We start from the raw sequence: 243793 nt of genomic DNA, 5'->3' as shown, positions 1-243793 counted from the left end.
CACAGCTCCTAGGATCTTCTACTCTCCCCTAGCTAAAGGATGCAAAGACCAATCATGCAAAATTTGTCACAGGATGAAAAATGAACGGACAGTATGTGTAGTATGATTGTATCCAAATGTGAATTGGAAATGTGAATACATTTGCTTTAAAATGCCAATTACTGGGGCGCCTGGGTGGCTCGGTCAGTTAAACGTCCCACTTCAGCTCAAGTCATAATCTGCGGTTTGTGGGTTCGAGCGCCCGTCAGGGTCTGTGCTGACAGCTCAGAGCCTGGAGCCTGCCTCAGATCCTGTGTCTCCCTCTCTCTCCATGCCCCTCCCCCGCTCATGCTCTGTCTCTCTCAAAAATGAATAAACATTAGAAAAAATTAAAATGCCACTGATTGGTGCCATCATCTCAGCAGCAGGTTATTATATTCTAAAAGTACACAAGACTTTAGTGAATGTTTTACAAAGAAATGTACTTTCTCTCCTTTTTAAAAAAAAGTTTCCATTTCCAGTAAGAGTCTTCTGGACAAATGTGCGTGAGGCAACTCTGAGTTTTAGGGTGGCTGGGTTGCTCAACTGCAGGGGGCAGTATTCCATGTGTCTTCTGCCTAAGTGGTTCCCTGGCAGCGGGTGGGGGGGGCTGGAGGGGGGAGGAATTCCAGTTGGCTTTGCAAGGTGACAATATTTGGATGGGTTTGTTGCAGAGATGTTTTCCAACAAAGTGCAGAACAGTCTTGTTTCCTGTAGCTTGTTCCCTCCACCCCTTAGATACAAGTAGGGGACCCAGGTTCTCATCTGGGTCTGGATTGAAAGAAAAAGATCTTACTAGGGGCCAGGTAGTGTGCTAAGTGCAGATATGATTTAATCAGCACAAGAATCTTTATTGGAGTTTCATGGATGGAGAACAGGCCAAGAGAGGTTGGGGGACTTGCCCAAACTCACACAGTCTATGTGCTTCAGAGCTGGACTTGAACTCTTCTCTGTGACACTCCCCAATGGCCTTCAACTATCCCTCTGACTCCCACTGTACCTCCCAGGCCTGGAAAGCATCCATGGTTCCGGCAGACCCTGAGTGGGTGGGTGACAGCAGCAGCAGCAGCAGCAAAGACAACATCGTAGACTTCGACTTCAGTCTTCAGAGCCAAAAGGTGGAGTTCAGCTGGGGTGGGGTGGGGGTCGGTCCTGGGCTGCCATTTTTCTCGGCTCTGTCAAATAAAAGGATGCCAGGTGTGGAGGCACCCTAGTGTGAGCTTTGCACAGCTGGACCAAGGCCGGGAAGAGGAGTGTGGAGAGAGATGCTTACATCTCCTCCCCTTCCTGGAAAATAGCTTTGCATTTGAAGGGAGAAAGAAAGAGTTGAGTAAATTTGTAACTGGGATTTGGTGGCTTGGGGATTTCATTTGACCCGGTGAAGGCACATGCTTATGCCTGTCTGTGTGTGGGGGTGTGTGAACTGGGGGGAGGAAACTCCAGGCTACATATGATGGGTTTTTTGGATTGGGCTTTTATTTTTTTTTTAAAAAGTCACACCAGCTACCATTTATTGGGGATCCACTCACCATGTGCGAGGCATTGTCCTGGACCCTTTACCAGGTATTATTTTTATGTGAAGAAAAAAAAATAGCTCACTAGTTTGTTTTCCTGCAGGTGCACTCGGAGGCATCGAGTATTTTTTCCATTTGTGTTAAAATACAGTGCTCTGCTCTGAGGTAAGATTTGGGGAGAGGCGGGGAAGGGTGCAGGGACGGGCAGAGGGCGTCCCTGTCTCGCTTTTCTCCACCTTTTATTTTGACCGGTCCGATGGTGACAGGCTCGCACTAGGACCCAGGCGCCAGAGCGCCTCCGTCTGTCCTGTAGGTTCATTCAATCTCCCATACACACAGACCCACTGCGAGACAGACACACACTCACACACACTCACACACACAACTGCACGCAGCGAGGCTCGGGAAGTCAGGTCGCCTCCTCGCCTCGGCCCCTCCTCCGCTCCGGCCAGCCGGGTCTTCTCCAGGGACCGGAGCTCGGCGGGGCCGCGCAGCCCCAAAAGAGGACGAGCTCGGCGGACCCCGGTTCCTCCATGGGCAAACGCGGGCGGCCGCGCAAGGAAGCGCGCTGTGAGGGCGCGGGGCTGGCCCCCGCCGCGCCCCCGGCGGTGGCCGCGCCCCAGCCCCCGGCCCAGCCCGAGGAGCCCGCGGGGGCCAAGCTCAGGTGCCCCTTCTCGGACATTTTCAACACCAGCGAGAACTCGATGGAGAAGCACATCAACACTTTTCTGCAGAACGTGCAGATTCTGCTCGAGGCCGCCAGCTACCTGGAGCAGATCGAGAAAGAAAACAAAAGTAAGTTTAGGGGCCCCTGCTCCTCCTCGGCGCCCGGCTCTTTCTTCCTCAACCACTTGGGCGACCCCTGTCGCCTGCTCGGCCCGCGCCCCCCTTCCCCCAACACACATCCAGCCCTCGGCAGTAAAGCCGATGACACCGGAGAAAGGACACGCACGCACAAAGCTGCTAAAGATGTAACAAAGACGAGCGGGGGCGGGGGGTGGATGGCGAGGGGGGCCTGTCGGTGCGTCCGTCTGTCCGTCTCCGGGAGGCTGGGAGGACCGCCGGATGGACAAGCGGGGGAGTGTTGTTTGCTGACAACTGAGCCGAGAGCTCATCTCTTCGAGGTCGCCTTTCTTCCTTTTTCTCCCCCCCCCCCCCCCCACCCCGGAGCCTTCTCGGGCAGACAAGTGTTGTTTTTCTGTCGCTCGTTCCTGGGTGGGGTGGGGATTAGAAGCCGAAAGTTGGAAATCGTAGGCAGAGCTCAGCGGCTAGAGAAAAAACACACGCAGACACACACGACAACAATAACAACAACAACCAAACAGCCCTCCACGGCATGGGCTTGGTCTGGCTGGCTCGGCTCTGCTTCTCCCTTCTGTCTACTGTGCTTCTTCCTCCCCTCTCGTAGCAGGGCTCAGGCCATCGCTTCCACGGATACAGTCCCCCAGCACCTCTGTTGCCCTGGGGTGCCACCTCCCCCCCCCCCCCCCCACCAAACAGGCCGGCTGGGCCGGGCAGCGCCAGCAGCTTGCCCCGGACCCGCCGTCCTGCGCCCGGGAAACTTGGCGAGGGGGACACAGCTAAAAGGAAACTTTGGGATCTCGCAGGAAACAATAGTTGGGGAAGAAGGTGTGGGCTGTTGTGTGAGGTTTCTTTATTTTCCGGGAGACGACTTACGAGTGAGCGCGCCTGGCTGGGAAGGCAAACGCCTGCCTTGTCGATTTCTACTGTCGTCTTCCCCCCCCCCCCCCCCCCCCCCCCGGGCCGATTCAGGTGGAGAGCAGTGCTGGGGAGAGGGGTGCTGGGAGCCCCACCCCGGCCTGGCCTCCTTTTTGTATTTGTTTGTTTCATTTTTGCCTCTGCCTGCTGGGTCCCCCAATCCTCCCAGGCAGTCGACTCAGCGTCCTAACGGGGGCACGCGTGTGCGGTGTCTCCAGCCCAGTCCTCACAAATAATAGCTGCGAGAAGGGGGAAAGGGCCAAGGCAGAAAAACCGATAGACTAGGGAAAACCAGGCTGTTTAATCTGTCCGAACAAGTAGGAAGATCAATGAGACGAGAGAGCGAGGGGAAAAAAAAAAATGGTCCGATTGCAACGTGTCAGATCTTGCAACCTCCTCCCCCCAAAACACAACAACAACAGTCCTCAAACACAAAAACACCTTAGCTGACCAACACCCCAGGCCTCCGTGGTGAAAGTAACCGTGTGTTGCCTGCGCAATTGTGCAGTGGCTGAAGGCAAAAACAAGGATTTGTGTTGGGAGGACGGTTGTGTGCGTTCTTTTCTTTCTCTTCTCTCCTGTTTTCTCGGAGTGCCTGGGTTGCGAGAAAGGCGCATCGCTGGCTGTGTAGCCGAAGCAGTTTGCGATTATTCATCCGGGCGGGAGGCGGGGGGGCGAGGTGCATTTGTCAGGAGGGTAGTTTCTGAAAAGCTAGAGCTGGTAGGGAGCTGGGTGAAGACGTGGTTTTGTTTGGTGTGTTTGCTTTTGTTGGAGGGGGGAGGGGCGCGATTTCTTTAGCTACCCCCCACCCCTGTCCGGGGTTCTCTGGAGTCTGTCCCGTGGTACCGACTCTGGTGGGGGTGCACTAAAAGAGGGCACCTTGGCAGTGTGTGGCAAACCTGGGACCCCCACCCCCAGCATGGTGTACGAAGAAGGCGTTTGGAGCTTCCACCGCGTCCCGCCCCCCCCCTCACCCGCAGACAATCGGAGACCTCCGCCCCCCCTTGCCGCCTCCCCCACCCTCCCCCGCCGCCCTGGCCGCCGCCACCTCCTAGTTTACCCCGTGCCGGGGCTCCGGCGTGGCCACCAGTCACGTAAGCAGAGGGCCGGGCGCGCCGGGCCGGGCTACCCCTCACGGGGCGGGCCAGCGGCAGCCGACTGGGGCTCCTGTGGCGGAGGAAGCCAGGGGGCTTCCTCCTGGTCCCTTTCCCGAGCGTCCGCGCTGCAAGCCCAGCAGCCCCCGAAGAGGGGTTCAGGAACCTCAGCGCCCCAGTCAAAGTCAACTTCGTGTGCGTAATCAGCCCCTCGGCCCCACTGCCCCCCCTCCGGCCGGCTCCCCGCGGGAGTATTTTTAGCTCTGTTGCCTCTATTTGCTGCCGCTGTTTGGCTCTGCATGACGTGATGCCAACGGCCCCCAGATTTCCCCGAGAGCGTGGGGGCGCTGCGCCTTGCCCAGCTTGGCTGCGGGGACCCTGCTCCAGGCCCTCGTCCCTTCCCCAACAGCTCACGCAGGCGAGGGTGACCTCCAGCAAACTAAGGGCTACCATCGTCAGGCCCTTTATTATGTCCCCTGCAAACAGGAGCGGCCCACGGGGGTTGCTTTATCCTCCCCACTTTCGACTCCCCCCCCCCCCCAACCTCCCACCGGGGCTGGGTTTCCTAGTACGGAAAACGGCGGGCCCTACATCTGCCTCAATTTATTGGGGGCGCTTCTTCGCGCTGGCGGCGCTCGCCGTTGTTTTCTGTTCGCTGCACACAATGCCCGCGCGTCACGGCGGTCCGCGTGTGCACAGCAATAACGCGAGTTGGGGGGCGGGTCGTGCGTGCGCCGGGCTCGGGCACTGCGGGTCGCTCCGCGCGTGCGGGGCTTGTTTTGCTTCAGAGCCCCGCTTTCCGAAACGCTTACATCATTCAGTCGTTGGGGGAGGGAGGAGGATCTGGGCGTTCCGATAGGACTCCAGCATTTCTCAGGTCCCTGGTTTTTGGAAGGAAGCAGGGATCCTAGCTGTTTATGATGTTCATTATGATAGGAGGGGGCTCAAGTTTTGTTTGTTGGGCAAGTTTTGTGTTTTTTTTTTTTCTTTTTAGGTCACTACTGCAAAGGGCACTGCTGGCCGGCTCAGGTGCACAACCTCCCCGCCTTCATTTCAGCCAGTTCCCCTGTAATCACTTGATCTCAGTTTCTCCGCCTCCTCCTCCTCCCCCTCCCAGCTAGAGACACATGGTTTCCACATGGAGACAAACTTCTTTCCTCTGACTGGACTTGACCTAGCTGCGTTGTTCAGCCTATCGGCAGCTTCAGCTTTCTCTGACATCACGCGTTGCTGAGGCCTGAAACTGGTGGGTGGAGCCAGGAGGCAAGCCAGGAAATCTCTGGGAGCTGTAGTGTGGCCAGCTGCTACAATCCCTTCTTAAAGGGACGCTCTTCTCCCCTGAGACGGGTGTCAGCTTTGATTCTTCATTTCGGGTTCGGTGAGACCTTCCCGAAATGCTCCAGTAGACCCTGGTCACGAGTTCACACGTTTCGTTTTTACTGTTGTTTGCAAAGTACTTACTTGGCAGCCGCTTGCCTTATTTTCCATTGTTGCCAGAACTGCTTTTCATTGCCTCTTTGAGGTTTCCGTAGTAGGAGGAGTGCTCACCAAGTTGTGGCCACAATGTTGAATTATTCCCAGTAGGTATGGTGAGCCTCCTCAGGAGGAAGGGGTTCAAATTAAGTCACCCAGTATTGACTGTTCTGTGCAAGGCAAGGATTCCCAAGGATATGTGGGTACATTCTCCTGAAGTTCCAACTGATGCGAATCCTTAAGGATCTCAAATTAAAGGTCTCCAGAAATATTAATCATGGAGACAGTGACCCGTTATCACAAAATCAGAAGTTATATATAAATCATCTCTGGCATCACCTATATCCATTTGGGGTACAGTGAAGGGGTGGCAATTTAGGACCAAGTGATAATTAGAAAAATATTTACTTCCTGTTTTGGAAAAGGTTAAACTGAAAGGGAGGAAGAATGAGATTCACAAAGCAGTGTTATGTGCAGAAAAGCTGTTCCGTGGTCAAGTAAAAGCTACTGTAGTGTAACGTCTAGAGGGTTAGAAATGGGCTTCCCAGTGTCTGGGGAGGGTCACTTTGGGGGCAGTGCTTAAGATAGAGAAGAATGATTACATGGGAGTAGAAGCCATAGATCACCCTCTGGAGTGGATTATCTGGGTTTAGAGTGAGGTGCTTTTCTGGACCAGGCATGGACAGGCCAAGGGGCAGCCTCTTCTTCCTGATGGAGAAAAGCTGCTGCTGTGTGGGCATGGGGCCCCACCCTGCCTTCCCCACGTAATCGCCTCTGCTCCTGTCCAGCAGGTCCACCAGCAAGCAGGCTTCGCAGTCATGCCTCTCTGCTTGACTCAGACTCTTCCTTCTGTCTAGAATGGCCTCATTCTCTTACTCCACTGGGGTTATCTGTTTCTTACTCACCCTTCAAGACCTAGGTAAGTTCCTACCTCCTCTAGGAAGCCTCCTCTGGCTATTTCTTAATTCAGGGTAGTTGATAGAATGAAAACTTTACAGTTACCCAGAGTAGGGCCCAAATTCCTCCGTCGCTGCTTACTGGCTTTGTGACTGTGTGTGCAAGTTACCTAAGCTCTGAGGTTCCATTTCTTTTTTGTAAAATGAGGATAACGATAACACCAGCCTCACATCACTGTTGAACAACTAAATGAGGTACTCCCTTTAAACATTTAAAGTACCTGGAATATAGTAGGTGCTCAATAAATAGTCTCTGAGCCTTGAGAATCAGTACTATGCAATTTTCCACTTGCTTCCTGTGTATTAGCTTTATCCTCACAGGGAGATGATTAGCATCCTAAGGGAAAAGATCACCAATAATATTTCAGTATATGTCACCATTGCATATAGCATACCACTGGGCATATAGAAGACATTTAGTGTACATTCTTTGATTGGTTGGATTTGTCATTTACTGGCTATGGCACAGTGATCAGGTTTGAAGGCCAGGGGACACAGAATAGACTTTCTGGAGACTTGGAGAAGAATTGGAAATACTGATCTCTTCCAAGGAGAGGGGAAGTTTCATGTAATCAACATAGAGTGCCCTTGGGCTACAAAGACCAGGGGCTGCAAAGAAATGGTAGTTCAGGCCTGGAGAGCTGAAAGTGCCCACTGTCATCAACTGTGACCCTGAAAATGAATGTTACTAGCTTAGAGAGCAGGAGACTAGGGCAAGTTATGCTAAAATTAAGGGGTTTGATGGCAACTAATGTTCAAGCAGGTCACATTTCTGCATAGCAGGCATCTTACAATTCATTCATTCATTCCGCAAATATGTATTGAACATGTACTATGTGCACTCGCTTTTTTCCTGAAAATTCTGTGGGTTCATTTATGGTGGGAGTGGAATGGGACATTTGGTTTTTGGGGAGTTGTGTAAAGAACACTTTTTTAATGTTTATTTATTTATTGTTGGGGGGGCAGAGAGAGAGAGAGAGAGAGGGAGAGAGAGAGAATCCTGAGCAGGCTTCGTGCTGTCAGCGCAGAGCCCAACATGGGCTCTCGAACTCACAGACTGTGAGATCCTGACCTGAGTTGAAATGAAGAGTCGGACACTTAACCAACTGAGCCACCCAGGCGCCCTGTGTAAAGAACATTCGTAAATCAAGTTTTTGTTTTTGCTGTATCCTAAATTATGTTTCTCAGATTCAGCTTTTTTCTTCCAGTTTTAAATATGATCTCTGCCCACTGGTAAATGCCAGAAGTCGACTTTGAGGATAGTTGTGGCTTTCAGAGTCCCAGAGCTCCCAGGGACTAGGCACCCTACAGAGGATGCCCAGGGAAAGGGAACAGAGCCTTCGAATTTCGGAGAAGTTGAATTGAACCATTCCTGGTTTGTGGGGGGAAAGGAAGTTCCTTCCGTCAGCTCCAAGGCAAGACAGCATGTTCACTGACCTTCCCTTGCTGATGAAAATGCTGTACCATTGACATACCCAGAAATGGGAATTTTCATCTGAGGATGGCTGGGCAAAAGTTTGGAGGCAAAACTGAGGGAAATGAAGAAGATTCTAGCATGTCGCAGCAGCAACTAATTGCATTACATGCTGTGAATACTGGTTACCATTTTTTGAGCACTGACTATATACCAAGTATGGGGCTAAACATGCATTATCTCTTCCAGTCTTCACAACAACGCCATGATGTGTGCAATTTTATTGCCCCATTTTATAGAGGGGGTAACCAAGGTGCAGGGATGTTGAGTAACTTGCCCAAAGGTCATATGGTTTAGTAAGTGGCAAAGCTAATTTTTGGAACCTAGGCCTCTGATTCCCGAATGAGCCTGCAGTCTTAACCATATATGCATGTACACGTTTTCCAGTCAAGGAATGAAGTCCAGAGAGGTAAAATGACTTGCCCAAGGTCACCCAGCAACCTAAAGCAGAGCTGGTATTTGAAACACTCTGTTGATTGTTCAAGGTCTTCCTGTACACACCCTGCTTAGAAAAGGCTTAGAAGTAAGGCCGAGGACAGAATAGCCAACCAGAGAGGGTTTTTTGTTTTGTTTTGTTTTTGTTTTTCAGACTTGTTCAACTCTCCTGGCCCTAACTCAAGTTTAGGCTCCTAGGAAACACCACCCCCTCCTGCTGCCTTTCCCAAGTCCGTCCTCTGGGCATATCAGAGGACTTGGGCTGTTGCTATGGTACTGGGGCCAACAGCAGGTTCATCAAAAGCCGGGTCTTTTGCCTTTAAAAAAAGCCTGGCCCTGCAGAAACGAATTGGCCACAAAGATTTGCATCAGTCATTGTGGCTTGTTCTGTTTTAGATCCCCCCTGCCTCCCTACCCCACCCCCTCCTCCCTACCACCACCACTTTCTATAAATACAGTTGGATAAATATTGATTTAAACCGGGTTTCTGGAGGAGAAGCACATGGCTGCCCTGGCCTGGTCTTCACTTAGATACCACCAGCATGCCAGGCCTGACACACCTAACCCCCGACAGCTCTGGCTTCCAAATGACCCGTTTTGGGGAGGTAAGTTGTGGTTTTGTGGCTTTGATTAAAAGAGAGAGAGAGAGAGAGAGAGAGAGAGGAGAGAGAGAGAGAGAAGGAATGAAAAAGCAACAACCCAGCAAGAAATGGGAATCTTCTTGCAGAATGAAGAAAGCAATTCTCAGCAGGCAGAAATGGGGAGCGGGAGGCCGTATTGCAGACTGGCCTTCTGAACCATTCTCTTGCCTTTCCCATTCTTCCTTCCACTCCATTTTGGGTTTTGTTTTTAAAGGAGGCAGGTGGTAAGACAGAGTGTCAGGGCCAGAAAGAGCCCCAGAGGTCACAGAGCATCCATCATCCTATTACAGATGGGGAAGCTGAAGCCCAGAGAGGGACAGTGGCTTGCCCAAGATGACACAGCAGAAGCAGAACTAGATTCTTCTGGGCCTCTTGCCTGGTGTGAGAATGGGTTACAAGCAGAGCCCCAAACTGGGCTTTTGTTTTACAGGTCAGGTGCTTATAAAGTCAGCAATTCTCAAACCTGGTTTACTGATCCTAGGGTGTGGCCGGTTGGTTATTGCAAAGGCCATTGCAACATTCACAATAGTCTTTCAAAATGAAGCTAATTTGAATTTGCCATTTAGAAAAAAAATATTTTCTTTTACACTGGGGCTGGGGGAAGTAGGAGGAGTCCAAAGGCAGTGACAGTGACAGGATGGCTACCCAAGCCTTATCTGAGGAGGAGAAATACAAGTCTTCCCAGAGGGGCCTCCTCTGGGGGCGGTGGGTGGAGCTCTGGGCTCACACTGAAGAGTGGCTTCAATTCCACAGGGACAGACACCTGCTCTCTGGCTCTTCTGCTACTAAAGGGAAGTAATTGTCTCTGATATCATTGTCCCTGAGTGGCCTGGCTGGAGGTGTTAAAGCTGTCAACAGCTGACTTGATCTCTCTGGCCAAAAATAATGGGAATTTGCCACCATCCCCTCCAGAACTTGAGCCTCCTTCTTTGCTTCCTCATCTTTGCAGAGTTGCGCTAGGCCCCTTGCTTGTGAAACATTTTGAAAGTTCAGGTGACCCTTGTTTTGAGCAATACATCTCCAGGAAATATATGTAAATAAGATCTCTTTTTTTAAAACAAATTTAAATTAGAGAAACTCTCTTTAAAAGGCCCTTGTGGCAAATACTTTTATTTGGAATTATGTTTCTTGCCAGGAGTTCTCCCTAAATTTGTTCCCTGAATGTCTTCCTTCCTTCCTTCCTTCCCTCAGACTGATGTTTAAGGAGCACATACTGTTTTATGTCAGGCACTGTGCTAGGTCCTAGAGATAACAGTCCCTGCCCTCATGGAGTGTATACTCTATTCCAGTGCCGGTTTTTAGAAATTCGTTTGTCTTAAACCCCAACAGTGTAGAATTACACCTGACTTGGATTTTGTGTCTTCAGTTCTAGACATCATTACAGACAGAACAAAATTTATCCTCCTCTCCCTGCACCCCCTACCCCCACCTCCATGTTTAAAGTCTTTTGTGTTTGTCCTTGTAATTTTTCCAGATCTGACGTTGTTGTTGTTGTTGTTGTTGTTGTTGTTGTTGTTGTTGTTGTTTTACTACCTGAGCTTAGGAACTAAGTACCCCGTGAGCAGCCTTGTAAATAAACACATTCCACTCTCAGTTCTCTCCAGAACGGGGCATTCTGTACTTGGAGGACTGTCCATACCACTGTTCTTACCAAGCGCACCCTCCTATATAACATGCCCTTGGCCACATATCTCTAGTACCCAACTCCAGCATCTGCTAAGGAAATTTAAACACAGCAAAATTAGAAAGATAAACATAGTGTCCTGAGGGAGATTAGGAAATTCAAACTAAAGCCAATAAAAAGGGATTTGGATTACCTCCTATTTGAGATATTTTACTCTTGTATGTTTAGGGCCATTAGCAAGAATACTTGAATAAAGATGATTTGGGACAGTTTTAATACTGTTGTATTAAAATGGAGGGCATGCCCAGGGCTGCTTTGTTCGTGGCCATGGGTGGCGAAGTGTGAGCTGGGATGGCCTTTGTTTTTCTTTCTACGGTGGCCCAGACTGCCTTATGGCATCCCTGTGTTATCTCCCTCTTACCTCCACCACACCTGACCTCCCATACCATATTTCTTGACTCTTTTAAGGCCCTGAGTGCCTTGCATATGACCCTCTTTCATTCTTTTCACCAGCTGTAAAATGTAGCTCAGTTCAACAGATAATTTCTAAGACCTGCCAGGAGCCAAGCACTGTGCTTGGTCCTTTCAAAGTGCAGGAGGTGTGGAACTAGAGAGTTCCAGCTCAGATTCCAGTGCAAATGACAGACAAATAAAGACCAATAAAGAATTCTTGTCTGTCTCCTAGGAGTCTGATAACCTGTCCCCAAGGGGACTGCTGACAGGTGCAATGTTTTCTCTATCTTCCAGAGGAATAGTGATCATGACTCCCTTTACTGAGCAGTTACTATGTACGAGCACAATGCTAAGTGCTTTGTGTTAAATCCTCACAACCACTGAATAGGAGGGTGCTAGGATTATCCTCATTATAAGTGAGGAAAGCCTTAGCCTTAGCAGGGCTAGCTAACTTTCCTAAAGTCACATGTTAACATTGAGCGGAGCTGAGACTCAAACCTAGGTTTTTCTTTCTTCCTAGGAGAACTTAGGCCTCAGGGGGCAAGAGGCAAGAGATGGAATCTGGACTGTTTGAATTCCGAGCTGAGGGTCCCCTTGGGGATGCCTCCCTGGAGTGACTTCCTTTACTTCCCACTCATCCTGGGACAGAGAGAGGGCAGCCAAAACCTTCCAGGGCTCTTTGGGTATTGACAGTAAAGTCTGACTAGGGCCCTTTTCCTGAAGGGCAATGGTCTAGGGTGTTGCTACTTGCATGTGTAGCACCACCTTGCCCAGCACCCCCTGGGGAACTCACCCAACCAGTAGAGCTCCTGTGGTTCTGCACACTAGGGTGGCAAGGGTGTGAATCCATACACTATGAGGCTATACTAGGTTTCCTGAAGCGTTCGAGCTTGTAGGGGAACTGGTCTGGCCATGCTTGGAGCCAAGGGCTTCTGCCACAGAAGCCAGAGGGGCGAGAGGCACGTGTGAGCTGCGGAGATGAGCTATAGACCCTGACTGCCACCGTGACAGTGTGGGCAGGCTGGTTCTGGTCAGTCGGCATAGGTCCAACCTCTTCTCCTCAGTGAAGATTGAGGAAGCAAGAGTGATCTTAAATATAACTGGGTTCATGTCACTTGTTTAAGCCTTTCAAGAGTTTATCTCGCCCTGACTATGTAGAGTGAGTGTGGTCCAAGGATGGACAGCCTTGGCATCTGTTGCGACTTTGTCAGAAATGGGACTCCCAGGCTCCACCCCAGACCTGCTGGATCTGAATCTGTATTTTGCCACAATTTCCGGGTGATTTTTTTGCTCATTTAAGTTTGAGAAGCCAGCCTAGACAGCCCTTGTGATTGCCCTGATGCTTCTACCCACCTAAAGCAACCCCCCATTTATCATTTATCCTTTATCCTATGTATCGCAATTTGCAATGATTTTACTTGTTTATCATCAGTCTCTCCGGCTAGAATACAAGCACCTGGAGCACAGGGACCATTAAGTAGTTTCGTTAATTATTCGATCTTCAGCATCTAGCTTAGTGCCCAACACATAATAGATGCTTAAGGAATATCTGTTGAATGAATGATGAGTTCTCTGTCTTTAATATTCTGACCTAGTGCTTCTCAACAAGGGAGCTAGTTGAGATAGTTCTCAACTATCTCAAGGGAGCAAGGTGAGATAGTTCTTCTTGTGAAGATTAGTGTAGAATAATGCAGGTTGTAACATCCTTGGTTCCCACTCAGTAAATGCCAACAGGACCCTCTAGTCATTGTGACCCTCAAGAAAGCCACTCCTACTTATTTCCAAAGCCTCCTGGGGGTTGGTATTACCCCTGGCTGAGACCATTGCCCTAACCAATTTTGTCTGTTTTGTCTGATTGAACATACCTTGATGAATGCTGTGGGGTCCCAGAATTAGAAAATCTAAGTCTGAATCCAGTCACTACCTAGGTGACATTGAGCAAATCCCTTAAGCTTTCTGGGCCTCATCTGTGAAACAGGGAATCTCAGAGGTGTGCTGAGAATTACATGAACTGACTGTATGAGCAGCACAGTCATGTACACAGTTGGTTCTCATTTCATGCAAGCTGGTATGCAAATGGAGGCATAGTGTTCTAGGGTCTCTGGGGAATCCCAGAATCCCAGAATCAGAATGCTGGGGCTGGGAGAGATGGCGAGATCACTGATGTCCTTGGGCAGGCAAGGGCCTGGTGTTTTTATTCTAAATGGTGCACCCGAGGCTGAGAACTCAGCCCCAAGGCAGCAGGCTAGGTGTGTGATTTAATTAATAGTGTCCAGGGCCTAGCTGAGCCTAAGAGTGACCTCTACAAGTTTCTGCTGCCTGGAAGGGAGTGGTGATGCCAATGGGTGGGGGCAGGGCAGCTCTAGCCAGACTCCTGGCAGAGGAGGGAGGGTTACCCAGGACTGTGGCAAGAATGTGGGGCATCCTCTTAGCAGCAAGGAAGGCCTCTGGCGATCTTTTTTTTTTAAGGCTTTAAAATCAAGTTGCATCTATGTTTGAAAGAACTGCTCATTGCATCCAAGACCTGATACGTGCAACAAAAATATAGTATATTCTTGCTTTTGAATACAGATACAAACATTCTAAAGAAAATATTAACTCATGGAACGAGTGCTGTTTCAAAAGAATAACGTACTGTGGCTGACCAGGCTATATGCCAGGGATGGCTGAAACTCATAACATCTACCAGTATAGATGACTACAACCACAAACTAAAGGAGAATAATAGGTGACTGAAACAACAAATGATGAAATGTCATTTGAAAAAAGTATTTGGGAGGCATTCCTGATGAAGAAAACTACTTCCATACAATAAAGATTATTTACCTGTGGTGGTCTTTTAATTATAGCGGTGTAATGAGGTTAGGCCCACGGCTCTGTGGTCATCACCAGCAAAGGAGTTGATTCTGAGGCCACCGCTTTCCTTAGAGAACAATGAACCTTAAACAGAAAACAAAAGCAGGCTGTGGATCCCTTTGGAATGTAACTTGATATTTAAAGGTTTGGGGGTCCACAAATTTAAAAGATCACAATACTTATATATTTATTTATTGTTAAGAACACGAATCAACCAAAAAAAAAAAAAAAAAAAAACCAAAAGAGAATATAAAGATGAGTTGAGAGCACAGGATGAGAGCCTGTAGGTCTGAATCCTAATCCTTGCTCCATCGGATTTGATAGATAGCTCTGTGGCCTTGGGTAAGTTACCCTACCTCTCTGACCCCTCAGTTTTCTCATCTGAAAAATGGAAAATGGAGACTGGATTGAGGAATAAGCTTACTGATATAAACTTCTATGAAATAAACCATGAAATGATATTTGGGGGGGACATTAGTGTGGCATGTCCCTGGCAAGATCCTGTTCCAAAATCCAGAATACTTGATCAGTTGCACCCCAAGTGGGATGTTCCAGGGTCAGCAAGTGGCTTAGATGTGCATATTAACTGAGTCCTGCAATGCAGATTTCTTCTTGGATCCAAGTTAATGCAAAAAAGAAGAAAAAGCACATTCAAGAAATTAACGCATCCATTATAATCACCGAAATAGGCTGCTGTAATAAGGGCCATTTAATAAAATTGTAAAAAGCCCTTTTCTAAGGGGAAAGAGATAGGCCAGGATGGAAGTCAAGTGCAGCTGTTTGAGCCTCTGCCAGTGGCCTGATCTCACCAGAAAACTGAAGTTAAAAAACAACAAACTTCCAGATTCAGCGATCTCAGATGAGCACTGCCTCCCCCTACCGTTTCCTCCCACCCCCATGTCCTTTCTTTCCCTGTCTCCCCAGTTCAGGCACCTGGGTGGCTTGGTGCTTTTCCGTGTGGTTGGGATGTCAGCCGGCAGCCCTGGCGACTGGAGCCCTGGGAGGCGGCAGCTACCTCTCGGGTTTAGCATTACGTCATCCCTTCTAGACCCAAATTTATCTCGGCTGCACACAGACCCGCAGTTCTGAGCTGCCGCTGACTTGAGGAGAGCTTACGCATGAAGTTAGGCAAGGCTGACTCACTGGGCAGAAGGAAAGGTTTTCTGCTGCTCTTCACGTTTTTGGGCCCTGAGGGGAGAGGTAGGAAGGAGGCTGCGGTTGCCATTTCTGGGTGGAGGATGGAAAGATGTATAGCTATTACGGTTTTCATTTAAGAGCTCAGGACTCACCCTTCCTCCATCTTCAACCTTCATTATTTGAAAACTCCCCATCCTTAAAGATAATTGCAGAAAACAGTGCCCTTCACAGTAAGCATGTTGCACTTTCAGGGAAGTACTCTTATTAAGTGCCAGGCGTCACCAACACAGTGACTTTGGACTTGTAGCTTAACCTCATGGTCCCTTCCCTTCTTTCTATCTCTCCTGTCTGCAGAAAAGATACAATACAGACCAGCCTCCTCCATTGTTCATGAATCTGCAATAAGTCATTTGGAAATTTGCACTGAGTAAACTGTGACGGAAAGGACCCCAAAGAACGGAGAGCTTTGCCTGTTTACTCCGAAGGGCAGATTTTCCCCATCTGGGCTGTGTTTGTTACAGGTCTGGGGGATTCAGGGGGACTTTTTCCATCTTCAAATGAGGCTTCCCTTAGAGAGATTATTTTAGGGACAGGACAGAACCAGAGACTGTGGGTAAGATTCCAGGTTCTTTTGTCAGAAGGCAAAAGCCTTCTGGAAGCCTTGCTTTTCCTCAGTTTCCACATTTGCATTTGTAGTGCAAACTGGATTCATCTGAGCAAAAGAAAGGCCATGGCTGCCTTTGGGTTCCTCCAGGCTGGGACTGGTGCTGAGGGATGGTTTGTGGGGAGCATTACTCTCCTGAGGCTAGAGCCCCAAGCTTTGTGCTGTGGGAGGCCCTTGTGGCCAATGTCAAAGCAAGACCTCAGGGAGCCCGAGCAGGGAGAAGGAAATGGCACCTTCAGTTGCTATCAGAAAAGACTGCAATATTCCTTCACATAAATCCATCCTTAACACTGCCCCACTGCCCACCGTCACCATCACCTCTACTATTCTTTAACATATGCAGGTGGCCTTTTTGGTGACTCTTGCCCTACTTTCCATTTCCTCATCTCCCTCTTGGCCATGGCTCTAAAAGAAGGGCTGGTTAGTTCATCTGGAGGTCAACTGTGAAAGGTCAGGCACGTGCACCAAGTATCTTGCTTTCCCTTAATAACCTGCTAGGGTTTATGATCTATGGATTTAATCCCAAGTGCATTTTCAGTTGGTACTTTTTTTTCTTGACTGCATGTCACATGGTTTACCTCCCATTGGGGAGACTTTTATTTGTCATAAATTTACCTCTTTTAAATCCTGGAGTAGCCCTTAGCAATTTGGGATCTAAAGATTAAGAGTCTACAAGTGGTAGAAACTAACTTTCAACCAATAATTTTTGCCCTCAACCAACAGGTCTTCTTGTTGAATAGCTATTTTCTTTTAAATAATTCCATTCTTCCCCTTACCCAATGTATCCCTTGTTGAGAGTTATTGATATCCGGTGGGAAAGCCCGTATCTGAAGTGACCTAACCAACAGCAGAAGAAGCAAAGTCCCTGTTTCAAAGTCTTTGCAAAATTAACTCTCCTGTGGCTTGTGAACACCTTCACTTTTGGGTCTCCATGCATTTGATGGAACACCTATTTGGTTCTTAAATGTGGTGCCAAATGTAATATTTAAAAGGGCCGACATAATTTTGCAGCTTTTGACCTCATTGGGAATCTTGTTCACTTTGAAAAAAAAGAGTGGAAGAGAGAGGGCATTAAAATGCAGCATGAATCTCATAACATTTTTGAGAGTAAGATTTTCATTCTGAGACGGTATTTTCTGCAGTAGCCACTGGAATAACCACAGGGAAGGGGAAATTCTCCCCTCACCAAGAGCTTCCTGTTATTTTGGATGTCCACAAGCAGGTTAAAATAATCAGGGTGGGAAAAAGTTATGGATGTTTACACAATTCCCAGCTTGCTCCTAGAGCATTCAACAGTTTTGACCCTCTTGCCCTTCCTCTCCCTAGACCAATGGTTCTCAACTGGAAGTGATTTTGTGCCCCGGCAGACATTTGGCAATGTCTGGAGACCTTCTTGGTTGGTAGTGTGCTACTGGCATCTAGTGGGTAGAGGCCAGGAATGCTGCTGAACATCCTACAAAGCACAAGTCCACCCCCGCCCCAACCCTCCTGAATTATTTGTCCAAAATGTGAATAATGCAGAGGTTGAGAAACTCTGGTCTAGACTTCGAGGGCTTGTTAGACTGAGGACTTGGAAAGAGAATGACAGTGAGGGTAGCCATTGGCAGTCCTTTATTATGGTACCTGCTCTCCTTAGCCACTGCTTTCAGTTCCCTCTCTATGGAGGAGAACAAGAGTGGAAACAGTCATCACAGCTTCCATTAATTGAGTATTATGTACTAAGTGCTGTAATTTTTTCATTGAATCTTCACAATAAGCCCTACTGGTTATAGACTCCTTGAGAGTAGGATCCATGTCTGTTTCTCTCCTTACACATTATGTCTAGTACAGTGCCTGGCACATGACAGGCCCTCAATGTTTGGATAAATGGAGTAACCGTATCCATTTTATACATGAGTAAATGAGGCCTTAAGGGTCCAGGCAGCTAGTGTAAGTAGCAGAGTCAGGATCTGAACTGAGCCCTGTGTGACTTCGGCACCAAATCACTTACCCACTGAATTATATCCTTCACTTGCAGCACCAGAGAGGCTTTCGAGCCTCTAAAGTCACTAGTGAGGGGTTTGAGGAGAAAGAAGTTTTTAAAAATAAGATTTTAAAAAACCCATGAAAAACAAAACTACTGTGTGGAAACTAAGGGGGGAAGAAGGGCCTTATGGAAGCCCTCTCTGGCTCTGACGGGATCAGATCCCTTGTTTCTGAACAGTGATCTTGGTTTTTCAAATGCTTCTGTATGTGCTGGCCGAACAGCACATTTTGCGATGGGTAAACTGAGGCATGGAAGTTACTGGAAAAAGTAGTACTAGACAGAGGGCTGGAACATGGCGCTTCAGATAAAGAATGCTTTAGCTTCTGGGCACCCGCTGGGAGTCGCTAAGAAAGAAGCTTCCTGGGACCTCGCTCAGATTCTTACTTCCCAGAAGTAAAGCCCCATAACTTCTTAGTCCTTACACCCTGAAGACAGAGGCTAAGCGGGACTACGTCTCCCAGCGGCCATTGCGGAATTCGGCAGGGCGCAGGCGCACTGAAGTGGTCGGCATACTACCACTCCCGGCGTGCAGTAAGAGGGGCGGGACTACATTTCCCAGGAGGCAGAGGAAGGGGCGGGACGGGGCGGGCCTCGATGCTGCGCCCGCCCCTCCCCCGTGCTCGCGCGGAGAGGTAAACAAACCGCGCGCGGGCTGCCGGCGGCGGCGGCGGCGGCGGGCGAGGCGGGCGAGGCGGGGGCGGCAAGGGCGGCGGAGAGCGCGCCGAGCCGCGGCCGGGCTGGCCCGCCCGCCCGCCGCACATGTCCCGGGGCGGCACCGGCCTGTAGCCGCCCGCGGCGCCTCCTGTCGGCCGGGGAAGGGAACGCGGAGAGGCCCCGGTCGCCACCAGCGGTGCCCATGGAGCGGGTGCGGATGATCAACGTGCAGCGCCTGCTTGAGGCGGCCGAGTTTTTGGAGCGCCGGGACCGAGGTAACGGCTGGGCGCCGCCGCCGCCTCCGCTACCACCTGAGCCCGCGCTCTCCTCCGAGTGCGGTGCGGCGTGTGAGGGGAGGGAGGGTGGCGTGTGTGAGGACCGGAGTCCGTGCGTGAGGAGTGGAGTGAGTGTGAGGGGAGAGGTGCGTGTGTGAGCAGGGATGTGTGAGGGGAGGAAGGGGTGCGTGTGTAAGGACGGGTGTGTGAGGAGGGGTGCGCGTGTGAGGGGAGGCGGGGGTGGGTGCGTGTGAGGGGAGGCAGGGATGCGTGCGTGAGGGGAGACGGGTTAGAGTGAGGAGGGGTGCGTGCGTGAGGGGTGCGTGCGAGGGGAGGCAGGGGTGTGTGTGAGGAGGGGAGGACGCGTGAGGGGAGGGAGAGGTGCGTGTGAGGGGAAGCAGGGGTGCGTGTGAGGAGGGGAGTGCCTGTGAGAGGAGGCAGGAGTGCATGTGAGGGGAGACGGGGGTGCGTGTGAGGGGAGGCGAGGCAGGGGTGCAATGTGAGCAGGGGTGCGAGGGGAGGGTGCGGTGATGGTAAGCACCTGGAGCCCGTGAGGGGGCGGTGCGGGAGCGGCCGCGCGTGCGTGTGTGTGAGGGTGGCACGTGTGCGCGGGGAGGGTGAGGCGAGGCGGGTGAGGGGGATCTGGGGGCGGGGGGGGGGCGGGAGCAGCGGGAGGGAGTGTGCTGAGAGTGGGCGTGAACCCGAGGACTTGGGGAGGAGAGAGGGCAGGACGCCCTGCAGGGAGGGGGGCGGCAGCAGCGCGGGCAGGGGTAGGGGAGCCCCGGCCCGGGGCGTCGGAAGGGAGGCCAACTGGAGAGCGAGTGGGGAGGAGGCTGGCCACCCGTGGGGGAGGAGCCCCTGAGAAGCTGAGGCTTGAGGAGATGGGACCCCATCAGGGACAGGTGTCAGGACACGGGGGAGGGAAGGGCAGGACCTCTGAAACTGGTGGCAGGAGAGAAAATGTCCTCTGAGACAAGGCGATCGAATTGTTTGAAGTACGTGAAAATGTGGCGCTTGGGGAGGAGACACCTGGAATGGGGAGAGTTAAAGGGGGATTTTGAGGCCAGCGAGATAACTGAAGTGAATGGTAACTAGTCTCCCAAAGCAGCGTGTTTGAGTCAAGAATTCTTGGCGAAGAGGATTTTGGAGGGCATGGAGAATTTACTTGGTTGAGGAGGTGGTATCTGTACACCTTTCAGGTGACGGGCTGGGTCTGTATATAATGCCACAGGTTTGGTGTCCTGGCAAGGACTGAGAATTTTGTCTTCCAAAAACTGGAAAAATTTTTACCTCTTTTCCTGCAGCTGCTTTCAGCAGCGTGTGACTGCAGGGACTTCCGATCTGTGGGTCCATGGATTTGGGTCCGTTCCCGTTACATCTTTTTTTCTTGCTGTCTCTTTAGAGTGTGAACATGGCTATGCCTCAACGTTCCCCTCCATGCCGAGCCCGCGGCTGCAGCATTCAAAGCCCCCGAGGAGATTGACCCGGGCACAGAAACACAACAACGGGAGCAGCAACACCAGCACTGCCAACAGGTAGCAAGCTGTGGGAGGAGGTTTAGAAAGGGTTGCTGGTGGGAGGGAGCACACGCTCAGGCAAACATGCAGGCCCTGGTGACCTCAGTTCTCTAATACCAAGTCTCGAGCAGCACTGAATAATAGCCAAATGAGTTCCTTTGCGACCGTCCTTGGAGATTTGGCCCTTTTAAAATAATAAACTCTGGATATCCTAACCTGACTTTGTGTGGAAGGGAAGAAGTGGAATCCGAAAGACCACTAAAGAGTTCTTGCTGGGATTAAGCCAGGAGGTCTGTGACGGATGGAGGGGGACAATAAGTTGAGGGACTTCACAGCATGTGTCCATGCATGCAACCTAGTGCTAAAAGTAATCTTGGGCCAGCCTTAAACTTGGATGATCCAAGAATTTCTAAAACCCAGAAATAGCTCAGGCAGGATATAAAGCAGAATCAAGGGTTTTGTTAAAGGAATAAAAATATTTAGAGTAGGAAGTTAGCGGGCATGGTCTATTTGTTGTTTATGGATGAAAGGGAAGACCATGCTATGAAAGTGTAGTCTCTTATTGGGTAAGATTGAATTGGTAAGGGAGATTTTAAATTAAAAACAACAAATGACACAAAGAATATGCTTATTTTTCAGTCCAAACAGGTCCCTAGAAAATGCTTGTCTGGGTGTATTCAGACACAGTTGACTGCCATTTTTTGAAAACTTTTGGTAGTGTCTGGCTGTCTCTTCAGTGTTTTGTCCCAGAGGGCCAGCAAATTCTAAGGATTCATCTCATAGGAAGTTTTCAAAAGGCCATCTTAAAATCAACAGATGTTGTCTTTTCCATCAGTAAGAGGGATTAAATGAGACCTTTTTTCCTGATTCCCAAAGAGAATACAAGCATTTTTTTTGGAGAGGTACAGAGCAATCTCTCAGTAACTAAGTTTGCTTGAAGAGTTGGAGAACTCTGGACAAGTAGTTGGGTTGTCACTTGAAGAAGCAGGTTGGGAAGAGAGCAGGAGTAGGGGCTCTTACTAATTGATGCAGGAAACCTGAGGCTCCTATAGATAATAATTAAGCTTAAAAGGTTGGATCTTCCCACTCTGTATTTTTGACATTGCTGAGGCAAACCTAGGATTCACTCTTCTCCCTTTGACTAATCGTTTAAGCTGTGTTTTCTTTTCTGGCTTCGTCATTAAGACTATTTTGTATCTTTTAAACTCAATTTTTAAAATTGTAAAACTAATTACCCATGAACTTGATATGTTATATTTTTATGTGTGGGCCTAGAGGGTTTGCTATAGTATGATGGGTTTGGGATGAAAATATGTAACATGATATACAGTATTAAAACAATAAATACAAATTTTCTTGTTCACAGTTTCTCTGGTTAATGTCTCAGCAATTAGGATCTATATTCAAGAATTCATGGGTTTTTCAATCCAGTGTAGGTTAAAAAAATTTTTTTTTTTTAATTTAGAGATGTGCAGAGAGTACCAGATAGGAAACCAGGCCTGGGTTTTGTTATGCTACAAGTATTTATTGAGTTTTTCCTATTTTATAGAAATCAGGTAAATGATATCGTTACATTTTCTCTTCATCTCTGTTCTCATCCGTAAAATGAAGGGATGGTCTACATATTCACCAAGGTCCCTACCTCCCCTGAAGTTCTATGACACTGATTTATTGATACTTTTAGAGATCAGTTACTATATTATTCAATATACCACTTCCATCATTGCAGATGTGACATTTTTACTAACAATTCAAGGATTATAGAGGCATTAATTAGACATTCATTTCTAGATTTTACCAGTTATGTTGCAGGTCATGAATAAGTCTTTGTCATCTGTTGACTTACACTTTGCTCAGCTTGGAGTTTTGACTCAGTGCTGTTTCTCTTTTGTGGTAGTGTTCCTTTTAGGATTCTGTGATTGTGTGTAGGACCACAGTGCTAATTACCATATGTTTTAACATATCAGAAAAATTTTAAAACTACAGGCATGCCATGTTGTTCTTACAGTACCCATGGGAAAATAATTGTGTATATACTGGACCACCCAAGGCTAAGGAAGATAATTTTTCATGGAAATGTAAGTAATAAGAAGGAAAGAGAAAGAGAAAGAAATAGAGTTCAGAATGTATTAAGGTCCACCCATGGGTAGGGTTTAGGCCGGGCCCTATAGATGAGAACTAGTATGTTAAGTGGAACATTAGAAATTATTTTTCCTTACATTCATTTAAAATTTCTGCTTCATGGACTAGAGGAGCCAAGGATCAATTTCCAGTGCCAGGGTATGTGGAAATGGGGTTGTTAGTCCATTTGAAGGAGACCTTATAGACTTCTGTTAACCTTAAGCCTATTACTGGACTTAAAAGAAATTTTATTATATTGGTTACATAGAGCAGAAAGAATACTTGTAAAAATTTCCACTTGTAGTCATCTGAAACAAGGAAAGGAATAGAGTTATGAGTATATTTGTTTTATTTTTGGGAACAAAAAGCACTTGTGTCGAAGTTGTTACTGTTATGCATCTTGGATGTTGGGTATGTTGTATGTCATACAATGACATTCATTTCTCTGACATTGTAGGATCTTTTAGATATAATGTTGGTTGATTTTTCCCCCCTAATATTGTCAGGTATAATATGGTCTTCCTGATATAAAATGTTATTTTATAAATTTATGGGTGAATGTTAACTCCTAATATTATAAGTCTTGAAATCTTATTTTCACACAAGTACAAAGGAGAGAAAATAAGTGATGTAATGTGGTATTACAAGCATGTACCTTGAAAATCTCAGTAATATCATCTTTTGGTATCCTTCTAACTGACAATTCAGAAGTGGGATCTATAATATGTAATTATTTTTTAAATACCTGGTTGACTTTACTGTAGTCTTGGTCATGGCCTTCTGGCACATTTCTTGAAATTACCCTTCCTGAGATGTTACTGGTATTAGAAAACCTGGCTGCAACTGCTATCTGGCTCATTGAGGAGCATCAGATAAGCTTAAATTCCCATCGTTTTAACTCTTTGGTCTCACAACTGAAACATTTCAAGATCTGTCAGCTTTAGAACTCTACTAACACTAGTCTGCCTGGCTTCACTGTAATGCTGATTTTCTCCTAAATACTTCATGAATTTACCTTCTTTTCTCTTATCTTCATTACGACCCTCCTGATGAGATACCATCCATCTATCTCATTGTAACCTCCTAACTTGTATCTGTGCAACCACTCCTGCCCCATATACAATTCTGATTAATTATATTGGCTAGCTGCCTTTCAGTTCCTTCAGTACACCATGTTTCCTCCTGCTTCACCGTCTTTGCACATATTCTGTTCTTTCCCCTTTTGCCAAATTGTGTCTGTCTAATAACACTCATTTCCACTCAGTCATAACTTCTGGGAAGCTTTTCTTCATCTGCCAAAGTAGATAAGGTAGTCACGTACCTGATGGCACGTTTGTGAATATACAGTTTGTAGATACATACAGTTCTCTGATTGAAGAATTCATGTCTCATTCATTGGACTAGAAGCTATATGAAAGCAGAAATTGAATCTCTACTGCTTAAGGATTTATCCCCAGTAACTATTACAGTGCTTTGTACATCATAGGTATTTCTTAAAGAATGGAAGGTTTTCAAACTCCAGGTAGCCTGCCTTCTTTAGGAATTGAGTTTCTCTTTTGTGCTGAGTATCATATTCAACTCTGGAAGGAAAAATTATGCAATTCCTGCTTTGGCAAACTCTGAATACTTTTTTTTTTTAAGTTATTTATTTATTTTGAGAGAGATAGAGACAGCACAAGTAGGGGAGGGGGGAGAAAGAGAGAGAGAGGGAGGGAGGGAGGGAGAAACCGAATCCCAAGCAGGCTCCATGCTGCCAGGACAGAGCCCAGTGCAGGGCTTGAACTCCCAAAGCCACAAAATCATGACCTGTTCTGAAACCAAGAGTCAGATGCTTAACCAGCTGAGCCACCCAGGCACCCCTGATTACTTTGTATCCTAAAGGACGTTAACAATAATACATCTGGAAGGGAAAATAATATGTAGTATTTGAAGAGTAAAAAACTCAAACTGCTATAATATACTGAGTGTATATTATAGTATACTATAATATAGTCTGTAAGTATATTATAGTAGACTGTAGAATGTTGCACTTAATTTTAAAGAACATTCATTGTCATCTTGTCACGAAAAATATTAAAACTTGTATATGTAAGAACCATAAGTCTATCAAATATTGGCAGTAAATGTTGGTATGAGCTTATGACACATAGCAATTGCATTGTTTTAAGATGATGTAGGAAGTGGTAGTAACTACCAATTTATGCTTGAATTTTAAGTTGAGAAAAATTTATTCTATTTGGTATTTTTTGGATATTAAAGAATCTCACAATAGCAGCTATATTTCAGTTCCACCTGCTTAGGATTGAGGACATCGAAAAACAAAACAACTTTCCTTTTGCTTGTAAGGCTTTAGTTTAACTTTTCTTAAAACTACAGAATAATTAAATATGTCAGTCTTAGAATGATTGTAGTGTTATGTTTTCAGGTTTGTAGCCTTTTGAGCTGCCTTTGTGCATTATTAGTTTTTTGGGGGAATAGTGGTGGATTCTTTTTTTAGGATAGTTGTAGAGGATTTTTTCCAGTAGAAGTAATTTGAAATTTGTTATATCTTCTGTTTTTATTTTTAAACATGTACCTATTTGTTCACTAAATAGTTGAATGAAACTATATAGTTATTGTGAAATTTCTTTTTACTATTCTGTGCTTTTCAAATTTTCTGTATCAAGAAATAGTTTCTGAGTCTCTGTTGAGTAGAAAATTCCCAAAGTTTCAGGACAAAAGTAGAGATTAGTAGCAGTTAAATTCTTTGTGATATTAGTATTGTTCTTCAGTATTTTCCAAACGTTGAGTGATTAACACAGCCTATGTAATGTTTTCTGTGATATTCTGTCTTTGACTAAAACCAAGTTTAAATGAAAAATTCTCAAGAATTATTTATATGCCTCACTCTAAACAAACTCAGACTTTCCATTAAATGCTTCATTGAAACAGAAGTTTACTGTTGCAGAGTTTCTAAAGGACATACTCCCTGTGGAAGTATTGTTTCAAGGAGACATGATGATCATGACTTATAAGTCAGTAGGACAGCTGCTTATGTTCCTATTTGATGAGCAGCCTTTTGCCAGAATATTGAATACATGATGTAGAAGATCACAAATTTTAGAAAGGGAATCTAGGATTTCATTTGGTATAGTTCTCTGCTTTATGAAGGTAAGATATTAACACTCATTTTGTGATTAAAACTCATGTGTCCTAGAGATGGTAAGAGATACCTATTTAACTATAAGTGGTGGTTGGTTTAAGATCAGTCTGGATTTTAAGCAGAATATGCATCATTCCAACCAGATGAGACTGTTGGCCTGAAGAAAGCTTTTTCCTTCTAGATTTCTCCTTACAAATGAAACAGTGTTACCTCCTTTTGGGTATAGTATGATATCTTAAGTGAAGCTGTTTTCCAAACAGAAATCTAATCAAACCGGTTTGATGATATGGTTTGACCAAGTATATTTCTGGGTCCCAATTTTGATCAGTAATGCCAATGTAATTTAAGTGTGCATATTTTTTGTTAGATTATTTTTATTTTTCATTTGGCTTCCTACATTTTAAAGTACTGGCAGCCTTCCCCCATCCCCACGCTCTCCCCGCCCCCCCCCCCCCCCCCCCCCGCCCCTGGCTGTGTATGTGTGTCTACACACCATCTTCGTTACCGTTTAATGAAGGAAACACATGTTGTCAAGTAAATATATAAATATATTATTTCAAACTGTGATGAATTTAATATGAGGGAAATATAGGATTCCATGGGGGGCATAACAGAGGACCTGATTAAGTTTGATAGATGAAGGCAGGCATCTCAAGAATTGAACCTTTTGCAGTCTTGCTTTCTCTTATCTTGAATGTTTTTTCATGTTCATACACATCTGTTAAATCATTTTTAATCATAGTATGATACTCTGATTCATGTGTATACCATAATTCGTTAACCCAGTCATCCATTGATTATTTTTAGATTATTTTTTTTCATTTGAAACAGGGCACTATGAACAGACAACTTTGTGCAGATACCTCTGTGCATTTGTCCACCTAGATCCTTCAGTAAACAAGAATTAGAATTGTTGGGTCAAAGAGTAGAATCCATCTTTAATAATAATGAATAGTAACCCCTTACATTTAATATACTACTTATGCATAAATACCTGTAATGTACATTATTACCTCATTTGAATTTCATAACAGTTCTGTGAGGTAAAATGAAAATATTTTCCCTATTTTTTTGATGAGGAAACTGGACTGGCATGCAATGCAAGGTAACTTGCACAGGTAGAACTAGGAGATGAGACAGATCCCTGGATTTGTTTCTCTAGGATCAGCAAATAATCCTCAGTAATAATTTACTTAAAGGGGTTCCTGAGTGGCTCAGTCTGTTAAGTGTCCGACTTCAGCTCAGGTCATGATCTCACAGTTTGTGAGTTCAAGCCCCGCGTCGGTCTCTGTGCTGACAGCTGACAGCCTGGAGCCTGCTTCAGATTCTGTGTCTCCCTCTCTCTCTGCCCCTCACCTGCTTGCTCACTCGCTCTTTCTCTCTCTCTCTCAAAAATAAATAAAACATTAAAAAAAAACAAAACAACTAAGACTCAGTGACTGAACCCTGAAATTTTTGTGTTAGTGCTCTCCTCTTCCGCTCTGCCAAATGCTTGAAACATGTGGTCAGCATCTGCTACTTTAATGCCTTCCCACCAATATTTTTCAACTTTTGTAATTTGCTTCCTTTTTCACTATAGCTACTGAGACTGCTTTCTTAAAGGTAATTAGTAACCAAATGTATTGAGCTGACACTATATATATATATACACATGTATATATATATACATGTGTATATATATATAACTGTTGCTATACAGCTTCCCTACAATAGAGTTTATGGTATGTTTGGAAATATATGTATATAATAAAATGGTAAATAATACAAGTCAGTAAGATGTCATAAACATGGCTGTTTTTATTTATCAGATGACAGTATACAGATTAAATTATTTAGATTTATAGAAAAGATTACAATAGGTTCTTGTAGAAATGCTGTAGACTCCTAGTATATACTTATTCATTGATTAACATACATTCAGGGAGATATAGGGATTCCATAACTTAATGTAAGTGAAATTCCTTGCATTTTATCTAAGTAACTAATTTCTTAGAAAATATTTGGTTTGCTAGATAATTTTGTTATTAACGTTGTTTCATACATTTCAGGGAAAAGTCTTGTGGATTTTCTTTTTATTTAGTTTTATGACATTGGATAAAAGGGTTTCTGTGCGGTATTTATTTCCTTATGTTTGTTTATCATGGGAAATATTTTTGATAGTCTTTTGAGAACACTATGTAAACACCATTTGTGGAGGCCACATGATGAGAGCTTTGAAGCCATTTGAAATGGGCATTTTTAAATTATAGAAGAATATAATTTTAAATACAGAAGAACATAATTTTTAATATAGAACATAAATTTGTCACATATTTTGACAAAACAACTGATTTTCCTTTATTCTTATTTTGATTAATTAGACATGGACAATTTAGGATTCTCTTTGAGGAACTGTAAAGAACCTTTCTTTTTATGTAATGAGAGACTAGCGGGTAAAAGGTAAGTTTGTTTTGGTATTAGAGGAAATGTAAATTTTGAGGTTTTAAGTTTTGATTACCATAGACTTGTGTGATAGTATCTATCTTCTATATGAATACCAGGAAAAAAGTGATTTTCAGACTCCACAAAACTCTGGGCGATATATTGTTTTTAATATGGAACGTGTTAGGATTGGTTTCTGTAGTCTTTGTTGGTAACAGTCCGCAGAAGTTGCAATTTAAAATTTAAAACTAGTCTGGTTCTAAAACCATTTGATGTTCTTAACATTATCATTTTAACATGTTATCCAGTCCATTGTCCTTTGGAAGGCAGGTTACATTCCTGGAAATAGTACAGTATGCCAAAAAGAAGTATTTGAATCTCATTTTTCTATAGAATCATGGTTTTTTAGGGAGGTTACCAAAAACCCAAAGTCTAATATTTTTATGGAATTTATCACAAATGCCACATTTCATCCATTTAAAGAAACAAAACAATTTATCTACATAAAAGTTAAACATCTTTAAGTATATATAAATTAATTAAATAGAATTACATGGTGGTTACTTAACTATTGTAAGGATATAATGCCAAAGTCATAGTGTATGTTATATAGTTGTAATTTTTTTAATGAGTTATGCCTTATTTATTCGCAAAAAGTGGATGATGGAACGTGAATTATACGAGGGCAGAGACTTTGTAATTTTACAGTATTTATATTCCTAGTGTAGGTGCTACTCATTAAATACTAAATGAATAGCTGAATACTTTGAGCATGATCATGTAGCTCTGAAGGTATTTTTGAATGAAATGTTCACATATTTTTGACAAGACTTTTAGAGAGACTTAGGCACAATTGATGGCTTTGTATGAAATATAGGGGTGTTTAATGTCATTATTCTCATTGTAATTTTGTGACAGGTATCCTTATTGCAGACAAAGTTATGTTTGTGTTTTTAACATTGAAGTTGAAGCCCATATTATCAGAATTGCTGAGTAACGTTTCTTTTATTCTTTAAACAAACATTTAAGTATTAGTAGGAATTTAATATTAACTTACTAAGTACCAGTAAGTGTTTCATACTGTTGGCCTTTTTCATAGATGTGGTAAATAACTTGGATGTTAATGATAGAGTGTAACAAGTGTGAAACACTGTCCTATGAGATGAAGGTCTCCTATTCTACATGTCCACAGGAATACTTGAGTGTGAATGGTCATAGCATTATTCATAATCACCAAAAACTGGAAACAAAATATCCATAAGCTGGTGAATGAATGGACAAACAAAATGCAGTATATTCATACAATGGAAATACTTTGAGCAATAAAAATAAACTACTCATATGTATAACAAAGTGGATGAACCTCAAAAACATTAAATGAAGTCAGATACTTAATAGTACATATTTCACATGATTCCATCATGTGAAATTTATAAAAAGGGGAAAACTATAGAAATTAGAAAGCAGATCAGTGGTGGTCTAGGAAATGGGAGTGGAAATTGACTGCAAATGGGCATGAGGAAACTTTTGGGGGTGATAGAAGTGTCCTAAAACTAGGTTGTGATAAAGGTTATGCAACTGTATAAATTTACTGAATCTCACTGAACTGTATACTTAAAATGGGTGAATTTTATATAGTATGCATATTATACCTCAGTAGAAGTGTAAAAGAAAAAGAAAATTGCCCATTCCTGTTTATTGCACTAAGATGAGTCTTGAACATGTGACAGATGCTAAAAAGAACTAAAGGTGTAGTGAATGAATGAATGAATGAATGAATGCATAAATATTAAGCAATGAAGCCTTCAAAACTTGAAATAAACCAATAAGAGGTTAGAAGTAGGGAGTGTAGCCAGTTGGAAAAAGGTACCTCCATTCTCCTACAGCTACCAAAGCAAGGAGATTCAGCTGTCCTGCCAGCCTCTCTTCTACTACTCTCTTTGAGAATCACTTTTCTGTGTGATGTACTTCTCTTAGTAAGATTCTTTGAAATAGATGCATAACATCTAGTACTATAGAGAAGAATGTAATATATTAACAATAAAATTTAGGATCAATTTAAAAAAAATGGGCTTTATATTATAAGTAATGCTGTTAATTATGGTTCCATTCATTTCTTTTCCCACCAAAGTAACTACTGAATGTCTATTTCACGCCCAACTCTATCCTAAAATATCAAATTACAATTTTGAAGTCAAGGGATTTAGGAAATCACCTATATTTTCTCCATTTTTTTTTTAATTTTTTTACATTTATTTTTGAGAAACAGAGTGAGACAAAGCGTGAACGGGGGAGGGGCAGAGAGCATAGGAGACAGAATCTGAAGCAGGCTTCAGGCTCTGAGCAAGCAGTCAGCACAGAACCTGATGCGGGGCTCGAACCCACAAACTGTGAGATCATGACCTGAGCCGAAGTCGGACGCTCAACCGACTGAGCCACCCAGGTGCCCCTATTTTCTCCATTTTTTAAATGTTTGTTTATTTTTGAGAAAGACAGAGCACAAGCAGGGGAGGGGCAGAGAGAGAGGGAGACACAGAATCCGAAGCAGACTCCAGGCTCTGAGCTGTCAGCATGGAGCCTGATGTGGGGCTTGAACTCCAGGACCATGAGGTCATGACACAAGCCAAAGTCAGATGCTTAACCGACAGAGCTACCCAAGCCCCCTGATATTTTCTCCATTTTTAAACGTTTTTAGAATGTTGCTCTGTAATAGAATGTGTTATCACACATTAAATATCCTGTTTTAACTTTTGGAAGTGTGCTTAAGAGCAATAATTTTAATTTCAAAATTCCCTGTGCTTCTTTTAAAAATTAAAAAAAAAAATTTTAATTTTATTTTTGAGAGAAACAGATAAGAGTGTGAGCGGAGGAGGGGCAGAGAGAGAGACACACACAGAATCTGAAACAGGATCCAGGCTCTGAGCATCAGCACGGAGCCTGATGCAGGGTTTGAACCCAGGAACTGTGAGATCATGATCTGAGCCCAACTTGGACGCTTAGCCGACTAAGCCATCCAGGCGCTTCTATCTGTAGTTTTTAATATTGCTCTCTCACCTAAGAAGTGATTATTTCATAAATAATGTGTAACTTTAGTATGTATTAGATACTTCTTAATTTCTGTCACTGCTAAGAATAGAAAGTGAGGTAGTTATCTTTTATTTTAAATTCATAACATGTTTAAAAAGTAATAGTTGTATATAGTAGCAATGAGTCCATTAATACCAAGTGGCTTATAAAGAAGAATAACATTTCCCTGCCTTATCTTTCCCCTTCCATTTTCTACTTCCTAGACGCTACCACTTCCAACGATATAACAATTTCTTCGGCTGTTTGCTTTCTTATTTATTTATTTTTTTAAGCTTTCATTTATTAAGTAATCTCTACTCCCAGTGTGGGGCTTGAACTAATAATCCCACCATCAAGAGTTGCATGCTCTTCCAACCAAGCCAGCCAGGTGCCCCTGCTTTTTTATTTCTAAATAAGAAGCAGGGAGCCTAGGTGGCTTAGTCAATTAAGTATCTGACTCTTGACTTCGGGCTTAGGTCATGATCTCAGGGTTCATGAGATCAAACCCCCTTTTGGTTTCTGGGCTCTATGCTGACAGGGGCAGAGCTGGCTTGGGATTCTCTCTCTCCCTCTGTCTGCCACTCCCCTGTGCTATCTCTCAAAAATAAATAAATATTTAAATAAATAAACGAGAAGCTTGTCCTGCTTATTATCTATTGATTTCCTGTTACACAAGATGAAGACTTGACTGTCTATACTCTTAACTAACAGCAGATTAACTGTATGCCAGAAATGAAAAATTTTTTAAGTGGACATAAATATAGATATTTCCCAAAGGAATGATGTTTTTAAATTATGTACTTTCTAGGAATTTATATTATTAGTCTCCCACAATAAGGAATTAATATTTTACTCTCATTTTTTAGTACTTTGTGGTACATTAGATTATTGCCTCAATTTCTGGATGAGGCTTACTACTTTTTTTAAAAAATAAGTTTTGTTTGGATATAATTTCTATACAATAAAAACCCCCAGTTTTTAGTATATACTTCAGTGGCTTGACATATGTATACAATCATACAATCTCCAGCAAAATTATGATATAGAACATTTTCATCACCTCAAAATATTATCTCATGCTTCTTGACAGTTTCCTATCTGTACCTCTTGTTCCTGGCAACTTCTGAACTGTTCTGTCGCTGCAGTTTTGCCATTTTTACAGTTTTATATAAATAAAATCATATACATACTCTTTTGTGTCAGATTTCTTTCACTTAGCATAGGGTTTTGGTTTTTTTTTTTTAATGTTTATTTTTGAGAGAGAGGAAGAGCACAAGTAGGGAAGAGGCAGAGAGAGAGAGAGGGAGACACAGAATTCAAAGCAGGCTCCAGGCTCTGAGTTGTCAGTGCAGCGTTCGAAGTGGGGCTTGAACCCATGAACCATGAGGTCATGACCTGAGCTGAAGTCGGACACTTAACTGAGCCACTCAGGCGCGCTTAGCATAGTGTTTTTTGAGATTCATTCATGGTGTTCTGTATTTCAACAGTTCAGTTCTCTATATTGCTGAGTAATAGTCCATTGTATGAATCTACCACAATTTGTTTATCCATTCACCAGTTGATAGACATTTAGGTTGCATATAGTTTTTAGCTATTATAAGTAAAGATGCCATGTACTTTCACGAACAGCTCTTTGTGTATATATGTACCTAGGAGTGAAATTACTGAGTCATGGAGTAAGTGTATATTTAACTTTATAAAGAAATTGCCAAACCATTCTCCAAAGTGTCTGTACCCATTTTACATTCTGACTGGCAGCGTAAGAGACTTTCAGTAGCTCCACAACCTGGATGGCCCTTGGTACTGTCAGTCTTTGTAAATTTTAGCCATTCTAGCAGGTGGGTCATGATAGCTTCTGGTTTACTTTGCATTTTCCTTATAACTGATAATCATGGGCATCTTTATATATGCTTGTTTGGTATTGATATATCTTCTTTGGTGAAGTGTCTGATTATATTTTCTGCATTTCTTCTCTTGAGTTGTTTGTTTTCTTGTTGAGCTGTAAAGTATTCTTTGCGAATTCTGGATACAAGTTCTTTACTGTGTATGTGTTTTGCAAATGTTTTCTCCTACTCAGTGGTTTACCTTTATCATTTTTTTTAAATGCTTATTTATTTTTGAGAGAGAGACAGGGTGCCAGCAGGGAAGGGGCAGAGAGATGGAGACACAGAATCTGAAGCAGGCTCCAGGCTCTGAGCTGTCAGCACAGAGCCCAGTTCAGGGCACAAACTCATAGTGAGATCATGACCTGAGTCAGAGTTGGACACTTAACCGACTAAGCCACCCAGGTGCCCCAGCCTTTATCATTTTCTTAACAGTGTCTTTTGAAGACCAAAGTTGCATATTTTGATGAAGTCCAGTTGATATTTGTCATTTATTGTTCATGCTCCTTATGTCCTAAGAAATCTTTTCATAATCCAAGATCATGAGTATTTTCTCTTGTTTTCTTCTAGCAGTCTTACAGTTTTAGGTTTTACATTTAGATCTAAGCTTTATTTAGAGTTAATTTTTGTAGAAGGTGTGAGGCAAGGTCTAAATACCATTTTTTGGCAAATAGACATCTGGTTGTTCTAGTACTATTTTTTGAAAAGACTATATTCTCTACATTGAATTACCTTAGCATCTTTGTAAAAAATCATTTGACCATATATGTGCAAATCTATGATTGATCCATTGATCAAAATATTTATTTTATTTCAAAACCATAGTGTCTTCATTACTATATATATATATTTTTTAATAAGTCATGGAATCAGGTAGTGTAAGTCTTCCAATGTGCTCCTTTTTTCAAAAGTTCCTTTGACTATTTTAGGTCTTTTGCAATTTAAGATACGTTATAAAATCTGCTTGTCAGTTTCTATAATAAAGCCTACTAGAATTTTGATGGGGATTGCATTGACTCTATAGATTAATTTGGGGAGACCTGACACATGTGAACGATATTGTATCTTTCTATTAATGAATATGGTATGTCTCTTCATTTTGTCAATTATTTAGATGTTTTTTATGTTTTATTTTTTAAATGTTTATTTATTTTTGAGAGAGAGAGCACAAGTGAGAGAGGGGCAGAGAGACAGGGGGAGACACAGAATCCAAAGCAGGCTCCAAGCTCTGAGCTGTCGGCACAGAGCCTGATGCAAGGCTCAAACTCACGAACCATAGATCGTGACCTGAGCCGAAGTCGGGTGCCCCTAGATGTTTTTAAAGTTCAGCAATATTTTGTAGTTTTTCAGAATGTGAGTAATGTATGTATTTGTTAAATTTATCCTTAAGTATTTATTATTCTTTGATGCTATTATTGTAAATGGCAGTTGAATTTGGTATATTTTAATAATTTGTATATTCCTTAGGGTTTTCTAAATAGATGATAAATGATGTTGTTTACAGTAAAGATATTTTTACTTCTTCCTTTCCATTCTATATATTTCTTTTTCCTGCCTTATTTTACTGGTGAGGACCTCTAATACAGTGCTACATAGAAGTAGTGAGAGTGAACATCCTTACCTTGTTCCTCATCTTGAGAAAACATGCATCCTTTCACCATGGAGTATGATAATTTTTTGTAGATGCCTTTTCACAGGTTCAGGAAATTCTTAATTTATGAGGTGTGTGTGTGTGTGTGTGTGTGTGTGTGTGTGTGTGTTTTAAATCTTTAATAGATGCTGAATTTTGTCAAATGCTTTTTCTTCACTTATTGAGATTATACTATACTGTATTTTTTTATTCTGTTAATGTGGTCAGTTACAGTGATTGATATTTTTGTTGAATCTTAAATCAGTCTTGCATTCCTGGAGTAAACTCTACTTGGTCATGGTGTAGTTTGCAATACTGATGCCAACACCCTGCAGTTAACACAGCGTCCACAAGTCTAAGGTGCAGTCCTCAACATGACTGCCCTCACTACAGATGCCAGCTGTAAGTTCAGGAGTCTCTAGGCCACCTACCCTTCTGACTATCTGGCTACCAATTTGGGGGTTCTCACAATCCCCTCAAGTTTGTTAATTCACTAGAACTACTCAAAGAACTCAAGAGAACACTATACTTATTACAGATTTTATTATAAATGATACAAATCAAGACTAGCCAAATGAAGAGATATATAGGGCAAAGTTTGGGAGAGTTGGGAACATGGAGCTTTTGTGTTTTTTCTCTGTAGAATCAAGATGCATTGCTTTCCTGGCACACGGATGTATTTACCAACCAAGAAGCTCACCTGAGCCTCAGATTTCAGAGTTTTTATTTCATTATGTAGTCATAATTGATTGAATCATTGGCCACATGATTGAACTCAATCTCTAGTGACCATTCTCTCCCTGGAAGTTAGGAGGTCAGGTGATATCAGTGTCTTACAGCCTCAACCCTCTAATCACACAGTTCATCTTTCTGTCAAGACCAGCCCCCGATTTGAGTCATCTCTTCGGCATAAATTCAAGCGTGGTCCAAGGCTCCACCATGAATAATGTAGACACTCCTATAACTTGAAAATTCCAAGGTTTCAGGAAGTCAGAACAAAGGCCAGACACATTTTTTTTATTGTAAAACTCATACTTTCTATTTGCTGTTGGATTCAGTTCGCTAAGAATTTTTGTGTCTATGTTCATAAAGGATAGTAATCTGGTTTTTAGGTTTTTCTCCCCCAGTGTAATTTCTTTGTCAGAGTTTGCTATCAGGATAATACTGGCCTCAAAATGAGTTGGGAAGTGTTTCTTCTTCCTTTATTTTTTGAAAGATTTTATGCTTAGTAACATTTGCCAACGAAAACTTCTGGGCCTAGACTTTTCTTTATGGGAAGGTTTTTGATTATGGATTCAGTTTCTTTAATAGATGCAAGAATATTCAGGGTTTCTAATTATTCTTGAGTCAGTTTTGATAATTTTTATCTTTCAAGAAATTTATCCATTTTATCTAAGTTGTTTGAATATATTGGCATAAAGTTGTTCATCATATTCTCTTACCATTCTTGTAATGTGTGTCATCCATAGTGATGTGTGCTCTTTCATCCTGGTGGCTTTTTGTTTTTTTTTTTTTTATTGGTAGTTTTTGTCTCTTTCATCAGTCTTAGAAGTTTATCAGTTTTGCTGACCTTTTTAAAGTCAGCTTTTAGTTTTGTTTTTTTTCCCCCCCTAAGTTTATTTATGTTGAGAGAGAGAGCAAGAATCCCAAGCAGGCTCTGCACTGTCAGTGCAGAGTCTAATGTGAGATTTGAACTCACCAGTCCTGAGATAATGAAATCAAGAGTTTGGGCCACCCAGGTGCCCCAGTCAGCTTTTGGTTTTATGGCTATTCTCCGTTGTTTCCTGTTTCTTATTTTGGTCATTCTTGTTCTTGTCTTTATTTTTCTCCTGTACTTCATAGTTTATCAGCCTCAGCACTTGACAGTTTGGGGCAGATAATTCTGTTTTGAGCATCATAAGGTGTTTAGCAGCATCCCTGACCTCTCCTTACAAAATGCCAGTGGATCTCCCTAGTTGTAATAACAGAATGTCTCCAGACATTGCCAAATATCTTCTGGTGAGCAAAATAGCCCACACTTGACAACCATTGCCCAACTTCTTTCAGTTTAGTGTGCTTCTTTTTCTAGCTTCTAAATGTGGAATCTCAGATCATTGATTTTGGACTCCACCCCCAACAAAAATATTTAAAGCTAAACATTTGTCTCAAAGCACTGCTTTAGCTGTATTGAGCAAATTTTGATTATGTTGCATTTTCTTTATTATCCAGTTGAAGGTGTGTGTGTGTGTGTGTGTGTGTGTGTATACATATATACACACACACACACACGTATATATATGTATACATATATATATATATAAACACACACACACATATATATATACACACACACACACACCTTCAACTGGATACACACACACACACATATATTTTTTAAAAATTTTATTTTTTTAAGTAACGTGGGACTCAAACTTACAACACTGAGATCAAGTGTTGCATGCTCTACCAACTGAGCCAGCTGGGCACCCTTATTTTCTAATTTCTTTGTGATTTGTTCTTTAACCTGTAACTTCTTATTTCCTTCCTCTATTTCTTTGAGTTTAATTTGCTCTTCTTTTCATAGCTTCTTAAGGTAAAAGAAGTTACTCTGTATAATTTTAGTAGTGAAAATTATACTTTACAAAGTGTATAACTTAGGGATATTTATGTAGTGAGCTAGAAGATTTATCGGAGGCTTAAATTAGGGTGTTTGCTATATTTGAAATAAGAATTGCTTTTTACTGAATTCATTTCATATGTAATTAAAATTTTTCCCTGTTTATTGAAAGTGAACATGCAGAAAAACAAATCCTAAGTGTACAGTTTGATGAATTTTCACAAAGGTAAAGAAATAAAATATTACAGACTCTCTTAGAAGCCCTTCCCTTTGACTCTTTCCAGTGAGTGTTACCCTCTCCCTGAGGCAACCACTATTCTAACTTTTGATACTTTAATTTGGCCAGGTTTGAGCTTGTATGGGTGGAGTTATACAGTATATGTTTTTGTGTCTGCCTTTTTTCATTCAACATTATGTTGAAATTAGAAGATTCATCCATGTTATTGAATAAAAGGTGTTCATTTTCAATGCTCTGTAGTATTGTATGAGTATTTCACAATTTGTTTATTCTACTATTGATGGACATTTGTTTCTAATTTTTGGCTAGTATGAAAAGAATAAGCATTGCTTTGTATGTTCTTTGATGAACATATATATTATTTTGGTATATGCCTATGTGTGGAGATGCTGAGTCCATGTAAGGATTGCATATATTCAGCTTTCATATGTAAGTTTTAAGGGAAATTTAATTGATTGTAGTTATTGTTACACATTCTTTTTAGACACTTGCTTTTTTTGTGACCTTAGTTATTATGGTAGTTATGCTTTTGTCATTGTTAAGGAAGAAGCAATATGTTTCTTACAAGGCATTTTTCCTAAAAGCCTGCAATATTCAAGTTTTAGTGTTTTTATGGTTTTTAAAATGTAACTTTGATAGGAACAAATATACAAAATTACCTTCTTGAAAGAATTACTTTAATAAATAAGTCCTGGAGGTAAAAAGTATGACATAGGGAATATCGTCCATAAAATTGTAATAACATTGTTTGGTGACAGATGGTGACTACACTTACTAAGTGAGCACTGAGTAATGTATGGAATTGTTGAATCATTATGTTGTGTACCTGAAACTAGTTTAATACTGTATGTTAATTATACTTCAATAAAATTTAATTTAAAAAAGGAATAATTACTTTATCGCCAGTTAGCATGGTTTTCTTCTTTTACAGTGTTTTTCAAACTATCTCAGCACTAATGTGGCTGAAGTTTTGTGTTTTTCTTCTCCTTTAAAAATATGTATATGAAATTACAAACCTTAAGATACAATTAGTAGATATTTGTTTAGCTTCAGAGAATGTGTTCTTTTCATTGTGTGGAGGGTAACATCCATAAGACATTTTAGGATTACAAAGCAAATAAAACAAAAATGTTAACAAATTTGGGGTTGGCTCATCAGTTCAACAAAGGTGGTGAGATCTTTCCTTTTGCTAAAAGAGAATATTAATTCTGGGAATGGCTGCTTTTATTTTTTTCCACGGTGGCACTACTCGAGCCAAACTGTTTTGTTCAGTTTCAGTCCTGTGCTTCATTTCATTGACTGCCACCAAACTACAATCTAAAGAATTAAAAGTTTATGTATTAGAGCTCTGTTTTAGTCAATGAAAAGTCACAGATCTGGTTGAGATAATGATTCCCATTCAGACAGGGAATTCATTAGCATGTCTCTCTTAAAGGGATATTATTTGTGAAAAAGATTACCTGTGATTCAATGATAGAATGATAGAAATGTCTTTTCTCTGTCCTTGAAAGTTAAGCATTCAGAGTAAGGGTATCTGAAAGGCATACAATTCATTAGTGTTTGCTTTCAGAGGTGCATTTTATTTGGAGAAGAGAAGTGGGCTAACCCAATGGATTATTAGAACATCTCAGTTTTATAGAGAATTTATCATAATTGAGTATTTCAGTGGCACATTATTGGTAGGGTTTGTTTGGACACATAGGCTCAGAGAAGCAAAAAGAGGTTGTTCCTAGTATGTGATACTCATTTCTTGCCAACAGTATTTAGATCATTAGTTTCTCTGTGTACACATAATTAGTCATCTTTCTCTCTGTCATAACCTAAACCTTGTACTATCTTCACAGCTGACTAAATGACCAAAATACTTATATTTTCTTTCAGTTTCTTTTTTCATCATTATGGTTGTTTATTTCCAGGCTCATTCTGAGTATATTGAGAACTTATTGATTTATTGCCCCATGTAGTATACTCAGTTGTTTTAGGTAGTATGTTTTTAGTTTTGTTAAAAATAATAAGTGTAGTTGCAATGGCTGACATTTACTGAATATTTATTATGGTTACATGCTTTTACATATTTTTCTCTAATTCTCACAGTAACCCAGCCAAGCCACGTGTTATTATTCCAGTTTTACAAACGAGGAAACTTAATCAGAGAGGTTAAATAATTTGTTTAAAGTTACACAGCTAGTGTGAATGATCGAGTTAATAGACTCAGGACTTTTGTCCTGTAACACCACAGGTCTTTATGACCTATTAGTTGCTGTTCTCTGGTTTTGCTTTGGACATTACAGCTCTGCTTATTTTATTATTTTATTTTAATTTTAATTTTTATTTTTTCTTCCAAGTTCTTATTTAAATTCCAGTTAACATACAGTGTAATACTAGTTTCTGGTGTAGGATTTAGTGATTTATCACTTACATACAACACCCAGTGCTCATCACAAGTGCCCTCTTTAATGCCCATCACCCATTTAACCTTCCCCCTGCCATCTTCCCTCCAGCAACCCTCAGTTCTCTATGGTTACGAATCTGTTTTATGGTTTGTGTGTCTGTCTTCACACCGCCCCATACTCATTGTTTTGTTTTTTCCAGTTCCACATATGAGTGAAATCATACAGTATTTGTCTTTCTCTGGCTTATTTCACTTAGCGTAATACTCTCTAGCTCCATCCATGTCACTGCAAATGGCAAGATTTCATTCTTTTTTATTGCTGAGTAATGGTCCATTATATTACATACGACAACTTCTTTATCCATTCATCAGTGGATGGACATTTGGACTCTTTCCGTACTTTGGCTATTGTTGGTGAGGCTGCTATAAACATCGGGGTGCATGTATCTCTTCAAATTAGTATTTTTGTATCCTTTGGGTAAGTACCTAGTAGTATAAATTTCTGGATCATAGAATAGTTCTATTTTTAACTTTTTGAGAAACCTCCATACTGTTTTCCAGAGTGGCTGCACCAGTTTGCATTCCTATCAGCAGTATAAGAGGGTTCCTCTTTCTTTCTCCACATCCTTGCCAACATCTATTGTTTCCTGTGTTGTTAATTTTAGCCATTCTGACAGGTGTGAGGTGATACCTCATTGTAGTTTTGATTTGTATTTCCCTGATGATGAGTGATGTTGAGCATCTTTTCATGTATGTGTTAGCCATCTGTATGTCTTCTTGGAAAAATGTTTATTCATTGCTTCTTGGCCTTTTGGCTAAGATCAAGTGTGGAAAAATGTTTATTTATGTCGTCTGCCCATTTTTAACTGGATTATTTGGGGTTTTTTTGGGTGTTGAGTTTTATAAGTTCCTTATATATTTTAAGTTACTAACGCTTTATCAGATATGTCATTTACAAATATCTTCTGCCATTCTGAAGGTTGCCTTTTAGTTTTATTGATTGTTGCCTTGCTCTGCAGAAGCTTTTATCTTGATGAAGTCCCAGTAGTTTATTTTTGCTTTTGTTTCCCTTGCCTCAGGAGACGTAAGAAGTTGCTACGGCCAATGCTGGAGAGGTTTTCCTCTAGGATTATGATGGTTTCCTATCTCACATTTATTTTGAATTTTGAATCCATTTTGAATTTATTTTTGTGTGTGGTATAAAACAGTGGTCTAGTTTCATTCTTTTGCATGTTGCTGTCCAGTTTTCCCAACACCATTTCTTGAAGAAACTCTTTCCTTGGATATTCTTTCCTGCTTTGTTGAAGATTAGTTAGCCATATAGTTGTGGGACAGCTCTGCTTGTTTACTTATGCTCCTTTCCACTTGGTATGTCCTCTCCCTATCAGGTCCAGCCTCTACTAGTAGCAAATAGTCCATCATTTAAGATCCATACCAAATGCCACCTTTTTCTGAAGTTTACCCTGATAGCGATATTTGGGAAGTAAATTCTGCCTTGTTTGTTTGTGTTTGTTTATTTTGGTGGGGGAGGGTCAGAAGGAGAGGGAGAATCTCAAGCAGACTCCATGCCCAGCACAGCCTGACATAGGACTCCATCTCACAATCATGAGATCATGACCTGAGCCAAAATCAAGAATCAGATGTTTAACCGACAGAGCCACCCAGGCGCCTCAAATCTGCCTACTTTAAACTCCCATAACACTTTGTACCTTTCTTTATATATTTATTTCGCCTTGAGTTATAATTATTAGTATACATGTCTTAAATTTACCAGAGACGGTCTTTGATTCCCTGTAGTCTAAGACAGTCTTAAAGATACACATTATTTGTTTACTTGATATTACAGGCAAAAAAGCCGTGAAAACAGAAGTAACTACTGATAGATTTTTTTTTTAAAGTGTAAGAACATGACAATATGGTAAAGATTAGTACACACACAATCATTTTTGTTTCTTGATATTTGGAAATATTGTTAAATGCTACTAGTGTATAACTAGTATGATGTTCATTTCTTGGTTTGATGAAAAAGTTCATATTCTTAGCTGTCATTTTATATTTTTTTAGAAACAAGACAAATAAAAGTCTGAGAGAGGTGGGAAGAACCTGCTGTTTTAATTTTGTTCACAGCAGTGGGTCAGATTATGTTCTTTTGGTGCTAGCTTTGATAATAGGTTCAATACAATATTGGAATTCAACAATTGGTTATCTTTGGGTATATATTATTTTGCATTTATGGCCATATGTGGGATCTCTAGACTGTTTAGATTAAGTTTATGGTAAGTAATCTACTTCTGTCTAAATAGGTTGTTTCCATTTATTATTTACTTTACTATTTCATTGTTTTTATTTTACTTGTTCTAGGTTTTCTTCTCGGATAAAGGCAGTTAAACCAAAACTTACTACAAGGGGGTGGGGAATTTCATTATTGATTACCCATTCAAATTTTGAACAAATTTTTTGTTTTAAATCTCTCTAAAATATGTCTTATTCCTCTTTTGACTTACTGATTCACTTTGACAAAAAACTTAAAACTTTTTGTAAATACTTATTATAGTGATAGAGATTTGGCTATAATTTACTTGTTGGGTTTTGAACTCTTAAGTCTGTTAAACGAAAGGTTCTATGTTTTTATAATTTCTTCCATCTGAATTGTACGTATCCTTGCTGTTAATTTGACTGAACTCTTGAAGCATCTTAAGATTTTTTTTTTAACCTCTTTTGAAGGAGAATCCTTTTATTAAGATAATCTTTTGAAAATGAACATTAGTCTTTTTTATCCTGTGTCACTTGGACCTTGTGATACTGCTAAGAAAGCAGAGGGTGGACAGGAGACAGTAACTCAAAAAAGCCTTTGGCTCTTGAACTAAGACAGTGGGTAAAATTTCTACAAATTATGAGATTGACGACAACACTCCTATTGTTTATTTGTTTTATTATTTAGTTAAAAAAATTTTTAACATTTATTCATTTTTGAGAGACAGCATGAGCAGGGGAGGAACAGAGGGAGAGGAAGACAGAGAATCCCAAGCAGGATCCATGCTATCCTGTTAGTGCAGAGCCTGATGTGGAGCTTGAACCCATGAACCATGAGATCACGACCCAAGCTGAAATCAAGAGTTGGATGCTTAACCGACTGAGCTAGCCAGATGCCCCTAAAGTTTAGAAATGTAATTGTTAAATATCCATTGGAATGACAAATCAGATTAAGGTAATCAGTAATATTCTGAAAACAGTTGACATTAACCAGAATATGTTAAATGATTAAAGTATTAGTTTCTGTGACAGGAACTTGAACTCTACTTTATAAAATTCTTGTTATTGCTAATGTTAAATTATTGTAAAAGTAATATATATTCATTCAAGAGAACTAGTAAGAACTAGTATAACATAATTCTAATAATAGCTAACTTTAGAGTTTGTTATATTTTGCTATTCAGTGTAAACTATTTATTCCTCCTAACAATCACATGAGGCAAGTACTGTTACTTTTCCTATTTCATAGATGAGGAAACTGAGCACAAAGAAATGAAGACTTTAACTAGACCAAACAGTACTTGAACCCAGGAGATCTGGCCTAGAGTCTGGCCCTTAACCTCTCTTTCCAGGTAGTTAAGAACTTGAGTTTTGGGATAAGAAAGACCTGGGCTTAAATCCTGGTTACTACTTATACTCTTGGGACGAGAGCATGTCTCTTGACCTGAGGTTCAGTATTCTTGTTTATAAAACAAGGGTATTTGGGGGAGAAAATGAAATGATATATGGACTGCTTAGCACACTGTTTAGCAGACACTGTACTTGTTCAGTAGGTGATAAGTATTATAACAAATATTGGTAAGCAAAATGAAAAAAAAGGCCCAAAAAGAAAACAACCATTGTTAGCATTTTGAGGTATATCCTCCCAGTCTTTTAAAAGTGTGTTTCTTGGGGTGCCTAGTGGCTCAGCTGGTTAAGCATCTTACTTTGGCTCAGGTCATGATCTCAGGGTTTGTGAGTTCAAGCCCCTCATCATACTCACTGCTGTCTGCCCAGAGCCTGCTTCACATCCTCTGTTCCCCTCTCTCTGCCCCTCCCACTCCCTTAAAAATGAATAAACTCTTGAAAAAATAAAATCACTTAGCAGTAAGGCAAACCTTATTCAGCTTCTGTGCTAGCCAAAACATTTTTTCTGTGTTTAGGAGTGACTAAGTGGAGATGGAAGAGGACATAGAAGTACATTTTTCTTTTTAAACAAAAATGGATTATATGTGAATTAAAAAATCTACAGATCAGGGCTCCTGGGTGGCTTAGTTAAGTGTCTGTCTCTTGATTTTGGCTCAGGTCATCATCTCAGGGTTCGAGGACCCTGTGTCAGCTGTGCTGTCAGCCTTGAGTCTGCTTGGGATTCTTTTTACCCCCCTCTTTCTGCCCCTCCCCCTGACTCATGCACATGCACATTCTCTCTGTCTCAAATAAATAAACTTAAAAAAATTTTTTTTTCAATCTACAAATCAACAAAATGTAGGATAGGGGTAGGCAAGAAAACACGTGCTAGCATTAATTTTATTAAGATAACAGTGAGGGGCACCTGGGTAGCTCAGTCAGTTAAGCATTTGATTTAGGCTGAGGTCATAATCTCACGTTCTAGAATTTGAGCCCCACATGGGGCTCACTGCTGTCAGTGCATAGCCCACTTTGGAGTCTCTGTATCCCTCTCTCTCTGCTCCTTCCCTGTTCACACTCTCTCCTCTCTCAAATATAAATGAACATTAAAAAAAAGTAACAGTGAAACACCAGTTTCAGAATATTTAGTTGTTAACTGAAGACACTATATCTGAATGAATAATTCTAACGAACGTAGGCTATTTCTTCTTGATGAGTGTGATTGTAGAAGTCTGACTATATATTGCATTGTTAAAGAAATTCTCTGGGTGTGGTACAGCAGTAACTAATCCCCCTTTCCATAACCTTAGCAACAAATGGCTAATGGTCTTTTTTGTTTTCCTTTTAGGTCTACACACAATGAGCTGGAAAAGAACCGGTGAGTCAGTGATGAACGCAGCTTTCATTTTTGTTAAAAAGCAAACTCAGTGTTTTATCTGTGAAAATAATGTAATAGTACATATGTAGTTATAATTTTAAAATGTATAGCATATCATGAATCTGATATGTATGTATTCTTTCCACAAAAAATGACCTTAAGTAGTAAATTTATACCATCTAAACTGGAGGACCTCAGTAAATTTTTAAGCTCATTTGAATTTTGAGTTTATGGTGTAGCCTTCTTTCTTTCTGTTTCTAAAAACAGGTTAATTGTAATAGGCTATGGCTTAAATATGGTCATGCTATAGTATTAGGTTTCTGTAGTGTAGCTAATAAATATTATGACAAATTGTAGGCCATTGAATTTCTCTTTTTTTGCAGTTTGTTTATTTGTTCATTTATTCATGCATTCAGCAATCTTTATCAAGCATGAACTATATGTCAGTGCCAGGCAGGCATAATGCTTTAGATAGAAAATATAAGAATGTGTGAGATAGTTTTTGTCTTTAAAGAACTTACAGCTTTCTGAGGGAAACAGGTAATTAAAATACTGTATAGTGTGGTAAGTATAGTAATGGAGTAGAGCATACTGAAAAATCACTTGGGAAAGTCATCTGATTTTCTTTTGAGGGAGTCTTAGAAGGCTCTAGAGACGATGGTGAGTGAGTACTTTGTGTTGAAGAAACTATAAGAGGTTCAGTATGAGTACTGTATAAAAGATTATAGCAAGAGGCAAGCCAGGCTAGTTATTGACACCTATGCTAAAGAGTTTGGGTATCTTCTGAGAGCAGTAGGGAGCAGTTGGATGATTTTAAGGTGAGTTGTCATGTGATCAGATCTGTGTTTTGGAAAATCACTTTGGCCATAGTGTGAAGAACTGGTTGATTGGAAGAAGGGATCTCAGACAAGAAAACTCTTTTGGAAGCTGTTGGAAGCTTCCAATGTAGGAGATAGAAGTAGTCAGAGTAAAGAGACTATATGGAGTAGAATCAGTAGAAATTGGTGGTTTGTTGACTATGGAAGTATTACTATTTACCAAGAAAAAGAAAGCAGGACGAGGAATTGTTTGGGAGAGAAGATGAGATTGTATGAGCAAAATATTTTTTTTGATACAGAGACTAGATTAATAACAACAAACTGGAATAATCTGCATCAACCATTTCTGACAAATAAGATTTCCATGACCTTCAACTTTTTGTCCTTTTTTTTTTTTTTTTTGTAAATTTTTAAAAATGTTTTTATTTATATTTGACAGAGAGAGAGAGACAGACAGAGCATGAGTGGCGGTGGGGAGCAGAGAGAGGGAGACAGAATCCGAAGCAGGCTCCACGCTCTGAGCTGTCAGCACAGAGCTCGATGCAGGACTAGAACTCATGAACCATGAGATCATGACCGGAGCTGAAGTCTGATGCTTTACCAACTGAGCCACCCAGGCACCCCTTGGTCCTTTTTTTTAAATAGAAGGGGCTTTGTGCTTGCTTCGGCAGCACATATACTAAATAGAAGGGGCTTTATAGATTGACTAACCTAACTGCCTCATTGTAGATGAATTTAAATGTCAAATCCTCTTGAACAGGCTTAGCATAGTCCTCCAGGCTGACTTAGTGGCTTTTACCACTTTGCACAATGCTCTGTTTGTATCTCCTGTTGTAAAACTTAATCAGGTAGTATTGTAATTACCTGTTCATGTCTCTTTCTGCCAAATGACTACAACTGCCTCAAAGGCAGGGATTCTGTTTTGTTCAATTTTGTAACCTCAGTACTTAGTATTTGATGCATTTATAGTAAGTGATGGCTTTAATATTGATGGATAAAACTGGAGCAAAGTTCGGTGGTCTAGTCCAAAACTGCTTTGTGGGAAAGATTTATGGCTAGATTAAACATGACAAAAACACCAAGAAATGACAGCTCTGAGGATTCTAAAATTAAAAACTTATATTGTACTTTAAATTAGAGCATCAAGACTGTATTTTGGATCACATTTTAAAATACTGGTAAACACCTAGGGACATCTCGGTGGCTCAGTCGGTTAAGTGTCCAACTCTTGATCTCGGCTCAGGTCATGATCTCAGGGTTTGTGAGTTCGAGCCCTGCATTGGGCTCTGCACTGCTCAGAGCCTGCTTGGGATTCTCTTTCTTTCTTTCTTTCTCTCTCTCTCTCTCTCTCTCTCTCTCTCTCTCTCTCTCTTTTTCCCCCACTTGTACTCTCTCTCAAAATAAATAAACTTAAAAAAATTAAAAAATAGAATAGTGGTAAGCATCCAAATGTAGTCCTTGGGAGACCTTCATTGGAAACCTGGTAAAAGCCTTTAACACTGAAGTGAAGAGACTCTTTAGTAAACTATTTGAAATGGAGCTTTTTAAACCTTTGAGTAAATTTTGTTTAATGCATTTCATGTACCAATTCTGACTTATTGATAACTTTATCACCCATATTATTACTTTGATGTATCCTAAAGTTGTTTAATCTAGTATCTGTCTGTGGCACTGGTGTAACATGTGTAGCTTTTGATTACCTGGTCCTTATGTGATCTCCAGTATCTCCAGTGAAGGTTTTTGTTTTCATTTTATTTACTTAGGCCTAAGACTCTCTAGCTGATTTCCTACCCTACCTCACTTAAGACATGATTCCCTCATCCTCTATCGTCTTCTTCTTTCTCCCTTCTCTCCTTCTTTTCTTTCTCCTTTCCTCTCTTCCCTGAGGCTTAATTGAAAGGTAATATAAACTTAACCTTTCCAAGATGTATTTGTTCTTTCTTTTTTTAAATTTTTTAAATTTTATTTATTTTTGAGAGAGAGACGAGCATGAGCAGGGGAGGGGCAGAGAGAGAGAGAGAGACAGAATCTGAAGCAGGCTCCAGGCTCTGAGCTGTCAGCACAGAGCCCGACGCAGGGCTCGAACCCACAAACCGTGAGATCATGACCTGAGCCAAAGTCAGACGCTTAACTGACTGAGCCACCCAGGCGCCCCTGTATTTGGTTTTTTAGAAAATATTTATTTTTGAGAGAGAAAGAGAGCTGGCAAGCAAAGGAGGGGCAGAGAGAGAGGGAGACAGAGGATCTGAAACAGGCTCCGTGCTGTCAGTGCAGAGCCCAACACAGGGCTTGAACCCATGAAGCATGAGATTATGACCTGAGCTGAAGTCAGATGCCCAACTGACTGAGCAACCCAGGCACCCCAAGATGTATTTGTTTTTAAAAGGGGTAGTTATCAATATAAATAAATCTCTAATTTAATGGATGTGTCAGAGGGTGAGTAACAAAGAAGAATCCATTTTAATCAATCCATTTTAATAATCTATACTCCATTTACGAAAAGTTAGAGGCTGGTGATCTAGTGAAAACCAAAAATATTGGTAAGCACAGGATAATTTAAAGGGAGAGAGGTATTTTAGCCAAATAGCAACAAGGCAACACAAGAATATTTTTAAAATCTAAGCCTGTTTTGTTACTAAGTTTTTAAGCCCTTGCTCATTTTATTTAACAGCTCTTTCTTTTCCCCAAGGCACCATTTTTATTTGATACATTAAAGAAAAAAAGTTAACCTAGCTTTGGCTTCCTTTAAAATAAATAGAATTTTGACTTTGCCTTTCATTTGCTTTTGAGTGTGATTTTACATGAGGAAAGTAATTCACTATCAAAAGGGTAATTTGATTTTGTCTTCATTCTGAGAAGATGTTCCTAAAGTAATTCATATTCTTGAAATTTTTCCACTTTACATGTGATATATTTATGTCAGGAATGGTTTTTTTTTTTTTAACGTGGTTTAAAATCTTGCATATAAAGCTGCTCTGAGTTAGTCTTTTTTTTTTTTTTTTTTTTTACTGGGGCAAAGCAGTGAGAATTAATGTAGATGATTTTGAGGTGTTAGCGAATAACAGAGGAATTCCAGATGGCTATCTTGAAGCCCTAAGATTGTTGAAGCTCTGGGTCTGGCCTTGAGGAGACAGTAGCCAGCAAATGTTGAGTTTCATACTCCCATATCTCAGAGGAAAGCCTAATGGTTGACATTTGGAGTCTGGCAGGCCCTGTGTAGTTTGCTCTGACCTGCAGTTACCCCAATATACAGAGCTTGAAGTAGTTTCAAGACTGATAAAGGGATTCAGGTTTTCTGGATAGGTCCTGGGGGCTTATTTCTGCCTAAAACCTGATGGTTACACAGAGCCTACTCTAGACAGTTCAGAGCATTTATTACTTGTATCCTTACCTTGTCTCCCTAGACCTATACATTTATTATTTGTATCCTTACCTTATCCCCCTAGACCTATAATAACTTGTAACTGGCTCCAGAGGTGGAAGTAAAAGGGAAGCAAAGTACCTTTAGATGTAGATGTTCTACATTCTTCAGGAATCTATGTGAATCCTCTCATGGTAAAATTAATGAATCTTTGAGATTTAAGAATTAAGAAGTTCACGTTGTCCATTGGCTTATCTTATGAGTTGTAGCCTTAGCAGAGAAAAAAACCCCATCCCGTGCAGATGTTAGATCACTTCATTGCTTTTTCATTTTCTTAATTCAGATTATTGATGATGTTTTTGAAAGCATCATGAGGCGCTTGGGTGGCTCAGTCGATTGAGCATCTGGCTTTGGCTCAGGTCATGATCTTGCAGTTTGTGGGTTCGAGCCCCGCATCGGGCTCTGTGCTGACAGCTCAGAGCCCGGAGCCTGTTTCTGATTCCATGTCTCCTCCTCTCTCTACCTGCCACCCGCCCCTCCCCGCCCCCCCCCCCCCCCATGCTCATGCTCTGTCTCTCAATAATAAATAAATGTTAAAAAAAAATTAAAAAAAAAGTGTCAACAACTTTAACAGGACTTTAATGGTCAAGAACCTTAGAAGAGGCCATTCAACCCTGATAGCTGTTATTCCTTTGAAACAAAAGGCTTATCTTTATTGCAATTTTGGCAAAGCCTAGTAGGGCCAAATGAGGATACTGGCAGAGCAGAAGTGCCTGAGTATTTGGGATAAAAGAGAAGCAGGTCCAATGAATGGTAATAGGTGTCTTCCATATAGAGACTTCCTCATATTTCTGAGGGAAAGATAAAAATGACATTTATGGAGTACTTACTGTATTCCCCCACTATGCAAGACTGTTATGTAATCTTGTATGGTAGGAAGGCAGAAAGTGTAGGTCAAAGTGTTATTGAAAACTAGCCATTTTGACCATCATAACTACAATTTGAAACAAGATGATGGAAACACAAAAACAGTCCTAACCATGATTCTATCTGATCATAAATATGATAGCTGTATTTAATATCAATCTTCAGTAATGATTAATAAATATTCTTTGTGGCATTGTGGTGGACAAAATGAAGTATAAGATCGTGACTCTATCCTATCTTTAAGATTTAGGTCATTATAGTTTGGTAATTATGGGTTTCATCTTTCAGTACCAGGATCTAGTTTAGTTATCAGTGAATGTCTAGAAAGATGCATTAAAGGTGTTTTTGAAGTTGAAGGTTGAAACCCCCTAGTAGTCTTATGCAATCATTTAGTGAGTCATTTTGAAAAAGAAATAGAAAAGACTAGAAAATACCAAAGTGCGTTGCTTGAAGTAAAGTTAAATGTAGAATTATGAGACTTGTGTATACTGGGTTATGATATAAAATATTGTGGTCATAGTCAAAAAGCCACTGCTCTGGATAGTGAAGGAGAATGTATGCTGAGACATGAAGAAAGACATAGAATTTGAATCTATGGAAAAAAATAGGGAAAGAGGTCAGTGTAAGTAGAGCCATGGAAGCCATGGAAGGTGACATCATAAAGGAAAGACTGAGTAGACTATATTGAATGGAAGAGCAGAGTCTATCGAAATGGGTAATGAAGCTAGAAAGGTGTTTTAGTATTCAGTTGTGGAATGTTATTGAATGTTACGGAATTTGGATTTTATTTTGTTGGTAGTAGTGAGTTTTTGAGGCTTTTGAAGCAAAATGATAGGTGTGATCAAAGTATTTATATAAAAAAAAAGCACAGACTAGTTTGGATGCTTTTGAAGGACCTCATCTAGTAGTAGGATATAGGAACCAGCACTCAGGTAATGGAATTGGGAACAGAAAGGAAGACAGAGGACTAAGCAACACCATAAAGAAAGAATATTATTTTCTGTTAACTGCTACCATTCATTTTTCCTTATATTTCATTATTTGCATAGCAACAGTGATGTTCCTAAAGGGCATATCAAATCATGTCATTTCTGCTTGAGTCCTCCACAGCTTCCTTTTGCAATTAGGTAAAATCTATGACCTACAAAGTCCTACTACCCTATCTCTTGTCTCCTATGGTCCAGCTGACACTGCTTTCTTTCTTTTCCACATGATAATTTTCATCTTACGGCTTTTGCACTTCTTTCCTCTGCTTGGAAAACCCTTGCTCTACTAGCTCTTGTTATTATTTAGTTGTCAGGTCATCTCCTTAGAGAACAGTAATTGCTCCCCAGTCACTCTCTATCCTATTGCCTTTTCTGTCATCTTAACATTCAATCTGTCTGAATTATTTACGCTTGAGTTATGGGACTTCTTTTATAGAATGTAAGTTTCAGAAAGGCAGGGACTTTGCTTTATTTACCCTTAGCACATAGCAGTCATTCAGTAAATATTCATTGAATGAAAAAATGATTATATGTGTTATTGAGTATACCCATCACAAACAATATATGCACTTGAATTATAATGGCTTCAGTGAAAAATGACAATTACAAAATACTCGAGTTCAACAGACATATTATCATAATAAAATAATTTTATAGGATGTATATGGAAAACTTAATGAATTCTTAAAACATAAATAAATTATATGAAAAAGCTTCATAATTGGGAACATCTTAAAAGGTTTTTACCATGAAGGACATTATCTTGCTTATAAGAAGAGAATCAGTAACTAATTGATTCTTTCAGTTCATTAGGATATCATATAGTGCACTAAGACAAAGGTAATTTTGTAGAGAAATAGTTTACCTGATGGAATTCATGCTTCACTTGTGAGATCTTCATTTCTTTTTCATTCTATGAGTTGAAAATGGCAAGCATTTTTACAAGGTAAAGATTTATATATACTTGGAGACTAGAATATCATAAATAGTTTCAACTTTTTTGTGTTAGAATTTTTGATGTATTAGTTATCTTTATCCCAATGATTTTTACATGATAAAGAATACAATATTTTTTTCTAGACTATCAACATAGCCAGTCTCCATTTGACATGGACATTTTGACAGAGTGATTATTTTGGTCTACTTTATCTTAGAACAAAACAGAAGACTAAATCTTTGTGACCATGGGTTAAGGCAGTGGTATCTTAGTATATTACCTGACTATTTAGGATTCCTTGGAAGGAGGAGCATATCTTGACTGGTTTTAGCTGCCTGTTTTGGGTGCTTGTATAACATTTGTTTAAAAAGAATATGCACTTTGAAAAAAATATTTTATTTTTTAAGTAATCCGTACACCCAAAATGGGGCTTGAACTCACAACTCTGAGATCAAGGGTTGCATGCTCCACTGACTGAGCCAGCCAGGCGCCCCAAGAACATGCATTTTGTTTTAATGTTTCAGGTTTATTTATTTACTTTGAGAGAGACAGAGACAGCACAAGTGGGGAAGGGGCGGAGAGAGAATCCCAAGCAGATTCCCTGCTGCCAGCACAGAGCCCGATGTGCGGCTCAAACTCAAAAAACCATTAGATCATGACCTGAGCTGAACCAAGAGTCGGAGGCTTAACAAACTGAGACACCCAGGCACCCCAGGAATGTACATTTTTATATATAGTGTGCACATTTTAGAAAAAAATGTACATTTGTTAGGAGGAAAAAATAAATTACAAGATTGGTTTGGTAGAACTTTCACTGAAACTTTTACCTCAACTAATAGCACTCAAAAGATACTTGCTTGCATTAAAGACAAGTTATGGGATTAGTGAAACTAAACTTTTATTGTAGGTTTGAGATATATGACTGTAGCTGGATCAGAAGTCCACAGTTTGGGATTGGTTCAATAATTTTGGGAAGTTTAATCAAAAGCTCTTCCTAGCCTTGGTTCATTACTAAGATGTAAATCTCAGTATGAAAATACCTTATAGTAACTTCCTTAGCCTGATAAAGGGCATTTCTGAAAAATCCACAATTAACATCATACTTAATGGTGAAAGACTAAATGCTTTCCCCTAAAATCAAGACTAAGACAAGGATGTCTGTTCTTATGGCTTCTATTCAACATTGTTCTAGAGGCTCTAGCCAGGGAAATTAGGTGAGAGAAAAATAAAAGGCATCAAGATTGGAAGGCAAGAGGAACCATTTTTACTTGCAGATATTATAGTCTTATGTATAGAAAATCCTTACGAATCCACATATACAAAAAAAAACCTATTAGAGCTTGTAAACAAATTTAGCAAAGTTGCAGAGTTCAGGATTGACACACAAAAACTAGTTGTATTTCTGTACACTAGTCTGAAAATGAATTTATGACAATAATTCCACTTCTGTTGGCATCCAAAAGAATAAAATACCAGGAATAAATTTAACCGAGGCAAAATATTTGAATACTGGAAAGTACTACTTAACATTGTTCAAGTGATAGTACTCTCTATATTGATGTACAGATTCAATGCAAGCCCTGTTAAAATCCCAGCTTCTTTTTTAACAGGAATTGACAACTGATTTTAAAGTTCATATAAGCAAACCAGATAAGCAAAACAATCTTGAAAAAAAAAATTGAAAGATTCTTACTTCCTAATTTCAAAACTTACTACCAAGCTACATAATCAAGGTAATGTGGTATTGGCCAAAGAATAGACTTACAGATTAATAGAATGAAGTCCAGAGATAATCACTCACATTTGTGTTGTGCCAAAGACATTTTTTCAACAAAGATATCAAGACAGTTCAGTGTCTTTTCAACAAGTGGTAGCTGATACAACTGGATATCTACAATGCAAAATAATGAAGTTAGATTGTTACCTCACACCACGTATAATAATTATCTTAAATGGATCATAGACCTGAATTTAAGAGGAAAACTATAAAATTCTTAGAACATTAGAGTAAATCTTTATGAATTTGTGCTAGGCAATCGTTTCTTACCATATGACACCAAAGTACAAGCAACAAAATAAAAAATTAGATACATTGAACTTTATCAAAATTAAAAACATTTGTGCTTCACAGGATACCATTAAGAAAATGAAGACAAATTACAGAATGGGAGAAAATACTTGTAACATGTATCCACTAATAGCCCTGTATTCAGAATATAGAAAGAACTCTTAGAAGTAAACAATAAAAAGACAACCCAATATAAAAACAGGCAAAAGATTTGAATATCTATTTCTCCAAAGAAAATATACAAATAGCACATGAAAAGATGTTCAACATCAGTGGTCATTAGGGAAATGCAAATCAAAACTATGTGATACTACTTCACACTCACTAACGGCTAACTTAAAAAAAACTCACCAACTTTTGTGGTCATCCATTCATTGTATCAGTCACTATTGATTGCTAGAAAGGTCCTAAAAAGTTGACTGACCTCATAGTTTGGCACTTAAAAAGTAGTGATGTCATCATCATCTGATGGCACTACTCAAATGACTCAACACTTTATAGTTACTTAAGACCTGTAATTAAACACAGATAAGTTTCCAATATAATATATAGTGCTACTACCTAATATGGCTTGAGTACTTGATAATGAGTAAAGTTTGAGCTCCATTGCATATAAGAAGGGTATATTTAAGGATCTTTAATAACCTCTAATTAACAGTGAAATCTAACAGAATTAAGACCATAATGCATAATACATTGAAAGGTTGTACTAATTGTGCAAGTTTCTCTTAAGGTGTAATAAAATACAGCCTGATTGTATTTGTTAGGCCTTGAACAACAAAGTTTAAAAGTATAGTTGTGGAGGGAAGGAGAAATATCATTGTCCAGAGACCAGGAAAGAACTACCAATCTAATTTTCTGGTTGACAAATAAAATGAAGCTACTTCCCTTTTTTAGTCTGAAGATGGAGAACTGACACCTTTATTTTTAATTCATGTAAAAGTCCTGAATAAGATAATTTTATTCTTTGTACTTCTTTAGATAATAGGAGTCCAGTTACAGTACTGAGTTACTGAGAGTAACTATAGAACACAAAAAAGTATTTATGCATTGGAAAGTAAAGGATACTTATTTAACAGAGTTTTTCTATTTATAAAGCTATAGAACCAGATAAATGTAGATGCTAACATTATCAAACAGTATGTAGAGTACCATGTTGTTTGTCATGGAGACATATATCTGATACATTTATTCTTGTATGCAAGAAAATGAATATTTTAACAGTATTTTTATAAAGGGATAGGAATGCTGAAAACTGCAGACAAACTAAAAATAACTGTCAGAGTGCAGAGATGGGCACCTGTTAGAATTAAATGTTATATGAGATAGAGATGAAGTAATTGGTGGGTTTTGAAGATAAAATTTATGGTTAATAAAGGAAGCATAGCCAAGATAAAATTACACATCTAAAATGCAGTCTATGCAGTGAAGTCATTGCATTGCTATCTAGATAGATTCACAGTTTCTGAATTGACCTTTGTCAGAAATAGCTCATTAAGGTTAAGCTTTCTACTCCCAGACCCAGGCTGCAAGGTGACAGAGGCAGACTTAGACAAGAATTACATGCTAGAAATCAAGTGTTCTCAGAACTATAGCTGTATAGTTCCTAAAGTTGAAATCACTTCTACAACCAATAAGATGGGAGGAGAGGAGATCAGTAGGTCTTAAAAATAGCCCAGAAATGTTAAAACTTGAAACTCTAAAATTTTGTCTACAAAAAAATAATTGTTAGACTTTAAATAATTGACATGGTGAATATCTTAACATGGTGAAGGTGTAGTATCTTTTTATCCAAGTGATTGCAGAGTGTGTATCTCTGTGCAGCTATAACTTGGTTAAGAAAACACTTCCTCTCAAACTGTGAATTTGTAATTTTAAAAAGGGAATAGTTTAATTACTAGACTTTTCTGATACATTTTAGATGATACAGTGTACTGTATCACTTTTTACTTTATATGCATCTTTGAGGAATATGTTTGATCCATAAAACTAGCCATACTTTTTATACTGATGCTCATAGTAATTGTATAGCAGCAGGATTCTACTAGACTTTTTTTTAAATATTTATTTTGAGAGAGAGAGAGAGAGAGAGAGCGCACATGCAGGGGCAGGGCATAGAGGGAGGGAGGGAGGGAGGGAGGGGGAGAGAGAGAGAGAGAGAGAGAGAGAGAGAGAGAGAGAGAGAGAGAATATCCCAAGCAGGATCTATGCTCCTGGCACAGAATCTGAGGCAGGGCTCGAACTCATGAACCACACTGTGAGATCAAGACCTAAGCATAAATCAAGAGCCAGACACTGAACCAACTGAGCCAAGCTGGCACCCAGAATTCTAGACTTTAAGGGCAATATGCTATTTTGCTAAATTCCTTTGCCACATATAGTACTTAGTATAGTGTAAATGCTCTGATGAATATTGGTTTAATAATAATAACTGCAATTCAAGTACTTTTTCTTAAGCACCTTCTTCATTTAAAGAAATTTCTGTTTTGGTAGAAATTTTGGCAATTAAAGCATGCATGCCAAGAGGTACATCAGTAAGAAATCTTTTTATTACATGAAGAGATTTCTTTGGTATCTTGCATTTTTTAACCTTTAAAAATGAAGAAATTCAGATCTGTTTGATACAGTTTAGCTTTTGCAGAGAAGAGAAGTTCTTTTGTACTTCTATTTTTCTATGTATTCTAGTGAATAATGCCAATTGAAAGTCCCGTGGGTGTTACTAGTGGAAAAACCACAGATCTAAAGGAGAACTCAGTAATGAGAATAGAATTTTCTAATATAGTTACTTGCTAACCAGTTCTTGAAGACAAATTTGCTTAGAAAATAATTAACAGCCCTGGGATAAACACATGACATGTTGCTTATACTCATATTTTCGAACTCAAGAAAAGTTGAAACTTAATAAGCTCATAAGTATATGATTTCCTTGTTTTGTTACTTTGGGGAAAGCTAATTGAGAAAGGTAGACTTTAATACTAAACATGGCTTGAGGGCTAAGTTGTTGAAAAGGATACCTGGAATCCAAAACAGCTTTTTTGTGGATTTGTAATCTGTTAATGTGAGAATTGTACCAGAAGTCAGAAGATATTTTCTTTTCATCTCTACTACTGGTAGGCTGTGGATGTTATATAAATTATCTGGTTTCTTTGAGTCTTGCTTTTCCTTGGCAGTAAAAGGAAGAGACATAGATGATTTCTGAATTCCCTTCCTACATGAAGTTTTAGAGTTCTGTGAATTTTAAGTTCAGTAATCATAGGCATATTAGAAACTTTATTCTTTTTAGAAACTTTATTATTATTCTGTTGTCTGCAAAGCATTTTCCTAATATAAATACATGTGCAACATATGTATTTACAAATACATACATAAATGCAAATGCATGCAACCCCTCCTCCCAACACACACACAAAATGAAAAAAAACAGCTGGAAAAATGAGTTTAGAATCTCTCATCTTTTAACCTTTGGGACTTTGTAAAATATCTAAAGATTATTGTAATACATGGTGCCATAGTTACAATAATAAAAGCCTATTTTGTAAGTAGTTATTTTATAATGATAAAAAAGTACTTATTTTAAAATGATAATATTTTATAATTCTATAAAACTAGAATTTACCTTGGGAAGCATATGTGTCTGCGTGTATATAAATAATATAAACACATTCCTCAAAGCTGTATACATGCACACACACACACACACACAGGTAGATATGAATTCTGAAATTTAAATACTACTGAGTATTTAGGACCTTGTACCTTTTGGGAAAATACTTACCACTGACTTCTAAGGAAATGTAACAAGTTAATCTGTAAATATTACTGTGCTAAATCCTAGTCACTTTTTTTTTTTTTTAATTCTGTAACTAGTTTATATTTTCTCAGGCTCCAGAAATTCTGTTTTGTGATTGTAACTGTATTGTATTGCTGTATCAAATCAGTCATTTTAATAGGCCCCTGTGATCACTAGATGAGGTATGTCATACCAGGAGGGAAAAGCACGTTGCTGTTACACAGAACTTTGAGGAAGGATGGTTTAGCTTGTTTGAAACATTTTATCTATAAACAATCTGAAGAGAAAGTAGCTGTAGGTCAATGTATTAGAATCTCTCTTCCTTACCATTTGAAGAATCAAAGTAGTTTTTCAATAATGTCCTCATTACTTTGATAGTCTGCCAAGCCCTAATTTTGGGACATCTCCACTGTCCCTTACCCCCACCCCATTTAGAGTTCTTAAGGCTTCTTGGGAACCAGAGTTGTGCTAAGTCCACTGGAATTTATACTGTCTTTAACTGAAACCTCCTTAGGAGTCAGTCATTCCCATTTATTGTCTCCCTATAGCATTTAGCATTTAGCACTTAGCACAGTGACTGTTCAACTTTTTTTTAAATCCCCCCCAGAGAGTGTGAGGCAAAATCACATTCTAGTTTACGGATACGGCTTCACTTTCTCTAAAATTAAGCATAGAATTGAATGATCCTCAAGATCTCTTCTAGTCCAGAAAATTCTGAGATTTCAAGTACCCAATCCCACTTTTTACTCTCAGATGTAGTTTTTGGACCAAGGGCTAGGATCCATTATCTCCTAACTCTTAAAGGCATTTCTAGTATATTATTATGACTTCCACTTCCTCATTTGCTGAAACTGTGGACACCAGGTTCAAACTTCATCTTCTCTATTTTCTGCTTTTATACTTTTGGCTCAAATTCTTTGACTCTTCCCACCCCAGCTTCTCTTTTGAACATCTAATGCACAGGGTGGTATGAACAAGAATAACGAAAGTTTTTACAATAACCTAAATGAAGAAGTAACCTGAATTTCCACTGATAGGGGAATGGTGTAATATAGTCATAACTTGCAGCAGGTAAAAAGAATGATACAGACTTCCATGTGTGTTTATGGAGAGATTTCCAGGCACATTAAGTAGAAAAGCAAATAGAAAAATAGTATTTTCAATATGATCTCATTATGTTAAAAAGTACCACAGTCATCTGTGTAAATACATTAGAAAATTTCTGGAAAGATAAATGTCAGATTGATACACTTGTTACCTCCAGGAAAGGGAGTGGGAGTCAAATAGAAACTATTATGTTGATTTTATTGTTAGAGTTTTTGTAATAAAAGTGTATATAGTGAATATTATATATATTGTGTATATTAAAAAGGTAATACATATGATCCTATTAATACATTTCCATAGATAATAAAGCTGGAAGGGGCCTTAGAAAATCATCTAGTCTGGTATCCTTATTTTATGGATAAGGAAACCTAAGCCCATCTAAGTTATATTCTCCACCAAGTTGATTAATGACAAAGTCAAGATAAGAATCTAGATTTTCTGATACCCAAAACCAGAACTTTTTCCACACTGCCTTCTAGGTACAGCTAAAATAAATGTTTTTCATGAAGTGTTTCCTGATTGTACAAAGGGATATCTTCTCTAAATTCCTATCTGTACATTGTTTGTATCACTTACATGAATTTCACCTACACTACCTTATAATACAACGTCCTTCCCTTCTGGATCATATATATCATGTGAGGGAAAAAACTTTAACTTGCTCGTTTTTATATCTGACACACATTTTTTGGATAACAGGTGCTCAGTGAATTAATAATTAATATTTTTGTTTGATTTTTGTGGCAAGCTGTGCACCTCATGTTAGATTAAGAGGGGAAAGTTAAATGCCAAACCAAATAAACAGCTGTGGGGATTTTTTTGTTTTTGTTTTTTGCTATTTTGTGAAGCCAGCAACTTCAAGATAGAAAGTATTTTAGGAAGGCACATAGTGAGATATTTACTACCCTGCAAATATCTTCCCTTTCCAAGGAAAATACTTTGTTCTCCACTCGTGCTTCAGAGAGAACAGTTTGTCCCCATAGGATATTCTAGGTAATATGACCCACTTAGGAAATATGTGGTGATTGTGCTTCATAATAGGACCTCTGCTAAAGTTGTTGTACCATGGGAAAATGCCTCTTGAGTGTGATGGTTTTACAGATGAAAGTACATTTTTCTCTGTATTTGAATTGGTACAGCAGACCAAGAAACTCAATTATGACTTAAAGTTTTACTATAAATAGCATAGAAGATGTGATAGATCTTTTTGTTGTTGTGAAAACATTTCCTCAAAATGTTTTGGAGTTTATATAAGCATATTGCCCTTGATGTATTGTCACCCTGTTCTGTCTAAATAGCTCTATAACTTGATATTAGCATCTTACTAAATTTCAGCTTGCTTTTTGAGTTATAGTCTTCTTCTATGATTTTTATCTGCAGTTGTTTTGTTTTTGATTTTTTGGTAACTTGGTTTATTCTGTTAGCTGTTTAATTTGACATCATTAAAAGCCTGCAGAATTTTTTAAACAGATTCTTTCATGAAAGTTCCCATTATCAGCTAGAACATTGTGCTTGGGAAGATTCTTAGGAAGACTTTTTTTTTTTTGAAAGGCTAATGTTTCTCTTAGTTTAGAATTAATAACCTTAGGACAAAATCACAGAATGCTGAATATTTCCATAAATGCTTCTAGCCAAAGAGATTGTTATTGAAGGGGCCAATTGGTGCTCATAGGTTTTCATCTAGTCATGCTTACTATACCAGAATTCAAAAGTGTATGTGTGTGTGTGCACACGTGTGCCTGTAGTTTTATTTTTAATTTATTTATTTATTTATTTATTTAATTTTTTTTAACGTTTATTTATTTTTGAGACAGAGAGAGACAGAGCATGAACGGGGGAGGGTCAGAGAGAGGGAGACACAGAATCCGAAACAGGCTCCAGGCTCTGAGCTGTCAGCACAGAGCCCGACGCGGGGCTCGAACTCACGGACCGCGAGATTGTGACCTGAGCCGAAGTCAGCCGCTCAACCGACTGAGCCACCCAGGCGCCCCTGTAGTTTTATTTTAAAGTGCAGTTATGAGTTTGGCTCATTTGAAAACTATGAAGTAATTAAAATAGAGATAAGACTTTACTAAATAGTTACTAAATCTGTAACTAGTGAATTTCAAATATGGTATATTGAAACTTGTTCTTGCTTTGTTGAGCATTTTATTAGAAATTTTAAAAATTATATTTAGCACATTTTGATCTGCTATGCTTGGAAGAAAAGATTTTAGAGGTTAGTTTTTCACTGTTCTTGTTCATAGTTTTTTTTAACTTTCATAGAAATAAAGATTGTAGATTAATTTACTCATAAAATTAATAGGCCTTTGTCATTTTCTAAGTTTTTAATTGGCTGTAGAATTTGCTATAAGAAAATTCCTTTTATTTTAAAATTGTAGTCAACAGTGCTTAGTTTAGTAATATTTGAATGGAATGGAAAAAATGATTTTTGTTTTTTAATTCAAGTATAATATATAGTGTTATATTAGTTTCAGGTGTACAATATAATGATTCAGCAATTATATATATTAGTGTTTATCATGACATATATACTCTTAACCCTTCACCTGTCTCGCCCATTCTCTCCCCACCCCCCTCTAGCAGCCACTAGTTTGTTCTCTATATTTAAACATCTGTTTTGAAAAAACAGATTTTTAAACATTAGCTTGAGGGCATTTTCTGGTTAGTGCTTTAATTTAAAAACAGGTTTTTTTTCAAATGGTAGTTCTTTATGGAGAAACATTTTTAGAAATGATATAAAGAACTGTATTCTATTTGTGATTTCATAGTTTAGGCATAGCAAAGCTGGAGCTCAAACAGGTGTTTGAACTTGGCAGCTTTAATTTGCAAAGTGGCTCTACCTCTCTTGGTAAACGAAGGTTAATTAGAGGTTTCTCAACCTATTTCATCGAGCTTTTAGTACTGTAGTACAGAGGGGTTGTATGCTAGTACAGGTCCAACAGACAGAGGTTAGAAATAAACAATTGTTAAGAATCATTCATCTTTTAGCTTTCGTTTTACTTTTTCCACCAAAGTACAATTTGACCTCTTTCTCTCTACCCCCTTCCCACCCTTTGTACTTTTATGTGAGATAACTAGGAAATATGTTGGAAGTTTTGTTTTAGGAATTGTTTCAAATTTCCTTGACCCTTAAAATTTAGCATTTGTTTTGAACACCAATCTAAGATGACTTGAGTATCAGTCTAAGATGACTTCCGCCTGATGGTTAAATGTCTATGCTAATGTCTCTTTAAGAATCTTATACACCATTAACCCCAACATCATGTTTTCTAATTTAAAATCTTTGGTGGAAATGAGAGTTCATTTGAAGTGGCTTCATTTCTGGCACTGACAAAGGACCCCTAAAGAGAATTACAAACAACTGATAAGCACTTACTTACTAGGTATTGACTGTGTGCTAGGTACTGGGGATAGGATAAAAGGAGAAGTTCTGGATTCTGCTTTTGAGGATTTATAGTCTAACTAGATAGAAGACAAAATATATATTATAAAGCCCCCATAAGCAATATAATAATTAAGTGCTAACTTGTGTGTATCCCAGATGGGAGTTGAGTTAACCTCATAGCAGCAGGTTATCATAGGCTAAAACTAGCATAAACAACTTAGTTACGAGTGCTTGACTTGTGTGCTTCTGTCTAGGCATTTGCCAAAATTGGTTTTATCATATTTTCAATATGTTTGAAAGGGCTTTCAGGAAAAATGCTGCATCTGAAGCTTTTTTGCTCTTTTAATCATTAAAATATAGTTTGTCACTTATTCTGGAATGAAAGTGAACTTTCAGCTATTCAGCATGTATAAGATTCATATAGACCTGGGACTACATTTAAAGACTGTGATAAAGTCTTCTTAATCTATAGTTGCTTTCCTGATATGCTGTGACATATCATGTCACAGCTAAAATACAGAAGTCATTTTTAGTGGCTGTTTTTCTTACTGAGGGGTGTCTACTATGGTTTTCCCTCTTTTGTAGTTGCAGTGTTGGTGAATACCCAAGTGTCTTGTGAAAAAAGCTTTAACTGGGACATGGGACAGTTAAATCTGCTATAGCTCTGGGTAAATAAGGAAAACTGAAAGCCCATTTCCTTAGCTCTCCAGAATCTCTTCTATGTCATTTTGGTTTGGAGTACTATTGAAGATGTTCCTTTTATTTTAGTAAGCCCTATATGATGAAGTCTTAGAAACTTCTGTGATTATGTTTTTCCCTTTGTGACTTACATTTCTTCTGAGTGCTTCACAATTTATCCTTTAATAGATAACCCCAAACAAGATGTTTCTGTGGGAAATATGTGCTTCTGTAAACTTTTTTCTAGTACGTCAACTTTAGATTACTGATTTCTAAAAATTTCAACATGCAGCCTATCTCTTAAGTTTGCATAAAAACTGATACTGGAGGTTTATATGGCATTTTATGCCATTACAAAAAAATCTATTTTTCATAATATGCTTTATTTTCTAATATTTTTACCCAAAAGTAATTAGAACAATATCAACCCTTTAAACTACTCTAAAATTAAATGAGAAAATTTGGGTTTTCTAATTTGAAAAGAAGGGAGAAATCTGGAAATGAAGAAAGGATACACCAAGATTTTTTTCACCAAAATCATAATGACTAGAATTACGAAGTATAGTCCCTTGAAGCTTAAAAGAGGGATTTTTGAATTTAAAAAAGAAAATGGATAGTCCTGCTTTACACAGTGAAATTCTTACAGGGATTTATTACACTAATAAAAAATGGAAATAAAATCAAACCACTTTAGATCAGTTCTTTAATAAAATATTGCTACTGTTTATATATATATAAATATATATATACTTATATATATATTTATATATATTTATATATATATTTATATATATTTATATATATATTTATATATATATAGTCATGGAAGACAACCATCATAGTTTTCCTGAGCCATCTGTTGGTGTCACTGACAAATATGTACTCTTTGGTATTTGGATCATTGGTGTGACCAATTACGGCATTTTTCTCTAGGGTTGTAATGTCTGTATGGTTTTTCTTTCTTGATTCACTTTATTCCAGTCTGATTCACAATTATCCCTTTACAGAACAGCTTGTATTTGGCATAGCTGTAAAAAAAAAAAAAAAAAAAAAAAAATCCAGTCTTTTCTAAATAAGGTTCTTTTTCAATCGGAAATTCCATCTTTGTAGTTAAAACATTTGTAAACATAACACAATTTAGATAGAGTTGAATGACTTTGCAAGACTGCTATTTTTGTAATGCAGGAGGCTTTTCCTAAAGAGCAATTTGGTGATACTGGGCTCCTAGAACTCCCTTGAAAGCAGTTGGAATTTACTGCTGTATGTATTGGGTCAGATGAAGGAGGAAACATGCATTTTCTGGCTTGCAATGTTCAGGAAATATTGGTATGTTTAGAAGAAATTACTGAATACGTTTTGGGTGTTATTTTTCATCATTTCAAAGGATCCTTCACATATCTTTTGTCCCCTGAGATTAGAGATGTTGGTGATCCCAAAGATATTTCAGGACTTTCTTCCTGTTATATCTCTAGTATCTGAAAGGAAATACAGCCAAGTTGGGCAAACTTATTCTCCAAATTCTGTCACCTTCTTTGGTTGGAGCAACAATTTTTATATTCTTATTGGAATATACTTAGGCGAGCCATACAAACTGCCCTGCAGAACAGCCAGGATTTTGATTGGCAGTGGTAACAAAATGGAACATGTTCCCTCAGACCGGCTTCTTCTTCTTTTCATATTCATAGAACAGTCTAGATTTGTTCTATAATCAAAGTGTAATGGCACTTGTGCAGCAATCATTCTTGGACAGAAGGCTATGTTGGTATTGAGTTAAGGCTGGAATCATACAAAATAAGTATTAGATTTCTGATTTTTCTCTCATTGAATTTTTTTCCTGGGCTTATCCAGAGGAGAGTCAAACTAAGATTTAGACAGATACAAATAGAAACAAGTCATAAATTTGAACACAGTTTTTTACTGATAAAATTTGTCTTTTAGGAGACATTGTAATTGTTTTTACTCTGCTGAATACTTTTTCCTTTTCAGAAGGGTTTTAAGAAGTAAAGTAGTTCTTATGACATGTTCATATTTTACCTGCTAAAAATGCTCAGTGCCCTAATATAACACTGAAAATATTTCTGTTTATCAGAAGAGAGCATGCCCAGAATTGCAGCCAGGTGTTTTGTGAAGCTGCCTCCGAAAGAAACTTTCAAAAACTACACTTCAGTTGGGCCCTTTGGGATCGGAAAAAAATATGATACAGTATAATAAAAGAGAAAGATGGGAAGGGTTATGTAACTTTGAAATAAAGATAAACCAAAACATTAATTCTCTGTCATTGTCAGGACTGTGGCATATTTAACATTCTGTGTATCTTATTTTTTTAGGGATTTTCAATGCCCAATAAATACCTCAGGATTATTATTATTTTTTTAATCATACATTAGTCAACAGTTGCTCTTTGTTATTACCCTTTTCCTGCCCTAAATTTCACTCTCCCAAACAAAACAAAACAAAAAACAGCCCCACATTTCAATTTCAGGGAAATTTTTCTAAAATGGGACTTTAAAAATAATCCCTGGCTAACTTGACTGAATTGGCAGATATTCCGCAATGCCAGGCCCATTTGCCCTCTGCCAATAGTAAGCATGGTCGCTATTTTTAATCATTTAGCTTCGTATTTCAGGTTACTTATATTCAGTACAAATTATGGATATTCATCTTCCAGGGATGTGTTCCTTCTTAGGCCAGAGTATTTCTTTTCCATTTAAATAAAATGTGTCTTTCTTCTAAGTGAGTACACTTCCTTAAAATGAACTATTATACTAATCACATCTTGTTATAAAAGCATTGTGCTATTTTCATTTTATAATTCTAAATGAACATTTGTATTCCAAAGCATTCTTCAAGCATGTTGTTTGTGCTGTGTAGAATCATCATTTTATTAAAGATAAGTAACAGTATTTCTTCATTTCCCTCTACAACCCTGGACTATAATTTGGTATAATAAAATAGTTGCACTGGGCTTGTGGGTAGGAGTGGGGCTGTGAGTGTTAGAATTACACTCTTATAGAAGAGTAGACTAATGCTTGCTGTGTACATTTTGTGTGTAAAACTAGGGCAGTATCTTACAGAACGTTATCACTGTGTCTCAAATCTGACTTGCCAGCACGTAGGAAGTTTGTTTTGGTTTCAAAATGTACTTTACCCCATGGTGGCTGGCAGGGTACAATACTATTGACATCACTGTGTTTCAAATAGAAAATTAACAAGTAGCTACTGTTGTGATTGCAGATTGCCTTCCCAGTCCCTGTGAGAGAATGCTTTTTCTTTGGACAGCAACACTTCTCAGCCCCTTGGTACCATTAAATCAGCCAATGGGGGCTGCCAGAATAGGGATGAACACCAACAAAAAGCTGAAGAATAGAAAAACTGTTAATAATGCAAAAATCTTTAATCAGTTTCCAAATTGATGTGAAAGATAAATAATTGTTAAAAATTTCTCTCCCACCCACAGCTAAGTTTTGACAGTAGGCCAGGTTCAGAGCCTGATCTCTCCAGAGAGGAGAATCCTTTCCCTCCACCCAAACCCCTGGAGAGTTGCCAAAGGAAAATAAGCTATTTTGTATTTAGAACAAATTGCCACTGTTTTCTCCAGTGATGTAGCCCTATTTCCCAGACTTTGAAACTTGGAATACAGAAAGTTCTTGTGTGACCAAAGAAGAAATATGGTGAATGAATGATCAAGTTTTTTGTTTTTTTTATAACCAAATACTCATAAGCAGATAAGGGGGCTAGGGGGATGAGATGTATACATGGAAGCTAAATTCAGTGCAGAATGGATGTCAAATGAACAATTTTTGTTAAATCACTTTGGAGATTTGGTTCCTTGTGGAGGTTTTCAGTGAAGAACATATGCCTCTACAACCAGATTTTAATTATTTTTTTTTCAAATGAGGCTGTCAAAAATCAAGTTTTCCTTATAGATGAATGCAGGACAGTTTTTAAAAATTGTTTATGTGTCTGTACTATAGGCTTTAACTGATCAGCAGTCCTGTGATTTTGTAAAACTGCAGTTGCTAGTTTCTCATGTTATCAGATGGGATAAAACTGTTCATTTAATTTTTTTTTCTCTCTTGCATTGTAGAGTATTTCTTTTTAGACTTTTCCCTCTCTTACCTTGGTTTTCTTAGCTTTATGTCTTTTCTGTTTTTTTTCTTAGTAATTGCCTTCCTGCCATTATACTTGTTGTTGTTACTATTTCTTGAACAACAGCTGGAACAAAGGCCAAACTTAAATTGAATTTTCTGTTTGCTAGGAGGCTTATTAATAAGGTTAGAAAGTTGAAATTGGTGACCAAAAAACTGGATTAAAAAAAAATGATCTGTGGGGGCTCCTGGGTAGCTCAGTCGGTTGAGTGTCCCACTCTTGATCTCAGCTTAGGTCTTGATCTCAGGGTTGTGAGTTCAAGCCCCATATTGGGCTCCACGCTGCTCAGGGAACCTACCAAAAAAAAAAAAAAAAAAATCTGTGAAGTTCATTTTACATTGTCTTAGTCCCCCATCCCTGTAAATGCATCGATAAATCAGTCTAATGGCTGTAATTCTTAATCCTGTTTCACTATTAAAAGAGATGCTGACCCTAGAGTTAGATTGGAGATTGTCAGGAACTCTACAAGTAGTCATCTTTGGTGGCAACTTCAGTGGCACACAAATTTCTAGTGTACAGTTCTGGCATCCATAAGCAGATCTCTCATGAATGTCGACCTGGCATCTGAATATACTGTTTGGAGGCCCCAGTATTGTTACCTCAACTTTGTGAGTTAGAGAGTCCCAGAAATATCCACTAGAAATTATGTTACGTTCCTCCTTCCCACTGTGTGCCAGTTATTCTGTTTGTTATTGGAAAAACTGAAATGACTAAAAATATGGACTCAGTCTTATCTAGAAAGTAACAAAAATATAGTATGATTAGTATGAAAACCAACTATTAATTTTCTGAGGAAGGATGTAGCAAGGAAGGTGTCATAGAAGAAATAGTAGTTTGGCTGTGGTCTGATAAATGAGTTAGATACGCACTAGGTAGATAGTAAAGAGGAGGACATTCCGGGTAGAGAAATGGGTAAGTATAAAAGCACATTTGGTTTGTGGAAGAGGTTTGCAAGGGTATGGGCAATAGAAAGTGTGGCTAGAAAAGTGGTAGGCAGAAGTCCAAATTATAGCATCTTCAAACAGATAAAAATTACTACTGGCATCACAGCATCTTGGTTCAGTGTCATAATAAGGTGCCACTGATTGTTTACTGATAATCATTGTTATTGACTGAATGGCACTTCGTCCTCTTCATATCTGAGATGTAAAGACTAAATAAAACTTCAACCCATATTGAATCTGTGCAGTTTGAGAAAGAATGTGTCACTATTTTGTCCTCATTAATTTATTGAGTACTCACGTCTCCCCGTCTCTTCTCCCCAACTCTTTTCTCCCTCACTCTCTCAACCTTTGAAAAACATAATCCTAGCTATGATTCAGAAGTGATATTCTGAATTCTAAAGTTCTAATACTGATCTGTAGCAATTTGCTCTAGTAGTTTGAACATAGATTCCTGGAGGTCTTGAGATACAGTGTAAAATAGTGCAAGATTTATTTGAAGTCTTCTTTTGTCTTAAAAGTGTACTTTGCATTTGTGTTTATTTTCCTATAAAATGGTGTTTTCTTCCAAATCTTTGAGGAAAAGTAGGACTTCAGAAGGCATATTACTGTATGTTTAACCTTCTGCCTTTAAATATTCTGGCTTTCTACCCTAAGAACTACTTAGATTTTATTTGGAGAAAGTGATTTTAAAAAGTCTTCCAAGAGTGAATAACATGTATCTCAGCCTTAACTGATTTTATTCAGTTGTATAGAGATAAGCCCTTCAGTACTAAGATGGACAGTGTGACTGTGGAATAATTTATATTAATATAATATTATATAGTATATATAATTTACAGTTTCATTATAACACTTGTTGATATTTCTATCTGGTTATTTGATAAGATATCAATTGAATTACGATGAATATTAAAGCAGCTTTTTTTTTTTTAATAGAGTCCCAGCTATTCAACTAAGTTTTTATTTTGTTGTCATTAAGCCTCACAACACCATCATCAGTTCTGATGCTAGGGAAATGCCATTTACCAAGTTACTACCTGGGAGCACTTAATAGTCTGTTTATTTTTTGTGAGGCAGATAATAAGTAAGTTGTAAGTGAAAACATATAATTAGCACATGCCATTTTATGAGAATCGCTTGTCTAAGTTTTCTTATTTCACAGACAGAATAAGCTGAACAGAATATGATCATATTTGTTTTTGTAAATAAGATCCATGACTTTATATCTGGATCCATTTTTAATGTCATTTTTCATAAGAAAAAGAGGTAGGCAGATTTTTTTTTGTAACTTTAGAGATTTTTGAAGCTTTTCAACACTAAATTTTAGAGAAACATTGAAATAAAAATGTATAGGATAAGCAGCTAGTTGCTGTCATGTGCAGAAGTGTTGTGTAGGGAGTTGGGAAACCTGGCCACAAGCCACTGCAGTTTTGAAGAATGTGGCTCAAGGGAGGACTCTCAGCCCGTTGCGTAACTTTCAGCAGAGAGGAAAGTACAAAAACTGTCCCTATCACTTGACTTGTTTTCCATTTTGATTTAGTTACTTGGCACAGTCTTGGTATCCTGTAGTGGGGGAATGAAAGACAAGCAAGTTCCAATGAAGGACCGTGCCTCCGAGGGCATCAGCCAATGGATGGTTTGTGAGACCTGGCAGGTGTTAAATTTCATATTGTTTTGGGGCAGAAGGATTAGAGTTTCAAGAGACGGCTTGAAAAAACATCATCCTATAGTACTTGCAATTTTTTTTTTCTAAAAGAGAATTCTTTCCTCTCTTTTCCCTCAACACTGTGTGCTTCTTGTGTATATACCTCTGCTTTAAAATATCACAGCTACTAGGTAAGAGGGGCCGTTTTATAGCAAAATCATTTCTCCTCATGTTCTGTGATATTTCAGTTTGGCAGTAGAGTTTACAAGGTTTGAAATCAAAAGCAGTGTTGGTTCCTTCAGGGAAAAATGATCCCAATCTACCAAAATAAAAGCCAAACAGACTCTAATTGTTCCTTTTCCCGCTGGGGGCTTGTCCTTTTTGAAGGTATGGGTTAGTTTGATAGGACCTTCTCTCTAACAAGGTTAGTCACTGGGAATTGCCTCTTTCCCTGGATAAAACCCACTTTTAAATCTATTTTAAAACAGACCTCAAAGAGTATTTGAAAATAAAAGTACTTTGGTATCTCTCCATTCTCTTGCCCCCTCCCTCAGCAAGGAGACTCCAGTTTTCTTACAGGGCACCCTTGCTGCAGTGTCTAATCCTCATGCTAAATTAGGAAGGATTTATGTTTTCATAGTTTTTATTGAACTATCCATGTGTTGTGAAAACTTAAGTAAATGCTAACCAGGGGGCTAAATTTTTTTCTCATTTTCTGTCAAGGCTAGTTCCATAAATTTTACAATGTCAGGCTTTTTCTGTTGGTTGCTAGTCTGGTGTTCATCAGAATATTCAGAGCAGCAGCCTTAACTTTCCCCAGCCTTCTTAACCTGCTTTGACTAAAGGTGCAGTATATGCCTTTCATGAATCCTATGTCAGCTCTTCCACAACTTGGAGACTTGAAAAATACCATTTTATGTTATGGGCAAATTTTTTTCTCAGTGCATAAGGATTTTCAAATCAAACCAAGGGTTTGTTTTGTTTTTTTTGTTTTTTTGTTTTTTTTTTTCCTTCTGTCTCTTGTCCTCTTTCTTCCTCCAGTGTCTTGCAGCCCATGATTTGGCAACCCCTTACAGGAGGCTCCTGAGCCACCAGTCACATGAGAATGAAGGCAAGAAAAGAAAGGACCAGATGGCATCAAAAGATATGCCTTTCTAGGTCGTTGGTGGTTAAGCTTGCAATCTGGTTACCAGCAGGGAGACCGTGGGGGAAAGGGTGAGAACAGCACAGCACCACTGTAAGGGAAGAAGAATTTTGCCGTACGGTTTGTTTCAATAATTTGCTGGAGAAAAAAAATTTATACATGAAGGTGAATGAATTTTCTGATTTAACTTTCCAGTTTACAGTCACAAGGTATCACATTGCTCTTGGAAGGGTGAATTTACCTAAAACTGGCATAACAAGCATGTGGAAGACTGTGTGCAGTATTTGGATGGCAGCTTTGAAAAGTGTGCCTCCCACTTGGTCAGTTGCTGTCCTTCAACTGCCATTAACCTTTTGTTACTTTATTCTCTATAAATTCCTGACTCACAAGTATAAAAACTGAAGGAAATGACATTTGGCTCTCACAGATAGACCTTTCCCCACGGGAGAGCAGAGGACATCATTTACCACTCCTTCATACTCATATCTGTTTTGGAGATTGTATTTACAAGACATGGAAAATGGCATCACTGGCCTTTGTGAGACATGATAACTCAGAGTATCTTTTCTTAAGCTGTAACTTGGAGCACATTTATAATTATTTGAAGAAATGTTCGATAGTGGCTAATAAAAAGTATTTTAGAGGGCAGTCTGACCTCCCTGTTCATCAGCCATCTTACACATTGACTCCCTAGGCCTGGGCAAATTCTGATTTGATAGTGCTATTGCAGCAGACCAGACTGCTGAACTTGGCTGATATTTCCTTACAAAATTCCAACTTAGTTGTTTTCCCCTGAAAGAAAAAAGTTAAGATATTTTTAATTTTAGGTTCAAACTTGATTTCAATATATGAACTTGAGTCCTGTACTCTTTTAATTACCTTGAGAAGTGTTGCTTTCTCATAGATGAATTCAATATCTCTCAAGTCCAAAGTCAAATTTCAGCTTCTCTTGTAAGTCTTCTTTCTCCAATTACAATCTCTCCTTTTATTCAGATTCTGTTGCCCTTGATTTCTGTATGACTCATTTCATTATGAACCAAATGAACAAAACAATATGTTTCATTCTGTAGTTTAGATTATAAACTCTTAAAGTTTCTGTTTCTGCTTCTGCCATTCAAGCAAGTGTGTGGAATATTGCTGAATAAACAAAAGGTAGTAAAAAAAATCCCTCGATAATAAGGAGAAAGAAAAAACATAGATATTTTAATATTATGTTAGTTGATTTCTGCCTAGATTTTAATGTGACTGTAGATTTCACGAAACAGTAAACTGACCCACCCATTTTTTCCTTGACGTAAAAGTAAGGAATCATTCTGAAGTTCCTTAAACTCTGTAAAAGATACTTCCTATGTAGTTCTGGGGTTAAGTAATTTAAACAAAATTGACAAGTTATTCTTATCATTTATGTTAACTTTACTAGTTGCTCTATTAACTTTTTTAGATGACTGAATTCAGAGCCCCCCTTGACAGCCTCTAATTAGCTAGACAACCACCAGTCTTTCTCTCTACCCTCCAGTAATATCATGAGTACAGTTGTTAAGCATATGCTGTAATAATCCTAATGAAGAGGTTAAAGGATTTTTTAGTATGGATTTTTTTGGTGGTTTTGGTTTTTGTTTTTTGCTTGCTTTGGTTTTTTGATGTTTTAGTCTACTCAGCAAGAGCACTTTGTGATCATGTGAATCCTCCCTTAAGAGGTTTCCTAGTTAAAAATGAGAATTTTGCTAAAGGTTCTGTGATTTGGGGTAGCACAGCAGGGGAGCGGAGTGACTTTAAAATTGTTAAATTTGAAATTGAAGTTGGAGCACCTGGGTGGCTCAGTCTGTTAAGCAACCAGGTCATGATCTTGCAGGTCGTGGGTTTGAGCCCTTTATCAGGCTTTATGCTAATAGCTTGGAGCCTGTAGCCTCCTTCAGATTTTTTCTCCCTGTCTCTCTACTCCTCCTCCCTCTTCACACTCTATTTCTCAAAAATAAATACTCATTAAAAAATTTTTAAAAAATTGTTAAATCTCTTTAAGGGGAATCCATTGATATACTTTTAATTTAGGGAAATTTTTAAAATTCCTTTATCTACGTCAGGTATGACAGATTTCATCTTGGAGCCAACTATTAGATTTGAGTTAATGGGCTCAGTAAAGAGATTTGGAATGGAAATACTAATGGACCTCTAACTATAGCCGGGGTAGTGGGTACTGTAAGAATCTTGACAGTTCATCACCAAACCTCTGATCTCATTCCCCTGAATCATCTTGCTTATCTGTGACATAATTGGTTGCTTATTGCCTTCTCCTACCCCTCTTTCAAATTGCTAGCATTTGAGAATTTCACTTGTCATTATATCTTGTGTATTAAGACAGAAGCATAGTTTGGTGGGTGAACTAGTAAAACCATTTTGGCCCTCCTTTTTTTTTTTTTATTTATTTATTTATTTTTTTTTAAATTTTTTTTTTTTCAACGTTTTTTATTTTATTTTTGGGACAGAGAGAGACAGAGCATGAACGGGGGAGGGGCAGAGAGAGAGGGAGACACAGAATCGGAAACAGGCTCCAGGCTCCGAGCCATCAGCCCAGAGCCTGACGCGGGGCTCGAACTCACGGACCGCGAGATCGTGACCTGGCTGAAGTCGGACGCTTAACCGACTGCGCCACCCAGGCGCCCCCATTTTGGCCCTCCTTGAGAAGATGATGTGTTTTGTTCCTGGTGCAACTGAGACAGTTGCTATAAATATTCAGTTATAGCTCTTTAAGGAATAAGGATGAACTGTAAATACATACTTGGATTTTCTTTTCAGATATACTTTTAATTGCTGAATTATATTATGCCTATGAAGCACAGAACCAGAGATTGTTTTAGGGTACAATTATGTACCTAGAACCCTCATCATGGGTCATCATGATCATAGTATCTTAAGGATATGGGGAAGGTAAATCTGTGAGACTCTGTGCTAGCATTTTCAGGAGAAAATTTTCCTAACTTGCCCAAAGGATGGGTGGATTAAATAAATGGAATGACTTTTAGTAAAGAATTTTGTCACCTAGCTTTTTGTCATGTGTAGAAAATTCGAGGTGGGGTAATGAGAGAGAGAGGAGAGGGAGAAAGAAATAAAAATTAAAAACTAATGAGCTGGTACATTTAGATATTAGGAAGTAGGTTGTTGTTTCAGTGGCTGAAACAACCTGTCCCTGTGGGGACAGGTATGTGTGTGGGTGTGTGCAAAAGATGGGAGGGAGGAAATGGAAATTTGTGAGCCTTTTCTACCTCCTGGGGGTACTCCAGCTGAAGACCGCTAGGTCTCTAGCCTGTGGTTCTAGGCATTCGAAATGAAATACAATTAATTGCCCTGTATGCTTTCCTACTTACACATTAATACAGCTGGAGACAGTTGGGAAGGGTTAAAAATTAAATCATCTCTGACAGATTACCATTGGGGATAATAATCTGAAGTGACCATGTCTACAGAGCACAACAGAAATGGCAGAGACTGAAAACCAGTAGTCATGCCTATACTTGCAGATACTAAGAAACTGAAGAATAAGGGGTGTAACATGAGTATAGACTAAATAATGTGTGAATTATTATTTGTCTTAAAATAGATTTTAGGATGTTTCTAGTAGAATATTCAAGCTGTGCTGATTTGATTTTCTTCTTTTTTTTTTTTTTTTTTTTTGGTCTTTCTTAGACGAGCTCATCTGCGCCTGTGTTTAGAACGCTTAAAAGTTCTGATTCCACTAGGACCAGACTGTACCAGGCACACAACACTTGGTTTGCTCAACAAAGCCAAAGCACACATCAAGGTGAGAATTTCTGCTTTCATATTTGTACATGTCTCGGCCCTTGTTTCATTATAAGCAGTGATTCCTATTCATAAACATCAGCTAGCCCCCTGTGCCCTCCTTAATCACTGACCTCAAGAGAAATCTTTCTGAAAACTTACCAACTAATCTGATGGGAGCAACATAAACTGATTAAACTAAACTGTTTTGACAGCATGGCCATTTGAGGAGCTGGAAATACTAGGAAAAAACAATTACTCTGCTGATCCCTAGAAGGAAGGCAGTTGTGCCCTCTGGTGGAGCTGAGTTTATTTGGCTCCGTGTCTCAGTATTTTTCCATCAAACTACAGTGCAGAGCAAGTTTCTCTTTCATGGAGATAACTTTACAGACTTTGAGAATTCCATACTGTTCTTGTAATGTAGCATTCATTACACACACAAAAAGTGAAAAAAGAAGTATTCTTGATGTTTAAAAGTATGTATTTATGTATGTTTTTATACGTACACACACACATATATACTTGTATTTTCATATTTTCTCTGCCAAAGAAGAAATGTTTTAAGATATTAGGTAGAAATCAGTTTTATTGTTTGTACTGGACTGTGCACAAACTAAAATATCATTTTATCATTTTATCATTTTAGAAACTTGAAGAAGCTGAAAGGAAGAGCCAGCACCAGCTAGAGAACTTGGAACGAGAACAGAGATTTTTAAAGCGGCGACTGGAACAGCTGCAGGGTCCTCAGGAGATGGAACGAATACGAATGGACAGCATTGGATCAACTATTTCTTCAGATCGTTCTGATTCAGAGCGAGGTAGGCAGTGTACTTCTTCCCTAATGAAATACTAAGCATCCTTGTATCTAAATTTAGGCAGGATAAGTTGGAAAGCACTCTATTTTCTTCTATTTGCTTTCTTCTTTCTTCAGCTAATACTGTAATGTTCTAGATTTTTGTGCAATCACAACGTTGTCTAGCAACCCCTATATGAACTATAGAACTTTTTTCCTTGATTATATACATAATGTATTAACTTTCCACTTTGAAACAATTTTAGACTGACATAAAAGTGTTTTCTATAGAAAATTGTAGAGTTCTCATATGCTCTTCCCCCAGGTTTCCCTAATGTTAACATCTTATGTAGCCATAATATAGTTATTATAACCAGAAAATTAATATTCATGTAATACTTTACTGTAGACCTTATTCAAATTTCATCAGTTTTCCCACTAATGTCCTTTGTCTGATCTAGGATCCTGTGCAGGATCCAACATTGCATTAGATAGTTCCTCAGTCTTTTGTAATCATGACACTTCTTTTTTTTTTAAATTTTTTTTTAAGTTTATTCATTTTTTTGAGAGAGCATGAGTGGGGGAGGAACAGAAAGAAAGAGACACAGGATCTGAAGCAGGCTCCAGGCTCTAAGCTGTCAGCACAGAGCCTGACTCAGGGCTTGAACCATGAACCACAAGATCATGACCTGAGCCAAATTCAGCCACTTAACTGACTGAACCATTCAGGCGCCCCCCAACCATGACACTTCTGAAGAGTATTGGTCAGTTATTTTAGACAGGGTCTCTCTAGTGTCTTATGTTCTCCCATTATTAAATTGAGGTTATACATTTGGGGGGAAGAAATATCACAGAAGTGATGTGCCCTTCTCAATTCATTCTATCAGGAAGATATGTGATGTTGATATGTTTTGTTACTGGTGATATAAATTTTTATGTCTGTATTTTAAAGCACCACACCCTTCATTTCTCTCTTCCCATCTGTCCCATAACATTTGTCTTTGGCAGAATGAAAGAACAAGAATTAATCAAAAATTTGTTTGAATTTTACTGATCTCTTTATAACTCCCACCTCATCAGGCCTATAGCACATTAAAAGATCCCAGAGGTGAACTTCACCCTCATGATTTTAAGCTTTACATTTGGGAAAACAGCTCATGAGGATTCTAAAACAAAAAAGGAAATGTTTGTAAAATACCTTTTGACTTTTTATTATGGAAATTTTCAAACATACACAAAAGTAAAATCGAATATTGTCATGTACCCATCATCCAATTTGAACAGCTATCAATATTCTGCCATTCTTGTTTCATCTGTTATCCCCTCATCCTCACCATTTTTTCTGGAATATTTTAAATCAAATCCCAGATAACATTAATAATTTTGTCCCTAAATAGTTCAGTATTTATCTTTAATAAATGGCACTTAAAAAAATCATAATGCTATTATAGCCCACAAAATCAGTGAAATCAGATAATCTTATTTAATGTCTGATAATCCAGTTTCTGATAGATTTTCTCAAAGATAGCATTTTACCTTTCATTAGAGCCCCAAATCCATATTGCATTTGTTTTTGCTTTTTAAGATACTTTTAATCTATAATAGTTTTCCCTTCCCCATTTCTTTGTTGTAGAAACTGAGTCATTTTTCTTATAGAATTCCCACATTTTAGATTTGGCTGATGGAATCCTCATGATGTCATTTAACATGTTCTTCTGTCCTTATTTCCTGTAAACTGGTTGGTGGATCTAGTGACTTGATTAAATTCAGGTTCTTTTTTGAGGCAAGAATACTTCATAGGTGATACTGATACATTTATGCAAATGCTCAACCTTTCACTTAATAGTTTTAGTAATCATTAGTGATTGCCCCAATTTGTTATTTTTTTAGATATTACAAATAGTACTTCCTAATTCTACCATTCTTCTTGCATTTATTAAATTTTTTATAAAGAAGAAATTTTGGGGGGTGCCTGAGTGGCTCGGTTTGTTAAGTGTCTGACTTTGGCTCAGGTCATGATCTTGAGGTTCATGAGTTTGAGCCCCATGTTGGGCTCTCTGCTGTCAGCACAGAGCCTCCTTCAAATCCTCTGTTTCCCTCTCTGTCTGCCCCTCCTCACCCTCTTTCTCGCTCTCAAAATAAATAAAAACATTGAAGAAACAAAAGAACGTTTCTTCATCAACTTTTTTGGCTACCCTGAAATAAAGTCCATATAGGGAAAATGGGATAGATTCTTTTTTTAAACTTAGGTGTTTTTGGTTTTTTAGTCAATTTTGTGAATAATGAATCATCAGTGTCTTAGCAACCTCCAGAGGTAACAGGGTTTTTTGTTTTGCCTTTTGTTTTTTATTATCTTATGAATTCCTCATAGGTTTTCATGTATTGAATATGTTCTAATCCATGAAGTCATTCTTTTTGTCCTTTTTTAATTTTTTTATTTTAGAAAGAGCATGAGCAGGGGGAGAGGGGCAGAGAGAGTGAGAGACTCTTAAGCAGACTCCACACTCAGTGCAGAGTCCAACACGGGGCTCAATTCCACAACCCCAGGATCATAACCTGAGCCAAAATCAAGAGTCAGACGCTCAACCAGCTGAGCCACCCAGGCGAACCTTTATTCTTTTTAATAATCAAATTTCCCACATTCCATAGAAGCATTTCAAATTGATTTTTGATCCCTTTTAACACAACCCTGGGAGTCCTGGGTTTATTGTTTTTGTTGTTGTTTTGCTGTGTAAGTTTATTTTTACATGGCACTCAGTTTCAGAGAACAAAAGTTTACCAGAGACAACAGCAAGAACCTCAAGGACATGCCACATTTATGAATGACACTGAGGTGTAGCAGAAATAACCCTGAATTAGGAGGCAGACCTTGATGCTAGTCTTTTTTTCTACTGGTTACTAGCTGTGTGACTTTGTCAGGTGTTCAGCTTTAGCTGCCCTTCCTGATGTTCACTCCTCTTTGTACCCATCCCACCTCCAAATTTGACTAATGGTATATCTTCATTATAGTGTTCATTTTTTTTAGTAGTGCTAGTGTAGTACCTCTCTTCCCTATTCTTATCTGGAAGCCCTGTTTCCCAGTATTACAGGGGACTTTTAGTAATATCTCTAGTCCATTTGACTAGAGCAGTCTCTCATTTTACTTTGTTATGATTGAGTGCAGCATGCTCTGTTGGATAGGGTGTCTTGACTTTATTTTCCAGTTGTAGGTTGGATGAGTATTCTGTGATACCGGGAAACACTAAATAGCCTGTGAAGCATTGTGGATGTAAAACAAATAGTTATGAATTCATAGGATTGTTTGGACAGCTTATTTGGATAGATGCCTGCATTTTAGAAACAGATTTCTAAAACTTTTTGAAGCAACAAGTCCTTTTGAAAATTATACTCTTTGAAATAACTTACTCTGTCTTCTTGGGCTCAGCAAGAATCCACTTTTCCTAAAGCAATTGTGATCAGTGTGAACCCTTAGAATCAGTGCCAAATCTAAAACATTAGGCTTTGAGTTTAAAAGAATTGAATAATCCTGAGTTCATTCTAGCTGTTATGGGAGAGAACAATTTTTCAAGTGCTTTTTTTTTTTTAAATGTATGTTGCATTTTATGTATTATTGGTGATTGTATATGTAATGCTTAACAAACTACCTGTTGATAGCTGGTCATATATGTATTTAGGGATTTTTTTTTAAATCATGTTTGATATTTGAAGTAAACTTAAATATCACCATTGAAATATCTTTACTATAATCTTTACTGTAGATCTCCCTATAATCCAGAGACCTTTCAGGCTCATACCCTCATTTCAAGCTATGTTTGATGCAAGAAAATTAAATTGAATTGAAGGCAAATCCCTCAGAGTTCACTTTGTAATGACTGGCTTAGTTTGGCTATTGAATACACAGAGGTCTTTATGATGAATTCTAGAAGTCTGTAGATCTGTCTGTAGAATGATATTACCAAAGGCAAGAATTAATGGATAAATTTTCTCGTTCACCTATACTAAGTTTATGCTTTTTTTCCTCTTTAAGGCAACTCTGATTAATAAACAGCACTGAGAATTAGTTTCTAGTTTAATGCAAAACAGATGTTGTTAAACCAGTTGGGGTTGGGATCTTTTAATATTAAGCACTAATTCCCAAATAGGCCAAGTGCTTTTGGTGGGAGGTCCAGACGGGCTGGCGTCAAAGGCTTTAGAAAACTTGCTGCCTAAATTGAGACCACCGCTGGATACCAGACATTCCCCTTTGCAAAAATATATCCGTGTCTCTTCACCTTTCATTACTTCTGTCCTCCAGGGTTCACCGATAATAAGCTCGTATAACAATTATTTAAGAAAAATTATTTCATACTACCCAAAGTAATCACTTTTCTTATGCCCTTTCCTCATTAATTTTTGAAAGTGCATGTATACTAGATTACTGATGCTCTTCCTTTTTTCTCTTTGGCAGAGGAGATTGAAGTGGATGTTGAAAGCACAGAGTTCTCCCATGGAGAAGTGGACAATATCAGTACCACCAGCATCAGTGACATTGATGACCACAGCAGCCTGCAGAGTATTGGGAGTGACGAGGGTTACTCCAGTGCCAGTGTCAAACTTTCATTCACTTCCTAGAACCCAGCATGACATAACAGTGCAGGGCAAAATATTCACTGGGCCAATTCAATCCAAACAATCTCTTAAATTGGGTTCATGATGCAGTCTCCTCTTTAAAACTAAACAAAACTATACTTGAACAAAAGGGTCAAAAGACCTCTATTTAAGCAAATACTTAGCAAAAAGTGGGGCAGAGCCTCCCCAGCAGAACAAATACTCATTCGTATTTGAAAATCACAGCTTCTAATGGCAGCAGAAAACTTCTGTGAAATTTTCTTGATTTAGTTTATTTGAAAGAGGACATTGGAGATTCTGTCCTCTATCTTCTCTAGTTTGCTCATACTACAATGAGTAGACACATTTAAGGATGGGGTTATGAACCCTTCCCGAGTTTTAATGGTCCTAAAAAACAAAATCAAACCTATAGTAATGAGAAGACAAGATAATCAGGCATTAATCTTGGATAGCTAAAGAGCTATTAAAACTCAGCCTGGGACAGCTTATCATGAAGCCTGTGGATGATCAATTCTTGAAAAAACAAACAAAAAAACAAAAAAAAAAAGCAAGCTCATTTCATGCTCTGCAAAAGGAGAGACTCCCATGAAGCCTTTTGAAAGGGATCATCATGCAGCTCAGCTTTCTGTTGGATTCCATGCTAAGCAAGCTAACCTTATCCTGCATTGTTAGCAGTAGGGCACCCAACCGCCAGCTCAACAGTCAGCCGCCCTTAGGCCCTTGGGCAGCGTGGGGGCAGTCTGTATGACAGCCTCTACCACACAGGGCCTATAATTCGGATTGAGGGGCCAGAAGGAAAAAGCTCTCCATGCCTCTGTGTCTGCGTAGGCCAGAAGAGTTGTGCAACGCAGATTAGCAGGTCAAGGTCTGAGCCACGGCAGCATTTTTATTTCAGATTTTGATAACTGTTTGTATGTGTTGAAAACCAAAATGACATCTTTTTAAAGCTTGTCCATAAAAAACATAGATGTCTTTTATAGTGGAAAAACACATGGGAAAAAATCATCTATTTTGATGCAGCATTTGATAATGATAAAACACCTCACACCTCACTCTTTATAGTGCACAAAACGAATGAGGTCTGGGCTAGGTAGAAAAAGGTCAATGCTGTTTTTGTTTTCTTTTAGAATCATTACCTTTACCAGCTTTTAACCATCTGATATCTATAGTAGACACATTATAATACTTAACATAGTTAAGTTTGGCACTTGTCTCATTTTATTGTAAAGGTTTGCTTCCATTTTCTTACAGGCAGTCTCTCTCCTTCCTCACAGTCCCACTGTGCAGGTGCTATTGTTGCTCTTCTCAATATTTTCAGAAATGTTTTAAGTGAAATTTCTTTTCTAACCTGCACTTTGATGTCATGTGTTCCCTTTGTCTTTCAAAATCCAAGGTTCCCCCTGGCCCTCTCCTTTACCCCAGGAAGCCTTCTTGGACACCTTATCCCTGGCTCTTTGGACTTTGTATACTTTAAATAATTTAACTACCCTTAATTACTTAAAAAAAAAAAGCTTTATGATTTTCATAACTTATTGCTGATTTTAATGGGTTGTTAATTTCAGTCCTGTAGTTTTATTTTGTTTAGATAGGGCTGGGCAAGGAAAAAGAAAATAAAGACAACCATATTTAGCAGTGCAGTTGAGTTGTGTGTGTAATGTTAGACTATCCTTTGTAAGTAGCACTTTAACAGCTTTCACTGCTTCTCTGTATGAAGTGTACCATCTTGGCCATACACAAGGCCTCAGCATATACTTACTTGTTTTTTGTGCTTTTCCTGTGCCTCCCAAAATATTTTATCCTTGATTGTGCTATGTTTGAGTGGAAGAAATTCTTTGAAGTAGATGTGTGAAAAACTGCATGCCTTTAGAAGCCCATTATTAGAACTTGCTAATAACTTCAGGTGCTGGGGACTTAATGAAAAACATGGCAAATTCATTTCTCTGGCCCAGGTAAATTACTTCTGGTTTTACTTATAATTACTCCTGGCTGGGTCAAAATGTTGCTCTATATATTTGCTTTCTTTTGACTTTCCCAAGGGAGACAGTTTAAAGACTCTGCTAACTACCATGGAAAGAAAATGGAAGCCAGTGATTCAGCTTCCATTTTGTTACTCCCATGGCATTCACTTACATCACTTGCCTAGGGCTGGAATTTCGGTCTTCATTCAGGAGAACTCGAGGTGCTGCCATTTTGTTGTATATGTACAAGTTGGTGGGCTGGGAAGCCTTTGTCACGAATCTATAATACCTATTTCAACTGCCCCCTAAATTACTCCTTCCCCGGGTTTGTTTTCCTTGCGGGAGGGGAATGGATTGTATGATGAGTGAAAAGTATTAATTTTTTAAAAGACAAATCGACTTTGAAGATATAAAAGTTAATTGCAAGAAATAAAAATTGTGAATGAAGAACACCCGAGTGCTTTTTGTACACCCTTCTCTATGAAGGAAAAAAATATGAATGAGCATCCACACCTTGAAAAGCAACTATCTCCTAAGCTGATACTACTTCAGTAGTCCAGAATTAATGGCAATTTGAATCATTGCCATTTCCTGTTCTGTAATTTAAACAGGTGCCTTCTTGACTGATGTGATAACTCCATGTAACCTAACTGCAGATGGTTTAATGTACCCGATAATCTTAACTGCTTCAGGTAGGACACAAAGCCATTTGTTATTATCTGTTCTTAATAACTTTTTAGAGGAATCACTTTGTACTGTCATTTAAATTGAAAATAAGTCTGGAAGTTATTTAGTCCCCACCCACTAACCTGAGTTAAAGTACCCTTTGTGTAAAATGCCTAAGTAATATATTAATAGATAGAGGTAAAGTCCTGTTTCAGTGCATATTTGTTACCAAAGAAGATTCTGATGAAGTCAAACTGTAGTTTCTGATTAGAATAGGTATGAGAATTCTGGTAGAAATGCCTTTTCCAGTCCCCATGACAGTGATAGCTTTTAGCATTATGAAGGGATTTCAAAAGGCAGGATTATTGAGGCAAATCTTCTAACCTAAGGCCACACTACTTCCTGGGTCATTTCTCATGAGAAAATTGTTTAACCTCTTAGGTAAGTTTCTTTGGGAAGTTTGTTTTCTTCCACTTGAAGCAACTAGCTGCCTTTTCCCTTTCTTCTTTCATTATCCTTCCACCTCAAAAATTCCATACTTCCTACCAACAACAGCATAATGTGGGAAGAATAGAGTTTTTTGGGTCACATTTAAATCTCAGTTCTAATATTTGCTAAGGACTCTGGGCAAGTTACTTAACTTCTTCATGGAGCCTGTTTCCTCCTGAAAAGTTGTAAATACTACCTCTATCTTGAAAGATTGTAAGACTCAGTCTAGGAATTTGTAGCACCAAAAGGAAAGTAAGAGGTATGTACTTCTCAGCTTTCTCTGATGAATGCAACCTTCTAATTTTTTCATCTTTAATCTTGAATTTTAGTTATTCTGACTCTGGGTCTTACAGAAAAAGACTATTTCTATTAAATAAAATGGTTCATTTTCACAGAATTCCATGACAGGCTATACTTTGTAAGAAGTCAATTTTGATGTCCTATAGAATTTTTTAAATAAAGACTTTATAAGATTGATGTATCAGCGGTTTTAGTGATTACCTGGTCTTTCTAAAAAAAAAGACTAACCTGAGCTTGAGTATGTTAAACACTAATAGTAACCATTGCATAATGCCCTAGTTAATATTTAGTGTTGGCCTTGCCAAGAAAAAAATCTTGGCTCATGTACTAGATCTAATAGGAAACTGGTTTTCTTGTGGAATACATCTGAGTCTTTTAAATAATAAGTGTAGCTCAAGATACATGTACTGGCTGACAACCTCACTTCTTGGTTCTGTTTTACCTTTCTATACAGTCATAAATTGTTAGGGGAAATGGCTTAGATGAAGCTCTTTTAAAGTATTGCCAACTAACTTCCTATAATTTTGAAATTTTTTCCATTTCCTCAAGCTCTTAACTCTTTGTTATGGAGGGAATGCTTCAAGTCTTTACTGGTAGGGCAATAACTGCCATATTTATCTTAGATTTTCACATCAGGGCATCAGACAGCATTGTAGAATGTAAAAGCCATAAAATATCTCTAAAATATATGTCAAAAATACAGATTTAAGAGGTCAGTTCCTTCTAAATTAGCACTATCACACTCTGAAAGCTATGTCAACTAAACCTGACAGTGCTTTTTTGGAAGGAAAAACTTGGCAAAAGAACCAAAGGGATATTTACTCCTTCCTGCATACTTCTGAGCAATGAATGAACAATTGGGCAATTACCATCTATTAAAGACTAGCCTAGCTGCAGGTCTCGGGCTTCAACTCTAGTTTTCCCAGGATATAGAATCAAGTGTTTCCTCCAAGCCTGAATTCTTTCTTTGGTTAGAAATGCATCGCATCTTGCTAAAGTCAGTTCAGGGCTTGAAAGGGGAAAAAATAAAAGCACATCCAGTTTCACCAAGAAAAGGAAATCATGAGCCAGCAAAATAATAAATACGACTTTGGGCCTAAGGTTGACACAGTAGCTCTTCAAACAAAAAGCAACCTTTTCTCCTAATGCGTGTTAACTGCGGTTTCTTTAGCTGTGATCTTAAATAACTGGGAAAACAAATTACAATTGTAGTAATTGCAGTAGCTTGAGTCTGTACTGGTTTTGTAAAAATGAATGGGTGAAATGCTTGGTGTAAGTAAATTGTCAATTTTTATTTCCTAGGAACTAGAAGATTATCCAAAGTTCGGTATTTTTAGCTAGTTCAGCTGTCAACTACCAAAGGCCCAGTATTATTTTCAGATCTTCTTTACCCCCTCAAGTCCACAAAAGAACCACTTTTATATATACATAAGCTGAAAGGCAGAAAAGGCAATTGAAGAACCTCACAGAACTCTTAACACCTTCATCTTGTTTTCTTTTACTACTTTCTTTTGGCTAGTCCAAAACAAATTCTTAGAATGTCAATATTGGTCTCTGTGCCTCTTAAGGTATTTTTTTAAGAACATGACTGTACACACACAGTATTAGGGGATTCAATTACTTGGGTTTGTGTTTAAACTGTGGTATTACCTATTACATTGTCTGCTATGCTCTTCCTCTCCACTATAGTAAAAATTCAGTTTAACTTGCAACTCAAAAATCCTAGATATAAAGCATGTTTACATTTACTGTTGAACAGGTAAATTACCATTTATAGTAACTGGTTGCTTCATAGTAAAATACAAATATTACGATTCAGCAGATATTTATTGAACTCTTTAAAGATTTTAACAAATATAAAAACTAGTTTTAAGATTTTTTCCCCCCTTCATCTTTCAGTTAATATCCAAGTTGAGGCAAAAAGCCAAACCAGAGCTTTAAAAATATTTTTTGGTTAAACTTGCAGAAGTGAGGTTTTTCACCTTTTGTAATTACAACCTACAGACACATGATTTATAAAACTATGATTTTTGTTGGTTAACCTGACGGTTTTCCCTTATTTTTTTTAAAGTTCATTTATTTTGAGAGGGTGAGAGTGAGCACGCATGAGTGTGGGGGGTGGAGGTGGGGGAGGGGGGACAGATCTCAAGCCGGCTCTGTTCTGTCAGTGCAGATACCTTACAAGGGACCCAAACCCAGGAACCATGAGATCATGACCTGAGCCAAAACCAAGTCTGGACACTTAATAGACTGAGCCAGCCAGGCACCATCCCCCTTGCTATTTTAAAAGGCAGATTCACTCAGCATTAAAACTGCATTGTAATGGAAACACACCCTGTGCACATACACACATGCACACCCTTCATTGTGACAGAGCATTTAAAATAAGGAGTTATAATAAATGAACGCACTTCATTTTGGTTTGATGTCTAATCTTCATACTCTTCAGAAAATTGCCAGTTACTAATGTAACTTTTCCTTCATTTCAAAAATCAAACTTTACATTTAACGTACAACATGGTTATAGGCCAGGGATGCACACCAATCACCTGTGGTGTTTGTCTCGAAACAGATATACTTTGGCCTAAATAGCTCTGGAATAGGACCCAGATCCAGGAATTCCTCTAATTTTAAGCAAGCATTAGAGGTAACTATTATAAACTTGTAACCTCTTCCCATTACAGATATGCGCTAAAATATTCTAACACAAAAACTTCTATAGCATGTACTTAATACAGAACTTTGGTAATTTGATAGCACTTCAGTAATACATTTGTAACTCAAGGCTTCAAATTGTAAGTAATGGGCATTATAATCCATTATAATGTGAATTTTTTTTTTTAATATTTATTATTTAGAGGGTGGGGAGGGGCAGAGAGGGAGAGATAATCCCAAACAGACTTAAGCTGTGAGCGTGGAGCCTGACTGCAGAGGTTGAACCATGAGATCATGACCTAAGCTGAAATCAAGACTCGGATGCTTAACCGAGCCAACCAGGTGCCCCTGAATTGTCATTGTTAAGGTTAGGAAAAAAAGATTTTCACCATTACTGCTTGCACAGTAATAGCAAACACTTCTACAGTGTTTACCATATGTCAGGTATTCTAAGCACTTTACACATAACAACTCACTCATCCTTACAACCTAATGAAACACACTCTCATATTCTACAGCTGAGAAAACTAAGGCAAAGAAGAGTTATGCACACAGGTTACAAATGGGCCAGGATTCAATCAGCAGTCTGGCTCCTGAGTCCTCTATGGCCTTTCTACATGTTAATTAAAAAAGCATTTGTTATCTGTGACATTAAAATTTTAAATGTAATTATTTGCGTTTTTCTGGGGGGAGGGGGTCGGGACTGTTCTTTCCTTGAAATAGTCAATAACAAAGTCAAATGTCAAGTTTTGAGAAGATCCATGACAGCTACTTGGGGGCTGTACATGACAAATGGTTTATTCAGTTTCATCAGAGCTTCAAGACTCCTTTCTTGACAGAGGGGAAATTACATTTTATAACAGAGCTCCATAAGACAGTGTCATATTTGATTTTAAGAGTATTGAACTTAGCCACCTTCATTTGTAAAATACCACTGGTATCACGCTTCTCATTAAAACCTCACACTAGGAGACAGGTACTCCATGTCCCTAGGGATCCTTTTAGTTTAGTCCAGAAACACTGTTATCATCTTGACACCAGGACTTTCAAAGGGCCGTATCTAGGTCTTTGACACAAAGACTCCTGTGCTATACACTTTTTTTTTAATGTTTTATATAGTATGGTCACCTTTATTCCTTTTCTCTCCTGCAAAGCCCCTCCAGAATTAAATGTGCAGAAATTAAATGTGACTCTTTGGGTCAAAGGAGATACAAGTCTCAACACAAGAGTCTTGCCTACACAAACACCAGGTGAAATTATTCCAACAAACATGCCAAGGTAATTTCACCAAAATCCATTTTGTGTGGTGACACAATTATACCAAATTTCCCTCCAAGTGCTTTTTAGAGTTTCCTTGCAATCCTTCAAAGATACCATTATTAGTTCTTAAGATGCTTGTTACACCGGTTACAAGAACAGTGTATTTTTAGGAATTCTTCAGGCTAAGTAGCCCCTTTCTGTTGTAATTTGTGCCATGTATTTAAGAAAGACTTCACCTTTCATTCTGTCCTACAAGTTCTACCCTGTGGCCATAAATTATAGAAAGGAAAACAGTGATCCTCCTGGGTTGGGAGGGAGGAGAAGGGGCAATATAAATAATTCTACTTCTCACCACTGTCCTCTTAAGTTTCAATTTGCCAAAATAATTAAAATTCATTAAATTAAAATTTTTATTTTCCCCCTTACCAAAAATTTACAAACACCTCTATACACAGCACAAACCCTTAAAATAAAAATAGTTTGTCCTTTAGGATCCAATTTCTTATATCTAATGGAAGAAGTACATAAGGATTTATTGAAACCTTTATCACACACTCAATATTCTCTTTTCTGTGGAAATGATGAATGCATGTACACTGAAGCTTAATCACTAGATCAAAGCTGCCAGCTAGGACTTCACCACCCTTCTGTTAACACATCCTGGAGATTTTAAAAACACTTTATTTAATAAAAGTTAAACATACAAAAAACTGAAATTAACACATATCCTAAAAATCACCATCTTCCAGTAATAGGAAGACATTTTACTATGCATATTATTTGGCTTAAACTCAACTCAGGATAACTGTGATGTTCACTTAAACCAACAAATGCTGACAACTTGATCTAGTTAACAAAAATTACAAACTCAGCTACATGAACATAATATACAGGGAAATTATGGTCAGATTAATGCACAAGAAATACAGTAAATTTTTAATGATGAAACATTCAGTATTCTTGTTCATTAATTTAGCCTTGGTTTTTTTGTTTTTTGTTTTTTTACAAAAATAGTATCTACACTGTATACAGGGCTATACATCAGCTTTTTGTTTTCTTATATAAACATTACACATCCAAAAAATGGTACCACTACCATAAGGGAAAAATCAACACAGGAAAAGAGCAAACATTAAAAAAAAAAAAAACACCACCTTAGAAAAGGTAGCAGGTCCTAAACATGGTTTCTTATTACATAAAATTAAAACTCAGTGGAAAGAATGTAAAAGCTGAATCAATTTTAGAGATAGCCTAATAGGCTTAGCAAACAAATTATTGAAGGAAAAACCTCAAAACAATGTTTGCCATTTACAAATTAACATATTTCTAGGCTTAATTAGGCAATAGCTAGGTTTACATTGAAGATAAAAGAGCTCTTTAACAGGTTGGTATTTTGCCTTGATGTTCCAGTGAATTGCTACAATATGTGGCAAGTTCAAAGATCTGAGTATTCCAAGTTAGGACTTCACAAAATGTATACACCATCCATTAAGTAAGGGCCTGATATTAGGAAGATCAACAATTCATCTAAGTGCTGTATTTATGCAGCATCTATCTAGAAAAGTTGCTTTATTCAACAAACTTTGAGGAAACTGTGGTAGTAGTAACAAAAGTTAAATGAATAGCAGTTATCAAATGCAATTTCTTCAAGTTTCATTCTATTGAAGTCAAACAAGGACGACAATGGTATCTTCCTTACTCATCTAACAAATAATTTACCTTTAGAAAAATATAAGGATAAAAAGGTAAATGTAAAGCCCTGCAGAGATGAAATCCAACAGTTTTTCTGATTATTGAGGCATCAAATGCCTGACATTGTATTTAGAGGTATCTTGATATTGTGTCATAGGTTTATCAGCAATTCCACAAGTTCCTACTCCAACTTTGCCTGTTACACTCTCAGGTGAAGCAAAAATACTCCTTTTAACCTAGTGGAAATAAAACAGAAACCATTTTGATTAGTTTTGGGGGAACAAAATTTCTATGATACACTTAACTACATCAAGAGAACTGGAGTGCTCTTTTAAATAAAATCTACCAGAGATCCCCAGCATATAAAGCAGGTTAACAAACAGGTAGGATTCACCACACTCCCTCTAAGGGTATGTTAGGTACCAAACAGTTTTTCAAATTTTAATTTATACAAGGGTAAACAATCTAGATCTTTTGTAATTCCTGATATAAACTCTCTCATAGTGTTTCTATTGCAGAGACCATGGCTAATGGAGATATATTGCAATAAGCCAAATGGAAGATTGAAGAGGATGATGATAACAAGACCCAGCTATGATCTTTTGAACCTATGTACCACATTTTTTCATTTATTTTTTAATGTTTATTTATTTTTGAGAGAGAGAGACAGAGCATGAGTGGGGGGGAGAGAGAGAGAGAGGGAGACAGAATCTGAAGCAGGCTCCAGGCTCCAAGCTGTCAGCACACAGCCTGACGCAGGGCTCGAACCCACAAACTGTGAGATCATTACCTGAGCCAAAGTTGGATGCTTAACTGACTGAGCCACCCCAGGTGCACCCCCCCCCCCCCCCCCGCCACCTTTTTCATTTTAAAGTTATTTTAATGATAGTTACACTTTTCAAGTTTATGAAGTATGATGAAAGGGTTTACTAACCTGGCCTTTTTTGTTTTTAGAATAGGCTCTATTGTTAAACTGTTGCCATTTCACCTTCTGGTCCTCTCTTTCCTGCTCAAGTTCTTTTATTCTCTGTGCTTTTTTCAAAGCTTTCTTCTTTTTATATTCACGCTGCTGGGCAATCATTTCTTTTCTGTGTGGATATAACAGCTAAATGTCAACTCTTAAGATTTAATAGATGATTTCTTTAGAGATATTTAGCAGTGCAAAAAACAAAAACAAAACCCCAGAACAACAGTAACAACAACAACAAAAACCCATAATAAACCTACACATTCCATGAATAGAAGCACTAAACATCAACAGTGCCAATCACCCAGTAACCTAACTACGTAAGGTTATTTGAGATACACAGCATCCTTGGAAGCTTTCAAACCATATCTATAATCTATTACCCATTCAAATCAAATATTTAAACTCGGACTTTCTGAAATTTACATCACTTTTCCCAGATGTGTTTTAGAATGAGTTTTAATGTTAATAGAGGTCTAAACCTTTATCCTTTTCTAAATGGATAGCAAGTTTATGCTGCATTTTGCAAAACTATATAAAGAGATGCAATGCAGATAAAACTATTTCATCTAGACTAGGAGAGTACAGAACAAAGGAAAATGACAGCTTAAAATTCTTAAAAACAAAAACTGGGGTTTTCAAAAACACTCCTCTATCTAGGATCAGAGCCTAAAGCTCTCTCAATAATTTCTGCTCAGTTTACATACTGACTTCTCACCAACAGGATGATGAGGTCTTTAAAAAAGAGGCAATACAATCTAGAGGTCTTTGTATCATGTAATCATCACTATGAAGCTAAGGGTGGCTTTTTTACACAGATGTCAAAGACTAAAAATAGAGCGATGTTACATTGTTCTACAGTCTAATTTTTTACTTTTTTTTAATGTTTGTTTATTTTTGGGAGAGAGAGAAAAGAGTACGAGTGGGGAAGGGGCAGAGAGAGACAGCAACCCAAGCAGGCTCCAGGCTCTGAGCTGTCAGCACAGAGGCCGATGCAGGGCTCGAACCCACAAACCGCAAGATCATGACCTAAGCTGAAGTCGTACGTTTAACTGAATGAGCCACCCAGGCGCCCCTACAGTCTGATTTTCTTATTGGGATACTTAGGTGATCTAGTTTCCCCAAGATCAAATATATTTACTTATGTAGCAACTTTTTAAAGTCTTGAGGGGCGCCTGGGTGGCTCAGTTAGTTAAGTGTCCAACCCAGGTCTTAAATTTCAGGGCCCTGAGTTCAAGCCTCACGTTGCTCCATGCTGGTCATGGAGCCTACTTAAAACAACAAAACTGTTGAAAAATCCAGAAAGAGAAAACTGTGGAAAATGTGTGTAAGTTTATTAAAATGTTAATTCTACCTCATATACAGGTCAAGCCATACACTTCTCTATCCTCCCACTGCTGCTGAGTTCAGGACACCATTACCTCACACCTGATCACTGCACTAGCTGCTTTCCCTCGGCTGTCAGGGATTATTTGAAAGCTCAACTATGATATTATCTCCTCTATTTGAAATACATCAGTGGCTGTCAAGCTCTTTGTGATTTGGCCTCAACCTCTAAGCTCTTGTCAAACCACCCATCTTCAAGCCCTATTTTCACTACAGGAATTTGTTTCCGTTACCTCTATGTTCCCACCTTGTTTTCTTTAAGTAAACATTTACTAAACTCTTACTACATTATCAAGAACTGTACCACATGCTTTATTAATGCTAACACTTAATCCTTAGAACCCTACAAAGTAGATATTATCAACCCTGTTTTACAAATGAGGAAAGAAGTTAAAAAGTTTGCCCAAGGTCATACCTTCAAGTTCATTACCTAGCTAACTCCTTTTCTTTTCAAATCTCAGTTTAGATGTCATTTTCTCAAAGAAATTTGCCCTGATGACTAAAGTACAGTTTAGGTATCTTTCCTCTGTTCCCTTAAAGTACCCATTATGTTCCCGTAGTAACTTCTATAATTTACTATTAAAATTCTCCTTTAATTTTGTGTTTTCTTCTCTAGACTATAAACTCAATCAGGACAAGGTCCAAGTTGGTTGGTTGTCTTCACTATGGTATAACTCCAGCACATGGTTCAGTGAGAGGTACATATTATCTTCTTAATAAATGTTTACTGAACGCCTAAGTGGGAACCAAAATGTCTTCACTTTACCTAGGTATACACATACAATGCTGACCCTATACAGTTAATCTTCAAAACAACGATAAGGAGTATTTTAACATTCTCACCCTAATCTAGCCTGTGTGAATTCCACAGACTACCTCAAATACCAAAATGGGGAAGATTACATTTAAACTGCTAAAGTCAAAGTCACTTACTTTGACATGGGCTTGTTGCCACTGTCCTCCTTTGCCTTCCTTCCTTCTTCTACAGGTTTGAGGTTCAACAGTGGAGTCACTTCAGCATTGCCATAGCCAGCAAAGGTGATTGCAGCGGTGCCATTTTCTTCATCTATCTCCTCAATCTCGGCTTCATAACACCTGTAAAGATATCATGACTGTAAGCAGGTGAGTAAAGGTTTAGTACTCAACCTATAAGACTTACACTGCAGTGATTCAACTATTACATGTGTCTAAAATGGAACTTCTGTAATCAGTTGGCTCTTTGGTAAAGATAATACAAACAGTAGTTGGAGTTAGCCATCTACTATCAAAAAAAAAAGGGGTTCCTAATCAAAATATTGTCAGGAAAGTCTCCTACATGTCTATTAAATGTGCTTTAGTCTATCTCTTTGAGAAAAGATATTTTGTATAGGAATAACTTCAGTGTATGTGCTTCACGTAAGTCTAAGATAGCCAACCATTCACTCAATTTTCAATCTGAGGAAGAAATGAGGATTATTTTTTAACTATCCATTCATTTTCCTCTGCTTTGATTTTTCTGTCCTTTAGGATCCAAGCCCACCACTGCCCCAAAATTTATTCTAAAGCTAAAAACTAAACTGTATTATAGTGGTAACCACCCAAGAATCAAATTGACTTTACAAATCATATTGGCTATACAGAAAGATTAAAACAGGGTAGTTCAAACTGAATAAAAACTTCTTACCATTGTATTTTATTATTTCATGTTATAGTTAGAGTTTTTTTCTACACTTACTGTCCATCTTCACTCCAGATTGCCATACACTTGTCTCCTACTTTCCATGAATGAGTGGGCTGAGTAGAAGCAAAACTGTCTGAACTTGCAAGAGTTTCAGAAGGCTGAGTTGACAGAAGGTCTTTGGTTAGTTCTATAACTTCCTAAAAAGAAAAAACAAAAACCATAGCATTATTTTTATAATTTGCTTATCACCTTTCAACAGGTTTTTATTTTGATGACTTTAGCTCTCCACCATAAAGCACTTATTAAGTACACTACATAAATCTACTTGCAGTTCGTAACGATACTATGATGTAGGTACTACGATTATCCTCATGTAGAAACTAAGATACAATATTTTATACAGTGGTGGAACTGGGATTTAAACCCACAGTTGCCTTTCAATTAACCTCAAAAACTAACAGAAAGCGGCAGACTTGAGCTTATACCATTCTTCCTTTCTTTCTTCCTCTCTCTTTCTCTTTCTTTTTTTAAGTAAGCTCTACACCCAACATGGGGTTTGAACTCCTGACCCTATTATCAGGAGTCGCTTGTTCTACTGACTAAGCCAGCAAGGTGCCCCTACCATGGCATTATTTCTAAGTGCCTATTTTAGCTAAAGACATCTAATATGAGAAACAATCAATTATGAGGGACTGAACTAGATTCAAGATCACTTTTATCTTCTATCTTTTTCACATGTATTTCATGCAACTGGATTGTTTTACAGGGCATTATTGGCAGTAGTATTAACTCTCTAGCCAACATGTTCCCCACCCCCATCAAAAAAAAAAAAAAACCAAACCCAAAACACTTGAAGCAACCTTATTAGTAATACATATTTCTACTAAAGTATTATAGGCATATAGAAAAAGCCAGTAGTCTTCCTAGTCACTTATTATAAAACTTACCCCATCCAGATAAGCAAATTACCAGGTCAGATTTAAAATATTCTAAAAAGCACATTAGCACAGCTTCATTTAAAAGGAAAAAATAAATGTAACACACATAGGCAGGCAATACCTGCCTGTGTGGCAAATGTTTTCTCTATTTCAGGCTTACACTTATTGGCTTCATTCAAGGGTGTTTGGTAGGGTTAGTTAAAAAACTTAAAAGATACAGTACAAATGGCCAGATTTTGCTACCTATCTGCTTTTTTCACTCCAATGAAGATCTAGGTTATGTATTACCTTATATGATTTATTTTAAAAACTTACATACCTGTTCCCCCACTGTTGCATATAAAATACCTTAAAACATCACAGTGTTTTGGGAGAAAAAGTAGCAAAGTTAAACTCTATACTGAGTTTATGTCTCCCACTGAAGTTTTATAATAGTAGCTCTGGTTCAGTAGCCAAGAAGTTATATATTACCTCTTTCCTAAAGATTCTAAATCTTCCTGGCTATTTCTGAAAAACTAATATTTGAGCCTTCAAAAAAAAGGGGGGGGGGGAGTAAGCCCTTGGAGAAAGGCCTGTTTTGTAAATAGAAAAACTAGGCTAACTCAGATTTGAATTAAAAATTCAGTACAGTATCTTAAATGACATTTTATTAGGTACCAAATAGCCATTCAAATGCCTTTTAATTAGATAATCCTTTGCAAATAAGGCAAAGAATTTCCAAATAAATAGATCAGGTACCATACAAAGAAGAATAAACTGTCCAGTCTTGTTTTTAATCAATTACTATTAAGGCCAGGAATATAATCCTTGACTCAAGAGCCAATACAATCCTTATCACTAAATAATTCCACTTAACTAAAACACAAACATGATTTCTGCATTTGTAGGTCTCTGATTTAGATTCTACCTCTCTTAAGACAGAGCATCTTGCCATTTTATTTTCCTAAGGAAATTACAGTTTCACCAAAGGGTCCTGAAAAGCTGTGCATGTTACAATAATTTTCAGAGCCCTGCACTGAAGTGACACTTTAAAAAAAAATCCAGGGCTTATCCCTAGTTGTCCTTTCATTTTGCCATGTTTTACATACCCCTCCCAACAAACTATGAAGACCCTTTCAATGTTTTCTTTACATGTGCATATGGACCAAAGTATTAGAGAAACTATTTTATGTATGAGGGGGTTCTTAAAGGTACATACCATTAATTACTTTTCCTCCCCCAAGTCTGAGTTCTGAAACTGCTCCTTCATCGACAGATGGGCAGCAGTTACAGTAATCGGCAATTCCAGGAAGCATCAGATGTTGTGATCTACATATCAGCAGGTCAAAGGGTGCACTCAAGCACTCTGCTTACTGAAGGAAGGCGTTTCGGGGATGCAGAGAGCCACTGTAATATATGAGACAAGTGACTTGACCCCTGCCTCCTTTAGAACCAGTTTATTCAGCAAAACAGCCTAATAAATTGACTATTTTTGTGATTATCACAGACTGCCTCGGGAGCTAGTAAAAGCTAGCCTAGATTTTACTATACCTACTTTTTTAAGTGAAAAAAGGCAATTAGGACTTCAGTAGATTAATGTGCTGCCTGCTGAGTAACTGTATTCTATATGAAAGACAGTACATATAAATGTGGAAGCCTTACTGGCAAAATGAAGTCAATGAAAAAATGTAGGAAAGCACTTTGTCATAAATGAAAGGGGAAACAAATTCAAAACCAGGATAAAGACATTCCACTAAAGACAAAATAAAGAAGGCCACAAACTCAGTCATCAGTCTGAACAACTTTTCAGCAAATATAAAAGGCAGAATTAAATATCCAAGGTATGAGGTATGGGATATCCCAGAAAATAGAGAAGAGAAAGAAAGGAAAATTATTTTTAAAAAACCCACGACAAAACAGGAGCTATAACTATAGTCAGTGGAGACAATTACTAGGTGGAAGCAGATATGTAAACACTTTTCAGAACTTTAATCTTCAATGACGCCTTCCATCTCTGAGTAATTTTCAGTTCAAAACAGACCTGTATCTAGTAAACCAAAATGAAAAATTTGTTTTCATGACAAAATAAGAGCAAAAGAAATCGTGATCACATCTGGACAGGAAAAATGTACTATATTACTACTATCTGAAGTTTTAGAACTTAAGCTTCTAAATCTGTGCTAGCCAATATGGTACTCACATGTGGCTACTAAAATAAAATTAAGAATTCAGTTCTTCAGCTATCCTAGCTACAGTTCAAATATTTAATTGTCCCTAGTGGCTCCAGTACTACAGTAGATATAGAACGTTTCCATCATCACAGAAAGTTCTACTGTAAACAGTGCTGTTCTAAATGGGTATTTTACGGATAAATAACCATTACTAACTGAACCCTACATAAGCCATTTATGTGCTTACCACAATGCCTACCACAATGGTCTCTCTCCCTATAATACTTCCACTATAGATCATGTCATAGCAAGGCAATTCTGCCTGGACCCTGACAATTCATTCCAGAAACATTAAAAAGACCTCACAATAATGTTGTTTCAACCTTCACTCCCAACTCCCCCTCCACCAGCTCCACATATATCCCTCCTCCAACTGCCCAGGAAGCAATACACACAATATTGACAATAGTTTATTTTCTTCAAAGAAAAAAAGGACTGCTTTTAAGTTGGTAAAACAAGATGCATGCCAGGATTCTTCTTTGAAGCAAGCAGAAAGCTGGCCTAGGAATGGGAGAAACTGCTCCCAAAACATCTTTTTATTATTGACTGGCACTCTGAAATTCAGTGGCCTGACTTCTACATACTGAAGATGGGTCTTGTTTTCTGTGTTTTTAAAAACCACATACTATTGCAACTCAGGCAAGTTTATCCTAAATCTACAATTTAAACCTGAAAATATTCAACTCATTTTAATTATGTCCAGATAAATCCTTTCAAAGTCCTGTATCTGGACACCATTTCAAATAAGTTTCATTCATTTGCAGTTCTAATATCCCTAAAATATTAATTTTAATGGGCAAGAGGATGATAAAGGGAGGGAAAGAATTTAGATAGGATAAAGATGATTCAAGTTTTGTACTGAATCAGTAAAGACCATCTAACCAAAATACCTTTTAAAATTTTCAAAATAATCAGGTTCAAAATTTTAAGTTCTCAAAATTTTTTAAAATGAATACACATGTACATACATACAGTATTTTTATTAATTAACATAATGTTCTAAAAAACAACAGATATTTACTATAATGGTTTTGTCTGTCTTGAAACCCCAGTGCAAATTTTAAAAAGCAAGTTTCATACCTACGGAACTCTTCCATGACAAAACAAATTAAGATATCCTTTCCACATCAATTTAACCTCAACAAGCGCCAACAACTACACTGTAAAATCTACCCTTAAATTCAAGCATTATGTAACATTTATGCAGAAAACAAGTATCTCCTTAAATATTTTTATAATGTTTTCAATATAAGATGTTTACCTGCTAGCTTTGAAACGCACATACCCTCTTATTTCATGTTCAAGAACCTTGTGACATTAAAAAGAGCCCTAATCATATTACATTTTTCTCATTTTTTTAGTCATTTATAAAATTCTTCCACATTTGTTTTCATTCCAGTACAATTAACATTTTTAATTCCACATTATTTTTGTCCTTTTAGTTACCTTTGGAACTAAATTTCTTTTGCAGATCTTTAAAAATAAAAGTACTTTCCACTGTAAAGTTAAATCAACTCTGATTTTCAAAAAATTATATGAGCATATAAAATTTACACAACAAAGAACAATGCTTTACTCATTTCGCTGTATACAACTGAGGAAGCGGCAACCCTACTTCTGTGAGCAATATACACCTATGTGCATATACACGTTTACACACAAGGGAGGATAGCGGGAGAAACACTCCGAGTTGTTCTTTGGATTCTATACAAGAAATCATCTGAAAAACACAAATACTTTTTTTCAAACAATATAACTATTAGCGTCCTCTGATACTTACTTGTAAATCTTTCTTTAATTTCAGCAAATCTTCATTTTCTCCATTTCCAGACAATGCAGCTTCAACTTGCTGGAGTTGAGCTTTGTAGCTTGCCAGCTGTTTTGCTAGATCCTCTGACATCTAGAGAAAGTAAAAAGGGTAAGACCGTGAAAACTGAACAAAAAACACCATAAAAAATAACTTCCCTGTCTGCCTGACTTAATCTTTACCAGTTTTGCTCCCAACTCCTTCATAGAAGTCATTGCTGCAGCTCCTCACCATTACCTTTACACTTAGTTCTGAGAAAAGCTGTGAGCCAAACCCAAACATCAAGGCAATGAATTCTGCAGAGTATAAACTTGTCAGATAAGTTCCACACAGAAACAGAAAATAAGAGCTAAGATAAAAGGGAAAAGGAGAATTTCTATTTTTTAAACTTGTGTTAACAAGGAAGACACTGTATTTGGCTGAGTTGTTACAGCTTCACCAAAAAAAAAAGGGGGGGGGGCAGCACTAATCGGTTGGAAGAGTCAAAGACTGCCGACAAAAATATTTTGAAGCACTAGAGAAAACTTCCAGAACAAAATACAAATAGCTTTTGGATTAACTACATAAAAAATTCTCTGTACACGAGCTCTTCAGTTAGCGTGTTTAGAACCTCTTCCCCACAGCAAACCAACCAACCAACCCCCCAAAAAAACCCAAGTCACTTAAATACTGTCGATGCAGCGTCTCCATCAGAGAAACCGCACAAATACTATCCCAGTTAGGCATTCTAAGGAGCGTGCCTTTCACCAAATCTGGCTCATTCTTCTCCGGAAAGTAAGATAAAAGAATCCTTTCTCGATTTACAAAGCAAACACGCCGGGTTTCCGAGGATCCTCCTCTGTGTTTACGATTCCCGTCCAACAACAGCCTGGAAGCTTGGAAGGGCTCCAAGGGGGCTACGGCGAGCCTGCCTGCTCTCCTCCCAGTCACCCAACACCTCGGGGCCCGCCACAACTGGTCCATTATTTCAGACCTCGACATGCAAACACAATCTCCAGGGAAACCGAAAACACAAACGGAGCGGACCCCAGCGGGGCCAGAGCCTCACACCCCCCCCCCCCCACCCCAAACACGCTCGGCACAGAACGGCCGAGGGCGTCCTAAAGAGGCCTCCCGCGTCCCCACCCCACCCGACGACGGGTTTCCGGGGTTAGCCTCGTTCGCCGCCACGACACCGAGGCCCGAGCCCCACCCGGGGCAGCTCAGGGCCCAAAACCCTGGCTGGGAGAGGTGGCCGGGCTCCCAACGTCCCTGCCGGCGCCCAGGCCTCTCCAGGGCGGCCCACTCCTCGGCCTCAGGCCTCCGCTTCAACTCGAGAGAGGCCGAGGCCTAGCGAGGCCCTGCGGTCTGCCTCACCCGGTTCGTTACCTTGTGTGGGGTTGGGGGCAGGGCGGCAAGAAGGGGTCGGGACGGCGACAGCGGCGGCAGCAAAAGGAAAAAAAAAAATCTCCGCGGCAACAACAGGGCGACTAGATCTGAAACAGAACTTGCTCGGCGATGAGGGGGAGGGGAAAAAAGCTGGAGACTGGAAGGAGGAAAAGACAGAAGCGGGTGAAATCTCGCGAACGTTGAAAGCCTCGCGAAAGGTCGCCCTACTCACGCGATTCCCAGCGTTCTCTGGGCGGCCCAGCCTTACTGGCGTTAGGGACGCGGACTGGGCGGAGCTTCGTTGGAAGGAAATGGCGTAGGTGGGCTGCGCCAGGCGCCGGATGTAGGTCTGGCTTATCTCAATTTCTGCTGAGAGTCGAGAGACGTTACCTTTCGTGGGAGTTGGTGCCTTTGGGCCATTCCTTAAGTTCCCGAGGGAGTAATCGCGTGTGCCTTCTTAGACTAGTGGTGCTGGGAGTTGGGAGGAACGGCGTTTAGTGCAGCGTTTATACTAGTGTTGGTTCGCAAAATGTGGTCCCGGCAACCTAGTTCCTGGTAATTTATTACAAATGCAAATTCTCAGCACCCATCCCACACCTACTGAATCAGAATCTCGAGGTGGCTCAGCAGCCTAGTTTAACAAGCGCTCCAGGTGATACCAATGTCAGCCCAAATTTGACAGCCATCGCTTTACCAAAAGCCAATTAAATTGTAGCAGAACCTGTTGGAGAAGAGGTTGATTTATTTAAAACCTATTTTGTTACAACCTACTTGGTTTTAATAAAGTAAATTGTATATAGGTTAATCTCGCCTGATAGGGAACAATCTCCAAGTTACAGCCTTAAATGATGAGCAGAATGATGTGAATACTTGCATTTATGTTTAAAAAGAAATGCCCATTGTCTATGTTTCTAATAATATATACTCTTTCTAGACGGATACATAAACCTATCTAGATGTTTGGAATGGAAGCCAAATATTTTCACTGATTATCTTTTTTACTGTTTATCCTTTTAAAATTTTTTCCATACGTATACCGTTTGTTTGTTTTTTTCCAGTTAAAAAGAAAATCCTGTGACAAAGAGGCTATATGAATGCCAGGAAGGAACCTTCCCAGGCGAATTGGGGTCTTTTGCTGGACAGTTCAAGAAGGTCCTCCTCTCAGATGGGCTCTTTTGGACTGTGACATCTTGCTTTTAATGCCTTCTTGCTTTTTTGAAGGGGTCTTCTCTTTTCTTCTCTACATACACAGACATTTATCCCTCTTATTTAGTCAGATAACCTTATAGAGATGGAAACTAGATTTGTGATAATTGAGTGGCAATTTGTAAGAATTGAAAATGCTGCAGAGGGCAGCAGTGTGTTGCTAGAATTAAGAGGGAAGACGAGAAAGGATGTAATTCCTTAACATAATAGAAATTTGTTTAAAATATAATGTAGTTTTAACAACTGCTTTTATTCTAATTGTGTACTTTAAGAACTAATGCCAGGAGGATCTTCCCAGAGTATAAAGTAAACTTTACAGTTGTGTAAAAATCTCTCAAATAAGAGAACTCTTAATGGAAACCACCCCCCCCATCAGAAAATAGGAAAGTATTTATTAGAAGGTCCTATATGGATTTCTGGATCATCTTGATAGCTTTTGTTTTCAGTATTGTTTTTAATCTCTCCCTCCTCTGTGCAACATAGATTATATTTCGGCGGGGGGAGCAATATAGTTTTAATTTTAGTTCCCACCAAGAGATAGCAGTTGTATGTACCAGGCGTCATTCTAAGCACTTTACATGTACCCATTTAATTTTCACAATGGTTCAATAGAAACAAAACTGGAGCAAATATAAACTTTGACTAAGAGTGATACTTCAAATAAGGGTTCAGAATTACCATCTCAATTGAAGTGTGAAAATCTACTTTCCTTATCTAACGTTCTCATTCAAATCTGATCATGTTTATTCTTCAAAAACAGCTGTATCTAAAACTTCTAGTTCTTTATTTTTTTCTTTTTAATTTTTATTTAACTTATTTTTTAAATTTATATCTAAGTTAGCATATAGTGCATCAATGATTTCAGGAGTAGATTCCTTAATGCCCCTTACCCATTTAGCCCATCCCCCCTCCTACAACCCCTCCAGTAACCCTCTGTTTGTTCTCCATATTAAAGAGTCTCTTATGGTTTTGTCCTCCTCCCTGTTTTTATATTATTTTTGCTTCCCTTCCCTTATGTTCATCTGTTTTGTATCTTAAAGTCCTCATATGAGTGAAGTCCTATGATATTTGTCTTTCTCTAATTTCGCTTAGCGTAATATTAACCCTCTACTTCCATCCACATAGTTGTGAATGGCAAGATTTCTTTCTTTTTGATTGCCGAGTAATACTCCTTTGTGTATATATATACCACATCTTCTTTATCCATTCATCCGTCTATGCACATTTGGGCTCTTTCCATATTTTAGCTATTGTTGATAGTACTGCTATAAACATTGGGGTGCATGTGCCCCTTCAAAACAGCACACCTGTATCCCTTGGATAAATACCTAGTAGTGTAATTGCTGGGTTGTAGGTTCTATTTTTAATTTTTTGAGGAACCTCCATACTGTTTTCCTGAGTGGCTGCACCAGTTTTCATTCCCACCAGCAGTGCAAAAGAGATCCGTTTTCTCTGCATCCTCACCAACATCTGTTGTTGCTTGAATTGTTAATGTTAGTCATTCTGACAGGTGTGAGGTGGTATCTCATTGTGGTTTTGATTTGTATTTCCCTGATGATGAGTGATGTTGAGCATTTTTTCATGTGTCAGTTGGCCATCTGGATGTATTCTTTGGAGAAGTTCTATTCATGTCTTTTGTCCATTTCTTCACTGGATGATTTGTTTTTTGGGTGTTGAATTTGAGAAGTTCTTTACAGATTTTGGATTCCAACCCTTTATCTGATATGTCATTTACAAATATCTTCTCCCATTCTGTCGGTTGCCTTTTAGTTTTGCTGATTGTTTCCTTTGCTGTGCAGAAGTTTTTATTTTGATGAGGTCCCCACAGTTCATTTTTGCTTTTGTTTCCCTTGCCTCCGGAAACGTGTTGAGTAAGAAGTTGCTGCGGCCAAGGTCAAAGAGGTCTTTGCTTTCTCCTGGAGGATTTTGATGGCTTCCTGTCTTACATTTAGGTCTTTCATCCATTTTGAGTTTATTTTTGTGTATGGTGTAAGAAGGTGGTCCAGGTTCATTTTTCTGCATGTCGCTGTCCAGTTTTCCCAGCACCACTTGCTAAAGAGACTGTCTTTATTCCATTGGATATTCTTTCCTGCTTTGTCGAAGATTAATTGGCCATATGTTTGTGGGTCTGTTTCTGGGTTCTCTATTCTGTTTCATTGACCTGAGTGTCTATTCTTGTGCCAGTACCATACTGTCTTGATGATTACAGCTTTGTAATACAGCTTGAAGTCTGTAAAACTTCTAGTTCTTTAAACCTGATATTTATTTTATTGAAACCTAGTAAGTAGGAGCACCTGGGTATTTCAGCTGGTTAATTGTTCAACTCTTGATTTCGTCTTAGGTCATGAACTTTTGGTTGGTGAGTTGGAGCCCCCTCATCAGGCTCCGCACTGACAGTGTGGAAATCTGCTTGGGATTCTCTCTTCCTCTCTCTCTGCCCCTCTCCCACGTGGGATGACAAAATAGACATTAAAAAAATAGATATTAAAAAAAACTTAGGGGGCGCCTGGGTGGCTCAGTCGGTTGGGCGTCCGACTTCGGCTCAGGTCATGATCTCGTGGTCCGTGAGTTCGAGCCCCGCGTCGGGCTCTGTGCTGACAGCTCAGAGCCTGGAGCCTATTTCAGATTCTGTGTCTCCCTCTCTCTCTGACCCTCCCCCGTTCATGCTCTGTCTCTCTCTGTCTCAAAAATAAATAAAAACGTTTAAAAAAAATTTTTTTTTAAACTTAGTAGGTAGATAACATTTGAAGACTCCAAATTGTCATTAGAATATACAACTATTTCCTTTCACTACTAAAGAAAATTAAAGTATAGCAGCTGCCTTTGGAAATGTACCAACCCACTGCAGAGCACAAGAGTATGCAACAAACTGTTGGTTAACTGAGAGACTGTATTCTTTAGCTTAGCTTTTACTGCATCCCTCCCTGACAAAAGGTAGCCTCAGATTTGCTCACATTTTTTACTATCTTGACAAATGCCTAAAGGGATGAAGTAGAGACATGTACATAGACATAATAGCTGCTTGTGCCCTTTGCCTTCTTTAGTCATAATAGATGTTTTGAATGTTTGCCTGGAGATTTGCTGCAGGGCAAGCTACTGGCTTGCCTATTATGTATATATATATATATAATGGATATATTGATATATATATCTATATATACATGACATATATATTATATATGTCATGTATATATTATACATATCTATTATATGTATCTTCTTAGAAGTATGTATTATATGTATATAAGTACTTCTTAGAAGTACTTAGTAAGTACTTCTTAGAAGTACTTAGTAAGTACTTCTTAGGAGTATGTATTATATGTATATATTATATATATCTATATATATATTATACATATCTATTATATATATCATCTTAGAAGTATACATAGGGGTACCTGGGTGGCTCAGTCAGTTAGAGCTGAACTCTTGATTTCAGCTCAGGTCATGATCTCACAGGTCGTGAGTTCTAGCCCCAAGTCAGGCTCTGCACTCTCTGTGCAGAGCCTGCTTGGGATTCTCTCTCTTTCTGCCCCTCCCCTGCTCATTCTATCTCTACCAGTCTGTCTGACTCTCTCTCTCTCTCTCTCAAAATAAAATTTAAAAACCTTTTAAAAATACTAATTTTTTAAAAAAGGGATATAATTTCTCCCAGTGGAGAGTGCCCATATCTTGACATCTAGATACATTTATCCATAAAGAGACAGCATTCCTTGGAAAAATGGCTGTTTTTAGGTCTCAGGCACAGAAAGTACAAAAGTATTTAGGTGAGCCTAGAGCACCTTGCCAGAAAGCGAGGAAGTATCCCAAAACTAATAAGATCACGTCAAAAGCTCATAGAACCCAATTTGACTCCAGTGGCCAAATGTGAGTCAAGTTGGGCTAAACAGAATAATGACTGTGATAGATTATCAGAGCACTGAATGCATTTTTAGAATCCCTGAGTCAGGCACCTGGGTGGCTCAGTTGGTTAAGCATCTGACTTCGGCTCAGGTCATGATCTCATGGTTGGTGAGTTCAAGCCCCACATCTGACTCTGTACTGACAACTCAGAGCCTGGAGCCTGCTTTGGATCTGTGTCCCTCTCTCTATACACCTCTCCCACTCACGTTCTCTCTCTCTCTCTCTCTCTCTCTCTCTCTCTCTCTCAAAAATAAACAAACATTAAAATCCCTAAGTCTAGAGTGATACTCAGAATCAAGGGTGAGGGAAGGGCCTTTTTTCTTTGTAGGAGAATGCTGGCCAATACCTATAGATGGAATAATAGAATTGGAAAAATCGTTATGTGCAGTCCCCAATAATTGAGGCAAAGATCATCAATAGAAGCTAAAACCCATCTTGTAAAGAAGTAGGAGAAAGGGGGATGTTTGCAAAGTGGCAGAATATCACACCATAGATTACTTAATTACAAAGGGAGAGTAAGGAAATTCAGGAGTCACCAACTTAACCTAGTGATCACATTGAGCATGACCAATGGTGGGACAACCTGACTTTATAGTCCTCTTGACTTGATGCAACATGAAATAACAGCATCACCAATGAAAAGTCTGCCAAAAATGCTTAACCTGACTATAATCAATCCTTTTGACCCAAATTTCAATTTACAGGAAATATGGAGTTAGAGGAACCGATAAAATGACCCTGATGGAAGAATCGGATCCAGAATGTGAGACATTCCATAAGAAAACGCCTAAATTCTTCAAAAGGTCAGTGTCGTTAAAAAGAGTGTGGAACTGTTCTAGATTAAGATACAAAAGACCTAACAATAAATGCAATGGATAAATCTTGATTGGGTCTTGGTTTGAAAAAGCTATAACAGAAATTTTAGGGTACTTTGGGAAATTTGAATATGGACTGGGTATTAGGTGATATTGAATTACTATTAACTGAGTGTGAAATTTACTTTGGTTACTTAGGAAAATGGCCCATTCAGATATTTAGGGATGAAATACCATAACATCTGTAATTTATCTTTAAATGGTTCAGCGAAAAAAAATTGTATGGAATTTCATAAAATCATGTGGGTGTGTGCATGAATATATGTATACTTGTGTGTATTTACACAGTAGTAGCCACTTATCCACGGGCAATATGTTCCAAGACCCCCAGAGGATGCCTGAAACCATAAATAATGCCAAACCCTATATATACTGTGTTTTTTCCCATACATAACATACTTATAATAAGGTTTAATTTATAAATGAGGCACAGTAAGAGATTAACAATAATAAATAATAAAATAGAACAATTATAACAATATTATAACAATACACTGTAACAAAAGTTATGTGACTGTGGTCTCTCTCTCTCAAAATATCTTCTTGTACTGTACTCACCCTTCTTGTGATGATGTGAGATGATAAAATGCCTATGCAATGAGATGAAGTGAGGTGAATGACGTAGGTGTTGTGACATAGTGTCAGGTTTCTATTGACTTTCTGACTGTACATCAGAAGAGGATTATCTGCTTGTAGACTGCAGTTGACCATGGGTAACTGAAACCGTGGAAAGTGAAACTGCAGATAAGGGGGGACTACTGTGTGTGTGTGTGTGTGTGTGTGTACACACATATATGTATACGTGTATGAATATATATAGAGACAGGAAGAAAGAATTAAAATGTGTTAGATGTTAAGATGTTAATGGTTATTGTGGAGGATATGTGACTTCATTGTACTAATCTTTCAACTTTTCTGTATGTTTCAAATTTTTCAAAATAAAAAGAGAAAAGTATTTGTAAACTAGCTAGTATGGTTTTAGGTGATCTTTGTCTGTGTGTGTGTGTGTGTGTGTGTGTGTGTGTGTGTGTGTGTTTAGGGAATGGTGGGGGAATCTCAGCAGATTGAGAAGATCTCTAGGAGCTAGAAGTAGTTTAACAAGCTTAGAAGTAATATGAGAGATTACAAAAGCTTATGTGATTGTCAGAAACAAAAGGCCATAGAAAGCCTATGGGTCAAGGTCTAGCAGGAAGATGTGGGCAGTGGAGGCTGAAGCAGTCACAGGAGCTCTTTGAAGGCCAGGAAGGAAAGCATGAGAATGAATTACTTTGACTTCCCCACATGCAGGAGAGAGTCCAATGGGCCTTGCCCTCTGATGTGGTGATAGGAACTTTTTTTTTTTTTTTTTTTTTTTGGCCCTATCTGGCTTTCTCATATAACAGCCTCCAGAGGTAGTCTTAAGATGGTCTTTTAAACTCGGGAGTTAATTGGATTCATCTGCATCACAGCCCTTGAAAATACCCTCTTTATCTGAGTGTTTCCCACCCCCATGTTCATGTTGACTATTTATTTAACTTAGAAAATTTATTTAACTTAGAAAATAACTTAGTTATTGCAGAAACAGCCTGGAACATTCCATATCACTATTATTGTACAATGAATAATAGAGCATAATAGAGCAACATTTTTTTTTTTTTTTTTTTTTTTTTTTTTTTAGGATACTTACACCAGACAACCTGAGTAGCCGGGGATATATGTACCCAAATGTAAAGAGGAAAAAGGAGACAGTGAACACAACTTCTTTCCAGAAGCCAAAATAAGCCCCAGATTTTTGCCCCATGAAAACTAATGCACATAGTTTGATACGGTCACATTTAACCATTTTATTGATAATAGTGTCGGCAGTTGCAAAGAACTGTACAATGGAGGCCTCAATGCTCAAAGAACCCATTAGGTGGCAGTGGGGACACAGGCATCTTTTGATGTCTGATTACAGCCCGCCCCCGCCCATGCTTCCTCCAGTTATGGAGCCTTAGGGAAGTGACATCGTGAGGCAGCTTTTCAGGGGAGGAGATAGGGGAGGTAAACAACCAGAGAAAACAAAACAAACAAAAGTTATGGCCTATAGTATCCAACAGACGAGGAACTGTTGGTCATCTGGACTCAACTCCTGTTCTTGATTTTAACATGTTTTTATTTGTCCTTGTTACGATTCTTTCAGTAAAATAACTTTATACCTAAGTTCTTTAGATGACTTGTGTGCTGTTTACGATATCTCTGTGTTGTCAGTTTTTGAACATAAGCTAGAACGTGAGTAGGGAGTATGGCTCATTTTGCTTGGGACACAGTACATTTAATACGTACATTTACAGTGACACTCTCATTCTCTGAAATGAGTGCTCATGAAAGGCTTTTTGTGGTCCTGGTACATGCTGTACATTGAGATTCCTGGGAAAAGGACTCTGACATTTCTTTGCAAGAAGTTTATTGGGGAGTGCCTTTAGGAACATCCCCTGTGAGAGTGACAGGAGCAGGGCTGGGCGGAGGGAGAAGAAGCTGCCACATGTGTGCAGCCCATCCTGTAGGAGCTCCAGAGCTGGATGGCTCCTCAGAGACCCCCTTGGGACTTTATACCTACCCAACCCCAAATGATCAGCCAATACATGTGGGCTGCCCCTGTGAAGGGGGCAGAAAAATAATTCGGCTGGACACTGTCAGCCACCAACACTCCCTCATTCTGGGTGAATGAGCACCTCAGTCCCGAAAGAGGAATCTGGGCCACACACCAGAGTACCTACAGCAGGGGAGAAGGCCTACTTTCTCTGCATCACCCTTATTTTTAGGTCCCTCTGATGCTGCCTCTCCCACAGACGCTACCTGTATTAGAAACTGTGAAACAGGGGCACCTGGGTGGCTCAGTCGGTTAAGCGGCCGACTTCGGCTCAGGTCATGATCTCGCGGTCCGTGAGTTCGAGCCCCGCGTCGGGCTCTGCGCTGACAGCTCAGAGCCTGGAGCCTGTTTCAGATTCTGTGTCTCCCTCTCTCTCTGACCCTCCCCCGTTCATGCTCTGTCTCTCCCTGTCTCAAAAATAAATAAAAAAAAGTTTAAAAAATTAAAAAAAAAAAAAAAGAAACTATGAAACAGGCAGGCCCGAGTGCCGGAGTCCATCTGGGCACCCTCTGGAGAGATGCAGTGCAGGGTCACCATGGCAGACCTGCAGCAGCTCCAGGTGCAGAAGGCAGTAGACTCTGCGGTGAAGAGTCTGGAGAGAGAGAACATCCAGAAGATGCTCATGTTCTGGTACAGCTGTTGTGAGGATAGTCGGGAGGCCATGCAGCAGGTGCACCAATGCATTGAGCGCTGCCATGCGCCTCTGGCTCAAACCCAGTTGAAGAAATTCCAGGGCTGCCTGGCCCAGTGCACCATGCACTGCAGTGACAAAGCCAAAGATTCAATAGATGCAGGAAATAGAGGGTTTCAGGTGAAGTGGCAGCTGGAGACTTGTGTGACCAAGTATGTGGATGACCACATGCACCTCATCCCAACCATGACTGAGAAGATCTCTTATCCACTGGGAAATTGAAGTCTTTGTAATTGGCCATCAAGGCTGACAGCAGTAATCCATTTAATTTTTTTAAATGTTTATTTTACTTTTGAGAGATACAGAGCATGAGTGGAGGTGGGGCAGAGAGCAAGAGGGAGACACAGAATCTGAAGCAGGCTCTAGGTTCCAAACTGTCAGCATAGAACCCGACATGGGACTCGAATCCATGAATCCTCAGATGGTGACCTGAGCCGATGCGGGAGGCTTAACCGACTGAGCCACCCAGTGCTCCAGCAGGAATCCATTTAAAAAGCAAAATGAATTTTGGTCTTTGAAGTTTATGAAGAAATTAAGGATAGCAGGCAAGTTTGAGGCATGTGTCACTTGCCTCTACACACTGGTTCCTTTGTGTTTCAACCCTAGAAAGTGAAATGGAAAAAACTGGTGCTAAAATTTGGGTCTGAGATAGCACAGGAGAATTTTTGGTAACCTAAATTTCACATGCACTGGCACTAGGGATCTCCCTTGTACCAAGCCAGAGGCTTTAAGGTACAAGATTCTTCTTAGTATACAGGTACAAACAGGTTGCTAGGTTCCCCTAACCTGCCTATGATCTGGTGGAGTACAAGCAGAGATGTTTCTGTTGTTGCCAACCTCCTGTTTACCAGAAGGATCACCAAATCATTTTCTATAAGCTGTAAAGCAAAGTCCATGAGGTCGCTAATTTAGAAGGGAAAAAAGCTTCCTGGGTCTTCGTTTTGCTTGGTTTTGTTTTATATACAATGTTTTGTTTTATATATATGAAGTTGATTTAAGGTGCGGAGGTGGGAGAGGTAGTTTGGGTAAGAACTTTGAACAGTTCCTCGTGGGTATCTATTTCTGGCCATCAAGATGTGGATATGCATTTCTTGAAATACGTATTACATCTTTCAGCTAAGAGACCCTGCAGAAACAAGAGAAGGGATGTTACACTGGGTATGGGAAGCAGATCTCCCCTCTCACTGGCTGTCATGATGGGCCCTGAGCCTATCTGCAGCAGAACAACTGAACAATCTTGCTGTAACACTTTCCCTTGAAGGGAAAGGGGGTTTTGATTGCACTATGTACCAGTATCCAGGAGTGAACATTGAAGGAGAAACTGTTGCCTTCTTAATTAAGAGAGTTATTAGGTACTGAATTTGGAAAAACCTGGTTTTTATAGAAGAGAAGGAATGAAAGCCTAAACTCAGTATTGCTTATTTAGCCCCCTGAAATAACAGAGCCCTATTGAGACAATCCCTTGGCAACAGGAAGGCTGAAGGAGAAAAAGTAAGCAACTCGGGTGAGCTGTGATTCCTTTAAAGCAAAAGATGGACAGCCACCCCCTCATTACCAAATAACACTTTTGCCTGTGGCCGTTGCAGTAAACAGTGTTCTGCCCTTTATCATTTCATTATTTTTTTTTCACCAATTTATTATTTGAAATGATAACATAGCCAATATTTGGTGTTTCAAGGTTGTAATATATGTTCCTAGTGGTTCAGCTTAAAAAAAAAAAAAGGTATAGTTTTTCCTCAAAAAAGAAAAAAAGAAACTGTGAAACAATGTCACCTTCTCATTTTGTTTTCCCAACATTAAAAGCTAATAGAAAATGTCTTGGTACTTCCTGCAGATGATGTCATGTTTGTTTTAAATCGATTTCTGAGTGTGTGTGTGTGTGTGTGTGTGTGTAGAGAAATTAATATATAAATGCTAATATATATATATATATATATATAAAATATATATATAATGCTATAGGAGAGCTTGCTTATGCATAAGCAACTCAGATATACAGATTAAGTATTTCTTCCGTTGAAAAATTTTCCAAAAAATTTTGGCACAATTGGTAATTATTTACTCCAGCACATCAAAATGAATAGGGTAAAATTTATAAACAGAAAAGCCATTAGGGTAAATTTTATTTTTTACAAAAAAGGAATACGTAATTTTTTCCCTTAAAATAGCCTCTTCATGGGTAGAAAACGATCAACTATTTATATAGAAGTTTTAAAATCTTTTAAATTTTATATTTTTGCCTGATTTTGTCTTCTTTTGTATTCTATGACACTGATGCTTACTAACTTTTTTCCAGTTTCAGCTAGAAGAATTACTTTCTTTCCCTTATAGTCATTTGACTAATTTGACCCCCAAATGTCTTTTGGATGTATTTCCCTTTCTCCATCCTAGTGCTATACAGACCAAGCTGTCATCATTTTCTCTCCTAGCCTGATGTAATAGTCCCTAAGAATGGGGTTCCTTCCCTGAGATTCATCTTCCACACTTGGCTCCCAGATTGATCTTCTGGAAACACCAGTCTAAGCATACCCACACCTACTTGTGAAATCCCAACCTGTTAGCCCACCATATAAGGCCACTGGTGATATGGTCACAGCCTGCTTCACGTCCTGAGCACTGACCACACGTTCCAGGTACAAACTTACCTTGCTCTTTCATGCCTTACTGCTTTGCTCCTAGGTTCTGTTCTATGTCGCATGCTTTTCCTCACTTCCCTGTTTGGAAGAATATCTTTTTTTTTTTTTTTAATTTTTTTAATGTTTATCCTTGAGAGAGAGACAGAGCACGAGCAGGGGAGGGGCAGAGAGAAAGGGAGACACAGAATCCAAAAGTAGGCTCCAAGCTCTGGGTGGCTCAGCTGGTTGAGCGTCTGACCTCCGCTCAGGTCATGATCTCTCAGTCCATGAGTTTGAGCCCCATGTCAGGCTCTGTGCTGACAGCTCAGAACCTGGAGCCTGCTTCAGATTCTGTATTTCCCCCTCTGTCTGCTCCTCCCCCACTCGTGCTCTGTCTCTCTCTGACTCTCAAAAATAAATAAGCATTAAAAAAAATTATATATATAAAAAAAGATCCAGTTTCGAAGGGGCATTGTGACTGCTCACCACCTTTCTCAGACAGGGCTTCTTGCTTCCCTCATCTGCTTCCTTTAGTATTTTTACATATAGTAAGAACACCCTAGACTACTGGTGTTTAGAGTAGAGCTCCTTGGGGCATCTGGGTGGCTCAGTTGATTAAACATCCGACTCTTAGTTTCTGTTCAGGTCATGATCTCGCAGATCTGTGGGTTCAAGCTCCGCATTGGGCTCTATGCTGACTGCGCAGAGGCTGCTTGGGATTCTCTGTCTCACTCTCTATCTCTCTAACCCTTCCCTACTTGTGCTGTCTCTGTCTCTCTCAAAATAGATAAATAAATAAAACTTAAAAAAAAAAAAAAGAACAGCTCCTTTAGGAATCATATGGAAGGGGCAAGGTGTGTCTGGCACTAATAGAATTCCATCTCCTTGAGAACATAGAAGAAGCAAACTTTTGACAGCAGTGAACATTATATTTGACTTTGGAGAATATTCTAAAGATTTCTTGTAATTAGCATTATGATATTTCTCTGACATGGGCATATAACCACATGACACTAGTTTCTTCATAAGGCTATTACTACTAAGGAATCAAGGTTTTGAAGCATTTTCTGGTTGGAGAGAACTTTTAATTGATCCTAATTAATGGTGTGTCTGCAGGCAATTGAAAGTGATTTTTACATTCACGTTTGCTGATAAGGATATAGATAGGAAAAAACAGGACTGTAATAGCTTGATGATGAGCAATTTAATCCATGTATCTCTGGTTTATTTTTTTAGCATTACTGATTAGCTGCCTAATTTGTTGCTTTCTCCACAGGCAGAGGGAATTAGAACCAGTTAACCTGATAGTCAATGGAAGAATAAAACTAATGTAAGTATGACAAGAAAGGGACTATAATTTACAGATATATGTGGCCATTCATCTTGTGGTTTAGGAAGGCAGAAGTATTGAATGTGGAGCCCATGTTTTTTGACTTTCTTTTGCTATGACTTGTAAAGTGCCCAGGTTAGGTCACTTTTCTGTCCCAACGTAAAAAAAAAAAAAAAAAAAAAAAAAAAAAGGATACATAGCTCCCTGCATCATCATGAGACAAACAAGTTGTGTGACTATAATAGCTGCCTGTAACAGTTTGTGAGCCCAGATTAAATGGTCTTGGGCCTCTTCTGGCTGTAATTGAATTTGTTTCGTTTTACTTGGCTTTTGCTTTGCATCACTCTCCGACCCCTGTTTTATGATCCAAAGGAAGGCATGTCAACATGCTTGACTGGCAGGTGGAATAGTACATTGGACCCAGGATCTGTAGTTCTAGTGTGCATTCTGCCTCTCACTAGCTCAGAGACCTTAACTTGGGTCAGCCTGCATTTCCTTATCTATGTTTCCTTGTGGCCCTGGGACTTTGTGCTTCTTAGGTTTATGGGGAGTCAAGAAAGTTGACATATATGGGATGCCTGGGTGGATCAGTCAGTTCAGAGTCCGACTTCGGCCTGGGTCATGATCAAACGGTTCATGTGTTCAAGCCCTGCGTCAGGCTGTGGGCTGATAGTTCAGAGCCTAGAGCCTGCTTCAGATTCTGGGCCTCACTCTCTGCCCCTTCCCAACTCACACTCTGTCTCTGTCTCTGTCTCTCTCTTTCTCAAAAATAAATGTTAAAAAAAAAAAAGAAAGAAAGTTGACATATGGTCTTTCCTGATTAATCCAGTCCATAGACAATTAACTTGATCCTACCCCCATCTCTCCTTTCTCTGAGTTTTTAAGGAAGTATACCTGGGTTACACAGTCTAACCTGTATTAGTCCTCTGATGGTAAGCTCCTGTAAAGCAGGATTCCATGCATGAAATCCCATCTCATCCCCTCTCCTCACCCCCCCTCAGTCAACTCCTAGATCTAGGCATTTGTTGTGGATTCAATTAATACATGTCAGCTATAGGAGGAACCTCAGGGACTCCAGTTTTATCTCTTCAAAATTGACTTCTTTTACTTTGCAGAGAAAAGAAAGGTCATCTAGCATAAATTTCCTTTGATAGCTCCCCCCTCCAGCACATACACCTAAAAATTATTTGTGTTGACTCATCCTTGGAAAGATTGAAAAAATATGACTGTATTAAAATATAAATAATGTATATAACCAAAAAATTAGGCAAGCCACAAAGCACAAGAAGATATTTGCATTTAAGAATCAGTAACCAGATGGGGCGCCTGAGTGGCTCAGTCGGTTGAGCGTCCGACTTCGGCTCAGGTCACGATCTCGCGGTCCGTGAGTTCGAGCCCCGAGTCAGGCTCTGGGCTGATGGCTCAGAGCCTGGAGCCTGTTTCAGATTCTGTGTCTCCCTCTCTCTCTGCCCCTCCCCCGTTCATGCTCTGTCTCTCTCTGTCTCAAAAATAAATAAATGTTAAAAAAAAATTTTTTTTAAATAAAATAAATAAATAAATAAAAGAATCAGTAACCAGAATTTAAAAAACAAAACAAAAACAAAAACCACACTATACATGATACATAATCATTAAGAAAACAGCCTAATGGAATGGTGAAAATAATGAGGAGAAGAAGATAGAGGAAAAGATACGAACAAACAATTTACAAAAGAAAGAATCCCAAATTACCAATAAACATATGGGAGATACTCAAACTTATGCATAATCAGGGTCAGGCGTATGTCAACAAAAACTGTAACCCATTAAGTGGGAGAAAATTTAAAAGACTGGAAAAAGCCCAGACAGTGGTAACACTATGCACAGCTGATGGGAGTACATGTGGTTCTATCCATGTGGAGAGTGAATGGGCACCTCTCCCAAGCCAGCAATTCCACTCCCTGAGAAGCTCTCGATATGTAATAAGGAGACACATAAAATGTATTACAGCTTTGATTTTAAAAACAGAAACCTTAAACATAACAATCTGAATGTCCACTAACAAAGAAATGGAGAAAAAAAATTAGGGGATGAATAAATATTCATGAAATTAGTAAAAACAAACTAGAGGTACATGTATCAACATGGATAAATGTCAAAAACAATGTTCAGCAAAAATAAATTACAGAGTAATATGTATAGCAGGAGGCCACTTACACAAATTTTAAAGTCATGCAAAAATATGTTGTTTACGGGAACACATGTATAGTAAAAGTGTAAGACCATGCATGGGAATGAAAACTACCAAATTCAGGATGGTGTTTTTATCTGGGGAAGAAGAAAGGGCCATTGGGATCAGAGAGTAGTACGCAGGAGGCTTTCCACTACATCTGTAATATTTAACATATACATTTATTTATTTTAAAATATGTAAGTTCTCTCAAGGCCTCCTTTGTAAACCTTAGGAAAATGTACCCAACACCTCACAGGCGTGGCTTGGATACCACATTACTAGAAGATGCCAACACAGCCCCACATCAGGGCTTATAACTTTGGAGCCAAATGCCCCCCTTCAGTCAGTGGTCCTCATACGGGACATAATCTGTATGACTGTGGGTGTATGTACCAGCCTGACAACATCAAACAAACAAACCCATCTTCTCCTCCTTCCTTGCATCTCGGAGTCAAAGGGTGAGATCTTTCTTCTGCCGGAGGCAAATCCCTCCAGCTGGGCTGAGCTGGGCTCATTTCTCCTCAACTTCCCTCTGTCATTTAACCCCTCATCCCTGCAGCTCCAGCCTTGCTTCCCTACATGCTCTTTCTCCCAGCCTTTGACCTGTGTTTCTATTTGCTGCTACTCCATCCCACTGTGGTCTGGTTTTCTCTTTCACCACATCACTGAAATCACTCTTATCCATAAAGTCACCAAGGCCCTGTAACCCTCAAAGAGAGGGAGCCACTCAGCAGTTCTTGCCTCACTTGATCTTTGCAATATTTGGCACCTTCCTTGGAAAACTCCTCTTTTGCCTTCTGTGACATTATTGTCTCTTGCATTTCCTTCCTTTGGCTGCTAGTCTGTTTTCATGGCTCTTGTTCTACCTCCCAGCTTGTGAATGCTAGTGTTCCTAATTCACCTCTGCTTCTTCTCAGTCTCAACATTTACTTAACAAATATTTATTGAACCCCTACTGGATGCTAGGCGCTTTTCTCAGTGCTAGGGATTCAGCAGTGATAAGGCCTTGCCCTCACGGAGCTAACATTCCCGTGAGGGGAGACTGACAGCAACGGTTTAAAAAATAGAACTAGGGACGCCTGGGTGGCTCAGTTGGTTAAGCGGCCGACTTCAGCTCAGGTCATGATCTTGCGGTCCGTGAGTTCGAGCCCCGCGTCGGGCTCTGTGCTGACAGCTCAAAGCCTGGAGCCTGTTTCAGATTCTGTGTCTCCCTCTCTCTTTGACCCTCCCCCGTTCATGCTCTGTCTCTCTCTGTCTCAAAAATAAATAAACGTTAAAAAATTTAAAATAATAATAATAATAAAAATAAAAAATAGAACTATAATATTTACATGGTGATAAATTCCATGGAGGAAAATAAAGGAAAGTAAGGGGATACATGTGCCAAAGGAAGGGACCAGTTGTATTTGTTGTATAGCGAAAGGTCAGGAGAGCCTCAATTAAAAATTGACTTTGGGGCTGACACATGAAGGGAGTAAGAATTGTGAGCCTGTGGATATTTGGTGGAAGATCATTCCATGCAGAAGGAACAGCAAGTGCAGAGGCTCTGGAGTGAGAGTGTTCCAGTTTGGGACATATTGAGTTTGAAAGGCCTATTGTACATTTAAGTGGAAATGCCAGGAAGGATATAGATATAGATATAGATATAGATATAGATATAGATATAGATATAGATATAGATATATCCTTTCTAGAACATAAGCTCCATTCGAACAAGAGCTTGTAAAATAGACCAAGGTCCCACCAGCTAAAGGGAGGAAATCCAAGAGAAAATAATGTCATAAGGAAGGTGTCAAATGTTGCAAAGATTGAGTAGAGGGACTGCAGAGTGACTCTGTCTTTAAAATTTAGAGGACCTTTCTGACTTTATGGATGATAGTCATTTCATATATATATATATATATATATATATATGTATATATATACATATATACATACATATGTATATATGCACATATATACATATATATACCTATGTGTATACATATATATATATATATATATATATATATATATATATATATATATACATTTGTATACATATGTATATAAAATAAAGTAGCTTTGGGCAGGAGCAGGTTTGTTAGAAGTGTGAGAGAGTGAACCAAGAGTTTAATTTGGACTAGGTTAAGTGATAGTATTTTAAAGATCAACATGGAGATGTAAGTAGGGACTTGAATTTATTTAAGAAATTGTTTTGTTTTGAGAGAGGGCACAAGTAAGCAAGGGGCAGAGAGAAAGGGTGAGAGAGAATTCCACAAGTTGCAGAGAGAGAGAGAGAGATAAGCGGGGCTTACCTGAAGCGGGGCTTGTGCTCACCCGAAATGGGGCTCGGGCTCACCTGATTCTGAACTTGAGCTCACCCAAAGCAGGGCTCAAACTCACAAACTGTTAAATCATGGCCTGAGCAGGGCTCAAGCCCATGCAATGTGGGGCTTGTGCTCACCCAAAGTGGGGCTTGAGCTCACCTGACGTGGGGCTCGAACTCACAAACCTTGAGATCATGACCTGAACGAAAGTCCGATGCTTAATTGAGTGAGCCACGCTGCTGCCCCTATTTAAGAAATATTTGTTGGGCACCTGGAATTTCACGTCTGTTAATAGCAGAATAGTTTATATTGGATTAACCCTTTTGCAAATAGGAATTATAAACTCTGGATGAAAAAAATTACCTAAAGGCATTAAAGAGAAACCAAACTAGAAACTAGAGAAGAGTTGACACTTAGGAGAAGAGAATGGCACTAGATGAGTTACTGTTTGTTTGTTTTTTAAATAGCTTTTTGCCTCAGGGCAAGCACCAGAAAATGTCATGCTGGGGCACTTAGAATATGGATAGAAACCCACAGTTTTGATGAATTTATTTGAGGAATTAGCAGACAGAGTTTGAGGCTATCACAGCAACTGGAAAATGGCAGTGGTAGTGGAATACCCTAGAAAGGAGAGAATTGCAGAGGAGAGGTTCCAGATTCTGTGCATTAAGTTTTCCCAAGCTCTGGCTGATCTCTGAACTACACACATGTGGGGGCAGACTTCAGTCAGTCCAACAAATGACGAAAGAACTGAATGGAAATTTTAATCATAGAGGAGAAAATTTAGTAACCAAGTTAGCACTTTAGTAAAATAAAAAATTCAAAGCTTAGTCTCTATACCATAACCTCAAAAACCATAGTCTCTATAATGTGCCATTTACAATGTGCAAGCACAATACAAAATTACTAGATAAGCAAAAAAGCAGAAAAATGTGACCCATAATCAAGAGAAAAGACAATAGATGGAAATTGATCCTAAGATGAGCAAAAATCAGAATTAGGACACAGTTCTTTTAAACTAGCTATTATAAGGGATAAAAACTGGTGCAGCCACTCTGGAAAACAGTATGGAGGTTCCTCAAAAAATTAAAAATAAAACTACCCTATGACCCAGCAATTGCACTACCAAGTATCCAAAAAATACAGAAGTGCTGTCTCAAAGGGGCATGTTCATCCCAATATTTATAGCAGCCCTATCAACAATGGCCAAAGTATGGGAAGAACCCAAAGTATGTCCATCGACTGATGAATGAATAAAGAAGATGTTGTATATATATATACAATGGAGTATTATTCGGCAATCAAAAAGAATGAAATCGTGCCATTTTCAACAACGTGGATGTAACTAGAGTGTATTATGCTAAGTGAAATAAGTCAGTCAGAGAAAGACAAATATATGATTTCACTCATATGTGGAATTTAAGATACAAAACAGATGAACATAAGGGAAGGGAAGCAAAAATAATATAAAAACAGAGAAGAAGACAAACTATAAGAGACTCTTAAATACAGAGAACAAACAGGGTTGCTGGAGGGGTGTTGGATGAGGGGAAGGACTAAAGGGGTGAGGGGCACTAAGCAGGACACTTGTTGGGATGAGCACTGGGTATGATCAGTGCTCTTGTATGATCATTAGCACTTGGGTAGACCAGCTGGCTTAAATTGGGAGGGCAGTCTTTTTCAGTGAAATTATTTTTGGATTCTTTTCAACTGTAGGTGGTAGACTACCCTTATTTGCTTTTTATACCACTTTTTATGGAATAGTACTCATGCCCACCATTCATATTCCTAGGGCCTTTGCTTCTGAGCTAGATTTAGTAGGCCCTTTTATGAGTCTATCTAAAATGGGTTTTAGCAACTCATTTGCCAAAACAAGGTCTAAATTTCTCCAAAATATTATCTTTTGTTTGCAGTCCTTTTCAGCTCATCAGCAGTTACTGATTTCAGATCCACCATGTAGGGAGATGGTTCTCTCTGAACATAGAGACCAGCTCAAACTGGGAAAGCCAGGACCCGCAGAATGGTTGGACTCTCACAGCTGTACAGGTGTGAGTCACCCGTAACTTTGTAGAGAGGCCTTTGCTCCTGCCACACCCCTACATCAGCTGCTCTTTGCTTCTGCTCACCTTCCATTTGCCAGAGCTGGCTGGGTAAAGGACTGGAAAGTGGGCAAGCCAGAACTCACCTCTGCTCTTGCTGCTTTATACCAGTCCTCTTCTCGGTGGCCTACTGTTCTCCTTCTAGGAGCTTCCAGAAAAAATTATTCTCTTACAAAGTTTATAGTATGTCCCCTACTTGAAAAATATGCACATATTTTGGGTGTTTTCATTGCTGAAGCTAATGACCAGATTAGTATTTTCTGTAGACACCTCTTGATTTACTTAGTGTTCTTGCTCTGAACACACTTAACAGATAACATAGGGAGGGTTCTTGAAACCTGGGAGAGGCAATATTCCTCCAGAATGTCCAACCCAAGCCACACACAGCAAGTCTGTTGCCAACTCTCTACCTCTCAGAAACTCCTTTAGGATGACAGAGATCCCTTTAAAGTTCACTAAAAAGCAATTCAGATGCAGCAGAAGTATCAACAACAAAGATATACCAAAGAAGGAAAAATAAGTTGTCAAGAACAGTGAGTAATGGTAGAGTTAAAAAAAAATCAATATCTTTCCACATATTTCTATGCATGGGGTGCATCCATCAAAATGAGTGGGTGACATTTGTCCCAGCCTAGCTGAGCCAGCCAGTGCTGCATGACTCACCTTCTGTGCTATCAGCTAACCACCAAGCCTCTTGCCTGGGAGTTAACAGACTCACTAAAAGGAAACTCTATTCTGAATCTGTCATTAATTGCATCTTTAAATGTAATCCACCTGCCAGCCAATTTACAAATTTCCTCCATATTCTCCAGGTTATTTCTAACTTTCCTCCCGATCACTTTTGCAGCCTAGCTGGATTTGATTGGGTTTATCTTAGTTTGCTTTGAGGAGGAATTGATATATCTCCCGTCTCTAAGAAGATCATTGTTTCTCCCTCACAGAGGTCAGGTAGAGCAGAGAGGTGATCTCATAGGGTTTTTCCACCCAGTGATTCTGATTTTTAAAACAAATATGTGAAAGCCCCAATCATTGCCTCTTAAAATCCCCTTTGTGCTCAAAGAGGAAGCTTGGTGAATAGTTCCAGCAAAGTATCAGGAATATCTGATAGCACTGATTCACCGAGTTTTGGAAACAAACCTCAGTTTCTCCAATTATGGGTTCAAGATGAGAAAACTTCCCTTTCTCACGTACCAACGAGGCAGCAATGAAGAGATCAGCCTGTCCTCTGACAAACATGAGACATGAATTGACACGTGTACCAGCTTTTTCCACCCCAGCTCATGCTGTGCCCTTCTGACTACATGGTTTCCCTGGGTTCTCTATTCAAGTCTTATTCATCCTTGGAGGTCCCCCTTTCTCTCAGGAACTTTTCCCAACTTACTGGCTCAGAGGGAGCTTTTCTTCCCCTGAACTGCTCTGGCACATATGCCAAAATCTCTTATACAACATTTGGTGTAGGCTTTCCAGGGTAGGGACCGTGCTGTATTCTTATTTGTACACTTATGGGATGGAAGTGCTTAGCTTACGGCACTGGTGTGCTATGTAGGCTGGGTATCAGAATCGCGCGTGCAGCTTCTAAGACATTACCAATGTTCAGGCCCCATAACAGACCTTCTGAATCAGAATTGCTACTTAGGTGAAATTACAGATCTTCCTCAAGTTATGGTGGCGTTACTACATCCCAGTAAATCCATTGTAAGTTGAAAATATCGCAAGTAGAAAATGCATTTAATATACCTAACCTACAGAACACCACCGCTTAGTCTAGTCTATCTTAAACACGCTCAGAACACCTACATTAGCCTATTGTTGGGCAAAATCATCTAACACAAGTGTATTTTATAATGAAGTGTTGAATATCTCATGTCATTTATTGAATACCATACTGAAAGTGAAAAAAAGAATGGTTGTATGGGTACAGATTGATTACAAGTGTAGCAGCTGTTTATTTTCATCACCACATGGCTGATGGCATCATGAGAGATGGTATGGTATATGGCTAACCTGGGAAAAGATCAAAATTCAAAGTATGGTTTCTACAGAATGCATGTTGCTTTCACACCGTTGAAAAGTTGAAAAATCATAAGTCACACCATCGTAACTTGGGGGCTGTCTGTATATAGACTCTAGATTTGCATCAGAAATCTTGTGATGGCTGCCCCTGACCCCATCTCCAGGTCACTAGCTCCTACCCCCTTTATTTCTTACAGAACCTCCTTGTGCTCAGAGTCACCCTTCCTCAACATAGTTCCCTTGCTTCAGAGGAAGCCCCCATCACCTTAAGTGTGAGGTCAGGGGCTGAATAATCTGAAGCTAAATCCATGATTCAGGAATAGGCATGTGACCCAACTGTAGCCTCTGAGAGAAGCAAGAGGAAGGCTGAAGACTTCTGGGAAGGGTCTTTCTCTTGTAGGAAGCTTTACTTTTTCCTGCTGTTACACTAGTTGTTACTGGCAGCCACTCTGTGCTCTTTCTCACTCTCCTCTCCCTCTCCTCCAGAGGGAACAAGTCTTAGGATGAAGCTGTGAAAAAACCTGGATCCTTGGTGGTAGATCAAGCAAACCTGAGTTCATTGAAATTTGGACTGCCACTTATGTGCACTAATAAGTGCCTCACTGTTTAAGACAGTTCTGTTACTTGTGGCTGAAATACTCTCCTAGATACTCTTGTTTGTATTCCTTCAATCCCAGGTATCACCTGGCACAATGTCCTCTTTAGTAAATGCTCAATAAGCACTTGTTGAATGAATGAATTCACAGTCATTGAGCACCTATATATGCCAAGTACTGGAGATGAAGTAGTAACTAAATAAAGTCCCTGTCATCATGGATTTTATACTCTGGTGGAAATAAAACTGCCTTTTGTGGATCAGGTTAGCAGCCTCTGTAGAGAAATAAACTTTGTTTCTGTTTGTGCAAGTAGATGGGTTCAACCAACATAAGTGGTTAGAATGGGAACACTTGTGCCAAAGGCTCACTGCTTAGGAATTCACCTGACCACCAGAGTGACTTTCTGCAGTTAAAGAAAAAGGAAATAACAAGTGGGATCATGAAGAATGCTTTGTCCCCAAGTTCATGACTCAGACGAAAAACTACAGTGCTCTTATTACCATATCTCAGCCACAGAGCATAAGACACGTAATTGCAGAGGACCAAATGGGAGTAACAATCTGAAAGGGTTAGGAAAACTCTATTTTACTAAATAAATGGAATTCGAAGAAGGGAAAACATGACCTACTGAGTATCAGTCTGTGAGTGTATGAAAGGTAATCACAAGGTAGGTGAGGATCAACTCACATCTAGCTCTTCCCTCTGTGTGATGCCCATTGCTGAAGATTAAGGGAGGAATCACCTGCTGAGGGAAATGCCTGATGTGAAGGCAGACTTTGGGTAGCAACAGGCTTGGTCAGAAGGCAAATTCAGAGGGGTGGGTAGGAAGGAGCAATCCAACAAAATGAGTTGAGGGGCAAAATCTGGAAGACTTAACAGTGACGCAAGGCAAAGAGAAACATTAGACCTAGAAAGATGAAGGCTTCATGGACCAGGGCTCAGGAACTTTGAGGCCAGAGTCAAGGACATTGACCCTCCTGTCCTGAGGTCAGGCCTTCATAGTAAACTCAGTACCAGCTGACAGGAGACTGACAAAGCATGACCCCTTCCAGGGTAGGAGGTGTCACAAAGGCCTTGTGAGATAAGGTACTCAGTGTAGTGTAAATATTCAGTGAATGAATGAGCTCATCAGGCTGCCCTGTAAGATGGCAGCAGCCAGACCATTCTTCTTCCTTAAGCATTGAAAGTACAGTTTCTTCTGGAACTGGCAAAATTTCAGCTCTGTGAAACAAAAAGAATTGTGATGGACATCTTTTTTTTTTTTTTTTCCTCCCACAACTTTCATCTCTGCCCCCTGGTGATAGCCCTGAAGTTTTTTGGGGGAGGCCAATCCTCCTCTTCCCCCAAACCATGGGGCCCAGGTGATGCCAATTCCCAATCACACTCTCCCATCTAGGAGTGGGTTACTTGAGTAATTAGCATATTACTTCCCTCTAGACACAGTGATTGGTTCAGGGATGGGCATACAATCCAGGTTGGTCCAATGGAAGTCAATTCTGAGATCTTTGCTGGAAAGGCTGGAAGAGGCAGCTGTCTTTCTGCTGGGGCTGCTGAACTGTACAATGTAGAACCTAAGCATAGAGCTGGCAGGAGCCACTGCATGAAGAGGGCTTGCCAAGTGGAACCAATCCAAAGGAGAGCAGGGCTAAGAGAGAGGTAAGGAGAGATTGAAAGGCAATAATTCTGGCAATATAATTTTGAGTCTCTGGTACCAGCTATGCCTAAAGACAGGCCTACTCCTAGTCTTCTCTTTTACTATTGCTTAAGATAGTCTAAACTAGGTTTCTGTTACTTGCAACTTGGTGTCCTGAAATGATAAATAATGGAGACCATATTATGATAACTTGCTTTCCCATCTTCTCAGATAAATTGATGAGATCCAGCCAATCAACTTATATAGTGCTTTCTATTGCCAAATATTGTTCCAAGCACTGGGGATAAAACCATGAATACAACTGAGACCTTGCCTTTGAGGAACTTAACTTCCAGCAGGAAGAGACCACTATTAAACAAATCAACAATAAATACATAAGAAAAGTTCAGGTATAGATAGAATCAAGAATATTACATAGGATCATGAGCGGGGAAGCCAGGGAAGGTCTCTTGAAGGAAGTGGTGACATTTGAGATGAGGTCATAATAATAAGAGGCAGCCATTCAAAGACTAGGAAAGAATGCTCCCACATAAAGAAGAGTGGGGGAGCTGGGCAGCTCAGTCGGCTAAGCATCCCACTCTTGATTTCAGCTCATGTCATGATCTCACGGTTCTTGAGTTTGAGGCCCACGTCAGCTGTGCTGTCAGCACAGAGCCTGATTGGGATTCTGTCTTCCTCTCTCTCTGCCCCTCCCCCACTTGCTCTCTCTCAAAAATAAACGTTAAAAAAAAAGAGCAAATGTAAAGTCCCTGAGATATGAATAAGACTGGCCTATTCGGGAGACAGGCAGTGAGTATGGCTGGAGTGTCCTGAGTGAGGGACAAGTGAAGAAAGAAGAGACTGGACAGGTAAGCTGAGGCAGTTCCTTAACCTGAGAGTTTGGGTTTTATTCTGAATGCAGTGGTCACTCACTGGAGTGTTAAGAGGATCGAATTTACCATTGTTGGGTGAAGGTTGGACTAAGGGAAGACAAGAGGGAAGGAAGAAAGGCCTATTGGGAGATAACACAGTAGTCCAGGCAAGAAATAAAGGAGGGACCCTGGACCAGGGTTGGAGTATCCAAGATGGAAATGGAGACAGGTGGTGGATTTAGGATACATTTTGGAGGCAGAGCCAGTAGGATATACTGATGGGTTACAAGTGAGGTGTGAGGAAAGGGATGATGCAAGCAGAATGATCAAGTTTTAGTCCAAGCAGTTAAGTGGATGATGGTGTCATTTACAAAAAGGAGAAATCTGAATTGGGGTAGAAAAGAATCCATACTTCTGTCTTAACTGTGTGGGACATTCAAGTAGAGGTCAAGTGGGCAGTTGGTTAGCCACACCTCGAATTCAGCAGAGATGTTTAAGTTAGAGATAGTTATTTGCGTGTCATAGACATATGGATGGACTGGGGGAGGACACTCAACTAAAGAGGAAAAGATTGATGATCAAAAACAGCCCTGGGCCTGCACCAATGGGAGAAGAAGCAAAGGGAAATGAGAAACGGCTGGTGAAGTAAGAAGAAAACCAGACAAACATGATGACACAGAAGCTTAGACAAGTGTTTGGAGAACAAGAGAGTTGTCATCTAGGTTGAATGCTGACACTGAGATTAAGTAAGAGGAGGACAGAGAACTGGCCATTGGCTTGGGCCAGATGACCCAGATATGGGACTGTTTAGTGGAGAGATGAGGGCAAAAGTCACATTGCACTGCAACGAAGAGAAGAGAGCCAAAGGAGAACACCAAGGTGGTAACTTAAGGCTTGTAGGGCAGACACACGGAATGTATTGATAAGCCTTTGTTAGGGAGATGCTGTCTTTAAGAGTCAAGATATTTTTACAATTTAGTTTAAATTTACATACAGTGAAATGTATATGCCCTAAGTGATGAGGTCTTTTTATTGAGGTAAAATTCACATCACGTTTTCATCACTCCCAAGGGAGACCCCATACTCCTTAATGGTATGGGGTTTTGAAACTTTTGGCATATACTTTCTTAATATATCATTTAATATGCTCCAAGTAAACATTTATTTTTTAGGCCTGAGTAGCTAAACGCCACATAATAAAACAGCTCTTTATTGAAAGAACAAGGGCCAAGCCAAAGTAATCTGTGATGTTAGAAGTCAGCATCATGATTATCTTTGAGGAGGAGAGAGTTTGTAGTGAATGGAAGGAGAACACCAGGGGGGCTTCTGAGGTGGTCTGTTTCTGGACTTGGGTGGTTGTTTCATGGATGTGTTCACTTCAAGATACTTGAATTCAAGTTGTATATTCATGATAGATATACTTCTCTGTTAGTATGCTTCAATTTAAATGTTTTAAAAAATAGCTAAGGAATCAGGAGGCCTGGGCTTCAGTTCCAGTGCAGGAGGTGGGTAGCTGTGTAATCCTGTGCAAGTCACTTAACCTCTCTGGACCTCAAATTGACTCAACTGTAAATGCATTGAGCCACATGCCCTTCAAGGTTCCTTCCACCCAACATGGTTCCACATGCAGTTTCCTTGATTTGAAGTCGGGCACTTGTGTTACTGAAATCAGCCTGCAGCCCTCACTGACCTTGACAGAGGGAGAGTCAAGCCTTTTTCATGTTCTTCCTTTCAGAAACTAAGTGTTGCAGCTGATGTCTCTGTGGTATCACTTGTCACTGGCAAGGCAGCTGTGAAGTTAATGATAGTGCAGATAAAAAGCTGCTAGTAATTAGACGGCTGGATGTTCAAGCATTATTGTTATTTTTAAAAAAATCAATTAGCTGAATAAGAAAATGCCATTGAGACAAACATTTATTTTTCTCCCTAGCACAGCTCCAGCTGGGTAGGAGGATAATGTGGTCAATTCCAGAAGGGGAAAGTATGGTTCTGATATATTGGAAATTAATATATGTTTTTAGAGCCGCATAGAGGAAGATAGAGGCTTTCAGGTTTTTTTCTTTTTAAGTTTTTGTAAGGGAGGAAGAAGCTTCACGTAATTACCTGTGATTTGTACCCACTACTGCTTTATTAGCAAGCCTCTAGCTCTGGCAATGACCACATCTCCATTTCCTCCTTTTAGAAGGCCTTTTGTAAGAAAAAATGCTTTTAGGACATCTGGGGTTATTGATCAGTATTCCAGTCTCTGGGATAAGACCTGGAGACTCTATGAAACAAATAAATGAAGCAACAGAAATTTTTTCCTCTACTTCTCTTGTTCATTGTTCAAATAACTGCATTTAGCCAAGCAGGTAATGTAATATGGTTGTGTTTGTTTAGAGCTTTCTTCTCTTCTGAAGACTGCCTGGGTCTGTGTCCTGCATTAACCAGGTAATTCTGGGGCCAATTGTGGAAATTTACTGTAAAAGGAGATTCTGTTAGTACCCACCTCAGGGTGTATGTGTTCGTATATGTATGCACACATGTGTGCACACACACACATGAATTAGTTTGCATAACCCAAGGAAAATACTTTGCTCAGTGCCTGACATGCAACAGGCAATCAGTAAATAGGAGCTATTTTTACTCTGGGGGAAAAAGAGGTAGTTCTTATGCCTGTGGGGAAGGGGCAGGGAAGCATCAAGCAGCAGAAAGTGGATCCAACTGTTTTCTTTTTGTGTGGCCTTGTGGACTCCTGCATATAAAGGCTCTCATGAGACCCTCAGTAGGGCTTTTAGACTTCTCTGCCGATCAGTTTTTAGTCCCTGCTTTTTGCACTTTTAGAACCACAAATAGCCCTGGAGAGAGGGAGTCAGAAGATGTGACAGTTCCCCAGCAATGGATGGTGACCACACCCCCTGCCGCAGCAGCTGGTGACACAGGCCTTTAGCATAATGGAAAGCATTTGGGGATCTATTTTTCTCTGGCTGCGTAGAGGATTACTCACCTCACTCCTCTGTGTCACAAGGAAGGGGGGGCACAATAAATTGCCAAGGATGAGTCAGGCTTTAATAGAGCATCTCTGCTCTGACTGCTACTTCTTATGCACTCCTGAGATTCAAATGGCAAAGCAAAGTCTTAAACTCACGCTCTTTTTCTTCTTTCTTTTTGGGGAACGGTGGCAAATGGAGCTATACTTTTTTTCTTTTCTCTTTCTTTCTTTCTTTCTTTCTTTTCTTTCTCTTTTTTGGAACTGTATTTTGATTGTGTTCTTTCTGGGTTAGAGAATGAAGGAAAGTAATACTCCCAGAGCTGGCTCCTCTAGGGCCTCTGTGAGTCTTGATCATGAACCCTGGCTGGTTTGGCCACTTCAGCTCTTACCTTCTAAAATGTCCACCCCCACCCGAGCATTTCTGCCTTCCTTTCCAGGAATGGCCATGGTCAGCTGGCTCTGGATTAAAAATGAGTGTGGACAGTTTCTCCTTCCCTGACCAGTACACTGCTGTGGCTTCTTGGTGGATTTTCCCCCTATCCGCTGCTAGGTTTAGCTCAGTCAGGAAGCTGCTTAATTCCCACATGAGTGTATGTGCCACTGTCTATGGCTCCGACCTCCCTATAAAGCTCTCTCCTCAGGGTGGCATGGAGTCTTTCCCCTGAGTTGTCAAGGGAGAGGGATGAATGAGAGAAGAGACGTGATCGGTTTTATGATCATTCAGTGTTTAAGGTAAACACCATGTGTTTGCATATATGTTCTTATCCCATGTATGAAGCAGTGGAAAGATCAGAAAGAAATAGGTAGGGTCAGGTTTAGGGTACGGGGCAGGAGAAGAGAACAGACGACATTGTTGAGTTGATTAGCCGACTGGCAGGAGGCATATTTTGAACATCTCCAAAGACCGTAGGAAACCACACTGCAGAAAACATTGATTTTAACTGAACCTAGTGTGCTTGAGGTGAGCAGTTCCCAAACTTAGCCGAGCATTAGAGTCACAGGGAGCTTTCCGATGATACATGTTCTGGGCTGTGTGCCGGGGAATTCTGAGTCCCTGGTCTTGGATGAGAATCTTCATTTTAGAAGTTTTCCCAGGTGGTTTCGATGACCAGGTTTTTTAATTACTGACTTGGGCCACATTTTGAGGGGAGATAGTCACATGTTATCAACCATCAACAAGGCAGCTCAGGCTTCCTTCTAAACCTTTTGTTGTGAAATGTAACACACAAACAGAAAAGCATATGAAATGGAAATGTGGCTCAAAGCAAACACCCAAGCATCAACATAGAACATTGCAAACAGATACGTTTTGGGTTTTTTTGTTTTTGGGTTTTTTGTTTTTTGGTTTTTTTTTTTTTTTTGCAATATACAAAGTCTTGAAAATCTCCATGTTTATAAACCACTGGAGCTGTTCCATTTCTCCAGGATCTGAATTGCAAGCCTTGGGTTTTAGGTGTATCCCTGTTGACTCTCGAGCTTCTCTCTGACTTTTCACCCTCCATACTCTTGCACTTGGATCCTGTGATAAACCAGGGGTCAGAATGTTGTGTCACGTCACCATTAGCTCCTGTACCTGCCTGAATATGACCTTGGACAAGGTATTTCACACTGCTGGCCCTTAGATTTCCTATCTATGAAATAAGAAAAACAACAGAATCTACCCCATAGGATTTTTGTGAGCATTAAATTTATTGAGCAAACTCAATATTGCCTGACAATCTGCAATTTTCCCATCCTATCAGACCCTGTTTTCACTTGGCTCCTCTCCAAAACGTCTCTTCCCAGAAATTATCCCTGTGTACCAGAGGCTTGTGCCATTTCCATCCATATAGAGGCACACTCTCTTATCTCTTGTTTTAAAAGGAAACAAACAAACAAACAAAAAACCCTCCTTGACCCCACATCACTCTCCTGCCATTACCTTATTTTTCTGCCTCTGTTCACGGCATTTTTGTAATTACCATCTCTACTTGTTCACTCTATGTGGTCTCTGTGCTCTGCAGTTGGGGCTTCTGTTGTCCCTAAGCCACCGAGACCACACCTGTCAAGACAACCGAGAGTGTCTGCTTTGCCCCAGTCCAGCAATTACTGCTGTGTTCTGAACTTGGTTGGTCTTTCAGCAGCATTTGACAGAGTCGACCATGCTGAGGGTTGGAGAGAGAAGCTTCCAGGTAGAGGGAACTGCAAGCCCAGAGGCTCTCAGAGGGGGAAAAGCTTAGTGGGCTCAAGAACTAAACAAAGGCTGGTGTGACTGGAGCCCAGAGAGGGAGGAGTATGAGCTGAGAAGGCAAAGTCTTCTTCGCCAAAGCATATGGCCCCTTGTCAACTGCAGCGAAGCTTCCGCATGGCACTTGGCACAGAGCAGGTGCTCAGTGTTAGCTATTATCACTGTTATTATTAAGATCTTCACAGTGCCGAGTGTGAGAAAGAGGGGGAGGGGGCTGGATAGGGAGGCAAATTAAAAGTCGCAGGTCTTGAAGAGCTTTCAGCCTATTGAGCGTCTAGATTATACCCGTCACATAGGTAACTGAATGAGAGCCCACAAACCGATTTCTTAATGGTATATTTGTTGTCATCACCCCTCCCTCTACCCCCCCCCCCCACTTTCTTGGTGGATTGCATCCCATTCTGTGATTCTCTCTAGATAATTAAGGATTAGCTTTTCACTTGAAAGGGAGAAGTGGGCTGTAAGTCCCACTGAAGAAAGAGATGACTAAGAAGCTTCCAACCATGAGATTACCATGTGGGCTGAGGACAGACACTGGCCCTATGTCCTCCATGCCTTTCCAGACTACTGAAAGTAATCCCCTCCAAATAAATAATAGCTGCTCTGTTGTTTCATTTGGGCCAAGTTGCAAATTACACAAAAGAAATCAGTCTCTGAAAGCAGCCCTTTGGTTTTCTGATGCGATACATGTGACCTAAAGCAGGTGTGTTTTTCTCCTCCTGGTGTCCTTGCCACACACCTTCCTACTGTGGGCACACCTGCAGGCATGCACACACACACTCAACACACATTCAACATATAAACACACTTATACACCATACTCAACTCACACCCATATATTTAATACATAGACTCAACACAAACACATCTTTTTCACATCTAAAATTAATTTGCTTTCATTTCCAAACTCTGACGCTAGCAGAGTTCTTCCTCAAAATGATAAACCCCTAGAACATTCTTGGTAATGGCATGTAAATGAGTTAGATCACTATGTTCCCTGTTTTTGATTCTGGTAGACCATTCATATGGCAAGAAATATGCTAGGGAAGAATGTATTCCATTCTTAATCCAATTGTTTTGAGACTTTTGTGCTTGAGGACATTTTGTCATTATATTGGTTTTTCTGTGTTCCTCTTTGTCACGTCTGGAAGTTCAATATTCTTTTCTGTCACATGCCATTTCCAGCATCCCTAGCCTGTGAGATGTCTTTATCCTCTCCATCTTAGATTTGAAAGCATCTGTTGAGTGTATGAATGTGTCTGGCTCAATATAGGTGCTTCACTTGAAGAAAACCTAATAAGGAGTATTAAAAGTCAAAGTATTTTTCTTATTTTTAAAAAATTTTCCTCTACATTAATAATCAGACTTTATTTCAGAACCTATCAATCTGCCACTGATGGAAATGGGGAAAAAAATTGTTCCATCACCCACAGGTAGTTTGAGAAACAATTAAATAAACAACACTGAAGCCAAGAAATTCTATTCATGAAAAGACACGCAAAGGATGAAAAAACAAGCCACATGATGGTGGGGCGGGGGCGGGGGGGATGTTTGCAGCCTACTAATGGTTAAGGGAGCTTTAAGAATCAATTCAAATAAAAATGGGCCAAGAAATGAATACATTACATGAGAAATCCTAATGCCTGGTGAACAACTGAGGTGTGCCCCCACCTCACTATCAGCAGGGAAATGAATATTAAAACCACAGCAAAAGCCACAGATTATTAATAGAGAGTAAAATTTCTGATTGACAGAAGTGTCATAATCCCAAATGTTGGTGAGGACACCAAGCATCAGGGGCTTTCTGGTGTGAAGACAAACTCCTCAGAGCCTTGCCTTTGAAACACTGACAGCATCCTCTGAAGCTGAACATAAAAAGCTTGACCCATGAACAGCAATTCTACTCCAAGCCCCAGTCCTAGGAACTGAAAACATGGTACAAACCCAATGAAGAAAGCAGCATGATTTGTAATGGTTGTAAAGTGAAAATAAGCCAGATGACCGCCAATAGTGGACTGGATAAACAGATGGTGTGCCATTCGCACTATGGAATAGTTGACAGCAGCAAAGACCATTGAGCCACAGCTTCTGACAATGACATCGATGAGGCTCACAGACTGTACCATCCATCCATTCGGACATAAGACACTCCAGGGTCAGACTCCTGTAAATTCAGTAGCTTCCTAGTGCTGGAGTTAGTCCTGTCTGCAGAGCCCATGTCTACTTGATTCCCAGACATCTTGGGAGTGAGAGAGGGTCCCTGAAAGGGTCTTGGATGAGAGGAGTCCTGCACTCCTCTGGGCATTGCTGTGATTGTTCTTGTTGATGCTGTTGAGAACATTTGGCCTGCTGGTTCTTGAATCATCATAGGTGCTTGTTTGGTTGATTCATACGTCCCTCCTGCTCCTCATAGGCTGAGTACCTGCCCCTCTCAAAGTGTTTCCCCGGCTCCTGGTCCCTGCTGTGGACCCTGTGTTCCTGGTGCCACCTCCTCGGGGGTCTGGGGAAGGCACAAGGCCCATGAAATGCCTAGGTTCTTACAGCCTTCACTCCTCTGTTCCTGCCCCTTGAGCTTGGTACATTTTTTTAAAGATTTTTATTTTTAAGTAATCTCTATACCCAGTATGGTGCTTGAAGCCAGAACCCTGAGAACACATGCTCCACCAACTGAGTCAGCCAGGTGCCTCGAGCTTGGTGTATTTTTCATTGTTTTTTCTCACATGGGGTTTCAAGCCATATACCCATTGTGCAAAATAAGGTTAATCCCAGAAGCATTAGAGAATGAGGCCATCCTGGCCCTGGCCTCCGCAGACATAGCCCAGATCGATGACTGGGTAGAAAACACGTAATGAAAATGTTAAGACATTGAGAGAATGCAGAGAACCAGGGATCTGCCTTTTCCTCCAGAAGACAAGCAGTCACCTCGTTTCCTTCCCAGCTGTAGGTTCCTACAATGCCACTCCTTAACCACATCTTCCAGCACCCCCAAAATCAACTCCCTCTCAGCAATTTTTTAAAACCTCAAACATGGCATACTACGCACAAAGTTGGCCTTGTCACCTGTATTTTTTTGGCAATTGGACATGTAGGTCTGCCTTGTCAAAGGTTTCTTACTACTCATGATATAGAGGTGCTAATGGCTGGACACTTGGGATTTTTCCTGGGATTTGTCTACTATGAGACTGCGGTGAAAAAGAACCTCTGTTTAATCACCCTTTCCAAGCCTGGGTTTCCTTGGGTAGTTATTAAAATGTTTAACTTTTTCTTTCAAGAAAAGAGGATGTGGGCAGAGAGGATCTTCTGTGGGCCTACGGGGAAATCGGGGCTCTTCTTTGTACTAGCAGATCATCTTGGGGGAGAGGCTTAGTATATGGAGGTGATGTGGGAAAATTCCCATAAGGATGGCCTGGATGAAATGCAATAACACATTGGTCAAGATGCTTCAAGAAGTTGAAAGCATTATACAGCAACAATAAGATGTGACTATAAAGTAATGGGACAGATTTCACTGGAATCATATACTGGAACCAGCCACATTGCTTTATGTTTGGACAGATGATACCCAGAAGACTGAGAAGACCTGATTCAGACAGACTCCAGGAAAAACTGCAAATGTACTGTATCGTGTAGAAGTCTGTGGGGTAGGCTGGCTTCAGGCACTATGAGATTCAAATGCTCAAGCGATGTCACAAGGACAGGATTTCTTTTCCTGGCTCTGCCTTCTGACATATTGGCTCTCATAAGTCTTGTTGTGGAGACAAGATGTCCATGGCAGCTCACGCCTCATGTCTTTTCAGGGTTTGGTACAGCAGGAAAGGGAAAGAATCTTCCTCCCTCGTGGCTGAAACCTGTCCCAAATTGAGTCTTCTTGACCCTAATTGGCCAGTCTTTGGTCAGGTGGCCATCCCTGAACCAGCCAGAGAATGTGATTCTCTGGTTGTCTCAGCCCAGATGTAACAATTTGGGGGGACTTAAGACAAAGTCAACTCCACTAGAATCCTATGGACTGAGAAAAAGTAAATCCCTGAACATAAACTCAGTGCTATTCTGGCATTAAGTGAAATGAACATTGGGCCATCAAGAAGCCACAAATTTTCACTGCATTTAGCGACTTGCTGTTCATGAACCTGTCATTTCAAAATTCTGGCTCAGCTGAGTTTCCTTCAGGGAATGTCTCTGCATTTTGTTTTAGAAACAAGCAATTAGATGCATGTGTGTGGCGAGAGAAATGTTTGCATATTGAAATGGCCTTTAAAAGTGTTTCTTTTTCAGTGAGATAGCTCTTCCTCCTGTCTTGTAAAGAGGTTTGCCTCACAAAGGTCTAGCAACATTAAAGTAGTTCTTAATCAGAATTGTAGGGAAAGCAAACACAAAGGCTGAGCATCTTCCCTCTGCACACCTGAGAAGAGATTAAATGCAGAAAAAAAACCCAATACATGCAAGGTCATTGAAATCAGAGCAAAGAAGGGGAAAACCAATCATTGTGGGGGGTTTTTTGATCAAACGTGATTACATTTAAAATAAGCTCAGCCATGCTTCTCCTGTCACAAAGGGAAAGTGGAGGAGGTTGCCAAATAAGCTCCCTGCCTTCAAGTTTTGAAAGAGCCAATTATGAGATGCAAATGACCCAAAATTGGGCTAGGAAATTAATGGTAGAATAACTGATAAGTGTGTAAGTTCTCTGGTCTTATCTTCTCAGGTGATACATCTGCTACAACAGCTCCTTTCTGCATCATCTGTTTTTTTTCCCTTCTCTACCTCACCCTCAAATCTTCATGCCGTAGCTTGCCAGTCTCACTAAGCCCAGGGGAACCCAGTAGGGCTTGTAACCCATAGCCAGGCCCTCCTGAGCTACGGATAGCTGCTCGGAGCCCTTTCCCCACCCCACCATTCATAAGTCAATGGTACTATCCCACCCTCGACCCTGCTTCTGGAGAGAATGGGGTCACTGTGGAATAGGTGAGCCCTGGGAGGCAAGCCGGAGGGGCCACAAGGAGCGTGGGCACAGAGAAGACCATCTGACAGCCACAGGGGAGTCACAGGACCAGAGGGGCTCTTTTGGCTCTTTTTCTAGCTCTTGGACAAGCAGTTCCCAGCTCCCTCCTCCACATTCCTTATTTCCAGCCAATGTGCACCCAAAACTGTGCTGACCCTCAGATTTTGCTTTGTTTGGCCAGTAACAGGTTTTAACATATTTTAAATGTAAATGCCTTTGAGTACAGTCTATGTGTATATATGTGTATGTATGTAATCCTGGAGTTTTCCACAGTCCCTACTACTCCCTGTTGCCTTTCACAGGCCTCTGAATGACCTTCAGCTAGTGGGTAACACATTAACCCTTTCACTCTTATCACCTTAATTCTCTCCTTTCTCTTTCTAAAATAAGCAGTCACTGAGGAATGAGTCAGTCTTGAGTGTATGCCCCCTCCCATGCTTCTCCTGCTTCCCTGAGCCACACACAGACTCCCACTCTCCCAGTCTGTGTTCCATGTCCCCAAATAAGCAACCCTCCTCTGAGTCTGCACACACTTTGTCTCCTCTTCCAGCCATGACTTCCAGCTCCCTCCTAGTTAACTCACACTCTACCTCCAGAGCTCGGCCCAAATGTGAATTCCTCAGGAAAGCCCTGAGGCTTCCTGACAGCCCCAGACTAAGATGGATCCCATCACATGCTTGTATGTCTTTTTAAAAAACTTTTAAAAAACTATTTATTTTTGAGAGAGCACAGCGGGCCATGGGCAGAGAGAGAGGGGCACAGAAGATCCGAAGTGGGCTCCCTGCTGACAGCAAGACAGTCCGATGCGGGGCTTGAACCCACAACCATGAGATCATGACCTGAGCCGAAGTCGGACACTTAACTGACTGAGCCCCAAACACCCTGTATTTCTGCTTCACGGCATTTGCCTTGATTGTCTTGCAGTAATTACCTGTGTTCCTCCCTCACCCCAACACCTGCCCAACTCCACCACCTCCCAAACGTGAGCTCAGGGAGGACAGTTATTCAGTTTGTTGTGTTCATAGTTTATCTCCAGCTCCAAAGGAGCACAATTTGAGTGCTCATTACATGTTGATCAGTGAGTGCGTGAATGAATGAAAAGACTGAGATGGCAGGGAGACGAATTTCAGGGGAAAGACCGCACAGACACAGGGTCCAAGGGAATACTGCAAGGGGCGCATGACAGTACCATGGGGAGTCTCGTTCATTCATAAATCCCAGCCTCCGAGAATGTGCTGGCTTCCCGAAGTCACCTCGGAACAGGTTCTTTCCCTAGCACTGGGCCCCAACAGCCTACTGTGTGGGGGTGGAAGAGGATTTCCCAGCTTCTGTGGGCCCTTTTACTTGACCCCAGTAAGTCCCCTTTTGCATTCCCTCTGGTAAGCTTTCCTCACCTTCCCTGCTCTGTGCAAACCCCTCACTCTATTCCCTCTTGGAATGAAAGCCATTTAGTGACATCTTCCTTGGGTTCTCTCTTTTTTGTATCTCAACTCTGGCCTTCAGCAGCACTTCTATTTAATGGTATAGGGTGAGCAGTCTTCCCAGGAAAAGTTTTTCTAAATGTTTCTGGTTTTACCTGAATTGTTTTTGTTTGAGGTTTAAATGCATCTATAGATTTTCTGACCCATTCAGGAACTTTGCTATTTTTAAATAAAAGAGGGATGTGCCAAGTAATAGCAAATCGAAACCATCTCCATTGGTGCAAATCACCTTCAAGAAGGACAGACCACCTTTTGGAAGCCTAACATAGTGGGGGAGGGGCTCCTTTCTGGGTGCTGAGCCTGCTCTGACCCCAGCCCCTCATTGGTGGCCCTGTGCCAACTCTGCATTCTGAGGGGGTCAAACCCCTCTAACTGTGATGACTCACCAGGCTCCCTGAGCTCAGGGTCAGTGGATGTCACTCTTTCCCCCTGCACTGAAGCCCAGGAAAACCCCAGGGCATGGGTCACCAGGTGGCAGCCTCTGATGGGCCTATCTGTGTCCCAGGACAGCCGCTGTGCCTGTCTGGGTAGGGAGTGTGTTGTGAGGTCCCATTTACAAAAATGGGAAGAGATTAGAGAAACAGCTTTTTCTGTGTTCTGTGAAGACTTTAAATGAACCAACCTCTTACTTCTACCCCCTGAGCCTGTGACACAGGAGTGTGCCTCATGGTTGGTGTTAAAGGATAGCATGTTTGTGTCTCCTCACCCAAATTCATATGTTGAAATCCTAACCCCCAATGTGATGGTTTTAGGAGGTGGGGCTTTTGTGAAGTAATTAGGTCATGAGAGTGAACGAATGAAAAGACTGAGATGGCAGGGAGGAGAATTTCAGGGGAAAGACCACACAGACACAGGGTCCAAGGGCATACCACAAGGGGTGCATGAATAGGATCAGTGCCCTTGTAAAAGAGATCCCAGAGTGCTAGCTCACTCTCTTTCCACCATGTGAGGATTCAATGAGAAGTTGGATGTTTGCAGCATGGAAAAGGGTTTTCACCAGAACCTGACCATGCTGGCCTCTGCTTTTGAGTTTCTAGCCTCTAGAAACTTGAGAAATAAACATGTGTTGTTTAAGCCCCCTAGTCCATGGTAATCTGTTATAGCAGCCTGAACTATGAGTTGTTGGGTTGGAAGAAGTGTTCTCTGCTTACACAGAAGTCTCCCCACAGTCCCTTCCGGGTCCTTCATATACTTTTCCCTCCTTCAGTTCCTGCCACCATGGACTAGAGTATGTCAGTGTGGTCAGGCCCAAAGTGTGAGGAGGTCTCCTCCTCCTGCATACCCCTATCCTGACCAGAGAGGCATATTAATCACCAAAGGGGACATAGAGCTGGTCAGTCATCAAGTATTTTCCCTCCCCTCGGGAGGACATCATAGTGGAAGAGAAGAAATTCCTGGAAGAGTCACTGGTTCAAAGACACTTACGGCCTGGACAGTTAATAATAAAATATCAGGTTAATACCTCCCAGAACCATAGCAACTAGGAGCCATTCATCCCAGAGCCCCAGGAAATAATGGCAGCCGCTCAAAGAAGCTTGGAGCTTCTTGAAGATTCGGTGTTGGACATTTGGAGGAGATGGTGGCTGGAGGCTCAGAACTCCATGTGCTAAGTAGCGTGAGCCCTGCCACCAAGTCATGCTACCATATCTTGCTTCTGACACAGGATAAGATTTATAGCTCCAATTGTGGCTGGCCTTTTGGCTCCAGGCTTAATCCATCTAGACCCTTGTACTCTTTCTAAATGCCTTTCATTAGCCTTTCCCTGCTCAAAAATTTTTATGAATTTCTAGTTTTCTAAAGCAAAAGAAAAAAAAAAATGTGACCTCCCTTGCCAGGCCAGTGCTCAAGACTGTCCTAGTCTTTCACAGTGGAGTCTCCCCAGCCTTTTCCACTTCTGCCCTTCATGAGACACCTGAGAGCAGTGAGGTGCAAGCCTCCATGCCCGACTACTACTTCTCCTCTAGTACTTGCTCCTTTTTCAAGGTCCACTTCTGGGAAGACGCTCCTTCTTGAAGCATCCCCTGCCCACCTTATCCCTGTGGGTCCCTTAACCCTGGGTCCATAACAGGTGCTTGTAAAATTCTTGTCCATTGATTTAGCCAGCCATCACAGTCCAGAGAGAGTAGTTACCGTGTAGGATTAGGTAAGGCTGAGTGTCTTTGCAGATGCTTTTTCTGGAATGCAATTTGACAATGTGAACCAAGAGTCTTAAAAATGTCTACATCCCTTGACTTGGGAATCGTACTTCTATAAATCCATCCTAAGTAAATTAACTGACATGCCATCAATATGAATAAAACAAAAGTGTCTGCAATTTACTAAACTGCTAAGCACTTGTATGTGCCAAACCTCGACTGCTGGCCACTTTATATACATTCATTCCTATGATCCTCTGAGTCACCCCATGAGATAACTATTATGATCTTCATTTCACAAATGAGACACTGAGGCCAGAAAATTTTATGGAACTTGACTATTATTACATCCTTGGTAAATGAAAGAATCAGAATCTGACTCCAAGGCCCATGCACTGCATCCTTATTATGCCAGTGGAAAATCATGAGCAATATAAACGTCTAGCAAGAGGAAATGAACTAATTTTGCTATACCCACATTATGGGATCTTATCAGCCATCAAAATAATGTTTTTGGAAGACTGTTCAATGACATGGGAAATACTTCAGATAAAAAGTTGAGTGAAAATAATAAGATTCTATAGTGGGTTGAATGGTGACCCTAAAAGATATGTCACATTGAACTCCTTGGAGCTTATGAGTGTGACCTCATTTAGAAAAAAAAAAAAAAAAAAAAAAAAAAAAAAACCCCTTTGCAGATGTAATTAAGGATCTTGAGGTAAGATCATCCTGGATTATCCAGGCAGGTTCTAAATCAAGTAACAAGCATCCTTATAAGAGACAGGAGAAATAAAAGACACAAAGAAGCATGGAAGGCAATGTGAAGATGGAAGCAAAGATTGGAGTAATGTGTCTATAAGCCAAGGAATGTCAGCAACCACGAGAAACCAGAAGAAGCAAGAAACAAATTCTTCCCTACAACCTTTGAAAGGAGCACGGCCCTGCGAACACGTGGAGTTCAGACTTCTGGCTTCCAGCGCTGTGAGAAAATATATTTCTGTTGCTTTAAGCCACCAAGCTTGTGGTAATTTGTTGCATCAGCCCCAAGACGCTAATACAGGTTTCTAGCCATAGATGCCTTTAGAAGCCTTCCTCCCTTTCCAGCCTGTCATGGCAATCTAGACCTGCTGCACTCGACCCCAACCTATATCTCAAGTTGACAAGCATTCTGTAGCTTCTACCCAAGAATGCTGTCCTCTCTCTCCTGGGCCTGTGTCCCCTGAGTTCTCCATCTGCCTGAGAAGATCAATACAGATATAGACACATACCAATATGAGTGTTATAAAAATCTTTACTTAATACCACTGCTGGGATCTGGTGCAGCACTGTCCTAAGCGTAAGGGACACATGCAGACCCGCTTCCATTATGTAGTGTTTTACCGTTTGCAAATCACATCCACGCGCACTATTTGGTCTTCACGCCACACTGTAAGGTGTGCAAAATATTTTATGTTTTATATTTTAATATTATTTATATTATATTTACATATTTTATACCTGTTTTGCAGGTGAGTAAACTGAGGCTTCACAGATATTAAGTGCCTCGCTTACTCAAAGTCATGCAGTAGGGCAGAGCTTAAACCCAGATTTCCTACTTATTCTTTCCATGATAGTAAGCTCCCTTCAGACCCAATGTTTTGGAAATTCAGGGAGAGGAAGGTGAAATCTCATAGCAGGGATCCAGGCAGTTTTCTTAGAAAAGGTAGAATTCATTTTACAGTTTCTTGTAAAATGATAGAATCCCAGTAGATTGGGGGTTGGCAATTTGTGGTCTGTGGGCTAAATCTGGCCTGCCTTCTATTTTTGTAAATAAAGTTTTATTAGAACACAGCCTTGCTTATTCATTTACATATTGTCTATGGCTGTTTCTATGCTACAACAGCACAGGTGAGTAGTTGTGACATAAACTGTGTGACCTGCGAAGTCTAAACTACTGTTTGACCCTTTACAGAAGAAGCTTGCCGACCCTTGCAATATACGGTTCCATGTGTAGGGGAGGAGCTTGTGGGGGCAGAGATTGCCTGCAAGATAAGGAAATCCATAGCTTCTGGTTAAAGTAATATTCGGGACACCTGCTTAGGATTCCTCTCTCCCTCTTTCTCTGCCCCTTACCCCCCCAAAATAAATAAACTTTAAAAAAAATTTTTTTAAAGCAAAAGTAACATTCAATTCCTTGGAATAACTACATTTCTAGTCTTAATAATAATAGCAAACACTTATCTGGTACCTGTTATGAGCCAGGCAGTGTTTTAACTGCTTTACACCTAACAACAGTTATTATTGTTATCATCATCATCATCATCATTATCACCATAATCCCCATTTTATAGATGAGGAAATAGGACAGAGAGATCAAGTAGCATGCCCAAGCATGCCCAGCTAGCATGGGGGCAGAACTAGGGCTCAGTGCTGGGTAGTACCTGCCAGAGGCGGTGTGTAAAACCTCCCCCATATTGCTTCCCACACCCTTAGGAATCCTTAATTCATTTGACAAGAATGTATGGAGCCCCACCGTGATGTAGGCCTGGTGCTCGGTAAGAGCCCGCTGTTTCTTTCTGCTTGGGCATATCTGACAATTTTCCTGACAGCCTACACACCTTGCCACTCACCTAGGAGCAGAAACACTATGGTGACTCTCTCTTGATGCATTGGCCTGGGGAGGTCAAGGAAGCTATGACAGGGCAAATGTAAAGGTTTTTCCGGAACAAAGACAAAGTGCTAAAGCCATGATGCAGTGATCAAAGACAGAGTCACCAGCTGAGTAAGGAAAGGAGGGAGGCTGCAGGCCCTGTCGTGACGCCCAGAGACTAGTCATCTTGGCCTTGAGGATGTCTTACATCCACCAAAGCTTCAGGACTCCGCTGCAAGCTGCATCGTGATTAACTGGAGAAGGACGGCAAGTCAACTAGCTCCAACACCGCACCCCGACCCATCCTCACCAATCAGCTTTGCTCAGCGGCCTAAACATCCTATTGTGGCTTATTTCTCACCCCCTGCAAAGGTGATTGGTGCAAGAAAATGGAAGTATCTGGCATCTTATCAGGAGACACAAATTTTCATACCGATTATTTCATCAGAGATGGGGGGAAGGAGAAAGCTGCTCTGTTGGGGTGTGTTTAAGAGCAAGCAAGGGGCACACTGGAGCAGGTTCCCATCTGCAGAGGTGAATGCATCTGTCCCTGACCTCCTGCCGTTCCGCCCCCAATGGGTGGGGAGATGGGAGTGGGAAGAGAAACTGTCTAGAGTCAGTACCCGCCCTCTCCCCCCACAACCCCTGCTCTCCAGGCAGCAAGACTGGTAGAAGAAGACCAGTTTGGGCCTCAGTGCCTCTCTGTCACATGAATCCCTCCCCTCCTCACCCCACAGCCCCATACTGAGAAGAAGAAAGAATTGGTCAAGACTCCCAGCCCTTGGGAAGTATTGCACACAGCATCAGTCATGGACTCATAGGTGTCAAGTTGAAAAAAAAAAAAAAAAAAAAAAGAATACACTCAAAATACACTCAACCCCAAACGAAATGGAATGAAAGAAAAAATACTTGAGTATGAATAACAGGCTGCCCTCTCAAGATAGCTCCATTATCTGGAGGCGAGCCCAGAAGGCAGGAGAGAAAACTGTTTCTGAGTTCCTTAATCATTCCCAGAGCAGTGAAGCCCTCAGGGGATGTCATTCCCAGCCATCTGCCCATGACCTCTGCTGTCGGTCCTTGGCACAACTGTGGGTGAGCTGGCTGGCTGAGGATCAGGGGACCCTCAGTGTTAGAACAGGTGGGCCCTTGAGCAAAAGGCAGAGGACCAGGACCCACTTTGGAGACACACAGAGCCTGGCTTGTATGTCAGCTCCCCCGTGCGCCTCTGCTTGGCTGATGCCTCTGCTGTGAGGAGCTGGGCACCACTCACGGTACGGACTGCCTGCTCTTGTTCCCTTTGTGCCTGGAGCTGAAGCTTCCAGCTGCGTGCCGGCTTGGTCAGGATCTCAGGAATGAGCTGCCCCACAGGCATCTGTTGCAGATGCCCAGGTCCAAACGGCAGATGCACCACCACCATTGAAATCAGCATGTGATTACGGAGAGCCTTCATATGCTGTGCCCAGGGTCCAGACCCTGTGCCCTCAGAGCTTAATGACTGATTGTGGGGGGGGGGAGGACACAGCCCCGAAGCAGATAAATACAGAACCGTAAAGGCCACTATGTGCTCTGAAAGAGGTGAACCAGGTGCAGAGAGGGGAGGTGCTGAGAGACCTAAGTTAGCTGGGGGCTCAGAGGAAGTGTCAGTGGTGACTGGCAGAGAGGAGAGTGACGCAGGGGGAAGAAACCACCCCTGCAAAGCACAGAGCTCAGGCCACCAAGAAGCCACTGATGACCCAAGTTGAGTACAAGGGGAGAGAGCAGCACAGGAAGGGGATGGGGCTCAGGCAGGGCCCAGTCTGATGTGACTCCTGCTGGGACCTCCCCCCAGGGCTCGGGTCTCCAGGCACCAAACATAGCAGCACAGACGGTGCTCTCTCGGGAGATTCAGGAGTTGTTTACGTACTGTTTCTCCCTCTCTCCCAACTTTCAATTCCTCACTGCGTTTAAACCCAGACCACACAACATTTTTCCTCCTGTCCGTGTTTGTTTCAACGCCATCACTCCTGCCCTGTCTGAACTACACTGGGCAAAAATACATGTCTAGGATAGACACCAAAGACAAGGAAAGGACACTTCCCTGGAGGCCCCATTCTCCGTCCAGCCCTGGGAGCAAGGCTGTGACAGTGCAGGAGGGGATGGAGTTGGGGGGGTGGGGGGAGTTGGATTTGAGTCCTGACTCTGTCCCCCGCCCCGCCCCCCCCCCCCCCACTGACTGTGTGTGACCTTTGAGCAAGTCACTCCCCACTCTGGGAATTCATTGCCCCACCTGTTGAATGGATGGGTTGCACTAGGTCAGGGGATCCCTACCCGGGGTAAGCTTTAAGGGGGTCCAAGAATCCCTGGAATTAGATGCAAAATTTAGTGGGCGTGAGTATTATGCATTTTTCTGGGGAAGGTCCACAGCTGTCATTTAATTCGCAAAGGAAACCAGGACACCCAAAACGGTCAGGAACACCTGTGCTGGGGGAGGTCTGTGCACCCACAGCTCTTAAAATCCTCAGATTGTCGACTGAGGTCTCATCAGAGGTGCGCTTACTGTAAAGCTGACAAGACACTGGCTTCTGGGGCCCCCAGACCGGGGAGAGGCTGGGAGGGTTCCAGGCAGGGAAGGCGTGCAGGTTACAAACAGGAAGCGTTTCTACGTCTGCATTTCTGGTAACCTAGCGAAGGAGGTCTCTGAGGACACAGACCCGAATCTGTGGAGTGTCAGCAGTTTCCCGGGCTCCCTGGCCCTCCCATCTAAATAAATACTCACTTTTGTACTTTGTTTTCAGAATTTTGTATTCTTTTTAGTAAGCAATGACCCCAAACTTTAAGTCTTTGGACGCCACACAACCGAGATTGGCTCCTGGGCCCCCAGTGTGACCCAGGCTAAGAGGACCCAGGGCGTGGTGGGGTCCCACCCTTGGGGGCGGATCTGACTGTCCAGCTCTCCTCTTCCTCGGCCTGCTTCACCAGTCCTGGTTTCTGCTTCTTTTCCTTTCCTTCTCTTTCCTTTAATGTGATTCCAGGGAGTGGGTCGGAAATGACCTGCGTGAGGGGCCGAGCTCCCCGGGACAATGGCCCGGTATTTTTGACGTGGGAGTGGCGTCTGCTGTGACTCAGCCCCTTACCGGGATGGGGACGACACCTCCTTCAGAGCAGCCGCTGCGTTGGGTTTCAGGCAGCCCAGCTGCGTTCTGCGTGACCGAATCGGACACCTCTCACTTCCTCTGTGAACGGAACTCAGTGTTTGGATGATGTGCAGGCAAGTTGGTTGTGCAAAACAGCACATCTCCACCTTCGGTCTCCCGCCCCAGCCCCCGAGGTCTAAAGAAAAGGCGGGGGCGGGGGGAGGAGACAAAAACACCCCTTGAGAAGAATCGGGCTTCAAACAAATAAAGACTTGGCTAAGAGGCCCAAGCGCCGCTGTCGCTGTCGCTGTCGCTGTCGGGACTGAGTGACGGGTGTGAGACGCTGTGACCTCCAGTAGGTCACTGGAGGAGCACTGCTCTCAAGCTGCCTGGCAAGTAGCACTTGCTCTGCGCCCCTGCCTCCCCATCCTTACAGTGACAGCGACTTGCGTGTTCTGTGGGGTGTACCCTGTGTGGGACAGGGGGCAGCACCCTGCAGCCGCCTGCGCCTGGGGTGGCCGGACGACCTGGGAATATGGCGCACCACCGGTGCTGGGAATATGGCGCACCACCGGTGCTGCCGTAGGGCCGAGCTGCCGAAGCACTTTCCTGCCGTGGCTTACCTCCCGCCAGCCCTTCTCCCACCCCAGACGAAGGGCAGCCAAGGGCCGCGGGGCTCCCCGCTCCCCACCTTGACAAGACGCGTAGGGGACGGATGTTTGGGCCTCTGAACCTGCCCCTTTCCTTCTCGCTCATGGCCTCAGTCGCTAGACCGTGACACATCGATGAACAAATCCTCCAGGAATGATGCTCCCTTGAAGTTCTGGGCTGAGTTAAAATAAGCAAATCCATGAAAATATGTACAAGTCATGTGAGGTGGCGTCCGTCTGCATCGTGTCACCCTGCAGGGGAGCCTCTGCAAGGCTGCGCTCGCACCGAAAAGGCACGGGGCTCTCCTCCTGCTTGGCCCAGGGATAGGCAGGCAGGGCCGGGGGATGGTTGGAGACTTGCAGCCCCAGAACCGGGGCGAGTCACAGATGCCCTCTGGGCCTCACCTTCCTGTTTGGGGAGGGGGTACTCTAATACCCATCTTGGAGAGATGTTTGCAGGATTAAAGGAACGCTCCTCAGCAGGGTGTCTGGCTAAGGTGCCCAGGGCATATTCAGCGCATCCCTCCACGTTCCCTTCTTTCTGGGCCCTTCCTCTTCCTCTGGCTTCACTGTCTCCCCTCTGGGTCCTGCCAGTTCCCCGTCACCGTCATGTTCAGCAGCCTCAGAGGCCCGTGGCTCATCCTGCTTTTGCGTGCCACTCCCCTGTTTCTTCCCCAGACCTACCGCCCTCCCAGGTCCTGTGTCTCTGGGCCACGCTTCAGCAACCACGTCCCACCTGCTTGGCGTGGCTCGGCACCTGTGGGCGTGATGCCATTCTGTCAGCTCGTGGACTTTTTCTGCCGTGTTCACATGCCTGCCCCCCTCCCCTTGCACTGTGAGCTCCCGTGGGGTCCTTCTCAGCTGGGGACAGGAAACCTAGCATGGGGTCCGGCCCACAACAGGGACCAAAGTCCCCAAATGAAGGATCCAGCCTCTGCCCACCTGCCCATCACATCACGGAGGCCCCAGGAATTCTCATTGTCCCAGGACAGGACGACGAGGGCCAGAAAGGTCAGCTGAGCCCCCCACCCCGCCCCACCACCACCACAGGTGACTTCTCCTAAGAGGGAGGAGGAGGAGCTGGAGGAAGAAGTCAGAGCTTCAGGAGGCCCATTCTTGCGGGCAGGAACCAGAATTCCGTCTTCAGAGGCTTTGTGCAAAGCCTGACGTGGAGTGGGGTCATGGTCAGCCTCCATCCTGGGGCCCCTCTTTCCCCACATGCCCTCTGCTTCGAGGAGGCCAGGCAATAGTCCAGGCTTCTCATAGCGCTCCATATTGTCATCAGCTGCTCTGGATCATAAGCCTTGGGTTTGACATCCTGGAATGCCTTCCGAATCTGTCTGAGTAATATCTTCCTCTGGTTTTGAAGTTTCTGCCAAGGAGGAACATCGCTGGAATGCAGCCTCTGCTGACACCTGGGCTGCCGGTCCTCAGCCACGAGGCTGACCCAGCTGGCTCACCCATCATCCAGCGGATGACACGGCTTGCCAGGTGTGGGCCAGGGGTGCTCTGGTGAACCAGTCATCCTCTCCCAGTGAGCATGTCTCCAACTCAGGCAGCCCCAGGAAAGGGCACAGTCTGTGGCTACGAGTGATCACAACAACCTCCAAAACGAACAATAATAGCTAGCCTATTAAAGCATGTCCTATGCACAAGGCTCAGCCAAGCACAACCCATGTAGGATCGAATTTAATTATCCCAGGCAACCCAATCAGGTATTGATATCCCCATTTTACAGCTAAGAAAACCGAGGCTCTAAAATTAAACAACTTGCTTGAGACCACACGGTGGCAGAGCCTGTGTGCCAGGCCGCCTGGAGATTGTTCCTCTCACCACTGTGCTCTCCTGTCTCATGGGAATGGAGTGAAGCTGATTCTGAGCCCACACGGAGGTTTAAACAGGAGGTTTCATCAGTGCCAGTGACTGAGCAAGGCTACCAGCAGCCACAGAGGGATTCCCCTCCACAGGGGCTCCAGGTGGAAAAACAAACAGGAGGGAATGGGCCACTCCTTGCCTATCCCTCCCAACCTCCCCAATCCAACCCACTTTCCTTTCCCACACGTATTCCAGCCACCCTCCCACCACCCTCTGCTGTATACCAGAAAGGAAGAGAGAGATTTTTGAGCGTGTGCAACACAGCAGTTTGTTTTTGTCATCCAATTAATCTTCATTCCAGCCTGCTGAAGCTAGGCATCATTCTTTCCATTTTATAGATGGAGAAGCTGAGACCCCAAGAAGACAAGTGATTTATACAAGCTCACTTTGTTGGCCGAAAAGCCCACCCTGATCTCGAGCCTGTACTTGGTCTGCCATACCATGAAAGCAAAGAAACCCTCAGAAGTAGCAGAAACAACCGGAAGCTTGAGAGGAGGGCTGAGAAGGAGGAGGGGATGGCCAGGGAGGGAGAGGTGTGCCACCCTCTGATAGAGCTCAACCCCAGACCTCCCCTGCTCGGACTAGCTGGTCAGCCCCCTGACAAAGGGAAAGTGGACACCAGCCCTCCAGCAGACAGGTATCTGCAGGGCAAGCCACCCATCGCCAGCCTCCTGTGTAGTGCACTTAGCACAAAGCATCAGGAAATGCTAGACTTCCGGATGCCACCAGCTCAGCCTCCTGGGAGCTCGGATTGCACTCGAGCTGTCCACCAGGCTCCCTAGCAGCTCACCTTGCCACCAGCCTGAGGTTCCCACGGCCAAGGAGCTGGGTTGGGCTGCATAACTTCTCTTTAGGGAGACGCCTTGCCTGGAGCCACCACCCAGACCACAGGCACTGATGCACCCACCTGCCGCCTCTCCCTGTAAAAACAGAGGCGGGCAGGAGCAGGCCTATTGCATAGGACTTGAGAAACCTCGAGAAGGTGCCCATAGCTGTGGAGCCGAGTGGCCCTGGGTTAAATCCCAGTGCCTCCTCCGGGCAGCCAGGTGACCTTGGGCAAACTATAATGCCTTGCTAAGCCTTAGCATATACATTTGTAAAAAGGTGTCAACAATACCTCTTCCATGGCTTAGGTGGAATCAGAAATTTACACAAGCATCTATCCCAATGCCTGAAACATAGTAGGGACTCCTTACGTTAGAGCTCTGGATTTTTATTAAAATACTAAATGTCTCCAAGATTCATGCAGTTGGAAAGAAGAGCTCCAGAATAATTCCAAATGATGGAGCAACAAAAGCCACTGATTGATATGTTCTCAGTGACTAAGAACCAAGGATGGTTATTTAGTCTGGAAGTAAGAGGACGGTGATGTCAGGAGAAGAAAGAGGACAGATCCATGTTAGGTGATATTCTTGGACCACATTGTGTGTGTGTGTGTGTGTGTGTGTGTGTGTGCGCACGCACAAATGGGAAGGGGACATACACTCAGTAGACTAAAATTTAGTCCCCACCCTCAAGGCATTTACAGAGAACTGAAATACCAAACAGCAACAGCAAGAATAACAAAACTCAAAATGTCAAAATCAATGTTTGTGAGATGTGTAGAGACAGGAGAATTCACTTCCGGCTTGGGTGGGGTCCTAAGTGGCACACCGTGCTTCCCAGAGGAGGTTTGAATATGATTTCAACAGTGGGGGTTGGAGAGAGGGCAAAGAGGATTGTTGAGAAAAGCCACAAGAGAGGAGAAATCAGAGTGTGCTCAGTGAATCTCGGGTAATATGGAAAAAATACCAAGTATCTGAACATGCTTACTATTTACCTCTATGTGGTGGGATTGACTTATATTTTTCTTGTACCTTCCTGAATACTCTAAATTCTCTAAAAGGAGCATGGATGATTTTTACATGCAGGAAAGTCATTATTTTTAAAAATAAGCATCAAGAGCAAAATCAGAAAAAGGTAGTTCCTTTGAGGCTAAAAACAAGGAAGCGAGAATTTTTAAAACCCCGGGGCAGGTGGCAATAGAGAAAGGAGCGGGTGTCCAGCTGGGGCTTCAGTCTCAGCACTAATGACATTTTGGGCCAGATCATTCCCTGTCCTGTGCTGGTGGCATCCTGGACTCTACCCACTAGATGTCCCTTCACCCTGTCCCCCAAAATGTCTCCAGAAATTTGCCCAATGTCCCCTATGGGGAAAATGGTCCCTGGATGAGAACCGTTCCTTTAAGCCCTGGAATCTTTGATGTGAAGGAAACATCATCCTTCTGTAGCTGCCTACATGTACAAAGGATGGAATCACTTCATCGTGTCTTTGCTCTCCTAAATGCTTCTTTTTTTCATCCAGCCCCAGCCCAGTTCAGGAGACAGAAAGCCTGAACTGAGGTCTCAAGTCTTAACATGACTGTGGGTGAGTCGAATGGCCAATCGGTGCCTCCGTTTACCTCTCCGTAAAATGAGAGGTAGACTAGGGGAGCTCTAAGATGCCATGAGCCAATGCCAATGCCTTATTTTATACGTGAAGAAAGTGACGTTTGGAAATGTTTTGCTCCAGATGACATACCTAACCATTGGCAGAGCCGTTGCTAACAGCCAAGTCTCCCGACCCCCTTCGCCCCATGCTCCTCCTTCCATGTCCTCTGTGCATTACCAATATTGCTTCCTTGTGCCAAAAAAGAAAGACGGAGAGTGACTAAGCCAGGTCCCTTCTATGCACCACTGAGTGAGCGAGGCCGCAGAGAAACCTCCTCTCCTTTAGTAACAACAGCAGCAATGACATGACTTTCTGAATGTGCCAAAGCAACACGCAGAAACACAGGACTAATTGGCTCTTTCAAGACAGCACAGAGTCTGGGGGTGATGAATTGCGCGCTACTCAATGGGGCTGCTGTGACAGAGGGCTGCAAATGCCACGCTGGGGATGTGTTAATGAAGGCTCTGCATGCACAACATGAGAGGCAATTATTCTGTTCTCCCTGGCACGGGCTCCTCCCGGCAGGACAGCTGCCGATAGGGTTGGAAGGCGTTCAGCAGAAAGTTCGGCGACGAAGCCAGATGGAGAAGGAGGAGGACTTGCTGTCTGGACCAGCCATCGTCAAACAGATGGAGTGCTTGTCCATCTGCGCTGCCCTTCTCCTGGAGGACGTGCAGAGGAGGCGGCATGGAGGGAGGACGGGGAGGAGGCTCAGGTGGCAGAAGGAAAGAGGTCCGGGCCGCTGCTGGCCTGCCCAGCAGCCTCCATCTCTGGTCGTTCTGCAGCCTGTGGGGTTGCTGTCCACCCTGGCCTGGATGTACCTACCCGAGGGGTGCCAGGAGCCGCTCCAGGACAAAACACGGCTGGGCAGGGAGGCCGGTCAGTTTGCAGGTGGACTGCATGGCAGCTGCTTCCAGGGCGGAGGTTCTTCCAAGTGCTAGAAGGGCGGGGGGGGGGGGGGGAATTGTCATCTTTCTCTGCTGCCCCACTGGTGGAATCGTCCAGGCAAATCTGGTCCCCACCCCACCCAGGTGAAGTCGGGTTAAAAATAACATCCAGAGCAGCTGCGGAGACCAGCTGAGTCACGAGGGTTCAGAGGAAGTAGGTCCCACACATTTCCCAGGGTGATGTGAGGGGCAGGAGCAGGTTATGGAGTCTGTGGACAGGCATGTGACCCCCGGGTATTAGCAGCAGCCTCTCCCTCCCCTACCTGCTGGCATTCCCAGGCCAGGACAGATCGTTCTGTTTCACTGTGTTCCTGTCACATGCTGCCGCCTCTGTGAGTCAGGAAGGCCTGCCTGGCTTAGCATATGTGACTTAGCATTGGCCACATGCCTCCCCTCTTTATTTCTTTTCCTTTTTTGCGGGGGGCGGGGGGAGAAGGACAGAGGGAGAGGGAGAGAGGGAATCCCAAGCAGCCTCCATGCCCATGCAGAGCCTGACGCAGGGCTCGAACTCACGACTGTGAGATCATGACCTGAGCCAAAATCAAGAGTTGGACACTCAACCGACTAAGCCACCCAGGCACCCCTCCTGTCTCTGTTTCTAACCAAGCTTCAGAAGATGGCTGTACCACCGAACAACCCCACCAGGAAATCACTGTCTCTAACTCTGGTAATTGTCATTCTAGAGAAGATCATCCTGGGCTAGTGACCTCTTTGGAAGAGTAGGACAGATGGCACAGGCTGGTGGAGGTGAGGTTTGCAGGAAGCGAGAGAAAGGAGCCTTCTGGGGGCAGCGTCTCGTAATGGAAGGATTTAGGGGGGTTGGAAGCTGAATTATCCTTGAGATGAGTTGGCCACAGTCCTGGCAAGAACTTGGGCGAAAATAATGGGAACACCATGCAGGTCTCTCCTCCTGCAGACCCGCAGAGCTCAGGCCTGGGGCTGGGAGTTAACCAGCTAGGCCCCAGCGAATGCAGGTGCAGAGAGAAGACAGCCCCCAGGGGCTGGGGGGCTCTCCAACAGATGTTCCTGTCACTGAACTAACCCCAAACCGCTTGGTGCATCATGCAGGACCCTCTGCTGCTCGGGACCTTCTTACCTCCCACCCCCCACCCCCATGTCCCCACTGAGTGGACATTGGAGCCCAGCACACAGGGGGTTTCAGACTTCACATGTATCAGAATGCCTGATGGAAAGATTGTCAAAGTCACAGCCTCCAGGCTCTATTCCCTGAGGTTCTGATCCAGTAAACCGGGGCAGGACTCAGGACACTGCATTTTTATCAAGCATCCTGGGAAATCCCCAGGCAGGTGGTTTCCGGACTCCACTGTGAGAATCCTGGTTCCATGGCTAGGAACTCAGACTCTGAAGTCAGACCAGAATCCAAATCCCAGCTCTGCTGCTCACAGCTATAGGACCTCCGAGCCTCAGCTTCCTCCTCCATAAAATGGGAAGATGACAATACCTTCTTTGTGTCGAAGGATTAAATGAGATGGTTGATACAAAGGTTCAACAGACTTCCTGGAAAGCAGTGAGCACTTAATAGATATTAGCCCTTCTTGCTGGTGGCCTCCTGGCTCTTCCCTGCCCCCCACACCTCCCTCCCACACAGGTGCTCAATGTACAATGACATGTTTGTGGCTGTGACTCAAAGCTGTCCTCTTCTTTAGGGGAAATGATGCAGGGCCTGTGGGGGTGACCTGTTCCCTGTTTAGGGAACTGTGTCTTTTTGACACCCCTGAGGGAGGACCCCACTTTTCCACCTCAAGGGTGAATTTCAATCCTGCGTTTGGTCATATCCCCACGGCACAAAGAAACAAAAGACTCTCTCCGAGCACCCCCAACCAGCCAGAATGTTGGAAAAGCCTCTTTTTTGACAGCTTGATGTCTTTTTTGGCTTTGAAAAGAAAACAGAAGTCAGCTTGTGAATAGTACCACGACTGCACGAGGAGCCCAAGGGAGCGGGTGTGGGCTGGGCAGAGCCAGCGCTGATGCAGGAAACAGGGGAAGGATGAGGCTCCCTGCACGGAGGCTGTTGGCCCTGAGCCTTCTCCTCGCCCTCCTGGGCCCCCCTAGCCAAGTGGACCCCCAAGGGCACAGCCAGGTCTCCCCTCCCCACTGCTGGCTGTGCTCACACCTCCTTCTTCTCTCTGGCCGCTCCTTGTGGCCACACCTCAGGGGCCCATCTTCTGTGCTTTTCTTTTCCTCCCAGGCTGCTCACACCTTGCGCAAGGTGAGCCAAGGTCCAGAGACAGCAGCTTGTACACAGGCCGGGACACAGTAGGCCTCTGCAGCAGCCAGGCCCAGAGGTAGGGCTCAGCAGGCCGAGGGCTCCGAAGCTGGCAGTTCTAGAGGAGGACCATTTCCTCAAGGATCAGGGCATCTGGAAAGGTCGCTCTAGACAGGGCAGGGGCCAGAGCAACGGAGGAAGGTGGGCTGGCTCACCAAGCCTGCTCAGAATTACCCCCTGGCAGCCAGACCACACCCAAGTTTTCTGCCGCTTCTGAGTCTCCGGTGAGGTCTAAGCTGTGAGGCCTGCGTGTGGCGATGACCCCGCGGCCTAGAAGCCACCGTCCCGTCTGACGTTTGAAATTGTACCATTGGAGGGCGCTGGCTCCTGTGGGCTTTGGGTCCCACTTACCTTCTCATGATAACACCATAAACTCCTGTATACAGTAAGCACTTACTAGTTGAAAGCTAAAAGCAGAAGCAGTAAGTAGTGGTCCTCATTCATCTTTAACACTTTAGTATTACTGAATTTACAGTTCTGCGCCAAGAACACTTTTGAAAACAGACAAAAGAAGACAGGCTTTTGTTCAACAGGGAGGAAGAATCCTGCTAGAGAGCCCGCTAATCCGTGTGGGCAAAGTCAGCCACACGTCCTGTGCCTCGGTTTCCCTCCCGATATAGTACTTTTACTGGTTCTCTTGTCCTCTAGCTCTTGAAACTTTTCTTTCTTTTTTTTTTTTTTTTTAAGACAAAATGAGGTAATAGCTTTCTGTGGGTCCTGGAAGCATATTCACCCTTAGACGTAAGTGCAAGGGAGTGAGACTCAGCACAGGTGGTCAGCACACCGATTCTGCCATCGGCTCCACAGCCTGTGGACACAGAGGAGGGCAGCGTGTGAAGACCACCGGCTACACATGGCAAGGGGCAAGGAGGCCCTGTCCAGACTCTATGTCCTGCTTGCAAGTCCTAACTCCTGCCAGTGACTGAGGTCATCCGCCACCTGCAAAGCTGAAAGAGAAGTCACAGAGGGAGGCGTCTCGTGGCAGTGTGGTGGGCAGCTAGGGGCACAGGCTCTCGGGGCACAGCGTTCTGGGGTCAGGTCTCCACTCCACCCCTAACCAGCAGGGTGACCTAGGGCAAGCCCCTTACTACCTCTGAGCCTCTGGAAGATGGGGATCCTAACTGGCTGTGGCCCGGTTTCAAGGAAGGCCTGCACGGACAGCGTTTAGCTCAGTGCCTGACTGTGTCCCTGGGAGGAAACAACCATAATGCTCCTGAAAGGCTTTCAAGAGAAGAGATTTGGTTTCTCAGCATTTCGTGGGGAACAATGAGAAGTTCCTGGTGGGGAGGGTGGGGGGGAGAGCTGACATTTGCCCTGAAGGAAGCAAGGGAGAGTTTCTTCTTTGAAGAAGGGCTGCTCTCAGTGTTTTCTTTTCTTGCACCCTTGGGGTCGGGGAAGTGGATGAAGCAGCTGCCCAGTTTCCCGGGACAGTCCAGGGGTCCTGTCATCGCTGGTCCCTCAGGGCGGAGTGCTCTTCCCATCCCTGGGCTGACTCACGTCCACAGAGCAGGCGCTGTGCCCCGGAGACAGCTGCCCTTTCGAAGAAAACCCCCTCCTGGTGCAGGGAGAAGGGAAATAGAAACTCACTTGACCTTTACCTAGAAACTCCCTGCTTACGATGTGATGAGTTATTTAATGCCTCTCTCCCCTCTAGGCTCTTGAAGGTCACTTTGTTCACCCCCTTAGTGCCCCGGGCAGCAGGTGCTCCAGTAAATGGATGGATGGATCAATAGCCAGATGGATGGATGGGGAATTATGAGGCCACCTTGTCCTGAGCACCTCACAGGCCAGCTGAGACGTCAAGATTCACCTGACGCAATTCGCAAGTGCAGAAAACAACCTTTGCTTGAGTTTCAAATTGAGAGTATGGTGTTAGAGCACAGTGCTTTGGGGAGGCCAGTGAGAATGAGGCTCACAGACCTCCAGCTTCAGGGAGTGCAGGTTCTAGCTGCTGGGTTCTAAAATCCACTGCTGCTGAGGCCACGTTGCCCCGGGCAGCAGGGGTAACTTGGCAGGCCCGTCCCTGGAGACACAGACTCCTCTGACTGCTAAGGACCCCCCAGCAGCCTAGCCAGGCCTTCCTTAACCTGCACGCCAGTCTAGGATGCTTTTGCACCACCTGACTTCCCTCAGTCCTTCACTCGGGGTGAGACTCACACAGAGGTCAGACAGCACTCCGAACCTCTCTGGCTCCCTCTCCTTCTCTCATGTAGGGATTTCTCCAAGGAAAACTCTAGCATGGCCAGTCCTGTCTTGGCGTCTGTTTATCAGAGGACCCAGACGAACATAGCCTTAGAAGTTTAACGTGTTCTGTGGGCCAGGGAGTCAGAACAGGCTTAATGAGGAGGCAGCACACCGTAGACTTGGCTAGCAGAATGCAGACGGCTGGGAGGGCAGATTCCTGGTTCGGGCAGCGGGGGCACAGGCTGCGGTGCCAGCCCTCTGGGGAGAGAGGCCATGTCTGCCTCATTCACCGTCAACCTCCTGAACGTAACACAGCACCAGGCTCATAGTGGTCCCTCACTGAACTCCTGTTGAATCAATGAATGAACAGACTCCTTCTCCCTCCTCTTAGCACTGCAATCCCTTGTGCTTACCTATGTTCTAGAAGCCATCACATTAAAAGAAATTTTTTTTAAGGTTTATTCATTTTTCAGAGACAGAGTGTGAGGGGGGAGGAGGAGACAGAGAGGGAGACACAGAATCGGAAGCAGGCTTCAGGCTCTGAGCTGTCAGCACAGAATCTGATGTGGACTGGAACTCACGGACCATGAGATCATGACCTGAGGGGAAGTCGGATGCTCGACCGATTGAGCCACCCAGGCGCCCTGAAGCCATCACATTTTACATTATAGAAATAGTTACTCATTTATGTCTGTCCCTAGGCAGTTTGCTTCTTGAAGGCAAGGAGGTCTTATTCTCGAGCCCCACAGACCTGGCTTACAGTTGGTGTCCAAAGAAGGAATTAATAGGGTAAAAACCCATGACTGAGGGAGAAGTTGGTCTTGAGGTTACTGCTCAATTAGTTACCGTATGTGAGAGGCAGCTTCTGGTTAAGGGGGGCGGGGGGGCGGACACTCCTGAGTGCTGGTCAGGGCGTCTCCGTGTGTAAAGTGTTCTGAGGAAGATCTGGCGGCATCCTGACACCAAGGTCAGCTCCTTTCATCCCAGCTAACGTTCTGTGGTCTCAAGAGGATCGTCTGTTGAGGGTCTCTCATATTTTTCCAAGTCCCACCAGACACATGATTTTGTGGGAGCCATACAACTCCATGGCATGGAGAAGTTAGCTATTATTCTCAATTTGACAGCCTGTGGTTTTAAGCTGCCCTCACCCACCAACACTTCTGCAGGCAACAGCACCCCAGTTTTGCTTTGAGGAACACCCTTCTCCCAACAGATTGTCCTGAGGGCCTGTCTACCAAAGTGTCCCACCCTTTCCTGCCCAAGGGGTGTTCACATGACTTGAGTAAGGCCATCAGAGGCGCTTTTTAGAATTTGAATCTTGTGCGGTGAGACACAGGGATTCATAACAGTTGAGGCATAACTACGTGACCCAGAAATTCTACTTCCCCTTGTATCTGATTCCTAGACAGCCTCCCATCGCTTCACTCATGAGAACCTAGTTTCTGAAGATGCTCCGAGCTGACAAGTAGCTACAGGGATGGGTAACAGGGAGGAAATCCGCCCCCAGCCCCTCTGGAGGGAAAGTCGGGAGTCTAGAGTTCTCAGCTGGAGACCCCAACCATTTCTGGGCCCCTGGGCTCTCTATACCCCGGTGTCCTGGCCATTCCACATTTACTAAGCACCTGGCAGGAACCCCAAGATGGAAAGGACACCGTTCTGCCCTCCAGGGATTCTGCACAGGCGCCTCACACACCCGGCGGAGCCCCTCTGCTTCCATCCAGGGCTGTGCAGGACAGTGCCCAGCAAGCCAACAGCATCCCATCTTGCCTTTTCGGTTCCTGCCCCCGGGCTCCCTTGGGCCACAGGGGCCTGCTGGGTCTACAAGAGAGTGTGCAGAAGTTCACTCCCCCAGGGAACCCACCACCAGTGGGGGACAGAGCCAGGGGGTAAATGCAGCAGCCTCCCTCCCTTAAGGAGTTAATTCTGGCTGGCCTTCTGAAGACTTCCCCAGTGTTTCCTTGGGAAGCTGAGCCCCCATTTCCTACAGAGGCCACCTGGACAACACATCCTCCGTGGGCTTTTCCTTCTTCCCCATGTTACATTCACCATCCTCTACTCCTAGGGTCACTTTTCACACAAATTACCCACACCCAGGTCCTTATTCAGGCTCTATTTGGGGGAAATCTAAGATAGGCTCCTCATCTATTATCAGGATATCAGTCCTGAAATCAAGATAAGAGCGGGGAGCACAGAGGAGGAAGCAACAGCCACGTGGGGACAAGGAGGGCTCCCAAGAGTGGTGACATTTGGTCTGAGTCTTGAAGGATGAGGACGCATTGGCCTCAAACAATGGGTAGAAGGCATTCATCCCAGGCAGGGGCCAGCCCATGCAGAGACCGTAGACAGGGAACGTGAGGAAACTTCAAATATTTCAACCTGCTGGTGTCCAGTATCCGTGCAGGTGGGGCCCGAGCCGGGAAGGGGCCACACACAGACCAGTGGTGAGGGCCCAAGGGAGGAACGGACAAGAACCATCCATGGAGTGGCCACGGGTACAGGAGCGCCTGCAGCCAGGTCCAGCGAGTCCGCCGAGGCTCCCAGAGCTGGCAGGAGACGCCGCAGTGCTGGTGGTAGGTAGCCTGGCTCCTACTACAGGGCACAGGGAAGCCTCACCCACTTCCTGGCAGTGATAAAGAGGTGGCGGATGGCCGTGACTTGAACCTCGGAGGCAGGTTCATCTTGCAAAACCCTCCTAGGAAATCACCCCAACGCCCCTTCCACCAGCAAGCCCCTGTGGCGGCTCAGGCTTCTTCCTTCACCCACACCCCCCCCCCCAACCCCCGGCCAGCCACGCCCACCTGGCCACCCTTCCCCACCTGCCACCTGCCACCTTCCACCTGCCGCCTCACCGCCACAGAGGGCTCCTTGGAAGGCACCTCTTCCCTGAAAAAGAACAATCTCCAGTGCTCTTTTCCCCAAAGGACACCTACCCTGATGCCCGACAGCACTTCCTGATGTTTATATGGTTCTTAAGATAGCACAGAGGGGCCCAGGCAGGTTTTTTAATTGCCTCTTTGTCTTCTGCTTTAGGGAGCGAGAAGGATCCCCAGGGGCTTGTTATCTGGAGAGGTCGCCCTGCTCCAGGAGATGAGGGATCTGCCAAGGAGGGATTGGGAGGAGTGGCCGCGGTCTCCCTTTCCCTCTCTTGCCAACCCGGAGCTGGGACTCGATCCACCTTTGAAGGGAGTCCTGGTGCCACTCTGCCTCCGGGCTCAGTGACAGCCGGTGTTACCTCCACTGTCAGCCCCACGGGAAGACACAGACAGGCTGCCTGAGGCACCACAGCCCAGCCTGACAGGTTCCCACACAGGCAACCTCACCTCGGAGCAAAATCTCGAACAATCTTCCCCTACCGAGATCTTACAGACAGCAAGGGGTGGAAGGGTCCCTTAGGCCCTGTGAACCCAGGACAGCAAGTTGAATGTTCCCATAACTGGGGGTGCTATGGTTCCAGTAATTAGGGAGAGAGGAGGTACGCGTGTGAGTGGAGTATGCGCGAGGAAAGAGGAAAGGCTGGAGTCAGAAGATGACGCCAGAGGCATTTGCTGCGCGCTGTGTCCGGGACCTGGTGCTTTACCTAGACTTTCTCACCAACGCTGTGATGAGATAGGTACTGCTGGTGCCATTATTTGTGGAGGTCCTCCCACCCTTTCTCCCTCCCTCCCTTCCTTCCTTCCTTCCTTCCTTCCTTCCTTCTTTCTTCATTCATTCATTCATTCATTCACTCATCACTCCTTGAACCCCCACAGGAAAGTTGTCCCCAAACTATGGCCCAGATGCCCAGCAAGAATGGCCCTGATCTGGCCTAAGTCTCCAATAAAGAGAATTTCCGCTCGCTGTGCTCAGCGGATGTGACCTCAGTTGCCCGGTGCCCCACACGCACATGCAGAGCATCTCTGTCCCCCATCTGTGCCCTCCTGGCCCAGCCCCTCGGCTCCTCATGGCCTCCTGGGCTCCTCCTCCCATGCAGGCTCTCAAGCCTGGCCCCTGCTCACCCAGCACCCCTGTCAGCTCCTACCGCACCTGCCAGGCCGGCTCTCCGTAGTGGGAGAAAGGGGGCCAGCACACATCCCCTGCTTCAGCCAGCCGGGCTGCCCAGCAGAGTCAAGGGCAAGTGGGAAGTTACCGAGGGCTGCGGCCTCTGGCTCAGCCCTGCACCCAGCTTGCGTCCCTGAGGGCATGCTCTGTTCAGACTTTATCCAAGGTCCTGGCCAACGGCCTGGGGAGATCCCACTGCCCCAGCAACACCACGGTCCCCACCCTGCCCTCTTCCCCAGGGCTCAGCATCCGAGTGTCCATCCGGGAAGTTTGTCCTTCCTCCCGGGCAACCTGGCCTTGGCTAGGGAACATCCCAGAGTGTGATTTCCGTCCAGCTCTGTCCCATGACTGCTGTGCCATGGAAACACCACCCTCTGCTCCCCTCCCGGCGCCACCTCAAGGCCACTTCCCGTGCAACTTTCCTGCTCCTGGGATCAGAGTCATTCCCACACTGGCCCGGGCTTGGGTCAGCCCCCTCTTCTCCCTTCCTCCCTCACTCCTCTGTCCCTCCCACTCTCCGGAAGGGTAGAAGGTCTGTCACCAGGCCCCACAATTGATTAATTGCCCAGCTTTCACTGATAATTCCACCCCTGAGGGCTGCGGCCCAAAGCTTCGAGTAAACATAGTGATTTTCCTTAAATAAACATCCTCTGCACAAAGTAAAGTTGGTGGCCCGGCCAGCTGACCCTGCCACTGTTTTCACCTCTGTGCTTTGCCTCTCCCTGCTCTCCCCTCCCCCTCTCACAAGCCTATGGGAACAGACTGGGAATCAATCCACAAGGGGCCCCTGGCTTTACTTTAGTCACGGCCTTCTTGACCCTCTCTTCCGCCTGAGGAATCTCCCCTTCCCAGCACCACACCCGTACCTGCCACCTGCAGTCTTGAGCTGTTCATTAAGCTGACAGCTCTTGCTCCCTGCGACCTGTGACCCTTTCAGTGGCTCCGGCCATGCAACCCAACAAGGGGCAAAGGGAACCAAGGCCGGCTCTGGGCCCTTCCATCTTAATCCCACTTTCCTGCCTCTGCCCTCACGGCTTCAGTTTTGCAACCTCCCCTCCAATTCCATGCCCTACTGCGGGGGGGCGGGGGGGGGGGAGGGTGGAGGCCCCGGGGACCTGCATGCTCTGTAAGAAAGAATAGATCAGGATCAGGGAACCGCAGAGGACAGAGCTCCCCGCACCAGCTTGTGACAGACGGTGGTGAGTGCGGGTCACACGACTGAGTGGTGGAGTGATCCCGGGCCTCTGCTTCTCAGGGGGACCCTGGAGTGAGACCTTCACCCTGTGGCCTTAATGACCCCTCAGACGCTCTGGTCACTTACCACCTGGATATTTTGGAATATTAGTTTCTCTTTTTTTTCTCTGTGTGGTATCTCCCTTTCCTTCCTTCCATTCAAGCAGGACCGATTTGACAGTCTTGCTGAGTCTTTGCTCAAAAATTGAGGACAGTTTAGGGAGTTAGCAGAGGCGATAAACAGAGAAAATTTCCTGGGATAGACAGATGTCCCAGGGGAGCCGTGGAGGGCAGATTCTCCTTAATCACCTGCTCTAAGACCAGAGAGAGAATCTTCCAGCGGGAGATGGGGAGGGTCTCCAGCACCAGGAGCACCAGCCATGCTTCATGGCAAGGTGTGCAGACAGTAAGACTCCAGGGAGGGGTGCCCCCCGCCCCCAACAGTGCATCAGGCATGTGGAGCCACCAGAACTGACCAACCTTTGGCACAGACGTAGCACAGAGCCACGGAAGCCAAAGACAAGCAGGACAGCATTTCTGGGCTAAATCACGGAGACCGGTGTTTGGCCCCATGTCTTGGTGCAGTATAGGATCTTGGAACATCTCACAAACCTAGATGCACCAGAACTGACAGAGGCGACACTTTCTGCAGCCTGGGAGAATGGGGCTCAGAGTCAGAAATGAGTTCCATTTACAACACATGACTTCTGAGTTTGTGCACCAAGGTTCGTATCAGTAAAGACCAGAGGACTTGAAGTTACCAGTTACGCTATTTCCTGTCTTCATGCTGGGCCTTTGCACATGCTGTTCCCTCCGCCTAGAAAGCCCTTCTTTCCTGCAGTCTGTTTGGTGAATCCTATTGGCCCTTTAAAACCAGGATCAGATGGTTTCTTCTCTCTGGGAAGCCTTTCCACGGAGGCATAAATGTCTGGACCCTGCTTCCCTTTCTCTGCATTACTTTCCTATTACATATGTGTCTTTATTTCTTTTTACTGGTATATAATTCACACGCCATAACATTCATTCTCCTGAAGTACACAGTTCAGTATTTTTAGCATTCTCCCCAAATTGTGTGACCATCACCACTATCTAATTCCAGAACATTTTCATCACTTCCAAAATAAACTCCACACCCATTACCAGGTATTCCTTTCTCCTCTCTCCCTAGTCCCTGGCAACCACTAATCTATTTTCTCTCTCCATGGGTTCGCCTATTCTCGATGTGTCATATAAACGGAATCATCCTATATTTGTCCTCTTGTGTCTGGCTTCTTTCAATTAGCATAATGTTTTCAAGGTTCATCCATGTTGTGACATGTAGATGTACTTCCTTTTTTTTTTTTAAGATAACAATATATTTTATTATTTGACCAAGCTATTTTTCAATATCAGGTAGTTATTACACAATAGAAAAAGAATAGCTTCCTATTCAAAATGAATTACTGTAGATTTATTTAGCAAGTCTTATTTTATAAATAAATTAAGTATCGAGTTTAAACAAATTTTACATCCATTTCACAATGTTTTATCCTTTCCTGCCTGGTGATGATTCACTTTCCAAATAGTTTTTTCACTGTATATAAAGACTGGTAAAATTGTAAATAAGCATTACAACTTGAATTCACAGAAAATATTTATAATCTGGAGAGACCAGAATCTGTTTTGAACACACGCTCCTCTTTTTGTAAATATTAATTCACCATCACATTTTTCCGTGGGTTTCTGTACCTACGTTTTCTTGGAACTTAGGGGCAGGAAATAGTAGAAGGCAGGAAAAGGATACTTCAAAGGCTTTTTTTGGAGGACTGCATTTCCTAGGACTAATCAGATAGATGACTTCCACTGTAACTCTTTGGTTATCAAAGGAATAGGAAGGATAATAAATTCTCAGTATATTTATTAACCTCATGCAATATCATCAGAGAAGTAAATGAAAAAATTTATGTGAAAGGTTCAAGTTACGGGGTGCCTGGGTGGCTCACTTGGTTAAGTGTAAGACTCTCGGTTTCAGCTCAGGTCATGATCTCGAGGTTTGTGAGTTCAAGCCCGGCATTGGGCTCTAGGCTGGTGCGCAGAGCCTGCCTGGGATTCTCTCTCTCTCCCTCTCTCTCTGCCCTTCCCCTCTTGCATTCTTTCTCTCTCTCTCCCTCCCTCTCTCAAAATAAATAAACTTAAAAAAAAAAAAAGAGATTCAGGTTACAAGAGTAAAAAGGCAAAAAAAGAAAAGCCCCCAAAACCAAAAAAGAAATAAAGAATAAAAAGGCATCTTCATAGACAATCCTCTGATATTCCTAGCGCTCTCGTTTATTTACCTGTGTGAGTTTCTTCTTCTTAAGATAAACTGGAAGTACAATAAAAACAATCCAGAGAAAAGTTGACATGCATACAAATAGAAATTGGATAAACATATATTTTAAATATTAAAGTCCATTTTTTTCTGTTCTGAAGGAAAACATGAATACATTTTTTTTAATGTTTATTTTTGAGAGAAACAGAGTGTGTTGGGGCACCTGGGTGGTTCAGTCGGTTGAGCAGCCAACTTGGCTCAGGTCATGATCTCACTGTTTGTGGGTTTGAGCCCCACTTCGGGCTCTGTGCTGACAGCTGAGAGCTTGGAGCCTGCTTCGGATTCTGGGTCTCCCTCTCTCTTGGTCCCTTACCCACTCGTGCTCTGTCTCGCTCTCTCAAAAATTAAAAACACACACACACACACACACACACACACACACACACATTAAAAAAAAAGAGAGAGAAAGAGAGTGTGTGTGGGGGTGGGAGAGGGGTGGAGAGAGAGGGAGACAGAGGATCTGAAGCAGGCTCCACGCTGATAGATGAGAGCCCAATGCAGGACTTGAACTGACAAACGTTGAGATCATGACCTGAGCGGAAGCCGGGACGCCCAACCCACTGAGCCACCCAGGTGTCCAGAGAATACTTTTTCAACTTAAAATTCTGAGTTCTGTTTCTTTTTAGAAATTTCACTTACTCATAACTTTTACTTTTGTAACTTTTGTAACTTTAATTTTTTTAAAGATTAACTGCTTTACATTTCCCACTGTGGCAAAAAAAAGAAAACCTTACTGCACTGAATAGCTTCACTGTTATCAGTTGAATGTACTCTATTCGCTTTTATGGCCGAATAACATTCTGTTGTATGGATGGACCATTTGTTACTTACCCGTGGTCGTTCAATGGGCATGTGGGTTGTTTTCATTTGGGGGTTATTCTGAATAACTTCCATGTTTAACATTTTGAGGAACCGACCATTGTTTTCCAAAGCGGCTGCACTGATTTATATTCCCACCAGCAATGCACAAGGACTCCGATTCTCCTCACCCTTTCCAGCTCTTGTTTTACTATCTTCCCTTTTGATTATAGTCATCCCAGTGTGAAGTGGTATTTCACTGTGGCTTTGATTTGCATCTCTCAAATGACTAATGATGTTTGAGCATCTTTTTATGTACTGTTTGGCCATTTGTATAGCTTCTTTGGAGAAATGTCTGTTTGAATCCTTTGCCCATCTTTAAATTTAGTTATGTGTCTTTACTGCTGAGTTGTACATGGACACATTTCTACTTGAGCGTTTACCATACGATTTACATTTTACATGTCTGTAATTTACGTTTTACGTGTCTGAGTACCCTGTGGCCAAATGTGGGCAGGGCCTGAGTCTGATTCAAATCTGTGCCTTCCTCAGGGGCAGAATGCAGGGCATACATAATGGGCCCTCTTTAAATGCTTTGGGACTGGAGACCCAACCTCTTCATGAAGCTGCTCTGGTTTCATCCAAGGTTTTTCCTTCTCAAAGTACTTACATTTCTAGGTTACCTGTATGTGGAGGCCCATGTAGGTCTGGGGTCCTTTCCTGGCACGTAGAGGTAGAGCTCAGGGCTCTGAGTTCTAGGACACACTCCCACACTGCCTACGGAAGGGCCCCACCCAACTCCCAGCCTTCCCTCTGCCTTTACTCTGGTGGAAGTGATGAGGAGAAATGATTGCTTTTGAGCCAAGGTTGATACAGGTTGAATCATCTTCTTCTTCTTCTTCTTCTTCTTCTTCTTCTTCTTCTTCTTCTTCTCCCCCTCGTCCTTCTTCTTCTTCTTCTTTGAGACAGAGAGAGAAAGAGAGAGAGAGAGAGCAGATGAGCAGGGGAAAGGGACAGAGGGAGAGAGAGAGACTATCTAGCAGCCTCCACACTCAGCGTGAAGCCTGACGCAGGGCCCAATTCTACAACCCTGGAATCATGACCTGAGCCAAAATCAGGGCATCCCCAAAGGATGCTCAACCAACGAGCCACCCGGGTGCTCCCAGGATTGAATCTTAAATAAGGGAAGAAAATCTTCATCTCTGTGTGTACCACATAGATCCCAAGATACGTTGGTCCTGTAACCCCGCCTTTGTGAGTCTGTTCATCCTACCTGACTCATGTGCTAGGGACCTTTGGTTTGCTGCCCTGACAGGGGTGCTGCACTCCCCGTGGTGGCTCCCCCAGACTCTGCTCGTATCCTTGTACAGGGTCCCTTTGTTCACCCTCCTCAACTACCCAATTTGACTAGGTCCTGTTTCCTGCTGGGCTCTGGCTGATACAGCTGGCCACGGTCAAGTGCAATGACTACGAGTCAGGATTTTGGTCTCAGACCTGCCACACTTTAGCTGCATTGACATGGGCTCTCAAGCCTCCACTTCGTCGTCTGCAAAACGGAGACAACCCCAGTTGTGTCTGTTTTATTGATCTTTAATTGACATATTATATTCGTTTCAGGTATCAATGTGATGACAATATTTGCATTTATTGCAAAATGATCACCACAATGAGTCTAGTTAACATCCATCACCACACAGTTACAAATTTTTTTTCTGGTGATGAGAAGTTTTGAGATCTCCAGTCTCTGCAACTTTCAAATACATGATGCAGTATTAGTTAACTAAAGTCACCATCCCCATAACTTATTTATTACATAACTGGAAATTTGTACCTGTTGACCCCCTTCACCTCTTTCACTCACTCCCACCTCCTGCCTTTGGCAACCACCAAGATGATGTGAGAAGGAAATGAGGCAGTGGCCATTAGGACAGTGCCTGTCACTCACCCCGGAGCCAGCAATGAGAGATGCCATTGTTAGGATGACTCCAGCCTTGGGGAACAGATAAGGGAACTGATTTACTCCTTTCTCTTGCCTATGTGGCTCCATTTCATTGGAAAGCAACAGCTGAAGGGCAAGTGAGTGAAACAGGAGCAAAAGAGATGTTTGGTCAGCACTTGCTCCATGGTGGGGGTTAGTGGGAGGACAGGGAAGTCTGAGACGATCCTGCTCTTAGGGAGTCGACCGCAGAGTGGAGAAGTCAAGACGGAGCCCCAGGGAACCAGGGGACAAGAGGGTCTACTGAACCTGTCAGCTGCAGCCTTGGCCACTCAAGGCACGTGAACCTACTGCTCAAGAGGGGATTTATTCTGTGTGCTTCTGGGGGCATCAGGAAATGAACATTCTTCTCAGCTCTAGATCCTGTGCAACTCCCACTTGCTAACAAGTGAGCCTCCTTCAGATTTATCACGGAAGCTGCTGGAGTATAACAGGAAGGGCAGCAGGCTTGGGGGCTGTGGAGACCTTGGTGTGACCGCCCTTCTGCTGCCCGCTGGCTGGGACCCTGGGCAAGCCCCGTGACCTCTCTGCCCCTCAGCCTCTTCCTCTGTATTGCACACACATGATAGCATTTTCAAAGGGGATAACGGCCATTCAAACTTTTTAAAAAAGGAAATAAGAAAGTATAGAATGTAAGAATAAGGGCTCTGGGAGTGCCCTAAGGGATCAGAGCCGGAGAGGGCCTGGGCTGGGTTGAGGGTTGAAGGCCTAGTGGGTCTGGCCTGGTGTCTGGGGATCCCTGGGCAGGGGTCTGGGGGGATCCAGACAAAAGGTTGCCCTTCAGAGGGTGGGGTGAAGCGACATGCTGTAAGCAGCTGAGAATGCGATTGGAGACACTAGCAGCTTCCAGTCCCTTGTGGCGGGGGCAGCGGTCAGGCACAGGCGAGTGGATGGGGTATTGGCGAGTGTGGGCCACAGAGTGCCGACAGCTGCAGGTAGGCTCCCATACGCCCATCCATTCTTTCACTGGCTCAACAACATTCAGACCCATAGCGGCTACAGGGACATAGCAGGAAAGAGAGCCACATCCTGGTCTTGCAAAGATCACAGACTTTTACACACCTTGCACAGTTAAGCCAGGTTCACTTGAAGGCCTAGGGCTGTCTCGTGAGCTCAGTGATGGTGGGAAAGGACAAATGACTTGAGTTTTCTGGACCTTTCCCTCATCTGTGGAGATAGCTCACAGGGTTGACTGGAGGAATAACAGCACGTGAGATCATGATGGAAAATATTTACCATTCCCTGAGTGCCAGTAAATGGCAACTATTTTATTGACATTCATTCATGTATGCTTGAAATTTTAATAACTCAATACAAGTTTTTCTAAAGAAACACTTCTGTGTATGCACGAAGAGAAATGTATGCCTAATTGTCTATAATAGTCAAATACTGAAAACAGCCCAAGTGCCCAACAGCAGGGGAACGTTTAACTGTAACGTGTGCATAAAGGACAGCACAGCACCTCACAAGAATGAGGTAGCTAGGGGCGCCTGGGTGGCTCAGTCAGTTGAGCGACCGACTCTTGATTTCGGCTCCGGTTGTGATCTCACGGTTCGTGGGATCGAGCCCCTGTGTGGGGCTGCGCGTTGAGAGTGCTAAGTCTGCCTGGGATTCTCTCTGTCCCTCCCGCACTCATCCTCCCTCTGTCTCTCAAAATAAATAAACTTAAAAAAAAAAAGAATAAGGTACCTTACATGAACTGACATGGAAAGATCTGCAAGAAATGGCATGAAGTGTAAAGGGCAAGTTGCAAAATAGAACAGAACGGTTCCATTTCTGTAAGCCTACCAAAGACGATCTAGAAGAATTCACACAAAGTGATTTCACTGTGGTTACCCCCGGAGGAGGGGATGTGGTTAAGGAAGGTGGCCCAAGGGGGGTTTACTTTGTCTACATCATTTAAGTTCAAGAATACCCGTTACCCTTCAGATAGCAAAAATGATTTGAAATGAATGGCTTTATTTTATTTTATTTTTTGCACCTCTCTGGGCCTCCGCTTATTTTTCCGCAGAATGAGGGCTTTGCACTAGGAAATAGTTGATGTTCCTGCCGTTCAAATTTTGTCATTGTGGTAAAATACACAGCATACAATTTACCATGTTAGCCATTTCTAGGTTTACAGGTCAGTGGCATTAAGCACTTTCGTGCCGTTTGCTGTGTGACCGTCACCATTGCCCATCCTCAGAACTTTTACGTCACCCCCAACTGAAATTCTGTGCCCAGTAAATACTAGCTCCCTATTCCCTTCTCCCGCCAGCCCCTGGCAACCACTATTCTACTTTCTGTCTCTATGAATTTGTTCCAGGTATCTCTTAAAATTTTTTAATGTTTTGGGAATGCAAGCTGGGGCAGCCACTCTGGAAAACAAGATGGAGGTTCCTCAAAAAACTAAAAATAGAACTACCCTACGACCCAGAAATTGCACTACTAGGCATTTATCCACGGGATACAGATGTGCTGTTTCGAAGGGACACATTCACCCCCATGTTTATTTATTATTTTACTTTATTTTTTTTAATATATGAAATTTATTGTCAGATTGGTTTCCATACAACACCCAGTGCTCATCCCAAAATCACCCCCATGTTTATAGCAGCACTATCGACAATAGCCAAAGTATGGAAAGAGCCCAAATGTCCATCGATGGATGAATGGATGAAGATGTGGTATATATATACAATGGAGTATTACTCGGCAATCAAAAAGAATGACATCTTGCCATTTGCAATTATGTGGATGGAACTGGAGGGTTTTATGCTAAGTGAAATTAGTCAGTCGGAGAAAGACAAAAATCATATGACTTCACTCATATGAGGACTTTAAGAGACAAAACAGATGAACATAAGGGAAGGGAAACAAAAATAATATAAAACAGGGAGGGGGACAAAACAGAAGAGACTCATAAATATGGAGAACAAACTGAGGGTTATGGGAGGGGTTGTGGGAGGAGGGATGGGCTAAATGGGTAAGGGGCACTAGGGAATCTACTCCTGAAATCATTGGTGCACTATATGCTAATTTGGATGTAAGTTTAAAAAGATAAAAAAATAAAATAAAAAAAAATTTTAATGTTTATTTATTTTTGAGAGGGAGTGATGCGGGAAGGGGCAGAGAGAGGCTGAGACACAGAATCCAAAGCAGGCTCCAGGTTCTGAGCTGTCAGCACAGAGCCTGGCGCCGGGTTCGAACTCCCAGATCACGAGATCATGACCTGAGCCGAAGTCGGGTGCTTAACCAATGGAGCCACCCAGGTGCCCCCGGTATCTCTTATAAATGGAAACATATTTGTCCTTTTTTGTCTGGCTTATTTCCCCTAGCATAATATCTTTAAGGTTTGCCTATGTTGTAGCAGGTGTCAGAGTTTCATTTCTCCAGTAGTGCTGCCGTGCACCCTGGGATACAGATATTCTGTATTCTTTCAAGTCTTTTGTGCATACACCCAGATGTGAAATTGCTGGATCATATGATAATTCTATCGTTAATTTTCTGAGGAGTCTCCATACTGTTTTCCGTAGAGGCTACATTCCCACCAGCAGTGCACAGGGTTTCAATTTCTCCACATCCTTATCAACACTTGTCATTTTCTGCTTCGTAAAGAATTTCTCCCACCCTGTGAGCTGTCTCTTTGCTCTGTGATAGTGTCCTCTGACGCACAACGTTTTAAGTTTTGATAAAGCCCAATGTACCTGAAGGAACGATTTTTAAAATACCAACAATAAAAAGAGAAGAAAAGAAAGAAAGAAAAGGAAAGAACAGGAAGACGAGGCAGAGACGGTGGAACAAAACACAGACTCCGTGGGTCTTAGCTGTTCTTCCTTGGGCTACATCACCAGCCTGTCGGACGCCCCGGCCCAGGGCCACAGCCCAGGAGAGCAGCCCAGGAGGGCGAGGCCGGGTGGGCTCCGGGAAGCCCCAGCTCAGCCCGGCCTGATCGCAGGGAGTGGGCGTGTGTGGATGAGGCTGTTGTTGCCCTGGGGTTTCCCTGAAACCGATGCGTAGGGGACAGGTGGGTGGGCTCAAAGGCAGGAAGTCCTCAGTCAGGAAACCTGTGGGCGTGCCCACCTGCCTCTCTCAGCCTTGTTAACTGAAACTTAAATTCCAGGCCCCAGAGCCGTGGTTCCTAAAGAGCATGTATCTCTCTGCCCTTTGCTCCCCGCCATAATTCCCCACCTATCACTCACGGCCTTTCTTTGGTTTCAGGAGGGTTTTGTTTTGTTTTGTTTTGTTTTTGTTTTTTTCAGATTCTAAAAATACTATGCCTCTAGCAAACGGACCAGAGCACAAAAGCTAAAAACTAACCACAAGGCCGGCACCCTGTGGTGATAATGGTTCCTTGACACTGAATGCAAACCTCATGCCAGGAACCGTGCCTGGACTCCACAAGCACCCCCTCCAGCCCCCAGCCCTTCCGGTAGACACGAGCCCCGTTTGAGGACAGAAGGAACTGAGCCATCAGTGAAGGGCTAGTGTGAGCAGAGTGGGGCTCACCTTGGTTTTTCTGGTTTGAAAGCACATTTCTATGTTAGCTTCTATCCTGTTGCTGTTAATATTGGGGCTTATTGTTTTCTAGCCTTAAAAAATAATTGTTTTGGGGCATCTGGATGGCTCAGTCAGTTAAGCATCCAACTTTGGCTGAGGTCATGATCTCGTGGTTCATGAGTTTGAGCCCCACGTCTGGCTCTGTGCTGACAGCCTGCTTCGGATTCTGTGTCTCCTTCTCTCTCTGCCCCTCCCCCACTTGCATACGCGCATGTGCGCTCTCTCTCTCTCTCTCTCAAAAATAAATAGACATTAAAAAAAATTTAATTAAAAAAATAATAATTATTTTACATTTCAAAACTCCCCTTGGACATATAGGGTCGTTTAGGTATTTTTGGAACAATAAGACATGCTATTTATAACATTTCCTCATAAAATGATCACATCAAATGTTATTTAAAGTTGTTTTTAAAAAATCGGGTGCTGTTTGCTCCTGCCCCAACCCTGCTGTACTGGGCCTTGTGGGCAGTTTCCTTCTTCCTGCAGGTCTCAAGGGGGCAGCTCAGCCAGGTCTGAGGACCTTCATGTTCTCTAGATGCCAACCACTAGGTAAAGTGTCCTCACCCTTCCACGTTCTGGAAAGGGGTGGAAGTATGGGTTTCCCAGAGGCTGCTGGGAAGGTGCCCCATTGGTCTCTTATGGGTCTATTCCAACTTCCAACTCTAGACAAGGCTTAGAGACACCCCAAACACACTGGAGTCCCTACCTGGTCACCCGGGCTTGAAACAGGGCTGAAGATACCACCCGTCCAAGACCGTAGGACCGGAGATGGCAGCCAGTTTTTTTCTTATCACATCAATAACGTAACATGAAGCTGCAGGGAAGCAAAAGTAAAATAAAATTCATCTGCAATCTCATGACCTAGGAAGGATGACTAACATATATTTTGTGATACATATATATGTGAGGGGGTGGTGCTAATGCCTGTGTTTTTAAACAAACAAAAAAACGCAATTATACGAACTGTACTGTGTTCTTACCTTTCTTCTCTTAGCAATATGTCATGAACATCTTACTGGCTGTGTGACCTTGCGAAAGTTAATCAAACTCTCTGTGCCTCAGTTTCCTCATATGTGAAATGGGGATGCTCTGAGGATTAGAGAAGTTATGTCAAGTTCAGAATTGAGCCTGATACAGAGTGTGCTCTCAATAAGTGTAGTTGCAATTTTTCTATTGTTAGTCATTCTTAACGGCTGCATAGAATTCCATCGTATAGACCAGTGGATTTGGTTCTCAACTGGGTGGATTGTAACATCTAGAGACATTTTTGGTTTGTCACACCGGGGTGGAAAGTGCTATTGACATCTAGTGGGTGGAGACCAGGATGCTTCTAAATATCCTACAGGGCACAGGACAGCCCCCCACAAGAAATCAGTAGTGCCGAGGTTGAGAAACCCTAGTCTGGATGATTCCTGGTTTGCATAACCCTCTCCCTATTGTTGGACATGTACTTCGGACTGATCTCGCTTATTCTGCACCACACTGCAATGAACATGCCAGTTGGAGGCTTTAGGCAGGAGGGAGAAGTGAGCCTGGCCTGCCTCGTGGGGAGTAATTTGGTGCTTAGGGAAGGGTACAGAGTGGCTGTGCCCATATCCAGCCCACGACAGTGGGTGGGAAGGAAGTCTGATATGCATGGCCCTCAAGACCTCATGCACCTCCTGTGACCCCACTAACAATGACTGATGGATCATGTCAGTGGCAACAGAGGGACAGAACTCACCAAGAGCTGTCTGGCTGAGATAAGGGAGAGAAATGCAGGGCTCATATATGTTACGCTTCTGGGTGAGCTGTGGCGGGTGGGGGCAGGGAGGATGAGTTGGGGATGTCTTCCTTGTCTCCAGACTATGAACTAAAATTTATAAGCTTTGGACACCAAAAAACCCCACATTTTAAAAAGCACTTCTCTGCTATTAGTTCTCATAAGGGGCTCCCTGGGTCCCAGAGGTTTTGACAGGCTGAATGCCGGGCTTCCCAGGCTATAGCACTAAGTCCCTTCCTCTGATCAGGCTGCTGCCTGCCTCCCTGCTGAAGGATCCCAATCTCACCCTCCTGAGTCCTCCCCACGCCGGCAGCCCCCCGGTGGCTCCCCAGTCTTTATTTTTGCAGCCTTCTCTCCACCAGGCACTGGGACCAAATGAACAACACAGACAGGGCCCCTGCCTTCACAGGAACAGACCACACACATGGAAACGAGTCAGTAAGCAGGTGATTCTGAAAGATGGGTTGACACACGGAGCATCTTCTCTGAGGAGACCACTGGGCTGCTGTGACCCGATGATGAGAAGCCTGTGAAGATCTGGAGGAAGAAGTTTGTGGCAGAGGGAGCAGCAAGTTCAAGGACCTGTGCTCAGTCGGGGAATAGACACATTTTTTTTTTTTTTTTATGAAAAAAATTTTAATTAATTAATTATTTATTTAGAGAGGGGGGAGAGAGCGCGCGAGCAGGCGAGGGGCAGAGAGAGAGGGAGAGAGAGAATCGCAAGCAGGTTCTGCGCTGTCGGCCCGGAGCCCGACGCAGGGGTGGATCCCTCGAACTGTGAGATCATAACTGAGCCAAGATCAAGACTCGACCGCCCAATCGACTGAGCCACCCAGGCACGCCGGAATAGACACATTTTATAGCAGAAAGTCTCAACCGCCTTACCCAAAGCTGCCATTTTTGGACAAGCAGGCCGGGGCCAGAGGAGCTAGTAGGTAGACGTTTCCCCTCTCCCCTGGGCCAGGCAAGTCTGCAACACCCCCTCCAGCTTCAGCACACCCACCCTGGAGGCATAGAACACAGTCCTGGGAGGATCCTCTCTGGCTGGGTCCTCTCCCTCCTCTGTCTCAGCTGGAAAATGTGTGCAGACGCGGGTAGGTGAGGGCAGCGTTTCGAGTGACCCTGGAGCCCTTTCTCCTTGTCTGTCCGTGGGGCACCTTAACAATCACCAGCAGAGAAAACAAACTTGGGGGCAGCTCACCTCACAGCAGGTGCAGAGATGCCAAGGCTGTGAGGGTCACATGGGCCCCGATTCTCCTCTCAGGGTGAGACAAGCAAGCGTGACCTGGAAGAATAAAAGCATTTGTGGTTCTGATTGCCCCGTGTCCCAGTTTCCACATTAAAACCCCAACATTCTGGGGCGCCTGGGTGGCTCAGTCGGTTAAGCGTCCAATTTCCGTCCAGGTCATGATCTCTCAGTTTGAGGTTTTGAGCCCCGCGTCGAGCTCTGTGCTGACAGCTCAGAGCCTGGAGCCTGCTTTGGATTCTGTGTCTCTCTATCTCTCTGCTCCTCTCCCAGGCACTGTCTGTTTCTCTCTCTCTCTCTTTCTCTCAAAAAAAAAAAAAAAAAAGTAAAAAAAAATTAAAAACCCAACAAACTAAAATCTTTTAGGTCCTCATCTGGTCCTTAAGGAACCAGAATTCTAATTAACCAGTTTAAAGGTGCGATGACAATGCTTTTACCCAATGGTTAGGCAGGTTAAACAAGAAAATTCCTTAAAGGGGCAAGTGGAAATCCCGCACAAAACACCATTGGGTCTTAAACAGAGAAACTGTGTGCATCCATCTCCTGTTAAGACAAATGGAGAGTAAAACTGCTCTGAAACACCAGGCTTCCCCTGTCCATTTGGGAAAGACTGAAATGTGCTAACACGGGAGGTTGGGGTGTAGCCTGTACAAACTTGATGGAGGGCCAGTTGGCTTTATGTTGTAAATGTATGAAAGTTTGTACTCTGACCTGGTGACTACTTCCAGGAATTTATCCCCCAGCTAGACCCACAGGTGTCTTGTTTGTAAAAGCAGATGGCAACCTAAACGTCCTAGTGTGGGATTGGCTAAGACATCATGGGATGTCCACACATCAGAGGACCACGCGGCTGTGAAAATCATGAGGAGTCTGGCCAGCTCTTCCTCCAAAGACTGGTCTTGGAGACCAGAGCCCGCGAGGGCCCCCATCCGCAGCGTGCTCTCTAACATAGCCCCACACCGCTGGTTAGAATGCCGGATTTGCCTACAGAGCAAGCGACACTGGTGCCCCAGTGACAGACCATGGGGACCTCAACCCGATTTAGCTCTGCAGAGGGCGGCTGTTCCAGGGTACTCCCTCACTGGCCAACCCCAGGCCCTGAACCCTCAGGCCGCTGGTCCTTCCCTGCTCATCCATCCTGACTTGTATCATCAGGCTAAGCCAAGACTTTGCTCCTTCCCTCGAGGGGTATCCGATCGGGACACAGCTCTTCCAAAATCCGGGCTCTGCCGGCGCAGGGAGCCCACCCTGGGGTGGAACTAATTCCCCAGGAACACTTGCCCTGTGGCTCAGCTTCCCTGGGATGAATCACCCAGGCCCCTGAGAGGCTCCTCTGTCCCCTCCTCCCTGCATTTCACAAACCTACATTTTCTTGAGAAGCTGGGTGGCCTGGTGGTGAAGTGCAAACGCTCTGCTAATTAACTTCCTGGGCTCCAATTTGGGCCCCAGGATTTCCTAGTATGTGTGCGCTTAGTAGAGTCACCTACGCTCTCTGTTCTTAGCAATGGAGCTGCTAATAGCTTCTCTTGAAGAGCTCCTTAATAGCACTTGGCACAAAACACATACCCAATAAATGTTACTATTATTTTATGGGCCACTGGGAAGCTAGCTGGAGTCAATCCACAGCGTATTGAGAGGAAATTTGTTTCCTCACTGTTTCCCTCAACGGAACTCAGGAGGAGAAAGTCATTGGGCAATGCTCCGCCCAGCAACCAGCAACTGTTGGGGGAGGTGGTCCTGGCTACCATGTTGGCCTTTGTGTTTTAAGAGGTGTGGCTGGAATCCAGATAAGGCCCAGCCGGCACTCCCTCCCCCCGGTGTGAGCCAGCCCTCCTGGATGGCCAAGGAGCGTGGGGACCATTCTCTGCTGGGGTCTCTGACAGATGATGGAGGAATTAGGAGGAGGTGGGGCTGGTAAGGTCCCAGCAGCTTGTGTCACCCAGTGGGGCCTTTTAATTCTAGCCTTACAACCTCCACGCAGGTAAGAGCACCTGAGAGGGACTTGAGTGGGAGAGGAAGCCCTCTCCCCCGTCCTCTCCCACTTCCGCTTCTTGATTGAGCATACAGGACCCCTCAACCCTTCACCCAACCCCAGGCTTCTGCTCCCCCGCTCCGGGCCCAGAGCACCCCTGGGCCAGCCTCTCCCATTCACCAGCCTCACCTCTGCTCCTTCCCCTCGCCTCCCCCTGCCTCGCTTCCTCCCAACCTCACACAAAGGCACAGGCCCTCTCAGCCATATGGCTCCATTACCTAATATTCCCCAGATTTATGACAACAATGCTGAGAAGTCAGCTGCCCCAAGGCACCGTCCTAGGCTTGAGGACACATCCGTGATGGAAGCCGCTCTCTGGAAGCCAGGGATGGAAATCTCAGCAGCAATCTTCCTTGTAAAAAAGTGGCAACTCCACTCAGGGGATGTGTGCTACCAAGCCCTCTGCAGATTCCTTTGCTCTGAAAAGGCCTAAGGGGTGGCACCTTCAGCACCCCCAGGCTGAGGCATTAAACAAGTAGTGACTGGGCATGAACTGAGGACAATGAGCCCTGGGACAGGAACTCCTGCCCTCGGGGCAGTCGTGAGCACCTGACTCCGCGCACGGCCTGACCCTGAGCGGACACACTTTGCCCATCCGCTCAATGGGCCCGCACGTGACACGCTTCTTTCACATCACTGTGGGGACTTGCCTGCCCAACCCACAGGGCGTCGACACACGCTGGATGCACACATCCCGCAGATAACCCACCTATTCACACACGCTCACCACTCACATCTGACAAAGCCACTTCAAGCTGACACTCAAAACTGCTCCCTTGGGCAACAGATAATTCCCCACTCACACCTCCCACGTTCTCACTTCCACCCACACCTGCACGCTCCCCCTCGCAGATGCAGAGCTGACTCCCAGCCCCCACTCTCGAGTACACCCGCCACTTTCAGAGCCTGCCCTGACCCACATTTTCAGACCCAGACCGTGACTCACAGCTTCACGTCAGACACTCGGCCACACACACACACACACACACACACACACGGAGCCATCCCCATGTAGCCACACACAGACACACTCCTGCCCTCCCTCTCAGCACTCCGAGTGCAAGCCCTGCAGGGGTGAGGATGGTCTGGGCTTCTAGGAAATGAGCTCCCACCCTCCTTGGAGGCAGGGGGATTCTGATCCTGATCTTGCACCTGCTTTCTTATCCCACAACCACTGCCAGTCCCAGGGTGAGCTCTGGAAACCTCAGGGAATAGGTGACCATCCCACTCTGATCTGCCAGTGTCCCAGGAACCCTTTCTGCCCTGAGGAAACCCGCAGGGTTAGTTACTGTCTGTGGGAACCCAGTTTGGGCCTGGCTCGGAAAAGGAATACCTGACCGTCAGCTTGTGCCTGAAGGCCACTCATTTCCCCTGAGTTTGCCCCCCATTTACAAGCCTATAAAATGTCGCAAGGCTTTTCCTCAACAAGTGGCCTTGGGTCCCAGCTCGTTTCCTCCACCCCTCCATTCCTCTCTGCCGAGGCCTCCAGCCTGGAGGCAGGGACATGCTCAGGCAATCCCACACCGAGCTGATCCCCCGTCCCCCAGGTTGATGGAGCCCAGAGCTTTCAGCAAGAAGCCTGGAGGCACGGCAGGCCTGACTCCAGGAGCAGGACACTGCTCCCTGGATATGCTTTGAGGGGACCATTTAAGCTGGATTCCTTGCCCAAAATACCACCTACTACCCGTCATCCCACAGTTAAACCTCCAGTCCTTTGGGTTTTGAAGACATCACCTGCCTGGTCAGACATCCCCTCAACATCCCCCTGCACAGGTCTTCACATCCCTGGGCTGCCTCCACCCTGATCTTCAGGCCTAGGGAAGGTGAGATGACTAGACGGGAGAGGCAGGAAGGAGCCAGAAAAGAAATCCTCCCTCTCCCCCGTTTTGCTGAAAGTGTTGAACATTTTCATGGCAACCCTGTGGCTCACAGGACAGAGCCAGGCTCTAGGCCTTGCCTTGCCACTTGGTAGCCGTGGTACCTTGGGCAGGTGTCTTTATCTCTTTGCACCACTCTTCATCTTTAAAACGGGGATACTGTGCGGTACACGGTACGTTTGAGTGCATGTTCAGGTGGTAACTGGCCCACGCAGGAAGTACTCGGTAGCATCTGTGGTTCTAGGCATCCTTGAGGTTCAGGGTGGGAAGCCCCAGCCCTGGCCTTTTTCCAGAGCTTCAGGGACGCTGGGTTTCCACCCAGAGCCCAGGCTGGGAGTGCCAGCCCAGGCCTGAGAGCAGAAGGCGGGGCCTGAGGGCAGCTTCAGAATTGGCCAACTAGAGCCAGGTGGAGACTAAGCCCCTGGAGGCGTGACCCCTCTGTTGGAGACCAGATTCCCGTAGTTAGGGCTGGGAAGGCATGGAAACCAGGGGGTCCTATCTGCAGGGAGGCTTCCCTATACCTCACCTCCAGGGCCTTAGCCAGCAGGGATCTATCTCCTCTCAACCGGGAGGCTGCAGATTTCCCTGTTTTGCAGATTTAAAGGGATTTTCTATCCACTGTCTCCCCCAATTCTCACTGCAGCCCTTTGGAGGTAGGAATTTTGAAGCTCCCATTTTTTACAGATGAGGACCAGAAAAGCGAAGGGACTCACCAAGATCACACAAATCTTAGTGATCGCACAAGTGAGATTCCAACCTGGATCTTCTGGCTATGATGCTAACCCCCTGCCCATCATGCCAGGGTGTCCCCAGAGTTCCCAAGGGCAGGGAGCTCAGCATGGGTATGATTTGTCCCTCAGGAATGGCAACCTTGGATATCAGCCTTATTCAGTAAAAAGATGCTCCCCCAGACGCCCTGGCCCGTCCCTTTCACCGTCAGTTCCTTTGGGCCCACACAGGGAAGAGGCTGGCCATGGAGTGCCAGCTTCGCATCATTGTCACCCACCAAGTCGTCCACTTTCTTTACCACCCGGCCTCTCCCATGCCTTGTGCTTCCTGAGAATGTCTATAGGACCGTGGGCCCTTCACGTTGCTTCCTGCCTCCCTGCCTTGGCTCATATGCTTCCCTCTGCCTGGAATACTCTCACCTGCACTGCTAGCGTGGCTAACTCCATTGTCCTTCAGAGTCAGCTCAAGTGCCACCTTCTCCAGGGAGCCCTCCCTGACTTCTCTCCCCCAACGAGCCTCACTCTATTGGGGCATTACCCACTCACCATCATAATGGCCCTTCTTGTCTTCCCCTGGAGTCCACAAGGATGCAAATCTTGCCTTGCCCTCAGCTCAACAGCACCACGGAAAGGAAAGCTCTAAGTGTCAGCAACCCATTACACACTGGCTTAGGCAAAAGGGAATTAGTTGGCTTACGTGGACTGAAAAGCCAAGAGGAGTTGAGTTGGCTTTGAACAAAGCTAGAGATTCAAAAGATGTGATCAAGAATCTTCCTCTCATAAGAGACTCTTAAAAACTGAGAATAAACTGAGGGTTGATGGGGTGTGGGAGGGAGGGGAAAGTGGGTGATGGGCATTGAGGAGGGCACCTGTTGGGATGAGCACTGGGTATTGTATGGAAACCAATTTGACAATGCATTTCATACTAAAAAAAAAAAAAAAAAGAATCTTCCTCTTTGGAGCACCTGGGTGGCTCAGTCAGCTGCACATCCAACTTCGGCTCAGGTCATGATCTCACAGTTCGTGAGTTCAAGCCCCTCAACAGGCTCTCTGCTGTCGGTACGGAGCCTGCTTCAGATCCTCTGTCCCCTTCTCTATCTGCCCCTCTGCTGCTCATGTTCCTAAAAATAAATAAACATTAAAAACATAATAATAATAATAATGAGCCTGGGTGGCTCAGTTGGTTAAGCGTCTGACTTCCGCTCAGGTCATGATCTCACAGTATGTGAGTTTGAGCCCCACGTCGGGTTCTGCACTGTCAGCCCAGGGCTTGGATCCTGCTTCAGATTCTGTGTCTCCCTCTCTCTCTGCCCCTTGCCCGCTCACTCTCTCTCTCTCTCTCTCAAAAGTAAACATTAAAAAATTGTAATAATAATAAAATACAAACAAAAAAGAATCTTCCTCTCCGTCACCAGCCCCCCACCCCCACCCCACGCACACCTGCTCCTCTCTGTGGGGCCTCCGTTCTTAGATTCCCCACAGTGGTGACTACGATGGCGACACCCAGCTCCAGGTTTCCATCCTGCAGATGAATAAAGGCGTTCACAGAGAGCTCCTCTTTGCCAAGAGTTCAGGCAAAATCCCAGGATTGGTTTCGACTGGCCAGGACTAGCTTTCATGCCCCCTCAAGTATCTGGAAAGCAGATAAACCCCACTGAAGCATTTACAACTGGGGAAGAGGGGGAGTGGGGCATGATTCTCCCAAAGAAAGGAAGATCGCTTTTACCAGAAGAAGAGAGAATGGACCCAGGCCACACAAAAACAATGTCTATCAAAGCAGGGCTTTTTAAACTTCAAGGAGCAGACGGATCTCTTGGGGATTTTGTCTGAAAAAATTTTGTTCATGTTTATTTATTTTTGAGAGAGGGAGACGGACTGCGAGCAGGGGAGGGGCAGAAAGAGGGAGTCACAGAATCCGAAGCAGGCTCCAGGCTCTGAGCTGTCAGCACCAAGCCCGACACGGGGCTTGAACCCATGAACCATGAGATCATGACCTGAGCTGAAGTAGGTTCAACCCACTGAGCACCCAGGCACCCCTTTTGGGGATCTTGTTAAAATGCAATTTCTGCTGCAGAAGGTCTGGCGTGGGGCCTACGAGTCTGCATTTCTGCCAAGCTCCCGGGCTGCTGCTGCTGCTCCACTGGGAAGGCAGAGACCTCTTCTGAGTGGCGAGAGCCCTCGTGCACCTGACACCCGCCTGAATAGACAACACACAACACGTGAGGGGCACTGATAGGACTTGGCGCCCATCCTGGTCCTTCCTGCACCCCAGGCCGAGCTGTGTCTCTCAGATTGCCCCTCACCATAACCCAGCGAGGCGAGCAGGACAAGTCTTCCTTCTCATTCCTGTTCTGCAGACAAGAAAACAGAGGCTCCAATAAATTCTGCGACTCTCCGAAGTCACAACTGTGGCAAGGAGTTGGGCTGGTCCCAGCTGCCTGTCTCTCTGAAGGACTCACCACACAACCCCACGAGCAGAAAATTGTGTCACCTGCAGAGGTGCCAAGGTTTTTATAGCCAACACACACCTGGGTGACCTCCTGGCTCTGCTGTTTGTAAATCAACGTTGCAAAGGGCAAAGGTCATATGGGCAGCCCCTCCCCACCTCCGTGCCTTGGTTATTTTTAATCTTCTCTCCTTTATCAGTTTTCTCCTTCCTGCTCTCCAGTTGTTATCATTACATAACAGATACAGTCTCACCCGGGGTGGGGCCGGTCTCACCTGGGCTCCAAGGAACGAAATGCGTGTGTCCCTGGCTTCTGATGCCACCAGGGTTGGGCTGGGCATTTGCAAGTGATTTGAAGAAGGAATCTTCAGCAGATCTATAGGCTGGCACCAGTTAGGGTGATCGTATTCAGAATGAGCTATCGCAGAGGAAGAGAGTGCCCCGTCTGTTATAGGTTGAATTGTGTGCCCCCAAAATCATCTCCTGAAATCCTCACTGCCAGCACTTTGGGCGACCTTAATTAGAAAAAGGATCTTCAGGGGGAGCCAGGTGGCTCCGTCGGTTAAGCATCCAACTTCAGCTCAGGTCATGATCTCATGGATCGTGAGTTCGAGCCCACGTCACGCTCTGTCCTGACAGCTCGAGCCAGGATCCTGCTTCAGAATCTGTGTCTCCCTCTCTCTTTGCCCCTCCCCCGCTCACACTCTGTCTCTGTCTCTGTCTCTCTTTCTCTCTCTCTGTCTCAATAATAAATAAAAATTTAAAAATAATAAAAGAAAGAAAAAGGATCTTTACAGATGTAGTTAGTTATTAAGATGCGGTCATAGGAGACTGGGGTGGGCACCTAATCCAGTATGACTGCTGTCCTTAAACAAAGGGGACATTTGGACACAGACACACACAAGGAGGACGCCGCGTGAAGATAGAGGCAGAGATGAGGTGATGTAGCAGAAGCTAAAGAACTCAAGTATCGCCAGCAAACCTCCGGAAGCCAGGAGAGAGGCCTGGAAAAGAGTCCCTCTAGGCCTCAGGAGGAATCTGCCCTGCTGACGACACCTTGACCTCAAGCTTCTAGCCCCCAGAACTGTGGCAACGAATTTCTGTTGTTTAAGCCACTGCGTTGGTGGCACTTTGTTAGGGCTAACCTAGGACACGAACACACCATCTCTAGAGGTGCTCAAGAAGGGCTGACTTGGCAGGGTATTGTCCCCTGGAAATATTATGCACACCACCTACATAATTTTAAATTTTCTAGTAGCCACAGTAAAAAACAACAACAGCAACAACAAAAAAAAGAAAGACCACAGATGAAATTAATTTCATGTTTTATTTCATACAATATATACAAAATACCATTTCCATAGGCAGTAAGTCCTAAAAAGAGCTATTAATGAGACGTTTTGGGATTTTTTTTGGGGGGGGGGTTAAATGTTTATTTATTTTGAGAGAGAGAGACAGAGAGAGAGAGCGCACACGTGTGTGTGCTAGCAGAGGAAAAGGCAGAGAAAGTTGAAGAGAGAGAATCCCAAGCAAGTTCCAAGCTGTCAGTGCAGAACCCGACTCGGGACTCCATCTTATGACCCGAGAGATCATGACCTGAGCTGAAATCAAGAGTCGGTCACTTACACAACTGAGCCCCTCAGGGGCCCCTACTAATGAGATGTTTTAGATTTTTTTGTCTTGTGGGAAGTCTTTGCAATCTAGTGTGTTATGTTCCACTTAAAGCACAGCTCAACTGAGATTAGCCTCATTTCAAGGGCTCAACAGCCACCCGTAGCTGGCGGCCTCTATATTGGATAACGTCGGTCCGGGTCTTTCTCTCCTCCGTATCTGTGCAGCTTTAGGCATTTTACTGATCCTGTTAGAGCCCGTTTCTTCACTATAAAAATGGGAACAATCCTGAGACCTCCACCACAGGCTGGTATGAGGATTAAGTAAGAAGAACGTGTCTATGTTTAGCTGGTTCCTGGCGCTGGGTAAACTTCTAGCCACGCACCGTTAGAAACTTGTTGGCGTCAGACCCAATATTTAAGGACCTTCCCACTCCAGAGGCTCAGACGATCACTGTATTTCTCGCCAGGTTCTTCCTGAGCCCCCTCCACACTCACACCCCACCCCAGGCTCCCCACTCGGACCAACATGAGTCCACGTCCTCCGGGGAGGGTCCCAGCTCCCATTTTAAACTCTCAGAGCACCCAGGGAGAGCTCGCGATTTAACACTTAAGCGTTCTGTTACTGGTGTTCTTACACGTGAGTCAAGGTTTAAGTCCCTTGAAGGCAGGGATATGCCTTCTCTGGTTTCTCGTCTGGCCGCTGAGTTCTGGGCCTGTTCCATCACTCCACCAGGCAACAAACCTTCACTGAGTGAGCACCCACCCCACGTCAGCCACTGGTCCCTGCCAGGCCTAGAGTGGGTGTCCATCACGACCCAGACCCCAGTGTAGAGTAGCTGTACCTCTGGGCCACCCCAGGGAGCAGAGGTCCTGGCGCTGCCCAGGAAAAAGAGGTCAGAGGCGCCAGCAGCGATGCTGTGCACCATGCCTCCTTGCTCACGGGCAGGGAAAGGCTCCCTGCCCTGGGCGGGGGTGGGCCTCACGCAGGGGCTCGGGGTGGCCGAGCTCGTCAGGCCCAGGAGGAGACTCTCGGGTCTGGTGGGAGACCTAGGGCTGCCCTTTGAGCCACTGCCCTCCCCGTCTCTCTCTCGCCCGATGGCACGGGGCTTGTTGACTACAAGTCGCACCCTGGCAGAGGCACAGCTGACCGGGAAGGGTGAATGAATCACCAGCACGTCCAGGAGACGCTGATGTGGGGGAGAGTCACAATCACGGCAGCCCAGCCCAGCCCCTCCTAGCCCACTGCTCCCACCCTCAACACACACAAACAGTGCTGTCGGCTGAGTGATCACGCTTGGGCCGTGCCTGGAACGGGACAGGGAAAGACCGGCTGGCACCACAAGGCCGGTGGGTGTGCGAGGCCTCGCCCACTTGCCCTTATGTGAGCACCTCTCTTTGCTGTCAGGGCTCTGACACAGCCATCCTCCTTACAGATTACAGGGGGGGCCTCTGTCCCCCCACCCCGAGCCAGTCCTGTAGGTCCATCCCACCCCAGTCTTCCCTGCCGGTTCCTGTCTTATTCCACCGAGGTGAAAGCCCCGGGGGTAAAATCAGACAATGCCACCCACTAGCTGTGTGGCCTTGGTGAAGTTATCCAACTTCTCTGAGCTCCAGATTCCTCAACCATAAAACGAGGATAGCAATAATGTCTACCTCATTGGGTTGTTGTGACGCTTAAATGAGACAATTTCCATCACGTACGTGGTGTAGTGAGTGGCACATTAGCAAGCATACAGGCTAAATGTTCTTATCTGGGGACGCCTGGGTGGCTTAGTTCAGCGTCTGACTTCAACGCTGGTCATGATCTTGTGGTTCGTGAGTTCGAGCCCCGCATCAGGCTCACCCTGACAGTGTGGCCCCTGCTTGGGATTCTCTCTTTCTCCCGCTCTCTCTGCCCCTCCCCCACTTGTGCACGTGCTCTCTCTCTCTCTCTCTGTCTCTCTCAAAGAAATAAACTTAAAAAAATAAATGCTCTTCTCTGATCACAGCAGTGATTATCATTTGCTTGTAGAGCATGGCACAAACCTCATTCTGCTACCGGATTGCACATTCCAATCCAGGGCTAAGCTAGCAAACACAATGTCAATTTCACCTGCTTTTCTGGGATTTCACGCCTATGACTTTCTGTTGAGGAATTTGCACTGATAGAAGCAACTCATTCATTCCGCAAATATGTACCGAGCACCCACTAGGAAGTGACGTGTTCTTGGCGGTCCCAAGAGCAGAACTGGGGGATGTGGACAAGAGGCAGCTGCCCAGACCCACATCATGAAAGTTCCTTTCATGCTTTGTTGAGGTGACAGCAGGTTCTTCGCCTGTGTCTCCGAATATAGGTCCCAACATGGCCTGGAGCTGATGTCTAAGGAGATGAGGCAAGAGGGACCCATGCTCAGAGATTTGGACCAGCTTTGGTGTTGGGGTCCCTGCTCCACCTAACTCTCATGATTGTGGGAAAGTCAATTAGTCTCACAGAGCCTCAGTTTCTTCCTCTATTGAATGGGCATAACAAGGGGCGCCTGGGTGGCTCCGTCGGTTGTGTCCAACTCTTGATTTTGGCTCAGGTCATGATCTCACGGTTCGCCAAATGGAGCCCCCTGTCGGGCTCTGCACAGAGTACGGAGCCTGCTTGGGATTCCCTCTCTCCCTCTCTCTTCCCCTCCCTGGCTCATGCTTGCGCCCACATGTGTGTGCATGCTCTCTCTCTCTCCCTCTCTCTCTCTCAAAATAAATAAAATAAACTTAAAAACACCCAGGCATAACAATACCTAGCCTGTGACCTCACAGGAGGACTGTCAGCTCATGTGTGCGGAAGCCTCTTAGTAACCATATTCTCCCTTCCTTCTTCACTCCCTCCACCCGTCATCCCTCCAGTCACCCATCCAATCTTTCTGTTTTTAATTACCAACTCCCTTCCAGCCATGTGGAGGAGCTAGGAGTAGAGGGGAACAGACTCAGGGAAGTACTGAGCACCAGGTTCAACAGTGAGGAGCGCCGGTCCATCGTCCTCCTCCACGCGCTGATATTGGGACACCCGGACAAGTTCTTGGGGGGCTGACCCTTCTTCTGTCCAGCCCAGGTGACTGGCAGCCCCTCTGGGCCCAAACCTGGTCTAGATGAGAAGCAGTCCATGCTCCTGGGCGGATGGCGAGGGTGGACCTCCCCTCGGCTTGGACCCCAGCCAGCCCTCCCCACTGGGCTCGTGACCCTCTGTTTCCTGTTGCTTGGCAGGAAATGAGCTCTGAAGGAAAAGGACTGGGTGGGCTCCAGACAGCACACCCCCACTTCAGGCGGAAAGTAGGAAAAAGGGGAGGTCCCAGCCGTGTCTACCCCCTTCCCTCAGAAAAGCAATGCTTTTAAACAAACGTCCCCAGCAGATTTCTGCTTAGTACTCAGGAAAGAACTGGAACATGGGGCCATTCCTGGCTTCAAGAAAGCCTGGGGAGAAAGGGAGCAGGATTATGATGATTGGTTTAGACCAGGGGTCGGCAACAATTTCTGCAAAGGGCCAGAGAGGAAATATTTTAAGGGCCACATAATCGCTGCTACAACTACTCAGCTCTGCCTGGCAGCGTGAAAGCAGCAGGCACGTGAGAGCGTGGGTAAGGCTGTCGCCCCAGCACAACTTCACGGACGCTGACACTCGAATATCACGTAACTTTCAGGTGTCACAAAATATTTTTCTTTTGATTGTTCTCAACCACTTAACAGATATCAAAAACCATTTTAGCCTGTGGGCCGTACAAAACCAGGGGGCAGTCAGATTTGGCCTTCGGGTCATAGGTTGCCCATCCTTGGCTCAGGCCAGTCGGAACCCATTGCCTGGGCTGGGCACACCGTCACTCCGGGGAAGGATGCGTGTGTTTGGTATGTGGTGTGTGTATGTGTGTTTACTGGCACCACTTGGGGATGATGGGAGTAGCAGCAACTAATAGCATTACCCCCAGGCCATATTGTCGCTGCACAGGAAGAACAGTAGGATTTGAACCCAAACCATCCAAACTTGAGAGCCTACCCTCTTCGCCTCCGCGCTAACATTCTCTGCTCAGAGACCTCACCTCACAGTGAAGGTAAGGCTGGGGGAGGAGGCATGTGATCAGGCATCAGGATCAGGATGTTACCAAGAAGGCTTCTGCAGGGCCACATGCCTATACACTCCCAAGGCTTTCCAGTGGCCTCTTGGGAGGACCCAGACAGGAGATCAGAGGAGCTCCCACCTCCCTCCCTCCCCCACGTGAATGCACATCCCCTGGTGGGGATGGGGTGGGGGCTTCCCTCCGGCCCTGGAGCAGGATTTCCGTTTCCCTTGACATTGACAGACCGGAAACTGGGTCTTATTCTCATGGTAGGATGCGAAGCCCTCCCCCGTCTCCCTGACTCCCTTTTTCTCAGAGTTTCCCTTCTGCCTGCCCCAGCATGGAGGAAATTCAGGGAAGTATCTAACCACTGAGGTGGCCTCAAAGAATATGTAAGCTCAGAGATGTCATCCTTTCAGCCATTAAAAATTCTCTTTTCAGCTCCCACTGGATGATTTATTTTTAAAAATCCATTCAGTTCTCGGGGCGCCTGGGTGGCTCAGTCAGTTGAGCATCTGACTTTGGCTTGGGTCATGATCTTGCAGTTCATGAGTTCGAGCCCCACATTGGGCTCTGTGCTGACAGCTCAAAGCCTGGAACCTGCTTCGGATTCCGTGTCTCCCTCTCTCTCTGCAAACCCCTGCCTGCCTTGCTTGCCCTCTGTCTGTCTGTCTCTCTCTTTCTCAAAAATAAATAAACATTAAAAAAATTTTTTCTTCATTCAGTTCTCACTGAGCATGAGCTAGGCTCTCTCCCGGGGAGTTCTACATCCTGTAAAAGGATTCATGTAATCCTCCCAATAACCCTGTGAGGTAGGCATCATTAGACCCATTTCACAAAAGTGGAAACTGAGGCCCAGAGAGTTTATTTACATAATGGCAGAGCCAGGATTTAACCCAGGTTCGACCGACCCCAGAGCCCCTCTCTCTGCTGCCACACGCTGCCTCTGCCCCACAGGAGGCCCAGGAAAGGAGGCCCTGGAGAATCAGAGATCAGAGCTCAGGTGCTGGAGTCAAAGAGACTTGAATTGAAATTCTGGATGCAGATGTATACTAACTGCTTTTTGGGCAAGTCATTTACTATCTCTTAACCTCAGTTTCCCCTCCTGTGTGTGGGGGGGATCTATTCTCTTTTCCTCCACTGCCATGGTTTCTCCAAAACCACTGTTCTCCATTCTTCCCCATTCTTATGGTTCTCCTGGCAATGATCTCACTTGCCAGCTGCAGGAGTGAGCACAGCACAGGAAGAGTCTGCCTGAGAATAAAGCAAAAGCAAAAAAAAAAAAAAAAAAAAAAAGAGGCAGAAATGAGAGACCCTCATAGGAGAAGATTGTCAAAGACTTCACCTGAGCTCCTGGCTCCCACTCTGCCTAAGATCTACCCTGTGTTGTCCTAGTTATAGAAACCTACCGGTGTTTGTCTAGGCCAGTCTGAGATAGTTTTCTGACACTTGCAATCAATAGAACGAAAGCCTCAAGAAGGCAAGGATATTTGTCTGTTAAGTTAATGCTGTATCTCCAGCTTTGGGCACCTAGAAGGTCCTCAATCAATCTTTGTTAAATAGACCCAAAGAGCTTCAGATACGACATCCCACTTCATGGGATGTTGTGAGGATAAAGTGGGGCTGGATGAACATGCAAGGCTTGGCCCCCGTGCCTGGCATGGTGAGCCTCAGCGACCATGACTCTGAGCCAGAACCCCGGCCCTCCTGCAGCTTCCAGTCTGGTGGACTCTCCTCCCCACTGTCCGTAGGTGGGTGGGGGTGGGGCTAAGTCAGGAGCGATGATCGAAGACCACGAGTGGAAACTCAAGCTGTAAGGAACACAGAAAACACTGCAGACCTGGTCCCTACCCTCCAGGACTCAATTTGGCACCCTCCAGTCTCCGTGGCTCCCCGCCACGTGGCTCCCCACCACCCTGAGCTGGAACCACCACGCTGCTGTCGGTAAACAGCAGACCACAACCTCCATACCCTGTTTCCGGCCACCCCCACAGGCCTCCAAAGCCAGGAGTGGACACTACCTCCCCTGCCCCATGCTCCCTGCCGCAGCCTGCTGGATGTGTCGCGTTTCTAGTGCCCCCTGATCTCTCTGGGCCCCCCAAAAGTCTCATTGCTGACCTGCCTCACTTGCACCTTATTTCCTGCTGAGCACTCCTTTGTACTGTGACCAGGGAGATTAGTCTAAAATCCAGGAAGCCCTTCAAAGGCTGCTGATGGCTCACTGGGACAGAGTTGCTAGGAGCCCTCTGAGATCTGTCCCTTGCCCTCTCCTCCAACACCGCCACCTCCAGGGCCAGATGAGATGCCTAGGACATAACACCGAAGGGGGTGCTCACTCTCAGGCTTGTGCAAGTGCCCCGGTTGTCTCCCTTGCCTCCCCCCGTGTGCTGGCCCAGACGCCCCCCGGAGTCGCTCCAGCGGGGTCCTCAGAAGACCCCAGACTATCGCGGGTTGCCCTGCTTCTGTTCATGGGGATCTTTGGCCTGAAATGCCTCTTCCACCACCTTTGCTGCCTACCTTCCTTTCCTTTAAACATCACCTCCTCCAAGAAGCCCTCCCTGAACACTCCTGGTCCAGTTTGGTCACCCTCAGCTCACCACACCTACCACACCACGTTGTCTGCCACTCAACTGTAGCCCCTTGAGAGCAGGATCCAAGTCGTAATTTGTATTTGTTGAGTGTCTCTCCCTTGAGTGTATTTGTTGAGTGTCTAAGTCTCCCTTAAAATGCCCTGGGCTACAAGGAACAGAAAACCTTCCTCAAGATGACTGCAGCCACATAGACTCTATTAACACAGCTAACAAAAGGGTCTTGGGTAGGGTGTTCCGTATTGGCTCATTCAGGAGCATAACTGAAAACCCAGGTTCTTCAGGCTCTGCCATCCTCAGAATATCAGCCACATTCTCGAGGGGATCTCCTCATGGTGAAACAATGGCTGCCCAGTTCCAGGTTTTAAATCCTCACACCAAGATACAATACCTAGTAGAAGAGGGGGGCATCTCTTGTGTGTCTCATTTTGAGAACCAAAAAAACACCTTTTCCAGGACCTGCCCCCTCACTTTTTCCCACAACTCATCGGTCAAGATGGCATCACATGCCCACACCTACACCAATCTCTGTAAGGAAAATTGGATGGCACCTGGTCCTAGGGCAGGTGCCCTAGGCAAGATTACCCATGCCCAAACAGGAAAGGGGAAGGGCCATCTGGGGCAACCATATCGACTCTCAGTTGCTACTGGCTTCTGGACTTGGACAGACACGGTGACATAGCATAAAGAGCACTGGGTTGCGTGAGTTGATGAACAGCCTTCCTTCTACCACCGAGAACTTGAGGAAAGAAGGTCCAGGACTGGGTCCTACTTCTGAGTTTTGTGCTTGGGCTTCTCCAGTGATCACATTTTCTACTTCCTCTCACCCCGAACCCTACTGCACCCCTACTGCAGAGCTGGGTCTACTGTGGGCTTGTTGGACGGCCAAGACGTGTCCCCCAACGGCCTTCGGAAAATACATATGTTCCCCATTCCTGAGAAGTTACCCTCTGAATCCTGTTCTCCTTGTCATTTTCAATCTGGGTAATTAAACTCAACACCTCCAGGGTGATTAAAAATTAATTCTGCGTTCAACAGGCCCGGAAATGAAATGCAGTGGGAAACATACTTGGCGTTCCCAGCTAGATGTAATTAGAAAATCGTCCTGCCGGGGGGGAAGGAAGGGAAGGAAGGCACTGTTGCAGCCACAGAAGGTGCTGCTTACATGGTAACAAGCCTCTTCTCAGCCTCTAATTGACGAGGCTGTTGCTGACAGTTGCAGGGTACAGGCAGTTGGCTTACACCAGGGGTCTTCTAAATCGACAAGGGACTTAGAAGTGAGTACTCCTCCTGCCCAAGCCTGTTCAAGTCCCCACTGTCTCTGCGGCACCCCCACCCCACTGCCAACAGCCGCTGCCAGCCCTCGGTCCCCCTCAGCAGTGCCATCTGCAGCAGGCAAACCCTGGCACCGTCCCAGCATCTCCTCGCCTGCTGTCCCCCGATGCCCCATCCAGCCTGCTCTGGTCCTCTCCTCAACCCTCCCTTTGCTTCCAGCTACTCTCCCCCAGGGGTGGTCCCTCTGCAGGCCGGCCGCCCCTGGGAAGTCTCTGGTGCTCTTTGTCTCCCAGGCAACAGCCTGTTGCTTGGGATGCCAGCCATTCCGGGATGCCACAAAAGGGCATTTCCTTTCCCCATCCCAGAAGCCACTAGGGGCCTTCACACCTCCCACACCATCCAACTTTCCCATCTGGTGCCTCTGAACACCGTGGGCAGCAGGAAATATCTATTTAACCCTCAAGGGCTAGAATGCCTTACTATTTTGAGGAGCTCAGTAGCCTGTGGCAAAAACCGTGTTTTGTTCAAGATGATCCTGCCCCTAACTATGAACCATGTAACTGCAACAAGGCATGAGGAGAAGTTCTGGGTCTTTCTTGACCTTCTGGAAGGAAATAGGACAGTGCTGTCCAGCATGGTGGCCACCACCCACATGTGGCTATTAAATTTAAATTAAGTTATGGGACTCCTGGGTGGCTTAGTCGGTTAAGCATCCAACTTCAGCTCGGGTCATGATCTCGCAGTCCGTGAGTTGAAGTCCCACATCAGGCTCTGTGCTGACAGTTCAGAGCCTGGAGCCCGCTTTGGATTCTGTGTCTACCTCTCTGCCCCTGCCCTGCTCGTGCTCTGTCTCTCAAAAATATAATAAACATTTTTTTTTAATTTTTAGAAAAATTTTAATTAAGTTAAATAGAATAAGATTAAAAATTTGGTTCCTCATCTGCCTATGTGGCTTGTGGCTACCCCATTGAGCAGTGCAAAAAAGCATTCCATCATCACAGAAAGTTCTTTTGGACAGCTCTGCCCTAGCACATACACTTCTGAGCATGGGCACAGAAGTTGGGCAGACCCTTGGCCATTTACTCCATAACCCTGGGCAACACGCTTAATTTCCTGAAGCCTCCCCCTGTTTCTTCCTCTGTAACAGTAGCTATCTCAGAGGATCAAGAGGTTCAAAAAAGAGAATCCAGGTACCTGCTCCAGCATAGCATCTGACAATAGGAAGAGTTGATACATAGAAGCTATTGACTCTTGGAGTAAGAGAGTAGAGCCTGGTGAAGCAGAAAGATTCGGGATAAAGGAGACTGAGTTCTAGCCCCAACTCCATCACCACCTGTAAGCCATACATGAAGGCTGTGGCCCATACAGCCTAAATTAAATTTTTTTTTTAAATATTTATTTACTTTAGAGAGAGAGACAGAGTATGAGCAGGGTAGAGGCAGAGAGAGGGAGACACAGAATCTGAAGCAGGCTCCAGGCTCTGAGTTGTCTGCACAGAGCCCGATGCAGGGCTTGAACTCACAAACTGTGAGATCATGACCTGAGCCAAAGTTGGACACCTAACCGACTAAGCCACCTAGGCGCCCCGTACGGCCTCAACTTAAAAGAATGGATCAGAAAAAGTCTAAATGAAATGGAAAATCCAGCACAGATTTTTCTATGGAGCCTAGGACCCAGCATCCAACTGCCTGCTGAGCAGCTCCAGGAAGATGCCTTACACGGGGTCCTTAGAATGAAGAATCCCAGATGGGATAGAGCGTCCTCCACCCCAAACCCACCTGCTCCTCCTGTACTCCCTAGTTCAGGAGTAGCATCTGGTGCTCCTCCTTTCCAGGAAGCTAGAAACTATACTTGCTCTGTCTCCTCAATTTATAATCCTATGATGTAAAATTATTACCACCATTTTACAGACAAGGAAACTAAGGTCTTGCTATATAGTGGTAGAATCAGGTTCCAGAGTCTGTGCTCTTTTCTTTCTTTCTTTTCTTTTAAGTAATGGGGAACTTCGAGTGCCCAATGGGGGACTCGAACTCATGACCCGAAGATCAGGAGTCAGATGCTCTATCAACTGAGCCAGTCAGGGGCCCCTTAGAGTCTGTGCTCCTGAGCACACCAATAAAACACTTTGACATTACGTCTTCAGATCTGGACCCATGGCCAGCACCCTCTTCTGGAAACCAAGGCCTCCTACAGGGCTCAGAGATACAGTCCTCTCACTGGTCCTCAGTCCCCAGCCCCCATGCCCAACTACAGTCCTGTATATAAGCTGAATATCTGGTGACATCATTTTCCTGATAAGAGTCCCTCATCATCTTGTTCACCATTGGGTCCCCAGAGTCTGGCGCTTAATGAATGTACCAATACTTGATTGAATGTATGAATCTTTTGAAACAGTCCAGTCTAAGAGACTATTGGGATTATGTGATTGAAATGGTTTTGAAGCACCCAGGACTCTGAACAGGGCAATCTGGGTGGGACCTCAGAGATGATGTGATGGACAAGTAATTATAACTCAGAAGGCACAACAAATTATACAGTATCCATTCTGAGAAAGAATGGGCCAAAGAGGATAAGAGAGAGGGACTGGTGTGCAGGGGGTAGAGGAAATGAACTCAAAGAACAGAAACATGACACTGTGCCTCCTGGAAGGAAGGTGTGCCAAGCAGCCCCCAGGGAATGATGAAATTGATTCACTGGACTGTTTCATTGCCACTGCCATTGGTACAATGGACTCTAGACTTTGGTCTCCAGAATTTGGCTTAATGTCTGCCAGGGCCAGGGTGGCAGTCACCTCTGGGTGTCCTCAACAAACCTAGTTTCTGCTTCTGGGAACTGAGGAGCAGACCCTGACACATGGGATATGTTCAAGTGCTGTGTTCCTTCCCCACCCGCGCCGCCTCCATGAGACCTTCCTAGGCAGCCAGCCTGACCCTCCCTGGCAGGCATTTCAAGTTTGTGAGTCCTCAGACAGGTCATTTCATTACTGTGGGGCCTCAGAATCCTCTTTGGAAGATTGGGGTTGAACTAGATGCCTCCTAGAGTTCGCGTCATCTCAATGTTTGGGGCCTGGTGTCCACGGAGCATAGCCATGGCCCCTCACGCACTCTATCCCATGGTGTTTCATTCCTACTCCTAGTCAGAAACAGACTCTTAGGCTGAGAACTTGCCAAGAAATACAGACCCTCGCCCAACGAAGGCTCAAGGACGAGCCCTTCTCAGCATTTGCTCAGACACGGTCAAAGGCAGGGCCTGGGGTGGGCACTGAGCTGGGTGGGCATCAGGACGACCTGGGTTCGGGCCAGCCTCAGCCCTGCCACTGACTTTCAGGGCATTTCAGGTATTTCTCTACACTCTACTGTCTTCACCCATAAAATGGACATTAAACACTTGGACACTAGGTCGGCGATTCCCAACCTAGGGTCCCCAGAGACTTCCAAAGGGGAACAAGATATTTAAAATGGAGAAATCTGGTGGACAGCACCACCTATGCAAACTCAGCACCAATCATGGACCAAACCGGGATTCTGTGCCTTCTGATACGATGCAATGGGAATATCACGCATGCAGTATTCTTGCCCCCAGACATGTTTCATCCAGTTCTAACCATGAGACAGTCGGATCCAAATTAAAGGCTAGTCTCTAGAACAAGTGACAATGATTCCTCAAAAATGTCACTGTCATGAGAGAAAGAAAAGGCAGAGGATAACTAGTCGACCTGAAGTACGCCTCTTGTTAAGATTCTAGATTAAAAAGGGGCGCCTGGGTGGCTCCGACGGTTAAGCGTCCGACTTCAGCTCAGGTCATGATCTCGCGGTTTGCGGATTTGAGCCCCACGTCAGGCTCTGTGCTGGCAGCTGGAGCCTGGAGTCTGCTTTCGGACTGTGTGTCCCCCTCTCTCTCTGCCCCTCCCATGCTCATGCTCTGTCTCTGTCTCTCAATAATAAATAAACGTTAAAAAAAATTTTTAAAAAAAGATTCTAGATTAAAAAGAACACGGAGAGAGTTTAATATGGAATATATATTAGGCAATATTGCATCAATTTAAATTTATTGAGTGTGATAATAGTGATAATAGAGGAGAACGTCCTTGCTTTTGTGAGATAATAGCTCATCTGGTCAGAGGAAATCGTCAGCAAACTTGCAACTAACTTCCTGTAAGAGAGAGGGAAAGAAAGCAAATGTGGCAAAATGTCAATGGTTGACGAATCTAGGTGAAACGTTCATAGGTGTTCATTGTATTCCTCTTCTAATGTTTTAGGAGGTTGAAATTTTCTGAAAAAAAAAAAAAAAGGTGAGAGGGAAAAAAGCTTAACAGAAATTGCACCCAGGATATGGTTGCTTTGAGTTGATCACTAAGAAGCAGAGCAAACATTTGAGCTTTTACCGCATGCCACACACTGTCAAGAGCTTTATGTGAATTATTTCACTTACTCCTCATATCATTCTTATGAGGAGGGACTATTAATAGAAAAGAAGATCCTAGGGCACAGAGGGGTGAAGTAATTTGCTCAAGGTCACACAGCTAGGAAGCAGCTGATCCAAGAAATAGTGGCTTTAGGCCTGTTCCCTTTTATTTATTTTTTAATGTTTATTTATTTATTTCTGAGAGAGGGAGAGAGAGAGAAACACACAAGCGGAGGAGGGGAAGAAAGAGAGAGGGAGACACAGAATTCAAAGCAGGCTCCAGGCTCCGAACTGTCGGCACAGAGCCCAATCCAGGGCGCAGGGCTCCGCCTCCCAGACCGTGAGATCATGACCCAAGCCAAAGTCGGGCGCTTAACCGACGGAGCCACCCAGGCACCGCAGGCCTGTTCCCTTTACTACCTTCTCCTAAATTAAGTCTCTCAAAACATGGATTCTCCAGGATGAAAATAATAAAGTTCTGGGAGAAGAAAAAAGGATCAGTGATTGTCAGAGGTTAGTGGGGAGGTGGGAACGAATGGGCAGAGCACAAAGGATTTTGAGGGCAGTGAAAATACTCTGTATGATACTATATTAGTGGATACATGTCCTTATGCATTTGTCAAAACTCATAGAACGTGCACACTGAGAGTGAGCTCCGATGTGAGCTAGGGACTTCGGGTGACTGTGATGTGTCTGTGGGGGTGCATCACTTGTAACAAGTGGACCTCTCTAGCGGGGGAAGCTGACAGTGGAAGAGGCTGTGCAGTGTGGGGCCAGGGACGGTACAGGAACGCTGTGCTTTGTGCTCAGCTTTGCTATGAATCTAAAATTGCTCTAAAAAATACTCTGTTTTAAAAACACAGCTACTGGGGCGCCTCGGTGGCTCAGTCGGTTGAGCGTCCGATTTCAGCTCAGGTCATGATTTGCACTCCATGAGTTCAAGCCCCGCATCGGGCTCTGTGCTGACAACTCAGAGCCTGGAGCCTGTTTCAGATTCTGTGTCTCCCTCTCTCTCTGGCCCTCCCCCTGTTCATGCTCTGACTCTATCTCAAAAATAAATAAATGTTTAAAAAAAAAAAACACAGCTACTAGGGCACCTGGATGGCTGTCAGTTGAAGCATCTGACTTCAGCTCAGGTCATGATCTCACGGTTCGTGAGTTCGAGCCCCGCGTCGGGCTCTGTGCTGACAGCTCAGAGCCTGGAGCCTGCTTTGGATTCTGGGTCTCCCTCTCCCTCTGCCCCTCCCTTGCTTATGCTTTGTCTCTCGCTCGCTCTCAAAAATAAACATTAAAATTTTTTTTATAAAATAAAATAAATAAGTAAATAATAAAATAAAATAAAAATAAAATAAATAAGTAAATCTACACTCTCCTAGATTCCAGACACAGTTCAGGTCCGCCCACACAACTCACATGAGGTTTGAAAGTGGAAGGATGGTGGGGGCTAAACGTCTAACTACCTCTCCTTTGGTTGGCAAGTCTGCTTTTACCTCAATGGTGTCAGCAAAACTCAAGGGTCCAGGTGCTGGCTTGGTGGGTGTTGAGAGGAAGGACGTGGGCACCCAGTGTGCCTGGATCATGTCAGGCACACCGTGCTTCTGGGGCTGCTGGAAGAGCGGTTTCACGACTGGGGTGTCTCCTGAATGCATTGTTGGCAGTGCCTTCTGATTGCAGAAGACACAGCCGCTCTCTTGGTGGCCCAGTTCCTCAGTGTGACTTACAGGGACGCTTAAAAGCTCAACCTAGAGCCTCGACTTCCGCAGTGATTCTGTAAGTCAGGTAATATCCAGTCAGAAAGCCCCTCCTCTTTATTTATTTCTTTTTTTAATGTTTATTTATTTTTGAGAGACAGAGACAGAGACAAAGTGGAGCAGGGGAGGGGCAGACAGAGGCGGACACAGAATCCGAAGCGGGCTCCAGGCTCTGAGCTGTCAGCACAGAGCTCAATGTGGGGCTCAGACCCACGAACCGTGGGGTCATGACCCGAGCCAAAGTCGGACGCTTAACTGATTAGGCCGTGCGGGCGCCCCTCACCCCCTCTTCTTTAAGATGCCTAGAATGGTTCTCTTCTCCTCAGGTCAATCCTGACTGATAGAACTAACACCATGCTAGATGCATCAAGTTCTGAATAAACATGTCAGTCAAATGAAAAGCATATCCTTGGCACCCATTCTTTTCCAGGGGCTTTAGCAAGCACTCAGGGTCACACAGAGGGCCCTTGGCCTCAAGGAATTTGCTGCCTGGCAGAGATGCCCAGCAGAGAGAAAAAAAAGGAATGCAGGAATTCAGAAAAGGGGAAAAGTAACAATAGCTCGAGGACGTCCGCAGTTTTGCCATCAGCATCCTTTCACCTGTCTCCCGGTAAGCATGCCTCTGTTTCCCGCTAGAGGAGCGTGGAGCCCATCCATCTGCATATCCAAAGATTCAAATGATTTAGGTCTAAGCTAAGCCATGGACTCTGGCCCTCTGGACATAAGACTGGTTCAGGAATGGGCACCTGACCCATGTCAAGCCGATCAGGGACAACGTGTCTTGATTTCAGGACTAAATTTGGGCTTTGGAGAAATTAAGACTCGTTCTTTCACCATGCCTGAAACTTGTAAGAATGTTAGAGCTGGAACTACCATGTGGTGCCTGACATTTCAGCCTTCATAAAAGAAGGCAGAGCCAAGATTTAGACAAAAGGAAAATACTGACATTAGTTGAGCTATTAGTTAACCTTCCCGTAAATAAGATCACCTGGCCTTTTGGGTTACGAACAAAAACTTCCATTTTTTTTTTTTTTTCATAAGCCTGTTGGGGATGGAATTTCTTAACCACACGCAACCACAAGTGTCCTCACTGATTCGGAAGGTGTTCTGGAGGCAACAGAAGGAATGAGAGCCTGAATGACTGATGGAATCCAGAAAAGAGAAGAGGTGGGAGGACATTCCAGACAGAGAAACCATCCATGGAAGCCCGTGGAATGGGGTTCCCATTAGTTCTTGAAGACCCAGCATCAACTCCTGGCTCTACCGGCTGGTAGCCTTCTAACCCTTACTCTCTCTCCAAGCCACAGTGGCCTCTTGAATCAAATGAGCTTAAAGGCATCAACTTCCCAGGGCTGTGGAGATAAAGGTCACGGTGCCTGGTGCAAAGTAGACTCTCAGCACATGACTGCTGAACAAACTGATCATTTTGGCCAGAGAGGAGATTGGAAAAGAAAAGTCATATGTGATAAGGTGTGCGAAGGCAAGAAGGTTTGTCTATTGACCCCTGCTAGGAGCTTTGATACTTATCTCCAGTCCTCATGACAACCCCATAGGGCACTGCCATACTATTTCCAGATAAGGAAACTTCGTCTCCGAGAAGTAAGTTAGTTTGTCCAAAATCACATAGCTGACAAGCCCAGGAGCTATAATCCAGTCTGACTCCACACCCATGCCTTTCCCCCCATAGTAACTGCTGCCTGTGGACAGGGTCTGAGACCCCCAGGGGCCTCCAGTACCAGCCAAACAGAGTGGCCTTTCCTCGGCAAGTAAGAGCAAGCTGCCCAGCCTGGGCAAATACGGGAAGGAGTGTTTCCATCCAATAGTAGTTGATTCACAGGTGGACCGAAAGGCCGAGCGTGGCAGAGAGAAGACATTCCAACTAGCCAGCTCTCCAGGGATGGTGTGGACACTAGCTTGGGAAGAGTATAGAGGGAACCCAGAACTTGGGGAAGGGATGATCTGAGCTACCCAGAGGCCTGGGTCCCTGCGACCAGCTGCATTCTGGGAAACATGCCATCCCCAGAGGGCCCTGCTGGCTGGCTTTAGGGAGAGGCCAGGAGGAAGTACAGATTGGGGCCCAAGAGCACCCCCACCCAGTGCCAGTGCCGAAGAGGAAGATTTGCATCTGTCTGGGAGGAGGTTGTTTGTATTCTCTTTTCCCTCTCTCTCTAGCCCTCCCCTTCGCCCCGGCCAACAACTGGTAAAACCTGCAGGGCTGATGCCCAGCCTGGGTCCCTTCCTCTGACTCAGTGGCAGGGAAGGGGAGTGTCCCAGAGAGCCACCCACATCCCTAGCTGGCAGCCTGGCCCCCAGGGTCTCTGTGTCCACCAACTTCCCCTGGGCACACTTGTTCTTCTTGGCTTCCCCTCAAGATACAAGGGCCTCCAGGCACAAACGCACCCAAACAATCGGCTCCCTCAGGCCTCCGGCAATCAGGATGGAGGGTGTTAGCAGGCCCTGACCGTCCGCAGCACTTTAGCTTTTGCCCATTTCATCTGCCCCGGCTCGCCGGATTCCTACATCTACTCTTGAGGTTGGTAACACACCCATTTTACAGAGGAGTAAACTGAGGCCAAGAAAGGGAGAAGGATTTGCCTGAGGTCACAGAGCTAACAAATGGTGACCAGAATCCAAAGCTTTTGACTCCCAGCCTAAAGGGTCATATCCAGCAAAGGTACACATACTGAGGATGTTGCCCTGCTCACCAATATGAAAGCTTGTATACTTGCCACCCCACCCCCACCGTCTCTGGAAGTTCCTTGGATGTCATGTAGGTGCCCACGGCCGGTCTGCCGATGTTTCTTCTGTTGACCCCCTGGCTGATGTCTGCTGGGTACTGGGCAACTGAGGCAGGGACCTCATCTCACTGTCTGGGGTACCCCACGAGATCCCTGCTTCTCTACGAAGGCTGTGATGCCTGGAGCTGGCCGAGGCGACAGGCCCTCAGTCCTCACCAGCACAAAACGGTTCTTTGCTCTGAGCCAAAATAGGCAGAAGGCCCCTCTCTCTGACTCATGTCCCAGTTTGCAGCCTGGACCCCAAAGAACCCTCTTAGCTGTTCCCTGCAGCCCTCTCTCTATGGAGAGTAAGGGGTCAGTGTTTCTTGTCAGCTTGTCCCCATTCACTCACTGACAGTAACAGCCCTTACTCAGGTTATGATTCCAGGACAACCACCTCCTTCGCCATCATCACCGCGCTCCCTGTGAAGATCCCGGTCCCACACACCCACATCCGGATCCCGAGGAGACTGTGTCCCACCCCCTCTTAGTATACTCCATCCCCCTGGTTGTCACCGGTTAAGGGATGGGTACACGACCAAAGTCAGACCAATCAGAGCCAGTGAAACTCAGTTCCAGCATTTTGAGCTCTCAGCAAAGCAGACTGGTTCTTTGCCCTGGGGGGAGAGGGCGTGAGGCTTAAAGCTTCTGCAGGCATCTTGCCCCCAAGGTGTGGAACCTGTCCCGGCTTGAGCTGTTACCTGGAGAAGAGCTGAGGCCAAAGACAACAGGGAACACCGGGTCTTGATGACATCATTTAGAGTTCCTGATGAAGCCTTATCTGAAGCCAGCCACACCACTTGGACTTCATTTCCAAGGCCAGCATTAAGCAAAAAATAGGATTTGCTTTTACTTCCAACCAAAATTCTCATGATACAGAAGGTCAGGCCTGTGCCCCTTTCTTCTCTCCCTGCCCCACCCCTACTACTCACCAAACTTCCTCCTCAGAGGCCTACCTACCGACCCCTATGCAAATAACGCACACAAATTGATACCCAGGATCACCACTACTGGTCCATAAGTTCCTCTGTGCTATTTAGGACTGTTTGTGCCATATAGAAAAAGCTGTCCCATTAACAGTCCCCTGTTGCCTTGGTGAGGTGGGGACGAGTAGACAGGAGAGTAGAGAGTAGAGAGAACAAGACGTGATGGCAAACACTGGCTCTGCCCAAGTGGATCTGGAACGCCAAGTCTGCCTGCCTTCTGGGGGATGGTACCCACAACAGGACTCCGCCCAGGGCTCGGGAAAGGCATCCTGCCTGACCTGGCCAGTGGGACCTCCTACCACCACTTCCATTGGGAAGGATGGCTCAGAAGAAAGCAGAGACCACTGATAGAGTTGTGTTTTTAAACGGGCCCTTCCCAGGATGATTTATCCCCGAGCTAAGAGGCCTTACGCACCCTCGTTTTTCACTGCGTCCTCCGGCTTGGCTCCCTTCCAGCCACACCCCCAAGTAAATCCTTTCCTTCTGAGAGCAGAAGCCTGAGGATGAGTCAGAGCCTCATTCTCGTCATTCCTTCCTCAGTGGTCAGGCCTCACCCCTTCTCCCTGCCAGCCCCTCCTCTGGGCAGCCATCTGCCCCGTGTAAGTGCTCGCTGTGTCCACAGAGCCGCTCAGAGGGCCTCTGAGTGTGAGGCCAGGTGGGCAGGGCTGACCTCTCAGCTCCTGGAGTCTCTTAGGAGATCTGGGGCCTCCAGGGATGGGCTACGGCGACTAGAGTCTGTCCCGTCCCCTCCAGGACCTTCCCTGGGGTCTCTGCCAACAGGCCCTGTCTTCCTCACCAGTGTCAAGTTCATTTCTGTGTCTGTCCCAAAGAAGAGGAACCAAAACCCCTTTAGAGAGTTCCTCCTGTGCCCAGGCCCTGCTGTGAACTCCGAGTTCCCATACCCACCCTCAGCACTGAGAGCGCTAGCCACACTTCTGAATGAGGAAACAAGGTTCTCGGGTGGCAGAGCTCACACCTGTGTCGTCAGCACATCATCTCTGCTTGTTCAGGCTACACTGCACGCTCCCCAGGGGCTGCAGTTCCAGGCCCCTTCCATTCCCTCTCTGCCCTCACCTCCAGCAAGCTTCCTCCGGGCCTGAGGCTGGTAGGCCCCAAACCCAGAGTGGATTCTTTCATACCCTTTGGTGTGAATCAAGCATGAGCAACCCCCAGGGGCCTTCCTGCCTTATGTGGAAGAAGGGTGAGAAACCAGATAAGAAATTGTCTGTGTACCAGCAGTCTCTTCTCATGGCCACACCACAGATGCCATCATTGTCCTCACAGGGGGGGATCTATGCCCCAGAGGTCCTGGAGCTGGGTGTCAGACGAAGAGAATAAAACCGAGAGGCTGCCTTGCCTGCCTACAGGAGGGTGACGTTTGTGGGAAGAAGCAACTTCTCCCAGCAGTTAAAGGAATGCTCTACTTTAAAACAAATAATTAAGGGGGACTTGGAAGCCATGGGGAGCCCCTGCAGGGGCCCTGGGAAAGTTATCTGGGAGGGGGGGGTGGTCTGTGAGGAAGGGTCCGTTCAACCTGGGGTGAGTCTCTGAGCAAGGGTTTACCTCAGGCTCAGTTCAAGCCCTCCCTCCACAGTATTAAGTCACTGAAAGAACAGTTTAATAAGCACCAGGTAATCCTGATAGCTCAAAAGAGATATAGAAAAACAGTCTGGGATGGGGCCCCTGGGTGGCTCAGTCATCTGAGCGTCCGACTTCAGCTCAGGTCATGATCTCATGGCTCCTGAGTTCGAGCTCCCGCATCAGGTTCCATGGTGTCAGTGCAGAGCCCGCTTGGGATCCTCTGTCCCCATCTCTCTCTGCCTCTCCCCTGCTCATGGTCTCTCTCTCTCTCAAAAAGAAATAATTTAAAAAAAAAAAGAAAGAAAGAAAGAAAATCAGTCTGGGACCTTGTGGAATCTTCTAGAATTAGATCCAAGCCTGCTGCACATTAGAATCACCTGAGGAGCTTTTAAAGGTGATTTTTTTTAAAGGAGCTTCCGGGTTTACTCTAGACCAACTGAGTTATAATCTCAGGATGGGGGCTGGGCAGCTATGTTTTTTAATCTCCTCAGGTTGACTCTACTGAGCTGTGTTTCTCAAATTTCTCTGATGAGAAAAATCATCCAGGGGGCACATAAAGAAAAAAAAAAAAAAAGATGGCCAGGCACCCAACCAACCAGTGAGGCCCAGGAATATGCATTTCTCACAGAGGCACCTGGGTTCCAGGGCAAACCCTTCGGCCCAGCCTCCCTCAGCTCATTGCCCCTTCTATCCTCTGTGCTTCACAGAACGCTTCCCTGACAAGTGGGCTTCCCTGGGACTAAACACAGCACCCGTCTTCTTCCTAGTACTCACCACTCTTTGTGTGTCCGTGCCTTTCTATGTGTGTTTCATGTCAGTCTCCCTCCAGACCGTAAACTCCACGAGGGCAAGAACCACGTCTGTTTGGGGCTAACAGTGGGGGATCTGAAGCCTGGCCTGCCTGGCCTCCAACCCCAGCTCCACGACTCACCTGTTTTCCCATCTTGGTCAAGTTCCTTCTCTTTCTTGTGCTCTCATCTGTAAAGTGGAGATTCCGATGACAATGCCTGCCACGCAAGGTTGATGTGAGAAATAAAGGAGATTATAAACGTAAAATGAGTTTTTTTTTAATTTAAAATGTTTAAATGTTTATTTTTGAGACAGAGAGAGAAAATCGAGCAGGGGAGGGGCAGGGAGAGAGAGGGAGAGAGAAAGAGAATCCCAAGCAGGCCCCACACTGTTATCGGCACAGAGCCCCAGTCGGGACTCGAGCCCCAGAACCTTGAGATCCTGACCTGAGCCGAAATCTAGAGTCGGACATTTAACCAACTGGCCACCTAGGCGCCCCACAAATGTAAAATATTTAATATAGTTGCTGGCGCATAGGCAGTGGTCAATAAATGTTAATTACGTTGATTATCATTGGCTACAGAAGAAACACTCCAAAACAGTGGCTGGAAACTATCGTCATTGAACGGCTCACAATTCTCTGGATTGGCGACTTGGACAAGGCCTGGCTGGGATGGCTCGGCTCCGCTACCAGTGGTTTGGGCTGGACCCATGCTAGCATTTGCAGTCAGTGTGCAGCAGTTTCATGGCTTTTGATCAGTGAGTTTGGGGGAGGGGAGCAGGGACAACATCAGCTTGCCCAGGAGGAGTCAGGAAATGTATACTACGTTTCTGTCCCTGTCCACCAGCCTTCCTGTTGCCTGCAGGGGAAACCAAGGCCTCCAGGCCTCACGTCTTCTCTGCCCAGGAGCTTTCCTAGGGCCTGCTGAGTCACCCACCTGCTGCAGAGAAGGCACCTATTTTTAGCCTGAGGTAAATGAGCTCACAGTCACCCAGACCACATTCCCTTGTGTCTCTTTGTCACAGCTGTTGCGACTGGATGACTGGACGGGGACTGCGTCACAGGGGACCCCCCCCCCCCATCAAGGTACCTCCATCTCCTTCCTTTCCTTCCTCCGAGATACCGCACTGCACGGCAGTCTCTCCCGTAACCGAGTGTGGCACCAAGGGGGACGTAGCCAGAGCGGCCTGCTCCTGGGTGGGGGGAGTATCTCATCACTGGCACCGTTAAGAATTCCTGTGCATCACTGTCAGTGGGTTTTATTATCATTTTTAACTCTTCTGTGCACAATACACCCCCTTCTTCTGCCCACGCGGCCACTCCCACGACCCCACCCTCGGAGCTGCCACTGCATGGAAGCTAGGACTGTGGGGCCTGGAGGCCAGTGGACTGATGAAGCTCCACCCCACTAGCTGTCCGACCCGAGCAGGACCCACAACCACTCCGACCCCTGACCTCTCCCAGGTCACCCAGGCTGGCAATCAGTCACAGGATGTCAGAACAGAAAGGGCACCGAGATGTCATCAAGTGCAGCCTTCCTCTTTACCGGCAGGAAAACGGAAGTGAAAGAGCGGCGGCTTGCCTGTGTGCCAGGTGCCAGAGACCCCTCTCCGACCTCGTTCAACCACAGCAACCTCATGGATAAAAAGCCAGTAAAAAGTCAGTGCTTATGAGAAGGCCACTGCTGGTCAGAAATATTAGCTCCTGAGTCCAGAAGCCCAGCACCTGGAACGCGGTGCAAAGTAGAGTATTTCTCTGTGGGTCACCTGAGACACCTGAGTGCTTATCAAAAGTGCAGGTCCCTGGGCTCCACTCCGGATTGGGGTTTGAGTCCTAGCACTCCTGCTCATTCGCCACAGCACTTGGAGGATGTAAACCATCTCTGCCTCAGTTTCCTCACCTGTAAAATGAGGCTAGCCCTCCTCATGTAGATGTGAGAGACAATGCACTCACGTGGGGGGGTGCGGGCAGCACAGTGCCCGGCATATTGGACCTGTGCTCTGGAGTTATTAGCATTTATTTCTCTGACCCCAGGCCTGGGGGCCTGAGCCATGGCTCCAGGCAGCGCCCGGGAAGTTCTGTTCCCCCCACCAAGGCACTGAAAGCAGGCCCTACCTCTTCCAGATCAGCGTTGCTGGGAGCTAGCAACTCCCAGAACTGACTGCAAACCTCTGCCGATCTGTGGCACTGCTCTGACTAGGGTCTCAAGACCGGTCCACAATCGATTGGCTGAGGAGCCCCCCAACCTGTCCCCCAACACAGGGGATAGACGCCGATGGCATTCCGCAGGAAAGCACTCCTTTGATCTCCTCTCCTCCTGTCCCCCTCTGGTGACAGAGCCTGAGGTCTGTCAGACCTTTTTAGGAACAAAACTCTTTTCCCAGACAAAACCTGACAGCACACAGGTCCCCAGGCAATTGACAAAATCTGCTCTCCATGAGTTGAAGTTGATGTTCTAAGTTCGAATTGCCGACATATTACTGTGCTAATGAAACCGGTGTGAATGCAACTGGGCTCTGATGTGTGACAATCACGTATCACTTCTAAATCTATGTGTTGATGCCTAGTACAAAGATTCGAGTCGTTTAAAATACACTTTGGAAATTATATTTGAATTGAGCATTGGCAAAAGCCACGAAGGTCCCTGAAAAAATGCCAGGGTTTTGGTTAGCACACTTTGCAGCCCTGGAAGATTCCAAAGGCCTTTAATTGGTCAGGAGACTGAGGCCCAGGTGGGAAAAGGGACGTGCTCTGTAGGTGGCCACAGCAATGAGAACCCAGGTCCACCGAGTGCCAGGCCACTGCTCCGTGGCCACACCACATTCCCAGCCTAAGCAGCGGGGTGGGCTGCCCACAGCTTAGGAAGCTGGCATGGGTGGCTTTAGCTATTGGCCAAATTGTCTTAAGTGACAAAGGCTCTCTATGACTCAGTATCTGTGGCTGATAGGGGCTCATGGGGACTGGGGTGAGGAAGGTGGTAGGTGTGTGGGGGCCCCACCAGGGAGGAGGAGGGATGATACAAAAAGGGTCTACATTGCCTCCCCTTTGTGGCTAAACCTTTGGTCCAGCCAGATTCTCACTCAGCAAACAATACCTGAGGTTTGCAGGGCTTTGAGATGCTGGATCCTTAAAGGCTCCAAAGAAATGTGAATTATTTCCATCATCGATGACAATTTCCTCCCTGACCTGCACGCAGCCCTCTGTGCTGGAGGAGACAAAGGATTTCCAGGCCCAGGGAGTCCTGCCTGACCTGGGGACCAGCCAGGGACTCAGCTGCCTTTTCTACCACCCCGCCCACCATGCAGAATATGGCTTCTTCCTGCGGGAGAGTCGCCGCCAGAGTGCCCCTGGCGCCATGCTCCCTGCCCTGAGAAGAGTGCTCTGGGAGGGTACGGCAAAGCACCTCGTGCAAACAGGCCTGTGGTGACCTGCCCTGGGTGGGTGGGTGAGGAGGCTGTATCCAGGAAGGAGGGGTGCATGGCCAGCGGGGGTGGGGGGGAATCTCTCCCCAACACTCAGCCTCTGCTCCCTATGGAGAACATCTCCTGGAGCCTCAGCGCACAGGATCCTTGTTGGAAGGGAAGGACGGAAGGAGGCACAAAGTATTTGAGAGTCCTCCCACTTACTTAATAGCTGTGGGCTCTGGATGGTACTTCCATTTTGTTTTGTCTGTTGTCCTTTGCTTTTTCAAAGGCACATGCAAACAATTTTTTAAAAGCAAACAGAAACAACACTCACAACTCCTCTGATCCTTTTACCCAGTTCTCCAAGGCTCCTGTTTCCCTTCCCTGAAGGGACCGCTGTTACCAGTTTGGGGACATCCTTCTAAAGATACTCTCTGTATATATAAGTGTGTGTGTGTGTGTGTGTGTGTGTGTGTGTGTGAATCTATCCTTTTATTTTTTACATAAATGTGAACAAACTACATACATTTTTCTGGAAATTTTATCTTATTTTTCATTTAAGGACAAATTTTGGAAAAGAGTTCATAATGGCAGCTGGAATCTATGTATGTCCTTCCTAATGGCTACCAACAAGGCCCTCGACTTACCATAAACTATCTAACCAGCTCCCCCCTCCGTCCCTCCCCACCCACCATAGACATTTAATGAGTCCTCAATGTTTTGCTCCTTTGATGAACACTCTTGTGACTGTGTCTATTTTAACTCTGCTCCTCCTACATTTCTAGGGGGTCTGGAACATTCTGGGCATTGGGTAGGGGGCTACAGGGGACAAGGGGGATCACACCGCAGGAGAGACCCCCTGGCTCTGACCTTTAGGGAGCCCTCAGGTGAACAAAGAAACAAAAGAGGTTTGAGGAGGAAAGAGGAAGTGGGCAGGGTGTATGAATAAGATTCTTTTTTTGAAATTATTTTAACAAGTTCTTTTCTGATTACACAGTAAAACATGCTCACTATAGGAAATTTGGAAAACATTGAACAAATGTAAAAATAAAAGTCACGAGGTGACACAGCTAAGAGCCAGGATGGTACCTGGCACACAGGAAGCACCTAATAATTGTTGAGTACAGAATGAGAGCAACAAAAGAGGTAAGGTTAAAACTGTGGCAGAGGATGCAGGGAGAAAGGGAAGCCATTAAAGTTTCCAGAAGAGAACATTCTTCTGGACAGGAAGACAGTGGCGCTCCCCACCCCTGCCCCCAGAGCAAAGCAGGGCCTCAGGGGTTTTATGAGGAAGCCTTGGTGTCAATACCAAACACTGCCTGGGGCCCAGGAAGGGCTCAGGGCCCAAAGGTCCCCGGTGAGTGACAACCTCACAGCAGTTGCCATGGTGATGCGGGTGGAAGGCAGAGGCTGAGAGGTCAGGAGGTGGCAGGAGAAGAGGAAGTCCAGAGGGTGAGTTTACAAGTCTTTCAAGAAGTCTAGCAGCAAAAGGAACGAGAGGAGTCCCAGCTCAGGGAGAAGGTTGTAGGGAAGGGGGAAAGAAAGGTTTGGTTTTGTTTGGGTTGGGTTGGAAGGTATTTCAACACATTTATAGGCTGAGGAGAAGAAATCAACAGAAGTGATCAAAGAGAGGAAGTGATGAAAGATGTGCTCCACTTCCGTGGACTTCAGCTTCCTCATTTGAAAAATCAGAATGTGGATAAAGGATCTCTGAGGCCCTGCTTGCTTTTCAGTTCCCTGATTCATCCATCCATCCATCCATCCATCTTCCTTTAACACACATTATAGACCTTGCCCTGGGCTAGGTGGGGGGAGGGGCAGAGGACGGGTGCAGGGAGGCCCTGGAGGGAAGTAGAAGCAAGGTCCCTCTCTCCAGGGTCCTGTGGTTGAATGGGAAGAACAGAGAAGACAATCAGGCAATGTAACTATATCACAAAGCAACTTCAGAACCCACACCTTTATAGTCCTTGGAAACATTCTAGCACTTACCAAACCCCTGCCTCCCCCATCCCTGGTGTGCCTGCCCATCCCTCCGCCTTTGAGACCCTGCCATCCACTTACTGTTTCACTGAGTATCCCCCATACCCAGCAGTGTGCCGGATCCATGTAAGCAACTGGTGAACTGGTATTTTCACGCCCACTTATTTAGTTACGTTCATTGATCCTGTGCCATGTGCCTGACATGAGGAGACAATAGTGAGCAAAAGAGATCCCTGATCTCCTTGAATTGGTTGGGGACCAAGACCATCAAATAGTTACACATGAACTTATAATTCCAGCTGTGATGGGAGAGAACAGGGCTTTTCCATGGGTAGGAAGATCAGAAAAGGTCTCTCTGAAGACGTAACTCGGGATCTGAAAGAACAGGTAGGTGTTCACTAGGTGACTCGCCTTCCAGGTGGGGACAAGGTCAGGACACAGCCTGCTGCAAAGGTAGTAAAGCGTAGAGAGGGGGAGGGAAGGAGGGAAACAGAGAGGAGGGGAAGGGGTGGGGGAGGACAAGGGTCTGACAGAAAGGCAGTGTGGCTGGGTGTCCCTAGACCAGACAGGAAAGACAGCAGGGCCTGTATGTAGCCAAGGGAGGGAATGTTCTTTACCTGGGAGCGGTGGGAAGCCGTGCCGTGGTTTCAGCATGGAGACAACATGACGGGTTTGGGTTTCAAAGAATTGTCCCGGAAGAAGTTGCCAGTGAGAACACTTAGTGTGAGCCCATCACACATACTCTCTATCGGGGTGGGGATGGGGGCTGGCTTTCACCCTGTACTTTAAACCAGTCCGTAATATTTTTTAATAATGAGCCTGTTCTGCTTTGGTTATCAGGGAAAAAAAAAATATTGAAACCGTAGAACAGCTTGGGGAAGGAGTGGATGCCTCAAGGCCACTGAGAAGGCCCTGCCACCCCAGGATGGTGTGAATTGTACCCGGACCAGACAGGCGGGGTGGGGAGGGGCTGGGCTTTGTCGCTGGAGTCAGCTGGCCTTGGTATCCACCAGACCGGCTTCTGCTCAGAGAGCTCATCCAGAGTGCTTGGGGAAACAGGCCCAAAGGGGGCTCAGTCTCTGCCTGGGGTGCCCGCCCTCCCAAGAGGCGTGAGGGGAGGAAGGAGGTGTATAGACCTGAGGAGGAGACCGCATCTCCTGAAGACCGGTCCCAACACCAAGGCAGCGGGAGCTGGTTCCAGCTAGCCCCGCTTCTCCCTCTGAACTAGCCTTGGAAATGGGGCTGCTCCCCAGAGACCCTTGTTCTCAACCTCCAGCAAGGACTCGGCCTACAGGGAGTGTTTTGTTGATGGTGCCCAGCAACCAGGGCTGCTGTTTCAGCAGGAGGTTGGAGCCCCAGGGAGGAATGCCCTGCCCAAGGAGTGCCCAGCTTCCATGGAACAGAGGGCAAGCTGACAGAGCCCAGGTGAGGGTTCCCTTTGCTCCCTGCCCTTAATGCAGAATCCTTGAGAGCAGGCTGACCTGCTGAACAAGGTCAAGGGAAGGGGAAGGAGGAAATGAGAATTCTTCCCACCAGTTGGATCCTACTTTGCTATGTGATGTTTGAGAAGTCACCAGGAGTGCTCACCAAGTGTTGGGGAAGCGAGGGACCCCTGTGAGCGGTGGGGGGCAGTCAGGCTGCCCCGACAGTTTCACTGGCTGTGTGTGAAGGGGAGATGAGGCTTCCAGCAGCCTGGCTGGGACACTATGGGTTCATCCCCTCCTGGGAAGAGAGTAGGTATCTTACTAAAGCCAAACTCTGTGGGGAGGAACACCTAGAAGGGCTGTTGGTTATCTCCAACCTGAAAGCTGCAGCCCAGATCTCAGACCGTGGAGGCTGAGGGAAGAAGGACAGGGGAGGTTCTGTCGTCGGACAGATCTAATTTGACACCCTGATCTGCCTCGGTTTCCTTACCTGGGAAAAGGGAATGACAACTGCCTCCATCTCATGGCATGGTGACCGGGGCTGACCAGGATAGCTTGGTAAAGGGCCTGGCACACAGCTCCCCTCCCCGCCTCCATACTTGCACCTGCATTCTCCCGTGTGTCCTCAGACCCAGGTTATGACCTGGTGGCCAGGGGGAGGCCTTGCACAGGCCACTTCCTCTCTAGGTTTCAGTTTCTTCAGTTTATGAAACTGGGAGCTCTGTGGAAAGACCAAAGACAGGATGGGTCGTCCTTTCTGACCTGCAAGTCGTTTTTGCCTCATTGGAGGTACAGGGACGATACGGGCTCAGGCGTGGGCTGTGTCCAGATGCCCCCTAAATCCCAAATGGCTGATGCCCTTTTGTTTTCCACAAGAACTGATAGCAAAGGAGGATTTGATGATTTCAGCCACACAGAGGAGACACTCCAATTGTCTCAGCCTGGCTCAGATTAGACGTTCTCTGGAAAAGTGGTGGGTTGGTGGAGGGAGGTGAGGTGGGAGATAAGGAAGCCGGAGAGAGTCATCGCGCAGGTGGGTAAGGAAATCACCAATGAATCATTCCTGAACTGTTTTCATCTGCACTCTGTAGAAACCTACCTTGTAGGACTCTGGTCTAAAAATACTAACACAAGGGGCGTCTTTGTGGCTCAGTCGGTTAAGCATCCAACTCTTGGTTTCGGTCATGATCTCATGGTTTCGTGAGTTTGATCCCCACATCAGGCTTTGTACTGACCGCACAGAGCCTACTTGGGATTCTCTCCCTCCCCCTCTCTCTCTGACCCTCCCCTGTTCACACTGTCTCTGTGTGTCTCAAAAAGTAATTAATTAATTAAAAAAATAAAAATAGTAGCACAAATACAGAAAGATATACCTAAGAGCATGTTCATTACAAGATTGCTTGTCTTGGTAAAAATGGGAAGCAACGCCCCCCGCCTTGCCAAAAATACACAGCATTCTGGCAAAGCTATCTAGATCAGCCTGGAAAGTGTTCCATGATACAGTATTATGTGAGAAAGCAAGTAACAGAATTGAATGTATGGCGGGATCTCAATTTTATTACTGTACAGGCCTTGTAATATATACACGAGTATAGTTTATGAACCAACTCTACACACACACACACACACACACACACACATTTTAAAGAACAGAAAAGAAAATCCTAGAGTACACAGTAAACTGTTAACAGCAGCCACCCCCAGGGTGGAAAAAAGATATTTAATTTTTATGTGATACACTTTTCCACAGCACTGTTTGAATCTCTTAAAATCAGCACGTATTAGATCTGATTTAACACCGTCCCCTCAATAAACAAGAAAGGAACCGGAGAGGGTCAGAGGGCCAAACTTCTCCTAGGAGCGAGCAGAGGAATGAGACTACAGGAGTGAGGCCCACGTTGAGGAGTGCTGCTCCAACAGTGAAGCGGGGTCCATGAAAACGGGGCGGTGGCGGGAGAGACAATTCCTCTCCCTGGTGACCAGGTATCCTACACCTCTCTCCCCCAGCACCTGGCTAGGGCCCCACGTAGCACTCAGGGACTGTACTCCTTCGAGAAGCCCCTCAGCTCTCAGGGAGACAAGGTGCATGACCATTAACCATTCTGCAAGTCCTGGGGAGAACTGAAGCATGCTGTTTCTTCATTCTGGGATCCCCACTAAAGGAGCCCCTGCTAATAACCAACCTGCAATAATAATGCTCACCATTTGGTAGGCTTTCCATGTGCTCAGTAGCTGTATGGCAAGTATCGTCTCGTTTTATCCCAGTCAGGATCCTCTAAAGTGGGCAGTTCCAACTGTTATTTCCATTTTATGAATAAAGAGACTGAAACTCAGAGGGCAGGTATGACTTACTGAAGGTCTCATAGCCATAGAGGGCAAATGCTGAGTCCAAAGTGGGTTTGGGCTCTGACTCGGAAACGTACCTCAAAGCCACCATTCAGTGATTTCTTAGTGATGTGCAAGGCAAGTAAGTAGACCCCGGTGGTTTTTTGGGACCATGCCTTCTTCATAAAGTCACCATTATCTTGACTGCAGATGAGTCACAAGAATCTGGGGTTGGATTGGTGATTGATGTCAGTGGCTGGGGTCAGCTGAGGCAAATTATCCCTAGGCTGTGATGCCTGACACTGCCCATGAGCTGGTTATGACCCAAATTTAAAGAAAAGGTGGGAGAAAAAGAATCTTTGTCCACTCCATGGCTCAGCTAGGCATTGTGTTTACACGGTTATAAAAGGCCAACTATGAATAATGACATAAACCAAAATTGCCGTTTATTACTCTATTGGGAAGACAGAGGTAAGAGAGAGGAGATGATGCATGAAGGAGATGAAAGAACTCGTCTCCCCAGGCAAGAAATCAAAAAATTTTCCCCAAGCCCCAAAAGTCAGGAAGAAACTATATGAGGTGTTATTGAGAGACAGAAAAACAGATGACCCACAGAATTAATTTTAAGCATTGAAGGTGGCTAATGCCAGAGATGGATCAAAGCTGCAGTTTTTCATGACTGTGTAGAAACCTTTGACTCTCATTATATTCTTGGGTCACTTTGATTCTTAAAAAAAAATAATAATAATAATGTTAATGAGGAAAAAAAGAAAAAAGAAATTAAATAAAATCCAAAGGAGAAGCCAGAAGGACAATTCTAGCCCCAGATGGGGTGGGACAGAGAGGAATGGGCTTGGGTCAGAGAACGGGGGTCTGGGAGACAGGGCTCCCTTGTCAATGGAGCAAAGGGAAGGCGAGGGAATGAGTGGCCTTGGCAGGGAGATTGTGAGAATGGATGCTTCACGTGGAACAGGTAAGGATTTGGGAAGGCAAGAGGGTTAAAAAAAAGAAGAAGAACCAAGGAAACAAAGAAAAGAAAGTCTGGTCATTCCACAGACAAAGTCATGCACCTCTGAACTCTCCTGCCCTTTGTTGGGAGGGAAATGACCCAATGGGCCTTTTGGTCACACAAATGTAAAACACACCAGTGGTCTTCCCCCCAAACAGGGACGTTTCCACCATGAAGCCAGTGTGTCATTGAGCGATATGAACATGAATGGTTGGACTCAGACATCGACGGTTAGGCCCACACATTGGACTCTGGGGATGTTGCAGCCTGAGGCACTGAGGATGTGAATGTGGCCTCAGGCGATTCTGAGGACAAGGGGACTATATACGTAGGTATCGAAGGTGTCGGGATAGTGTGTGCTCTTCCAGACTCCTGAGGACTGAACACCCACAGACCCAGAAGAAATCCAGGTAGGAGGAATCAACAGGCCTCGGTCAGGGCTGTGTCCCTCTGGAAAGACAGCTCCCCTGCCCCTGAGGGAACCAAGCAAGCCCAGAGCTTGCGCCCAGAGAGGCCAAGGCCTCCAGACTGGCCCACCAGGTCCCTCCTCCAGAATTGTACTTCCTTCTCCAGGAAGCATTTTCTGATGAGCTCACTAACTCACACTTTGCCCTGACGTAACTGACTTCTTAGTGTTCTCACCTCCGGATGTGGGGTGTGCAGAGGACAGCTCAGCCCGTTTCTAAGAGGTTAGGTGCATGAAACAGTGGGAGAAAGCCCAGCCCTTAGCATCTGAGACCTAGGTTTGAGTCCCAGCTTTCCCACATTTCCACATGCTGGCTGTGTGGACTTCTTGATGTTGTATTTTCCCTGGGAAAATTAAGATTGACAAACTCACTTCCTGGAGTTGTGAGGCTTCAAGCTCCTGACATGGGTTGAGCAATGGCCCCGAGTGGAGCTGGGAAAATGACTGAGACCCAGGGGCTGAGAAGGGTTGGAGTGAGGTGGGTGTGGGTAGCCCCCTTGGGGAACGCTGCAGGAGTGATTCCTGCCAAGGCAAGGAGTTGGACCGGACGTCCTCTGATGTCCAGGTCAAGCTCACGTCACTCTTGCCTCAGGGACTCCGAGCGCCTCTGGCCGCAGTGTCTCCCACCATCTTCTCCATGCTGGAGAAGAGCCTGGTGCTGGTCCAGACTTCCATGAGAGGCTGGCTCCAGGCAGCTGCCCCTGCAGCTCTCTAGGAAACAAAATTCTGACCATTGGGTTCTATCCGGATGGAGAAACAGGCCTGTTGGCAGTCCTGTTTCAGATGAGCCTTTGAACTCTTTCTCTCTCTGTCTGTGTCTGTGTCTCTGTCTCTCTCTCCCTCTTTCTCTCTGTGGATTCAGATGGCACATGCTTCCTCCTATGCATGTTCTGTATCTTCTTTGGATGCCCCTGTGTCTTGTGGCTATGCCACTGGGGTCTCCAGCCAAAGTATATCGTTGTACACATGGCTCCCACCCTCTGATTCTGACTTCCTCTATCCCAACGGTCTCACCAACACCCTTTCCCGTCTTCCATTTTCTTCCATCTTCACAACAAGCCTGAGACAAATGTCAGGGAGGGACAATTATTTCCATTTCCACTGGCCATTTCCCAGTGCTCATCAAGTAAAGAGGCCTTGGTGGACCTTTCCTGTGTCATCTTTCCCTCATGCACCTTACACTGGGACCCAACAGACCACCCACTGTGCCACATAGTAATGTGTTTCCCGACCACAGTGATTTCACTCACGTTGTATTCTCTGCCTGGTATTTCCCCCTCCTTCTTTGAATATCAGAATTGAATTCATCTACCAAGATCCAGCTCTAAGGCCGCCACCTCCTTTGGGGCCTCTGCCCAGCACTCCCCAATGGGCTTCAACTGCATCTTTCTCTGCACGTGCTTTGTATTTACCTCCCTTGGCACGCTGATTTCATTCTGCTTGGAGCTGCTGGTGGTTTGTACAAGTTAGTCTCTCCCAGGGTCTGTGAGCAACCTGAGAGTCAGAACTCCAGTTTAGTTCTCGTTGCTCTGTGATCTTGAAAAGTCCCTTGACCTTTTATGGTCTGTAAATTAGGGATGACACCAGTTTATCCTGGTGGGGGTGAGGATTAATCAAGTCGTGCAGCCCGCTTGGAGAATGTTGGGGTATGGTAATGCAAGTTAGTCAGAGCCAGGTGGGGCCGGGCCCCCAGCCACTATTCACCTACTTCCTTCCCCAAAATGCATCAACCAACCTGGGGTGGGGGTGGGGGTACAATTGCCGTGGTGCTTAAAGGCAGCTGCACATTGAAATCCCCAGTGACCTGTTCCATTAGAATCCCTTGGGCAGCCTGCTGGAAATGCAGAGCACGGGGCCTCACCCCAGACCTTCTGATCAGATTTCTAGAGCTGGGGCCCAGGAACCTGTGTTTTTAACAAGTTTCCCAGGAGCCTCAGACACAACCGTTCTAGTCACGCTGGGCCATAGTAAACATGGAGGGCAGCAGGGGTGAGGACATGATGCCCACAGCTTTCTCTTCGCTCAGATGATAGTGGAAGTGGATTTGGAGACTAAGGTGCCAACAGCTAGAGCCCCCGCCCAGGGCCGGATATGGTGGTGGTGATCCTCAGTCAGACGCGGTTACCGGATTCACCTCTGTCTCCCCAGCCAGTCAGCAAAGTACCTGGCCCAGCCTGGGAGCTCGGCAAATATTTGTTGAACCAACTGAACTTCCCAGGAGCCAGCTCTGGCAGGAGACGGAGGTCCTGGTCTCCTGGGCTCGACCCCAGCCCCTGTGCTTCCCCGGGGCTTGGCTCTCTCCCCATAAATCCAATGGCAGGCTGCCGACTGGCTCCACTGGGGAGGGCGTGTATGGGGTAGGCAGACGGGGGTGGGCAGAGGGGGAAACTTTGGTCCTCGGCCCAGTTTGCCATTCCTCAAGGAAGGGAATATGAGGGTAGAGAGGTAAATGTCTGAGGACACGCTTCCCCGTCCCACCCCCCGCCCCCAGCAAAGAGTAGTAGGAATGGATACCAGTCAGCAAGAATTTACTGAGGTGAGACCATGCCCTTGGATTTAGAGCTCACCCAGGGCCTCTAGGTTCCAGCTGCACATGAGAATATCTGAAGAAGCTTAACAAAATATTTTTAATGTTTATTTATTTTTGAGAGAGAGAGAGAAAACAAGCAGGGGAGGGGCAGAGAGAGAGGGAGACGTGGAATCTGAAGCAGGCTCCAGGCTCTGAGCTGTCAGCACAGAGCCCAACCTGGGGCTCGAACTCACGAGCTGTGAGATCATGACCTGAGCTGAAGTCGGAGGCTTAACTGACTGAGCCACCCAGGTGCCCCAGAACATCTGAAGAAGTTTAAAACTACCCATCTGCGTGGTCTCACCTGAGATCCAAAGAATCAAAATCTCTGGAGTGGTGCCTGGGCATCAATATTTCTGTAAAGCAATTCTGTTGTGTGGGTGGAAGTGAAAGACCGCTGGGCTGACCTGTCCTTTCCTCTCTTTTCTCCTCCCAGCACTTGCATCTGGCATGACCCAGACATTTGTAATAATGGCTGCAAATCATAATTAGTGAGCTCCTTGTGTGTCCACGGTGGTTACTGTATATCTAGCAGGGATCGTGCTAGACTTGGCCCCTGCCCTCGTAGGGCCTCAGCCTCTGAAGATTGGCAGGGATGAAGGGAGGCTTTCTGAAGGACATGGAGGCTATACAAAGGTCTGATGGACGATAGGACAGGTAGGGGTTAGCCAGGGAGGGCAGGGTGGCAGGAGGGAGGCGGCGGGGGGGGGGGGGGGGGGGAGGGACAGCACATGCAAAGCCCTGAAGCAAGAAAGAGCTTGGCTCATGGAAGGAGTGAAGGAAGTTCAGGTCCACTGTATGGTGGATGGAGGGATTCCCATGGGAGGAAGTAGAAGCGGGAGAGGCAGACAGGCCTAGATCGTAAAGAAGTTTGTAAGCCATGTTAAGGAAGCCAATTTTGATCCTAAAAATAAGAAGCCAGTGACGGATCTGTAAGATGGGAGGGTAGAGGTTGATATGCACAGATTCATGTTTTGTGTGCTGCTGGGGCAGAATGCACTGGAGATGGAGGCCATGAGGCAGGGCGGCCAGTAAGCAGCTGACGCGGCCGCTGGGTGGGAGATGACAGCTGCCTGGATGCAGGCAGTGGTAGCCATGGAAGGAGGTGGGCAAAGTCAAGAGCTACAAAGGAGGTGGCATGAACAGGGCTTAGTGACTGATGGGACAAGGGCAAGGAGTGCCCGGGATAATGCTTAGGTTTCTGGTTTACCAGCTGGGTGGATGGGCTACCATGTCTTGAGCTGTAGAACCAGGTAGAATTGCAGATTAGAGAGGGAAGATGATGGGTCTAGTTTGAAGCCTGTTGAGTTTGAGGATCAAAATTGTTCTGGCAACAACTGTTCCTCTCCCAACAGGCAGAGGAAGGTAACCAGGTAGGCATGGTGGGATAGGACTGAGATGTCCAGAGACCATGGTCTAGGTTTCCCTTCAGTACGACTCCCCTTGTGACATTGGACAACCCCTCGCCTTCTCAGGGGCCCTCTTGTAATAGAAGGGATTGGTCTTCCGTGTTTGGCACCACTGGGGCCTTAGAGGCCCCTCCCCGCCAGCAGTGCTCCTGGGATTGCGCGTCAACGCCCCTCGGGGGAAAGGGCTGTTGTTCTTGGTCCTCACATCCAGGATGTTCACCAGGAAGGGGGCCTGTGCCCGAGGGAGCTGGTGAAGTGCAAACAACTCAGAGTTGGCTGCAGCTCCCCGTTCCTCCAGCAGAGCCTCCCTCTGGGAGGACGGGAGGACGGCTCCAGAAGATCCCCAGGCAACCTCACCTGAGCCCCAGGAGGCCCGGAGTGGAGCCCAGGTGCCAGGGCTGCTAAGTGCAGGGCCCAGCCAAGTCCTGTTCCTGCTCCTTCAAACACTCGGGCCTTCCCTCCCCCTCATTTCACCCTCCCGCATGCCCCAGAGTTTCAACTGCCAGACTTAGGGGGTAAAAAAGGGACATCCATCTAAATTTGAATTTCAGACAAATACAAATACTTTTTTAATAGAAGTATGCCTAGGCGTGCCTGGGTGGCTCCGTTGGCTAAACATCCGACTTTGGCTCACGCCATGATCTCGCGGTCTGTGAGTTCAAGTCCCGAGTCAGGCTCTGTGCGAACAGCTCAAGCCTGGAGACTGCTTCGGATTCTGTGTCTCCCTCTGCCCCTCCGCCGCCCACACTCTGTCTCTCTCTCAAAAATAAATAAACATTAAAAAAAAATTTTTTAAAGGAGAGCCTGGGTGGCTCACCTGGTTAAGCATCAGACTTTAGCTCAGGTCATGATCTCGCATTTTGTGAGTTCGAGCCCGGCGTCGGGCTCTGTGCTAACAGCTCAAGCCTGGAGCCTGCTTCTTGTTCTGTGTCTCCTTCTCTCTCTGCCCCTCCCCTGCTTGCACTCTGTCTCTCTCTCAAAAGTAAATAAACGTTAAAAAAATTTTTTTAATTAAAAAATAGAAGTATGCCTGGGCAATATTTGGGACTTTTTTATATTAAGATATAAATTTGGTATTTATGTAAAATTCAAATTTAACTGGGCATCTGTATTTTACCTGGCAATCAATCCTACCCAAAGACTCCAGGATCCAGCCCATAATCCCTAAAGAGGAAGAAACAGTTCTCCCAGTCCCTGCAGTCCCTCCCCCCACCCTGCCTTATTTGCTCTCACTAGAGGCCCGTGAGAACTTGTCATTCCCCAGATCCTTGGCCCCACCAGATGTTAGGTCCTCGCTTTGGAGCCAGGGGTATCTTTAGAAAGGTGTCGCATCTAATTAACCTAATAAGTAGGTTGTAAGCTCTGACCGGAACCGGCGGAGGATTCACTGTGACAGATGGGGAGGAGTGGGTCATGCCTGCTGCAGACGTGCTGGCTGTGGCCTGCGGAAGGGCTAATAGGAGGCCTTGACTTCACATCAGATACAGGGCAAGCAGCAGTCACACCAACACCATATTAACAGTGATAATAACTGCTATTTATGGAGCCCTTACTGTGTGCCAAGCTCTGAGCAAGCATTATCTCACCGAATTCTCACATCAACTCAGAAGGCAAAAACTATTATTATCCCCATTTAACAGACAACAACATGACAAAACTGAGGCCCTCAGAGGTTGAGTAAGCTGTTCTAGTTCACACAGCTAGAAAAGGGTAGGGATGAAGATTTGAACCCAGCCATTTGGACTCTGGAGCCCCCACTGGTTCCTTTCCCCGGAACCTCCCCCCCCACCCCGCCTCCTAATTTCTAAGCCATTTGGTGGATGACATGTATACAGTGAGATGGAAGGAAATTCATTCATTCATTCTACCAACTGTGAATCATTTACTGAGTTTGAGACATACCTCCCTCCACTGGCCTCAGGGAAGTGGCAGTCTGGTGGAAGAAACAGATGTCAGTAAGTGATTGTCAAATAAATGAAACAAAAAATATTCAGTGAAATAGCATAATTGCTTTGATATGATGTTGCTGTCAGGGAAGGCAGTGGGAGAAGGGCAGTCAAAAGCCTGGGCCCCAGAGCCGGGCTGCTTGAGCGCAAAGCCTCCCGTCACTGGGTGTGTGTGCCTTTTTGGGTAGGTTATTTTGCTTCTCCGTGCCTCAGTTTCCCTGTATGCAAAATGGAAATAATGCCATCCATGTCACAACGTTGTAAAGAGTCAGTGAATTGATATTTGAAAAGTACTTAGATAGGGCTTAGCACGTAGCAAGCACTTTATTCAACAAACACCTACTGTGTGCCTGCAATGTGCCAAACACTGGTCTAGGCTATCGGGACACATGGGTGAGCAAAATAGATAAAGATACCTGTCTTTGTAGTTTATATCGTTGCTTACATTCTAATGGCAGGTATTATCATTTTTAAGTGAACTATTATTGTGTAAATAATGTTAACTGTTAGTGGTTTTAAGTTGATATTTTTAAATGATCTGTTAAATCATTATTTTGAAAACTTTTTAAAAAACATTTATTTATTTTTGAGAGACAGAGACAGAGAGAGAGGGAGATACAGAATCTGAAGCAGGGTCCAGGCTCTGAGCTGTCAGCACAGAGCTCAATGCGGGGCTCAAACCCACAAACCATGAGATCATGACCTGAGCTAAAGTTGGACGCTTAACTGACTGAGTCACCCAGGTGGCCCCTGATATATTTTTTCAGTTTATTTATTTTGAGAGAGACAGAGAGAGAGCACAAGTCAGGGAGGAGTGGGGGGGGGGGGGTGCGGCGGGTACAGAGGATCTGAAGCGGGCTCTGTGCTGCCTGCATGCGGGGCTCAAAATCGCAAACCACAAGATCATGACCTGAGCCGAAGTCAGACGCTTAACCGACTGAGCCACCCAGGCGTCCCAAACCAGGTAGAAATTTAGTTCTCTGAGTTGGCACAGACATTTCGTATGGTTTCAGAGATGGATGGGTGACTTTATTTCAAACCCCCACTGGGTCTGGGGTTGAGGCTACTGATAACCTGCCAGCCTCAAGGCAGACAGGTTGAAAAGCTGGAGATCGGCTGGGCCTGCCAGCACCTAAGTCTGCCGGCAGCTGCTGGGTGGGCAGAAAAGCAGGGGGCTGGAGGGGAGGGGTGGTCTGTCCCACTGGGGCTGGAGGATGAGAACTGGGCTTTTTCTGAGAATCTCTTGTGATACTCTGGTCTGAGAAGAAAGCCTGGCCCCAAGTAGGTGGCTAAGTTCATAAAAGCTAATGGGTAAGGTGAACGTGGCATTGAGGCGGGGGTGGGCAGGGGGGTGGAATCAGCCACTGCTCCTGGCAGTTCTGACTGATTGCTAAAAACAGGGTTCTGGACACGGACCCATGACACTCCAGGGCCCCACAGCCTTCTAGGAACTCCCACCCCAAGCGTGGCCTCCTGCCCTGCCCCCTAGGCCTGGTACACACCTGCTCAGGAGAATGACTTGTGATTTGTCACCTGTCCAGCCGCCTGCCTGCTCCAGGGGGTGGGGAGGGCGCCGGAAGCCCTGTGGGAAAGGTGAAGCTGTCGGGAGGATTCCAAGGGGGCAGAGGGGGAGAGGCAGGTGTGCCCAGGGAGCGCCAAGAACAGGTGCTGCCTTCTCACGTTCTCATTGTTCCAAGAGAAGCAGCCTCTGGCTGAGAGCAGAGTGTCACATGTGCAGCCCGTGACCACCTCCCCCAGCCCATGTGCAGGGTGTGGGGGCTTGGGGCACTGCAGGGTGTTTGGTTTGCAGCCAGTGAGGGCCAGGGAGGCCCCTAGGACTATTTTTGTTTGGAAACACACAATTTAAACTTAGGCTAATGGAAGGCTTCTGGTTTAGGAGGACAAGGGGGCCTTCTGGCCACTGGTAGCTGGTGATTGCACATGTGTAGATACGGTCATGCGCCCGCACCCAGGGGGCCACATCTGCTTTATGCGTCAGGGTGTCCGTGTCTGTGCCCCCTTCTCCGGGTGGATCTGCCTGTGCGTGTCTGGGTGCCTGCCGTATGTGAGTCCACGTACATACACGAGAACGGCTTGTATGTTGACTTGCGGTGGGCAGGAAGGAACTCTACCAAGCAAGCCAGAAAACGTGAATTCTCTGGCGTCTCCTCCCAGCTGGGCCTCCCTCGGAGCGGGCCCTTGGGGTCTGTCCCTTTGGTCAAGCTACATTGGCCGGTGCCGGTGACCCTGGGCGTGTTGGAGTCCCGGTGCCATGGCCTGCAGTGGGAGAGGATCTGGGGCTCAGGGAGCCTCCGAGCATTGGCAGCAGGGTCATGGGATTCACCCCATGACTGGCTAATTGGTCCCTTAGCACCAAGCTCAGGCATCATCATCCTGGCACTTCTGCCCCTGCTGCTGCCACACCCTCTCTGCCAGACTGCACTGGGGACAGGAAGAGAAGCTCTGTCAGCCTAGGGACCCACCCAACCACCAGCCAAGCCAAGGAATAAATCAGTATTCAGTGCTCAGCCTGGCCCCGTGGCCTTGGCCTGCTCTGGCCACTTCCTGCTGGAGGCAGCCCTCGTGCTCCCTGATCTCACAGTGAGAACATGTTGTTTCTGGAGAAGCTGCCCAGCGTGGCTATTAGCAGGAAGTCAAAGGTGGTGGCCATCCTTGAATCTGGTCAGCAAACAGTGTCTGCAAAACAAACATAAAACTCCATGCCACCCTGCCATCTCTGCTCAGACTTCCTTGTTCTTCATCCCTCCCTCTCCTTCCCACTGGTCATCCTTTTGTGGAAACCCTAGTGCAATGCTGTCCAGTGGAACTTTCTGCATCGAGGCAAATATTTTCTATCTGTGCTCTCCAATATGGTAGCTACCAGCCACACGTGGCTATCGAGTGCTTGAAACGGGGCTAGTGTGATTCAGGAACTGGGTTTTAATTTTATTTACTTTGGGATGGCACAGCTCTAGGGAACCAATTCCAACCGAAGGGGCTAAAAATGACATCCTCCAGGTGCACGCTTGAATCTATGCTAGTGGTAAAGTTCTTCCATGTCTGTGGGTCCCCATGAACCTCACAGCAACTCTGCCAGGCCAGGGCAGGAACTGCTAGCCCCACTGCACAGAAGGTCAAGTGACATGCCCAAGGTCTCCCAGCCAGCAGGCAGAGGGGTGGGCTGGAGCCCAGGTCTCCTAATTCTGAAAGGGAGGCTTGCTCCATCACTGGCCTCATCCCAGCAGACCTGCAACATGGCACTGACAGTTCAGCCACAAACAATGACTTATGCTGGAATTGCAGACCCAGCCTTGACCTGTGGAGAAGAGGCTGAAGGGGTGGTGTATGGATGGTCATCGGAACCTAAAATTTCTCCCTTCATTTATAGATAAAGAGAGAGGAATATGGATATGTATGGGGGCCACTTATATGCCAGGCTCTGTGTAAGGCTCTTTACAAATGCTATCTCATTTACTTTCACAAGGTCAGGTGTTATTCTCCCCATTTTACAGATAAGGAGACAGAGGCTCAGAGGCGTGGCTTGACTTGTCCAAGATCATACAACAAACAAGTGGCAGAGCTGGGTTTTGAACCAGGCACTTGGGCTCTAAAGGTTTCTCTTCTGCCAGGCCCTGGCTCTGGATGAAGGCCTGACGTAGAAGAAGCTGCTGGTGGGAATCAGACAGCTCTCTGAACTGCACCCTCACTATTTGCAGAACTCTTGCGGGTGGTGGGGGGGTGGCGGGGAGGGGATGGGGCTGGGGGGGGTGGGGAAGAACCACAGGGAATCCCTTGGCCCTGGCCCCAGGGAACCTGCTGCCAGGGCTCAGGAAACCTACACAAGTGAGTCAATTACAAAGACAGAACAAAGAAGGGTGACTGGATGGCCTGGGTGAGCCACTCCAATCCACGGGGACAAGGAGAAAAACATCTTCGTTGGTGATTCACACACATTTGATGCTTTCGTTCAGCACTTCCAAGGCCAGGTGCCTGACCAATTTCTGTTTCAAATATCTGTTGTAAGTCACAAAGCATCCCAGACTTCATGGCTTAGGACACCAGTCACTGATTTGTTCATGATGCTGCAGCCTGGGTAGGGCCTGGTGGAGACACCTCAACTCTGTTCTGCTAGGGTATCAGCTGAGCCACGTCTTCTACTCATCTTGACAGGGATCCTACGTGTGGTCCCATCCGGCCAGCTGGGGGGCCAGCCGAGGCCTGGGACGGACACCGGGATGACTGGGCTTCTCTCCCTTGCCATCAGGCTCACCTCCTCTCCATGCAGCCTCTCCAGCAGGAGCTGGGCTTCTTACCTAGAAGCTCAGGGCTCATAGGAAGCTACCAGGCCTCACTGATGAAGGCCCGGTCTCATGGGGTGTTGTGAGGGCGTGGGGGCAGAGCGTGTGTGCCCCACATATCCTGGGGTCTGGCTACCACGACCATTGGCTAGCCCTGAGGCTGCAGCGCCCAGAACCTGTCTCAGCCTCCACACCTGGACGAGTGATGAAGCCCTAATGCTCTGTGTGGGCGCCTTCTAGTTTTATCTTTCAAAGCTCATGCCCTTTACGCCCCGCTCTCTACCTAACTGAACTGTCCTCTACCACACACCATGTGCCTCAGGGCCTCTCCAAGCTCCGCTCTTGGCCCAGAGGACCCTTCCTCCCGTTGTCCATCTGGCCAATTCTCCACCAGCTCTCCTCCTCCCCAGGGCCCTTCTGGACCATCCCCACCCCTGGCGCTGGCTTTCTCTGTTTCTCCCCCAGTTGCTCAGAGGTGACCATGGCTCACCTGGATGGTAGAGGCAGGTGGGGCCCAGATGCTTATGGAGTGCTTCTTAGAGGCTGGAGAAAGCAGCCCTGTGGGGAAGTCTTCTCAGAGGCCTAACCTTGACCCTGACAGTGGGTCCTGATGATCAGACACAAGGCAGGCCAAACCCAACTCTGGAGCCGGCTCTGAAGCTCAAATCCCACTTACAGCCTAATTTTTCCGTGCCTCTGTTTTCTCGGCGGCACAATTAAGATACAATAGTACTTAGCCCCTAAGTGTTTGTAAAGGAGAAAATTACACGAAAGGCCCCTGTGTCCCATGCGTGGTGAACGCTCCTCAATTTCTGCTCTTACTGTTAATATGTGTTCCTTGTAGGCCAGGCTGTGGGCGTCTGACTCCCTTGTGAGCTGGGACGGCACCTCAGCAGGACAGAACCAAGGCTGACTCCCCTGTGACCTTCAGCCCACTCTGGCCTCGCTCTCCCAGCCCTGGGAGGCCAGCTGGAGCCAGTGTGACCTGACACGCTCTTGCTAAGCACCCCATCCCCACCCCTCTCGTCAGTGCCTCTCTGCCTGGACCTGAGTCTGGGGATGTCAGCAGGAGGCCATGGTCCTCCAGCAGCCTGGGCTTTGGTACCCCACAGCCCTCACTGCATGTCACAGAGAAGGAAGGGTCTGACACTGAAGGCAAAGGGGCTACTGAAGAGAGTAGGGATCGTGCCCCTTTCCAAAATCTGGCTGGTGGCTCAGTGTTAAGCTCACACCATTTGTCACAGAGCCCCAAGACAAGTTTAGGGAGCATCAGTCTTGGAGTATTGGGGCTTCATCTAGTTAGAGAACCAGCCATTTTTGCTGTCCATTCTTTTCTTTATTCCACAGAGATTTCCTGAGCACGTACTATGTGCCAGGCACTGTTCGAGACACTGAGGACACTGAGAGAACAGGACTAATAAAAGCAGACCTCAAGAGAAGGATGCCTATGCTTGTGAGTGGGCAGCACTTTTGTGGCCTTGAGTTCCGGGGGCCCTGTTTGGTCCCCACCCATGCCTGGCATAGGGGCCGAACAGAAACTCTGAACTCTGCAGTCAGACTCCAGTCCTGGCTCTGCCTCTTACTCACTGAACAGCAAACTGGCTCAACTCTCTGAGCCTCAGTTGCTCATCTGCAAAGTGGGAGTGCATTTGGGAGAGCCAAGGAAGCAACACCTGCCAAGGACCAGCCCTGTGGCAGATGCTTCCTAGCACAGGACAAATGGCCTCCATCCACCCTCTGCCATCCTCAGCCCACCCACAGCCCACCTGCTTGGGCTGGAACCTTGCCCTCCTTTCTGATTTCCCGGGGCTGCACGTGGTTTTGCTGACAATAGCCAAGTCACCTTCTGGACCTCGGAGGACGCTAAAGACCTTTCTTGTGAGCCATTTGCCCTCTGAGGCCGGGGTCACGGAGGTCTTACAACCTGAGATCAGAGAAAGAAGAGGGGGAGGTGACAGGGGCCATATATCAGGGGCCTGTCCCAGCTGTTAGCAGGGATTCCTTCCCAACCCAGGACAGATGGGTCCAGCCTTCCAGAGTCGGATCGATTGAGCACCTGGGGTGGGAGCCAACACTGAGGGTGAGGAATTCGTGTGACCCCGTCATCTCCTGTCAGGAGACTCCCACGCTCCTCTTCCTGCAGCCGGGAAACGAAGTGACAGGTCATTCTGAGAGGCAACTGCTGACAGGCCCTTCTGTAACATTTATTTAGAACTGGCGCCCCTGCCTCCTTCCGAAAGGGGCTGAGGGAATGCTCTGACTTTTGTGGAACGCCTACCAGCTAACCAGGCCTTGCTGCAGTCACATTATCATTGCACCCCCACCAGAATCCCTGCTTTTACGATGAGGAAATTGAGGCCCAGAGAGGTGAAATAACCTGCTGCTGTCACCCAGCTGGTATAAGGCCGGGGAGCACAAGAAACCTGGTTCCTCTATTTTTTAAATGCAGATATGACAGGACAGGGGGAAAAAACATAAAAATCAAAGGGCAGAGAGAGCAACTTTTCTTAACTTCTGGGAGAACCTTCTAAGAATAGGATATACAGGGGTGCCTGGGTGGCTCAGTCGGTTAAGTGTCTGACTTCAGCTTAGGTCATAATCTTGCAGTTTGTGGGTTTGAGACCCAAGCGGGGTTCTGTGCCGAAGGCTCAGAGCCTGGAGCCTGCTTCGGAGTCTGTGTCTCCCTCTCGCTCTGCACCTTCCCCGCTTGCACTCTGTCTCTCTCAAAAAAAAAAAATTAAATGTTTAAAAAAGAATAGGATATATAGAATGCATTTATAATGCTGACGAATGCATTAAACTTTTTCTGGAGACATGGTTACAGAACCCTTAACAGCACAAACCTTTAGGAAGAGAAACTGGTTAATGGGGGAGGGAGGAATGAGAGAGTTTTACTTCTTGTTCTGTGTCTTTCTATAGCATTTAAACTCTTTGCTGTATGAATTTAAGAAGAAACAAGGGTCGGGGCGCCTGGGTGGCTCAGTCGGTTGAGCGTCCGACTTCGGCTCAGGTCATGATCTCACAGCTCGTGAGTTCGAGCCCCGCGTCGGGCTCTGTGCTGACAGCCCGGAGCCTGGAACCTGCTTCTGCTTCTGTGTCTCCCTCTCTCTCTGCCCCTAACCCACTCACATTCTGTCTCTGTCTCTCTCAAAAATAAATAAACATTAAAAAATAATTAAAAAAAAAAAAAAAAGAAGAAGAAACAAGGGTCATCTGAGTAGCAACGGTATGGGTCATTGAAAATTTTCTTCTTGATGCTTTCCTGAAATAAAGAAGAAATAGAGGCACCTGGATGACTCAGTAGGTTAAGCATCTGACCTTGGCTCAAGTCATGATCTCACGGTTCATGAGTTCGACACCCGTGTCAGGGTCAGGCTCTGTGCTGACAGCTCGGAGCCTGGAGCCTCCTGCTTCAGGTTCTGTGTCTCCCTCTCTCTCTCCCCCTCTCCCACTTGCACTCTGTCTCTCTCAAAAATAAATAAACATTAAAAAATTTTTAAATAAAAATAAATAAAATTTTGTTTTTTAGGTTTATTTATTTTGAGAGAGACAGAGCCAGTGTGAGTGGGGGAGGGGCAGAGAGAGAGGGAGAGAGAGAATCCCAAGCAGGCTCTGTACTGACAGTGCAGAGCCTGACATGGGGTTTAAACTCACGAACCGTGAGATCATGACCTAAGCTGAAATCAAGGGTTGAACGCTTCACCTACTCAGCCAGCCAGGTGCCCCAAAAATAAAATCTTAAAAAAAAAAAAAAAAAGAACTCTTTGTAGGGAGGATCGGAGAGAATAATTATAGTTAAAAGCCAGGTCAAACCAAGATTTTCATGACTGAGAGCAGGAAGCAGCTCTCTGATATCTGTATTGAAGCTGCTGTCATCAATAATTAAAAATGGAAAAACAAAAACCTAGGCTAATGTGGTTTCTGGAACCAAGCATTTCATTTTACTTTGGCCTTATAAGAGGCCTTGAACACAGTAATAGATGCTCAAAAAAAAAAAAAAAAAAATCCATTGGTAAATGGATAACTTGCTTGTTGCGTTCACTGGGTCCTGAGCAGGTACCCCGTCATTACTCGTTCATGGAAACCAGTAATAAAATACCGTGGATCGCAAGCAGTATTCCTAGACCCCAGATACAACTCTAACTTAGGTGGGGGCAGGGGATGAGTGGCCAGCGTTGGGCTGGGTTGCGAGACTGAGCTCCCCTCCCTGACAAAGGACCTGGGTAACCGGGGGGACTGACCCCATCGCCATCCAGTGTCTGGGAGTGGTGAGCACAGTCAAGGTCTTCCTGACCCGACTGCCATTTCAATGTAGTGCACAGAAGATGTGCACACTTCCCTAACCACCTACCCTCCAGCCTGAGGTCAGCCACACCTCCCCTTACTTCCCCTCAGCCCTCACCCACGTGCTCTTGTCCACAGACTGGATTGCCACACCTCTTGCGGAGTCCAAAAAGATGCTATCTTCTCAGTTCCTTGAGGGCAAAGGGCGAACATGTTGCAATTCTCATATACCTCTCATTCTAGCTGGGGAAACTGGCGAGACTGCACCAGTGAGGCAGGGAGGGTTTGGGGGCTTCCCGGAGGAGGTGGACAGGCCTAGACCCCTGGGGCCTTGCAAGTGGAGAAGGGAGGGCCCTAAGGACTGGCCCCTGCCTGCCCTTCCCGCTTCGTGATCTCCCCGTAGCCCTTCTCCCAAAGGCACACTGGCCTCCTCCTTCCTGTCCTAGAGGGTGTGAGACCTCAGCTGATGGTCATTTTGCCACCCTGTGGGACGAAGAGCAGGGCCAGCCAGCATCGAGTGTGTGTTGAGCCGAAAACCTGATGGTGCCATCGAAATGACGGGTTCGGCCGTGTCTGACACCAGCTCAGTTCAGTCTGTCAGCGGTCACAGCGGTTCCAATAAGAGTTTTCCGTCACTTGGAACCAGAAGAGTTCTGAGTGGGATGTCACCGTCCCATCTGCCCCAGCGGTACCTCAGAGTATCATGTGCTCTGGATGGAGGCAACAGAGAGACGCCTCCCGGCGTCCCGGATGACTCGGAACCAGGATGACCCGGATGGCCAGGAACACCAGGCACTATCAACAGTCAGAGAGAAGTCTGGAGAGATGGTGGGCTTGCCCACGGTGGGCTGAGTTCTGGCAGGATGCCCAGATGGACATGCCCAGGAGACAGGGGAAGCAGTGTGGGTACATCTCTGGAGGGCATGGGAGCCTCTGATCCAGATACGGGAGGTGTGGCACGACCCGAGATCGTGCAGGGGTGGGCGTGGGGACAGGGTTGGAAAGAGGACAGAGGAGACAAAGGAGGTCAGAACCTGGGGACCAGGAATCTTAACTGCAGGGAAAGGAACAGTTAGGAACTAAGGGCAGTCAAGGCGTGGATGGGGGTGGGGGGAGGGGAACTGCTGAGTCACTCTCTCCCTCAGTTTCTTTTTCTGTTAAATGGGTTCACAGTCTCTCTGTGTTGTGTTATGATGAGGATGGAGAAGGCATGGCAAGCCCTTCTCTGAGAGTCAGAACTCAAGAAACATGAGCTGGCATCAGTCAAATGGGATAATAGAGACAGAGCTCACAGTGCGGATACGGAAGGAGAGGCTTTCCGCAGACATGGCTCTCACAGCCTGTTGTGCTGGGCTGCCTGTGGCCACCTCTCTCTGCCCACACCGCTGGGAACCCCTCCAGTAGGAGCCAAGACTCGTTCCCTTTGCACCCAGAGCCCGGCACAGTGCGGGCCAGAGCGAGCATGGGGTGAGTGGTAGGGGAGTGAACGGAGGGCTGGCCTGGGCTGACCTCTGCAGAGGAGGAGGGGGAGCAGAGGAGCCGTTGAATTGGTCTCCTGAGAAGTCACTATTGGCTGTTGGGCCTTACAACGTTGACCTCACATCGGCAGCTGCTCCGTGTGTCCCTTTCCCTCCACAGGTCACTATCCACAATCACCTGCCCACCAGCAGGTGCAAGGAAATGGGAGGCGGGCGTATGAGGCTGCACCCCTCACTCAGTCTCCCAAGGGGCAGACCTGACGGCCGTTTCTGCGGCCCAGCTGGCAGGCAGCCGAGGCCTCTGCCCTTCTACTTGGTAAGGGCGCTTATCTCTGCCTCTGCCGGGATTTGGCACCGGGGCAGCCCAGCAGACAAACACTCCAAACAACAGCTGAGTTCGTCTCCAGGAGCGCCTCTCACACACAGGGCCCCCTCAGTGGGGACACCAAGGACACTTCCCACAAAGCAGGCCTCTGGGGAAACTGCACCTTGATCACTCCCCCTGAGGCCTGAAGAGATTCCAGAGGGCTAATCTGATGTGGACTGGGGCGGAGAGGCCTTCAGGAACCCACTGCTCCAGAATCCTGACCTTGTACAACGACAGCAGCCCCGAGGCCCCAAATTCCATCCTTGGGGTTTAATTCACTGGGGTGGGTGGTGAGTCCTCCCTTAAACTGAATATACCCCCAGGGTGGGATACATTCACAGTAGGGAAAAAAAAAAACCCACAGCTGCTCCCACAGACAGAGGGAGAACTGGGACTTGCCAGAGGGCAGGATGCAGAAAGGGAAGGAGTGGAAAAGTACCTTAGAGAACCTTCTCCTCCTTCCAGCTTTGGGTCCAGCCTGGGGGTTGGGGCTGAGCTCCCACCTGTCTGTCCTTGCCTGCACATTCACAGGGCGCTGACTCCGTGCCAGTTGCTGGGCCAGATGCCAGGGACACGGATTCGCTCAATCAAGTTCCTTGAGGGGAGGGTGGGGTAAGACCCTCTCTCTCAATATGCGAGAACCTCAGAGCCTGGAAGAGAGTAAAGGGAAGCTCAGAGGCTCTCTTACCTTTTGCTCCTCCTGCCCTTGCCTTTGCAGTCCTACTTTCTGTCTCAGGGCAGAGGAGAGGCACCGGCTGATGGGAGAAGCAGAGCTCTGGGCGAGATGGTCTCTTCTACAATGACGTCTTCCAGTGCAAGCACTTAGCCCCAACCCCTAAGAGCAGAAAACTCCTCCCCCCCCCCCCCCCCCCCCCGTCCCTGCCCCCAAGCGATTCCCAGGGATACTGTCCTTTCTCCTCACCTCCACACAGGAGAGGGGACAAGCCTTTGTTCCCCACTGGAGCCCCGTTCAGATTCCAGGTGAACCCTAAAAGGCACAAGTAATGCCCTTTACCTAGAGCAGTGGTTCTCAAAGTCTAGCAGGAGGATCCATCATATCAAATTACCTGGACACTCGTTAGGAAAGGAAATCTCAGGGGCGCCTGGGTGGCTCAGTCGGTGAAGTGTCCAACTTCGGCTCAGGTCATGATCTCGCTGTTCCTGAGTTCAAGCCCTGCATCAGGCTCTGTGCTGAAAGCTCAGAGCCTGGACCCTGTTTCAGATTCTGCGTGTGTCTCTCTCTGCCCCTCCCCGCTTGCACGCCATCTCTCTCTCTCTCAAAAATAAATAAACATTAAAAAAAAAAAGAAAAGAAAAGAAAACTCAGACCCCACTTTAGGTGCAGGGTTGCTCCAGCAATCCACCTTAACAAGCCCCTTAGGTGATTCTGATGCCACCAGTTTGAGAACCACTGGCCCGGAGGACAGTTAGGCTGGAATTTACTGGGGGCTGGGTATGCGTTGGGGAGAGGGGAAAAGCAAATCACAGTGGCCCAGATGGAAAAGGAGGTGGGCTTCTGTGAGGGAAGGAGCGAGATCAGTTTCAGGGATCTGGTTCTCCCTCCAGCTGGGGATTCTTCTAGCAGGCAGGGGCGCAGGTGGGGAGCAGGTCCATGGTTTTCAAAAGCTTTTCAAAGGGGTCTGAAACCCCAACATATCGAGAGCCTTTCTTTGAAAAGCGGTTGCCTTATTTAATACACAATCAACACATTGTTACTGAAAAAAGTCAAACCATACTAACACATGGGGAGCACCAAAGACCCCAGCCGTTGTTTTCTGTTTATCTTCTGGGAGCTCCCTGTACAGGTACGTTCATACGCCTAAGTACACAGTTGGGTGTTTTTACGTCAACAGGATAATGGTGGGTGTGTAATGCTTCAACTCCCCACCCCCTCCCGTTTCATGACACATCTTAGCCACCCCAGGTCTGGGCCTCTTGGCAACAGCATCTCCAGTGTGGTGGCTACTGGGGCAAGAGGAAAAATACACGTTCACACCACATCAGGCATCCCGCTTTTCCTGGGCCCTCCAGGAAATGCCTACCCAGTCATCCCCCCAGTCATGCCTACCCCCCCGCCCCAGCGTGCAAGGCATGTGCACGTGCACGTGCGTGCATACACGCACACACTGATACTGATCCAGTTTGAGGAAGCCCAGTGTGATAACCCCTGAACTCCCAACCTTTAGGGTGCTGAGGAGTTGGGGCCTCCGTGGGCTCCGGGGAAGGTATTCTTCAGCCCTGAGAAGGCCCTCCCTGGAACCTGTGGGCAGACAGGCATCGGAAGGCTGTGTCACCACTGAAAGAGGGGTGTTTGTACACACATTTATCCTGGGGCGGGAGTCCAAAGCTTTCCCCCCAGATTCCCCAAAGCCTCGGAAACCCCGAAAAGGATCAAAAGTCACAACTGTAAGTTGGTTGTCTCTTAATGGGGAAGGACCTATTAGTAAAAATAATTCCTGCCTCTCTAGACTACTTTTTCTCTAAGTAGTGACTTAGAAGTAGTGACTGACCCCAGGGTCAGGTCTGGGAAAGCAGCAGCCTTCCCCGCTCTGCCAGCTTGGGCCTGGGCACAGGGAAGTGGCAAAGTGAGAGGGAGGAAAAGTTAAAGATGGGAGGGTGAGTGGGGGGAGCACCCCTCGTGTGCTGGGTTGAACAGTGAGTGTCCTCCTTGGAACCCCAGGATGTGGCTTTATGTGGTCCTAAATAGGGTCATTACGGATGCAGTTAAGTTGAGGTCACCCTGGAGTAGGGTGGGCCCTGAATCCAATAACTGGTGTCCTTACAGAAGAGGACGAACACAGGGGCCAAGGAGGGGAGGACACCAAGTGAGCATGGAGGTGGGGGATTGCATGATGTATCTACAAGCCAGGAACCCCCAGGAGCCAGGAGAGAGGCGTGGAACAACGTTTCCCTTGGACATCAACCCTGCCCACCCTTCATTTGGGACTCCCCGGCCCCCAGAACTGTGAGAGAGTACATCTCTGTTGTTTGTGGTGCTTTGTTCTGACAGCCTTGGGGAACTAATACAGCAAAGATAGAGGTGGCAGAAAGCAGAACTCAACGACGGCTTCGGGGGAGACCCTGAAGCTCCCTCCCCAGACTGTCCAGCTCTCAACAACTAGAAGCACCCAGCGTGTTTGGGTCAACGAGTCTGCACTGTGTCCCACACCGGCTGGGGCTGTGCTCCCTCAGGTGCGCAGGCAGTTCTCAGCCTGGAGAGACCTCCCCTCATAAACAGCCAAACCAAACACATGTTCCCCTCCAGGCCCCCGAGTCACCTGCCACTTGGCAATGAGAGGACGTCAGCCCAGTTCTTGGCTGGCGGCACTGACAGGCGCCCATCTGCTCCGGAAGCGCCAGCCTGGATAAACACAGCCGGGCTCTGCCTCCCACGGGTGGACCAGCCGGGCCAGGCCGGCAGTGCGGAAGCCCTGGGTCTCAGGCCCCAGGCCCCCGGGGTCACTTTCCACCCCTACCTGGCCAGGCTGGCTGCCCCCAGGAGCAACAGCATCCCTGGAAAATGGGAGGAAAAGACACACAGGAAAGGAAAGCTCATTGCAGGACTCAGCCCACCTCCCGGGTCACTTCCTCGAATCCCTCCCTGCTGGGCCCAGGGTCACTGCCCCCTCCCATCCGCCCTCCCCTCACTCACGCCCACATCAAGCCATCTGCCACCCTGGCCCCCCCTGGCAGGCACCACAGCCTTGTGACTCAGCGCCCAGCCCTGAGGCTGCTCTGTGGGTGGCCACTCCGGAACCTTGGTGGGGAGGGAGGTAACTGGGAAGGGGGCCTGTGCTAGGGGTGGGGGTGGGGAGGGAGAAGACACGTGCAGACCCCAGGCGGCCTTTCCCAGAGCACCAAACCCTGACAGCACTGCCTTCATCCGGTTTTTAAAGCAGACCAACTCTCCAGCGGAGGTGTTGCCCAAAATGTAGCGGTCTCATTAGAAAGCACCTAATTCAGTTCCTGTTTTGCCTCCAGGGTTCACCACCTGTTCTACTGGCCCTGACCCCAGGCCAGATTGGGACCCGTTTCTCTGGTGTATTCCCCCATGACCCCTTCATGGACCACTCCCAATCCCTTCCTGCTCCTGAACAGCATATTCGTTCCCGCACACTCCTGAGTGGATACGTTCCCAAGAAGGTATGAGACATTTCACCTCCGCTTCCTGCAGACTTTGAGCAAAAGGGTTTGACTTCAAGTGCTTATCCCAAAGGACTAGCAGTAATGGCCAGATTGTAGGTGTCCTTCCGGGGAAAGGAGTGAGTCAGGGTGGAGAATGTTACCCCTACAGTGTGGCAGGACAAGGGGCCGGCCCTCGCCCTGCACATCTTGGGAAGGTGGTTCCAAGTGTGGTTCTCAGTCAGGCTTGGCCCCTAGGACTCGGCTCTGGAGGCAAAACCCACGGGCTGGGCCTGTCCCATGGCCGGAAGGTTGTGATTTGAGGCCCGGCCCCACCCCCAGAGGGTCAGGATTGGGCTGGAGAAGCGAGGCCCAGAAGGCCTGTGGGAGCCTGTTTGGGGCACTGCTCTGCTCAATGGGCCGAGCCCCTTCCAAGGGTCCGGCTTCCTCCAAGGCCCTTGTAAGCCGCGTGGAGATTTGCCGCCTCACCTCAAAGCTTGAAGGGAGGTCCTCGGGGTTTGGCCCCGGTTCTCTCCCTCACCTAGCGGCTCCTGGGGTCCACCTCGGGATCGTTTTGCAGAGCCAGCCACTGGGGCTCCCTCTTCTTCCAAGCCCCGTTCCCTCTGAAACAAGCCGACAGCCCCCTTCATTTCAGAGTGGCAGTTCTCCTGCTGGTAACTGCAAGGAAACAGATCATCCCGGCAAAAGCAGAGAAGGCTGGGAAGTTCCAAGAAACTTCAAGATCGTAGCAGGAAGAGTCTGCATGGGTTTGATCCTGGCTCTGCAGCAAGACTCCTTCTCCGCCTCAGTTTCCTCGACTCCAAGCAGGCCTAACAAGCCTGCCCCAAAGGCTGTTGAGAGGGTGAGATGAGGCAGAGAAGTGTGCAAACGCGGTCTGTCTGCTTCCTTCCTTCGTGGAAGTGCTCGCGGCCTCGTAACAGTAATAATGTATAATAGTCACGTTCCTCTTCTTTCTGCGTCGACACAGGGTGTATCAGACACCGTCTGCGGGTTCAGCCCACACTACCTCCCTTACGTCTGAGTTCCTTTACCCCAGTCTTTCTTCCCACACTCTTTTCCAAGAGACAGTTCAACACCCCCAGAGATGCCTCTCCCCTTCCCCTGGGCATTGGGATATTTTCCAGGCCAACCCTCCCTCCCCCTCGGGACAGTCTTCCAGGCCCATGTGCTGCTTCCCAGAGCAGGAAGGTGGGCAGAAAACGGCCCCAGCTGGAAAATCAGAGGCTGTGTTTCTGTGCAACTTCTTTAGAATAATAGACTCGGAGACAAAACCAGAAAGCTCCATTCAGAGGGGTTCTCTGTTTGCCTGGGTAATCCCAGCCTGCCTCATTTCACAGCTGCAGAGGCTGTGATTTTCCCGAGGCCACACAGCAAGTGAGCAGAGACATTCCATCGACACTGAGCACCTGCAGTGTGCCAGGTACTGCATCCATCCACTTAGTAAACACTCAAGGCAGCCCCACGGTGCTCCAGGCACTGGTTGGAGCACTGGGGACGTACAGGCAGGAAATGGCATTGAAATTCTGTGGAGAAAGAACAGGCCCCAAACAAGTCAAAAGATCACCCCAGACACTGATAGATACTACACGAAAATAAATCTGGGTATGGGATGGAGCGGTGTGTGCATTTAGGGGAGGGGGTGCCTCTTTACCTAGAGTAGCAGAAAAGTGACACCAAGCAGAGAACTAAACTTTAAGACACGAGTATGCAAAGAGCTAAAGGGGTGTCCAGTTAGAGAGAACAGTATATGCAAATGCCCTGGGGCAGAAAATATGCTTGGGGTCTTCAAGGAACAGGAAGAAGGCCAGTGTGGCTGGAGCAGGGAGAGTGAGGGGCAGTGGGAGAGGCAAGGAAAAGAGAGAGGCGAGGGCCAGGTCATGCTGGGCCTCATGGCCATGGTAACATGTCTGGACTGTATTCTAATGGCAAGAGGAAGCCACAGGAAGGTTTTTAAGCACAGCAAAAACTGTTACGACATTGTTTAGAAAGATCACTCAGGCAGCTGTGTGAAGGACGGATGGAAGCAGTGTGAGCAGCTGAGGAAGCTGCGGAAGCCTGGATCACCACGCCGGCTGTGGGGATGGGGGCAAGTAGAAGACAAATGCCTTGATACTAACTTGTAGGAAGCACTGAGCTCGAGGCCTGGCATCCACCACGTGATAGTCAACATAGGGTTGGGAGCCTGAGAAGTGGGTGCTGGCGGCCAGGTGAGTGGCCAGGGTCAGGAGACAAGGTGGGCTCAATGCCACAGGAGACCAGCAGCCATGGGGTGGCAGTGGCCAAGGGCAAACTTTGGGGATCCCACATCCTTCTTTCGGTTCCCTCACGTGTATAATGTCCTTCTATTCTCAAAAGATCATTAGCAGAACCACTATCTGTGCCATATAAGTGTTCCAGAAATAAAAACCTGAGAGTAATTAGAATAAAAATAGCTTAGGGGCACCTGGGTGGCTCCGTCGGTTCAGCATCTGACTTCCACTCGGGTCATGATCTCGCAGTCCGTGAGTTCGAGCCCCGCGTCGGGCTCTGTGCTGACAGCTCAGAGCCTAGAGCCTGCTTCAGATTCTGTGTCTCCTCCTCTCTCTGCCCCTCCCATGCTCATGCTCCGCCTCTCTCTGTCTCTTAATAATAAATAAATGTTAAAAAAAATTTTTTTTAATTTAGAACAAAAATAGCTTATATTCATTTTTATATTTCAAAATTTTGTGTCACTTACACACGCACATGACAAAGATTTCAGAGCGCAAGAGCACACAAGAAATAACTCCCCCTCCACCCCATTCCATCCCTAGAAAATATTCTCTGTTATCTGTTCATTTTTAATTTGTCTAGAAATGTTGTCAGCATATACAGACATATATATTCCATATCCTATTTTTAAACACGGAAATCAGATGGTATACAATTTTGTACCTTTTCATCAAACAATATTTCACAAAGATCATTTAATAGAAGTCCATCCATGAATACTGTTTCATGCTTTCTTACTGGCTGCATAGTATAGCATTGCACAGCTAGATCCTATAGAAAAATAAGTATTCAGGGCCACCTGGGTGGCTCAGTCAATTGAGTGTCTGAATTTGGCTCAGGTCATGATCTCACAGTTCATGAGTTTTGAGCCCCACATCGGGCTGTCTGTCAGCACAGAGCCCGCTTCAGATCCTCTGTTCCCCCTCTGCCTCTCCCCTGCTGGTGCATGCTCTCTCTCTCTCTCTCTCTCTCGAAAACAAATAAACATTTACAAAAAGAAAGAAAAATAGGTGTTTAGATTATCTCCAGGTTTGGGCTAATATAAACATGTCACAACAAACGCTTTCATAGATAGGTCTTTGGTATTTCCATCAGATAAAATCCTAGAAGTGAAATTTCTAGCTCAAAAGACAGATACATTTTTTTTTTTTTTAGATTTTTTTTTTTTTCTGTTTAGAATAATATTGACAAGTTGTTTTTTGGAGCAGTTGAACCAATTCACTCCCCAGTCACACCCCCTAGCTGACCCTGATAGCACCCTCTTCACAATGTCAACACAAGGCATTGTCCAAATGATTCTTCACCAATTTCATGACACCTGACAATTTGTATGCATTAAGTGTAAGCCCACCTTCACTGGCGTAATGGATGTTTTCACTTGCATTCTGTCAATCAGAGAGCTCAGTTCACTGGCCTCAGGACAAAGCCAGTGTTCCTGTACTGCTTTGAACCACAGAGAGGCCAGAGACCGTAGCCAGGAATAGTATAGGCAGAGCCAGCAGCGAGGAAGCAGGGGCCAGGTAAAGCTGTTGTTGCCTCCACAGACACTCAGGCTCTGGCAATCAAGATCGGGGAAGGAAACACACAAGTCAGAAGCCAAGAGATCAGTCAATGGTCAGGTCTATAAACCCACGGCTTCTTCTGCACTCCTGCCTGGGCCAGCCTGAGGCCCGGATGTGGGTGTCACTGAGCCATATTAGGGCCATGGGAAGTAGGTCACTTGCTGGAGGACTAGGGAATTTAGGGGCAGAGATAAGAGTGGATGTTGACATGTGGGACTAAAGTGCCAAGTTTCCTTTGTTCCCACTATGAACAGATTGGTGGCTGTAAAGCAGGAAAATGCAGGCTCCATTAAAATTGAGAGAGAGAGAGAGAAAGAGAGAGAGAGAGAGAGAGAGAGAGTGTGCTCTTTGTCAATAAACCGCAGTAGCCAAATGAACCTAAGTTTAGCATCTCTCAGCCTGTTTAGGAGCCTCTTGACTGCCAACTCTTCTAATGGGCTCCACTTCCGTGAACTCCAAGGTAATGGAATCAGCTTCAGCAAAAACAATGCGCTAAATAAAGAAATGCAATCAGAGCTGCTGACCTTCAACAGAAAACTCTTTTGGCAGGTCTTGGACTTGAAGTGAGGAATGGATGCTTGGAGAAGGCATGCGTGTGTACACGCTCACACGTGTGTGTGAAGATTAAGCATTTCAGGTGTGGCTGAAAACGAGGAGAAAGTTCTACCATATTCTTAACACTTGCCTATGGAAAAAAAAAGTTTTTAAGAAAAAAGAGTAAGGAGGGCAAGGAAAACTGACTGCTGTGAAATGGACATTAGGGCCCATCTGGATGTAGGGGGTATTTATTATTCATAGATAGACTCCCCAAGGGGGTGGGTTTTCAAAGTCCTCTCCCAGGCTCACGGCACATGCCTGCACAGGCATATGAAACGCTCCCTCCGGAATGCTCTAAGGTGCTTATGCCAGGCATGAGTTTCCCCAGAGCAGGCCCATACTGGAAGTTTGTGTCTAGAAAGAGCTTGAGCACTGACGGTCAGAATCAGACAATCATGAAGGCCTCTGAGGAGGTCCCAGGGCCCGGAGAAGCCCAGAGTGCAATCTGTGCTCAGCACCGACCATCTGAGATACCGGGGTTGCCAGTTTTTCACCTTTCTGGATGAAGATGGTCTCTACGTCTCCAACCTTCTGATAGTCCGTCTTTCAGGTCACCTACCCATCCACTCCACTGTCTCAGGCAACAAGCAAATGAACCATTTTTGATCCTACAAATCTGAAACCCTTGTAGGTACCGTGGGGGATACAGAAGTAGGGCACCAAGGTGGTGGGGTGTTGGCAGTGGGGCCTCTTACACAGGTGTTGGGGAGGAAAAGTAGGTACAGTTACTTTAGAAAATAATTTGGAACTACCTTGTATGGTTGAACTTGCACACGCCAATAACCCAGCGATGAATTCCTCTCCTAGGTACATACCCTGAGAACTCTCGCACCTGTGTGAAAGACATGTGCAAAGATGTTCAAAGAGGCATTGTTTAGGGGCGCCTGGGTGGCTCAGACGGTTAAGGGTCCGACCGTGGCTCAGGTCATGAACTCACAGTTTGTGGGTTCGAGCCCCATGTTGGGCTCCGTGTTGACAGCTCAGAGCCTGGAGCCTGCTTCGGATTCTGTGTCTCCCTCTCTCTCTCTGCCCCTCCCTGACTTGTGCTTTGTCTCTCTCTGTCTCTCAAAAATAAATAAACGTTAAAAAAATTTAAAAAAAAAAAAGAGGCATTGTTTTAATAGTAAACTTATGAAAAAGCCAGATATCCATTTCCAGGAGAAGGAAAACATTTGTGAATTATGGTCCACTCCCACAATGTACTATTACACAGCAGTGAAAAGAAATGAGCTATAGTTACGTGCAAGAAGATGGATGAATCTTAGAAAGAAATGGTGTGTAAAAAAAGCGAGTTGCAGAAGACTACATACACTAAACCATTTCTTCTAAAGTAGAAAATTAATCAAAGCTAAATAACTTTCCTAAGGAGATCATACAAATGTGTCTTAAAATTGTTTTTAGAGCAAGAGAATACTAAGCATAAAATTTAGGATAGTTGTTACCCCTGGGGGCAGACAGGTTACAGATGGGGAGCAGCCCACAGCCAGGGTCACATCTCAGTCATGTTCTAGTTCTTAGACCACATAGCAGGTTGCGAGTGCTCATTTTATTATCATGCTTTATTTGTTACATATGTTCTTTAAAAAAAAAATTTTTTTTTTTATTTGAAAGAGAGATTGTGCATGTGATGGGAAGAGAGGGGCAGAGGGAGAGAGAAAGAGAATCTTAAGCAGACTCCACACTCAGCACAGAGCCCTACCTGGGGTTCCGTCCCACAACCCAGGGGTCATGACCTGAGCCGAAACCAAGAGTTGGACTCTCGACCAACTGCACCATCCAGGCACCCCGCATAGTCCTTTTTTATCAAAAATATACAATAAACATGTTTAAAGAAAGAAATAACACCTGCTCTGAAGGAGATTACCATCTACATGAGAAGACAGAAGCATAGACCCCAAAAAAGGCATTTTGTATGTGATAGTATCAGGCCTTATGAATGACTGTACTTGTTTGGACTTTTGGTTGCAAGTGCCAGAAACCAAATTCAACCTAGTTCAAGCAAAAGTAAGTAGTAAGTAAATAATAAGCAAATAAGTAAATCCAGCTCATTAAATGAGGTGGGGCCAGTTCCAGGAACTCTAAAAATAATGAGCAACTCATATCTTCACTCTCTCTGCTTCTCTCTGTGTGTTGGCCTCGTTTTCTCCCACTACAGACAGGTAGCTTCCATCTTGTAAGGGGAGAAGGGATGCACGTAGATAATACCAGCGTGGCTTGCATCATGCCAGTTTAGCAAACCCAAAGGAAAGAGAGACGTTTTTCTCCCCATGTTCCTTGTACAAAAATCCCAGGCAAGGAATCCTTGGGTCACATGCCCATCCCTGGGCCAATCTCCATGGCCAGGAGAAAGGCCATTATGTGTGTAGAGGCCTACACATCTAATCTCAGGGAGTGGTGGAGGGGTGGCTCCCTAGAGAAGAGGGAGTGCTGTCATCAGAGGAAGGAGCAGAAAAGATGACAGACAGACAAACACCACAGATGTCCAGTCCCAGGGCTCGGACGGCAAGGAGAATAGGAGCTCAGGAAGTGGAGACAGCAGTGAGGCTCTTTGGAAGAGAAGGTCCTAATGGTGGAGGCTGAAGAAGGAGGAGAACTGGAGACCTTGGGTCGGGAGGCAAGGAAGCTCCTGCCAGACCCAGGAGACAGATTGTGTAATGAAGGAATGGCTCCAGGTCACCCTGGGGGAGCCATTTTAATTGTTCTGTGACTGGTCAGCCCCAGGGTGTAAAAACAAACCCTAATGGGAGGGATTCCCTGGAAATGGAAAATAGGTACGCAGAAAGCAGAACACAGGATGTTGCAGAAGCCCAGCGGACGCCCCCACACAGGCCTCAGGCTGACTCAAGCGGACGTCTGGGGCCATGGAGGGGGCAGGCTGGGAAGAGAACACAGCTCTGGGCCAGGAACTCTTCCTTCTAGAAGGAGTTGCCTAGAAGGATCGTTTCCAGCCAGCTGATCTGGCTTACCACCCCCAGACCATAGCCCTCAGCTAGTTATGTGCCAGAGGGGCAGCTCTCAATATGGGGACCAGTGCCCAGAAGGCTCTGGGGACCATTTTAATGGCCTAACGAGAGGCAGGGACCACTAGACCCAAGAGTTCCTGCTTTAGAGAGGGGGTGGAGTGAGGTACCAAATTACATCAAATCAAAAACGCCACACGTCCATTATGAGTCCGGGGCTATAGAGTTTGTCCGGGATTCGAATCCCCATTCTTCCACTTGACAAGGAAGTGACCTAAACAACTTGCTTTGGAGTCTGAGTCTCAAATAGGTAAAATGCCCAAAATACAGTAGTTGTTTATACCTCCCTGAGGAGATTGTGAGGCTCAGATGAGAAACCCCTGGCATGAGGGGTTTATGCCTGGCATGAGGGTCTCCATCAGTGTTTGCCATAGGTACGGCCATGACTTAATAACTTAAGAGATGAGAGTTGTGAGCCCTTGGACAGTACAGACAGCCATTCAGAGGCCAAATGACCCCTTGCTGAGGACACTGTAGAGGACACTGTGTGTTACATTTGAAGTACTTTCCCAGCTCAGGGCCTTTGCATTTGCTGTCTCCTACACTTGAATATGCTTCCCTTGGACTCTGCATGGCTGGCTCCCCATCACCTGGGCTTAGGATATATGTCACCTCTTCAGAGAAGCCTTCTCTGATCGCCCTATCTAAAAAAGCCCTCTGTGCTATTACTCTCTTTTATGGTCTTCCTACCATTATTACCCTCTGATTTTAATTTATATATTTTACTTGCTTATTATCTAATTCCCCTCCAGAATATAACTTCACCAAGGACAGACACTTATTTCACTCCATGTCTCTAGCCTAGCATGGCAGATGATAGGGGCGTAAATATTTACAAAATGAATAAATGAAGAATCCCCTGGTAACGCTCAGACCCTGCACTTCAACCGAGGCTCAGAGAGGTTCACGCACATCTCCATGGACTTATTTGCATCTGGCTTCCCAAGGTTCCCGGCTGTGAGGTCCTGGTTCAAGTCAAGCAATGGAGACACCAGAGCTGGGCTCCTACCTCCTGGACCCCCATACCAACCTGGCCCTCCCTGGAGTTCATATGGTGCATCCAGAACCTCTGTGTGGGGTTTAGGCTAGCCAGCTGGGGCTTAGCTGGAAAATCCATTCATGCACATTTTGCAAAGTGCCTCAGTATCTGCCCTTGGGGAGTGTCCTAGGCTGATCTGGGGAGACAGGGCCTGTTGGATATCCTCCTTGGCCACTGTCCTGAAGCCGTCTGCATAGCACCTACTGGGTGGTATTATGTCTAAATGTCTAACTCTGAATGACAATTTACGGTTTGACACTGATAAATGTCACTGTGGTGCAGACCTGACACTCCAGTTTGCTAATCGGCTTGACCTTATTTCCCTGAAAGCCACTGTTGTTGTTGTCGTTTAAGTTTATTTTTTTATTTTGAGAGAGAAAGAGAAAGAGAGCATGAACACGGGAGGGGCAGAAAGAGAGGGAGAGAGAGAGTCCCAAGAAGGCTCTGTGCTGGCAGCGGGGCTTGATCTCATGACACGGAGATCATGACCTGAGCCAAAATCAAGAGTCAGACACTCAACCTACCAGGCACCCCAAAGCCACTGCTCTTTAAGGCATAGTCCATGGGCCATCTACAATAAATCCTGAGATGTTTGTAGAAAACAAAACAAAACAAAACAAAACAAAACAAAACAAAACATACAGATTCTTGACCAGTCTGGACCTGCTAGATCAGAATCTCTGCAGTGGGTTTTAAAAGCTGCATTTTTCTCAAGATTAAATAACTGGGCAAGATCACGCAACTGGCGAGTGGTAGAGGAGGATTCACGCTCAAACAGTTGGGTTCTAGAGCCCGTGCTCCTAACTTATGCCCAGTGGTGGTTCTCCACTCCCTGCAGCCACCTGCCCCACCAGGGACTCCGTAACAAGTGTGTCCCTAACTTTCACCCTTACCCTTCCCCTTCCCCTTCCAAAAAGCAAGTCTAGTCCCCTTGCTCATGGCGACCTTCCCTCTCTGGTTACATGCAGTGAAACCTATTGGGAGTCTATGGGTCTGTCTGTTTCCCCTGTAGACTCAGAGGGCACTATAGGTCACTTCTGCATCCCTGGAAGCCAGGACAGGGCCTGGTCCGGACCAACTCCGGGGTCTGTGGGTGGCTAGAAGGATATAGTCAGCCAACCAGTATTCTTCTGTCTACCATGTGCCAGGTCCTTTTTAGGCGCTTAGGATTCAGCAGTATAAAACCAAATACAAATCTCTTTCCCTCAAGGAGCTTACATGCTATGGGTGAAATGTACCTGGGAAATGACACTGGCTTCCGCAAAGCCTGCTGAGAAGTAAACGAAATGAACTGTAGGGGCGCCTGGGTGGCTTAGTAAATTAAGTGTCCAACTTCAGCTCAGGTCATGATCTCATGGTCAGTGAGTTTGAGCCTCACGTTGGGCTCTGTGCTGACAGCTCAGAGCCTGGAGCCCACGTTGGATTCTGTGTCTCCCTCTCTCTCTGCCCCTCCTCCACTCAAGCTCTGTGTCTCTCCCTCTCTCTCTCTCAAAAATGAATAAACATTCGGGGCGCCTGGGTGGCTCAGTCGGTTAAGCGGCCGACTTCGGCTCAGGTCACGATCTCGCGGTCTGTGAGTTCGAGCCCCGCATCGGGCTCTGTGCTGACAGCTCAGAGCCTGGAGCCTGTTTCAGATTCTGTGTCTCCCTCTCTCTGACCCTCCCCCGTTCATGCTCTGTCTCTCTCTGTCTCAAAAATAAATAAACGTTAAAAAAAAAAATTAAAAAAAAAAAATGAATAAACATTAAAAAAAAAATTTTAATGAACTGTAAGTGTGGAGAGAAAGGTAGAGCTCTGTGGGCTGAAGAAATCCAGGAGGACTTCTTGCAAGAGGCTTCACTGGCACCACTTTCCTTGCTGTTGAAATCACCTAAGACAAGCTCTCTTGAAGACTTCGGTTTTCTCCCTAGACCCTCACTCCCAGAGGCCAATGCTAAGGCCCAGGTATATCAGGCACTGTTCCTATAGTTCACAGCACCTTGCCAGGGTCTTCAGGAAAGGTGTAGCATACACGGGTAGAGGGGCAGAGGGACAGTTGTCAGTGATAATGTTACTTCAAGTTAAATCATTTTTGGAATCCAAACCTGACCTGCTCCTCTTGGGTTGTTTTAGGATTAAATGCCTAACTCAGGCAAAGGAGGAGAGTCAATTAATGGAAAGCATATTGTTGCTGTCTTGGGTAGAAAATAGTCTCTAATAGTCTCAGGTCATCTCTTACCTTAGTGGTCAAGAGAGAGAGGTAGGAGATAATCTGGGAGCCTCCCGGATTATGCGGGACCTTGCAAACCGCATAGTGAGAAGACTGGATTTAATTGTGAGATGGAAAGCATTGGAGGGTTTTAAGCAGGGTGACGGTGAAAGATCACTAGCTGCTGTGAGAATGGACTATAGGGAGGATAGAGCAGAAGCAGAGATCAGTTAGAAGGTCAGGTCCAGATGGGGTACGGTGGTAGCTTGGACCAACAGCAGGAGAGGAAGCTGAGAGAAGCGGACAGACACGACTTTTGGATGCACTGGATATGTCAGGGGTGGGACACAAGGGAAGGAGGAATCAAGGATGTCCCTCGGGTTTGGGTAGATAAAGGCAGGTGCCATGTTCTGAGATAGGGAAGGTGGAGGAAGAGCGGGTTTAGGGGGCAAAATCAAGAGTCCCGTTGTGCTCACGTGGGTGGTGGTAAGCTGAATAATGCCCCTTTAAAGATGGAGCCTGGAAACATGGAATTAATGGCAAAAGGAATTTTGCAGATATGATTAAGTCAAGAATTTTGAGATGAGGAGATTATCCTAAATCCAATGCCAACACAAGGAGCCTTATAAGTGAAAGAGGGAGGCCAGAGTCAGAGCTATTCAGTGTAAGAAGGACTCAGCCCCCCATTGCTGGCTTTGAAGATGGAGGAAGGAAGCC

General features: G+C 44.5%; 3 protein-coding genes and 2 long non-coding RNA genes across 17 annotated transcripts; 2 read left to right on the top strand and 3 right to left on the bottom strand.

Moving 5' to 3' along the window:
- Positions 1–1853: 1853 nt before the first annotated feature.
- Positions 1854–82561, top strand: MXI1 (MAX interactor 1, dimerization protein). 4 transcript variants are annotated; one of them, XM_078434814.2, is made up of 6 exons: positions 1854–2327; positions 20416–20548; positions 45007–45036; positions 74660–74774; positions 75399–75570; positions 79993–82561. In XM_078434814.2, exons 1-6 carry the CDS (start codon positions 2066–2068, stop codon positions 80154–80156), a joined length of 876 nt encoding a protein of 291 aa, XP_078290940.1. In that variant the 5' UTR covers positions 1854–2065; the 3' UTR covers positions 80157–82561. The 4 variants fall into 4 exon arrangements, with proteins under 4 accessions (XP_078290940.1, XP_078290942.1, XP_078290941.1 ...); XM_078434816.2 differs by lacking the exon at positions 1854–2327 and adding an exon at positions 4407–4540; XM_078434815.2 differs by lacking the exon at positions 1854–2327 and adding an exon at positions 9171–9288.
- Positions 82562–88144: 5583 nt separating this feature from the next.
- SMNDC1 (survival motor neuron domain containing 1) lies at positions 88145–99766 on the bottom strand. 3 transcript variants are annotated; one of them, XM_060641530.3, is made up of 6 exons: positions 99742–99766; positions 98115–98234; positions 93241–93383; positions 92460–92621; positions 90108–90261; positions 88145–89409 (listed from the first exon to the last, which is right to left on the bottom strand). In XM_060641530.3, the coding sequence occupies exons 2-6, from the start codon at positions 98232–98234 to the stop codon at positions 89272–89274; spliced, it is 717 nt and encodes a 238-aa protein (XP_060497513.1). In that variant the 5' UTR covers positions 99742–99766; the 3' UTR covers positions 88145–89271. The 3 variants fall into 3 exon arrangements, with proteins under 3 accessions (XP_060497513.1, XP_060497512.1, XP_060497514.1); XM_060641529.3 differs by lacking the exon at positions 99742–99766 and adding an exon at positions 99510–99666; XM_060641531.3 differs by lacking the exon at positions 99742–99766 and adding an exon at positions 95323–95510 and having other exon boundaries at positions 98115–98228.
- LOC132684919 (protein FAM136A-like) lies at positions 98234–134888 on the top strand. 7 transcript variants are annotated; one of them, XM_060641532.3, is made up of 6 exons: positions 99863–100064; positions 100568–100661; positions 105323–105421; positions 112687–112740; positions 123407–123625; positions 133228–134888. In XM_060641532.3, exons 2-6 carry the CDS (start codon positions 100600–100602, stop codon positions 133229–133231), a joined length of 438 nt encoding a protein of 145 aa, XP_060497515.1. In that variant the 5' UTR covers positions 99863–100064; positions 100568–100599; the 3' UTR covers positions 133232–134888. The 7 variants fall into 7 exon arrangements, with proteins under 7 accessions (XP_078290946.1, XP_078290948.1, XP_078290947.1 ...); XM_078434820.2 differs by lacking the exons at positions 99863–100064; positions 100568–100661 and adding an exon at positions 98234–99500; XM_078434822.2 differs by lacking the exons at positions 99863–100064; positions 100568–100661 and adding an exon at positions 99739–99829.
- A 34814-nt stretch (positions 134889–169702) lies between these two features.
- Positions 169703–179569, bottom strand: LOC132684916 (uncharacterized). Its single transcript, XR_009612868.3, has 3 exons — positions 179338–179569; positions 172353–172436; positions 169703–170203 (listed from the first exon to the last, which is right to left on the bottom strand). It is a non-coding gene; the product is annotated as an uncharacterized LOC132684916 (long non-coding RNA).
- A 13496-nt stretch (positions 179570–193065) lies between these two features.
- Positions 193066–200778, bottom strand: LOC132684915 (uncharacterized). 2 transcript variants are annotated; one of them, XR_013550566.2, is made up of 3 exons: positions 198318–200778; positions 194924–195201; positions 193066–193301 (listed from the first exon to the last, which is right to left on the bottom strand). It is a non-coding gene; the product is annotated as an uncharacterized LOC132684915 (long non-coding RNA). The 2 variants fall into 2 exon arrangements; XR_009612867.3 differs by lacking the exon at positions 198318–200778 and adding an exon at positions 196251–197096.
- Positions 200779–243793: the final 43015 nt, after the last annotated feature.

This window comes from Panthera onca, chromosome D2 (assembly GCF_046562875.1).
Source record: "Panthera onca isolate mPanOnc1 chromosome D2, mPanOnc1 haplotype 2, whole genome shotgun sequence".
NCBI classification, from domain to species: Eukaryota; Metazoa; Chordata; class Mammalia; order Carnivora; family Felidae; genus Panthera; species Panthera onca.
Note: the sequence above shows the minus strand (reverse complement) of the source record. Positions and strands in the feature narration are given on the sequence as shown.

What these genes read in the sequence shown, in the direction of transcription:
- MXI1 (XM_078434814.2), top strand. Translation starts at nt 2,066, where the DNA reads ATGGGCAAACGCGGGCGGCCGCGCAAGGAAGCGCGCTGTGAGGGCGCG. An exon ending in GATCGAGAAAGAAAACAAAA is followed by an intron (nt 2,328 to 20,415) that starts GTAAGTTTAGGG and finishes CTGTCTCTTTAG; the next exon opens with AGTGTGAACATGGCTATGCC. An exon ending in AACACCAGCACTGCCAACAG is followed by an intron (nt 20,549 to 45,006) that starts GTAGCAAGCTGT and finishes TTTTCCTTTTAG; the next exon opens with GTCTACACACAATGAGCTGG.
- LOC132684919 (XM_060641532.3), top strand. Translation starts at nt 100,600, where the DNA reads ATGAATGCCAGGAAGGAACCTTCCCAGGCGAATTGGGGTCTTTTGCTG. An exon ending in ACGCCTAAATTCTTCAAAAG is followed by an intron (nt 105,422 to 112,686) that starts GTCAGTGTCGTT and finishes CTTTCTCCACAG; the next exon opens with GCAGAGGGAATTAGAACCAG. An exon ending in AATGGAAGAATAAAACTAAT is followed by an intron (nt 112,741 to 123,406) that starts GTAAGTATGACA and finishes ACTTCCCTCTAG; the next exon opens with ACACAGTGATTGGTTCAGGG.
- SMNDC1 (XM_060641530.3), bottom strand. Translation starts at nt 98,234, where the DNA reads ATGTCAGAGGATCTAGCAAAACAGCTGGCAAGCTACAAAGCTCAACTC. An exon ending in AATTAAAGAAAGATTTACAA is followed by an intron (nt 93,384 to 98,114) that starts GTAAGTATCAGA and finishes TTTTCTTTTTAG; the next exon opens with GAAGTTATAGAACTAACCAA. An exon ending in GGCAACAAGCCCATGTCAAA is followed by an intron (nt 90,262 to 92,459) that starts GTAAGTGACTTT and finishes ATATCCACACAG; the next exon opens with AAAAGAAATGATTGCCCAGC.